This window comes from Pseudophryne corroboree, chromosome 12 (genome assembly GCF_028390025.1).
Source record: "Pseudophryne corroboree isolate aPseCor3 chromosome 12, aPseCor3.hap2, whole genome shotgun sequence".
Classification (NCBI taxonomy): domain Eukaryota; kingdom Metazoa; phylum Chordata; class Amphibia; order Anura; family Myobatrachidae; genus Pseudophryne; species Pseudophryne corroboree.
In genome coordinates, this window is record NC_086455.1 from 66,476,113 (window position 1) to 66,764,470 (window position 288,358).

Genomic DNA, 288,358 nt, shown 5'->3' on the forward strand with positions numbered 1-288,358 from the left:
AGCAAAACTCTGCACTGTACTCCTCCTATATAATAAACTGCTGGTCCCCAGTCCCCACAATAAAGCAGTGTGAGCACAGATATATGCAGCACACTGAGCACAGATATGGAGCGTTTTTCAGGCAGACAACGTATAATACTGGTGGTCACTGGTCAGCAAAACTCTGCACTGTACTCCTCCTATATAATATACTGGTGGTCCCCAGTACCCACAATAAAGCAGTGTGAGCACAGATATATTCAGCACACTGAGCACAGATATGGAGCATTTTTCAGGCAGACAACGTATAATACTGGTGGTCACTGGTCAGTAAAACTCTGCACTGTACTCCTCCTATATAATATACTGGTGGTCCCCAGTACCCACAATAAAGCAGTGTGAGAACAGATATATGCAGCACACTGAGCACAGATATGGAGCGTTTTTCAGGCAGACAACGTATACTGGTGGTCACTGGTCAGCAAAACTCTGCACTGTACTCCTCCTATATAATATACTGGTGGTTCCCAGTACCCACAATAAAGCAGTGTGAGCACAGATATATGCAGCACACTGAGCACAGATATGGAGCGTTTTTCAGGCAGACAACGTATAATACTGGTGGTCACTGGTCAGCAAAACTCTGCACTGTACTCCTCCTATATAATATACTGGTGGTCCCCAGCACCCACAATAAAGCAGTGTGAGCACAGATATATGCAGCACACTGAGCACAGATATGGTGCGTTTTTCAGGCAGACAACGTATAATACTGGTGGTCACTGGTCAGCAAAACTCTGCACTGTACTCCTCCTATATAATATACTGGTGGTCCCCAGTACCCACAATAAAGCAGTGTGAGCACAGATATATGCAGCACCCTGAGCACAGATATGGAGCGTTTTTCAGGCAGACAACGTATACTGGTGATCACTGGTCAGCAAAACTCTGCACTGTACTCCTTCTATATAATATACTGGTGGTCCCCAGTCCCCACAATAAAGCAGTGTGAGCACAGATATATGCAGCACACTGAGCACAGATATGGAGCGTTTTTCAGGCAGACAACGTATAATACTGGTGGTCACTGGTCAGCATAAAGATATGCAGCCCCCTGAAACAAAGTGAGAGGACGCCAGCCACATTTCCAATGCACGAGTGAAAAATGTCGGCGACGCGCAGCTCCTTATATAGAATCCGAATCTCGCGAGAATCCGACAGCGTGATGATGACGTTCGGGCGCGCTCGGGTTAACCGAGCCATACGGGAGAATCCGAGTATGCCTCGGTCCCGTGTAAAATGGGTGAAGTTCGGGGGGGTTCGGTTTCCGAGGAACTGAACCCGCTCATCTCTAGAATGGACACATTGCTCTCAATGTGTCTCAGCAGCACGGCCTGTCAAAAAGCCGTCCGGGATTTTGCCGGGCAGCTGAAGCCGGCACGTGTGTTACAGCCCTTACAGTTCGTGTTTTTCAGATCACTTAGCTGGAGCATAGGTGTAGTCATTACTGTCACATCTGAAAAGACGTGGTGCATTTATTCCTGACTGACCCATTCTCCAAATCAACAAGTGGGCCCACTTAGTATACTATGATGTAAAGTGCAAGAAGCTATTATAACTGAAGGCAGGGAGATGACTAGAGATGTCAAATGTAAGAATAGTTGTAATAATTACTTACACCCACATGAGTGCAGCATCACGTCAGTGATTTATTATGTAAACAGTAGAGGTGATCTCAAAGAATAAGCAGCATACAGTAGCTCATAGGTCTGCAAACTCGGTCCTCATTACGCCACACAGTGCATGTTTTGCAGGTCTCCTCACAGAATCGCAAGTGAAATAATTAACTCCACCAGCGGACCTTTTAACATGTGTTTGTGAGTATTTAATACACCTGTGCACTTGCTGGGTTACCTGCAAAACATGCACTGTGTAGGGTAATGAGGACCGAGTCTGCAGACCTATGCAGTAGATGAATGATGACTGCTGAAGCAGTGTGTGATATATTTATCCAGAGAACAAAATTGACAGGCATACAGTGGGTTAAAGATCCACATTCAGAACTGGAGCAGCAAGTGATGAAGCTGCAGCTGCCTGTAGATGTTAGCAAAATGTGCGGACCAGACCCTAAAGTTAGTTGGATGAGGGTAAGTGGTGACTCAGAAGGCCATTGAAAGGTGCAGGGCCACCTACCAGAGTGCATATCTCAATTCGGGTTCTGTGGGCCATACCTCTGTATTTGCAAAATCAGCTAAAAAAAAAGCTCAGGTGGGGACAAAGAATGAAGATCTAACTGCCAGATGAACCAAGTGGCCCCAGCAAAGGTAAGCTAGGGGGCTAGCTTACCTTTATTCTTACCTGGTATTCTGACAAGGTCCATCAATGGATTCTTGGCATGTATTTGCAGGCAGTTCTGCATTCCAGCACAGATTGCAACCAGATCAGATGGAGCTATAAGGAAAGAATGTTACGAATTAAGCCTTGGGGGGGCCTGGGGGACTTAAGACAGGGTGGCCCGGGGGAAGGTGGTTGTATATTAGATTGTTCATACCTCCCAACATGACTAATTCCAGGAAGGACAAATGCTCTCTTGGTGTGGTATAGAAGATCTACAATGTATGGGGTGGACAGTCATTAGGTCGACCCAATATGGTCGACAGTCATTAGGTTGACACTGACAAAAGGTTGACATGTCTTAGGTCGACACTGACAAAAGGTCGACATGCATTAGGTTGACACATGAAAAGACTAACATGGAAAATGGTCAACACAAAAAGGTTGACACAACTTTTTTGTGCAAATTTTCACCATCAGAGCACAGGGAACTCCTTGCATGGCACTCTTCACTCGTTCCGCTACCAATGTACTTGGCACAGGTTACTATTCCCAATCGTAGTCCATGTGGATGGTAAAGTATGGAAAAAGTGAAAAAAATACAAAAAAACCCTTAAAATGCTGTGTTGACATGTGTCAAACATGTGTGTCAACCATTACAATGTAGACCATTTGAACCTGTCGTCGTTTTGTCAGTGTCGACCTAATGCATGTCGACCTTTCATCAGTGTTGACCTAAGGCATGCTGGCCTTTTGTCAGTGTCAACCTAAAGTCTGTCAACCATAAGGGGTCGACCTGTTAACTGTCGACCTAGACATTGTAAAAAAATTGGAATCCATGCTCTCTATCTGGACTTCCCTCTTAATATATGACTGGTATCACCTATGTTGAATTATTTCATTGATAAGAAGGTATTTCAACACAGGTAATGAAATCATAAATTAAGAGAGAAGTCCAGGTAGAGAGCATTTTGTCCCTCCTGGAATTGGTCATGTTGGGAGGTATGGATTGTGTATATTAAATGTAAACCAATGGTGTATGTTACATTTAAATTAAAAGTTTAATAATGCCTGGGTACTGTTTATATATAGTTCCATGTAATTTAGAGACAACCATTTTAAAAAGTTTTCTTGTAGTGGAACAAAGACAACTTAAACAACCCTAAAATACAAATAGAAAAATAAAATCAATCATTTATCTTGTCACATGCAAGAATAGCAGCGGTCTCTGAACTACTTATGCATAGTAACATAGTAACTAAGGTTGAAAAAAGACAATTGTCCATTGAGTTCAACCTATTTGTGGTCTCCCATGCAGTCTTATTATAGGACTAGTTATTTTTATGTTACGACTAGTTATACTGGTGTACATGAACGGATGCAACTTTTTGTACATGCTGCCTATGCTGTATTTTCCTGATGATGATCCTGATGGATCGAAACGTTGAAAGAACTCTAATTGTGAAATTACCTTGATAAGTATAAATAAAATATTTAATGCTTTTTACGTGCAAAACTCTGGTGAGTGCCCCTTTATGCTGTCTTTCTATACGTTGACGTCTGGACTAACACTCTGGACCTCTTGGGAGCCACCCCAGTCGATGTTATACTCCTTTGTGTGAGTGCGACCACATTTGGATTTAGTTATATTAACTATAATGCATGCCTACGCACCATAACCCTGAATATCTTTACCCAATAGGAATTTATCTAACCCATTCTTAAAGGTGTTGATTGAGTCCGCTGTTACTACTCTCTCAGGCAGGGAATTCCAAACACGTATTGTCCTTACTGTGAAAAAACCTTTTCGCGTCAATGTGCGGAAACTCCTCTTCTCTAACCTAAGCGAGTGACCACGTGTCCTCTGTGCTGATCTTATAAAAAACAGGTCCCTCCCGAGCTCTGTGTATTGACCCCTTATATATTTGTAGATGTTGATCATGTCCCCTCTTAGTCTCCTCTTTTCCAATGTAAACATTCCTAGCCTTACAAGCCTTTCCTCATATTCCAGCGTCTCCATGCCCTTGATTAGTTTGGTCGCCCGCCTCTGAACCTTTTCTAGCTCCAGGATATCTTTTTTGTAATATGGTGCCCAAAATTGCACACAGTATTCAAGATGTGGCCTCACTAGTGATTTATATAATGGGAGTATAATACTCTCGTCCCTTGCATCAATTCCCCATTTTATGCATGCTAATATCTTATTAGCCTTCATTGCTGCACTCCTACTTTGGGTACTGCTGCTTAATTTGTTATCTATGTGAACTCCTAAGTCTTTTTCCAGTACAGAATCCCCAAGTATTACCCCATTTAGTATGCAGGTGTAATTTCTGGTCTTGCCCCCACAGTGCATTACCTTACACTTGTCAGTGTTGAATCGCATTCTCCATTTTGCTGCCCATGCTTCCAGTTTAATTAAGTCATTCTGAAGAGACTCAGCATCCCCCTCCGTATTTATAACCTTACACAATTTGGTATTGCCTGCGAAAATTGACACCATGCTCTCTAGGCCTACTGTTAGGTCGTTGATGAAAATGTTGAACAAAAGTGGTCCAAGTACAGACCCTTGTGGCACACCACTTAGTACCTTAGTCCAATTTGAAAATGATCCATTGACCACAACGCGCTGCTCCCTATTACCTAACCAATTACTGACCCAGGTGCATATTGTGCTCCCTAGCCCTATTTCTTGTAGCTTATAGATAAGACGCATGTGTGGTACAGCGTTGAAAGTTTTGGCAAAGTCTAAAAAGATAACATCCACCTCCTTGCCCTGATCAAGGTTCGCACTTACTGTTTCATAAAAGCCAAGTAAGTTGGTTTGACATGATCTGTCCTTCACAAATCCATGTTGGTTCCTTTTAATTACCTTATTTGCTTCAAGGAACTTTTGAATACTGTCCCTTAGAATACCTTCCAATACTTTCCCCACTATAGATGTAAGACTAACAGGTTTATAATTACCTGGTTTAGCTTTGCTCCCATTTTTGAATATCGGCACTACCTCCGCTATACGCCAGTCTTTGGGAACCATACCCGATTTAACCGAATCCATGAAGATCAAATATAGAGGTCTTGCTAGTTCAGCGTGCAACTCCATAAGGACTCTCGGGTGAATTCCATCTGGACCAGGTGACTTATTAATCTTTAACTTTTTTAATCGGTCACAGACTACCTCCTCACAAAAATAAGCATTTAGCAGTGGGACATTATCTTTGTTGAGATTTTGTGTTAGACCCAGCATTTGGTCCTCTCTGGTAAATACCGTTGAAAAAAACTTGTTTAGTTTGTCTGCTATGTCATTATCATTTTTGATTAAGACTCCCCTCTTGTCCTTTAAAGGGCCTATACTCTCTTTCTTTAGTCTCTTGCTGTTGATGTACTTAAAAAAATTTTGGGGATTCGCTTTGCTTTCCTTTGCTACTAGTTTTTCACTTTCTACTTTAGCCACTCATTCCTTTTTCTCTGACGTCCTAGTGGATGCTGGGAACTCCGTAAGGACCATGGGGAATAGCGGCTCCGCAGGAGACTGGGCACAAAAAAGAAAGCTTTAGGACTACCTGGTGTGCACTGGCTCCTCCCCCTATGACCCTCCTCCAAGCCTCAGTTAGATTTTTGTGCCCGACCGAGCTGGGTGCAATCTAGGGGGCTCGCCTGAGCTTCTTAGAAAAAGTTAGTTTTAGGTTTTTTATTTTCAGTGAGACCTGCTGGCAACAGGCTCACTGCATCGAGGGACTAAGGGGAGAAGAAGCGAACCTGCCTGCTTGCAGCCAGCTTGGGCTTCTTAGGCTACTGGACACCATTAGCTCCAGAGGGACCGAACACAGGCCCAGCCTCGGAGTCCGGTCCCAGAGCCACGCCGCCGGCCCCCTTACAGAGCCAGAAGCAAGAAGAGGTCCGGAAAATCGGCGGCAGAAGACATCAGTCTTCACCAAGGTAGCGCACAGCACTGCAGCTGTGCGCCATTGCTCCTCATGCACACCACACACTCCGGTCACTGATGGGTGCAGGGCGCTGGGGGCTGGCGCCCTGAGCAGCAATATAAACACCTTGGCTGGCAAAAATACATCACATATAACCTAGAGATGAGCGGGTTCGGTTTCTTTGAATCCGAACCCGCACGAACTTCACTTTTTTTTTCACGGGTCCGAGCGACTCGGATCTTCCCGCCTTGCTCGGTTAACCCGAGCGCGCCCGAACGTCATCATGACGCTGTCGGATTCTCGCGAGACTCGGATTCTATATAAGGAGCCGCGCGTCGCCGCCATTTTCACACGTGCATTGAGATTGATAGGGAGAGGACGTGGCTGGCGTCCTCTCCATTAGAATAGATTAGAAGAGAGAGAGAGAGAGAGAGATTGTGCAGACAGAGTTTACCACAGTGACCAGTGCAGTTGTTGTTAAGTTAACTTTTATTTAATATATCCGTTCTCTGCTATATCCGTTCTCTGCCTGAAAAAAACGATACACAGCAGTCACACAGTGTGACTCAGTCTGTGTGCACTCAGCTCAGCCCAGTGTGCTGCACATCAATGTATAAAAGCTTATAATAATTGTGGGGGAGACTGGGGAGCACTGCAGGTTGTTATAGCAGGAGCCAGGAGTACATAATATTATATTAATTTAAAATTAAACAGTGCACACTTTTGCTGCAGGAGTGCCACTGCCAGTGTGACTAGTGGTGACCAGTGCCTGACCACCAGTATAGTAGTATATTGTTGTATACTATCTCTTTATCAACCAGTCTATATTAGCAGCAGACACAGTACAGTGCGGTAGTTCACGGCTGTGGCTACCTCTGTGTCGGCAGTCGGCACTCGGCAGGCAGTCCGTCCATCCATAATTGTATAATTATATACCACCTAACCGTGGTATTTTTTTTTCTTTCTTTATACCGTCGTCATAGTCATACTAGTTGTTACGAGTATACTACTATCTCTTTATCAACCAGTGTACAGTGCGGTAGTTCACGGCTGTGGCTACCTCTGTGTCGGCAGTCGGCAGGCAGTCCGTCCATCCATAATTGTATTATAATATATACCACCTAACCGTGGTTTTTTTTTCATTCTTTATACCGTCATAGTGTCATACTAGTTGTTACGAGTATACTACTATCTCTTTATCAACCAGTGTACAGTGCGGTAGTTCACGGCTGTGGCTACCTCTGTGTCGGCAGTCGGCAGGCAGTCCGTCCATCCATAATTGTATTATAATATATACCACCTAACCGTGGTTTTTTTTTCATTCTTTATACCGTCATAGTCAGTCATACTAGTTGTTACGAGTATACTACTATCTCTTTATCAACCAGTGTACAGTGCGGTAGTTCACGGCTGTGGCTACCTCTGTGTCGGCACTCGGCAGGCAGTCCGTCCATCCATAATTGTATTATAATATATACCACCTAACCGTGGTTTTTTTTTCATTCTTTATACCGTCATAGTGTCATACTAGTTGTTACGAGTATACTACTATCTCTTTATCAACCAGTGTACAGTGCGGTAGTTCACGGCTGTGGCTACCTCTGTGTCGGCAGTCGGCAGGCAGTCCGTCCATCCATAATTGTATTATAATATATACCACCTAACCGTGGTTTTTTTTTCATTCTTTATACCGTCATAGTGTCATACTAGTTGTTACGAGTATACTACTATCTCTTTATCAACCAGTGTACAGTGCGGTAGTTCACGGCTGTGGCTACCTCTGTGTCGGAACTCGGCAGGCAGTCCGTCCATCCATAATTGTATTATTATAATATATACCACCTAACCGTGGTTTTATTTTCATTCTTTATACCGTCATAGTGTCATACTAGTTGTTACGAGTATACTACTATCTCTTTATCAACCAGTGTACAGTGCGGTAGTTCACGGCTGTGGCTACCTCTGTGTCGGAACTCGGCAGGCAGTCCGTCCATCCATAATTGTATTATTATAATATATACCACCTAACCGTGGTTTTTTTTTCATTCTTTATACCGTCATAGTGTCATACTAGTTGTTACGAGTATACTACTATCTCTTTATCAACCAGTGTACAGTGCGGTAGTTCACGGCTGTGGCTACCTCTGTGTCGGCAGTCGGCAGGCAGTCCGTCCATCCATAATTGTATTATAATATATACCACCTAACCGTGGTTTTTTTTTCATTCTTTATACCGTCATAGTGTCATACTAGTTGTTACGAGTATACTACTATCTCTTTATCAACCAGTGTACAGTGCGGTAGTTCACGGCTGTGGCTACCTCTGTGTCGGCACTCGGCAGGCAGTCCGTCCAACCATAATTGTATTATAATATATACCACCTAACCGTGGTTTTTTTTTCATTCTTTATACCGTCGTCATACTAGTTGTTACGAGTATACTACTATCTCTTTATCAACCAGTGTACAGTGCGGTAGTTCACGGCTGTGGCTACCTCTGTGTCGGCACTCGGCAGGCAGTCCGTCCATCCATAATTGTATTATATACCACCTAACCGTGGTTTTTTTATACCACCTAACCGTGGCAGTCCGTCCATAATTGTATACTAGTATCCAATCCATCCATCTCCATTGTTTACCTGAGGTGCCTTTTAGTTCTGCCTATAAAATATGGAGAACAAAAAAGTTGAGGTTCCAAAATTAGGGAAAGATCAAGATCCACTTCCACCTCGTGCTGAAGCTGCTGCCACTAGTCATGGCCGAGACGATGAAATGCCAGCAACGTCGTCTGCCAAGGCCGATGCCCAATGTCATAGTACAGAGCATGTCAAATCCAAAACACCAAATATCAGAAAAAAAAGGACTCCAAAACCTAAAATAAAATTGTCGGAGGAGAAGCGTAAACTTGCCAATATGCCATTTACCACACGGAGTGGCAAGGAACGGCTGAGGCCCTGGCCTATGTTCATGGCTAGTGGTTCAGCTTCACATGAGGATGGAAGCACTCAGCCTCTCGCTAGAAAACTGAAAAGACTCAAGCTGGCAAAAGCACCGCAAAGAACTGTGCGTTCTTTGAAATCCCAAATCCACAAGGAGAGTCCAATTGTGTCGTTTGCGATGCCTGACCTTCCCAACACTGGACGTGAAGAGCATGCGCCTTCCACTATTTGCATGCCCCCTGCAAGTGCTGGAAGGAGCACCCGCAGTCCAGTTCCTGATAGTCAGATTGAAGATGTCAGTGTTGAAGTACACCAGGATGAGGAGGATATGGGTGTTGCTGGCGCTGGGGAGGAAATTGACCAGGAGGATTCTGATGGTGAGGTGGTTTGTTTAAGTCAGGCACCCGGGGAGACACCTGTTGTCCGTGGGAGGAATATGGCCGTTGACATGCCAGGTGAAAATACCAAAAAAATCAGCTCTTCGGTGTGGAGGTATTTCACCAGAAATGCGGACAACAGGTGTCAAGCCGTGTGTTCCCTTTGTCAAGCTGTAATAAGTAGGGGTAAGGACGTTAACCACCTCGGAACATCCTCCCTTATACGTCACCTGCAGCGCATTCATAATAAGTCAGTGACAAGTTCAAAAACTTTGGGTGACAGCGGAAGCAGTCCACTGACCAGTAAATCCCTTCCTCTTGTAACCAAGCTCACGCAAACCACCCCACCAACTCCCTCAGTGTCAATTTCCTCCTTCCCCAGGAATGCCAATAGTCCTGCAGGCCATGTCACTGGCAAGTCTGACGAGTCCTCTCCTGCCTGGGATTCCTCCGATGCATCCTTGCGTGTAACGCCTACTGCTGCTGGCGCTGCTGTTGTTGCCGCTGGGAGTCGATGGTCATCCCAGAGGGGAAGTCGTAAGCCCACTTGTACTACTTCCAGTAAGCAATTGACTGTTCAACAGTCCTTTGCGAGGAAGATGAAATATCACAGCAGTCATCCTACTGCAAAGCGGATAACTGAGTCCTTGACAACTATGTTGGTGTTAGACGTGCGTCCGGTATCCGCCGTTAGTTCACAGGGAACTAGACAATTTATTGAGGCAGTGTGCCCCCGTTACCAAATACCATCTAGGTTCCACTTCTCTAGGCAGGCGATACCGAGAATGTACACGGACGTCAGAAAAAGACTCACCAGTGTCCTAAAAAATGCAGTTGTACCCAATGTCCACTTAACCACGGACATGTGGACAAGTGGAGCAGGGCAGGGTCAGGACTATATGACTGTGACAGCCCACTGGGTAGATGTATGGACTCCCGCCGCAAGAACAGCAGCGGCGGCACCAGTAGCAGCATCTCGCAAACGCCAACTCTTTCCTAGGCAGGCTACGCTTTGTATCACCGCTTTCCAGAATACGCACACAGCTGAAAACCTCTTACGGCAACTGAGGAAGATCATCGCGGAATGGCTTACCCCAATTGGACTCTCCTGTGGATTTGTGGCATCGGACAACGCCAGCAATATTGTGTGTGCATTAAATATGGGCAAATTCCAGCACGTCCCATGTTTTGCACATACCTTAAATTTGGTGGTGCAGAATTTTTTAAAAAACGACAGGGGCGTGCAAGAGATGCTGTCGGTGGCCAGAAAAATTGCGGGACACTTTCGGCGTACAGGCACCACGTACAGAAGACTGGAGCACCACCAAAAACTACTGAACCTGCCCTGCCATCATCTGAAGCAAGAAGTGGTAACGAGGTGGAATTCAACCCTCTATATGCTTCAGAGGTTGGAGGAGCAGCAAAAGGCCATTCAAGCCTATACAATTGAGCACGATATAGGAGATGGAATGCACCTGTCTCAAGTGCAGTGGAGAATGATTTCAACGTTGTGCAAGGTTCTGATGCCCTTTGAACTTGCCACACGTGAAGTCAGTTCAGACACTGCCAGCCTGAGTCAGGTCATTCCCCTCATCAGGCTTTTGCAGAAGAAGCTGGAGGCATTGAAGAAGGAGCTAACACGGAGCGATTCCGCTAGGCATGTGGGACTTGTGGATGCAGCCCTTAATTCGCTTAACAAGGATTCACGGGTGGTCAATCTGTTGAAATCAGAGCACTACATTTTGGCCACCGTGCTCGATCCTAGATTTAAAGCCTACCTTGGATCTCTCTTTCCGGCAGACACAGGTCTGCTGGGGTTGAAAGACCTGCTGGTGACAAAATTGTCAAGTCAAGCGGAACGCGACCTGTCAACATCTCCTCCTTCACATTCTCCCGCAACTGGGGGTGCGAGGAAAAGGCTCAGAATTCCGAGCCCACCCGCTGGCGGTGATGCAGGGCAGTCTGGAGCGACTGCTGATGCTGACATCTGGTCCGGACTGAAGGACCTGACAACGATTACGGACATGTCGTCTACTGTCACTGCATATGATTCTCTCAACATTGATAGAATGGTGGAGGATTATATGAGTGACCGCATCCAAGTAGGCACGTCACACAGTCCGTACTTATACTGGCAGGAAAAAGAGGCAATTTGGAGGCCCTTGCACAAACTGGCTTTATTCTACCTAAGTTGCCCTCCCACAAGTGTGTACTCCGAAAGAGTGTTTAGTGCCGCCGCTCACCTTGTCAGCAATCGGCGTACGAGGTTACATCCAGAAAATGTGGAGAAGATGATGTTCATTAAAATGAATTATAATCAATTCCTCCGCGGAGACATTGACCAGCAGCAATTGCCTCCACAAAGTACACAGGGAGCTGAGATGGTGGATTCCAGTGGGGACGAATTGATAATCTGTGAGGAGGGGGATGTACACGGTGATATATCGGAGGGTGAAGATGAGGTGGACATCTTGCCTCTGTAGAGCCAGTTTGTGCAAGGAGAGATTAATTGCTTCTTTTTTGGGGGGGGTCCAAACCAACCCGTCATATCAGTCACAGTCGTGTGGCAGACCCTGTCACTGAAATGATGGGTTGGTTAAAGTGTGCATGTCCTGTTTTGTTTATACAACATAAGGGTGGGTGGGAGGGCCCAAGGATAATTCCATCTTGCACCTCTTTTTTCTTTTCTTTTTCTTTGCATCATGTGCTGATTGGGGAGGGTTTTTTGGAAGGGACATCCTGCGTGACACTGCAGTGCCACTCCTAGATGGGCCCGGTGTTTGTGTCGGCCACTAGGGTCGCTAATCTTACTCACACAGCTACCTCATTGCGCCTCTTTTTTTCTTTGCGTCATGTGCTGTTTGGGGAGGGTTTTTTGGAAGGGACATCCTGCGTGACACTGCAGTGCCACTCCTAGATGTGCCCGGTGTTTGTGTCGGCCACTAGGGTCGCTAATCTTACTCACACAGTCAGCTACCTCATTGCGCCTCTTTTTTTCTTTGCGTCATGTGCTGTTTGGGGAGGGTTTTTTGGAAGGGCCATCCTGCGTGACACTGCAGTGCCACTCCTAGATGGGCCCGGTGTTTGTGTCGGCCACTAGGGTCGCTAATCTTACTCACACAGCTACCTCATTGCGCCTCTTTTTTTCTTTGCGTCATGTGCTGTTTGGGGAGGGTTTTTTGGAAGGGACATCCTGCGTGACACTGCAGTGCCACTCCTAGATGGGCCCGGTGTTTGTGTCGGCCACTAGGGTCGCTTATCTTACTCACACAGCGACCTCGGTGCAAATTTTAGGACTAAAAATAATATTGTGAGGTGTGAGGTATTCAGAATAGACTGAAAATGAGTGTAAATTATGGTTTTTGAGGTTAATAATACTTTGGGATCAAAATGACCCCCAAATTCTATGATTTAAGCTGTTTTTTAGTGTTTTTGGAAAAAAACACCCGAATCCAAAACACACCCGAATCCGACAAAAATAATTCGGTGAGGTTTTGCCAAAACGCGTTCGAACCCAAAACACGGCCGCGGAACCGAACCCAAAACCAAAACACAAAACCCGAAAAATTTCAGGCGCTCATCTCTAATATAACCCCCAGGGCTATATGGATGTATATTAACCCCTGCCAGATTCCAGAAAAAAGCGGGAGAAAAGTCCGCCGAGAAGGGGGCGGAGCCTATCTCCTCAGCACACTGGCGCCATTTTCCCTCACAGCTCCATTGGAGGGAAGCTCCCTGGCTCTCCCCTGCAGTTAATACACTACAGAAAGGGTTAAAAAGAGAGGGGGGGCACAATTTAGGCGCAGTATACAAATATATGCAGCTATAAGGGAAAACACTTTTTTATAGGTGCTATCCCTGTGATATATAGCGCCCTGGTGTGTGCTGGCATACTCTCCCTCTGTCTCCCCAAAGGGCTTTGTGGGGTCCTGTCCTCTATCAGAGCATTCCCTGTGTGTGTGCTGTGTGTCGGTACGGCTGTGTCGACAGGTATGTGGAGGATAATGAGGTGGAGGCGGAGCGAATGCCTGTAAATATGTTGTCACCCCCTGCGGGGTCGACACCGGGGTGGTTGAACTTATGGAAGGATTATGTGAAAGTGTCAACTCCTTACATAAAAGGTCGACGACACGGAACAGCCGGCTACTCAGCTTGTGCCTGTTCCAGCGTCTCAAATGTCATGGGGGGCTTTAAAATCGCCCGCTACCTCAAATAACAGACACAGATGTCGACACGGATACTGACTCCAGTGTCGACATCGATGAGACTGGTGTACCCTCCAAATAGGTCCACCCGTTACAGGATTGAGGCAATGAAAAATGTATTACACATTTATGATTATACCCCAGGTACCACATAAAAGGGTATTGTGTTTGGTGAGAGAAAACTATTAGTAGTTTTTCCTGCATCTGAGAAATTAAATGAGGTGTGTGAGGAAGAGTGGTCTTCCCCCGGTAAGAAATTGATAATTTCTACAACGGTTATTGGCAGCGTACCCTTTCCCGCCAGAGGATAGGTCACGCGGGGAAACACCCCATAGGGTAGATACAGCGCTTACACGCTTATCAGAAAAGGTGGCACTACCGTCTCCGGATACGGCCGCCCTGAAGGAACCTGCTGATAGAAAGCAGGAGGTTACCCTATAAGATATGGTCACACACTAGGGCATTATATCGCGACCAGCCGTTGCTTCGGCATGGATGTGCAGTGCTCCCGCTGCGTGGTCAGATTCCCTGTCGGAAAATAACTATGGATAGGGACAATATTTTGCTGAAAATAGAGCATATAAAAGACGTGGTCTTATACATGCGTGATGCTCAGAGGGATATTTGCCGGCTGGCATCAAAAATAAGTGCTAGGTCCATTGCCGCCAGACGGGGGTTATGGACTTGACAATGGTCAGGCGATGCCGACTCGAATCGGCACATGGAAGTTGCCCTATAAGGGGGTAAAACTGTTTGGGGGATAGTTTTTCAGACCTCGTTTCCACTGCTACTGCTGGGAAATCGATTTTTTTGCCACAGGCTACCCCACAACAAAGGAAAGCACCGTATCATCAAGTACAGTCCTTTCGGCCCCAGAAAAGCAAGAGGGCTAGAGGCTCATCCTTTCTGCCGAGAGGCAAAGGTAGAGGAAAAAAGCTGCAACACACAGCTAGTTCCCAATAGCAGAAGTCCTCCCTGCGTCCGGTAGGTCCACAGCATGGTGCTGGGGCTGCTCAGGCGGACCCGGGTACGGTGGGGGCCCGTCTCAGATATTTCAGCGGACAGTGGGCTCTCTCACATGGATCCCTGGGTCCTTCAAGCAGGATCTCAGGGGTACAGGCTGGAGTTCGAGACGTTCTTCCCCCCGCCGTTTCCTAAAATCTGCCTTACCGGCACCTCCCTCTGCCAGGGAGACGGTGTTGGTGGATATTCAACACTATAATCACAACAAGTGATTGTCAAGGTACCCCTCCTTCAGCAAGGAAGGGGTTACTATTCCACAGTGGTTGTGGTACCGAAACGGTTCGGTGAGACCCATCTTGAAATTAAAATACTTAAACTTTTATATCAGAAGATTCAAGTTCAAGATGGAATCGCTCAGGGCGGTTATTAGTACGAGCCTGGACGAGGGGGATTACAAGGACGTTCCAGTGGGACCTGTGGGACTAATGGTCCGGGTCCCATCTACAGATACAACAGCGGATAACCCTGTCAGCAAGAAACAGGGTGTAGCTGCTGTGGTGGCTGCAGAGGGCTCATCTACTAGAGGGCCGCAGATTCGGAATACAGGACTGGGTCCTGGTGACCACGGATGCCAGCCTTCGGGGCTGGGGTGCAGTCACACAGGGAAGAAATTTCCAAGGAGATTTCGCTTCACATAAATATTCTGCAGCTAAGGGCCATTTACAATACCCTAAGCCAAGCAAGGCCCCTGCTTCAGAACCAGCCGGTACTGATCCAATCAGACGACATCACGGCGGTCGCCCATGTAAACAGACAGGGCGGCACAAGAAGCAGGATGGCGATGGCAGAAGCCACAAGGATTCTCCAATGGGCGACCTACACCCAGGAGAATGGGGACTTCATCCAGAAGTTTTCCAAATGCGGGTAAACCGTTGGGAATGACCACGGGTGGACATGATGGCGTCCCGCCTCAACAAGAAGTTGAAAAGATATGGCGCCAGGTCAAGGGACCCTCAGGCGATCGCTGGGGACGCTCTAGTGACACCATGGGTGTACCAGTCGGTTTATGTGTCTCCTCCTCTACCTCTCATACCCAAGGTACTGAGAATAATAAGAAGGCGAGGAGTGAAAACCATACTCGGGGTTCCTGATTGGCCATGAAGAGCTTGGTACCCGGAACTTCAAGAGATGCTGGCAGAGGACCCTTGGCCTCTGCCGCTCAGACAAGACCTGCTGCAGCAGGGACCCTGTCTGTTCCAAGATTTACCGCGGCTGCGTTTGACGGCATGGCGGTAGAACACCGGATCCTAAAGGAAAAGGGTATTCCGAAGGAAGTCATCCCTACCCTGATCATAGCCAGGAAGGATGTCACTGCAAGACATTATCGCCACGTTTGGCGAAGATTTGTTGCTTGGTGGGAGGCCATGAAGGCCCCGACGGAGGAATTTCAACTATGTCGATTCCTGCACTTCCTGCAAGCAGGGGTGACGTTTGGGCCTCAAATTGGGGTCCATCAAGGTCCAGATTTGGGCTCTGTCGAATTTCTTCCAGAAAGAACTGGCTTCACTGCCTGAAGTTCAGACTTTGGTTAAACGAGTACTACATATTCAGCCTCCTTTTTGTGCCTCCTGTGGCACTTTTTGGATCTCAACGTGGTGTTGGATTTCCTAAAGTCGCATGGGTAGAGCCACTTAAAACCATGGAGCTAAAGTATCTCCCGTGGAAAGTGGTCATGCTGTTGGCCTTGGCCTTGGCCAGGCGTGTGTCAGAATTGGCGGCTTTGTCATGTAAAAGGCCTTTTCTGATTTTCTATATGGATAGGGCAGAGTTGAGGACTCGTCCTCAGTTTCTCCCGAAGGTGGTCTCAGGTTTTCACTTGAACCAACCTATTGTGGTGCCTGTGGCTACTGGGGACTTGGAGGATTCCAAGTTGCTGGACGTAGTCAGGACCCTGAAAATTTAATTTTTCCAGGACGGCTGGAGTCAGGAAAACTGACTCGCTGTTTATCCTGATGGCACCCAACAAGCTGGGTGCTCCTGCTTCTAAGCAGTCTATTGCGCGCTGGATTTGTAGCACTATTCAGCTGGCGCATTCTGCGGTAGGATTACCGCAGCCTAAATCAATAAAAGCCCATTCCACAAGGACGGTGGGCTCATCTTGGGCGGCTGCCCGAGGGGTCTCGGCTTTACAACTTTGCCGAGCAGCTACTTGGTCAGGGGCAAACACGTTTGCAAAATTCTATGAATTTGATACCCTGGCTGAGGAGGACCTGGAGTTCTCTCATTCGGTGCTGCAGAGTCATCCGCACTCTCCCGCCCGTTTGGGAGCTTTGGTATAATCCCCATGGTCCTTACGGAGTTCCCAGCATCCACTAGGACGTCAGAGAAAATAAGAATTTACTTACCGATAATTCTATTTCTCGTAGTCCGTAGTGGATGCTGGGCGCCCATCCCAAGTGCGGATTGTCTGCAATACTTGTACATAGTTATTGTTAACTAATCGGGTTCTTGTTGTGAGCCATCTATTCAGAGGCTCCTCTGTTATCATGCTGTTAACTGGGTTTCATATCACAAGTTGTACGGTGTGATTGGTGTGGCTGGTATGAGTCTTACCCGGGATTCAAAATCCTTCCTTATTGTGTACGCTCGTCCGGGCACAGTATCCTAACTGAGGCTTGGAGGAGGGTCATAGGGGGAGGAGCCAGTGCACACCAGGTAGTCCTAAAGCTTTCTTTTTTGTGCCCAGTCTCCTGCGGAGCCGCTATTCCCCATGGTCCTTACGGAGTTCCCAGCATCCACTACGGACTACGAGAAATAGAATTATCGGTAAGTAAATTCTTATTTTTGCATATTTTGTTACAGTCCTTATAGTGCTTGAATGACTCCGCATCCCCCTCAGATTTGTATTTTTTAAACGTTCGTCTTTTTTTGTCCAATACTTCCTTTATATTTTTGTTAAACCACATTGGTTTGGGATTTTTATTCCTTTTTTTGCTGCTGGTGGGAATAAATTTACGAGTATTATTAATTAGCAATGATCTTAATACATCCCATTTCTCTGTAGTATTTTTTCCTTGAAACAGAATTTCCCATTCAATGTCCCTTGACATTGAATGGGACAGGACTCAGGAGGACTCTTTTGAGGAAATTTAACAGTGTCCGAGTTAGCCGAGGTCTGGAATATTGACCATGATGACCTGTATTTTCAAAGAAGCAATCATTTACAAGGCAAAAGCACGGTTGGTTTTGCCTTGTAAATGATTGCCACTTTAAAAGTATAGGCAATCAAAGGAAAATGTCTTGGGAGAAACTGGCTTACGCATTGCGAGAAGCTGCATTATATGCCGTGCTGCAACTAATGCAGCTGCCAATTGCCCCATAAGAATGAATGGGTGTGTGTGACTCATTCACGGGCATGCTAGCCGTGCTATCTATGCCACGATGCGCACACATCGGAACATGGATGAGCATGGCTACATATGTACATAGAAAAGAAATCTGAAGTGACAAAGAGTACAAGAGAATTGTACAAAATCAACCAGGTCACAGAATCAAATCCTGAGGTCTGACAATGGTGGAGAATATCTCAAGATTGAGGTGGAACAATTAATGAGAAAATATGAATTAGAGCACCAGTGGACTGTTGTCTATACTCCTGAGCAAAGTGGTGTTAGTGAACGAGCAAACTGTATACTAGTGGAGAAAGCAAGATGTGGGATGCAGACCTAGACAAGCCGTTTTCGGCAGAAGCCATGTCCACGGTAATTTTATTTCAAAAATTGTTCTCCTACAGTCACATTAAATGACATAACACTGTTGTGTGTGCAGTGGCTGCAAATCTGTCAGTTCTGCTTTCTGCATTGATTAGTACCTGGATCCGGCTGCTCCCTTTTGTTGTTCTCGTTTCCTAGCAACTGATCACCTGGACCTCATTACCTGCAACTTCAGCCTGACTATCATGTGATTGGTCTGTCTCCCTTTAACTAGGGAGTATTCACATACCACTGTGCCAGTGATAGAGTTCAGTACCAGAGAGTGTCAGGTTCTAGTCTGGACTCCTTAGAGCCTGTTCCTGTGTGCTCCGCACGTGGCCATTGCACGCTGTGCAAGTTCCCAGTCTCCTGTGTCCTGGTAACTGGTCCCAGTATTCCTGCCAGTCCTGCATCCAGTTCATCTTGGACCTGTATCTACTACAATTATATATCCAGTGTGTCCTTCTGCCTTGGATTCCCTGCTTCAAGATATCTGTGCACCATTCCAGCCAGTCTTGCATCTTGCCTCAGTAATCCTGCACCTGTCCAGTTTTGCAAACAGCACTCTAATCACACAGACCTTTCTGCATGTTCATCTCCATTCAGTACCTGCAATTCTGTATCCAGACTCCAAACAAACTCCTGTGAATCCTGCCAAATTCCAGCTCTGCAATCCAGAACTTTCAGCCTGCAAGTTTGTTTCCCTCTGTGTCCCAGTTCAGCTCTCATCAAACCTCTGCCATTAGCCCTGCTGTGTCAGTCACGCTGCAATTAACCCCTGCCTAACCAGCTGCATTTCTCCAGGTTAATTTTCCTGTTTATACCTTGTGGACTCCTGTGCAGATACCAGGTGAACCAGGCAGGGGGCCGTGACCTGAACATCAGGGGCAGCGAAGCCCAAATCCCCTGCCGGGGTTCCCTGGTGAACACCCCCCGGTGTGTTAGACTCCGCGCCTCTGCTCTGGGTCGCGCCAACCACCTGGTGTCTGCTTCTAGAATACAGGTGCTTCCTAACACCATAACAAACACCTACAGTATTGTTATCTAAACCAAGTGTTAAACACCTCAGAACATTTTGAAGTATTGCTTATGTTCATACAGTACACCAAAATAAACAAGATATAAACTAGATTGAAAATCAAGGAATGTTATATTCAAAGAAAAACTGCAAGTTACAGTAAATCAGAGGATGTATTTACTAAAAGTCAATTTGGGTTGACTTTTTATCGATTTATCGTTGGTTTTTGATGGATTTTGTGGTTCAGGGTCTTACTCACACATTTACTAACAGATTATTTTTGAAATTGTTTAAAAAAAATTAAAAAAGCATTTGTTAGTAAAAGTGGGGAAAAATCGACCAAACATTGACCAAAAATCGATCAAAATTGATGCAAATAGACTTTTAGTAAATACACCCCCTGGTCTTTGACATGCAGAACAAGTATGTGTCATTGGACATGTCAGTAGTTGGAAATTCATCTGAATAAGAGACTACCAGCAAGAAAGTTCAACCATAGAAAAGATCACTGTTAGATCAAATAATTGTAAACCAACTAAGATGTAGGATAAAGAATTTGCAAACATCACATCTTAAGATATCCAAGAGTCAAAGTCAAAGATTGATTGGTGTGAGAGGAAATCCAAAATAGGAAAAGAGACTTTCCAAGTTTTGGGAGTCACAAGTACAAAAGATGTCAAGAGTGATAACAGTGACTGTAGCGCAAAGACAGTTGCCATGGTCCATCCTTTCAGTGAGAGGAGTCTTGCTTACGTACCTATCAATGGGGGTAATTCAGACCTGATCACTCGCTAGCAGTTTTTTACAGAGCTGCGATCAGATAGTCGCCGCCTACAGGGGAGTGTATTTCAGCTGTGTAAGTGTGCGAACGCTTGTGCAGCCGAGCAGTACAAATAAACTTTGTGCAGTTTCTGAGTTGCCCAGGACTTACTCAGCCGCTGCGATCACTTCAGCCAGTTCAGGACCGGAATTGACGTCAGACACCCGCCCTGCAAACGCTTGGACATGCCTGCATTTTTCCCAACCGCTCCCTGAAAAAGGTCAGTTGCCACCCACAAACGCCTTCCTCCTGTCAATCTCCTTGTGATCGGCCGTGCGAATGGATTCTTCGTAAAACCCATCACACAGCAACAATCCGCTTTATACCCATGCGATGCACCTGCGCATTGCAATGCATACGCATGCGCAGTTCTGACTTGATCACAGCACTGCAAAAAACGCTAGCGATCGATCAGATCTGAATTAGGCCCAATGTACCTATCAAGAAGCCAAACCAAAGTCACTTGATGTGTTGATGTTCTTTTATGTGTCTAGCCTCACCTTTCTTACAGTTTGCTATGAGAAAGCTTTGTTTGGATGCTTGTGTATCATGGAGAAGCTTGTAGTGCAGGGGGGAGGTTAGAATGTGAAAGCTCTACTGTGCACAGCTAGGGGGAAATGTAATAGGGTGTGAGAATCCAAAAGTGAGAGATTTTAGTCAAATTCTCCTGAAGACGAGGCTGAATTTGTCATGGAAATGATTGCCACTTAAAAAAAAACTGGAGAATTTGACGAAAATCTCACACTTACTGATTCTCACACCCTATTACATTTCAACCCTGGTGCGTAAGTTTATCCCAGTCACCCTGGAGGCAAGATGGAGTTTGGCGTATCTTATATGTATGTATGTGTATGTATATATATATATATATATGAAATAATAATAGAATTCCTTAATGCACTCTTATTGTAAGTCTACTGTTCTATTGCTTATTTTATATCAATTAGTTTATTCTATATCAGTTAGTTTAACACTATTTCTTTTATAGGCAGGCTTCAACACAGAGAAAGGATCCCTTGTCGACAGAGATCAACATAGAAACAGATACACAAATGATATCTCTGTGGAGCGCACTACTTTAACATATTAGGCAATTATTTGTCTAATGATAATACTTTTTCTGAATATATATATAGATAGATAGATAGATAGATAAAGAGAGGATGACTTTACACATTTAGACACCCATATTTAAAAAAAACATGTTTTTATTGTTAAGACAATGTAGTTCAAAATCACATATGCAATAAATATGATAATTGTTTCCTTACAAAGTAATATAGATCATTAGGAATACAATTGTTTGTTTAGTTTACACATTTAAAATTAATAATAAAGATGCTTTCAACCAACGCGTTTCGTCTTATAGTGACTTCTTCAGGGATGTGTCTAAACAAAAATTTTTTCTCTTATTGAAAATGCTCTCAAAATCTGAGATGTTTCTTTCTTAAGAGGTTATAGAAAGTGATCTTTTGATCAAAGCAATTATTATACTAGATATAAATCTAGATTAAATTTGGAAGATTTGGCATTTAGATAAGGTAATTTCCACAGTATGACAAAATTTAGTCGGATTCCCTAATTAGGACCATCTGATTGCTAGTATCAGTATTAGTATCCAAAAAGAGGGCTTTTAGCTGTTACCAAGCTCCTTTCAATTCTCCAGCAGCAATCCTATTTCCACAGTATGACAAAATGTAATCGAATTCACTCTAATTAAGACCATCTGATTACTAGTATCAGTATTAGTGTCCAAAAAGAGGGCTTTTAGCTGTTATCAAGCTCCTTTCAATTCTCCAGCAGCAATCCTATATGTCTGCATACATGGGAATCCAAATGTAAACGAAGTGTTTACGAAACGCGTTGGGGCGGAGCCTGCTAGACGTCTGTCTCACTCGGTGTATGCATCTCACTGTGATCGCTGCGGGTGGCCGGACGGGCTTCTGATAGCAGCGCGGTGCACGGTCCCGGCTTCTGGACACAGTGGTCGGTGTAATAGCCTTGTGGATTTTTGTTCATGTGCACAAACTGGCCCAAAGAGTGGGTCTAAAAAGGTATTAGCACACCTATACCTGTGATTCGTTTTAAATGAAATGTTTTAAGAAATAAATTTGATTTGCACTATGGGCGCATACTCCTGAATTCTTTTTTTTCCATATATATATATATATATATATTATATATATATATTCAGAAAAAGTATTATCATTAGACAAATAATTGCCTAATACGTTAAAGTAGTGCGCTCCACAGAGATATCATTTGTATATATATATATACAAAGTAAACAATATGCAGCACTCCTGGCGTCTTAGTAAATCAATCTTGTGAAGCACAATCGTTTGGCAACGTTTCAGTGCCGTTTATTGTGGCACTTTTGTCAGGTTTAACAAGGTATAAAAACAGTCACTTACCTATATACCCCCATACACCAGTGTGAAAGCGCTGCTCCGTTGGCGGGACCGGTTCCCGGACGGGCGGCGCGTAGCGTGTGACGTCATCAGCCGATGCGTCATAGCCGTGCTCCCCATCACCATGGCTACCAGAATACAACAAGAGAACATAGCGTATAGTAACAGTGCTCGTTTACATTACATAATCACTGTACATTACATATTCTCTAGATGCACCTAATAGGTACATACAAACAGCACTGTTAATATTATGGAGTAGTCTAACTCAACTACCTAGTTATTGCAGATGGACATGTAATATTAACCATAGTAAGGGATCACATTCTATCTCACATCATCATGTACACGCTGGTCATTACAAAAAAACTAGATAATTTAATCTGACATCCCAATATACATGCTGGTCGTTTACAAGAAACAATTTAATCCCAGGTATTCATTAAGACCCTTAGGATGTAATGTGCCCAACTGGTGGATCCAACGTGTTTCTAAACGTAATAGTCTAAGGCCTCGGTTCCCTCCCCTCAAAGTTTGGGGGACATGATCTATCATGCGGTATCGTAGAGATACCAGGGGATGTCTAGCTGTTAAGAAATGTCTAGCGACCGGTTGGTCACTTTGGCCTGTGGTAATGGCAGCCTTGATGGCCGATCTGTGGGCTGCCATACGTTCCTTGAACATCCGTTCGGTCTTCCCAACATATGATAGCCCACAGGGGCACACCAGCTGGTAGACCACATACCTAGAAGAACATGTGAGTCGGTGCTTGATGGATATAGGTCTGCCAGTAAGGGGATGTGGGAATTGGTCGCCAGGGATAAGGAATTGGCATGTGGTACAAGTACATCTAATGCACCCCTTTCTGCTGCTAAGAAAAGTAGTAGTGTCACGAGTATTGGTTATATCAGCCTTCACCAATATATCTCGTAGATTACGATTTCTGGAATAACACATTGGCCCTCATTCCGAGTTGATCGGTCGCAAGGCGAATTTAGCAGAGTTACACACGCTAAGCCGCCGCCTACTGGGAGTGAATCTTAGCTTCTTAAAATTGCGACCGATGTATTCGCAATATTGCGATTACTAACTACTTAGCAGTTTCAGAGTAGCTCCAGACTTACTCTGCCTGTGCGATCATTTCAGTGCTTGTCGTTCCTGGTTGACGTCACAAACACACCCAGCGTTCGCCCAGGCACTCCCACCGTTTCCCCGGCCACTCCTGCGTTTTTTCCGGAAACGGTAGCGTTTTCAGCCACACGCCCCTGAAACGCCGTGTTTCCGCCCAGTAACACCCATTTCCTGTCAATCACATTACGATCGCCGGAGCGAAGAAAAAGCCGTGAGTAAAAATACTTTCTTCATAGTAAAGTTACTTGGCGCAGTCGCAGTGCGAACATTGCGCATGCGTACTACGCGGATTTTCACTGCGATGCGATGAAAAATACAGAGCGAACAACTCGGAATGAGGGCCATAATTCTAGTGTCCTCCAGGGACAGTTCAGTATCCGACTGTACCACAGGCCACAATTTTTTAACTTTCTGCTGAATAACTCGGCTTTGATGACTATACCGATTGACCCATGGTAAAAATGTATCTGATCTAGTTTTGTTGCTAGATGTCAATAATTGCTGACGGTCCTTACTAAGGGCTTTGGATTTCGCTACATTTAAGTCATGCCTCGGATATCCCCTTGCTACAAATTTGTCTAGCATGATATCCATTTGGGATTCCGCTAGTATAGGATCAGATGTAATACGTCTAATGCGAATAAATTGTGAATACGGGAGCCCCCGTTTAAGCGGTCCTGGATGACAGCTATCATAGTGCAAAAGGTTATTCCTATCGGTAGGTTTTGTATACAGGGAGGTGGTGATCTGACCCTCATTGATTTTGATCTCTACATATAAGAAGTTGATTACTTTGTCACTGATGTTGTACGTAAATTTAACCGCATGCGGCTTACAGTTATGTTGCTCAATCATTGCTATGAATGCCTCCTCAGTGCCTCGCCAAAAGATTAGTAAATCATCAATAAAGCGATAATATAATACAATGTTGTCACTAATCACTGGGTCGCTGAAGAATATGTCCTCCTCTACCTCAAACATATACATGTTGCTGTACGACGGGGCCACACTGGACCCCATCACACAGCCCCTCAGTTGCAAATAACATTTTCCATCATATAGGAAGAAGTTTTTGGTAAGGATCATCTCTAACAACCCCATACAGAACTCTAATTGGGGACCATTATACAAACTGCTATTTTTCAAAAATTTAGTGGCGGCCGCAATGCCCTCACTATGCGGTATGATCGTGTAGAGACTCTGTACATCTACACTGCAAAGCAGTATTGATTCTGTAAAAATTGGTAATTGGTTGATCTTTCTAAGTAACGTGCTGGTATCTAATAAGTATCTCGGATGATTCTGTATACTAGGTTGGAATAATGCATCAAGATACACGGAAATGGGCTGAAACAAGGACTGTCTGGCAGAAATAATTGGTCGGCCTGGTGGCCGTACCAATGATTTATGGATTTTAGGAGTTGTATATAGCAGTGGGACCATTGGATGGCTAGGTGTTAAAGCTTTACTTAATACATCACTAATAATACCATGCTCAACTGCAATATTAAGGTAGGCATTAAGCTCATGTGTATAGTTAGACGTAGGGTCTCTCGGCAATAAATGATACGTTTCACTATCACAGAGCTGCATTTCAATCTCTGCTTTATAGTCCTTGATGTTTTGTATGACCAGGGCACCGCCTTTGTCCGCCGGTCTGAAAATCAAGTCCTTGTTCTTTGCAAGACCATCTAATGCTTGGGTTTCCATTTTGGTTAAGTTGTAGTGACACTTGGCAGGTGTATCCTCCAAGTTATCAGTCTCTTGCTCTAACAGCCTCATGAATGTTCTGATAGATGCATTCATAGACTGCGGTTCAAACGTGGATCTAGGTTGGATCTTTTGTACCTGAATAGGAATAGGGTTAGGATTACTCGTTACTCTTGTAGTGGGAGATTTTTTAGCAAAGTATTCTTTCAATTTCAATTGCCGCTGTAGTTTATACTTCTCAATTTTCCACTGTAGTGGATTAATGCGACTGGTCGGGACAAACGACAGTCCTTTAGCCAACACTCTCTTCTCGATGTCGTTAAGTTCATAATCAGAAAGATTGATTATTTGGTTTTGGGGTTCTTTGGTGGTCTCCCCACTCGCCTTTTTTCTTTGCCACTGATGGCCACGTCTAGTGAAGGGTCGCCGTCGTCGCGTCTGGTGGCTCTTGTAGCCAATGCTAAAGGGCCACCATTGCCCTGATGGTTTTGCATGTTGTCAGAATCACTGGTGCTGGGTGTATGATCATTAGAGGATTCCATATCTCTAGTTGGTCTCAGCTTGCGTCTAAAGAATGGTTTCCTCCCATCCCGTCTACTTGGGTTTTCATTCCACCTATATACGTTATTATTCTCATAATCCATGTCGACCTTAGCCTTTTTCTCTTGTTTAAATTTTATTAGGTCCCGTTTATATGCTTGTATCTGAGTGTTTAATTTTTCATACCAATTGGTATTTGCATCGGTTTCAAGATTAGATTTATACACTACCTCCACTGCTGCTATTTTCTCCTTAAGTATGTTCATTTCTTTGGTAGATTGCTCTATGATGAGCAACATTAGATCCAACGAGCATTTGTTCATTATGCCTACCCATTTACGGCAGAATGTAGGATCATTACGCCCTATAGTGGGTGAGTTCCGCATGCGTAGCCCCCTCGTATTTTTTTGGAGCGATAGTACTCACTAAGGGATAGGCAGTGGTAGTAATAGTCAGTCTCTTTTCTCCTCCATTTTAACAAGTTCCGATATACTTGTTCCAATGAGGATGCCTCCTCCTGCTCATCAATCACTTCATTATATAAGATACCTTCCGCCTCAGCCTCCGAATATCCATGAAGTTCCCCCACCGGGTAGACCATGTGGGTATAGCCACTAGTAGCTTGATGTGTAGATGATTCCATAGTCATGCTGACAGTTCCGGTAGCTAACCCCCTGAGTGGTGATTAAATCAAAGTTGCTGTATGCACAGCATAAAAATCCGGCTACAAAGTCCTATGCAGCCAACTCCACCGCAGCAGAGAATTAAAACACTGACGTATAGGGGTAAATTGCAATGGAGCCTTGACTAGAGCATCGCACATGTGCAAAATGTGCTGACCAAACATACAATTTGTGCAGTGTCCGGCTCTCATTTAATGCTGCCCATCTGCATCGGGTGCCCGCATGTAGAAAGAAGTAATTACAAAGTAAACAATATGCAGCACTCCTGGCGTCTTAGTAAATCAATCTTGTGAAGCACAATCGTTTGGCAACGTTTCAGTGCCGTTTATTGTGGCACTTTCGTCAGGTTTAACAAGGTATAAAAACAGTCACTTACCTATATACCCCCATACACCAGTGTGAAAGCGCTGCTCCGTTGGCGGGACCGGTTCCCAGACGGGCGGCGTGTAGCGTGTGACGTCATCAGCCGATGCGTCATAGCCGTGCCTCCCATCACCATGGCTACCAGAATACAACAAGAGAACATAGCGTATAGTAACAGTGCTCGTTTACATTACATAATCACTGTACATTACATATTCTCTAGATGCACCTAATAGGTACATACAAACAGCACCATTAATATTATGGAGTAATCTAACTCAACTACCTAGTTATTGCAGACGGACATGTAATATTAACCACAGTAAGGGATCACATTCTATCTCACATCATCATGTACACCAGTGTTTCCCAACCACGGTCCTCAAGGCACACTAACAGTCCTGCTTTTAGTGATATCCAGGCTTGAACACAGTTGACTTAATTAGTACCTCAGTAATTTTGATTTAACCATCTGTGCTGAAGCCTGGATATCCTTAAAACCTGCACTGTTGGTGTGCCTTGAGGACCGCGGTTGGGAATGCCTGATGTACACGCTGGTCATTACAAAAAAGATAGATAATTTAATCTGACATTCCAATATACATGCTGGTCGTTTACAAGAAACAATTTAATCCCAGGTATTCATTAAGACCCTTAGGATGTAATGTGCCCAACTGGTGGATCCAGCTATATTATCGCTTTATTGATGATTTACTAATCTTTTGGCGAGGCACTGAGGAGGCATTCATAGCAATGATTGAGCAACATAACTGTAAGCCGCATGCGGTTAAATTTACGTACAACATCAGTGACAAAGTAATCAACTTCTTAGATGTAGAGATCAAAATCAATGAGGGTCAGATCACCACCTCCCTGTATACAAAACCTACAGATAGGAATAACCTTTTGCACTATGATAGCTGTCATCCAGGACCGCTTAAACGGGGGCTCCCGTATTCACAATTTATTCGCATTAGACGTATTACATCAGATCCTATACTAGCGGAATCCCAAATGGATATCATGCTAGACAAATTTGTAGCAAGGGGATATCCGAGGCATGACTTAAATGTAGCGAAATCCAAAGCCCTTAGTAAGGACCGTCAGCAATTATTGACATCTAGCAACAAAACTAGATCAGATACATTTTTACCATGGGTCAATCGGTATAGTCATCAAAACCAGCAGAAAGTAAAAAAAATTGTGGCCTGTGGTACAGTCGGATACTGAACTGTCCCTGGAGGACACTAGAATTATGTGTTGTTATTCCAGAAATCGTAATTTACGAGATATATTGGTGAAGGCTGATATAACCAATACTCGTGACACTACTACTTTTCTTAGCAGCAGAAAGGGGTGCATTAGATGTACTTAGATGTACCAATTCCTTATCCCTGGCGACCAATTCCCACATCCCCTTACTGGCAGACCTATATCCATCAAGCACCGACTCACATGTTCTTCTAGGTATGTGGTCTACCAGCTGGTGTGCCCCTGTGGGCTGTCATATGTTGGGAAGACCGAACGGATGTTCAAGGAACGTATGGCAGCCCACAGATCGGCCATCAAGGCTGCCATTACCATAGGCCAAAGTGACCAACCGGTCGCTAGACATTTCTTAACAGCTAGACATCCCCTGGTATCTCTACGATACCGCATGATAGTTCATGTCCCCCAAACTTTGAGGGGAGGGAACCGAGGCCTTAGACTATTACGTTTAGAAACACGTTGGATCCACCAGTTGGGCACATTACATCCTAAGGGTCTTAATGAATACCTGGGATTAAATTGTTTCTTGTAAACGACCAGCATGTATATTGGGATGTCAGATTAAATTATCTAGTTTTTTTGTAATGACCAGCGTGTACATGATGATGTGAGATAGAATGTGATCCCTTACTGTGGTTAATATTACATGTCCATCTGCAATAACTAGGTAGTTGAGTTAGATTGCTCCATAATATTAACGGTGCTGTTTGTATGTACCTATTAGGTGCATCTAGAGAATATGTAATGTACAGTGATTATGTAATGTAAACGAGCACTGTTACTATACGCTATGTTCTCTTGTTGTATTCTGGTAGCCATGGTGATGGGGAGAACGGCTATGACGCATCGGCTGATGACGTCACACGCTACGCGCCGCCTGTCCGGGAACCGGTCCTGCCAACGGAGAAGCGCTTTCACACTGGTGTATGGGGGTATATAGGTAAGTGACTGTTTTTATACCTTGTTAAACCTGACGAAAGTGCCACAATAAACGGCACTGAAACGTTGCCAAACGATTGTGCTTCACAAGATTGATTTACTAAGACGCCAGGAGTGCTGCATATTGTTTACTTTGTAATTACTTCTCTCTACATGCGGGCACCCGACGCAGATGGGCAGCATTAAATGAGAGCCGGACACTGCACAAATTTTATATATATATATATATATATATATATATATATATATATATATTATATCAAATAGACACAGCCCGGCACTCCTCTGTGTGGTAAAGATGCCCTGGTGCCCTCAGTATCGGATCAGATATAGATAGATAGATAGATAGATAGATAGATAGATAGATACAGTAGTGGAAAACCTTTTGGAAAATTAGCATTTTTGAAGTTTAAAAGCTTATAGCACTAATATATTTTAGAATTATACCAAAACGCATACATCATTACAATGGCAATTTAATTTAGTGCATAATACAACATAATACAATGAACTTTATAACACAATTTTACATTTTGAAAACAGTTATACGTACTGAACTGTGGGAAATCATATTTCACACAATACTGATTAGCACTTTATTGGGAAGCCTTTTATTGGGAAGCCTTTTGCTGCAATTACATACCTCCCAACATTGATGGCCAGTGGCTTGGGACCTTTGGCATGCCAAAAACGGCACTCCCACCTCTAGTAGCATCTGCCACGGGTGTCCTCAGTGTGTGGCATTACATAGAAACAAAAGAAAGCGGCACTTCAGTGGTCTGGTACAAATGGTGAAATATATTGGCAAACAATGTAGATGACAACGTTTCGAGGCTAACACAGCCTCTTTGTCAAGGTGAACATAAAAAACACAAAACAACTTACCCTTTAAGTAGACATGGAGAAAAAGAGGAAAGACACATTGTGCAGCGCGTTACCGCCCTGGCCGCACTAAGCGTCTGCGGCGCTGAGTGAGGGCGTCATCGCGCCCGCTGCATCCAGTTGCCATGTGTCACGAACCGGTTTCTCACCTCTGCGGGTTCTGGGATTCATCCGTTGCCAGTGCGGTTGCTCGCGGTGCTGTGCGCCCGTGTGGGGACGCGGCGTGATCAGTGGCACAGATAATGCAGAGTCTGGGAACTGGGAGTGCGGGGACCAAATGGCCTAAGGCACTGTGGTGTGTCTGCTGTATAGGAGGTGGCCATGTTGGAGACCAAATAGGTAATACAGAGCACTTGTGAAAACACCTGTGGGCAGGTGTAAGCCAATCCCGTGCTTGTGCTGCCTTTAAGTAGGCTGGGATCATGTTACTCTGGGCCAGTGCTTTGTTGTATCAACGCTGTGCTCTAGCTCTGAGCTCTCTCCGTGCATTCCTGTGTGATTCCCGTGGTCCAGATATCGCCTCCGTTCCCAGAGGTCCGTCTGCAGCCTTCACTGCTGAAAGATCCACCGACTCTCCGCTGTGCTGTCAGTTAATTGCTCACCTACTGGAAACAGTTGAATTCCCAGAGTCTTGCATGAGGTTACCTTGTCGGCCTACCATTCAAAGTTTGGAGGATTCCATTTCCCTCAGCTGTTCGTTTGTTCAACTCTGCATTTAACCCGTTCATCACCTTGTCATCTACTACAGTTTCACAGTGATCTCCGGAACCCGCAATTAACCCTATTCAGTACTTTATATTTGCTATGTTGTCATAACAAGGATAATTCTTCACAGTCTCTCAGTTAACTCTCAAAACTCCATTGCAAATCCTTACAGTTATTTCTTCATGTCTGCATTATCCAGTTAATCACATTCTGCAGTTCAGCATCAAAGCTTGTTTATATTTGGACAATTCAACATTTATTCATCAGCTTGTTTTATATACAGTACCATGAACATTTCTTTTATTTGTCTTTGAGATTTATCCTGCATATTATTTCTGCCATTCCTGCAATACTTCAGTATGATATGATGATTAACAACTTGTCATTTAACTCTTTACTGGAATTGTTAATTTCAATAAATATATGGAATGGAACTTTCTTCGTCCTCCCTGCTTTCTTCATACCCCAGCACCTACACCTGTGGTTGGCCCCGGGTTAACGGATTCACAAAAACACCCGGACCTGACAGTAAGCACTGGCCACATGGATCCGTCAAGTGACCAATTCGCAGGAGGCGGTGCTACGTCAGATATCCTTTCCCGTCTGGAAAACCAGGAGTCTATACAGACACAAATAGTGCAGTTTATGCAAACTTTGGCAGACCGTTTAGAGACTCTTCATACGGCTATTAAAACGTCTCAAGTCCAGATTCCAACTCCGGTTGTCCCAGTAACTACTACAGCTTCTCCTGTGACGCTGCCTACGTCCCGCTTGCAGTTACCCTCTCCGAGTAAGTTTGACGGAACTCCAAAACTTTGCAGAGGATTCCTGATTCAATGCGAGATCCAGTTCGAACTGTTATCCGCTAGTTTCCCATCAGCTCGTTCTAAGGTTGCATATATTATTGCCCTCCTCTCCGGTCAGGCTCTGGAGTGGGCATCACCATTATGGGAAAGAGGTGATCCTATCCTCTCTAATTACAAGGAGTTCGTATCATCCTTCCGGAGAATCTTTGACGAACCAGGCAGGACCACCTCAGCATCTTTGGAGATTCTCCGTCTACGTCAAAGTTTACGTCCTGTCAGTCAATATATTATTCAGTTTCGCACGTTGTCTTCAGAGTTAAACTGGAATGAGGAGGCCCTGATCGCCGCGTTTTGGAATGGACTTTCAGAGAGAATCAAGGATGATTTAACTATCCGGGATGTGCCAACTAAACTGGATGAATTGATTTCTCTCTGTAACAAACTTGACCTACGTTACAGGGAGCGAAGTTTAGAGAAATCCAGGGCAGAGCGATCCAGTCCACGTTATCATCCTTGGCCTCGACAAGATTCTTCATCACAGTCTCCGGTAATGACAGAAGAACCTATGCAGATTGGGCGCTCTCGCCTCACAGAGGAGGAACGACTTCGTCGTCGACAGGGTAACCTCTGCATGTACTGTGGGTCCTCCGAACATTTAGTTAAATTCTGCAAACTCCGACCGGGAAACTCTCGCCTCCTAGCTTATTCAAGAGAGGTTAAGCTAGGAGTTCCTTTAGAATCACGTTCTGGGAAAGAGCCAACCTTGTCCATTAAATTAGAAGTTCCAAGTTCTACAGTGAAAGTTTCAGCTCTCCTAAATTCCGGGGCAGCCGAGAACTTCATCTCCTCAGCCTTTGTCATACGGTCTAAAGTTCAAACCATGCCTCTGGAAGCAGCAGTTGCTGTTACAGCAGTGGATGGAAGTCGAATTCCAGATGGTATAATTACTCATCGAACCGTATGTCTCAAGATGAAAGTTGGTGTGCTCCATTCCGAATACCTCTCCTTCTACGTGATTCCCAAAGCCTCTCAAGATGTGATACTTGGTTTACCTTGGCTGCAGAAACATAATCCTCAACTTAATTGGCAAACCATGGAAGTCCTTTCGTGGGGTAAATCTTGTACCAAGGACTGTGTAGCTTCAATTGTACCTCTCCGGTCAATTAGCCTTCTCGATCTACCTCCGGTGTATCAATCCTTTGCGGATGTTTCCAGTAAACAAGCTGCAGACTCTCTACCTCCTCATCGCGAATGGGACTGCCCAGTCGTCCTGGTTCCGGGCAAAACCCCTCCTAGGGGACAAATTTATCCGCTATCCATCCCAGAGACGCAAGCTATCCGAGATTGGTCCACTCCTACAACTCTCAAGGGGATTCAGCGATTTCTTGGCTTTGCTAATTTCTATAGGAGATTCATTAAGAATTATTCTACGTTAGCTGCTCCCATCACAGCCCTAACTCACAAGGGAGCAAATCCTACGAACTGGTCTTCTGAAGCAATCAAAGCCTTCTCTGATTTAAAGCAAGCCTTTGTGTCAGCCCCCATTCTTCGACAGCCTGATTTGAATCGTCCCTTTCTACTAGAGGTGGATGCATCTACAGAAGCAGTAGGAGCTGTGTTGTCACAAGTCTTTGAAGATAAAAAAGTCCATCCCTGCGGATATTTCTCCCGAAAGTTCCTCCCGGCCGAGCGTAATTATGCAATCGGCGAGCAAGAATTACTTGCCATCAAGTTGGCATTCGAGGAGTGGAGATACCTTCTAGAAGGAGCACAACATCGCATTACAGTATATACTGATCATAAGAATCTTCTATATCTGCAGTCAGCTCAGTGCTTAAATCCACGACAAGCTCGATGGGTGCTTTTCTTCACACGACTTAATTTCAAGCTCACCTATCGTCCAGGATCTCAGAACAAAAAGGCAGATGCCCTTTCTCGGTCCTTTGCTTCTTCTGAATCAAATGATGCTACCACGAATCAAGCCATTGTGAATTCTACGTCCTTTTTAATGACTCGAACCTCTCCAGTTCCTCCGCCTGGTAAGACCTTTGTTGCCACAAATCTTCGAAAACGGCTGCTTACCTGGGCTCACTCCTCTTCCTTCATGGGTCATCCTGGGGTTCTAAAGACTCTCAAGTTTATTCAACAGTCTTATTGGTGGCCACGTCTCAAAGCCGATGTCCAAGAGTTTATTGCAGCATGTCCTAAATGTGCCCAACATAAGAGTCCAAGAAGTTCTCCACCAGGTTTATTACATCCATTATCCATACCCAAGCAACCATGGACTCATATCTCAATGGATTTCGTGACCGATCTACCTCCATCAAAAGGGCGAAATACCATTTGGGTGATAGTGGATCGATATTCAAAAATGGCACATTTCATTCCATTAACTGGATTACCATCAGCCCCTTTACTAGCCAAATTGTTCATCTCTGAAATCTTCAAGTTGCATGGCCTTCCTCGAGAGATCATCTCTGATCGGGGAACACAGTTTGTGGCCAAGTTTTGGAGGTCGCTTTGTTCATCTTTAAATGTCAAGTTGAACTTTTCTTCTGCATATCATCCTCAGACAGATGGACAAACTGAGAGAGTAAACCAAGACCTTGAAACATTTCTCCGGATATATATATCGTCCTCACAGGATGACTGGGTTGACTACCTTCCATTGGCAGAATTTGCTCATAATAATCTCTTCCATTTGTCTTCAAAATCTACGCCCTTTTATGTTTAACTTCGGCTTTCATCCTCGTGTGCCGGAGTTCCATCCATTGCCAGCCCTAGAGGTTCCAGCAGCAGATCAAGAGCTTCAACGTCTATCCAGAATCTGGAGTTGTGTGCGTAAGTCGTTGGTCAAAACTTCCGCTCGTTATAAATCTTTTGCAGATAGAAAACGTAAAGCTGTACCGAATTACAAGGTGGGAGACCAAGTTTGGATTTCTACGCGCAATCTCAGGTTCAAAGTTCCTTCTAAGAAATTTGCTCCCAAGTTTATTGGTCCATTTCCCATTGTAAAAGTACTCAACCCTGTGTCATACAAAGTCAAGTTGCCACCGTCTTTGAGAATTCCTAACACCTTTCATACATCTTTACTGAAGCCTTTGATTCTTAATAAGTTCCGTACTACCCAGTCCAAATCTCCTAAAGTTCACTCTTTGCAGAATGAGGAATTTGAAGTTAAAGAGATTGTGGACTCACGTTCCCGATATGGACGTTTACAGTTTCTGGTCGACTGGAAGGGTTACGGTCCGGAGGAAAGATCCTGGGTTTTCTCTGAAGATGTTCATGCTCCAAGACTGGAACATGAAATACTTCTCCAAAAATCCTGATAAGGTTCAAAGGTGTTCGGAGACCACCCTTAGAAGAGGGGGTACTGTCACGAACCGGTTTCTCACCTCTGCGGGTTCTGGGATTCATCCGTTGCCAGTACGGTTGCTTGCGGTGCTGTGCGCCCGTGTGGGGATGCGGCGTGATCAGTGGCACAGGTAATGCAGAGTCTGGGAACTGGGAGTGCGGGGACCAAATGGCCTAAGGCACTGTGGTGTGTCTGCTGTATAGGAGGTGGCCATGTTGGAGACCAAATAGGTAATACAGAGCACTTGTGAAAACACCTGTGGGCAGGTGTAAGCCAATCCCGTGCTTGTGCTGCCTTTAAGTAGGCTGGGATCATGTTACTCTGGGCCAGTGCTTTGTTGTATCAACGCTGTGCTCTAGCTCTGAGCTCTCTCCGTGCATTCCTGTGTGATTCCTGTGGTCCAGATATCGCCTCCGTTCCCAGAGGTCCGTCTGCAGCCTTCACTGCTGAAAGATCCACCGACTCTCCGCTGTGCTGTCAGTTAATTGCTCACCTACTGGAAACAGTTGAATTCCCAGAGTCTTGCATGAGGTTACCTTGTCGGCCTACCATTCAAAGTTTGGAGGATTCCATTTCCCTCAGATGTTCGTTTGTTCAACTCTGCATTTAACCCGTTCATCACCTTGTCATCTACTACAGTTTCACAGTGATCTCCGGAACCCGCAAGTAACCCTATTCAGTACTTTATATTTGCTATGTTGTCATAACAAGGATAATTCTTCACAGTCTCTCAGTTAACTCTCTAAACTCCATTGCAAATCCTTACAGTTATTTCTTCATGTCTGCATTATCCAGTTAATCACATTCTGCAGTTCAGCATCAAAGCTTGTTTATATTTGGACAATTCAACATTTATTCATCAGCTTGTTTTATATACAGTACCATGAACATTTCTTTTATTTGTCTTTGAGATTTATCCTGCATATTATTTCTGCCATTCCTGCAATACTTCAGTATGATATGATGATTAACAACTTGTAATTTAACTCTTTACTGGAATTGTTAATTTCAATAAATATATGGAATGGAACTTTCTTCGTCCTCCCTGCTTTCTTCATACCCCAGCACCTACACCTGTGGTTGGCCCCGGGTTAACGGATTCACAAAAACACCCGGACCTGACACCATGAAGACAGTGGACACCTGCTGACGCGGCTCCTGTCATCCCTGTAGATTGAAGTACACTTACACCAGTGAGAGAGAAAGAGAGCATGCCAAACAAGAAAGTGCACTAAGCATGCAAGCCAGACAGACAAAAAGCATTTCATATATATGTCTAAATGCACAAAAGCACGTTGTTGATTAAGCAGCAATTGATCTCTATAAGCCCACCATACTGAGCCCATGGCAGGAATAAATCTAGCTAAATGATGCTCCAACTAAAAAAACGTGGAGAGGCAATGAGCAACATTCATGACTCCCATTACAAATAAACAACCTGCGTTCAGAAAACTGGCCATATAAGCCCCCCAACTATGGGCTGATACTTGCTACAACAAACAGAATGGTTATAAACAAATAAACAGTTATATAAGAAGAGGAATGTGAAAGAGGTAACTAATCACCACACACTCAGAGGGAAAAAAGCTCTAGAACACATTCCAAATTTTTTTTTCATTGAGTCCACACAGATTAATGGTATTCAGAATGTAAATCCACTTTGCTTCTGCTTGAAGTAGTTGCCCGCTCGGTCCCCTTCCCGCAAGGAGTCCGGGATATGGTCAATCGCCATGTGATGCAAACTGGCTAAAGAATGTTTCCTCTCAAAAAAATGTCTGGCCACCGGTTGATCCGACGGTTTACCCATCAGAGTCGGTTTAATGGCCGATCGATGTAGAGCCATTCTTTCTCTCATGGTTCTCAGAGTCTTTCCTATGTAGAACAGTCCACAAAGACAAGTAATAAAATAAACTATAATGGAAGACGTGCATGATAGGACATATCGGATTCTGATTAATTTATCCTTATGGGGATGTTTAAAGGTGGAGCCAGTGAGCATATTTTGACACATCGTACACTTCAAACATTTATAGCAACCTGGACCCTTGGACAAAAAGTTAGCGGTGACAGGCACTGTAGAGAAGCCAGTTATGTCAGTGTGGACCACCATGTCCTTAATGTTCCTACCCCTGGTGTAACATAACATTGGTTTCGTGGTCTGGAAGCTAGGAAGACCTTTCTCAGTGGTGATGATTGGCCACAGGGCCCGATATGCTCTGGTGAGCACTTCACTAGCTGTAGTGTATGAACTGACCAGTGGTATGATGTCCCTCGTCTTCCTTACTGATGGAGAAAGGAAATATTCCCTGTGGATCCTCAATATTTTGTCTTTTTGTTTGTGCAGGATCCTGGGGTGGTATCCTCTTGCCACAAATGTAACTACCTTGTTCAAGCTATTTTCCAGGTACTGCCGATCACTATTAATGCATGCTACCCTAATCATCTGCGATCTGGGTAGACCCCTGATGAGAGCTCTGGGATGAAGGCTATTGGCCCTCAGTAAAGTGTTCTTATGGAGTGGGCTTAGAGTATACCCCCGTAGCGATCTTCCCGTTGGCATCCTGAACAAATGCAGCCTAGACCTCATGCTGCTGGTGGTCGAGGAGGCGGGCCGGGAGCTTAAGGTTACTAAGGACAACATCAGGGCCGGTTCTAGGCCTTTTTGCACCCCGGGCGGGAAATAGGGGCATGGCTTCATACAGGGGGCGTGGTCAGTTACGCCCCCTGTACAGTAGAGTAGCGCCGCTGAAATGCTGCGCGGTGCGCGATGACGTCATCGCGCACCTCACAGTAAAGGTCCTCTCCACGAAGGGAAACTAGACGCTACATGTCTAGTTCCCTTCAAAGTGGGACACAGCGGGCAGCGGGACACAGCGGGCAGTGGGGAGCACAGCAGTAGCAGAACTTGCCATGGTGCGGCGCCCTCCGGAAGGCGGCACCCCAGGCAAAGGTCCTGCTTGCCCGTGGCAAGATCCGCTACTGGACAACATAGCATGATTTGAACATAACTATAAAGCCACCCTGCAACCAACCAATCACAAGTTTGGCTGTCCAAGTTACAGGGCCAATGTGACAACTACAGGCGTGATTTAACCACTTAACAGGCAGGGTCAGATTTCATGCAAATGCGCAGTCCCACCCTGTCCCCCCGTTTTTGACGAGGAGATCTGTTCTGCAGATGTGCATAATATAATGTTTAAATATTTTAAAAAACACTTTTTCAACCTTATTAAATAAAATAAATTTTAAAAAACAATGTTAACTCTTTTGAAGGGAAAAATCGTCAGTTAAATGTTAATTAAGTTCAAACGCAACAAGCTTCACACCGTAAAAGAAGATTATGACAACAACCGTGTCTATAGGTGGCTGATGGGTGGAGGACCGGCCAATCGCAACCCACAGAACTGGAGGTCTAAGCCTGGGTGGCAGCGATGCAGGGAAGCCAATAGTAGGGAACCCCAATCTTCAAATAGCGACAGCGAGTTCGCTGTGGGGGATTTTGATAGAACGCAGGGCCCTACATCTGTCCCTTTACAGGCAACAGGGGCTATCCCAAAGGTACCAAGAGAATGAGGGCGGCCACCTGCAGGAGTGGGCAGAACTCGCAAAACCAAAGATCGAGCTGTGAAAAACAGAGTCTGATCTTTAACCTATCCAAACTTCAACTTACAGATGCGGAGCTTGATGTCCTTAATAAGGGACTCGTTTGTCCCAAACAACTCCTTTAATTACTTAAATTGGAAGATTGACCTACGCCGTTTCACGAGGAAATTACGATTATGTGAGTTTTTCCAAGACAAACCAAGGGGTCCGGACAAACTCGATCATCAGGAATTTATCACAGAGGGCTGTATCAAAGTTTAACCCTCTATCTCAGAATGCATCCATCAAATCATTTTGAAGAATGCTGGATGAATCTGTTATTAAGTATGCTGCAGCCTCCAATGGGAAACAACACAATTTGTCCCAAGGGGAATGGATGGCACTTAACAGCCTCGGCTCCTACAGGTATATCGTTATACGCCCCGCCGATAAGGGGGGCGGTATTGTGATTTTGGACCAGGAGGAGTACATTACATAAATTCTGAATCAACTTTCTGACAATCACACCTATAGACTACTTCCAGGAGATCCCACTGTGGCATATAAAAGAGAGAGAGACACAAATTTAGATCAAGCTTGCCTAGATGGATTAATTTCAGACAAATTGAAAATAGCTCTGAAACAAGATCATCCGGTAGTTCCAATCTTTTTCACCGTCCACAAGACACATAAGGATCTAACACATCCACCCGGGATGCCGATCATCTCGGCGCAACAATCAATCTTTCAACCAGTGTCCCAGTTTCTAGATAAGATCTTGAAGCCTTTGATTTTTAAACAAGATTTGTTTATTAAAGATACTACCGCTTTTTTGAAACATCTTAATGGTATATCTGCAGTTCCACACGGTACGTTGCTATGCACAATGGACGTATGCAGCCTGTATACGAACATTCCCCTTATGGCAGGCTTACAAGTAATGAGATCTTTTTTAGTGAATGAAGGAATAAAGAATGTTGACTTGGATTTTTTCTTGCAGTTACTCAAACTGACCTTAACGAGGAATTATTTTCAATGGAAGGTTCTACCTGCAGACCACCGGGTGTGCGATGGGGAGCAATGTGTCCCCATCCTTCTCCAATATATTTATGTTCCATGAAGAAAGAGAAATGGTTTTTGAGAACCCAGGAACAGCCTCCAACAGAAGTATGTTGAAGCCGCCGACACCGCGAGGAGGCGGAGAAATGTGTTAAGATAACATTTACTTCAAAGCATCATACGCGCCGGAGCTCTCATTTACAAGTGGTCTGCAGTATCACCAATTATCATCTATTGATCTCTCAGAGATGTCTGCGCATAAAGGTTAACAGCACCAGCAGCCGGGGAGACTTAGGATCGGTGAGACCAAACCTAATTATTGTCTGGCCATACATATAAACTGTCTATTCAAAATCCTGCTAGAAGACCCGTGTGGTGGACATTGATTACAGAGGAGTCTGTGTACCAATCTGATTCTGCTACCGTAGTGCCTGTAATTAATTATAAACAGCTGAGTTTAGGTCATTTGCAACAAAGTTTCCGTCCTATGGGGGTCATTCTGACCCGATCGCTCGCTGCAGTTTATTGCAGCGCAGTGATCGGGTCGGAACTGCGCATGCGTCGGCGTCGCAGTGTGCCGGCACATGCCAGCTGTTGTTGCCTAGCTATCGCCTCTGAGGCAGAGGGGCGGCCGCTGGGCGGGAGGGGGCTGGACGGCGGCATTAAGCCGCCATTAAGTAGGCGCGGTCCGGCCAATGCAGGTGCGGGGGGCGGGCCGTGGCAGCTGCGTGACTTCACACGCAGCTGCTGCAACCCGAGCAGCGAGGAGGTTCTACCGGCCAGCCACAGGAGCTGCGCTGGTCGGGAGGTACTCCTGTAGTGCAAAAGCATTGCCGCTGTGAGATGCTTTTGCATTTCTGCTGGGGGGGGGGGAGAGGCGGCACTGACATGTGGGGTGGACTAGCCCTGTGCTGGGCGTCCCCCCGCATGTCTGAGTGCCTGAGCCTAGCTGTGCTAAATTTATTATTGTATTAACACAGAGTGGTAAATTACAAGCTATAAGGCAACAAAGAGGAAACACTTTTGTTACAATCAATGTGTAACTGACATTATTCTATTTACTTATTTTTATTTTTATATTGTGTACTGCATTTTAAACTATGAAAATTGTGGAGCATGTATAATTTAAAAACCGGCCGGTGGATTGTTTTAGGGACACAGTATTTTAATAAATTGGTTATTAATTCCTGAGCGCTGTAATAACTTTTCGTTTTTTAGGTTTTAGTACTTTTCTCAGGGTTGAGCAACCCCTATATTATTAGCAGCACAGGAATTAAATTGATAAGCGTGTGGTCACACCCTCTTGGTGTGTTTTTTCTTAATTATGCAATAGATACTGCCTTTCCTTGTGTATCAATGCCTATTTCCCTATAGATTGTAAGCTTGCGATCAAGGCCTTCCTACCTCTATGACTGTTTGTTTATTACCCAGTTTTATTTTATCCCTGTGTCCAATTGTAAAACGCAACAGAATTTGCTGCGCTATATAAGAAACTGTTAATAAATAAATAATAAATAAATAAATTCCCTATTCCCTATGTCCAACAATTTCAGCAAAACTATGTCCAGGGTCTCCTAACTCACTTTCTTTCTACTGCCAGCTATACTAGCTTGCTGACCCACAGCTGACACACATCTGCCTCCCCAGTGGACAATAGCCCACATACAGTACTTATGATTGTCCTTGTTTGTAGTGTTTGCCTCTGAAGTACAGTAGATGTGTGAATTTCTTATTACTGTTTTCTTATATTAAAAAGTTATGTTATGAATATTTTATAAAGTATTTGTCATACTTTATAAATTACTTTTCTATTGTATCTGAAAAAAAATCGTTTTTATAAAATCACTGCTTTGTGACTTGTATTTTCCAAAAACATCAAAACACTGCTATCTCAAATATATTTTTGGATTGGGTAGCACCAACATCTGAAATGTTGACATGAAATGTCAACATTCGGAGGATGCTGACGGTTAGGGTTAGGCGCCATGGAGGGTTTAGTTTTTGTCTGCAGAGGGATGAAGTTAGGGCTAGGTATTTGGGTTTGGGTTAGGGATTAGGGTTAGGCATAGGGGGAGAAATACTCACCAGAATGCTGATACTCTGATGCCTGTGCTGGAACTGCACGAGATATGACCAATGGAAGAAGATGCTAAAGCCACCGCTGCCTCTAGGAGAAGGTAAGAGACCACTAGACCAGCAGGGACATATTTTCAACAGTTCATTATGTTGTTCTGTAACCCAGGTAGACATGATGAGTCTCAACATGGTCAATGTCGACATGCTGAGTATGTGGAAATGCAGCATGTTGACACTTCATCCCTGTCATAATTCTCATTTCGAAGTGATCACTGTCAACCTCACATTCCACATCCATTATAGGTATATTGCTTCGCTGTAAACAGAACAATGCAAGGGTAATTATTCATTTTCATCTTACTATGTACTAGAGATGAGCGGGTTCGGTTCCTCGGAATCCGAACCCCCCCGAACTTCAGCCTTTTTACACGGGTCCGAGGCAGACTCGGATCTTCCCGCCTTGCTCGGCTAACCCGAGCGCGCCCGAACGTCATCATCCCGCTGTCGGATTCTCGCGAGGCTCGTATTCTATCGCGAGACTCGGATTCTATATAAGGAGCCGCGCGTCGCCGCCATTTTCACACGTGCATTGAGATTGATTGGGAGAGGACGTGGCTGGCGTCCTCTCCGTTAGAATAGATAGAGACACTTGAGTTGATTACTTAGTAATTTTGGGGAGCATTAGGAGTACTCAGAGTACAGAGTTTTGCTGATAGTTACTAGTGACCACCACCAGTTTTATTTATTATTTGATATAATCCGTTCTCTGCCTGAAAAAAAACGATACACAGTCACATACCATATCTGTGCTCAGCCTCAGTGTGCTGCATGATAATATCATCTATATGTATATCTGACTGTGCTGAGTGCTCACTGCTCACACAGCTGAATTGTGGGGGAGACTGGGGTGCAGTTATAGCAGGAGTACAGTGCACGCTTTTGCTGCCAGTGTGACTGACCAGTGACCACCAGTATATTGTCTGCCTGAAAAAGTTAAACACTCCTGTGGTGTTTTTTTTTTTTATTCTATAAACGCATTCTGCTGACAGTGTCCAGCAGGTCCGTCATTCATTATATTATATAAATATTTACCTGCAGTAGTGTTATATTTTTTTTGTTCATCTCTATCATCTTTATCATCTCTATATTAGCAGACGCAGTACGGTAGTCCACGGCTGTGGCTACCTCTGTGTCGTCAGTGCTCGTCCATAATTGTATACCTACCTGTGGTGGGGTTTTTTTTTCTATCTTCTTCATACTAGTAGTTTAGGAGTCTGCTGACAGTGTCCAGCAGGTCCGTCATTATATTATATATACCTGCAGTAGTGATATATATATATTTTTTATATCATTATCATCTCTATACTAGCAGACGCAGTACGGTAGTCCACGGCTGTAGCTACCTCTGTGTCGTCAGTGCTCGTCCATAATTGTATACCTACCTGTGGTGGGGTTTTTTTTTCTATCTTCTTCATACTAGTAGTTTAGGAGTCTGCTGACAGTGTCCAGCAGGTCCGTCATTATATTATATATACCTGCAGTAGTGATATATATATATTTTTTATATCATTATCATCTCTATACTAGCAGACGCAGTACGGTAGTCCACGGCTGTAGCTACCTCTGTGTCGTCAGTGCTCGTCCATAATTGTATACCACTTGTGGTGGGGTTTTTTTTTCTATCTTCTTCATACTAGTAGTTTAGGAGTCTGCTGACAGTGTCCAGCATGTCCGTCATTATATTATATATACCTGCAGTAGTGATATATATATATTTTTTATATCATTATCATCTCTATACTAGCAGACACAGTACGGTAGTCCACGGCTGTAGCTACCTCTGTGTCGTCAGTCACTCGTCATCCATAAGTATACTAGTATCCATCCATCTCCATTGTTTACCTGAGGTGTCTTTTAGTTGTGCCTATTAAAATATGGAGAACAAAAATGTTGAGGTTCCAAAAATAGGGAAAGATCAAGATCCACTTCCACCTCGTGCTGAAGCTGCTGCCACTAGTCATGGCCGAGACGATGAAATTCCATCAACGTCGTCTGCCAAGGCCGATGCCCAATGTCATAGTACAGAGCATGTAAAATCCAAAACACAAAATATCAGTAAAAAAAGGACTCAAAAATCTAAAATAAAATCGTCGGAGAAGCGTAAACTTGCCAATATGCCATTTACCACACGGAGTGGCAAGGAACGGCTGAGGCCCTGGCCTATGTTCATGGCTAGTGGTTCAGCTTCACATGAGGATGGAAGCACTCAGCCTCTCGCTAGAAAAATGAAAAGACTTAAGCTGGCAAAAGCACAGCAAAGAACTGTGCGTTCTTCGAAATCCCAAATCCACAAGGAGAGTCCAATTGTGTCGGTTGCGATGCCTGACCTTCCCAACACTGGACGTGAAGAGCATTCGCCTTCCACCATTTGCACGCCCCCTGCAAGTGCTGGAAGGAGCACCCGCAGTCCAGTTCCTGATAGTCAGATTGAAGATGTCAGTGTTGAAGTACACCAGGATGAGGAGGATATGGGTGTTGCTGGCGCTGGGGAGGAAATTGACAAGGAGGATTCTGATGGTGAGGTGGTTTGTTTAAGTCAGGCACCCGGGGAGACACCTGTTGTCCGTGGGAGGAATATGGCCATTGACATGCCTGGTGAAAATACCAAAAAAATCAGCTCTTCGGTGTGGAAGTATTTCAACAGAAATGCGGACAACAGGTGTCAAGCCGTGTGTTGCCTTTGTCAAGCTGTAATAAGTAGGGGTAAGGACGTTAACCACCTCGGAACATCCTCCCTTATACGTCACCTGCAGCGCATTCATCATAAGTCAGTGACAAGTTCAAAAACTTTGGGCGACAGCGGAAGCAGTCCACTGACCAGTAAATCCCTTCCTCTTGTAACCAAGCTCACGCAAACCACCCCACCAACTCCCTCAGTGTCAATTTCCTCCTTCCCCAGGAATGCCAATAGTCCTGCAGGCCATGTCACTGGCAATTCTGACAAGTCCTCTCCTGCCTGGGATTCCTCCGATGCATCCTTGCGTGTAACGCCTACTGCTGCTGGCGCTGCTGTTGTTGCTGCTGGGAGTCGATGGTCATCCCAGAGGGGAAGTCGTAAGACGACTTTTACTACTTCCACCAAGCAATTGACTGTCCAACAGTCCTTTGCGAGGAAGATGAAATATCACAGCAGTCATCCTGCTGCAAAGCGGATAACTGAGGCCTTGGCATCCTGGGCGGTGAGAAACGTGGTTCCGGTATCCATCATTACTGCAGAGCCAACTATAGACTTGATTGAGGTACTGTGTCCCCGGTACCAAATACCATCTAGGTTCCATTTCTCTAGGCAGGCGATACCGAAAATGTACACAGACCTCAGAAAAAGACTCACCAGTGTCCTAAAAAATGCAGTTGTACCCAATGTCCACTTAACCACGGACATGTGGACAAGTGGAGCAGGGCAGACTCAGGACTATATGACTGTGACAGCCCACTGGGTAGATGTATTGACTCCCGCCGCAAGAACAGCAGCGGCGGCACCAGTAGCAGCATCTCGCAAACGCCAACTCTTTCCTAGGCAGGCTACGCTTTGTATCACCGCTTTCCAGAATACGCACACAGCTGAAAACCTCTTACGGCAACTGAGGAAGATCATCGCAGAATGGCTTACCCCAATTGGACTCTCCTGTGGATTTGTGGCATCGGACAACGCCAGCAATATTGTGTGTGCATTAAATATGGGCAAATTCCAGCACGTCCCATGTTTTGCACATACCTTGAATTTGGTGGTGCAGAATTATTTAAAAAACGACAGGGGCGTGCAAGAGATGCTGTCGGTGGCCAGAAGAATTGCGGGACACTTTCGGCGTACAGGCACCACGTACAGAAGACTGGAGCAACACCAAAAACGCCTGAACCTGCCCTGCCATCATCTGAAGCAAGAAGTGGTAACGAGGTGGAATTCAACCCTCTATATGCTTCAGAGGTTGGAGGAGCAGCAAAAGGCCATTCAAGCCTATACAACTGACCACGATATAGGAGGTGGAATGCACCTGTCTCAAGCGCAGTGGAGAATGATTTCAACATTGTGCAAGGTTCTGCAACCTTTTGAACTTGCCACACGTGAAGTCAGTTCAGACACTGCCAGCCTGAGTCAGGTCATTCCCCTCATCAGGCTTTTGCAGAAGAAGCTGGAGACATTGAAGGAGGAGCTAACACTGAGCGATTCCGCTAGGCATGTGGGACTTGTGGATGGAGCCCTTAATTCGCTTAACAAGGATTCACGGGTGGTCAATCTGTTGAAATCAGAGCACTACATTTTGGCCACCGTGCTCGATCCTAGATTTAAAACCTACCTTGGATCTCTCTTTCCGGCAGACACAAGTCTGCAGGGGTTCAAAGAACTGCTGGTGAGAAAATTGTCAAGTCAAGCGGAACGCGACCTGTCAACATCTCCTCCTTCACATTCTCCCGCAACTGGGGGTGCGAGGAAAAGGCTCAGAATTCCGAGCCCACCCGCTGGCGGTGATGCAGGGCAGTCTGGAGCGACTGCTGATGCTGACATCTGGTCCGGACTGAAGGACCTGCCAACGATTACGGACATGTTGTCTACTGTCACTGCATATGATTCTCTCACCATTGAAAGAATGGTGGAGGATTATATGAGTGACCGCATCCAAGTAGGCACGTCAGACAGTCCGTACGTATACTGGCAGGAAAAAGAGGCAATTTGGAGGCCCTTGCACAAACTGGCTTTATTCTACCTAAGTTGCCCTCCCACAAGTGTGTACTCCGAAAGAGTGTTTAGTGCCGCCGCTCACCTTGTCAGCAATCGGCGTACGAGGTTACTTCCAGAAAATGTGGAGAAGATGATGTTCATTAAAATGAATTATAATCAATTCCTCCATGGAGACATTCACCAGCAGCAATTGCCTCCACAAAGTACACAGGGAGCTGTGATGGTGGATTCCAGTGGGGACGAATTGATAATCTGTGAGGAGGGGGATGTACACGGTGATGAATCGGAGGATGATGATGAGGTGGACATCTTGCCTCTGTAGAGCCAGTTTGTGCAAGGAGAGATTAATTGCTTCTTTTTTGGTGGGGGTCCAAACCAACCCGTCATTTCAGTCACAGTCGTGTGGCAGACCCTGTCACTGAAATGATGGGTTGGTTAAAGTGTGCATGTCCTGTTTATACAACATAAGGGTGGGTGGGAGGGCCCAAGGACAATTCCATCTTGCACCTCTTTTTTCTTTCATTTTTCTTTGCGTCATGTGCTGTTTGGGGAGTGTTTTTTGGAAGGGCCATCCTGCGTGACACTGCAGTGCCACTCCTAGATGGGCCAGGTGTTTGTGTCGGCCACTAGGGTCGCTTATCTTAGTCACACAGCTACCTCATTGCGCCTCTTTTTTTTCTTCTTTGCGTCATGTGCTGTTTGGGGAGTATTTTTTGGAAGGGCCATCCTGCGTGACACTGCAGTGCCACTCCTAGATGGGCCAGGTGTTTGTGTCGGCCACTAGGGTCGCTTAGCTTACTCACACAGCTACCTCATTGCGCCTCTTTTTTTCTTTGCGTCATGTGCTGTTTGGGGAGTGTTTTTTGGAAGGGCCATCCTGCGTGACACTGCAGTGCCACTCCTAGATGGGCCAGGTGTTTGTGTCGGCCACTAGGGTCACTTATCTTAGTCACACAGCTACCTCATTGCGCCTCTTTTTTTTCTTCGTGGCGTCATGTGCTGTTTGGGGAGTATTTTTTGGAAGGGCCATCCGGCCTGACACTGCAATGCCACTCCTAGATGGGCCAGGTGTTTGTGTCGGCCACTAGGGTCGCTTAGCTTACTCACACAGCTACCTCATTGCGCCTCTTTTTTTCTTTGCGTCATGTGCTGTTTGGGGAGTGTTTTTTGGAAGGGCCATCCTGCGTGACACTGCAGTGCCACTCCTAGATGGGCCAGGTGTTTGTGTCGGCCACTTGGGTCGCTGAGCTTAGTCATCCAGCGACTTCGGTGCAAATTTTAGGACTAAAAATAATATTGTGAGGTGTGAGGTGTTCAGAATAGACTGAAAATGAGTGGAAATTATGGTTATTGAGGTTAATAATACTTTGGGATCAAAATGACCCACAAATTCTATGATTTAAGCTGTTTTTTAGGGTTTTTTGAAAAAAAACACCCAAATCCAAAACACACCCGAATCCGACAAAAAAAATTCGGTGAGGTTTTGCCAAAACGCGTTCGAACCCAAAACACAACCACGGAACCGAACCCAAAACCAAAACCCGAAAAATTTCCGGTGCACATCTCTACTATGTACCCCTGCAGCCCATCCCATTATTTCAATTTCTGGTACATTTGGAACCATTCTACAACGATCTGACAGAGTTTATAGAGACACAATTGGTAGCTCACTATCCCCTGAACCAGTGGCGGCTCCAGAGGAGGGGCTGCAGCACAGTCCAAAATTCAAATAGGGGAGCCACACCAACTGCCAGTGATTTCCAGCTGACAATGTTTGGCAGTGTTTGGGGTGGCAGTTGGTGAGGCTCTCCTATTTGAATTTTGGGCTGCTGTGCAGTCCCACCTCTGGAACCGCCACTGCCCTGAACTAGAGAGGAGTGGGTTCGGTTCCCTGAGAACCGAACCCTACCGAACTTCTCTACTCGAGCCTGGATCCGAGTCTGGCTCGGGTTTTCCCGCCTGACTCGGAAACCAGAACGAGGCAAAACGTCATCATCCCGCTGTCGGATTCTCACAGGGTTTGGATTCCATATAAGGAGCCGCACATGGCCGACATTTTTACTCATTGGAGAGTGTAGAGAGAGAACGTGTCTCCGTCCTCAATGTCCTGCATCTGTTCAGTGGTGGTGTCTTGTGCTGCATCAGTCCAGTCACAGTGGTTGTGTTTTCTGCTTCCATATGTCCAGTGCTGATGTATAAGTCCAGTCCAGTGGTGCTGTCTTGTGCTGCATCAGTCCAGGGTGGTGTCTTGTGCTGTATCAGTCCAGTCATAGTGGTGATGTCCTTTGCTTCCATATGTCCAGTGCTGCTGTATAAGTTCAGTCCAGTGGTGCTTTGTTGTGCTGCATCAGTTCACTGGTGGTGTATTGTGCTGCATCAGTCCAGTCACAGTGGTGGTGTCCTCTGCTGCCATATGTCCAGTGCTGCTGTATAAGACTACACTGATCATACAGAATGAGAGAAGTGATACTGTGCAGGTGCCACATATAGATAGTAGGAACATGTGTCTGCAGCATAATTACACTGATCATAAAGAATAAGAGAAGTGATACTGTGCAGGTGCCACATATAGATATTAGGAACATGTATCTGCAGTATAATTACACTGATCATAAAGAATAAGAGAAGCGATACTGTGCAGGTGCCACATATAGATAGTAGGAACATGTATCTGCAGTATAATTACAATGATCTTAAAGAATAAGAGAAGCAATACTGTGCAGTGTCACATACATATAGGAAGGTATATTTGCAGTATAATTGCATTGATCATACAGAATAATACAAGTGATACTGTGCAGGTGTCACATAGAGATAGTAGGAACATGTATCTGCAGTATAATTACATTGATCATACAGAATGAGAGAAGTGATACTGTGCAGCTGTCACATATATATTATAGAAATGTGTATTTGCAGTATAATTACACTGATCATACAGAATGAGAGAAGTGATAATGTACAGTGTCACAAACAGATAGTAGGAACATGTATCTGCAGTATAATTACACTTATAATACAGAATAAGAGAAGTGCTACTGTGCAGTGTCACATACAGATAGTATGAACATGAATCTGCAGTACAATTACACTGATCATACAGAATGAGAGAAGTGATACTGTGCAGGTGTGACATACAGATAGTAGGAACATGTATCTGCAGTATAATTACACTGATCATACAGAATGAGAGAAGTGATACTGTGCAGTGTCACATACAGATAGTAGGAACATGTATCTGCAGTATAATTACACTGATTATACAGAATAAGAGAAGTGATACTGTGCAGGTGTCACAAACAGATAGTAGGAACGTGTATCTGCAGTACCTCATTGCACCTCTTTTTCTTCTATGCATGATGTGCTGTTTGGGGACTACTTTTTTTTAAGTGTCATCCTGTCTGCCATTGCAGTGCCACTGCCTAGATGGGCCAGGTGTTTAAGCTAAGTGACACAAGTGTGCTGCACAGTCATCCAGCTACCTCATTGCACCTCTTTTTCTTCTTTGCATCATGTGCTGTTTGGGGCCTAGTTTTTAAATCTGCCATCCTGTCTGTCACTGCAATGCTGCTCCTAGATGGGCCAGGTGTTTGTACCACCCACTTGTGTCGCTTAGCTTAGTCATAGAGCCACCTCGGTGCAAACTTTTGGCCTAAAAACAATATTGTGAGGTGTTCAGTGTTCAGTGTTCAGTGTTCAGAATAGACTGGAAATGAGTGGAAATTAATGTTATTGAGGTTAATAATACCGTAGGATCAAAATTACCCCAAAAAAGTCTGATTTTAGCTGTTTTTATGTTTTTTTGTCAAAAATCATCCAGATCCAAAACCAAAACACGAAAGGGTGGTTCTGGCAAAATCAATCCAGATCATACTTATCTACTCTCCCGGATTCTGCAGGAGACACCTGGTTTCTCGGGTAGTCCCTCGCAGCCCCAGAAGAGTGGGCACCCCTCCCGCATTCTGCCCACTTCTGAAGGAAGTGGGCAGAATGGGTAGCTAGATAGGGCAAAATTGCCGACCTGGTGGAGTGGGCGAGGCTTAATGGCGCGATTATATGCAAATCGCATCACTGAAGCTCCACCCCTATGCAAATACCGACTAATCGCGAAATTTCTCGTGCAGTGGGCGGGCCTAATGATGCCATTGGCTCGGTCCCATCGCCGCCCACCTGCTTCTCCTCTCCAGGTATCTTTTTTGCCCATGATCAGCTCTCAACTGCCATGTCACAGGCTGTGTTTGAAAAATTACAGTTAGGAACTGATTGGCTGGAACTTTACCTCTGTCCTTTTTAGCTCTATCGAAGGCTTAGTAAATATACCCCAAGGACCCATATGGTTGATGCATCTTAATGGTTGTACAAACAGGGGACTCTCCTTTCACTCTCCCTAATGTGGGGCCAGACTCTCCCATTATTATGCTCCACCCCCATATTAAAAAAAATCTACGATTCACAGGTCATGGGTAGGGGGAGTAGCTAAAATTATTTATTTTTTAATAATTTTTAGTGATGAGCGGGTTCGGTTCCTCGGAATCCGAACCCCCCCGAACTTCAGCCTTTTTACACGGGTCCGAGGCAGACTCGGATCTTCCCGCCTTGCTCGGTTAACCCGAGCGCGCCTGAACGTCATCATCCCGCTGTCGGATTCTCGCGAGGCTCGGATTCTATCGCGAGACTCTGATTCTATATAAGGAGCCGCGCGTCGCCGCCATTTTCACACGTGCATTGAGATTCATAGGGAGAGGACGTGGCTGGCGTCCTCTCCATTTAGATTAGAAGAGAGAGAGTGAGAGTGAGACACTTGATTTACTGGAGCTTAGGAGTACTACTCAGAGAGTGCAGAGTTTACTAGTGACTGACCAGTGACCACCAGTGCAGTTTTATTATATTATTATTTATATAATCCGTTCTCTGCCTGAAAAAAAACGATACACAGTGACACAGTATACCATATCTGTGCTCAGCCTCAGTGTGCTGCATCATCTATGTATATCTGACTGTGCTGAGTGCTCAGTGCTCACACAGCTTAATTGTGGGGGAGACTGGGGAGCAGTAGCAGGAGTACATATTATTTAACAGTGCACACTTTTGCTGCCAGAGTGCCACTGCCAGTGTGACTGACCAGTGACCACTGACCACCAGTATATTGTGATTGTCTTCCTGAAAAAGTTAAACACTCGTCGTGTGGTGTTTTTATTCTATAAACGCATTTTGCTGACAGTGTCCAGCAGGTCCGTCATTAATTATATAATATATACCTGTCCGGCTGCAGTAGTGATATATATATATATTTTTTATATCATTATCATCCAGTCTATATTTGCAGCAGACGCAGTACGATAGTCCACGGCTGTAGCTACCTCTGTGTCGGCAGTCGCTCGTCCATCCATAATTGTATACCACCTACCTGTGGTGTTTTTTTTCTTCTATCTTCTTGATACGAGTAGCTTACTTTAGGAGTCTGCAGTGCTGCTGACAGTGTCCAGCAGGTCCGTCATTATAATATATACCTGTCCGGCTGCAGTAGTGATATATATATATTTTTTATATCATTATCATCCAGTCTATATTAGCAGCAGACGCAGTACGGTAGTCCACGGCTGTAGCTACCTCTGTGTCGGCAGTCGCTCGTCCATCCATAATTGTATACCACCTACCTGTGGTGGGTTTTTTTTTCCCTATCTTCTTGATACTAGTAGCTTACTTTAGGAGTCTGCAGTGCTGCTGACAGTGTCCAGCAGGTCCGTCATTATAATATATACCTGTCCGGCTGCAGTAGTGATATATATATATTTTTTATATCATTATCATCCAGTCTATATTAGCAGCAGACGCAGTACGATAGTCCACGGCTGTAGCTACCTCTGTGTCGGCAGTCGCTCGTGCATCCATAATTGTATACCACCTACCTGTGGTGTTTTTTTTTTTTTTCTATCTTCTTGATACTACTAGTAGCTTACTTTAGGAGTCTGCAGTGCTGCTGACAGTGTCCAGCAGGTCCGTCATTATATAATATATACCTGTCCGGCTGCAGTAGTGATATATATATATTTTTTATATTATTATCATCCAGTCTATATTAGCAGCAGACGCAGTACGGTAGTCCACGGCTGTTGCTACCTCTGTGTCGGCAGTCGCTCGTCCATCCATAAGTATACTAGTATCCATCCATCTCCATTGTTTACCTGAGGTGCCTTTTAGTTGTGCCTATTAAAATATGGAGAACAAAAATGTTGAGGTTCCAAAAATAGGGACAGATCAAGATCGACCTCCACCTCGTGCTGAAGCTGCTGCCACTAGTCATGGCCGAGACGATGAAATGCCATCAACGTCGTCTGCCAAGGCCGATGCCCAATGTCATAGTACAGAGCATGTAAAATCCAAAACACCAAATATCAGTAAAAAAAGGACTCAAAAATCTAAAATAAAATTGTCGGAGGAGAAGCGTAAACTTGCCAATATGCCATTTACCACACGGAGTGGCAAGGAACGGCTGAGGCCCTGGCCTATGTTCATGGCTAGTGGTTCAGCTTCACATGAGGATGGAAGCACTCAGCCTCTCGCTAGAAAAATGAAAAGACTCAAGCTGGCAAAAGCACAGCAAAGAACTGTGCGTTCTTCGAAATCCCAAATCCACAAGGAGAGTCCAATTGTGTCGGATGCGATGCCTGACCTTCCCAACACTGGACGTGAAGAGCATGCGCCTTCCACCATTTGCACGCCCCCTGCAAGTGCTGGAAGGAGCACCCGCAGTCCAGTTCCTGATAGTCAGATTGAAGATGTCAGTGTTGAAGTACACCAGGATGAGGAGGATATGGGTGTTGCTGGCGCTGGGGAGGAAATTGACCAGGAGGATTCTGATGGTGAGGTGGTTTGTTTAAGTCAGGCACCCGGGGAGACACCTGTTGTCCGTGGGAGGAATGGCCATTGACATGCCTGGTGAAAATACCAAAAAAATCAGCTCTTCGGTGTGGAAGTATTTCACCAGAAATGCGGACAATAGGTGTCAAGCCGTGTGTTGCCTTTGTCAAGCTGTAATAAGTAGGGGTAAGGACGTTAACCACCTCGGAACATCCTCCCTTATACGTCACCTGCAGCGCATTCATCATAAGTCAGTGACAAGTTCAAAAACTTTGGGCGACAGCGGAAGCAGTCCACTGACCAGTAAATCCCTTCCTCTTGTAACCAAGCTCACACAAACCACCCCACCAACTCCCTCAATTTCAATTTCCTCCTTACCCAGGAAAGCCAATAGTCCTGCAGGCCATGTCACTGGCAAGTCTGACGAGTCCTCTCCTGCCTGGGATTCCTCCGATGCATCCTTGAGTGTAATGCCTACTGCTGCTGGCGCTGCTGTTGTTGCTGCTGGGAGTCGATCGTCATCCCAGAGGGGAAGTCGGAAGACCACTTGTACTACTTCCAGTAAGCAATTGACTGTCCAACAGTCCTTTGCGAGGAAGATGAAATATCACAGCAGTCATCCTGCTGCAAAGCGGATAACTGAGGCCTTGACAACTATGTTGGTGTTAGACGTGCGTCCGGTATCCGCCGTTAGTTCACAGGGAACTAGACAATTTCTTGAGGTAGTGTGCCCCCGTTACCAAATACCATCTAGGTTCCACTTCTCTAGGCAGGCGATACCGAGAATGTACACGGACGTCAGAAAAAGACTCGCCAGTGTCCTAAAAAATGCAGTTGTACCCAATGTCCACTTAACCACGGACATGTGGACAAGTGGAGCAGGGCAGACTCAGGACTACATGACTGTGACAGCCCACTGGGTAGATGTATTGCCTCCCGCCGCAAGAACAGCAGCGGCGGCACCAGTAGCAGGATCTCTCAAACGCCAGCTCGTTCCTAGGCAGGCTACGCTTTGTATCACCGCTTTCCAGAATACGCACACAGCTGAAAATCTCTTACGGCAACTGAGGAAGATCATCGCAGAATGGCTTACCCCAAATGGACTCTCCTGTGGATTTGTGGCATCGGACAACGCCAGCAATATTGTGTGTGCATTAAATATGGGCAAATTCCAGCACGTCCCATGTTTTGCACATACCTTGAATTTGGTGGTGCAGAATTATTTAAAAAACGACAGGGGCGTGCAAGAGATGCTGTCGGTGGCCAGAAGAATTGCGGGCCACTTTCGGCGTGCAGGCACCGCGTACAGAAGACTGGAGCACCACCAAAAAAACCTGAACCTGCCCTGCCATCATCTGAAGCAAGAGGTGGTAACGAGGTGGAATTCAACCCTCTATATGCTTCAGAGGATGGAGGAGCAGCAAAAGGCCATTCAAGCCTATACATCTGGCCACGATATAGGCAAAGGAGGTGGAATGCACCTGTCTCAAGCGCAGTGGAGAATGATTTCAACGTTGTGCAAGGTTCTGCAACCTTTTGAACTTGCCACATGTGAAGTCAGTTCAGACACTGCCAGCCTGAGTCAGGTCATTCCCCTCATCAGGCTTTTGCAGAAGAAGCTGGAGACATTGAAGGAGGAGCTAACACTGAGCGATTCCGCTAGGCATGTGGGACTTGTGGATGGAGCCCTTAATTCGCTTAACAAGGATTCACGGGTGGTCAATCTGTTGAAATCAGAGGACTACATTTTGGCCACCGTGCTCAATCCTAGATTTAAAACCTACCTTGGATCTCTCTTTCCGGCAGACACAAGTCTGCAGGGGTTCAAAGAAATGCTGGTGAGAAAATTGTCAAGTCAAGCGGAACGCGACCTGTCAACATCTCCTCCTTCACATTCTCCCGCAATTGGGGGTGCGAGGAAAAGGCTCAGAATTCCGAGCCCACCCGCTGGCGGTGATGCAGGGCAGTCTGATGCTGACATCTGGTCCGGACTGAAGGACCTGCCAACGATTACTGACATGTCATCTACTGTCACTGCATATGATTCTCTCACCATTGAAAGAATGGTGGAGGATTATATGAGTGACTGCATCCAAGTAGGCACGTCAGACAGTCCGTACGTATACTGGCAGGGAAAAGAGGCAATTTGGAGGCCCTTGCACAAACTGGCTTTATTCTACCTAAGTTGCCCTCCCTCCAGTGTGTACTCCGAAAGAGTGTTTAGTGCCGCCGCTCACCTTGTCAGCAATCGGCGTACGAGGCTACTTCCAGAAAATGTGGAGAAGATGATGTTCATTAAAATGAATTATAATCAATTACTCCTTGGAGACATTCACCAGCAGTAATTGCCTCCAGAAAGTACACGGGGATCTGAGATGGTGGATTCCAGTGGGGACGAATTAATAATCTGTGAGGAGGGGGATGTTCACAGTGAAAGGGGTGATGAATTGGAGGATGATGATGAGGTGGACATCTTGCCTCTGTAGAGCCAGTTTGTGCAAGGGGAGATTGATTGCTTCTTTTTTGGTGGGTGTCACGATCCGGGTATCTGGACGCCATTACCTGCCGCTTAGGTGTCTTCTGAGACTGGCCCAGCGTTCCAAATCCGGATCTCATCTGTGTCAACACTCTGCACATCCCTCCTGTCATTCTGAGACACTACCACAGCGGCACCATGTTTGAATCCAACATGGCGTCTCCCATCCTCCGCGGCCTCCGCCGCCGTTACTGTGTTATTGCTGCAGGTTCTCAGAATCATGTATCATGCCTGCCGCGGCCTCTGCTGCCCTCCAAGTGTCTCAGCATATAACTGTCATCTGGCGTCTCCTGTCCTCCGCGGCCGGCGCCGCCATTATCATTATGTTTGCACATTTCATTTCAAACCAGTTTTCCCTCCAGGTTCCAGCATGGGCGCAGCCATGTTGGATTTGATCACATGCTCCAATTCCTCCAATCCACCGTCTCTGGAATCTGCATAATTGCCCAGCCAATGCCTGCATAGCAGCAGGTATAAGTATCCTGTGTCTGGGCCAGATAGATGTCAGTGCTTTGAATGTCATACCTTGTTCCAGTCTCTCTCTCCTGTGGTTTGTTTCTCCAGGTTCCAGCTCCTGTCTCCAGCATCCACAAAGAGACCCGCACCTGCTTTCCATCCTGCGGTGCAGCCTGACTTTGCAATCCTCTGTAACTGATCCAGCTTTCAGCTATTACCTCGTTTGCTTCCAGCTTCCAAGCTTGCAGCTATTAACCCATCTGTTTCCAGCAACCTGCTTCCAACAGAATTCAGCCTCCTTAAAGAGCCGGTGTTCTCCCAGCGGATTTCTACTTACCAGCAGTATCCACTACCACCGGTAACCACTCTTCATTTCATCTGTTTCCACGCACCCTAGCATCTTTTAGTTTTAACTCCGTGTCTCCACCATCTGGCTGGTTCCGTCCAGTGACTCCTACAGTGCATTCCAGTTACCAGCATCATCTCATACACCTACTGGCGTGTTCCTCGGTTGTCTCCACTACTACAGCTTGGCCTGGTAAGGTTATTCTACCCAAGGACTATAACATCTGTTCTGCAACCTACCAGTGCCCTGTTATACCTTTTTATGGTTTAGTGATCCAGGAACTGTATTATCTGCCACTGCTAATACTGACTGTGAACACTGTTGTGATTATACCGAGTCTGTTTAATAAACTTTCATTTGACTTTTAACCTGCTTGTCATGGTCACACCTTCGGGTTTCCTTCCACACTTACATGTCCAGGGGTCTGATTAAACCACCTAAGTTTAACTTCATTCCAGCCCCTACAACTGAGGCTTCCTCCCGTCAGCCTAAACCCTCAGTTGTGACAGTAAGCACTGACCATATGAATCCAGCCGGAGACCAGGATCAAGCGGCTAGACCTATGCAAGAACTGGCAGCCAGACTCGAACATCAGGAGGCTGCACAAGGTCACATCATCCGCTGTCTCCAGGATCTCTCTACTCGGCTGGATGGGATTCAGACGACCCTCCGTGGACCTGGCACGTCTGGTGCGTCCACCACAGTGACTCCAGCTGTAACCCCACCCACCTTGCCCATTTCCATACCACGTCTTCATCTTCCAACGCCAGCAAAATTTGACGGATCTCCAAGGTTCTGCAGGGGATTTCTCAACCAATGCGAAATCCATTTTGAGCTTCAATCTGGCAACTTCCCCAGTGACCGTACCAAAGTTGCTTATATTATTTCTCTCCTCAGTGGCTCAGCCCTTGATTGGGCATCACCGTTATGGGAGAAGTCTGATCCCCTGATGTCCTCCTATACTGACTTTGTAGCATCATTCAGGCGCATCTTCGACGAGCCGGGCCGGGTTTCCTCTGCTTCATCTGAGATTCTCCGTCTACGCCAGGGAACACGTACTGTGGGACAGTATCTTATACAGTTCAAAATCCTGGCATCTGAACTGGCCTGGAACGACGAGGCCCTGTATGCTGCATTCTGGCATGGCTTGTCAGAACGCATTAAAGACGAGTTAGCTACCAGAGACTTGCCTTCTAAGTTGGATGAGCTAATTTCACTATGCACGAAGGTTGATCTACGGTTCAGAGAGAGAGCAACCGAGCGAGGAAGATCATCCGCTCCTAAATCTTCTGCTCCTCCTCCTCGTCAACCATCTCCATCCAAGGATGAGCCTATGCAAATTGGTCGTTCCCGTCTATCTCCCGCTGAGCGCCGAAGACGCCTCTCCGAGTCTCTATGTCTCTACTGTGCAGCTCCGTCGCACACTATCAACGCCTGTCCCAAACGTTCGGGACTCCAGATCCTAGCTCGCCAAGGAGAGGGCCGGCTAGGAGTAATGATCTCCTCTCCATCTCCTCATGATTGTAACCTCCCAGTGTCGCTCCAAATTGCTCAACGTTACAGGAACGTCATTGCCCTCCTTGATTCCGGAGCAGCTGGGAATTTCATAACCGAAGCTTATGTTAAACGGTGGTCCCTACCCACCGAGAGACTGTCCTCGTCCATCTCTTTGACTGCCGTGGATGGCAGCAAGATTTTTGACGCAGTCATTTCCTTAAGGACTCTTCCAGTTCGTCTGAGAGTTCTTCATACTGAGTATATTTCTTTTCTAGTGATTCCAAGAGCCACACATCCAGTGGTTTTAGGCCTTCCATGGCTCCGTCTCCACAACCCATCGATTAACTGGACGACTACGCAAATACTGGCATGGGGTCCCTCCTGTGCTGAGACTTGTTTAGCCAAAGTTCTTCCTGTTTGTTCTTCCTTCCCCAGGTCATCTGATGTTCCGCCTCCTCCATATCAAGACTTCACGGACGTGTTTAGTAAAGCCTCTGCTGATATCCTTCCTCCTCATAGAGAATGGGACTGCCCAATCGACCTCATTCCAGGGAAGGTTCCACCGCGAGGCCGAACTTATCCGTTGTCTCTGCCTGAGACACACTCCATGGAGGAGTACATCAAAGAGAACCTGGTGAAGGGTTTCATCCGACCATCTTCTTCTCCAGCCGGCGCAGGCTTCTTCTTCGTTAAGAAGAAAGACGGTGGTCTGCGTCCGTGCATCGACTACAGAGGTCTGAACGACATTACCGTCAAGAACCGATACCCTTTACCCCTGATTACCGAGCTCTTTGATAGAGTTAGTGGTGCAACCATTTTTACAAAGCTGGACTTGAGGGGTGCCTACAATCTCATCCGAATCCGTGAGGGTGACGAGTGGAAGACCGCCTTTAACACCCGTGACGGACATTATGAGTACCTCGTCATGCCCTTCGGATTGAGCAACGCTCCAGCAGTCTTCCAGCACTTCGTGAATGAGATCTTCAGGGACATCTTATACCGCCATGTCATGGTTTATCTAGATGACATCCTCATCTTTGCTAATAATCTCGAAGATCATCGTTTCTGGGTAAAGGAGGTTCTTTCCCGTCTCCGTGTCAACCACCTCTATTGTAAATTGGAGAAGTGTATGTTTGAAGTTAAAACCATTCCGTTTCTAGGTTACATTGTGTCCGGTTCCGGACTAGAGATGGATCCTGAGAAACTCCAAGCAATCCGGAATTGGCCTATACCCTTAACCCTCAAAGGGGTCCAGAGGTTCTTAGGGTTCGCCAATTATTATAGAAAGTTTATACGAGACTTTTCCACCATTGTGGCGCCTATCACTGCATTAACCAAGAAAGGTGCTAATCCGTCCAAGTGGTCCGAAGAAGCTACGCAGGCCTTTCACCTTCTGAAGGAACGGTTCATCTCTGCACCGGTTCTGAAACAGCCCGACACCGACTCTCCTTTTATCTTAGAGGTAGATGCCTCCTCCGTTGGAGTAGGAGCGGTGTTATCCCAGAGGGCCAAAGATGGACATCTACATCCTTGCAGTTTCTTCTCCCGGAAGTTCTCCCCAGCTGAGCGCAACTATGCCATTGGCGATCAGGAGTTGCTAGCCATCAAGCTCGCTCTGGAGGAGTGGAGATACCTGTTGGAGGGAGCTTCCCACTCAATCACCATACTTACCGACCACAAAAATCTTTTATATCTCAAAGGCGCACAATGTCTGAATCTTCGTCAGGCCAGATGGGCACTTTTCTTTTCTAGGTTTGACTTTAAACTCCAGTTCTGTCCGGGTTCTCAGAATCGTAAGGCCGATGCCCTTTCCCGCTCATGGGAGCAAGAAAATGAGTCCGAGTCTGCAGACAAGCATCCTATTATTAATCCGTTGGCATTCTCCACGGTAGGGATGGACTCTACGCCCCCGCCAGGGAAAAGTTTTGTTAAGCCAGTTCTAAGGAAGAAGCTCATGCATTGGGCCCATGCTTCCCGTTTTGCTGGACATACAGGCATTCAGAAAACCCTTGAATTTATTTCTAGGTCCTACTGGTGGCCAACTCTGAAGAAGGACGTTATGGAATTTATTGCCTCCTGCCCAAAGTGTGCCCAACACAAAGTCTCCCGCCAGTCGCCTGCGGGGCAACTGGTTCCATTATCTGTTCCCCGTCGACCATGGACCCATTTGTCGATGGACTTTGTTACCGATCTACCTATCTGCAACAAGTTTAATACCATCTGGGTGGTAGTTGACCGGTTCACCAAGATGGCACATTTCATCCCTCTCACCGGTCTTCCGTCAGCTTCCAAGTTGGCTCAAGTGTTTATACAAGAGATCTTCCGACTTCACGGTCTTCCTGAAGAGATTATCTCGGATCGTGGAGTACAATTTGTAGCCAAATTTTGGCGAAGTTTGTGTCAAGCCCTCCAAGTCAAGCTAAAGTTTTCCACAGCTTACCATCCTCAGACCAATGGTCAAACCGAGAGGGTGAATCAGGACTTGGAGGCCTTCCTCCGTATATATGTGTCTTCCTCTCAAGATGACTGGGTTCAATTCCTTCCTTGGGCCGAGTTCAGCCACAACAATCAATACCATTCCTCATCTTCTTCGACACCATTCTCCATTAATTATGGATTCCACCCTAAAGTCCCAGAATTCCAACCGCTTCCCGCAACTTCTGTTCCAGCAGTAGATGTCACCTTGCGTCAGTTTTCAAATAACTGGAGGAACGTCCGCGCAGCCCTGCTTAAAGCCTCATCCAGGTATAAGAAGTTTGCCGATAGGAAGCGTAGAGCGGTTCCTGCTCTCAAGGTGGGTGATCGTGTGTGGTTGTCCACAAGAATTTGAGTTTGAGAGTTCCCAGCATGAAATTTGCACCTCGCTACATCGGTCCCTTCAAGATTGAACAAGTCATCAATCCTGTTGCCTACAGATTACAGTTACCACCCTTCTTGAAAATACCCAGGACATTTCATGTTTCCTTGTTGAAACCGCTGATCCTAAATCGGTTTCATTCCGCACTTCCTCCAGCTCCCAAAGTTCAGACTCAACGGGGAGTCGAGTACGAGGTGGCCAAGATTTTGGACTCACGTTTCCGTTACGGTCAGCTACAGTATCTCATTGACTGGAAGGGCTATGGTCCTGAAGAACGCTCTTTGACCAATGCCCCAGACGTCCATGCTCCTGCCTTGGTCCGAAATTTCCACTCAGTTTCCTTTAAAGCCTAAGAAGTGTCCTGGGGCCACTCCTAAAGGGGGGGGTGCTGTCACGATCCGGGTATCTGGACGCCATTACCTGCCGTTTAGGTGTCTTCTGAGACTGGCCCAGCGTTCCAAATCCGGATCTCATCTGTGTCAACACTCTGCACATCCCTCCTGTCATTCTGAGACACTACCACAGCGGCACCATGTTTGAATCCAACATGGCGTCTCCCGTCCTCCGCGGCCTCCGCCGCCGTTACTGTGTTATTGCTGCAGGTTCTCAGAATCATGTATCATGCCTGCCGCGGCCTCTGCTGCCCTCCAAGTGTCTCAGCATATAACTGTCATCTGGCGTCTCCTGTCCTCCGCGGCCGGCGCCGCCATTATCATTATGTTTGCACATTTCATTTCAAACCAGTTTTCCCTCCAGGTTCCAGCATGGGCGCAGCCATGTTGGATTTGATCACATGCTCCAATTCCTCCAATCCACCGTCTCTGGAATCTGCATAATTGCCCAGCCAATGCCTGCATAGCAGCAGGTATAAGTATCCTGTGTCTGGGCCAGATAGATGTCAGTGCTTTGAATGTCATACCTTGTTCCAGTCTCTCTCTCCTGTGGTTTGTTTCTCCAGGTTCCAGCTCCTGTCTCCAGCATCCACAAAGAGACCCGCACCTGCTTTCCATCCTGCGGTGCAGCCTGACTTTGCAATCCTCTGTAACTGATCCAGCTTTCAGCTATTACCTCGTTTGCTTCCAGCTTCCAAGCTTGCAGCTATTAACCCATCTGTTTCCAGCAACCTGCTTCCAACAGAATTCAGCCTCCTTAAAGAGCCGGTGTTCTCCCAGCGGATTTCTACTTACCAGCAGTATCCACTACCACCGGTAACCACTCTTCATTTCATCTGTTTCCACGCACCCTAGCATCTTTTAGTTTTAACTCCGTGTCTCCACCATCTGGCTGGTTCTGTCCAGTGACTCCTACAGTGCATTCCAGTTACCAGCATCATCTCATACACCTACTGGCGTGTTCCTCGGTTGTCTCCACTACTACAGCTTGGCCTGGTAAGGTTATTCTACCCAAGGACTATAACATCTGTTCTGCAACCTACCAGTGCCCTGTTATACCTTTTTATGGTTTAGTGATCCAGGAACTGTATTATCTGCCACTGCTAATACTGACTGTGAACGCTGTTGTGATTATACGGAGTCTGTTTAATAAACTTTCATTTGACTTTTAACCTGCTTGTCATGGTCACACCTTCGGGTTTCCTTCCACACTTACATGTCCAGGGGTCTGATTAAACCACCTAAGTTTAACTTCATTCCAGCCCCTACAACTGAGGCTTCCTCCCGTCAGCCTAAACCCTCAGTTGTGACAGTGGGGGTCCAAAACCAACCCATCATTTCAGTCACAGTCGTGTGGCAGACCCTGTCACTGAAATGATGGGTTGGTTAAAGTGTGCATGTCCAGTTTATACAACATAAGGGTGGGTGGGAGGGCCCAAGGACAATTCCATCTTGCACCTCTTTTTTCTTTTTTTCTTCTTTGCATCATGTGCTGTTTGGGGAGTGTTTTTTTGAAGGGCCAGCCTGCGTGACACTGCAGTGCCACTCCTAGATGGGCCAGGTGTTTGTGTCAGCCACTTGGGTCGCTGAGCTTAGTCATCCAGCGACCTCGGTGCAAATTTTAGGACTAAAAATTATATTGTGAGGTGTGAGGTGTTCAGAATAGACTGAAAATGAGTGGAAATTATGGTTATTGAGGTTAATAATACTTTGGGATCAAAATGACCCCCAAATTCTATGATTTAAGCTGTTTTTTAGGGTTTTTAAAAAAAAAAAAAACCGAATCCAAAACACACCCGAATCCGACAAAAAAAATTCGGTGAGGTTTTGCCAAAACGCGTTCGAACCCAAAACACGGCCGCGGAACCGAACCCAAAACCAAAACACAAAACCCGAAAAATTTCAAGTGCACATCCCTAATAATTTTGTCCTGCCCCTCATTTCCTCTCCTCAATTCCCGTGATAATCTCCCCATACTGCCTGCTACACTAGGAAGCAAGCAGGAGATCTGCCTACTCACTCGGGAGTACAGGGGACTACCTACAATATCGGGAGTCTCCTGCAACTTCCGGGAGCATAGGCAAGTGTGCTACCTTGCCCTGTAGTACTGCTTTACCTTTATACATACTGATGCCTTAATTAACCACTTCTTTGGCTAACCAGTACTCAAAAGAATTTTGTACAAGTATTTATGCCTAACACACAGTGGAGTAGCCATGTTGTGGCCTGAACCAATATTCAGCTTATCAGTTTGCTAGGACCTAGTGACATCACTTTGTTCTTTCAGCCTCAGTGATGTCACTAGCTCATAGTGGATTGATTGCTAATCCTCAGTCTCATTCTAATGACAAGATATTTAGCCTATAAAATGGCTGCCTACGCTGTTAATATAATGGGTTTGTAGTGGGTTGTCTTTAAATAGAAATTCTGTGGAATGGCATATACATTGTATACTACACGGAAGCATGGAATTGTCAGGGGACACATGCTGGAGCAGAGTATAGGGCTCACAATAATTGTTTCTCAGTCACACCATCCAAGGTCTGTCATAGCGTCAGTAATAGCATTACACTGAATAGTGTATTGGGTCCTGATGTACTGTACAAGCTGACTTAATTAACCTTTTAAGGCCACAGGCACTCAGTGGATGCAGAAAGTTAATATCTTCAAAGTGATTTTTATTTTAGCTGGGCCCAGTGCAAACAAACGATAAATTAGGACAAAATGTGAGGCACAGGGGAAATGGGAATAATTGAACAATATTTTATACAGTTTACTTATCAACCTTTTAAGGTTCAGCCTGGATATACAGTATTACACTGTATGAACTAAACTCTTCTTCTTCTACTTATTCGCAAGGTCGTGCAGCATGTGTAGTGCTGGCCAGCAATGTAATCGCAATTAAATTGTGATTGCATCGCAGAAACCTCGAGATACAGGTGGAAACCTGTATACACAGCCAGGCTGCCAGTGGCGTAACTATCATAGGTGCAGGGGATGCCGCTGCTATAGGGCCCTGACTGCCTCCATGGCCAGCATCCCCTGCACCCAGCCACACTGCGCATCCCCAATGAAAATAGCTCTACTCTAGAGCCATACAGGGGCAAGTCTGATGGGCTAGAAATCTGCACAGCCAGCACAACCACAGAAGCCTAGCAGCACCCCCCCTTCTCAACACCACCACCTTCGCTAGTCTTAGCTTATCAAAATTGCGAACGAAAGATTCGCAATATTGCGAAAAGACTTCTCTGTGCAGTTTCTGAGTAGCTCGAGACTTACTCTTTCAGTGCGATCAGTTCAGTGCTTGTCGTTCCTGGTTTGACGTCACAAACACACCCAGCGTTCGCCCAGACACTCCTCCGTTTCTCCAGCCACTCCCGCGTTTTTCCCAGAAACGGTAGCGTTTTTTCACACACTCCCATAAGACGGCCTTTTTCCGCCCAGAAACACCCACTTCCTGTCAATCACATTACGATCTCCAGAACGAAGAAAAAACCTTGTAATGCCGTGAGTAAAATACCTAACTGCATAGCAAATTTACTTGGCGCAGTGCGAACATTGCACATGCGCATTAGCGACTAATCGCTCCGTTGCGAAAAAAAAATAACGAGCGAACAACTCGGAATGACCCCCATGGTCATTACTGCATGCTACCGCCACCTCACACACCCAGTTGGAGGAGGAGGACGCCGATGCGAGCAGTTGTACCTCTGACTGGGTGCTGCTTGCTCCCTGCTGTGCGCTTGTCTCAGCCCAAGCTCCTCCATGCTCACCACCATGGATAAATACATCCACATCCCGCCTTGCTCCTCTGAGGTGCCCAGTGTGGAGCTGACCATGCTGAGAGCTGCTACCGGGTAGGGGCCATGCGGCTGCTACAGAAGCTGCAGTGTTGGGCTGTGTTATGTGAATGGGGCGGGGGGATTGTGTGTCAGGGATGTGCAGTCAGGGGAGGCAGTGCCTCCTCTGTCATAATGATTAAAATAATACAGAAGATATTTATATCACAGATTTTGAGTTATAGATATCTTCTTTATTTTATTCTAATAATTTCACCTGTACTGATGCCTGCATAGCTGGGTGTGAGGCGGCGAGAGCGGTGCCTCCTGCTAACCATAGTGAAAGAGCTGAGGCAGAGGGGCGGGCAGGGGGTAAGGCCAAGACACGGGCTGCAAAAGTCCATTGAAAAATTATATGGAAGTGGCACTAGTATAAGTGCCTCAGTGACAGGGGCATGCCTCCAGCCTACATGACAACACGCCCCTGTCACTAAGGCAGTTGTGATTGGACAGCCGTATCCTGCACTGACTGTGACTGTATCCGGCTGTCAGCGCTGTGCTGGTTGCTCACTCCCCACAGCACTGCAGAAGTCGCAGGGATTGGCGGCAGCGAGGGTAGCGGTATTGGCAGCAAGGGTAACGGTATTGGCGGCGGGGGTAGTGGTATTGGCGACGGGGGTATCGGTATTGGCGGCGGGGGTAGCGGTATTGGCGGCGGGGGTACCGGTATTGGTAGCAGGCAATGGAAATGGTGCATGGCTGCAGGTTTGGATCCTAGAGGATCCAAGCCCTGTCAGCCATTCTAGCAGAGGCTGACAGTAGATCATGTGTCCCATTTCAAAAATGGTGCCGCAGAGCTATTTTTGAAATTCAATATGGCCACCGTGAGCCTATCACAGCTCGCCGCATCATCGCCCCACCCCCTCTTACTGGCTTAAAATAGCCAGCGTGAGGCAGCGGCTGTCAATCCGCTGGCGGGGAGGGAGCATGGAAGAGCTCCCGAAGATAGAAGATGTAGGAGTCCTGGTGGGCGGCGGCCATGAAAAAGAGCTTAAAGGCTGTCGCCCCCAGGTGAAAATGCCAGAGGAAGACGCTGTGGAATCCCTGGGAAGGCAGCGGCCATGGAAAAGAGCTAAAAGGCCGCCGCCCCCCAGGTAAAGACCCTGCATAATAAAATATTACAATATTAAGTGTTTTGTCTTTTAATACTTTCTTTACAGGCGGAGAGGTGCCAGCGGGCTCTTTATGTCTGGACATGCTGGCACTTGTGGTTCACCAATTTCCATCATGCTGGGGCCTGTAGGCTGCCTTTAAGGACAATATTATAACATAACCCCCGCACCCACCACCACCAGGGGTGCAGGGCATAGCACTGGGCTATCAGCCCAGTGCTGGTTGTTTCTCGGAAGGGGGTCCCCATCTTATTTTTTGGGTTGTCACCACTTTCCGAGGAATTCCAGCCCTGGGCTGACTGGTTTGGGGAGGGGGGGGGGGGGGGATTAATGTCATGGCAGGGGCACCACACACTACGTGTTCTGGTGCTAGCTATTGTTAAACACTTTTTTTTTAAATTCATAATGGGGAGTGAGATGTAGGGTGTAATGAGTCAGTGCCTCCCCAGCCATGGACCTCACTGCACGTCACGTGTGTGTGTGTGTGTGTGTGTGTGTGTGTGTGTGTGTGTGTGTGTGTGCGCATAAAGGGTATGGAATGTATGTGGAGGGGGAGTAGCGTATGGGGCTATAAGGGAGGGGAGGGGCTGTGTGCTGCAGGAAGGGGCTCCCAGGGGCATTAGAGGTGCTAGAGTCTTGTGAGTGGGGTCCAGCTTCTGAATCATATTTGTCAGTAAGAGGGGTGTCCTCAGTCACTGTGGTCCTTGTCCAAACAGCCACCTAACTGGTGGCCCCATATCTCCACTGCTTGTGGTGTTAGCTACCAATTCTGCTGAAGTGACAATTGTATGGTATATGGTATGGTATACAATTGTACCCCCCATGTATGACACAGTGTACACCCCTTCCCCTTGTGCGTGACACCCGATACCCCCTTCAGAGCTGGCCCTAACCAATATGATGCCCTAGGCAAGATTTTGGCTGGTGCCCCCTAGCACCGCCACTAGTTCAGCAGGAGATGCCTGGCATGAGTCAGCTGGCAGCTCTGCTAACATCGGGTGCCTTTTGTTTATGAGAATGCATCTTATTTGCATTACTATGTGGCTAGGGTGCACAAGCAGCTTCTGCTGATTAAAATGATATGCAGCATGCCTATATTCTGTGTGCGACTGTGGCTGTATCTGCATAAGAAATGCTACATTACAGTGATTTCCAGGAATACACTGCAACGTAGCATTTCGTATGCATATACAGCCGCAGTCACACACAGAATATAGGCATGCCGCATATCATTTTAATCAGCAGAAGCTGCTGGTGCCCCTAACCATGCCAAATGCCCTAGGCATTTGCCTAGTTTGCCTATGCCTAAGGCCGGCTCTGACCCCCTTAACCCTGTATATATGACACCCTGTACCACCCGTATTTGACACATCATACACTACCTATCTCTGTGTGTGTGACATCATGTACCACACATGTATGACACAGTGTAGGCGGGTAGCCTACCGTGTGTGTTTGTGACACTTTGTATCCGCACTCTACCTCTGTGTGTGTGTGTGTCACCCTGTACCTTTCCTTATGTGTATGAGGGGGGCCCTTTCAAAAGTTTGCTATGAAGCCCACAAAGTTCTAGTTACGCCCTTGCAGGCTGTGTATGCTGGTGAACCGTCGTTGTGTATACTATCGCAGAAAATGCAGGCAACGTCATCCGGCCGCCCTGAAAACAGCCATGGCACGACTGCATTTCCTATTCCACTGCCTCCCAATGCCGTCCCCGCTGCCCTCCACCTGTCAATCACTATGCAATTGCATCCTTCCATGCGATCGCATGGTGAAAGTCCATGCATGTGCTATGCCGTTTGTGAGCTATCAAAAATAGCATTTAACTCTGAATACTCCCCCATGTCGGGATACCAGAGCTGGCATTCTCACATCGTCATAGCCACTCTTGGCATACAGTAGTGTGTGTAATCTTTATAGTTACATCCTCTGTATATAGCAGGGCCGTAACTGCGTGTGTGCCAAGTGGGCTTGGCACACAGCGCAGTTGCCCTGAGGGCGCACGGCCAGCGGCATGTAATGAGTCAAATTGACTCATTACATGCCGCCTCTGAAGTCTGCGCCGTGCACCGCCGCCACACTGGGGAGGAGAGTTACAGCGCCGGGCAGCGGAGAAGGAGGAGGAGGGAGGGGGACTGGAGCCGTGGCAGTGCTATTTCATTGGTAGTAAGCGCCGCTGCAGCTGTCCCCTCTCCTTCCGTATTGACTGCCCGGCGCTGCTGTGGATGCTGGGATGCGGTTCCTCCATCCCAGCATCCACAGCAGCGCTGGGCAGCCAATACAGAAGGAGAGGGGACAGCTGCAGCGGCGCTTACTACCAATGACATAGCGCTGCTGCGGCTCCAGTCCCCCTCCTTCCTCCTCCTTCTCCGATGCCTGCACCGAGGGAGCTGCACGAGATGCCTGACTGCCAGTGGGGAGATAGTAAGTATGTCTCTCTCTCTCTCTCTCTCTCAGGGGGACACCGTCTGCCATAATGTGTAAAAAGGGGGACTGGCTGCCGCAATGTGTAAAAAGGGGGACTGGCTGCCGTAATGTGTAAAAAGGGGGACTGGCTGCCGCAATGTGTAAAAAGGGGGACACCGTCTGCCGTAATGTGTAAAAACAAAAAGGGGACGTTGTCTGCCGTAATGTGTAAAAAAGGGGACGCTGTCTGCCGTAATGTGTAAAAAAGGGGACACTGCCGTAATGTGTAAAAAGGGGACGCTGTCTGCCGTAATGTGTAAAAAGGGGGACTGTCTGCTGTAATGTGTAAAAAGGGGGACACTGTCTGCTGTAATGTATAAAAGGGGCTCTACCTGGTGTAGTGGCGCTACTGTACAGCGTAATTTGAAAAATGGAGACTACTGTGCACCGTAGTATGAATTGCTATTATTTTGTGTCCACGCCCCTTCCCCATGAAGCCACGCCCCATATATTTTTCGGGCGCCTACGACGCGCACTGCCCCTATCTTACATGGGGGGGCGCCAATGTCGTTTCTTGCATACAGCGCTAAAATGCCTAGTTACAGCACTGGTATATAGAACCATATAGAGAGCGTTAGCGAACCGCCCATGAGCAGTAGTGAACAAACAGTGAGAATAGTGGGGGACGGCAGTAGTAAACAAAATGGGGGAGAAGGTGGGGGGAGGGTAAGAGCAGGCGGTAAGGTTACTAACATGGGTACTAATAGGGATTTTACCAAAGCACTAACCAATGACGATTACAGGTCATCCTTGCCACATAAGGTGAAAGATGTCCCTAACGCACGGGAAAATACTTATCTTAGTTGTATGTATGTAAACGCCAGAAGCATTACTGGTAAAAAGGGTGAACTAGAAATACTTGCAGCAAGCAAACAGTATGATATTATAGGCATTACTGAAACTTGGTGGGATGAATCTCATGATTGGACAGTCAATCTAGAGGGCTATACACTGTTTAGGAGAGACAGACTAAATAAAAAGGGTGGAGGGGTGTGTCTGTACGTAAAGCCGTTTTTAAAACCTAATATATGGGAAGATCGTCAGGAGGGGACTGTAGACACTGTTGAGACATTATGGGTAGAAATTGCATGCGGGGAAAAAGGAACAAAAAAGTTAGTATTGGGTGTATGCTATAGGTCGCCTGGTATCAACGCATCTGATGATGAATTGTTACTAAAGCAAATTGAAAAAGCAGCAGGAGTAGGAGACATAGTAGTGATGGGAGATTTTAACTATCCAGAGATAAACTGGAAAAACGATTCATGTGATACTGCTAGGGGCAGTATGTTTTTAAACACACAAAATGATAACTCCCTAGTCCAACTAATTGAGGAACCAACTAGGTACAATGCAATCTTAGACCTGGTATTAACAAACAATCAGGATTTGGTATCGGGTATTATAGTAGGGGAACCCATAGGAAACAGCGACCACAATATGGTCACATTCAATATCAGTTTCTACAAACAGCCCTATACTGGCTCAACTAGGACTTTAAACTTTAGCAAAGCCAACTTTGAAATGATGAGGGTATTTTTCAGGGATATTGAATGGGAAGGTTTGTTTGTAGGAAAAAATACTACGGAGAAATGGGAGGTACTAAAATTCCTGCTAGCTAAAAATACACTCAAATATATTCCTATGAGTAGCAAAAAAGGGAATAAAAATCATAAACCGATGTGGCTTAACAAAAAGATTAAGGAACTTATGGGCAAGAAAAGGCGAGCATTTAAAAAATACAAATCTGACGGGGATGCAGAGTCATTTCAGCAATATAAGGAATGTAACAAAAATTGCAAAAAGGAAATAAGAGCGGCTAAAGTAGAAACTGAAAAACTAGTAGCAAAGGAAAGCAAAGCGAATCCCAAAAAATTCTTTAAATACATTAATAGCAAGAGATTAAAAAAGGAGAGTATAGGCCCTTTGAAAGACAAGTTGGGAGTCTTAAGCAAAAATGATAATGACATAGCGGACACACTAAATGAGTTTTTTTCAACAGTATTCACTAGAGAGGACCCAATTCAGGGACTGACACACAATCTCAATAATGACAATATCACACTGATAGGTACTTATTTAAGCGAGGAAGTAGTCTGTGACCGATTAAAACATTTAAAGATTAATAAATCACCAGGGCCCGATGGTATTCATCCAAGGGTTCTAATGGAGCTTCAATCTGAACTGGCAAAACCACTATCTTTGATCTTTGAGGATTCAGTTATATCAGGTATGGTTCCCAAAGACTGGCGTATAGCGGAAGTAGTGCCTATATTCAAAAAGGGAAGTAAAGCTGAACCAGGTAATTATAGACCAGTTAGTCTTACATCTATAGTGGGGAAAGTATTGGAAGGTATTCTAAGAGATAGTATTCAGAAGTTCCTTGAAACCAATAAGGTCATTAAAAGGAATCAACATGGGTTTATGAAGGACAGATCCTGTCAAACCAACTTACTTGGCTTTTATGAAACAGTAAGCGCAAACCTAGATCAGGGTAAAGACGTGGATGTAATCTTTTTAGACTTTGCCAAAGCGTTCGATACTGTACCACACATGAGACTTATATACAAGCTACAAGAATCAGGGCTAGAAAGCACAATATGCACTTGGGTCAAAAACTGGTTAGATAATAGGAAGCAGCGCGTTGTGGTTAATGGTTTTTTTTTTAACTTGGACTGAAGTGCTAAGTGGTGTGCCGCAAGGCTCAGTATTAGGACCGCTATTGTTCAATATTTTCATTAACGACCTAACAGAAGGTCTAGAGAGCATGGTGTCAATTTTTGCAGATGATACCAAATTGTGTAAGGCTATAAATACAGAGGAGGATGCTGAGTCTCTTCAGAACGACTTAGTTAAATTAGAAGCATGGGCAGCCAAATGGAGAATGCGCTTCAACACAGACAAGTGTAAGGTAATGCACTGTGGTAACAAGAACAAAAATTACACCTACCTACTAAATGGGGTAAAATTAGGTTATTCTGTACTGGAAAAGGACTTAGGTGTCCTCATAGATAGCAAGCTAAGAAGTAGTATCCAAAGTAGGACTGCAGCAAAGAAGGCTAATAAGATATTAGCATGCATAAAACGGGGTATTGATGCTAGGGACGAGAGTATTATACTCCCGTTATATAAATCACTAGTGAGGCCACACCTTGAATACTGTGTACAGTTCTGGGCACCGTACTACAAAAAGGATATCCTGGAGCTTGAAAAGGTACAGAGGAGGGCGACCAAACTAATTAAGGGCATGGAGACGATGGAATACAAGGAAAGGCTTGAAAGACTAGGCATGTTTACATTGGAAAAGCGGAGACTAAGAGGGGATATGATCAACATTTACAAATATATAAGAGGACAATACACAGAGCTTGCGCGGGACCTGTTTTTGGTCAGATCAACACAGAGGACTCGTGGACACTCGCTCAGGTTAGAGGAGAGGAGATTCAGCACAATACGGCGTAAAGGCTTTTTCACGGTAAGGACAATACGTGTTTGGAATTCCCTGCCCGAGGGAGTTGTAATGGCGGAATCTGTCAACACCTTTAAGAATGGGTTAGATAAATTCCTATTGGAAAAGGATATCCAGGGGTGTGGTGCATAGTCATGCATTATAGTTACTATAAATAGGGATTAAATGCAATGGCTGACAGCAGCATCAGTCAGAAATTTTAGTCAAATCATCATGCATAGGACACCACAAATAGGTTGAACTCAATGGACAATTGTCTTTTTTCAACCTCAGATACTATGTTACTATGTTACTATGTTAGTACATACACACTCACTACTGATGCCCCACACACAAACACCTGTCCCCACACTCCAGATGTCACACACACAAAGTCCTGTTCCCACACTCACTACAGATGCCACACACGCACCTGTCCCCGCACTCACTACAGATGCCACACACACACCTGTCCCCACACTCACTACAGATGCCACACACGCACCTGTCCCCACACTCACTACAGATGCCACACACACTCCTGTCCCCACACTCACTACAGATGCCACACACACTCCTGTCCCCACACTCACTACAGATGCCACACACGCACCTGTCCCCACACTCACTACAGATGCCACACACGCACCTGTCCCCACACTCACTACAGATGCCACACACACTCCTGTCCCCACACTCACTACAGATGCCACACACACTCCTGTCCCCACACTCACTACAGATGCCACACACACTCCTGTCCCCACACTCACTACAGATGCCACACACGCACCTGTCCCCACACTCACTACAGATGCCACACACGCACCTGTCCCCACACTCACTACAGATGCCACACACACTCCTGTCCCCACACTCACTACAGATGCCACACACACTCCTGTCCCCACACTCACTACAGATGCCACACACACTCCTGTCCCCACACTCACTACAGATGCCACACACGCACCTGTCCCCACACTCGCTACAGATGCCACACACACACCTGTCCCCACACTCACTATAGATTCCACACACACCTGTCTCCACACTCACTACAGATGCCACACACACCTGTCCTCACACTCACTACAGATGCCACACACACACAACCCACACTCAATACAGATGCCACACACACAGAGTCCTGTCCCCACACTCACTACAGATGCCACACACACACCTGTCCCCACACTCACTGCAGTTGACACACGCAACTGTCCCCACACTTACTACAGATACCACACCCACTTGTCCCCACACCCACTACAGATGCCACACACACACCTGTCCCCACACTCACTTCTGATGCCACACACACAGAGTCCTGTCCCCACACTCACTACAGATGCCACACACACACCTGTCCCCACACTCACTACAGATGCCAAACACGCACCTGTCCCCACACTCACTACAGATGCCACACACACCTGTCCCTACACTCGCTAGAGATGATACACACACCTGACCCCACACTCACTACAGACGACACACACCTGTCCCCACACTCACTACAGATGCCCCCCCAAACACACACACACACACACACACACACACACACACACACACACACACACACACACACACACACTCTCCTGTCACCACATTCACTACAGATGCCCCCCCCACACACACACAGTCCTGTCTCCACACTAATTACAGATGCCACACACACCTGTCCCCACTCACTACAGATGCCACACACACACACACACACACACACACACACACACACACACACGCACACACGCACACACACACACACACCTGTCCCCACACTCACTACAGATGCCACACACACCTGTCCCCACACTCACTACAGATGCCACACACACCTATACCCACAATCACTACAGATGCCACACACACCTGTCCACACACTCACTACAGATACCACACACACACACACACACACACACACACACACACACACACACACACACACACCTGTCCCCACACTCACTACAGATGCCACACACACCTGTCCCCACACTCACTACAGATGCCACACACACCTATACCCACACTCACTACAGATGCCACACACACCTATACCCATAATCACTACAGATGCCACACACACCTGTCCCCACACTCACTACAGATGCCACATAGACACACACAGAGTCCTTTCCTCACACTGGCTGCTACTCACCCCAGTCACTGTGAACGGGTGGCTGCTTCTGCTGGCACTTAAGGTCCTCGATTCCCTCCTCCCTGCCACACTGCTCAGCTCCGATCTTCCTGTACTTCCTGGATTGGTCACATGACCAATCCGAGCTGTCCATCAGAGCTGAAGCGCGCCCCCACTGTGAGGCATGCCTTCCATTTCCCTGTACTATGCGGTCTGATTGGCCGCTATGTAGCCCAGCTTCGCTGTACAGGTAGTGTCTGACAGTGTAATGGTGTGTACACACGGTGAGATAAATCTGTAAGATTTTGACTATATAGTCAAAATCTTATGAAAAGTTAGTGCATATCTCAAGGTGTTAGGCAGCTTGCGATACAGATTCGATCCCGATGCACGCTCCCGTGGGGTCGGTATCGTAAGGCTAGATAGACTGTGCAGGCAAGTCAATCTTGACTATCTAGTGTACTATCTAGTACAAAGTAGAGATGTGCACCGGACATTTTTCGGGTTTTGTGTTTTGGTTTTGGATTCGGTTCCAGCGGCCGTGTTTTGGATTCGGACGCGTTTTGGCAAAATTTCCCTGAAATTTTTTTGTCGGATTTTGGTGTGTTTTGGATTCGGGTGTTTTTTTAAAAAAAACCCTCAAAAACAGCTTAAATCATAGAATTTGGGGGTAATTTTGATTCTATAGTATTATTAAGCTCAATAACCACAATTTCCTCTCATTTCCAGTTTATTCTGAACACATCACACCTCACAATACTATTTTTAGTACTAAAATTTGCACCGAGGTCGCTGGATGACTAAGCAAAGCGATCCAAGAGGGCAGGACAAACACCTGTCCCATCTAGGAGTGGCACTGCAGTGTCAGACAGGATGGCACTTCAAAAAAACTAGTCCCCAAACAGTACATGATGCAATGAAAAGAGAAAAAGAGGTGCACTGTGGCTGCTGGATGGCTAAGCTAAGCGACACAAACACCTCAATATCACAGGAATTATTTGTTCTAATCAATGGTATTATTGGTCCAAATCACTGGAAGAAAATGACAAAATCACTGGAATTATTTGTTCTAATCAATGGTATTATTGGTCCAAATCACTGGTAGAAAATAAAAAAATCACTGGAATTATTCCTTCTAATCAATGGTATTATTGGTCCAAATCACTGGAAGAAAATGACAAAATCACTGGAATTATTCATAAACATTTGTAGAAAGTCGCTGCTTTCTGATTACAGAAATGCTCAGATATTCCTGCAAATCCACAATCCCTTCCCAGAGGAAAAAGAAATTGAGAAACCGTTGTTTGAGAACGTTTGTTCTCTTTCCCTTACAAAGGAACAAACCACTTTCCATGAAGACTGACGTTTTTGGGATTATGGAGACATAATGTTTTTGAATATAAATCCTAAAGCAGGTGGTGTATTAGAGCAAAAGAGTGCAAGAGACCAGCCATGCAGTTTCTGAAATATTATGACAAAATGTTACTGTATTTCATAAGCACTCATTCCTAACTCTGCTAAGTGCTGTTTGGTATACTGTATCTGGCTTCCATGAGGTAGTTGTCCATTATTTCAGCTTCCACTGACCTTTTTGAAAGCGGTAAAAGATATTGATTCTTTTTTTTTTTTTTTTTTTTCTTTCCCTACTTTTAATTTTCTCCTGCATAGCCCAGTAAAATGTTGCAATGTTAAGTATTGACTTGTGCCTTCTGGGGGTCCACTTCTTCACCAAACCCAGCCAAATCTCATCCTGATTCCTAACCCTCTGTTCCACATTCTCTATGTACCCCATCTGTGTCACCCATGTCTGTCTACCTCTCCCCTTTAGATTATAAACTCTCACGAGCAGGGCCCTCTTCCCTTATGTGCTTATATACTGTTGGTCACCAAAATGCTGCACTGTAATACTATATATACTGCTCACAAAAATGCTGCATAGATATGGAATTTATACTTGCAGTGACACAGAGCTGCAAGATACAGCAATGGTCTACTGTACAACTATATACTGTTAGTCACCAAAATGCTGCACTGTAATACTATATATAGTGCTCACAAAAATGCCGCACAGATATGGAATGGATACTTGCAGTGACACAGAGCTGCAAGATACAGTAATGACCTACTGTACAACTATATACTGTTAGTCACCAAAATGCTGCACTGTAATACTATATATACTGCTCACAAAAATGCCACACAGATATGGAATGGATACTTACAGTGACACAGAGCTGCAAGATACAGCAATGACCTACTGTACAACTATATACGGTTAGTCACCAAAATGCTGCACTGTAATACTATATATACTGCTCACAAAAATGCCACACAGATATGGAATGGATACTTGCAGTGACACAGAGCTGCAAGATACGCCAATGGCCTACTGTACTGTACTACTATAATTATTATATACTGGTGGTCCCCAGTCCCCACAATGCAGCACACTGATCAGATATTTGCAGCACACTGAGCACAGATATTTGCAGCACACTGAGCATAGATAACGGAGCTTTTCAGGGAGAGAACGCTGCCACGTCCTCTCCGTTCAATCTCCAATGCACGTGTGAAAATGGCGGCGATGCGCGGCTCCTTTTATAGAATACGAATCTCGCGAGAAACCGACAGCGGGATGATGACGTTCGGGAGCGTTCTGGTTAACCGAGCAAGGCGGGAAGATCCAAGACTGCCTCGGACCTGTGTAAAATAGGTGAAGTTCGGGGGGTCCGAGACTGCCCCGAACACGCTCATTTCTAGTACAAAGTATAGTCAAAATCGTACATAGACAAAATCTCAAGCACAGATAGTCAAAATCTGTACTATCTGTGCTATCTGGGCTCTGGGGGAGTTCAAGGGAAATCTCATAGTCAAAATCGAACATAGCAAGGATCTCACCGTGTGTACAGTAGCGGATCTTGCCACGGGCAAGCAGGATTTTTGCCTGGGGCGCCGCCTTCCAGAGGGCGCTGGCGCCTTCCGGAGGGCGCCGCACAATGGCATGATCCGCCACTGCTGTACCCTCCGCTGCCCGCTGTGTCCCCCGGCTCTGCGGCTGTGGTCCCCTGTGAAGGGAACTAGACGCGTATTATCTAGTTTCCCTTCGCGGAGAGGACCTTTGCTGAGAAGTGCGCGATGACGTCATCGCGCACCACATAGCAAAGGTCCTCTCCGCGAAGGGAACTAGACCTTTTGCTGTGCGGTGCGCAATGATGTCATCGCGCACCGCTCAGCATTTAAGTGGCGCTTCTACTGTACAGGCGGCGTAACTGGCCACACCCCCTGTATTAAGCCACGCCCCCATTCCCTGCCCGGGGCGCCGAGGGCCCTCGAACCGGCCCTGCGTGTGTACACACCTTAAGAGATGAGGCTGACCTGCCGCTGCCTCATCTCTTTCTCTCTCTGCAATTGAAGGAAGCCCTGCAACTCTGGTAAATGTTATCTATAAAAATTATTGCATTAATACAAAGAAGATGCTTATAAGTTATAAATATCTTCTTTGTTTTATTCCATTCATTGTTATAGTGAGTATGATGGGGAGCATGACATTTGAGGCTCTGTCTCCCCTGCCTACCCTGACTGCACGACCCTGGCTTACAGTATTTCAGACATCTTGCATCCAACATAGGGTAGATGTAAGTACCAATACAAGTAATTCCGGCTGCACTGCCAAACGTATAGCAGTGAGGCGGAGCATTGTGTGTACATTAAGATACATGTATAGAGTCGCATGAGCACTCCATTAGCAAAAGATCTGCATTCCAATGTTGAAATTCGCATTCCAAACATGCGGCCGCATAGTGAGATGTGTGACACTCAAAATCAGTATGCGATGTGTTTGGATGGACTAAAAAAATCTAATCAGTATTCCTGGTGTAACTGACTCATCGTCACACATGAGCACTGGATGGTGTTGAAAGGGAGAAAGCCCTTTGGTTTTATCATGGATGACCTTGCCTTGTATTCCTACTATATATTACATAATTTCATGTCACTGACTCTGAAAATGTATTTTTATTCTAATATCTTTTATTGCACTGGGCAGGGAGCTAATGGAAGCAGAGCAAGAATGCTGAGGCTTTCCTACGATTGCAAACACAAGGTCAGAAAGGACAGAGTATATGAAATTAAGCAGGCAACAGGCAAAGAAGATTACTCACAGAGATGGAAGGGTATGACAAGCAGAGCATGTAAATAGCAAGCAATTCAAATGCACAGCAAGGGAGCACTACAGCTTTGTGTCAATCATAACATGGTTATGCATTCAGTAAAACAATAGTAACAAAATTCCTAATCCCTTCCAACCAGTAAAGTTTAGAAATCGCACATGTGCCTTGTATTTGTCATACACATATACAGTTTCTAAAATGTATTCACAGCATCAGGGTCGGCTCAAGGCACATTCCATAGGAGTGGTCACGCTAGGCGCTGGGCTACTAAAAGCACCCGGTCATTTTTTAATGTGGTGCTGGCCATCAGCCAATCAGATCTCATAGACCGGCAGCAGCGGCTCCTGATTAGCCGCCGGACCAAGAGCCTTGATTGGTTCACGAGACGGTGCCATATTTTAAATGGCTACCACCCGGCGGAGGCTGGACTTCAGGGAAGGGCAGGAGTAGCGTGTGCTGCAATCTCCTCCCCACAGACACCCAGCAGTTGCAGCAGAAACACAGCAGTGGCGAGCACTACAGGGGCATTATGTGTAATTGGTACTACAGGGAGTATTACTTGTAACTGGCACTACAGGGGACATTATGTGTACCTGGCACTACAGGGGACATTATGTGTACCTGGCACTACAGGGGACATTATGTGTACCTGGCACTACAGGGGACATTATGTGTACCTGGCACTACAGGGGTCATTATGTGTACCTGGCACTACAGGGAGTATTACTTGTAACTGGCACTACCGGGGACATTATGTGTACCTGGCACTACAGGGGCATTACGTGTAATTGGTACTACAGGGAGTATTACTTGTAACTGGCACTACCGGGGACATTATGTGTACCTGGCACTACAGGGGCATTACGTGTAATTGGTACTACAGGGAGTATTACTTGTAACTGGCACTACAGGGGACATTATGTGTACCTGGCACTACAGGGGTCATTATGTGTACCTGGCACTACAGGGGTCATTATGTGTACCTGGCACTACAGGGATCATTATGTGTACCTGGCACTACAGGGGGAATTACATGTATCTGATGCTATACTTGGGGCATTAGATGTAACTGGCACTATAATGGGGCTTTACGTGTAACTGGCACTTTACTGGGGCATTATGTATAACTGGCACTATAATGGGGTCATTACATGTAACTGGCACTGTACTGGGGGCATTATGTGTAACTGGCACTATACTGTTGGCATTACATTTAATTGGCACTATACTCAGGGCATTATGTGTATCTGGAACTATACTGGGGGCATTACATATATCTGGCACTATGCTGGGGGCATTACGTTTAAGAAGCACTACTATGGGCATTGCTGACTATGAACTTAGGGGCTGAATTATCAAAAAGTTTTAGATGCAACAAGTTTTAAAACTCGTTGCGCATGATACATATAAACATTGAATTTGAAGGCAGATAAGAACCACTTAGCCCATCTACAGTAGTCTGCCCATGTACATACACTGTGAACATCCTGAGTGACATACACACACTAGGGTTAACTTTTGTCAGGAGCCAATTAACCTACCAGTATATTTTTGGATTGTGGGAGGGAACTGGAGTACCCAGAGGAAGGCCACGCAAGCACGGGGAGAATATTCAAATTCCACACAGTTAGGGCCATAGTGGGAATTGAACTTATGACCTCTGTGCTGTGAGGCAGTAATGCTAACCATTACACCATCCAAATGGTGCTCCAGCCAATCAGCTCCAAAATGACATTTTTCAAACACATGACAGATCCCTTGGGCTAGCTACACATCAGAATGATGTGGAGCCGGCTGATCCATCAAGCTACAGGACGCTGCATTGGAAGTGCATACACCCTTGTGGATGCAGGGGGTGATGCAGTAAAGGAGGAAACCATGCTGCATTCGGCAGCACAGCATTGCCAGGGCCGTAACTAGGGTGGTACTCATGGTGTTCAACACACAGCACATATGCCCTGTGGGTGGAGTACTGGCTACACCTGCAATCGCCTTACTATAGGTCATCATAAGTTGCCTGACTGTCTGCTTCCTCACCTTCACCCACCACACTACTAGGGAGGAGGACCTACTGGCACACCTCTCACAGTTTGGAATGGTGGCTATATTGGAGATCACTGACAGGGTATCTGGCAGGAGACACAGCTTTGTCTGCCTCTTCAGCCATCATGCAGCATGCAAGACAGCAGTGGTTAAAGGGCACCCCATATACAGCCACTGGGTGGAAGTGAAGGATGCTGCAGCAGAAAAAGCTGTGGAGGCTCAGGCTTCAAGGGCTGTGGGGCCAACAGCTATGGAAAGCAGGACTTCCCTGGGAGCATCTAGACCAGCCGCAGTAACTGAAGCCAGCAAAAGTGATCAATTTTCCTATGGGCATGTGATGATCTGTCACTCTGGGATATCACATCTTCTCGATTGCCAAAACCTGCTACTGGCAATCTGCCTGCTGAGGGGCTTTATGAGGTATGGGGTGCATGTCCCGATTTTGGCAGGACAGACCCATTTTTATGGCACTGTCCCACTGTCCCACTCGCGGGTCGCAGTGTGCCACGGTGTGGGGGCAGCTGGGAGACCCTCTCTCACTCATTGCTCTACTTAGCAGAGCAGTGGTGAATTGATGATGGGGGTGTGACGTGTAATATAATGTCTGGGAATATGGGGTATGAGGTGTAATATTATGTCTGGGGGTATGAGGTATGGGATGTAATATGTCTAGTGGTACGGTGTGTAGGAATAAAGTTGAGGAAATGGAAAAATAATTAAGTGAGGAGGAGGAATGTTTAGGAGGAATGAGGAGGAATGATGATGAAGAGGAATGATAATGAGCAGGAAGAATGATGATGAATGAGGAGGAGGGGTGTTTAGGAGAAATGAGGAGTAATGATGATGAAGAGGAGGAATGATGATTAATGAGGAGGAATGATGAAATATGGAGGAGGAATGATGAAATGTGGATGAGGAATGATGATGAGGAGGAATGTGGAGGAGGAATGATGAGGAGGAGGTGGATGAAATAGGAGGAGTCGCATTACTGTTGGGCAATGTGTATAAGGGACTCCTGTCTGGCGTAACATGTATAAGGGAACTACTATGTGGTGTAATGTAAATAACGGTCTACTGTGTGGTCAGGTGTAACATGTATAAGGGGTACTATGTGCAGTTTAATATCAATTGGTACAATTCTGTGGTCACACCCCTTCCCCATGAAATCACCAATTCCCTTACTGGCACAGGGCAACAATATGTCTAGTTACAGCACTGGTCATCTCTAGTGGTGACTTCTAGTTGACCCTGAATCAGAGCCGACCAATAGACATTGCTACACCCAAGAGAGCGTGCACCTCAGTCATACACACTACCCGATTTGTCGTCCTGATTTGCCCGGACATGACAAATAGGGCCGATATTGGCATAGTGTAATCAGGACAGGTGGGAGGTGCTGTGTAGTGTACATCAGGGCCATGATGATGTTATCCAGCACAAATGTAGCCCACAGACCATTAGCAACATGGGGGCATTAGGGCTTGCGGGAGTCCACCAGACATTTCAGGATAGAAGTTGATTACTGTATGGCCCAGCAGGCTAGGGGCTCACCTGCCAACTGCAATTACTTTTTTTTTTTTAATAACAAGTCTTCTAAACAAATTTGAGGCAAGGTCCAAATACCAGTGAAAGGGCGTAGAGCAATGGCATATAGGGGACTGGCCCTGAATGGCCCATTTCCTGGGGTGTCTGTCTGACCCCTCCCCTGAGACCAGCTACCTTATTACATGTGTTGCATGGATCCTCCCCTTCACTCACTTCCCCTGCTCCTTCTCCTCTTAACAATCCTGGCGCAATGCCAAAGCCTGCTCCACTTTTTTTGTCACAGGAAGCTGCAGTACCAGACTCTGGTATAATCTTTTGTCCAGTACAAATAAGTTTGAATTCAAGAACCAGTTAACTTTTTGCTACTAATTTCCTATATTATATAGAAAATACAACAACGAAGTCCCAGCGCTTCCAAGCCACCAAGCTTAACCAATTTTTATATAATTATAATGCCGCTCCCAATTTAGCAGTACTGTCCTGCCAATAGTATACAAGAAAAAAAAAATATTAAATAAAATCAAGAGAGCGCATTAGCAATTTATTATATCAATAAATCTCCCTAAAAATTACACAGTTTAAAAACACACACACACACACACACACACACACACACACACACACACACACACACACACACACACACACACACACAGTAAAACGTGCATACAATATTACTGTGTAATGGCAATAAAAAACTATGGCTCCTATGATGAATAAGCAGTGGTTATAATCAGCATTTGATTATAAATTCCTTAATTCAGCTGGATCCAATCCTTTTGATGTGCATAAAAGGGCTAATTGTTAAATGCTTGTAACAAACAGTATACCGTTCACGTCTCCTTTAGGGTAGAGATGAGCGGGTTCGGTTTCTCTGAAACCGAACCCGCACGAACTTCATGTTTTTTTCACGGGTCCGAGCAGACTCGGATCCTCCCGCCTTGCTCGGTTAACCCGAGCGCGCCCGAACGTCATCATGACGCTGTCGGATTCTCGCGAGACTCGGATTCTATATAAGGAGCCGCGCGTCGCCGCCATTTTCACACGTGCATTGAGATTGATAGGGAGAGGACGTGGCTGGCGTCCTCTCCATTAGAAATTAGATTAGAAGAGAGAGAGAGATTGTGCAGAGTCAGACAGAGTTTACCACAGTGACCAGTGCAGTTGTTGTTAGTTAACTTTTATTTATTTTAATATAATATATCCGTTCTCTGCTATATCCGTTCTCTGCCTGAAAAAAAACGATACACAGCAGCAGCCAGTCACACAGTGTGACTCAGTCTGTGTGCACTCAGCTCAGCCCAGTGTGCTGCACATCAATGTATAAAAGGCAAAGCTTATAATAATTGTGGGGGAGACTGGGGAGCACTGCAGGTTGTTATAGCAGGAGCCCCCAGGAGTACATAATATTATATTAATTTAAAATTAAACAGTGCACACTTTTGCTGCAGGAGTGCCACTGCCAGTGTGACTAGTGGTGACCAGTGCCTGACCACCAGTATAGTAGTATATTGTTGTATGTATTGTATACTATCTCTTTATCAACCAGTCTATATTAGCAGCAGACACAGTACAGTGCGGTAGTTCACGGCTGTGGCTACCTCTGTGTCGGCAGTCGGAACTCGGCAGGCAGTCCGTCCATCCATAATTGTATTACAATATATACCACCTAACCGTGGTATTTTTTTTTCTTTCTTTATACCGTCGTCATAGTGTCATACTAGTTGTTACGAGTATACTACTATCTCTTTATCAACCAGTGTACAGTGCGGTAGTTCACGGCTGTGGCTACCTCTGTGTCGGCAGTCGGCAGGCAGTCCGTCCATCCATAATTGTATTATTATTATAATATATACCACCTAACCGTGGTTTTTTTTTCATTCTTTATACCGTCATAGTGTCATACTAGTTGTTACGAGTATACTACTATCTCTTTATCAACCAGTGTACAGTGCGGTAGTTCACGGCTGTGGCTACCTCTGTGTCGGCAGTCGGCAGGCAGTCCGTCCATCCATAATTGTATTATTATTATAATATATACCACCTAACTGTGGTATTTTTTTTTCTTTCTTTATACCGTCGTCATAGTGTCATACTAGTTGTTACGAGTATACTACTATCTCTTTATCAACCAGTGTACAGTGCGGTAGTTCACGGCTGTGGCTACCTCTGTGTCGGCAGTCGGCAGGCAGTCCGTCCATCCATAATTGTATTATTATTATAATATATACCACCTAACCGTGGTTTTTTTTTCATTCTTTATACCGTCGTCATAGTGTCATACTAGTTGTTACGAGTATACTACTATCTCTTTATCAACCAGTGTACAGTGCGGTAGTTCACGGCTGTGGCTACCTCTGTGTCGGAATTCGGCAGGCAGTCCGTCCATCCATAATTGTATTATTATTATAATATATACCACCTAACCGTGGTTTTTTTTTCATTCTTTATACCGTCGTCATAGTGTCATACTAGTTGTTACGAGTATACTACTATCTCTTTATCAACCAGTGTACAGTGCGGTAGTTCACGGCTGTGGCTACCTCTGTGTCGGCAGTCGGCAGGCAGTCCGTCCATCCATAATTGTATTATTATTATAATATATACCACCTAACCGTGGTTTTTTTTTCATTCTTTATACCGTCGTCATAGTGTCATACTAGTTGTTACGAGTATACTACTATCTCTTTATCAACCAGTGTACAGTGCGGTAGTTCACGGCTGTGGCTACCTCTGTGTCGGCAGTCGGCAGGCAGTCCGTCCATCCATAATTGTATTATTATTATAATATATACCACCTAACCGTGGTTTTTTTTTCATTCTTTATACCGTCGTCATAGTGTCATACTAGTTGTTACGAGTATACTACTATCTCTTTATCAACCAGTGTACAGTGCGGTAGTTCACGGCTGTGGCTACCTCTGTGTCGGAACTCGGCAGGCAGTCCGTCCATCCATAATTGTATTATATACCACCTAACCGTGGTTTTTTTATACCACCTAACCGTGGCAGTCCGTCCATAATTGTATACTAGTATCCAATCCATCCATCTCCATTGTTTACCTGAGGTGCCTTTTAGTTCTGCCTATAAAATATGGAGAACAAAAAAGTTGAGGTTCCAAAATTAGGGAAAGATCAAGATCCACTTCCACCTCGTGCTGAAGCTGCTGCCACTAGTCATGGCCGAGACGATGAAATGCCAGCAACGTCGTCTGCCAAGGCCGATGCCCAATGTCATAGTACAGAGCATGTCAAATCCAAAACACCAAATATCAGAAAAAAAAGGACTCCAAAACCTAAAATAAAATTGTCGGAGGAGAAGCGTAAACTTGCCAATATGCCATTTACCACACGGAGTGGCAAGGAACGGCTGAGGCCCTGGCCTATGTTCATGGCTAGTGGTTCAGCTTCACATGAGGATGGAAGCACTCAGCCTCTCGCTAGAAAAATGAAAAGACTCAAGCTGGCAAAAGCAGCACAGCAAAGAACTGTGCATTCTTCGAAATCCCAAATCCGAATTCCGAGCCCACCCGCTGGCGGTGATGCAGGGCAGTCTGGAGCGACTGCTGATGCTGACATCTGGTCCGGACTGAAGGACCTGACAACCATTACGGACATGTCGTCTACTGTCACTGCATATGATTCTCTCACCATTGATAGAATGGTGGAGGATTATATGAGTGACCGCATCCAAGTAGGCACGTCACACAGTCCGTACTTATACTGGCAGGAAAAAGAGGCAATTTGGAGGCCCTTGCACAAACTGGCTTTATTCTACCTAAGTTGCCCTCCCACAAGTGTGTACTCCGAAAGAGTGTTTAGTGCCGCCGCTCACCTTGTCAGCAATCGGCGTACGAGGTTACATCCAGAAAATGTGGAGAAGATGATGTTCATTAAAATGAATTATAATCAATTCCTCCGCGGAGACATTGACCAGCAGCAATTGCCTCCACAAAGTACACAGGGAGCTGACATGGTGGATTCCAGTGGGGACGAATTGATAATCTGTGAGGAGGGGGATGTACACGGTGATATATCGGAGGATGATGATGAGGTGGACATCTTGCCTCTGTAGAGCCAGTTTGTGCAAGGAGAGATTAATTGCTTCTTTTTTGGTGGGGTTCCAAACCAACCCGTCATTTCAGTCACAGTCGTGTGGCAGACCCTGTCACTGAAATGATGGGTTGGTTAAAGTGTGCATGTCCTGTTTTGTTTATACAACATAAGGGTGGGTGGGAAGGGCCCAAGGACAATTCCATCTTGCACCTCTTTTTTCTTTTCTTTTTCTTTGCGTCATGTGCTGTTTGGGGAGGGTTTTTTGGAAGGGACATCCTGCGTGACACTGCAGTGCCACTCCTAGATGGGCCCGGTGTTTGTGTCGGCCACTAGGGTCGCTTATCTTTCTCACACAGTCAGCTACCTCATTGCGCCTCTTTTTTTCTTTGCGTCATGTGCTGTTTGGGGAGGGTTTTTTGGAAGGGACATCCTGCGTGACACTGCAGTGCCACTCCTAGATGGGCCCGGTGTTTGTGTCGGCCACTAGGGTCGCTTATCTTTCTCACACAGTCAGCTACCTCATTGCGCCTCTTTTTTTCTTTGCGTCATGTGCTGTTTGGGGAGGGTTTTTTGGAAGGGACATCCTGCGTGACACTGCAGTGCCACTCCTAGATGGGCCAGGTGTTTGTGTCGGCCACTAGGGTCGCTAATCTTACTCACACAGCTACCTCATTGCGCCTCTTTTTTTCTTTGCGTCATGTGCTGTTTGGGGAGGGTTTTTTGGAAGGGACATCCTGCGTGACACTGCAGTGCCACTCCTAGATGGGCCCGGTGTTTGTGTCGGCCACTAGGGTCGCTTATCTTTCTCACACAGTCAGCTACCTCATTGCGCCTCTTTTTTTCTTTGCGTCATGTGCTGTTTGGGGAGGGTTTTTTGGAAGGGACATCCTGCGTGACACTGCAGTGCCACTCCTAGATGGGCCCGGTGTTTGTGTCGGCCACTAGGGTCGCTAATCTTACTCACACAGCTACCTCATTGCGCCTCTTTTTTTCTTTGCGTCATGTGCTGTTTGGGGAGGGTTTTTTGGAAGGGACATCCTGCGTGACACTGCAGTGCCACTCCTAGATGGGCCCGGTGTTTGTGTCGGCCACTAGGGTCGCTGAGCTTAGTCATCCAGCGACCTCGGTGCAAATTTTAGGACTAAAAATAATATTGTGAGGTGTAAGGTGTTCAGAATAGACTGAAAATGAGTGTTAATTATGGTTATTGAGGTTAATAATACTATGGGATCAAAATGACCCCCAAATTCAATGTTTTAAGATGTTTTTTAGGGTTTTTTGAAAAAACCACCCGAATCCAAAACACACCCGAATCCGACAAAAAAAATTCGGTGAGGTTTTGCCAAAACGCGGTCGAACCCAAAACACGGCCGCGGAACCGAACCCAAAACCAAAACACAAAACCCGAAAAATTTCAGGCGCTCATCTCTACTTTAGGGTACACCTGTTATTGGCAAGTTGAATCCCTGGTGCTAGAATCAATGAGCATTGTCCAGCTTATAACGCATTCACAGGTAACAGCACAGAAGGACAATATGCAATGAGGAGACTCACAGTGTAGTACGATTCAAAGCCCTGATTGCGGTCAGATAACGTCTCTAATAGGCCCTGCACACTGGGCGATCTGACTGCAAGATATGAACGATCTCGTTCATTAATGAACGAGATACCGTTCATATCTGTCAGTGTGGAGGCAACAGCGATGAACGATGCGCGGCCCCGCGCTCGTTCATCGCTGGTGCCCCGTCGGCTGTGCATGCAGGCCAATATGGACGATCTTGTCCATATTTGCCTGCACTTGTATGGAGCCGGGTGATGGGGGGAGTGAAGAAACTTCACTCTCCCCGTTACTGCCCCCCTGCCGCCGGCCGTTACTGCCCCCCTGCCGCCGGGTCGCCCGTCTGCCGTATCGGCGGTCGGGCAGCTCGGTGGCGTATCGCTGTGTCTGTAGGGCCCTTAAGAGGCAGGGCAGGGATGATGCTGTAAGCGCTGGAAATCACAGCGTTATGCCTGACCCATCTCTGCAGAATGCCGCTGCACTTGTCATGTATAGGAGTTCAACGTATTACTTCCAGCCGGGAGAGGAGTTTATTTGCAGACCTCTTGATTAGGTAATTTAGCGTACCTGCCGTTCCTTGGTTCGCCGGCGTGAGTGTTGGGAAGAATGAACTCCAAGTTATAGTTGCTGATAGTGTGACCAGTGACCTGACCACCAGTTTAATAATCACCACCAGTTTATGAGTTTAATATATATATATATATATATATATAATTGTATATAATATATATATAATATTGTATACCACCTAGCACCTACCCGTGTTTTTTTCTTTTTCTTTCTTCTTTATACATACTACTATAGTAGCTTACTGTAGCAGTCTGCGGTGCTGCTGAGCTGACAGTGTCCAGCAGGTCCGTCATCAGTCATTACATAATAAATATATATACCTGTCCGGCTGCAGTACTAGTGATATTATATATACATATATATTGATTTCATCTCATTATCATCCAGTCTATATTATCAGCAGACACAGTACGTTAGTCCACGTCTGTAGCTACCTCTGTGTCGGCACTCGGCAGTCCATCCATAATTGTATACCACCTACCCGTGGTTTTTTTTTTCTTTCTTCTTTATACATACTACTATAGTAGCTTACTGTAGCAGTCTGCGGTGCTGCTGAGCTGACAGTGTCCAGCAGGTCCGTCATCAGTCATTACATAATAAATATATATACCTGTCCGGCTGCAGTACTAGTGATATTATATATACATATATATTGATTTCATCTCATTATCATCCAGTCTATATTATCAGCAGACACAGTACGTTAGTCCACGTCTGTAGCTACCTCTGTGTCGGCACTCGGCAGTCCATCCATAATTGTATACCACCTACCCGTGGTTTTTTGTTTTCTTTCTTCTTTATACATACTACTATAGTAGCTTACTGTAGCAGTCTGCGGTGCTGCTGAGCTGACAGTGTCCAGCAGGTCCGTCATCAGTCATTACATAATAAATATATATACCTGTCCGGCTGCAGTACTAGTGATATTATATATACATATATATTGATTTCATCTCATTATCATCCAGTCTATATTATCAGCAGACACAGTACGGTAGTCCACGGCTGTAGCTACCTCTGTGTCGGCACTCGGCAGTCCATCCATAATTGTATACCACCTACCCGTGGTTTTTTTTTTCTTTCTTCTTTATACATACTACTATAGTAGCTTACTGTAGCAGTCTGCGGTGCTGCTGAGCTGACAGTGTCCAGCAGGTCCGTCATCAGTCATTACATAATAAATATATATACCTGTCCGGCTGCAGTACTAGTGATATTATATATACATATATATTGATTTCATCTCATTATCATCCAGTCTATATTATCAGCAGACACAGTACGGTAGTCCACGGCTGTAGCTACCTCTGTGTCGGCACTCGGCAGTCCATCCATAATTGTATACCACCTACCCGTGGTTTTTTTTTCTTTCTTCTTTATACATACTACTATAGTAGCTTACTGTAGCAGTCTGCGGTGCTGCTGAGCTGACAGTGTCCAGCAGGTCCGTCATCAGTCATTACATAATAAATATATATACCTGTCCGGCTGCAGTACTAGTGATATTATATATACATATATATTGATTTCATCTCATTATCATCCAGTCTATATTAGCAGCAGACACAGTACGGTAGTCCACGGCTGTAGCTACCTCTGTGTCGGCACTCGGCAGTCCATCCATAATTGTATACCACCTACCCGTGGTTTTTTTTTTCTTTCTTCTTTATACATACTACTATAGTAGCTTACTGTAGCAGTCTGCGGTGCTGCTGAGCTGACAGTGTCCAGCAGGTCCGTCATCAGTCATTACATAATAAATATATATACCTGTCCGGCTGCAGTACTAGTGATATTATATATACATATATATTGATTTCATCTCATTATCATCCAGTCTATATTATCAGCAGACACAGTACGTTAGTCCACGGCTGTAGCTACCTCTGTGTCGGCACTCGGCAGTCCATCCATAATTGTATACCACCTACCCGTGGTTTTTTTTTTTCTTTCTTCTTTATACATACTACTATAGTAGCTTACTGTAGCAGTCTGCGGTGCTGCTGAGCTGACAGTGTCCAGCAGGTCCGTCATCAGTCATTACATAATAAATATATATACCTGTCCGGCTGCAGTACTAGTGATATTATATATACATATATATTGATTTCATCTTATTATCATCCAGTCTATATTAGCAGCAGACACAGTACGGTAGTCCACGGCTGTAGCTACCTCTGTGTTGGCACTCGGCAGTCCATCCATAAGTATACTAGTATCCATCCATCTCCATTGTTTACCTGAGGTGCCTTTTAGTTGTGCCTATTAAAATATGGAGAACAAAAATGTTGAGGTTCCAAAATTAGGGAAAGATCAAGATCCACTTCCACCTCGTGCTGAAGCTGCTGCCACTAGTCATGGCCGAGACGATGAAATGCCAGCAACGTCGTCTGCCAAGGCCGATGCCCAATGTCATAGTACAGAGCATGTAAAATCCAAAACACCAAATATCAGTAAAAAAAGGACTCCAAAACCTAAAATAAAATTGTCGGAGGAGAAGCGTAAACTTGCCAATATGCCATTTACCACACGGAGTGGCAAGGAACGGCTGAGGCCCTGGCCTATGTTCATGGCTAGTGGTTCAGCTTCACATGAGGATTGAAGCACTCAGCCTCTCGCTAGAAAAATGAAAAGACTCAAGATGGCAAAAGCAGTAGCACCGCAAAGAACTGTGCGTTCTTCGAAATCCCAAATCCACAAGGAGAGTCCGACTCCAATTGTGTCGGTTGCGATGCCTGACCTTCCCAACACTGGACGTGAAGAGCATGCGCCTTCCACCATTTGCACGCCCCCTGCAAGTGCTGGAAGGAGCACCCGCAGTCCAGTTCCTGATAGTCAGATTGAAGATGTCAGTGTTGAAGTACACCAGGATGAGGAGGATATGGGTGTTGCTGGCGCTGGGGAGGAAATTGACCAGGAGGATTCTGATGGTGAGGTGGTTTGTTTAAGTCAGGCACCCGGGGAGACACCTGTTGTCCGTGGGAGGAATATGGCCATTGACATGCCTGGCGAAAATACCAAAAAAATCAGCTCTTCGGTGTGGAAGTATTTCAACAGAAATGCGGACAACAGGTGTCAAGCCGTGTGTTGCCTTTGTCAAGCTGTAATAAGTAGGGGTAAGGACGTTAACCACCTCGGAACATCCTCCCTTATACGTCACCTGCAGCGCATTCATAATAAGTCAGTGACAAGTTCAAAAACTTTGGGTGACCGCGGAAGCAGTCCACTGACCAGTAAATCCCTTCCTCTTGTAACCAAGCTCACGCAAACCACCCCACCAACTCCCTCAGTGTCAATTTCCTCCTTACCCAGGAATGCCAATAGTCCTGCAGGCCATGTCACTGGCAATTCTGACGAGTCCTCTCCTGCCTGGGATTCCTCCGATGCATCCTTGAGTGTAATGCCTACTGCTGCTGGCGCTGCTGTTGTTGCTGCTGGGAGTCGATCGTCATCCCAGAGGGGAAGTCGTAAGCCCACTTGTACTACTTCCAGTAAGCAATTGACTGTCCAACAGTCCTTTGCGAGGAAGATGAAATATCACAGCAGTCATCCTGCTGCAAAGCGGATAACTGAGGCCTTGACAACTATGTTGGTGTTAGACGTGCGTCCGGTATCCGCCGTTAGTTCACAGGGAACTAGACAATTTCTTGAGGTAGTGTGCCCCCGTTACCAAATACCATCTAGGTTCCACTTCTCTAGGCAGGCGATACCGAGAATGTACACGGACGTCAGAAAAAGACTCACCAGTGTCCTAAAAAATGCAGTTGTACCCAATGTCCACTTAACCACGGACATGTGGACAAGTGGCGCAGGGCAGGGTCAGGACTATATGACTGTGACAGCCCACTGGGTAGATGTATGGACTCCCGCCGCAAGAACAGCAGCGGCGGCACCAGTAGCAGCATCTCGCAAACGCCAACTCTTTCCTAGGCAGGCTACGCTTTGTATCACCGCTTTCCAGAATACGCACACAGCTGAAAACCTCTTACGGCAACTGAGGAAGATCATCGCGGAATGGCTTACCCCAATTGGACTCTCCTGTGGATTTGTGGCATCGGACAACGCCAGCAATATTGTGTGTGCATTAAATCTGGGCAAATTCCAGCACGTCCCATGTTTTGCACATACCTTGAATTTGGTGGTGCAGAATTTTTTAAAAAACGACAGGGGTATGCAAGAGATGCTGTCGGTGGCCAGAAGAATTGCGGGACACTTTCGGCGTACAGGCACCACGTACAGAAGACTGGAGCACCACCAAAAACAACTGAACCTGCCCTGCCATCATCTGAAGCAAGAAGTGGTAACGAGGTGGAATTCAACCCTCTATATGCTTCAGAGGTTGGAGGAGCAGCAAAAGGCCATTCAAGCCTATACAATTCAGCACGATATAGGAGGTGGAATGCACCTGTCTCAAGCGCAGTGGAGAATGAGTTCAACATTGTGCAAGGTTCTGATGCCCTTTGAACTTGCCACACGTGAAGTCAGTTCAGACACTGCCAGCCTGAGGCAGGTCATTCCCCTCATCAGGCTTTTGCAGAAGAAGCTGGAGACATTGAAGGAGGAGCTAACACGGAGCGATTCCGCTAGGCATGTGGGACTTGTGGATGGAGCCCTTAATTCGCTTAACAAGGATTCACGGGTGGTCAATCTGTTGAAATCAGAGCACTACATTTTGGCCACCATGCTCGATCCTAGATTTAAAGCCTACCTTGGAACTCTCTTTCCGGCAGACACAAGTCTGCTGGGGTTCAAAGACCTGCTGGTGAGAAAATTGTCAAGTCAAGCGGAACGCGACCTGTCAACATCTCCTCCTTCACATTCTCCCGCAACTGGGGGTGCGAGGAAAAGGCTCAGAATTCCGAGCCCACCCGCTGGCGGTGATGCAGGGCAGTCTGGAGCAACTGCTGATGCTGACATCTGGTCCGGACTGAAGGACCTGACAACGATTACGGACATGTCGTCTACTGTCACTGCATATGATTCTCTCACCATTGAAAGAATGGTGGAGGATTATATGAGTGACCGCATCCAAGTAGGCACGTCACACAGTCCGTACTTATACTGGCAGGAAAAAGAGGCAATTTGGAGGCCCTTGCACAAACTGGCTTTATTCTACCTAAGTTGCCCTCCCACAAGTGTGTACTCCGAAAGAGTGTTTAGTGCCGCCGCTCACCTTGTCAGCAATCGGCGTACGAGGTTACATCCAGAAAATGTGGAGAAGATGATGTTCATTAAAATGAATTATAATCAATTCCTCCGTGGAGACATTGACCAGCAGCAATTGCCTCCACAAAGTACACAGGGAGCTGAGATGGTGGATTCCAGTGGGGACGAATTGATAATCTGTGAGGAGGGGGATGTACACGGTGATATATCGGAGGATGATGATGAGGTGGACATCTTGCCTCTGTAGAGCCAGTTTGTGCAAGGAGAGATTAATTGCTTCTTTTTTGGTGGGGGTCCAAACCAACCCGTCATTTCAGTCACAGTCGTGTGGCAGACCCTGTCACTGAAATGATGGGTTGGTTAAAGTGTGCATGTCCTGTTTATACAACATAAGGGTGGGTGGGAGGGCCCAAGGACAATTCCATCTTGCACCTCTTTTTTCTTTAATTTTTCTTTGCGTCATGTGCTGTTTGGGGAGTATTTTTTGGAAGGGCCATCCTGCGTGACACTGCAGTGCCACTCCTAGATGGGCCCGGTGTTTGTGTCGGCCACTAGGGTCGCTTATCTTACTCACACAGCTACCTCATTGCGCCTCTTTTTTTCTTTGCGTCATGTGCTGTTTGGGGAGGGTTTTTTGGAAGGGCCATCCTGCGTGACACTGCAGTGCCACTCCTAGATGGGCCCGGTGTTTGTGTCGGCCACTAGGGTCGCTTATCTTACTCACACAGCTACCTCATTGCGCCTCTTTTTTTCTTTGCGTCATGTGCTGTTTGGGGAGGGTTTTTTGGAAGGGCCATCCTGCGTGACACTGCAGTGCCACTCCTAGATGGGCCCGGTGTTTGTGTCGGCCACTAGGGTCGCTTATCTTACTCACACAGCTACCTCATTGCGCCTCTTTTTTTCTTTGCGTCATGTGCTGTTTGGGGAGGGTTTTTTGGAAGGGACATCCTGCGTGACACTGCAGTGCCACTCCTAGATGGGCCAGGTGTTTGTGTCGGCCACTAGGGTCGCTTATCTTACTCACACAGCTACCTCATTGCGCCTCTTTTTTTCTTTGCGTCATGTGCTGTTTGGGGAGTATTTTTTGGAAGGGCCATCCTGCGTGACACTGCAGTGCCACTCCTAGATGGGCCCGGTGTTTGTGTCGGCCACTAGGGTCGCTTATCTTACTCACACAGCTACCTCATTGCGCCTCTTTTTTTCTTTGCGTCATGTGCTGTTTGGGGAGGGTTTTTTGGAAGGGACATCCTGCGTGACACTGCAGTGCCACTCCTAGATGGGCCCGGTGTTTGTGTCGGCCACTAGGGTCGCTTATCTTACTCACACAGCTACCTCATTGCGCCTCTTTTTTTCTTTGCGTCATGTGCTGTTTGGGGAGGGTTTTTTGGAAGGGCCATCCTGCGTGACACTGCAGTGCCACTCCTAGATGGGCCCAGTGTTTGTGTCGGCCACTAGGGTCGCTTATCTTACTCACACAGCTACCTCATTGCGCCTCTTTTTTTCTTTGCGTCATGTGCTGTTTGGGGAGGGTTTTTTGGAAGGGACATCCTGCGTGACACTGCAGTGCCACTCCTAGATGGGCCCGGTGTTTGTGTCGGCCACTAGGGTCGCTTATCTTACTCACACAGCTACCTCATTGCGCCTCTTTTTTTCTTTGCGTCATGTGCTGTTTGGGGAGGGTTTTTTGGAAGGGACATCCTGCGTGACACTGCAGTGCCACTCCTAGATGGGCCAGGTGTTTGTGTCGGCCACTAGGGTCGCTTATCTTACTCACACAGCTACCTCATTGCGCCTCTTTTTTTCTTTGCGTCATGTGCTGTTTGGGGAGGGTTTTTTGGAAGGGCCATCCTGCGTGACACTGCAGTGCCACTCCTAGATGGGCCAGGTGTTTGTGTCGGCCACTAGGGTCGCTTAGCTTAGTCATCCAGCGACCTCGGTGCAAATTTTAGGACTAAAAATAATATTGTGAGGTGTGAGGTATTCAGAATAGACTGAAAATGAGTGGAAATTATGGTTTTTGAGGTTAATAATACTTTGGGATCAAAATGACCCCCAAATTCTATGATTTAAGCTGTTTTTTAGTGTTTTTTGAAAAAAACACCCGAATCCAAAACACACCCGAATCCGACAAAAAAAATTCGGTGAGGTTTTGCCAAAACGCGGTCGAACCCAAAACACGGCCGCGGAACCGAACCCAAAACCAAAACACAAAACCCGAAAAATTTCAAGTGCACATCTCTACTAAAATGCAGCACAGGTATGGATGCATAGTATATTTGATGACACAGAGGTAGAGCAGTGGACTACTGTACCGTACTGCAGTGCTATATATATACTGGTGGTCAGCAAAATTCTGCACTGTCCTCCTACTATATACTACAATGCAGCACAGATATGGAGCGTTTTTCAGACAGAGAACGTAGATATTTTCAGCACACTGAGCACAGATATTTGCAAGCACACTGAGCACAGATATTTGCAGCACACTGAGCACAGATATTTGCAGCACACTGAACACAGAAACTGAGAGAACGCAGCCACGTCCTCTCGCTATCATCTCCAAAGCACGAGTGAAAATGGCGGCAACGGTCGGCTCCTTCGGGCGCGCTCGGGTTAACCGAGCAAGGCGGGAAGATCCGAGGCTGCCTCGGAACCGTGTAAAATGGGTGAAGTTCGGGGGGGTTCGGATCCCGAGGAACCGAACCCGCTCATCACTAACTACATAGAAACATAGACTTTGATGGCAGATGAGAACCACTTGGCCCATCTAGTCTGCCCCTTTTTTATTTTATCCTTTAGGCAATCTCAACCCTTTTTTAACCTTAATTCTTTGTAAGGATATTCATATGCCTGTCCCAAGCATGTTTAAATTGCCCTACAGTCTTAGCCTCTACCACCTCTGATGGGAGGCTATTCCACTTATCCACTACCCTTTCTGTGAAGTAATTTTTCCTTAAATTTCCCCTGAACCTCCCGCCCTCCAGTCTCAATATATGCCCTCGAGTTCTAATACTTCTTTTCCTTTGAAGAATGTTTCCCTCCGGAACTTTGTTAAGACCCTTGATATATTTGAAAGTTTCTACTACTTTTAGCAATGTGGCTGCTGCAATTTATTTGCATTACATACACTGATATTTGCAATCAGGCCCCAACATGAAAACAGATTCCCATTCATTTTATAAAGTGAACGACAAAGGTTGTTTAGATTTATTTGAACGTATTGCATATTTTTATATGGCAAATGTGACATTCTAATCTATTAATAACACAGTCCAGACATAGGCAGACTATGGGGCCGATTTATTAGCAAGTTTTATCTATTTCAAACTTGTTACAAATTATAAGCGGTGCTTCAGCCAATTAGCTCCTAACTGTCATTTTTTAAACACACGACAGGAGCTTATTGGCTGGAGTACCATTTATTATTTGCAATAAGTTTTAAATGGCTAAAATTCCAGACGGAAGCCACTCCTTAGTAAAAAGCACATGGCAGCCCGCCAAATTCTCTGGTCTGATGAGACAAAGATCATATTTGCCTACTTTTGAAAACTAGTTTCAGGGAGATTGTAGGTGTAAGCAGAATGCTTCGTGTCATGCTCGACCCAAAGGGTGCATCTAACTCTTGTCACTCTGAAACTTTTGTCACTCTGAAAGAGTGAAATATATGCGCGCGCAAAGCGCGCGCCCATAAAAGGCGTGTGGCCTGTTAAAAGGGGCGTGCCTTTGCGGGAGGGCCCGTGAATGTGATCCACACCCCGTTTTCATCACTGAGGGGGCATGCCCAGCGCTCTGTGCGCTGCTGGCATGCCCCCTCTCCTATCTCCAGTGAATAGACGCTGTACGACGGAGACGAGCGCCCAGCCAAAGGCGCGGCCGCCTCAACATATTGCTGAACTAGTTACTCCTGCAGTCCCTATGTGGATATAAGTACTGGGAGGTGGTCTGTAAAATCCTGCACACCAGAGCCACTGGAGAATCTGTGCGACGGAGACGAGCACCCAGCCGCGGCCGCCAATTACATATTGCTGAATAAGCTACTCCTGTAGTCATCCCTAGTGCAGTGAAGCCAGGGAGTGCACAAAGTACTGGACCGGCATGCCAGCCGATAGCCTCCGACGGGGACGCCGTCCGTACCATCAATTGGAACTGGACCTGCCTCTCCAAAGCAGGAGAGCTATTCATTTGGTAAGCGTATCCAAGTTTCAAGAATATTATCCCAAAGATTGGGGCGTATCAGTATTGCTATCCTCTGGAATTGTTTGGAACAGTCATTTTAAATGTAATATTCATTAGTCACAGAAGACCGCAGAATTATCCCAGCGCATATTGTGGAGAATTGTATTGGTGTGGATACATTCAGTTTAAATAATTGCAACATAGTATGCTGATATTGCAAGTTTATCCCCCCCGTACAGCTGAAATTGTTACATGAAGTGCTATTATTGTCTTGTATGATCTCTGAAAGAGAGTGTTAAGTAAAAGAAATAATGAGTATATGTGGTTTTAAATGTGATTTTATGGTTGATCTTAATTGTTTAATAAATACTCGTTGTTATTGGACAGCGCTTTCATAATTTATTCACTATCCCTATAACACTGACACTATACTATACTATAACGCTGACCCTATCCCTGTAACGCTGACCCTATCCCTATATCGCTGACCCTATCCCTATATCGCTGACCCTATCCCTATAACGCTGACCCTATCCCTATATCGCTGACCCTATCCCTATATCGCTGACCATATCCCTATATCGCTGACCCTATCCCTATAACGCTGACACTATACTATACTATAATGCTGACCCTGGCCCTATAACATTGTCCCTGTCCCTGTAACTCTGACCCTATAACGCTGACCCTATACTATAACACTGACCCTCCCCCTATAACTCTGACCCTATAACGCTGACCCTATCCCTGTAATGCTGACCCTATCCCTGTAACACTGACCCTATGCTGTAACACCTACCGTCCCCCTGTAACTCTGACCCAGTTCCTATAACGCTGACCCTATACTTATAACGCTGACCCTGTACTATAACACTGACCCTCCCTCTGTAACTCTGACCCAGTCCCTATAACTCTGACCCTATAAGGCTGACCCTATACTATAATGCTGACACTATCCCTGTAACTCTGACACTATCCCTGTAACACTGTCCCTGTTCCTATAATACTGTCAGCGCTCCCCCTAGGATGAGTGATAGTCAGCTTGGGCAGCAATAACATGTAATTACTCAGCACCCATCACTCAGCACCCACTTTGTTAATTTTCTTCAGCCCTGCCCTGCTCTCCCCACCCCAGCCACATGGACCCCATCCAAGACGCAGGCTGGCATTTTTGGATTACATTCTGTGCTGCTGCCGCCACTGGTGATGAGGTCTCTGCAGCCGCCACTGATGGAGTCTCCGCTGCCGCTGCTGCTGGGGTCTCCGCTGCCTTCACTGCTGGGGACTCTTCTGCTGCTGCCGCGCACACAGCCTCCCTGCCAGCTGCGCACGATAACCCCACGGTGGCCAGCAATAAAGCAATATCCAGGCCCGGCCCACGGTACTTCCCAACTGGCGCATGCGCAGTCCGCATAGTCTCAATAAAATAGTTTAAAAAATGGGAGAACCGGGCAGATTTGCGGGGCACCGAGAGGTTGAGGTCAAAACCAGGATCCTCCCGCTGAATGCGGGAGGGTAGGCAAGTCTGAGTAGCACTCTACGCTATACACAGCCCCTCCATCTTACACCCAGCAGCACATTACACTACATTTTACACAGCCCCCTCCCCCCATATTACACCCAGTAGCACTATACACAGCCCCCCCATATTACACCCAGCAGCACATTACACTACATTTTACACTGCCCCCTCCCCCCCATATTACACCCAGTAGCACTATACACAGCCCCCCCATATTACACCCAGCAGCACATTACTCTACATTTTACACAGCCCCCTCCCCCCATATTACACCCAGTAGCACTATACACAGCCCCTCCCATATTACACCCAGCAGCACATTACACTACATTTTACACAGCCCCCCCCCCCATATTACACCCAGTAGCACTATACACAGCCCCCCCATATTACACCCAGCAGCACATTACACTACATTTTACACAGCCCCCTCCCCCCCCATATTACACCCAGTAGCACTATACACAGCCCCCCCATATTACACCCAGCAGCACATTACTCTACATTTTACACAGCCCCCTCCCCCCCCATATTACACCCAGTAGCACTATACACAGCCCCCCCCCCCATATTACACCCAGCAGCACATTACACTACATTTTACACAGCCCCTCCCCCCATATTACACCCAGTAGCACTATACACAGCCCCCCCATATTACACCCAGTAGCACTATACACAGCCCCCCCCATATTACACCCAGCAGCACATTACAATACATTTTACACAGCCCCCTCCCCCCATATTACACCCAGTAGCACTATACACAGCCCCCCCCCCATATTACACCCAGTAGCACTATACACAGCCCCCCCATATTACACCCAGCAGCACATTACACTACATTTTACACAGCCCCCTCCCCCCATATTACACCCAGTAGCACTATACACAGCCCCCCATATTACACCCAGTAGCACTATACACAGCCCCCCCATCTTACACCCAGCAGCACATTACACTACATTTTACACAGCCTCCCCCATATTACACCCAGTAGCACTATACACAGCCCCCCCATATTACACCCAGCAGCACATTACACTACATTTTACACAGCCCCCTCCCCCCCATATTACACCCAGTAGCACTATACACAGCCCCCTCCCCCCATATAACACCCAGTAGCACTATACACAGCCCCCCCATATTACACCCAGTAGCACTATACACAGCCCCCCATATTACACCCAGCAGCACATTACACTACATTTTACACAGCCCCCTCCCCCCCATATTACACCCAGTAGCACTACACACAGCCCCCCATATTACACCCAGTAGCACTATACACAGCTCCCCCATATTACACCCAGCAGCACATTACACTACATTTTACACAGCCCCCCCATATTACACCCAGTAGCACTATACACAGCCCCCCCCATATTACACCCAGCAGCACTATACACAGCCCCCCATATTACACCCAGCAGCACATTACACTACATTTTACACAGCCCCCTCCCCCCCATATTACACCCAGTAGCACTATACACAGCCCCCCATATTACAACCATCAGCACATTACACTACATTTCTCTAACGTCCTAAGTGGATGCTGGGGACTCCGTAAGGACCATGGGGAATAGCGGCTCCGCAGGAGACTGGGCACATCTAAAGAAAGCTTTAGGACTAACTGGTGTGCACTGGCTCCTCCCCCTATGACCCTCCTCCAAGCCTCAGTTAGATTTCTGTGCCCGACGAGAAGGGTGCACACTAGGGGCTCTCCTGAGCTTCTTAGTGAAAGTTTTAGTTTAGGTTTGTTATTTTCAGTGAGACCTGCTGGCAACAGGCTCACTGCATCGAGGGACTAAGGGGAGAAGAAGCGAACTCACCTGCGTGCAGAGTGGATTGGGCTTCTTGGCTACTGGACATTAGCTCCAGAGGGACGATCACAGGCCCAGCCTGGATGGGTCCCGGAGCCGCGCCGCCGGCCCCCTTACAGAGCCAGAAGAGCGAAGAGGTCCGGAAAAATCGTCGGCAGAAGACGTTCCTGTCTTCAATAAGGTAGCGCACAGCACTGCAGCTGTGCGCCATTGCTCTCAGCACACTTCATACTCCGGTCACTGAGGGTGCAGGGCGCTGGGGGGGGCGCCCTGAGACGCAATAAAACATGATAAAAATACCTTACATGGCGAAAAATACATCACATATAGCTCCTGGGCTATATGGATGCATTTAACCCCTGCCAGAATATACAGAAAAACGGGAGATAAGGCCGCCGAAAAGGGGGCGGAGCCTATCTCCTCAGCACACTGGCGCCATTTTCCCTCACAGCTCAGTTGGAGGGAAGCTCCCTGGCTCTTCCCTGCAGTCACTACACTACAGAAAGGGTTAAAAAAAGAGAGGGGGGCACTAATTAGGCGCAGTATTAAAACATACAGCAGCTATAAGGGGAAAAACACTTATATAAGGTTATCCCTGTATATATATATATATAGCGCTCTGGTGTGTGCTGGCATACTCTCCCTCTGTCTCCCCAAAGGGCTAGTGGGGTCCTGTCCTCTATCAGAGCATTCCCTGTGTGTGTGCTGTGTGTCGGTACGTTTGTGTCGACATGTATGAGGAGAAAAATGATGTGGAGACGGAGCAGAGTGTCTGTAACAGTGATGTCACCACCTAGGGGGTCGACACCTGAGTGGATGTACTGTTGAAAATTATGTGACAGTGTCAGCTCTGTATAATAAAACAGTGGTTGACATGAGACAGCCGGCTACTCAGCTTGTGCCTGTCCAGACGTCTCATAGGCCGTCAGGGGCTCTAAAGCGCCCGTTACCTCAGATGGCAGATACAGACGCCGACACGGATACTGACTCCTGTGTCGACGGTGAAGAGACAACCGTGATTTCCAGTAGGGCCACACGTTACATGATTGAGACAATGGAAAATGTTTTATACATTTCTGATAATACGAGTACCACCAAAAAGGGGTATTATGTTCGGTGAGGGAAAAACTACCTGTAGTTTTCCTGAATCTGAGAAATAAAATGAGGTGTGTGATGATGCGTGGGTTTCCCCCCGATAACAATTGATAATTTCTTAAAAAGTATTGGCTGTAGTGTATACCCTTTCCCGCCAGAGGTTAGGGTGCGTTGGGAAACACCCCCTAGGGGGGATAAGGCGCTCACACGCTTGTAAGAACAAGGGCTCTACCCTCTCACGAGATGGCCGCCCTTAAGGATCCTGCTGATAGAAATGTATTCACACACATACTGGTGTTATACTGCGACCAGCAATCACCTCAGCCTGGAGGTGCAGTGCTGGGTTGGCATGGTCTGATTCCCTGACTGGAAATATTGATATCCTAGATAAGGATAGTATATTATTGCCTATAGAGCATTTAAAAGATGCATTTCTATATATGCATGATGCACAGCGGAATATTTGCCGACTGGCATCAAGTATAAGTGCGTTGTCCAATTCTACCAGTAAAATGGTCAGGTGATGCGGATTCCAAACGGCATTTGGAAGTATTGCCTTTGAAAGGGGACATTTGGGGTCGGTCTTTTAGACCTGGTGGCCACGGCAACAACTGGGAAATCCACGTTTGTACCCCTGGTCGCCTCTCAAAATAAGACGCCGTATTATCAGGCGCAGTCCTTTGTTGGCAAGCGGACAAAAGGTTCCTCTTTTCTGCTCGTGACAGAGGGAGAGGAAAAAGGCTGAAGAGATTACCCAGTTCCCAGGAACAGAAATCCTTTCCCGCCTCTGCAAAGCCCTCAGTATGACGCTAGGGCCTTACAAGCTCAGGCACGGTGGGGGCCCGTTCTCAATGAATTTCAGTGCGCAGTGGGCTCACTCGCAAGTAGACCCCTGGATCCTTCAGGTAATATCTCAAGGGTACATATTGAAATTCGAGACGTCTCCCCCTCGCCGTTTCCAAAAGTCGGCTTTACCGACGTCTCCCTCTGACAGGGAGGCAGTTTTGGAAGCCATTCACAAGCTGTATTCCCAGCAGGTGATAATCAAGGTACCCCTCCTGCAACAGGGAACGGGGTATTATTCCACACTATTGTGGTACCGAAGCCAGACGGCTCGGTGAGACCGATTCTAAATCTAAAATCTTTGAACACTTACATACAGAGGTTCAAATTCAAGATTGAGTCACTCAGAGCAGTGATTGCGAACCTGGAAGAAGGGGACTACATGATGTCTCGGGACATCAAGGATGCTTACCTTCATGTCAAAATTTACCCTTCTCACCAAGGGTACCTCAGGTTATGGTACAGAACTGTCACTATCAGTTCAGACGCTGCCGTAGGGATGGTCCACGGCACCCCGGGTCTTTACCAAGGTAATGGCCGAAATGATATCCCTTCGAAGGAAGGGAATTTTAGTTATCCCTTACTTGGACGATTCCCTGATAAGGGTAAGATCCAGGGAACAGTTGGAAGTCGGTGTAGCACTATCTCAGGTAGTGTTGCGGCAGCACGATTGGATTCTCAATATTCCAAAATCGCAGCTGGTTCCGACGACTTGTCTTCTGTTTCCTAGGGATGTTCCTGGACACAGTCCAGAAAAAAGGTGTTTCTCCCGGAAGAGAAAGCCAGGGAGTTATCCGAGCTAGTCAGGAACCTCCTAAAACCGAACCAAGTCTCAGTGCATCAATGCACAAGGGTTCTGGGTAAAAATGGTGGCTTCCTACGAAGCAATCCCATTCGTTAGATTCCACGCAAGAACTTTCCAGTGGAACCTACTGGACAAATGGTCCGGGTCGCATTTTCAGATGCATCAGCGGATAACCCTGTCACCAAGGACAAGGATATCCATCATGTGGTGGTTGCAGAGTGCTCATCTTCTAGAGGGCCGCAGATTCGGCATTCAGGACTGGGTCCTGGTGACCACGGATGCCAGCCTGCGAGGCTGGGGAGCAGTCACACAGGGAAGGAATATCCAGGGCTTAGGGTCAAGCCTGGATACATCACTTCACATAAATATCCTGAAGCTAAGGGCCATTTACAATGCTCTAAGCTTAGCAAGACCTCTGCTTCAAGGTCAGCCGGTGTTGATCCAGTCGGACAACATCATGGCAGTCACCCACGTAAACAGACAGGGTGGCACAAGAAGCAGGAGGGCAATGGCAGAAGCTGCAGGGATTCTTCGCTGGGCGGAAAATCATGTGATAGCACTGTCAACAGTATTCATTCCGGGAGTGGACAACTGGGAAGCAGACTTCCTCAGCACAACCTCCACCCGGGAGAGTGGGGACTTCACCCAGAAGTCGTCCACATGATTAAAAAACTCGACAGGTATTGCGCCAGGTCAAGAGACCCTCAGGCAATAGTTGTAGACGCTCTGGTAACACCGTGGGTGTACCAGTCAGTGTATGTGTTCCCTCCTCTGCCTCTCATACCCAAGGTACTGAGATTGATAAGATGGAGAGGAGAAAGCACTATATTCGTGGCTCCGGATTGGCCAAGAAGGACTTGGTAACCGGAACTTCAAGAGATGCTCACGGAGGATCCGTGGCCTCTACCTCTAAGAAGGGACCTGCTCCAGCAAGGACCCTGTCTGTTCCAAGACTTACCGCGGCTGCGTTTGACGGCATGGCGGTTGAACGCCGGATCCTGAAGGAAAAAAGGCATTCCGGATGAAATCATCCCTATCCTGATCAAAGCCAGGAAGGATGTAACCGCAAAAACATTATCACCGCAATTGGCGAAAATATGTTGCGTGGTGCGAGGCCAGTAAGGCCCGACGGAGGAAATTCAACTGGGTCGATTCCTACATTTCCTGCAAACAGGAGTGTCTATGGGCCTGAAATTGGGGTCCATTAAGGTTCAAATTTCGGCCCTGTCAATTTTCTTCCAAAAAGAACTAGCTTCAGTCCCTGAAGTTCAGACGTTTGTAAAAGGGGTACTGCATATACAGCCTCCTTTTGTGCCTCCAGTGGCACTTTGGGATCTCAATGTAGTTTTGGGTTCCAAAAGTCACATTGGTTTGAACCACTTAAATCTGTGGAGTTAAAATATCTCACATGGAAAGTGGTCATGCTGTTGGCCCTGGCCTGGGCCAGGCGCGTGTCAGAATTGGCGGCTTTATCCTGAAAAAGCCCTTATCTGATTTTCCATTCGGACAGGGCGGAATTGAGGACTCGTCCTCAGTTTCTCCCCAAGGTGGTTTCAGCGTCTCACCTGAACCAACCTATTGGTGGTGCCTGCGGCTACTAGGGACTTGGAGGCCTCCAAGTTGCTAGACGTTGTCAGTGCCCTGAAAATATATGTTTCCAGGACGGCTGGAGTCAGGAAATCTGACTCGCTGTTTATCCTGTGTGCACCCAACAAGCTGGGTGCTCCTGCTTCTAAGCAGACTATTGCTCGTTGGATTTGTAGTACAATTCAGCTTGCACATTCTGTGGCAGGCCTGCCACAGCCAAAAATCTGTAAATGCCCACTCCACAAGGAAGGTGGGCTCATCTTGGGCGGCTGCCCGAGGGGTCTCGGCTTTACAACTTTGCCGAGCAGCTACTTGGTCAGGAGCAAATACGTTTGTAAAATTCTACAAAATTGATATCCTGGCTGAGGAGGACCTGGAGTTCTCTCATTTGGTGCTGCAGAGTCATCCGCACTCTCCCGCCCGTTTGGGAGCTTTGGTATAATCCCCATGGTCCTTACGGAGTCCCCAGCATCCACTTAGGACGTTAGAGAAAATAAGAATTTACTTACCGATAATTCTATTTCTCATAGTCCGTAGTGGATGCTGGGCGCCCATCCCAAGTGCGGATTGTCTGCAATACTTGTACATAGTTATTGTTACAAAAATCGGGTTATTATTGTTGTGAGCCATCTTTCAGAGGCTCCTCTGTTATCATGCTGTTAACTGGGTTCAGATCACAGGTTATACGGTGTGATTGGTGTGGCTGGTATGAGTCTTACCCGGGATTCAAAATCCTTCCTTATTGTGTACGCTCGTCCGGGCACAGTATCCTAACTGAGGCTTGGAGGAGGGTCATAGGGGGAGGAGCCAGTGCACACCAGTTAGTCCTAAAGCTTTCTTTAGATGTGCCCAGTCTCCTGCGGAGCCGCTATTCCCCATGGTCCTTACGGAGTCCCCAGCATCCACTACGGACTATGAGAAATAGAATTATCGGTAAGTAAATTCTTATTTTTACACAGTCCCTCCCCCCATATTACACCCAGTAGCACTATACACAGCCCCCCCATCTTACACCCAGTAGCACTATACACAGCCCCCTCCCCCCATATTACACCCAGTAGCACTATACACAGCCCCCCCATATTACACCCAGCAGCACATCACACTACATTTTACACAGCCCCCTCCCCCCCATATTACACCCAGTAGCACTATATACAGCCCCCTCCCATATTACACCCAGCAGCACATTACACTACATTTTACACTGCCCCCTCCCCCCCATATTACACCCAGTAGCACTATACACAGCCCCCTCCCCCCATATTACACCCAGTAGCACTATACACAGCCCCCCCTCCATATTACACCCAGCAGCACACTACACAATACACAGCCCCCTCCCCCCATATTACACCCAGTAGAACTCTACACAATACACAGCGCCCCACCCCCATATAACCCCCAGTACAGACAGCACCCACCTGGCATTTGTTGCTGCCTCCTGTGAAGAGTAGGGATTCGGCCCATGGACAGTGAGGTGGGAGGAGGCAGATCAGGGCAGGCACATGCAGGAATCAGGAAGAGGAAAGCTGGCCTGTTACATGCAGTGGGTGAGTGTGATGGGCGGGGCCAGCCACAGTGATGCAGAGCCCTGGCTGCCAGGCTACAGTATGAGCTTCACAGGAAGCTGCTCTGCTCTCATTAGTTCCCCGACACTGCTCCTGCCGTTTAGACTGCCCGGCTCCATACTGCACAAGACGGGCGCCGCTACCCACAAACCCGCGGTGCGGTGGCCGGCCATGACCTTTCCCTTGCAGCCCACCCTGTATTGCGGATTTTCAAGTAGGAGCTCGTAAAAACCGGGAGGGCTGGCAATGTGTGCGGGGCAGCGGGAGGCTCATTGAAATATCGGGAGCCTCCCGCTGAATGCAGGAGGGTAGGCAAGCCTGACAAAGATTGAACTTTTTATCATGAATGCCAGGCATCATGTTTGGAGGAAACCAAACACCGCTCATCACCAGGTCAATACCATCCCTACAGTGAAGCATGGTGGTGGCAGCATCATGCTGTGTGGATGTTTTTCAGCAGCAGGAACTGGGAGACTAGTCAGGATAGAGGGAAAGATGAATGCAGCAATGTACAGAGACATCCTGGATGAAAACCTGCTCCAAAGCGCTCGTGATCTCAGACTGGGGCAACGGTTCATCTTTCAGCAGGACAACGACCCTAAGCACACAACCAAGATATCAAAGGAGTGGCTTCAGGACAACTCTGTGAATGTGCTTGAGTGGCCCAGCCAGAGCCCAAACTTTAAACCGATTGAACATCTCTGGAGAGATCTGAAAATGGCTGTCCACCAACGCTTCCCATCCAACCTGATGGAGCTTGAGAGGTGCTGCAAAGAGGAATGGGTGAAACTGGCCAAAGATAGGTGTGCCAAGCTTGTGGCATCATATTCAAAAAGACTTGAGGCTGTAATTGCTGCCAAAGGTGCATCAACAAAGTATTGAGCAAAGGCTGTGAATACTTATGTACATGTGATTTCTTCATTTTTTATTTTTTATAAATTTGCAAAAATCTCCAAAAAACTCTTTTCACGTGGTCATTATGGGGTATTGTGTGTAGAATTTTGAGGGAAAAAATTAATTTATTCCAGTTTGGAATAAGGCTGTAACATAACAAAATGTGGAAAAAGTGAAGCGTTGTGAATACTTTCCGGATGCATTGTACACACTTATATGAAGACGCTGCACCTGCCATAGGATGGTGCAAGTTTTGATGATGCTTCTAAAGACGCACAAAGATGACTTTCCATGGGCGCAAGGCTCTGCAAGCGAGTGTCTCCGTTTTAAACAATTTGGCCGCAGTATTGGCATAAAGACGCAGCTGTAACATAAAACGCCGTTCTGGTTGCTTCTGCGTGTGACCCTGAATCTGGCCACTTGTGTGTAAGGCCAGCTTTGCAAACTAAGCAAAATGCGCCTTTCAACTTTGTTGAATGATCTTTCAGAACACATTTATATAATAATAATTACAACAACAAAAAATTATTCTTGGTGAGAATGTCTGTGGGGAATTAAGGTTGGGAGCCGCTGATTAAAATGAATGCCCCCCTAAGGTATTTTTGAGTGTATGAGAGGTGACAGTCAGTTGCTGAGCTGTGTGCTGCTTAGCGTTGTGACATGACACTGCAGCACAGGATGTGACATATTTGCTAGCACCACTTTGTGTCACACTCTTGTACATCACCGCACAATACATTACATTTTATTTTCTATGCTGAGTTTAAGTTTAAATAATGTCTACATTTGCTAAGTAGTCACATTGTTTTAACAGCCTTAATACACTTTGGTGTCATTGCTGCTCAGAAAGGTCCCGGCAACGTTCCAATCGGGACATCCACAGGAACGCTTCCACAACATCTGGGGTATTCAATATCCAATTTTTTTTGTTTGTTATTTATTATTATTTTTTATTTTTGCTTACGTTGGTAGATCCATTCATTTAGCAATATATTAAGGTAATGGTTCAAAAAGCATATCAAGCAGAGCACATTAAATGGAGATTGCTTTAATTTCCTTGCACCATTCACTGGATTTGCAAGCTTAAAATGAGTTCAAAACATTATTTTGTCAGCGGTATTTACGGTGCAGAACTGATTAAAAGTCTGCAGAAGGGATTTTAATGAAGTCTTCAACGACACTTTACTCCAATATCTAAACTTCTGCAGAGAAACTGTGCAAATAAGTCTGAAAAATGAGGAACACAGGGGATGCTGGGGCTAATTCAGACCTGTTCGCTCGCTAGGTTTTTTTTGCAGTCCTGTGTTCACATAGTCGCCGCCCATAGGGAAGTGTATTTTTGCATTTGTAGCAGAGCCACTCCCAGAAAATGGTCAGTTGACACCCACAAATGCCTTCCTGTCAATCTCCTTGAGAACGCTCGTGCAAATGGATCTTTCGCACAAACCCATCGCTGTGCGGCGATTCGCTTTGTACTCATGCGATGCACCTGCGCATTGTGGTGCATACACATGCGCAGTTTAGACCTGATCGTCCCGCTGTACAAAAACACAGCCTAGCAATCAATTCTGAATTAGCCCAACAGTCTCTTCTGTGCTGATCCATCATGCCTACAGCTGTATTCATGCCATTGATTCTTTTGACATATTGTGTATCACTATATTTATTACTTATTTAATTATTACCAATTATTTATATAGCGCACACATATTCTGCAGCGCTTTACAGAGAATATTTGGCCATTCACATCAGTCCCTGCCCCAGTGGCGCTTACAGTCTATGGGCCTAATTCAGCATGGATCGCTATTCAGAGAAATTGCAGTTGTCTGTGAGTAGAAAGGCGCTGCCCTGACAGGAAGAAAAAACACTGCATGCAAAATTGCGAATGCATCGCAGATTGCTATCCACTCGCAGATGCGAACGCATTTCCCGGAACATCGAAGAAACTTTTATGAGCAAATGTGAGTAGATCTGAGGCTGCCATTAATCTGCGACTGAGATGGGCTGGAAGTGGTCAGCGCTGACGTCAGAGACCCTCCTCAAAAATGACTGGGCACGCCTGTGTTTTTCCTGAAACACCTAGAAAATAGCAGGTTTCCGGCCAGAAACATCGGCTTCCTGTCAGTCAAACATTGGCTACATTGCGAATACGTTCTGTACACATTTTCTGTCCCTATTACTCCTCACATGTGTGCAATTTGAATTCTACAATCGCTTGATTTGCGAATTCTCTAATTAGCGATCCATGCTGAATTAGGCCCTATATTCCCTACCGCATGTACACGCACACACATTCACACTAACATTAACCTAACAGTATATTTTTGGCTTGTGGGAGGAAACCGGAGTTACCCAAAGGAAACTCACACAGTTAGGGCCATGGTGGGAATCGACCCATGACCTCAGTGCTGTGAGGCATTACGGACGGCATTACACCGTCCATGCTGCCCTTACTATATGTGCTTTGGGATGCCATATAGAAGACATCCAGGAGGAAAGACCACACTATATATGTAATTTGAAAATATTACTAGATTTTGTAAATATCATAAGTCCATAGTCTGGGGCTGATTATGGATAATGGGTCGGTGCCATCTGATTGTCAGAATTGTTTTCACCGCACCCCTAGGTCAAAACTTTCTTATTAAGAAATTCAGAAAAAAATATAAAGTTAAGTAACTTGTGTTAATATGTCATCCTTAGGTTCAGTTATGTGGTGAGGGACAGGCTTTGTTGGTGTTTGTCCACATATTTCATGAATGGAAGCCACAAGCACTTTTTTGTCTATTATATAGATTATAAATAGTTTGAGAACCACTGGCTTACATGAACAGGGAAGGTAAAGGGTAACCATTGGGGGTTGCCTAAAAACTACTAGCACTAGGTTGTTGCTAAGGCCTTGTGCTGAGATCACCAGAGACGGGAGTTTTCTCTCCCCCACTTCAGTGGCCAAGATGTAAATAAATCTCTGCATTAGTGGTTCCTGATTTGCATGAATAAGCGGCAAGGCCGGAACAACATTAGAAGTATGATTTGCCTTAATTATACATCTCCGCCTATGTCTGGAGATTTCCAGAGATTTGAGGCTATCCTCTTGTTGTTTTACTTGATGGTAGTGCTGACTTGGCTGGAATGTTGTGCGTATTGCTGTAGGATGAGCCCTTTAAGTCACTGACTCAGGATCCAGCAAAAGAGCCCCAGACCATTATGAGTCCCCCTCTATGTTTAACAGTTGATGTCACAAACTGAGGAACCCTATTTTCAGCTACTCAACAGCATACAAAATCTTTGCAACAATTTCAAGTTTTTACTTTGATTGGATTTATAAGACCATCTTTAAGTCTCAGTAGTCCACTGTTGGTCTTTCATGACCCATACTTTACTGGAAGAAAATAAATGAACCTTTCCCCACTTATTTGGAATCTACAGCTATACATCTATGGCAAAGTGTGTTTTAAGAAAATGTGTTTGACTTGCGAATAAGTAGTAGTCAGAAAATGGGCAGAAATTGGGTGTGTTTAGAGCAGCCTTAACCCCAGTAGAGAATATTTTGATTGCACTGCCGTTTTTCTGGGCGTGCTGAAGCCAGTGGCTGCGTCCTTCACTGGCTCAAGCAACGTGATTTTTCCAGGCTTCCTGAGTAATTTGAGGGTTACTCAGACAGGGCCGGAGCTTCCACTAGGCAGCTTTAGGCAGTTGCCTAGGGGCACCGGGACCTGAGGGGGTGGCCTGCTACAGTTACCTGAAAAAGGTACCATGGTCCTACCTCTTACAGCTGCCGCAATCCCCCCAGCACTCATCTTACAGTAGCCGCGACTGCCAAGCTCCGCCTTCACCCGCCACAGGCAGTAACTTTGACATCTGGAGTCCTGGCCAGGGGTTACATACGGTGCTACTCTTCATTCCAGGCTCTTTCACAGACTACTCTGCAATGCAGCCTGCAGGTAAAGTGGCTGCACAATGCACTCTCTGCATTTGATAAGGAAATAGGGGGAGAGCAGCAGTCTGGGTGGGTGTGTGTGTGCGGGGTGAGGGGGTGGGGGTTAGGTGATGAGCAGCAGGCATGCACACAGTCTGGGGGGGGGATGAGGAGCAGCACGCACACAGATGGTGGGGGATAGAACAGCAGACATTTAACATGGGGGGGAGGTGTGAGCAGCAGGCACCCACAGAGACTGGGGAGATGGGGAGAAGAGAGCAGCCATGCAACAGACTGGGGGTGGGGGAGAGCAGCAGCATGCCTTTCACCTGAAGGGTGGGTATGCGGAAGGGGCAGTAGGCAGAAGTTTTGCCTAGGGTGCCAAGAAACCTTGCACCGGCCCTGTACTCAGATGACCGTTGTTCACACAAATGATCCGATGCTGTGTCTTTGGAAAGCAGCAGCAGATCACAAAAGTCTTTCTTCTTTGGAAGCTACTACTGCTGCTTTTACATATTTTAGCATAGTCATCATTGCATACAAAACTGCAGCAGCTGTATGTAGCGAACCAGGTGCATAGGTCCTCACAATTGCTTATCTGCTCTCATATGGGAACTAGTACATGGGGTACACAGTGATAGCTTTCAGCTGCAATGTGATAATTCTTTGCATCGTTACCTATTTTTAATCTTAAGGGCACCATACACTTATGCGACCTCATGTCGCGGGCAATCACAGGCGATCACCCCGGCAGCCTCCCGGAGGGCAGGATCGCCCAAGATATATCGTATGCTTTCCTTTTGCATACAATGTATCTTGGGCGATCCTGGGTGATCCCAGCCATGCCCCCAGGTCGGACCTGATTGAATGTGCAGCACATTCAATCTGGAGGATCCGATCCGATGCTCACGGGAACGCGCATCGGATCGGATCGGAAACACCTCTAAAATGCCCGATCTCATCCGATATATTGGGCCGAATGCCCGAAATCGGGCATTATCGCTTTAGTGTATGGGGCCCTTTAGAATCCACATTGTTTGGAGCTGTGCAAACTGGCTCATTGATTGCCCTCAACCGGCCAGAAACTCACAAATTTTAAACTGTGCCAAATCTATTTCCTCCCCTAATGTACACACGTCTATCTCTGACGCACTGTACACAGAGGAGCTCATTTCCAAATTAAATGCAAAAATTATTATTTTTTTGTCATTACAATGTCACCCTCAGTGTTTTTCCTGTTCCTAATGAGATCTTCTCTTTACGAAGCTGAAAGCTCCTGTAACACGTCAAAGATTAAATGCAGTGATTTCAGTCTGCTGTGATGACTTGCTTGCTGCTGCCCTTAGAACATAAAAAACTCTGAGTAGAATTTTTCAGCCTTCCCACAGGACTGAAGTGTAGGAGCCGAGATGTCTGTTTAAAAGCCTGTGGCAGGGAATGAAGCACATAGCGGAGTCCGCAGGGAACTTAATTCCGTACTCATCTGATTTATTGGGCACTGAAGCTTGAAAAAATAGAAAAAAAGACAATTATTCTAATGAACAATATAATGTCTAATAACAATATATTGATGAGAAATACACACACACACACACACACACACACACACACACACACACACACACACACACACACACACACACTATAAGTGCTGAGTTGCACTAACATAAAAGGGCTAATTATAACATATAAGTTATACCAGTGTTTCTCAAACTGTGTTTGCCGTGGCACCCTGGGTTGCCTCGGGGTACTTGCAGGGGTGCCTTGGATTGCTGGTCCAGGACCAATTCAAATAATTTATGGTCATTGTAAAAGGCAAAACCAGTGCTGGTGTCTGCCAATCATAACATGTGGACAAACAGAAGCAAATCTTGTCCCTCACCTCACAATTAAACCTAAAGGTGTGTACACACGGTGAGATTCTTGCTACGCCCGATTTTGACTATGCGATTTCCCTTGAACTCCCCCAGAGCCCAGATAGCACAGATTGTACAGATTTTGACTGTGCTTGAAATTTTGTCTATGTACGATTTTGACTAAGTGCCAATTTTGACTTTACTTTGTACTAGATAGTACACTAGATAGTAAAGATTGACTTGCCTGCACAGTCTATCTAGCCTTACGATACCGACCCCACGGGAGCACGCATCGGGATCGAATCTGTATCGCAAGCTGCCTAGCACCAGGAGATATGCACTAACTTTTCATAAGATTTTGACTACATAGTCAAAATCTTACAGATTTATCTCACCATGTGTACACACCTTAAGAATGACATACAAACACAATTTACTTAATTTAATATTTCTTTTGAAATTTGTCAGTATTGAAACTTTTGGCCTAGGGGTGCGTAAAAAATATTTTGATACTCTCGGGTGCCGTAATTCAGAAAAGTTTGGGAACCACTGCGTTATACTGTATGTGCAAATCTTTCAAAAAGATATTTCAAATAAGATATTATTTATAAATTCTAGATATGTTGATCCATAGGAATTCAAAACCGGTCCCACAGAGGCATCTTCTAATTAAATCTCTCAGTGGGAAAATAAATCCAGCCTGGACACCCACTAAGCGGCCCAGTTTGCACATCATAAGCATGTTCTGAGCTAGGAGCAAATCAAAAGTCATTTCACCTTTGCAAAACTATATTGCGTAGGATTATATCATAATCCAATTCTAAATTTCAAGTGTAAAAGCAAAGCTGCCCAGTTGCAAAAGCTGTCACTATAATAAATAAATATAAATAAATGCATTTGCACCCTTTGTGTTATAACATGGTTTGCTCCTTTTTTGGCTCCCTATGTATTGATTGCTCCCCACTAGGGTGCCCAGAGGGTGTGGAGGCCACACTGCACTAAGAGAAACTGATAGAGTAGTTTGGCATGACTGATTTCTAAAAAAACATGTTGGTTGTTTGTTATTATTTCATTTGATTTCACTCTGATAATTGTACCTTCCTCTGGAACTCACTCCCTCACCACATCTGACTCTTATTATAGCTATAATGGGTACAGGGGGTGTCTTTATTATGGGGCCCAAAGGCATAGTGGCCCTCCTCTGGGACATGACTCCCCTGCAGCCAATTCATATAGTTGTATGCCAAGTTTCTGGAATTGTCTGCTAAGCATTTGGAGTCGAACATGAAAAGGGGGACTTGTCAGCCTCATATAGGTGGTGATCTCTGTAATTGTAAAGATGCATACACATGGGTCGATTGCAGCCACGATCTGGCTGTTCCTGATCAAATGGAATAGCGGGGCGCTAGGGACAGCCCTCCATCCTTTGAACATGCAAGAAGATCAGGGGCTGTCATTAGCGATGCAGCATAGCCCCCGCACCACCCCTGCGCCGCTGTTCATGACTGCCGGCATCGGCAAGTGTGTATGCATTTGCCAATGCCACCCCCCTTCCCCCCCCCAGGGCACAAAGTGATTGTGCCATGGGTACCCAGCTTAAGTTTCATGTTCCTGCTTTTTATTCCCTTAGAAGAAAGACCAATCCATGTGGAGAAAGTGGTTCCGTATCCCATCAGCGGTTAAACTCCCACGGGCTTGTTATGTGAGCCCTTTGGCTTTATTTAAGAATAATCATGTTGATGTTGCTTTGCTATAATACAGTATGTGACATCACATTTATCACAATATCCTCAATAACCCAACAGTGGACATAATAGTTTATACTTATTGTCAACCAGTCTTCAGTTTGCAAATGCCAGATATACAGTATCAACAAATACAAAGATGACAACCCTACTCTTACAGCCCTAGATATATCATGGACTATACTGTCCAGATCTTGCTGGTAAATGTTAAATACATAAGGTACGGCTATCTTGACAGTGACATGTATTGTGGTTAATAGGTGTGAGCATTATATGAGGATCGTACAAGATTGTTCTGCATAGTGTGAAGTTATTTTTATGTTTGTTCCCGAAATGTCACCACTGGTTGTAGATAAAGATTAATACAGGCTGATCCAGACCGTATATGGGCACTTTAGGTTCCAGTGGTCTCAAGGGTTGTCTTACAAACCTAATTTCCATCGTAAAGGCATGGAATGGGTTAACGTAAGAACAGACTGATCATTTCCTTCCATTCTCCTCTTCATTCTCATCGATCAATCCCTATTGTTCCACCAAAGCGGTATGTAGACATGGTGGTACCTACACAAAGATACCTAGTGTCATGGTTCTTGAAGGGTTTCTAGTGTGTGTGTGTGTTTATGTGTGTGTGTGTGTGTGTGTGTGTGTGTGTGTGTTTGCCCAAAATTATGTTGCCACTACTGACAGTATAGAGAAAGAACAGGTATGTGCACCGGACCAATTTGGCTACATTTGAATTTGGAATTGTCTCTGATTCATTGTCCGGTTTTGGATTTGGATTTGCTAAACTGCCGTGACTGGTTTTGGATTTGGATTTTTTATATGAAATTGACAAGAAAAGTTAACATCACATAATTGGGGACTTTTCTTTGTTCCTAGTGCATTATTAACCTCAATAACATTAATTTCCAGTCATTTCCAGTCAGTTTCAATCAAATCACAGCTAACTATTGTTTTCACCAATATAGCCAAAGTCCGCAGTGAGCCGGCTGGTTACTAAGCAGCAGAGAAGCGACACAACCTCACCGCAGTTGAAACATGAATCTATGAAACATTGCCACAGCGTACTGGGGTACAGTGCACAGAACAGTACAAGCAATAGATATATATAAATTTGTAATTTTTTAACTCACAGCTCAGTTCAAACTGTGTGGAGTCACAGGGCTTTGAACAAGGGGCACTAGGGTAAAGCACACCAAACCGTACAAACAATATACATATGAAAAAATGTACTTACAGTCAATGTTATTGACCTGGTAGGGAAGGAATATGTCCCACAATCACCCTGAAGTAATGATTTAAGGAAGCACCCTACAAAAAAGAGGTCAAAGGGCACAATGCAATTTGGAGAAGGGCAGAGCTGCCTCCTAAAACAGCATGAGCCACAAATTGCAAGAAAATGTGGAAGTTCCCTACAGTAGCCCTCCCAGCAGCCAATAAGGGGGATCGGTACCCTGTGCCTTAATATGTGACGATGGAGGGGGGAGTCAACCCATATTTATTGAGAAGGGACTGCTGCTCCATGAAGTGTGGTGGCAGAGAAGTAGAGAGAAGAAAGGGCGAGCACATTGGTGAAGAGAAAAGGAAATTGTCCCCATGATACCAAGAGTGGAAATAGGAATAGTCCCATAAAGACCGATATTATCAAGGGAGAAGAGGGAAGGATGTCAAGAGCTTCATATTATTATTATTATTAGGGGGGAGATTATATACAGTAAATACAAGAGGGATTTGCAGAAGTAATCAAATGTGATTAAGTGGTGAAGAACTATGTCAGATAGAGAGCCCTATAAGTGAAGCAGAAATTTAAGAATATAAAGTTAAGGGATTGTGTATCACACCCAGTTGGGAGATGAAGATTATCTTTAAAGACAAAAGGAGAAAGTAATTGCAGGAGAAATTCTGGCAGCTGATTGTGCGCTTGTCAATGGGAATATTAAAATCATATGAGAGTAGGCAAGTCAAAGAACAGGAAATATGCGACCAAGGCAGAAGAATAAAGAATTTGGAAAATGCTCTCGGTGGATGATGAATGAAAGCAATTTGGAGAAGAGATGGAGGGTTCTGTGGGTATGACTTGGAATGGGGCAGTATGGAGAAGGTAGAAACCCAACCCAGAAACCTTGTTTGTTTTTGGGAGTGCTGTTATTGGCCAATCCCCATAATGTCTGGTTGGCATTAACACTGTTTAATAGCCAAATCTCTTTACTTTATCTTACTATGATGTAAACAACTACATAATTATACAAAGTAAGAGGAGCAACAGACCTGTTTGGTTACCTTTTGGGGAATAATCTCTTCTCTCTACTTTAGAATACTATTTTTTTTTCACATTTATTTCAAAACCAGATGGGGTCAAGATCCTAGCAGTCGGGATCTCGACAGTCAGGATACCGACAGTGGAATCCCGATGGTCAAAATATGGTGTAAGCAATATGGTTATTACAGCTAGGGTTAGGCATTGTTAGGCTGCCCAGCATGGGGCGGAGGTCGGGGGTGTTGTTAGGGCTAGGGGCAGGGTTAGCCTGTGGGAATGAACAGTTAAGGTAACCATGAACTAGACGAACTGTAAATAATACATTCTTGTTAATGATTTCACTTGAACTCCCCCGGCAGCCCCCTGGCAGTCCTGGGCAAACGATATAGTACAACACCCATAAGATATATCTTAAGATCTGGGTGTGGCTACATCCAGTAGCATGCTGTTGTTGACGATAGCGTCAGATCTTACCTGCAGAAGGGATACCAACGACCAGCGGGACCGTGCATCGTGACCGTTATCGTTCACAGACACTGAACGATCTACACTATTATGAATGAATTTTAGTTCCGATCCATCGGAAATGGCCAAATCGCTCATAATATCATCTAGTGTATGGGCACCTTTAGAGTTAGGATGCGGGAGGGGAGGCTTATGGCTAGGGGTAGGTTTAGACATAGAATAATCACCAGGATCCATAATCATACTGACCATCGGGATTCCATCTGTATTTTGATGCCATCACTTTAATACATATCCTATGAAAGTTCATTTTTAACTAAGTAAAAAGTGTGTCCCAAAAAAGAGTTTGTCTCTTTGCTTTTGTCCCCTGCCTGGGGCAATGGTTGTACTAGTGGTGGATTTCCCACTAGGCACGAAGGCACAAAATATCCACTATGCAAAGCCATCAGATAAATCAATCTTTAACTGCTGCCTTCACTGCACAAGTAAGTAAGTGACTGGGCTGGAGCAGGAGGGATGTGGAGGCTTAAATTCTGAACAGAAGGGGTCTGGAGAGACAGAAGGGGGTTGGAGCAAAATAGCAGTCTAGAAATACACTGCAGGGCTGGAGCTATAGAGTAGTGAGGCAGCTAGAGAGAGAGAAAAGGGAACTTGAGGGACACTGAAGGGCTGATGCTGCATAGACACTGAGGGGCTGAAGTTTAAGAGGTACTGATGGGCTAAAGTTGGAGTGACAGAAGGGGGCTGGAGAGAAAGAAAGGTTGCTGGAGAGATACAGGAGGCTGGAGCTGCAGAGACATTGGGAAATGAGGTTGGAATGACACAGGGGGGCTGGAGCTGCAGAGACACACGGAAATGAGGCTGGAGAGACACATGGGGGCTGGGGAAACACAATTTAGATGACAATGAAGAGTACTAGGGGGAACTGGCTGGGGATTATCCCCCACTGGAAGGATTAGAAGGAAATGGTCGAGACCAGTAATCTTCATTAAGGCAGCAATTCTAAAGAAACATTACTGAAATTATCAAATACAATGTAAAAATATTAAGTTGTTTGACCAAGGAAGCTCGCATTTTGTCTGCATGAAAACTTCTCCTAATTCGTTTTATCTGGTTGAACCTGTGCTATATGATGCTGACATTGGTTATATTACTATATAAACAGGTATCTTCCAGACCATGTGATCTCCCACGTGAATAGTGAATACTGACTGAAGTCACCATCTGTCCAGGGAAGAAGAAATTCATCAGAAGTTCCCCACTGTTGAGAAACCACAAATAGGTAAGGAGGACTCTCAAGAAATTGGCCTGTACCAGCTGCTGATCTTTTTTTATATAGCAATAGCTGTATGAGTGGGGAGGTGGCCAGAAATGTTGTGCCTAGGGGCGGCCTTACCCTTAAATATGCCACTGGGTTGTAGGCAGATTTTGGTCCACAATGCCAGAATTTGATCTTAGCAGCCGAACAGGGATGTTGGCAGCAATGACAGTTGAACTCAGTGGGCCCTGTAACCAAACAGATAAGATTATAGCAGTGATAGCACCGCTCTGCAAATTCCAACTGCAGAACTGAGAGGGGAATAGCAATGACAGTTTATCTTAGAGTTTCCATGAGTTGAATAGAGAGGTGTTAGTTCAGTAGATCCTTGAAACAACCTTGCTTTTGGTATTTTGACAATCCTCAGAGCTATTGTGTCATTGACCAACAGTTTCCACGTGTTTTTTTATTATTTATTACCAAAAAGTAGGCAGGATATTAAGCAGAGCTAATAAGCATCTGACCTTAACCCAGCCTTCAATACAGGTTGTGGCCAAGGTACATTTCAAGCATGATTGGGAGCATTTAATAGGTAAGGTTAAGGTGGATCAGTGGAGTGAATGTGTTCTGATTCTTATTGTACAGATTTTGACTGTGCTTGAAATTTTGTCTATGTACGATTTTGACTAAGTGCCAATTTTGACTTTACTTTGTACTAGATAGTACACTAGATAGTAAAGATTGACTTGCCTGCACAGTCTATCTAGCCTTACGATACCGACCCCACGGGAGCACGCATCGGGATCGAATCTGTATCGCAAGCTGCCTAGCACCAGGAGATATGCACTAACTTTTCATAAGATTTTGACTACATAGTCAAAATCTTACAGATTTATCTCACCATGTGTACACACCTTAAGAATGACATACAAACACAATTTACTTAATTTAATATTTCTTTTGAAATTTGTCAGTATTGAAACTTTTGGCCTAGGGGTGCGTAAAAAATATTTTGATACTCTCGGGTGCCGTAATTCAGAAAAGTTTGGGAACCACTGCGTTATACTGTATGTGCAAATCTTTCAAAAAGATATTTCAAATAAGATATTATTTATAAATTCTAGATATGTTGATCCATAGGAATTCAAAACCGGTCCCACAGAGGCATCTTCTAATTAAATCTCTCAGTGGGAAAATAAATCCAGCCTGGACACCCACTAAGCGGCCCAGTTTGCACATCATAAGCATGTTCTGAGCTAGGAGCAAATCAAAAGTCATTTCACCTTTGCAAAACTATATTGCGTAGGATTATATCATAATCCAATTCTAAATTTCAAGTGTAAAAGCAAAGCTGCCCAGTTGCAAAAGCTGTCACTATAATAAATAAATATAAATAAATGCATTTGCACCCTTTGTGTTATAACATGGTTTGCTCCTTTTTTGGCTCCCTATGTATTGATTGCTCCCCACTAGGGTGCCCAGAGGGTGTGGAGGCCACACTGCACTAAGAGAAACTGATAGAGTAGTTTGGCATGACTGATTTCTAAAAAAACATGTTGGTTGTTTGTTATTATTTCATTTGATTTCACTCTGATAATTGTACCTTCCTCTGGAACTCACTCCCTCACCACATCTGACTCTTATTATAGCTATAATGGGTACAGGGGGTGTCTTTATTATGGGGCCCAAAGGCATAGTGGCCCTCCTCTGGGACATGACTCCCCTGCAGCCAATTCATATAGTTGTATGCCAAGTTTCTGGAATTGTCTGCTAAGCATTTGGAGTCGAACATGAAAAGGGGGACTTGTCAGCCTCATATAGGTGGTGATCTCTGTAATTGTAAAGATGCATACACATGGGTCGATTGCAGCCACGATCTGGCTGTTCCTGATCAAATGGAATAGCGGGGCGCTAGGGACAGCCCTCCATCCTTTGAACATGCAAGAAGATCAGGGGCTGTCATTAGCGATGCAGCATAGCCCCCGCACCACCCCTGCGCCGCTGTTCATGACTGCCGGCATCGGCAAGTGTGTATGCATTTGCCAATGCCACCCCCCTTCCCCCCCCCAGGGCACAAAGTGATTGTGCCATGGGTACCCAGCTTAAGTTTCATGTTCCTGCTTTTTATTCCCTTAGAAGAAAGACCAATCCATGTGGAGAAAGTGGTTCCGTATCCCATCAGCGGTTAAACTCCCACGGGCTTGTTATGTGAGCCCTTTGGCTTTATTTAAGAATAATCATGTTGATGTTGCTTTGCTATAATACAGTATGTGACATCACATTTATCACAATATCCTCAATAACCCAACAGTGGACATAATAGTTTATACTTATTGTCAACCAGTCTTCAGTTTGCAAATGCCAGATATACAGTATCAACAAATACAAAGATGACAACCCTACTCTTACAGCCCTAGATATATCATGGACTATACTGTCCAGATCTTGCTGGTAAATGTTAAATACATAAGGTACGGCTATCTTGACAGTGACATGTATTGTGGTTAATAGGTGTGAGCATTATATGAGGATCGTACAAGATTGTTCTGCATAGTGTGAAGTTATTTTTATGTTTGTTCCCGAAATGTCACCACTGGTTGTAGATAAAGATTAATACAGGCTGATCCAGACCGTATATGGGCACTTTAGGTTCCAGTGGTCTCAAGGGTTGTCTTACAAACCTAATTTCCATCGTAAAGGCATGGAATGGGTTAACGTAAGAACAGACTGATCATTTCCTTCCATTCTCCTCTTCATTCTCATCGATCAATCCCTATTGTTCCACCAAAGCGGTATGTAGACATGGTGGTACCTACACAAAGATACCTAGTGTCATGGTTCTTGAAGGGTTTCTAGTGTGTGTGTGTGTTTATGTGTGTGTGTGTGTGTGTGTGTGTGTGTGTGTGTGTTTGCCCAAAATTATGTTGCCACTACTGACAGTATAGAGAAAGAACAGGTATGTGCACCGGACCAATTTGGCTACATTTGAATTTGGAATTGTCTCTGATTCATTGTCCGGTTTTGGATTTGGATTTGCTAAACTGCCGTGACTGGTTTTGGATTTGGATTTTTTATATGAAATTGACAAGAAAAGTTAACATCACATAATTGGGGACTTTTCTTTGTTCCTAGTGCATTATTAACCTCAATAACATTAATTTCCAGTCATTTCCAGTCAGTTTCAATCAAATCACAGCTAACTATTGTTTTCACCAATATAGCCAAAGTCCGCAGTGAGCCGGCTGGTTACTAAGCAGCAGAGAAGCGACACAACCTCACCGCAGTTGAAACATGAATCTATGAAACATTGCCACAGCGTACTGGGGTACAGTGCACAGAACAGTACAAGCAATAGATATATATAAATTTGTAATTTTTTAACTCACAGCTCAGTTCAAACTGTGTGGAGTCACAGGGCTTTGAACAAGGGGCACTAGGGTAAAGCACACCAAACCGTACAAACAATATACATATGAAAAAATGTACTTACAGTCAATGTTATTGACCTGGTAGGGAAGGAATATGTCCCACAATCACCCTGAAGTAATGATTTAAGGAAGCACCCTACAAAAAAGAGGTCAAAGGGCACAATGCAATTTGGAGAAGGGCAGAGCTGCCTCCTAAAACAGCATGAGCCACAAATTGCAAGAAAATGTGGAAGTTCCCTACAGTAGCCCTCCCAGCAGCCAATAAGGGGGATCGGTACCCTGTGCCTTAATATGTGACGATGGAGGGGGGAGTCAACCCATATTTATTGAGAAGGGACTGCTGCTCCATGAAGTGTGGTGGCAGAGAAGTAGAGAGAAGAAAGGGCGAGCACATTGGTGAAGAGAAAAGGAAATTGTCCCCATGATACCAAGAGTGGAAATAGGAATAGTCCCATAAAGACCGATATTATCAAGGGAGAAGAGGGAAGGATGTCAAGAGCTTCATATTATTATTATTATTAGGGGGGAGATTATATACAGTAAATACAAGAGGGATTTGCAGAAGTAATCAAATGTGATTAAGTGGTGAAGAACTATGTCAGATAGAGAGCCCTATAAGTGAAGCAGAAATTTAAGAATATAAAGTTAAGGGATTGTGTATCACACCCAGTTGGGAGATGAAGATTATCTTTAAAGACAAAAGGAGAAAGTAATTGCAGGAGAAATTCTGGCAGCTGATTGTGCGCTTGTCAATGGGAATATTAAAATCATATGAGAGTAGGCAAGTCAAAGAACAGGAAATATGCGACCAAGGCAGAAGAATAAAGAATTTGGAAAATGCTCTCGGTGGATGATGAATGAAAGCAATTTGGAGAAGAGATGGAGGGTTCTGTGGGTATGACTTGGAATGGGGCAGTATGGAGAAGGTAGAAACCCAACCCAGAAACCTTGTTTGTTTTTGGGAGTGCTGTTATTGGCCAATCCCCATAATGTCTGGTTGGCATTAACACTGTTTAATAGCCAAATCTCTTTACTTTATCTTACTATGATGTAAACAACTACATAATTATACAAAGTAAGAGGAGCAACAGACCTGTTTGGTTACCTTTTGGGGAATAATCTCTTCTCTCTACTTTAGAATACTATTTTTTTTTCACATTTATTTCAAAACCAGATGGGGTCAAGATCCTAGCAGTCGGGATCTCGACAGTCAGGATACCGACAGTGGAATCCCGATGGTCAAAATATGGTGTAAGCAATATGGTTATTACAGCTAGGGTTAGGCATTGTTAGGCTGCCCAGCATGGGGCGGAGGTCGGGGGTGTTGTTAGGGCTAGGGGCAGGGTTAGCCTGTGGGAATGAACAGTTAAGGTAACCATGAACTAGACGAACTGTAAATAATACATTCTTGTTAATGATTTCACTTGAACTCCCCCGGCAGCCCCCTGGCAGTCCTGGGCAAACGATATAGTACAACACCCATAAGATATATCTTAAGATCTGGGTGTGGCTACATCCAGTAGCATGCTGTTGTTGACGATAGCGTCAGATCTTACCTGCAGAAGGGATACCAACGACCAGCGGGACCGTGCATCGTGACCGTTATCGTTCACAGACACTGAACGATCTACACTATTATGAATGAATTTTAGTTCCGATCCATCGGAAATGGCCAAATCGCTCATAATATCATCTAGTGTATGGGCACCTTTAGAGTTAGGATGCGGGAGGGGAGGCTTATGGCTAGGGGTAGGTTTAGACATAGAATAATCACCAGGATCCATAATCATACTGACCATCGGGATTCCATCTGTATTTTGATGCCATCACTTTAATACATATCCTATGAAAGTTCATTTTTAACTAAGTAAAAAGTGTGTCCCAAAAAAGAGTTTGTCTCTTTGCTTTTGTCCCCTGCCTGGGGCAATGGTTGTACTAGTGGTGGATTTCCCACTAGGCACGAAGGCACAAAATATCCACTATGCAAAGCCATCAGATAAATCAATCTTTAACTGCTGCCTTCACTGCACAAGTAAGTAAGTGACTGGGCTGGAGCAGGAGGGATGTGGAGGCTTAAATTCTGAACAGAAGGGGTCTGGAGAGACAGAAGGGGGTTGGAGCAAAATAGCAGTCTAGAAATACACTGCAGGGCTGGAGCTATAGAGTAGTGAGGCAGCTAGAGAGAGAGAAAAGGGAACTTGAGGGACACTGAAGGGCTGATGCTGCATAGACACTGAGGGGCTGAAGTTTAAGAGGTACTGATGGGCTAAAGTTGGAGTGACAGAAGGGGGCTGGAGAGAAAGAAAGGTTGCTGGAGAGATACAGGAGGCTGGAGCTGCAGAGACATTGGGAAATGAGGTTGGAATGACACAGGGGGGCTGGAGCTGCAGAGACACACGGAAATGAGGCTGGAGAGACACATGGGGGCTGGGGAAACACAATTTAGATGACAATGAAGAGTACTAGGGGGAACTGGCTGGGGATTATCCCCCACTGGAAGGATTAGAAGGAAATGGTCGAGACCAGTAATCTTCATTAAGGCAGCAATTCTAAAGAAACATTACTGAAATTATCAAATACAATGTAAAAATATTAAGTTGTTTGACCAAGGAAGCTCGCATTTTGTCTGCATGAAAACTTCTCCTAATTCGTTTTATCTGGTTGAACCTGTGCTATATGATGCTGACATTGGTTATATTACTATATAAACAGGTATCTTCCAGACCATGTGATCTCCCACGTGAATAGTGAATACTGACTGAAGTCACCATCTGTCCAGGGAAGAAGAAATTCATCAGAAGTTCCCCACTGTTGAGAAACCACAAATAGGTAAGGAGGACTCTCAAGAAATTGGCCTGTACCAGCTGCTGATCTTTTTTTATATAGCAATAGCTGTATGAGTGGGGAGGTGGCCAGAAATGTTGTGCCTAGGGGCGGCCTTACCCTTAAATATGCCACTGGGTTGTAGGCAGATTTTGGTCCACAATGCCAGAATTTGATCTTAGCAGCCGAACAGGGATGTTGGCAGCAATGACAGTTGAACTCAGTGGGCCCTGTAACCAAACAGATAAGATTATAGCAGTGATAGCACCGCTCTGCAAATTCCAACTGCAGAACTGAGAGGGGAATAGCAATGACAGTTTATCTTAGAGTTTCCATGAGTTGAATAGAGAGGTGTTAGTTCAGTAGATCCTTGAAACAACCTTGCTTTTGGTATTTTGACAATCCTCAGAGCTATTGTGTCATTGACCAACAGTTTCCACGTGTTTTTTTATTATTTATTACCAAAAAGTAGGCAGGATATTAAGCAGAGCTAATAAGCATCTGACCTTAACCCAGCCTTCAATACAGGTTGTGGCCAAGGTACATTTCAAGCATGATTGGGAGCATTTAATAGGTAAGGTTAAGGTGGATCAGTGGAGTGAATGTGTTCTGATTCTTATTGTGGGTGACTGTAGGAAAGAAAGAAGGTTCTTACAAATTTATATTGACCAGGTACTAGTGAAACCATCACAGGAAATCAAATTAAACATTTTGAGGCCAGTGACATCATTTAAATATAAAAAGTAATATATAGCGTGGTATCCAATTAGCCCTGATCTGTTTTTGGCCAATAAAAATGGCCTGATATTGCGATTAATGACCGATGGTCAATGTTGTGGTATCCTATTACAGGTCATTTTCATCAGCGGAAAACAGACCAGCAACCGTGCGAGAACACACGCTAAGCCCCCATTTCCGTGTGTTATCGCGGCCCTGGCAGCCCGCTTATAACGGATTATGCTTCGGGTACTTGAGGCACCTGAAGCATAATCCACGAAAAGTGGCAGCATCAGGGGGAGGAGCACTCTGCATCAGGGCTAATAGGATAGGCCCTGACGATACAATTACGAGCGGTCATTGACTGTGGGTACTTGGATACCCCCATAGTGTCCAAACTCACTCTAAACAAACATATCCCTTGCCTATAATCCCCCATCCTCTCTTCTGTTTGGTACCTCTGAGTCAATTGAGGCACTGAAGAAGTGTCAGCTCTGCAGAGGAGTGTGATATCAGAAATACAGTACCTCCTTATGCATCATTCAGGGATTTATGCAGAGTAATCCATAATTCCATTCAGACAATGCGATCATTGTCTGACTTGCAAACAAAAACACAGTTAACTGCTGATTGGTTAGTAAAGGTGTTGCACCTTTTTTTGTCCAGAATGAGAGAATAATCCCCAATGATAATGTACTGTACAAAATTCAAATAAAGTGTTAAACTTGCTGGTACTTTTTCTGCATTATAAGTGTTTGTGCCTGTTCATCTTTGCAGTTGTTTTGCTGCTTTGCAATTGCCCAAAATGAGACCATGTATTGGGGAAATAGAAATCAAATTAATTAGTAGCAAATTATTTAGGACCACATTACTACAAGCTCAAGCATAATAACACTAATCAGGAATAAAACAACCAAACAGTTTAGATGAGATCCCAGCTCAGGGAAATAAGAATTCAGCGATAGGCAACGTAAATAAAAGAGACATCAAAATTATCATACCCTGGGGAGTTCATAGATTTAATATATTAAAAGATTTTAATATCATTCCAGCTCTTGTAACGCCATGTAGGTTTTAATTCAGATCAGTGCTTTATTATGATAATAAGGATTATAGTTATTCAGAGATCTGTAAATACGTGTGGACAGTGAAACCAGGTACCTAGAAAACATTAGATGGGGCTTCAATGATGCTACCTTTGACAGTGACCTGGCCCTCTACTCTTAAGGAGTTAGGGGGCCTCTTCCGTGCATGAATGCCACTGTACGTGGGCAGTGCCTACCTCGATTGGGTCTGCTTCCTGGTGGCTGTTCCTGCCCCAAGGATCAATCACCTAATTAAAGGTTCCACAGGACAGCCAGCTCTAAATAATCCATTGCCCCCTACGGGCAGTCTCTACAGTCCTAGATATACTAGTCAGCAATCAGTAAAGTGAGTTCTCCTCTTCTGATACATAAATCTAGGGGCATACTGTATAAATTTAAATTTTGAACATGAATATTTGAAGTCACTCACACCCATAATTGGTACGGTAAAGTAAATTAAAATGAAACGCTCATGGGGGGTCATTCTGAGTTGATCGCTCGCTAGCTACGTTTAGCAGCCGTGCAAACACATTGTTGCCGCCCACTGGGGAGTGTATTTTCGCTTTGCAGAAGTGCGAATGCTTGTGCAGCAGAGCGCCTGGAAAATCATTTTGTGCAAAACAAGACCAGCCCTGTAGTTACTCTTCGTGTGCATTGATTCTAACGACGGAGGGACGGCTTTTGACGTCACACACCCGTCCAGCGTTCGCCCAGCCACGCCTGCATTTTCCCTTTCACGCCTGCATTTTTCTAAGCACTCCCTGAAAACGGTCGGTTGACACCCAGAAACGCCCACTTCATGTCAATCTTCCAGCGTTCTGCCGTGCGACTGAAAGCTTCGCTAGAACCTGTGCAAAACCACAAAGGACTTTGTAACCGTACGTCGCGTGTGCGCATTGCGGTGCATACGCATGCGCAGATTAGCTATTTTTTCCACAACGGCAGCTAGCGATCAACTCGGAATGACCCCCCATAGTGTAGAACATTTGCTATGTATTGTAGAGATCCTTTAGTTTAAAGCTACACCCCCTCTCCAGCTGCCAAATAGCTTTACAATATGTTCACAGGGGCATGAGTTTCATGGGTATCAGTTCAGTGAAGAGACTACTGGGTAATGACATTTTCATGGCTATACATTTACCTGTAGCTAACCCCTTCTCCACTGGGTTCCAGGATTGTATAGTCTATATACTGTAGTGTGTTTCCTTCCCATAGTGGGAAGAAGGTTGAGAAAACCCTTGTAAAGTGCAACCTAAGCATAGGCTGGTTATATGTGACTGTGCACTGCGCATGGCATTATATGTCTGTCACTAAGATGCTTTCTGTATTATGTGGCAGTAACTAGTGTGTTCTCTGTGGGAACAAAAAAAGTTGCAACACTTGTACTAACCAATCAGACAATGAGGGGAGGTTACAGTTAGGGGTATCTGTTCTCTAGGTCAACCACACTTAGATCGACATGCATTAGGTCGACCACTATTGGTCGACATGCATTAGCTCAACATGGTTTCTAGGTCGACATGGTTACTAAGGCGACATGTTCTAAGTCGACATAACAAAATGTCGACATGAGTTTTTCACAATTTTTTTAACTTTTTCATACTTTACGATCCATGTGGACTACAATTGGGAATAGTAACCTGGTAATGGCACCTTGCCCGAAGCATGGCGAGCAAAGTGAGCCATGTGAAGGGACACGGTGCACTAAATGGGGTTCCCGGTCACTCTATGAAGAAAACAACACAATTTTAGGGTTAGGCACTAGGGGGAGGGTTAGAGTCAGGCTACGAGAGGGGAGGTTAGGGTTGAGCACTAGGGGGAGGGTTAGAGTCAGGCTACGAGAGGGCAGGTTAGGGTTAGGCACTAGGGGGAGGGTTAGAGTCAGGCTACAAGAGGGGAGGTTAGAGTTAGGCACTGAGGGAGGGTTAGGATTAGGCTGTGGCAGGGGAGGTTAGGGTTAGGCTCTAGGGGGAGGGTTAGAGTTAGTCTATGAGAGGGGAGGTTAGAATTAGGCGCTAGCAGGATGGTTAGAGTCAGGCTTCGTCAGGTGAGGTTAGGGTTAGGCACTGCGGTAGGGTTAGGATTAGGCTGTGGGAGGTTAGAGTTGAGCATTAGGGGAGAGTTAGAGTCAGGCTACGAGAGGGGAGGTTAGAGTTAGGCACTGGGGGGGAGGGTCAGGCTATGGAAGGTGAGGGTTAGGATTAGGCTGTGGGAGGGGAGGTTAGAGTTAGGCACTGGGGGGGAGGGTCAGGCTATGGAAGGTGAGGGTAAGGATTAGGCTGTGGGAGGGGAGGTTAGGGTTAGGCACTAGGGGGAGGGTTAGGGTCAGGCTACGAGAAGAGAGTTCAGGATTAGGCATTGGGAGGGGATGATTTGGATTAGGCTGTCGGAGTGGAGGTTAGGGTCAGGCACTGGGGAAGTGTTAGGGTAAGGCTATGAGTGGGGAGGTTAGGGTCAGGCACTGGGGAAGTGTTAGGGTAAGGCTATGAGTGGGGAGGTTAGGGTCAGGCACTGGGGAAGTGTTAGGGTAAGGCTATGAGTGGGGAGGTTAGGGTCAGGCACTGGGGAAGTGTTAGGGTAAGGCTATGAGTGGGGAGGTTAGGGTCAGGCACTGGGGAAGTGTTAGGGTAAGGTTATGAGTGGGGAGGTTAGGGTCAGGCACTGGGGAAGTGTTAGGGTAAGGCTATGAGTGGGGAGGTTAGGATCAGGCATTGGGGAAGTGTTAGGGTAAGGCTATGAGTGGGGAGGTTAGGGTCAGGCACTGGGGAAGTGTTAGGGTAAGGCTATGAGTGGGGAGGTTAGGGTTAGGCACTGGGGAAGTGTTAGGGTAAGGCTATGAGTGGGGAGGTTAGGGTCAGGCACTGGGGAAGTGTTAGGGTAAGGCTATGAGTGGGGAGGTTAGGATCAGGCACTGGGGAAGTGTTAGGGTAAGGTTATGAGTGGGGAGGTTAGGGTCAGGCACTGGGGAAGTGTTAGGGTAAGGCTATGAGTGGGGAGGTTAGGGTCAGGCACTGGGGAAGTGTTACGGTAAGGCTATGAGTGGGGAGGTTAGGGTCAGGCAATGGGGAAGTGTTAGGGTAAGGCTATGAGTGGGGAGGTTAGGGTCAGGCACTGGAGAAGTGTTAGGGTAAGGCTATGAGCGGGAAGTGTTAGGGTCAGGCACTGGGGAAGTGTTAGGGTAAGGCTATGAGTGGGGAGGTTAGGGTCAGGCACTGGGGAAGTGTTAGGGTAAGGCTATGAGTGGGGAGGTTAGGGTTAGGCACTATAGGTGCGTTATGGTTTGGCTATGGGTGGGGGGTGTTTTCTAATCATGTCAACATTTCATCATTGAAGACTAGATGAATGTTGACGTGGTCAATGCCAAGCATGTTGAAATGCTGCATGACAACAAGATGACTGACGACAAAGTAAACCACACCTCTTAAAGGACAAGGATTTCCCAATAGCACAGAGGTTCCTGTCACATTGGTGCAGGAAAATTGTATTCCATACCTCCTGTCACAACTGAGGGCCTGAGCTGACGGGAGGCAGCCTCAGTTGTAGGGGCTGAGATGTACCGGAACCTGGGAGGTTGTATCAGACCCCTGGACATGTAAGTAACATGAATAATAACTGCCCGAAGGCGTGACCACGACAACTTGGATAAAAGTCAATGATGTTTATTATGACAACTCCGCAACACAGCAGCAGTAAAAGAAAACGTAAAAGTCAGCAAAGAATAAATACAGTTCCTGGGTACTACAGGATGGCAGGAGCCACAGGGCACTGGTAGTGTGAGATAGTTCTTATAATCTTCTAGATGGAAAGTCCTTACCAGGCCCGACTGTAGCAATGGAGATAACCCAGGATTGTGCCAGCTGGTGTTCCAGGAAAAGCTGGGTTGCTGAAGATAAAACGGCTGCTGTGGATACTGGCTGGAACCAGACTGTTGTTAGCACGGAGTAGATACTGGCTGGAACCAGTTAAATAATAAATGAACTTGGGAGCGATGAAATATGAACTGAAATGTAGAACTTGAGAGCGGAGAAATAATAATACCGGTGGAGAGTGGTAAAGTGTAGAAAGGACACCGGCCCTTTAAGAGAAGCTGTACTCTGCTGGAAGCTGAGCTGGAAGCAGGTAATGTAGTAGCTGGAAACAGATGAATCCACAATGGATTGGAGAGTCAGGCTACACCGCAGGTGGAATGCTGGTGCGGATCTCTATGGTGGAAGTCTTGAGACAGGAGCTGGAACCTGGAAGACAATCACAGGAGAGAGACAAACAGGAACTAGGTTTGACAACCAAAGCACTGACGCCTTCCTTGCTCAGGCACAGTGTATTTATACCTGCAGCAAGGAAGGGATTGGCTAGGCAATTATGCAGATTATCAATACTGAGAACAGATTGGTGGAAATGATCAGCTGACAGAATCCAAGATGGCTGCGCCCATGCAGACACTTGGAGGGAAGTTTGGTTTGTAATCCATGTGGTAATGAAAACAGTAATGGCGGCGCCGGCCACCGGAGACAGGAGGCGCCAGGCTGACAGATGCACATCCAACCACGCGGACACAGCGGAGGCCGCGGCTGACGTAATCGCCACTCAGACACTCTGCATGCAGAAGTTCAGGGACGGCGGCGGAGGCCGCGGGAGACGCCATGCCAGGTGTAATATGGCGTTTACTGTGACAGCGTCCCAGAGTGACAGGAGAGGATACAGGAATGTACACATCAGGATAACAGATGGGATCCGGTCCTGGAGCGCTGAGCCAGCCTTAGGAGGCATCTGATGGGTAAGAAATGGCGTCCAGATACCCGGATCGTGACAGCACCCCCCCCTTTAGGAGTGGCCCCAGGACACTTCTTTGGCTTTTGAGGAAACTTGGAATGGAATCTCCGGACCAAGGCAGGAGCATGGACATCAGAAGCATTGGTCCATGAACGTTCCTCAGGACCATAACCCTTCCAGTCAATAAGATATTGTAGTTGACCGTAACGGTGACGTGAGTCCAGGATCTTGGCCACTTCATACTCAACGCCTCGTTGAGTTTGGACTTTCGGAGTTGGAGGAAGTGAGGAATGAAACCGATTCAAGATCAGCGGTTTCAACAGGGAAACATGGAATGTCCTGGGTATTTTTAAGAAGGGAGGCAACTGGAGTCTGTAAGCAACAGGATTGATGACTTGTTCAATCTTGAAAGGACCGATATAGCGAGGTGCAAACTTCATACTGGGAACTCTTAACCTCAAATTCTTCGTGGATAACCATACCCGATCACCCACCTTGAGAGCAGGAACTGCTCGACGCTTCTTATCCGCAAACTTCTTGTACCTGAACGATGCCTTGAGCAGAGCTGATCGTACGCTCTTCCAGATATTGGCAAACTGATGCAAGGTGATATCCACTGCGGGAACAGAAGTTGCTGGAAGCGGTTGGAACTTAGGGACTTTAGGGTGGAATCCAAAGTTAGTGAAGAATGGTGTTGAAGCAGATGAAGAATGATACTGGTTGTTATGACAGAACTCGGCCCAGGGAAGTAATTGAACCCAGTCATCTTGAGAGGAGGACACATAGATGCGGAGGAAGGCCTCCAAGTCCTGATTCACCCTCTCGGTTTGACCATTGGTCTGAGGATGATAAGCCGTGGAAAACTTTAGCTTGACTTGGAGGACTTGACATAAACTTCGCCAGAATTTGGCTGTGAATTGAACTCCTCGATCTGAGATAATTTCTTCAGGAAGACCGTGGAGTCGGAAGATCTCTTGTATGAATACTTGAGCCAACTTGGAAGCTGACGGAAGACCGGTGAGAGGAATGAAGTGTGCCATCTTGGTGAACCGGTCAACTACCACCCAGATGGTATTGAACTTGTTGCACATGGGTAAATCTGTAATAAAATCCATCGACAAATGGGTCCAAGGTCGACGGGGAACAGATAGTGGAACCAGTTGCCCCGCAGGCGACTGGCGGGATACCTTATGTTGAGCACACTTTGGGCAAGATGCAATAAACTCCAAGACGTCCTTTTTCAGAGTTGGCCACCAATAGGACCTAGAGATAAACTCCAGGGTTTTTTGGATACCTGTATGTCCGGCAAAACGGGAAGCATGGGCCCAATGCATGAGCTTCTTCCTTAGCATCGGTTTCACAAAACTTTTCCCTGATGGGGGCGTAGAGTCCATCCCTACCGTGGAGAATGCCAACGGATTTATAATAGGATGCTTGCCTGAAGACTCTGACTCATTTTCTTGCTCCCATGAGCGGGAAAGGGCATCGGCCTTGCGATTCTGAGAGCCCGGACAGAACTGGAGTTTAAAGTCGAACCTGGAAAAGAAAAGTGCCCATCTGGCCTGACGAGGGTTGAGACATTGTGCGCCTTTCAGATATAAAAGGTTCTTGTGGTCTGTAAGTATGGTGATTGAATGAGAAGCTCCCTCCAACAGATACCTCCACTCTTCTAGAGCGAGCTTGATGGCTAGCAACTCCTGGTCGCCAATGGCATAGTTGCGCTCAGCTGGGGAGAACTTCCGGGAGAAGAAACTGCAAGGGTGTAAATGGCCATCTTTAGCCCTCTGAGATAACACCGCTCCTACTCCAACGGAGGAGGCATCCACCTCTAAGATGAAAGGAGAGTCGATGTCAGGCTGTTTCAGAACAGGCGCAGAGATGAACCTTTGTTTTAAAAGATGAAATGCTTGCATGGCTTCTTCAGACCACTTGGACGGGTTAGCACCCTTCTTAGTGAAAGCAGTAATAGGCGCCACAATGGTGGAAAAGTCTCGTATAAACTTTCGGTAATAGTTGGCGAACCCTAAGAACCTCTGGACCCCTTTGAGGGTTAAGGGTACCGGCCAATTTTGGATTGCTTGTAGTTTCTCAGGATCCATCTCTAGTCCGGAACCGGACACAATGTACCCTAGAAACGGAATGGACTTGACTTCAAAGACGCATTTTTCTAATTTGCAATAGAGATGATTGACACGGAGACGGGACAGAACCTCTTTAACCCAAAAACGATGTTCCTCTAAATCGTTGGCAAAAATGAGGATATCGTCTAAATAGACCACGACATGACGGTATAGAATGTCTCTGAAGATCTCATTGACAAAATGCTGGAAGACAGCTGGAGCATTGCTCAATCCGAAGGGCATGATGAGGTACTCATAATGTCCGTCACGGGTGTTAAAGGCGGTCTTCCACTCGTCACCCTCACGGATCCGGATGAGATTGTATGCACCTCTCAAGTCCAGCTTTGTAAAGATGGTAGCTCCGCTAACTCTGTCAAAGAGCTCAGTAATCAGGGGTAAAGGATAACGGTTCTTGATGGTAATGTCGTTCAAACCTCTGTAGTCGATGCACGGCCGCAGACCACCATCTTTCTTTTTTACAAAAAAGAAGCCTGCGCCGGCTGGAGAAGAAGAAGGTCGAATGAACCCCTTTGCTAGGTTCTCTTTAATATATTCCTCCATAGAATGCGTCTCAGGCAGAGACAACGGATAAGTTCGGCCTCGAGGTGGAACCTTCCCTGGAACGAGATCAATCGGGCAGTCCCATTCTCTATGAGGAGGAAGGATATCAGCAGAAGCTTTACTGAACACATCCGTGAAATCTTGATATGGAGGAGGTGGAACATCAGACGACCTGGGGGAGGAAGAACAGACAGGCAATACTTTAAACAAACATGTCTCAGCACAGGAGGAACCCCATGCCAGGATTTGCGTAGTCGTCCAATCAATTGTAGGATTGTGAAGACGGAGCCATGGAAGGCCCAGGACCACAGGATGTGTGGCTCTTGGAATCACTAAAAAAGAAATAAGTTCGGAATGAAGAACTCCCACTCTCAGACGAACTGGTAGAGTCCTTAAAGAAATAACTGCATCAAAAATTTTGCTGCCATCCACGGCAGTTAAAGAAATGGACGAAGGAAGTCTCTCGGTGGGTAGGGACCACCGTTTAACATAGGCTTCGGTAATAAAGTTCCCAGCTGCTCCGGAATCAAGGAGGGCAATGACGTTCCGATAACGTTGAGCAACTTGAAGCGAGACTGGGAGATTACAATCTTGAGGAGATGGAGAGGAGATCATTACTCCTAGCCGGCCCTCTCCTTGGCGAGCTAGGATTTGGAGTTTCCCGGACGTTTGGGACAGGCATTAATGGTGTGAGACGGAGCTGCACAATAGAGACAGAGAGACTCGGAGAGACGTCTTCGGCGCTCAGCAGGAGTTAAACGGGAACGGCCAAGTTGCATGGGCTCATCTTTAGATGGTGACAGTTGACGAGGAGGAGGAGCAGAAGATTTTGGAGCAGATGATCTTCCACGCTCAGTTGCTCTCTCTCTGAAACGTAAATCAACTTTCGTGCAGAGTGAGATTAGCTCATCTAACTTAGAAGGTAAGTCTCTGGTAGCTAACTCATCTTTAATACGCTCAGATAAGCCATGCCAGAATGCAGCATACAGGGCCTCGTCGTTCCATGCCAGTTCGGATGCCAGGATCTGGAACTGTATCAGATATTGTCCTACAGTACGTGACCCCTGGCGTAAACGGAGAATCTCGGATGAAGCTGAGGTTACCCGGCCTGGCTCGTCGAAGATGCGCCTGAATGTTGACACGAAGGCAGTGTAGGAAGATAGCAGGGTGTCGGACCTCTCCCATAACGGTGATGCCCAATCAAGGGCTGAGCCACTGAGAAGAGAAATAATGTAGGCAATTTTTGTACGGTCACTGGGAAAATTGCCAGGTTGTAGCTCAAACTGAATCTCACACTGGTTGAGAAATCCCCTGCAGAATCTTGGAGATCCGTCAAATTTTGCTGGCGTTGGAAGATGAAGACGTGGAGCAGAAATGGGTAAGGTGGGTGGGGTTATAGCTGGAGTCACTGTGGTTGACGCACCAGACGCGCCTGATCCACGGAGAGTTGTCTGAATCCCATCCAGCCGAGTAGAGAGATCCTGGAGACAGCGGATGATGTGGCCCTGTGCAGCCTCCTGATGTTCTAGTCGGGCTGCCAGTTCTTGCATCGGCCTGGCCGCTTGATCCTGGTCTCCGGCTGGATTCATTAGGTCAGTGCTTACTGTCACAACTGAGGGCCTGAGCTGACGGGAGGCAGCCTCAGTTGTAGGGGCTGAGATGTACCGGAACCTGGGAGGTTGTATCAGACCCCTGGACATGTAAGTAACATGAATAATAACTGCCCGAAGGAGTGACCGCGACAACTTGGATAAAAGTCAATGATGTTTATTATGACAACTCCGCAACACAGCAGCAGTAAAAGAAAACGTAAAAGTCAGCAAAGAATAAATACAGTTCCTGGGTACTACAGGATGGCAGGAGCCACAGGGCACTGGTAGTGTGAGATAGTTCTTATAATCTTCTAGATGGAAAGTCCTTACCAGGCCCGACTGTAGCAATGGAGATAACCCAGGATTGTGCCAGCTGGTGTTCCAGGAAAAGCTGGGTTGCTGAAGATAAAACGGCTGCTGTGGATACTGGCTGGAACCAGACTGTTGTTAGCACGGAGTGGATACTGGCTGGAACCAGTTAAATAATAAATGAACTTGGGAGCGATGAAATATGAACTGAAATGTAGAACTTGAGAGCGGAGAAATAATAATACCGGTGGAGAGTGGTAAAGTGTAGAAAGGACACCGGCCCTTTAAGAGAAGCTGTACTCTGCTGGAAGCTGAGCTGGAAGCAGGTAATGTAGTAGCTGGAAACAGATGAATCCACAATGGATTGGAGAGTCAGGCTACACCGCAGGTGGAATGCTGGTGCGGATCTCTATGGTGGAAGTCTTGAGACAGGAGCTGGAACCTGGAAGACAATCACAGGAGAGAGACAAACAGGAACTAGGTTTGACAACCAAAGCACTGACGCCTTCCTTGCTCAGGCACAGTGTATTTATACCTGCAGCAAGGAAGGGATTGGCTAGGCAATTATGCAGATTATCAATACTGAGAACAGATTGGTGGAAATGATCAGCTGACAGAATCCAAGATGGCTGCGCCCATGCAGACACTTGGAGGGAAGTTTGGTTTGTAATCCATGTGGTAATGAAAACAGTAATGGCGGCGCCGGCCACCGGAGACAGGAGGCGCCAGGCTGACAGATGCACATCCAACCACGCGGACACAGCGGAGGCCGCGGCTGACGTAATCGCCACTCAGACACTCTGCATGCAGAAGTTCAGGGACGGCGGCGGAGGCCGCGGGAGACGCCATGCCAGGTGTAATATGGCGTTTACTGTGACAGCGTCCCAGAGTGACAGGAGAGGATACAGGAATGTACACATCAGGATAACAGATGGGATCCGGTCCTGGAGCGCTGAGCCAGCCTTAGGAGGCATCTGATGGGTAAGAAATGGCGTCCAGATACCCGGATCGTGACACCTCCTAACTGTCCCACCCCTGTCCAGCAGTGTCCCCAGACGAGGGGCTAGTAGTTGGGGGAAGCACACACATCGCAGGAGAATACATGCCGTGCATCATATTTGTGGCTTTTCAAACGTGAAGCAATATTTATGATTCAGAACTCGCTAATAACATAGAAGCATCTGTAATGACAACTATATGTCTTTATAAAGTTGCAGGACGGAGCATATCAGACCGTTGTTGAAGTCAACTAAGGGGTCTATTCATATAAAATACGAAAAATGAATTGATACTTATCACTGCAATATATATTGCATCTGTCCGATGTGATATATAGCTGTTATAAGTAGCAATTCATGTATAGTCACCCTTTCGGCGAAGTGATGTGATATCCCGGGCTCCAGCGATGCTATCTCCTCCAGCGATGCCTCTCAGTGATGTTGAAGTCAGCCGGCGGGTCCTTCTGTACATGCTCCTGGGAGGCTGCAGTGGCTGATGGGAGGTAGTGGGGTGGAGCCACTACAGGTGCCGGACAGAGAACAGAGAAGCACTGAGCTTCCCTGCAGTTACCACACCACAGTTCAGGTTGTGCCATCCTGAGATGGCGAACCTAAACTCCATGGAGAAGCTGAAAGCAGGGCTTTCCGTTCCTTCATGAATTGCACTCACCACACTAAAGTATCGTGATGCTATTCAGGCACGGAGCACGGAGGGTCGATGAAGAAATCAGGGACTTCTCCACGTTAACCTAGCTCCATGAATAGCATGAAACAGGGAAAAGCCCTGTTTTCCGCCAAACAGGGCTTTTCTCTGCTTTATGAATAGACCCCTAAGTCTGTTTCACAAGATCATTATCTATATCAATGGGGGTGATTCCGAGTTGTTCGCTCGCTAGCTGATTTTAGCAGCATTGCACACGCTAAGCCGCCGCCCTCTGGGAGTGTATCTTAGCTTAGCAGAATTGCGAACGAAAGATTAGCAGAATTGCGAATAGAAATTTCTTAGCAGTTTCTGAGGAGCTCCAGACCTACTCACAGATTGCGATCAGCTCAGGCCGTTTCGTTCCTGGTTTGATGTCACACACACGCCCAGCGTTCGACCAGCCACTCCCCCGTTACTCCAGACACTCCCGCGTTTTCCCTGACACGCCTGCGTCTTTCCATACACTCCCTGAAAACGGCCAGTTTCCGCCCAGAAACACCCACTTCCTGTCAATCACACTCCGATCACCAGAACGATAAATTCTTAGTTCGGACGTGAGTAAATCTACTAAGTTTTGTGCTAAAATACTTACCGCATGCGCACTGCGAACCATGCGCATGCGCATTTTTGCCTTAATCGCTCCGTTGCGAAAATCGGCAACGAGCTAACAACTCGGAATGACCCCCAATATACGGTATCATTTGTAAAATATACTGTATTTAAGCTGCCTTTTAGATTTTACTGTAGAACACATAATTTATAGTATTATTTAGCTTGGACACGAGAGCTAGTTTATATTAAGGTGCAGGTTTTTGTAATAACCTGCAGTTGTCACTGTTACCACTGTAATTCTATTCTTGAAAAGGTTTATATTGCACGCTATGTATTTAATCTACCATCTAAAGCTTAGTGCACTGATATGACAGTAGAAGGTTGGATAAAATGGATTATTATGGCCATCTGTGATCTGAACTGGAACTGATTGGCACCATAAGAGTTAGCCGGTCAGCGTAGACTCATTAATTTACATTGTAAGCTGTGTCATTTACAGATTGTCAGCACAATCCATTAGTTTATTTTTCTACCACCTTTCTTTGTGTTGTTACATGGAAAAGTATCACTATTTCTAAATTAATATTTACATTAAAAAAAATATATTTTTTTTTTTGCTGGTTTATGTGAAATCACATATATTATATTGTCAGCGGAGTTACAGCAAAGAAATCTGGGGAAAAAAATGTTCATATACATGATGGGAAGAAGGGAAAATAGTGTCAGTTCTCATTAAATTGAGCCAGATTGCGCCCTCCCCCCCATCATATACATTCACACACACACACACACACACACACACACACACACACACACACACACACACACGGTAAAGGCTGTATAACACAAGTGGTAAGGCAGCGCAATTGTGTTGGATTACACCACAGGCAAGTATTTGTGGAAGATGGTAAACGCATGTAATTATAGCAAGTTTCAGGGGTTGGCTGCAGACCTGAAACTGCTTGGGTGTAGACCTAGATTTGGTTAGATGCACACTGGCTCTCATTCAGATCCTGAAGCATCTGCGCCACATGCCGCAAAACACCAATGTTCGGTACTTTGCGCATGTGCGAATGGGTCCTGCGATGATGAAAGCAGTCTGGCATCAGACTGTCAGTGATTCCCCCAACACACAAATATGTCAGTGATTGACAGTCTGATGCTGTTTTGAGATGGAGAGGGGGCGGCGATGGCCTCCGCTTCGCCGTTGCAGGGGAGGGAAGAGGCCAGGATCTCCGTTGGAGGACAGAGATTTTCTGGTCTTTTTGTAGATTCTGCGACAAGTGCTGCCATTGGTTGGGGGTACTGCCAGGACTGCAGTACCAGGCCTGGACAGAGAGGGGGGCCTGCCCCTGGCCCTGTCTATTTTGATGGCAGTCCTGTTGCTGCCTGTGGTCGGTCCTCAGCTTTGCAATGAGATGAGCTGGGTGTGGGACACTTACCTCCCTGCTCTCCCCTTCCTCTCACATGCTGCATGCTGTAGCTGCTCTTCTACGTGGTCTGAGGCACTGCGCCTGGGTGCTACCTCCACCCTCCGCTTCTCAGAGCTGCTGTTGATGCCGGAGCTAAGGGACTTCCTCACCCCCACATGCTGCCTGCAGTGCACCCAGAACCCGCACACACATAGTAAGTAAACTCCTAGGGGAGAGAGGTCAACCAACGGCGTCCCCCCACTTACCAGCAGCAGTTCCATAACCCTCTCCCCTAAATAAATCCCTGAGACATGAATTTGAATCGAATTACTGTACACAGTTTATTTCATTACCTTATTCCAGTTTACCTTATAAGGTTGCAGGGCATGGACAGAAATGGTGGGCAAGGCGTAAATGGGTCAATGACCTCTCCTGATTTCATGGGGCATGCCTCGCCTACCCGGTAGGCAATGCAGCAACATCCCTGGGGAACCAGCCCTCCTGGCGCATATCACTTTCACCTGGCGAGCAGCCCATGGGCCCAACCATCCAAGGTTGGAGCCGAGCGTGCGCCCATTCACCGAGGGTGAATCTGCCAACTTCAGCTGGATCCCTCTGTTTGCCATGCCTTGCGCACCGCTTCTTCCCGCTGCCCACTGACTTGACATACATATACCGTGATTCGCTTGTTATAAAACGTTACAATAAATACATAAATTTACCTTAAACCTGATCACACACGACAAACCACACATGAACAACCCAGATTACCACCACCCCTCACACAATCCCTGTGACACCACGACCCCATAGCAAACTGAAAATAAAATCTATTTTATATATATATATATATATATATATATATACAAACAGAAAGTTCAGCACTCACCAAAGCAAGCTCACTTATTTTCACAACATCAATAATTAAATGATGGGGGTTTAGTTAGTGAATTGGCCAATGCACGGAAGCCTGCGAACCGCTCGCCAAGGTACCCCATCTTCATGCAGGTCCTACACTATCACAGAGTCTCAAAAATTAAAACCTAGCAACTGTATCACACATAATATAACTGCAAATATGCCCACTTGGTTTACTGTGTATCTGCCAAATACTCCATGGCTTTTAAAGGTACACTAGTCACCTTACACTAGTCACCTGACACTGGCATTTTTGCAGTTATATTATGTGTGATATAGTTGCTAGGTTTTAATTTTTGAGACTCTGTGATAGTGTAGGACCTGCATGAAGATTGGGTACCTTGTGTCACGAACCGATCTCTCACCTCTGCGGGTTCTGGGGTTCATCCATTGCCGGTGCGGTTGCTCGCGGTGCTGTGCGGCCGCGTGGGGACGCGGCGTGATCAGTGGCACAGGTGATGCAGGATCTGGGAGCTGGGAGTGCGGCGACCAAATGGCCAAAGGCACCGCTGTGTGTCTGCAGTATAGGAGGCGGCCATGTTGGAGACCAAATAAGCAATACAGAGCACTTGTGAAAACACCTGTGGGTAAGTGTAAGCCAATCCCGTGCTTGTGCTGCCTTTAAGTAGGCTGGGATTATGCTACTCTGGGCTAGTGCTTTGTTGTATCTACTCTATGCCCTAGCTCTGTGCTCTCTCCGTGCATTCCTGTGTGATTCCCGTGGTCCAGATATCGCCTCCGCTCCCAGAGGTCCGTCTGCAGCCTTCACTGCTAAAGATCCTCCAGCTCCCTGCTGTGCTGTCAGTCAATCACTCTCCCAGTGGCAAACAAGTGGATTCCCAGAGTCTTGAAAGAGGTTACCCTGTCTGCCTGCTTCAACCACACAGACTTTGGAGGATTCTACTAACATCAGCTGTTAGTTTGCTCTGCTCTAAACTTAACCCACTCATCACCATTGTCGTCTGCTGCAGTTTCACAGTGATCTTCAGAACTCGCAAGTAACCCATTTCAGTACTGTATTTTCTGTGTTGCTACAATCAAGGACAATTCTCCACAGCCTTTCAGTTAAATCTCTAAACTTCATTACAAATCTCTACAGTTACTTAGTTATGTCTGCATTATCCAGTTAACACACTTTACAGTTCAGCATCAAATCTTGTTTCTTTTGGACAATTCATCATTCTTTCACAAGCCTGCTTAAAACTCAGTTCTATGAACATTTCCTCAATGTATCTTTAAGATTGTTCCTGCTTATCATTTCTACCACTTTATGCAATACGTCAGTTTATATATGGTGATTAATAATTTGTCATTTAACTCCTTACTGGAATTGTTGCTTACAATAAATATATGAAACGGAACTTTCTTCGTCCTCCCTGCTTTCATCATACCCCAGCACCTACACCTTTGGTTGGTCCAGGGTTAACGGATTCACAAAAACACCCGGCCCTGACAGTAAGCACTGGCCACATGGATCCGTCAGGTGACCAATTCGCAGGAGGCGGTGCTACGACAGACATCCTTTCCCGTCTGGAAAATCAGGAGTCTATACAGACACAAATAGTTCAGTTTATGCAAACTATGGCAGATCGTTTGGAGGTTCTTCATACGGCTATAAAGACGTCTCAAGTCCAAGTCCCAACTCCGGTTGTTTCGGCTACCACAACGGTTTCTCCTGTGACGCTGCCTATGTCCCGTTTGCAGTTACCCTCTCCGAGTAAGTTTGACGGGACTCCAAAGCTTTGCAAAGGATTTCTGAACCAATGCGAGATCCAGTTCGAACTGTTGTCCGCTAGTTTGCCATCAGCCCGTTCTAAGGTCGAATATATTATTGCCCTCCTGTCCGGTCAGGCTTTGGAGTGGGCGTCGTCACTATGGGAGAGGGGAGATCCTATTCTCTCTAATTACAAAGAGTTCGTATCATCCTTCCGGAAAATCTTCGATGAACCAGGCAGAACCACCTCAGCATCTTTGGAGATTCTCCGTCTACGTCAAGGTTTACGTCCTGTCAGTCAATATATTATTCAGTTTCGCACGTTGTCTTCAGAGTTAAACTGGTATGAGGAGGCCCTGATCGCGGCGTTTTGGAATGGACTTTCAGAGAAAATCAAGGATGATTTAACCATTCGGGATGTGCCAACTAAGCTGGATGAAATGATTTCTATCTGTAATAAACTTGACCTACGCTACAGAGAGCGATGTTTAGAGAAATCCAAGGCAGAGCGATCTAGTCCGCGCTATCATCCTAGACCTCGACAAGATTCTTCATCTCAGTCTCCTGTAACGACAGAAGAACCTATGCAGATCGGGCGCTCTCGCCTCACAGAGGAGGAACGGATTTGTCGTCGACAGGGTAACCTCTGCATGTACTGCGGGTCCACCGAACATTTAGTTAAGTCTTGCAAACTCCGGCCGGGAAACTCTCGCTCCTAGCTTATTCAAGAGAGGTTAAGCTAGGAGTTACTTTGGAATCACGTTCTGGGAAAGAGCCGACTTTGCCTATTCATTTAGAAGTTCCAAGTTCTACAGTTAAAGTTTCAGCTCTCCTAGATTCCGGTGCAGCCGAGAACTTCATCACCTCAGCCTTTGTCATACGATCTAAAGTTCAAACTATGCCTCTGGGAGCGGCAGTTGCCGTTACAGCAGTGGATGGAAGTCGAATTCCAGATGGTATAATTACTAGAGATGAGCGGGTTCGGTTTCTCTGAATCCGAACCCGCCAGAACTTCATGTTTTTTTTCACGGGTCCGAGCGACTCGGATCTTCCCGCCTTGCTCGGTTAACCCGAGCGCGCCCGAACGTCATCATGACGCTGTCGGATTCTCGCGAGGCTCGGATTCTATCGCGAGACTCGGATTCTATATAAGGAGCCGCGCGTCGCCGCCATTTTCACACGTGCATTGAGATTGATAGGGAGAGGACGTGGCTGGCGTCCTCTCCATTTAGATTATAAGAGACTGAGAGAGATTTACTGGAGCTGACTAGGAGGAGTACTGTTACTGTAGAAGTGTAGAGACTGAGTGGAGAGAGTTTACTAGTGAGGACAGTGCAGTTTACTTTATAATCCGTTCTCTGCCTGAAAAAAGCGATACACAGCACACAGTGACTCAGTCACATACCATATCTGTGTGCACTGCTCAGGCTCAGGCCAGTGTGCTGCATCATCTATTATCTATATATAATATTATATACAGTGGCGGAACAAGCAAGCGGTGGGCCCAGGTGCAACAAAATGCTTTGGCCCCCCCCCCCCATCCCATCCAAGTACACCCCATGGGCAGTGCGCGCAAAAATACATAGTGGCGTGGCTTCGTGGGGAAGGGGTGTGTCCACAAAATAATACCAATTCATAAAACGGTGCACAGTAGTCTCCATTCTTCAAATTACGCCGCACAGTAGCACCACTACACCAGGTAGAGACCCTTTTACTCCTTACAGCGAACAGATTCCCCTTTTTACACATAACGGAAGACAGCGTGCACTTTTTACACATAACGGAAGACAGCGTGCCCTCGTTACACATAGCGGCAGACAGCATACACTTTTTACACAATGGCAGACAGCGTGCCCTCGTTACACATAGCGGCAGACAGCGTGCCCTCGTTACACATAGCGGCAGACAGCGTGCACTTTTTACACATTACGGCAGACAGCGTCCCCATTTTACACATTACGGCAGACAGCGTCCCCATTTTACACATTACGGCAGACACCATACACTTTTACACATAACGGCAGATAGCGTGCCCTTTTTACACATTACGGCAGGCAGATTCTACCTTTTTACACATAGCAGCAGGCAGATTCTACCTTTTTACACATAGCGGCAGGCAGATTCCCCATTTTTATACATAGCGGCAGGCAGATTCCCCATTTTTATACATTACGGCAGGCAGTCCCAACAAATAAAAAAAGAAAGAGACAGAAAGAAAGAAAGAAAGAAAGAAAGAAAGAAAGAAAGAAAGAAAGAAAGAAAGAAAGAAAGAAAGAAAGAGAATTATACTTACCCTCTCCGCTGGCTCAGGCTCCTCGGTGCAGCGTCTGACGATTCCCGGGCAGTAGAGAAGAAGGAGGAGGGAGGTGAAGGAGGGAGCCGCAGCAGCGCTGTGTTACTGGTGGAGGCGCTGCTGCTGCTGCCCCTCTGCTTCCCTATAGGCTGTTCTCAGAGACAGCCTATAGTGAAGCAGAGGAGCAGCAGCAGCAGCGCCTCCACCAGTAACAAAGCGCTGCTGCGGCTCTCTCCTTCACTGAGAGACTGTGACCTGTTTATATATGAGGGAGGGAGGGACGGACCCACCTCCCTCCTTCGTGTGCGGGTGGCCAGAATCGTTCCTTATGACGGGCGGGTCACGGGAGCGCTGGTGTGCGGCTGCGGCATGACATACAATGAGTCATTGTGACCAGTGGCGTAACTAGAAATTTTTCTCCCCCAAGCCAAAAAATCCTTCGGCGCCCCCCCCCCCCCCATACACCCCGTAATTGGCACTAGCAAAGGTAGAAAAATGCGTGCGCCGCATTGCCCGTTATACATTATGCTACACACTGCAATGCCCCTGATACATTATAGCACATACAATGTCTGTGACACGGTATGACACACACCACAATGATCCTGAGACATTATACCACATACCACAATGCCCGTAACATAGTATACAACACACCGTAATGCCAGATACATTATGACACACACTGCAATGTCCGTGATACATTATGCCACACACCGTAATGCCCATTACACATTAAGTTCTACAGTAAGGCTTCCAATTACTTTTAAATTACCTGCTTGTTGCCAGGGTTTTCATGCACTTGGTTCCATGCACGGTGCCAGGATGTCATGCTCGTTGCCAGGGGTTTCATGCACTGGGTGTCATGCTCGTTGCTAGGGGGTAGTGCTTGTTGCTAGGGCCGTGCTCCCAGTGCCACATATGCTCCCAGTGCCAGATATTCCCCCACAGTGCCAGGTATATGCACCCAGTGCCAGATATTCTCCCACAGTGCCAGGTATATGCCCCCAGTGCCAGGTATATGCCCCCAGTGCCAGGTATATGCCCCCAGTGCCAGGTACATGCCCCCCCAGTGCCAGTTATATGCTCCCAGTGCCAGGTATATGCCCCCAGTGCCAGATATTCCCCCCCAGTGCCTGCTTCCCCCCCCCCCCCCAGTGCCAGGTATATGCCCCCAGTGTCGGGTATATGCCCCCAGTGCCGGGTATATGCCCCCCCAATGCCGGGTATATGCCCCCAGTGCCAGATATTCCCCCCCAGTGCCTGCTTCCCCCCCAGTGCCAGGTATATGCCTCCAGTGCTGGGTATATGCCCCCCCCCAGTGCCAGGTATATGCCCCCCCAGTGCCGGGTATATGCCCCCAGTGCCAGATCTGTCCCCCCAGTGCCAGGTATATGTCCCCAGTGCCAGATCTGTCCCCCCAGTGCCAGGTATATGTCCCCAGTGCCAGATCTGTCCCCCCAGTGCCAGGTATATGTCCCCAGTGCCAGATCTGTCCCCCCAGTGCCAGGTATATGCCGCAGTGCCTGCTCCCCCTCCCCCCTCTATGTGTTGGAGGGACACGAGCGCATCGCGCGGCTCTCCTGTGTCCCTCCTGGCTCTCCCCCGGCCGGTCTTAGGAAGCATGTGCCGTTCATGAGCCAATCAGAGCTCATGAACGGCACATGCTTCCTTAGACCGGCCGGGGGAGAGCCAGGAGGGACACAGGAGAGACGCGCGATGCGCTCGTGTCCCTCCAACACATAGAGGGGGGAGGGGGGGCCGGGGGAGCAGGCACTGCGGCAAGGAGGGAGAGGAGACCGCAGATTGACATGCGGACGCTCGTCCGCATGTCAATCTGTTCTAAATGCCGGCGGCTGTGGGCCCTTGAGTGCGGCGGGGCCCCAGTGCAATGCACTGCCTGCCCCGCCAGTAGTTCCGCCCCTGATTATATATATCTGTCTGACTGCTCAGCTCACACAGCTTATAATTGTGGGGGAGACTGGGGAGCACTACTGCAGTGCCAGTTATAGGTTATAGCAGGAGCCAGGAGTACATAATATATTATATAGTGAGTGACCACCAGACACACAGTGCAGTTTATTTAATATATCCGTTCTCTGCCTGAAAAAAGCGATACACACAGTGACTCAATCAATCACATACCATATCTGTGTGCACTGCTCAGGCTCAGGCCAGTGTGCTGCATCATCTATTATCTATATATAATATTATATATATCTGTCTGACTGCTCAGCTCACACAGCTTATAATTGTGGGGGAGACTGGGGAGCACTACTGCAGTGCCAGTTATAGGTTATAGCAGGAGCCAGGAGTACATAATATATTATATAGTGAGTGACCACCAGACACACAGTGCAGTTTATTTAATATATCCGTTCTCTGCCTGAAAAAAGCGATACACACAGTGACTCAGTCAGTCACATACCATATCTGTGTGCACTGCTCAGGCTCAGGCCAGTGTGCTGCATCATCTATTATCTATATATAATATTATATATATCTGTCTGACTGCTCAGCTCACACAGCTTATAATTGTGGGGGAGACTGGGGAGCACTACTGCAGTGCCAGTTATAGGTTATAGCAGGAGCCAGGAGTACATAATATAGTGAGTGACCACCAGACACACAGTGCAGTTTATTTAATATATCCGTTCTCTGCCTGAAAAAAGCGATACACACAGTGACTCAGTCAGTCATATACCATATCTGTGTGCACTGCTCAGGCTCAGGCCAGTGTGCTGCATCATCTATATATATATATTATATATCTGTCTGACTGCTCAGCTCACACAGCTTATAATTGTGGGGGAGACTGGGGAGCACTACTGCAGTGCCAGTTATAGGTTATAGCAGGAGCCAGGAGTACATATTATATTAAAATTAAACAGTGCACACTTTTGCTGCAGGAGTGCCACTGCCAGTGTGACTGACCAGTGACCTGACCACACTGACCACCAGTATAGTTAGTAGTATACTTATATTGTGATTGCCTGAAAAAGTTAAACACTCGTCGTGTGACTTCAATTGTGTGTTTTTTTTTTTTTATTCTATAAAAATAAAACTCATTCTGCTGACAGACAGTGTCCAGCAGGTCCGTCATTATATAATATATAATATATACCTGTCCGGCTGCAGTAGTGATATATATATATTTTTTATATCATTTATTATCCAGTCGCAGCAGACACAGTACGGTAGTTCACGGCTGTGGCTACCTCTGTGTCTCTGCACTCGGCAGGCAGTCCGTCCATAATTGTAATACCACCTAACCGTGGATTTTTTTCATTCTTCTTTATACATACATAGTTACATAGACATCTTCTCTTTATCAACCAGTCTATATTAGCTGCAGACACAGTACAGTACGGTAGTTCACGGCTGTGGCTACCTCTGTGTCTGCACTCGGCAGGCAGTCCGTCCATAATTGTATACCACCTAACCGTGGTTTTTTTTCATTCTTCTTTATACATACATAGTTACATAGACATCTTCTCTTTATCAACCAGTCTATATTAGCTGCAGACACAGTACAGTACGGTAGTTCACGGCTGTGGCTACCTCTGTGTCTGCACTCGGCAGGCAGTCCGTCCATAATTGTATACCACCTAACCGTGGATTTTTTTCAGTCTTCTTTATACATACATAGTTACATAGACATCTTCTCTTTATCAACCAGTCTATATTAGCTGCAGACACAGTACAGTACGGTAGTTCACGGCTGTGGCTACCTCTGTGTCTGCAGTCGGCAGGCAGTCCATAATTGTATACTAGTATCCATCTCCATTGTTTACCTGAGGTGCCTTTTAGTTGTGCCTATTAAAATATGGAGAACAAAAATGTTGAGGTTTCAAAATTAGGGAAAGATCAAGATCCACTTCCACCTCGTGCTGAAGCTGCTGCCACTAGTCATGGCCGAGACGATGAAATGCCAGCAACGTCGTCTGCCAAGGCCGATGCCCAATGTCATAGTACAGAGCATGTCAAATCCAAAACACCAAATATCAGAAAAAAAAGGACTCCAAAACCTAAAATAAAATTGTCGGAGGAGAAGCGTAAACTTGCCAATATGCCATTTACCACACGGAGTGGCAAGGAACGGCTGAGGCCCTGGCCTATGTTCATGGCTAGTGGTTCAGCTTCACATGAGGATGGAAGCACTCAGCCTCTCGCTAGAAAAATGAAAAGACTCAAGCTGGCAAAAGCAGCACAGCAAAGAACTGTGCATTCTTCGAAATCCCAAATCCACAAGGAGAGTCCAATTGTGTCGGTTGCGATGCCTGACCTTCCCAACACTGGACGTGAAGAGCATGCGCCTTCCACCATTTGCACGCCCCCTGCAAGTGCTGGAAGGAGCACCCGCAGTCCAGTTCCTGATAGTCAGATTGAAGATGTCAGTGTTGAAGTACACCAGGATGAGGAGGATATGGGTGTTGCTGGCGCTGGGGAGGAAATTGACCAGGAGGATTCTGATGGTGAGGTGGTTTGTTTAAGTCAGGCACCCGGGGAGACACCTGTTGTCCGTGGGAGGAATATGGCCGTTGACATGCCAGGTGAAAATACCAAAAAAATCAGCTCTTCGGTGTGGAGGTATTTCACCAGAAATGCGGACAACAGGTGTCAAGCCGTGTGTTCCCTTTGTCAAGCTGTAATAAGTAGGGGTAAGGACGTTAACCACCTCGGAACATCCTCCCTTATACGTCACCTGCAGCGCATTCATAATAAGTCAGTGACAAGTTCAAAAACTTTGGGTGACAGCGGAAGCAGTCCACTGACCAGTAAATCCCTTCCTCTTGTAACCAAGCTCACGCAAACCACCCCACCAACTCCCTCAGTGTCAATTTCCTCCTTCCCCAGGAATGCCAATAGTCCTGCAGGCCATGTCACTGGCAATTCTGACGAGTCCTCTCCTGCCTGGGATTCCTCCGATGCATCCTTGCGTGTAACGCCTACTGCTGCTGGCGCTGCTGTTGTTGCCGCTGGGAGTCGATGGTCATCCCAGAGGGGAAGTCGTAAGCCCACTTATACTACTTCCAGTAAGCAATTGACTGTTCAACAGTCCTTTGCGAGGAAGATGAAATATCACAGCAGTCATCCTACTGCAAAGCGGATAACTGAGGCCTTGGCATCCTGGGTGGTGAGAAACGTGGTTCCGGTATCCATCATTACTGCAGAGCCAACTAGAGACTTGTTGGAGGTACTGTGTCCCCGGTACCAAATACCATCTAGGTTCCATTTCTCTAGGCAGGCGATACCGAAAATGTACACAGACCTCAGAAAAAGAGTCACCAGTGTCCTAAAAAATGCAGCTGTACCCAATGTCCACTTAACCACGGACATGTGGACAAGTGGAGCAGGGCAGGGTCAGGACTATATGACTGTGACAGCCCACTGGGTAGATGTATGGACTCCCGCCGCAAGAACAGCAGCGGCGGCACCAGTAGCAGCATCTCGCAAACGCCAACTCTTTCCTAGGCAGGCTACGCTTTGTATCACCGGTTTCCAGAATACGCACACAGCTGAAAACCTCTTACGGCAACTGAGGAAGATCATCGCGGAATGGCTTACCCCAATTGGACTCTCCTGTGGATTTGTGGCATCGGACAACGCCAGCAATATTGTGTGTGCATTAAATATGGGCAAATTCCAGCACGTCCCATGTTTTGCACATACCTTGAATTTGGTGGTGCAGAATTTTTTAAAAAACGACAGGGGCGTGCAAGAGATGCTGTCGGTGGCCAGAAAAATTGCGGGACACTTTCGGCGTACAGGCACCACGTACAGAAGACTGGAGCACCACCAAAAACTACTGAACCTGCCCTGCCATCATCTGAAGCAAGAAGTGGTAACGAGGTGGAATTCAACCCTCTATATGCTTCAGAGGTTGGAGGAGCAGCAAAAGGCCATTCAAGCCTATACAATTGAGCACGATATAGGAGGTGGAATGCACCTGTCTCAAGTGCAGTGGAGAATGATTTCAACGTTGTGCAAGGTTCTGATGCCCTTTGAACTTGCCACACGTGAAGTCAGTTCAGACACTGCCAGCCTGAGTCAGGTCATTCCCCTCATCAGGCTTTTGCAGAAGAAGCTGGAGGCATTGAAGAAGGAGCTAAAAGGGAGCGATTCCGCTAGGCATGTGGGACTTGTGGATGCAGCCCTTAATTCGCTTAACAAGGATTCACGGGTGGTCAATCTGTTGAAATCAGAGCACTACATTTTGGCCACCGTGCTCGATCCTAGATTTAAAGCCTACCTTGGATCTCTCTTTCCGGCAGACACAAGTCTGCTGGGGTTGAAAGACCTGCTGGTGACAAAATTGTCAAGTCAAGCGGAACGCGACCTGTCAACATCTCCTCCTTCACATTCTCCCGCAACTGGGGGTGCGAGGAAAAGGCTCAGAATTCCGAGCCCACCCGCTGGCGGTGATGCAGGGCAGTCTGGAGCGACTGCTGATGCTGACATCTGGTCCGGACTGAAGGACCTGACAACGATTACGGACATGTCGTCTACTGTCACTGCATATGATTCTCTCAACATTGATAGAATGGTGGAGGATTATATGAGTGACCGCATCCAAGTAGGCACGTCACACAGTCCGTACTTATACTGGCAGGAAAAAGAGGCAATTTGGAGGCCCTTGCACAAACTGGCTTTATTCTACCTAAGTTGCCCTCCCACAAGTGTGTACTCCGAAAGAGTGTTTAGTGCCGCCGCTCACCTTGTCAGCAATCGGCGTACGAGGTTACATCCAGAAAATGTGGAGAAGATGATGTTCATTAAAATTAATTATAATCAATTCCTCCGCGGAGACATTGACCAGCAGCAATTGCCTCCACAAAGTACACAGGGAGCTGAGATGGTGGATTCCAGTGGGGACGAATTGATAATCTGTGAGGAGGGGGATGTACACGGTGATATATCGGAGGGTGAAGATGAGGTGGACATCTTGCCTCTGTAGAGCCAGTTTGTGCAAGGAGAGATTAATTGCTTCTTTTTTGGGGGGGGTCCAAACCAACCCGTCATATCAGTCACAGTCGTGTGGCAGACCCTGTCACTGAAATGATGGGTTGGTTAAAGTGTGCATGTCCTGTTTTGTTTATACAACATAAGGGTGGGTGGGAGGGCCCAAGGACAATTCCATCTTGCACCTCTTTTTTCTTTTCTTTTTCTTTGCATCATGTGCTGATTGGGGAGGGTTTTTTGGAAGGGACATCCTGCGTGACACTGCAGTGCCACTCCTAGATGGGCCCGGTGTTTGTGTCGGCCACTAGGGTCGCTAATCTTACTCACACAGTCAGCTACCTCATTGCGCCTCTTTTTTTCTTTGCGTCATGTGCTGTTTGGGGAGGGTTTTTTGGAAGGGCCATCCTGCGTGACACTGCAGTGCCACTCCTAGATGGGCCCGGTGTTTGTGTCGGCCACTAGGGTCGCTAATCTTACTCACACAGCTACCTCATTGCGCCTCTTTTTTTCTTTGCGTCATGTGCTGTTTGGGGAGGGTTTTTTGGAAGGGCCATCCTGCGTGACACTGCAGTGCCACTCCTAGATGGGCCCGGTGTTTGTGTCGGCCACTAGGGTCGCTAATCTTACTCACACAGCTACCTCATTGCGCCTCTTTTTTTCTTTGCGTCATGTGCTGTTTGGGGAGGGTTTTTTGGAAGGGACATCCTGCGTGACACTGCAGTGCCACTCCTAGATGGGCCCGGTGTTTGTGTCGGCCACTAGGGTCGCTTATCTTACTCACACAGCGACCTCGGTGCAAATTTTAGGACTAAAAATAATATTGTGAGGTGTGAGGTATTCAGAATAGACTGAAAATGAGTGTAAATTATGGTTTTTGAGGTTAATAATACTTTGGGATCAAAATGACCCCCAAATTCTATGATTTAAGCTGTTTTTTAGTGTTTTTTGAAAAAAACACCCGAATCCAAAACACACCCGAATCCGACAAAAAAAATTCGGTGAGGTTTTGCCAAAACGCGTTCGAACCCAAAACACGGCCGCGGAACCGAACCCAAAACCAAAACACAAAACCCGAAAAATTTCAGGCGCTCATCTCTAATAATTACTCATCGAACCGTATGTCTCAAGATGAAAGTAGGTGTGCTCCATTCCGAATATATTTCCTTCTTCGTGATTCCCAAAGCCTCTCATGATGTGATACTTGGATTACCTTGGCTACAGAAACATAATCCACAATTTAATTGGCAAACCATGGAAGTTCTTTCGTGGGGTAAATCCTGTACCAAGGACTGTTTAGCTTCAATTATACCTCTCCGGTCAGTTAGTCTTCCCGACTTACCCTCAGTCTATCAATCCTTTGTGGATGTTTTCAGTAAACAAGCGGCAGACTCCTTACCCCCTCAACGCGAATGGGACTGCCCAATCGTTTTGGTACCGGGCAAAACACCTCCTAGGGGGCGAATTTATCCGCTATCCATCCCAGAGACTCAAGCTATGTCTGATTATATACAAGAGAATTTAACCAAAGGATTTATCAGACCATCTTCTTCACCTGCAGGAGCCGGATTCTTCTTCGTTAAGAAGAAAGATGGTGGGTTACGACCATGCATAGATTACCGTGGACTTAATGAGATCACTGTGAAAAACAAGTACCCATTACCATTAATTCCAGAATTATTTGACCGGGTAAAGGGAGCTACTGTGTTTACAAAATTAGATCTTCGAGGGGCCTACAATTTAATCCGCATCCGTGCAGGGGACGAATGGAAGACTGCCTTTAATACCCGGGATGGGCATTACGAATACCTTGTAATGCCTTTTGGTCTTTGTAATGCGCCTGCAGTTTTCCAAAGCTATGTGAATGAACTTTTTCGTGATCTTCTCTACAAGTGTCTAGTAGTGTACTTGAATGATATCTTAATATTCTCCAAGGATCTGAAGTCTCACCGTCACCAAGTTAAAGAGGTACTGACACGTCTGAGGAAAAATCGACTATTTTGTAAGTTGGAGAAGTGTACTTTTGAAGTATCCTCCATACCGTTCCTTGGTTACATCATTTCCGGATCAGAGCTATGTATGGATCCTGTAAAGGTACAAGCCATCCGAGACTGGTCCACTCCTACGACTCTCAAGGGGATTCAGCGATTCCTTGGCTTTGCTAATTTCTTTTTTTTCAATAATGATGTTTTTTATTAATTTCCAAATATAGAGGAAAAAACAAATAACAAATAAATGTACACGAACATACGTCATATAGAAAGTGCTACATTGAGCTAACACATAGAGCCCGATCATAAACAGCAAATCTGAATTCAGAGGCTCAGTTCACTAATAGTGTACATAGTTTCTTTTAACTATCAATCATAACTATAACCGTAAAAGTAATATGATAGAGAGCTCAGTAGAGTAGAAAAGTGAGAAAGACATAACAAGACAGTGACACACGGGGGAGAGAAATAAAAAAAAGAAGAAGAAAAACCCTATGTGCAGGGGAATACCTTACTCAGAAATTGTAACATAAAGGTGTGTAGATAAATAGATATAGGGCATCTGTTACGAATGAGTGTTATCAGATTGTGGAGAGTTTAGAATTGCCACATCAATGGGATCACTAAAAATTGCTGAGTGACTCCGGCTCTCCCGGAATTCACTCCATTTAAACCATCTCATAAAGATAGAGGAAGGAGAGGAAGAGTACACACATCCCGCTGTTTCAAAAAGGAAGTGCTTATGGGTATTATTAATAACCGTCTGAATGTGTGGTATGGACTGTGATTTCCACATCTGGCCTATCGCCGCCTTAGCTGATATTAGAATGTGACCTACAATATAATTATCACAGCTGAGAAGAGCGTGAGGAGAGTAGTGGAACAGGGCAAATAGTGGATCTAGTGGCACAGTCGCTCCTACCACTTCCCCCAAAAGAGAGAACACCTCCGTCCACAGAGGCCTCAGAACTGGGCAATCCCAGAAAATATGTAGGATGGTACCAACATCTCCACACTTTCGCCAACATAGCCGGGATGTCGAGGGCCAGATACGGTGAAGCCTCTGCGGGGTGAGGTACGCCCTATTGCAAAGTTTATAGTACATTTCTGAATGTTGGAGACATTTAGAGATCTTAAAACACTGTGAGGAAATTGTATCCCACTCTTTCTCTTGAAGTACGATAGAAAGATCCCTCTCCCACCTAACCTGCGCAGGGAGTTTACCGGTTTTATTCAGAAGAACAATATACTGATACCATCTGGATATCCCACCCCTATGACCCGAGGTAGACAATCTAGAGAGCATATTAGCAGGAAGGGAAAGGGGAAGGGGGCCTCCAGACCTGTCAACATTAGTCTGGAGCCAATGGCGTAATTGTAAGTATTTGAAAAAATCATGCTTTGATATCCCAAACTGAGACTGAAGCTGAGAGAAGGGGGTCAGACTATCATTCAGGAAAAGATCCTTCAATCTCACAACACCAGCGTCAATCCAGGAGTCTAATATGAGATCAGGGATAGTGCAAGCAACGGTTCTGATAGAGAGGTCCGCTGCCGGTAATGCAATAGTTGGGTCCGATATAGCCACTGAGTGCCATGATTTCAAAGTACATCTAATCGCGTCCCCAGGGCCAGTCCATTTCGGAGCATTATTTATCGGCAGTAGAAATAGATCTGTAATGTTAATCGACCCTAAAAAGGATTTCTCAATGACTACCCATGGTTTGGGGGAATGGGTGGCATACCAGTCTCGGGTCTGACTAAGGAGGCAGGCGGAGTGATATGCATCTAAGTTGGGGTAAGCAACCCCGCCAAAGCCCTTGGGCAATGACAGAACCTGCCTAGAGATACGCGGTCTAGATCCCTTCCAAATGAAGTGTGATAGAATTTTATTAGCCCTAACACTAAGCTGTTTAGGGAAGCTGCGGGGGATGGCCAGAAACAGGTAAAGGAGTTTAGGAAGTAGCACCATCTTAGTTGCAGAGATACGCCCCAGCCAAGAGATTTCATGTAAAGACCATTCTTTAATCAATTTATCGAAGGCGCTAAACAAAGGTGAGTAGTTACAGTCATACAGATCTCTGTCAAGCGATAGATGTATACCTAAATATTTAATAGTTTTCGCTTGCCAAGCATACCTGTACTTATCCTTAAGTAAAGCCAGGATATGTTGTGGGATGTGGAGCGGTAGTGCCTCCGTCTTGGATGTATTCAGTTTGTAGTATGATATTTTAGAATACCCATCTAATATTGCGTGGAGACCGATAAGGGAGGATCCAGGGTTAGTCAAACAGAGTAAAATATCATCTGCGAAAAGGTTGATTTTATGACTCAATCCTCCTATCTCGGGCCCCGAGACCTCCACATCAGACCTAATAGTCTCAGCCAGGGGTTCAATAGCCAGGGCAAAAATAAGGGGAGACAAAGGGCACCCCCGTCTGGTGCCATTGAAAATATCAAAACCCCTGGATAGACCTACCCAGGACCGATCTCAGGTATCCCCAGTGTAACCTATCAAACGCCTTCTCAGCGTCCAGCGATAGGACGAGAAGGGGCGTCCTATTAGCATCACAATATTCCATGACATTATAAACTCTCCGAGTGTTGTCCGGGGCCTGCCTGCCCGGGACGAAGCCAACCTGATCAGCAGCTATAAGGGAGGGTAATAGAGGGCAAAGACGTTTAGCGATAACCTTAGCAAAAAGCTTTACGTCTGTGTTCAACAGAGCTATCGGTCGGTAATTTTGAACGGATGTGGGAGATTTACCCGGCTTAGGGATAGCAACTATCCGCGCTTCAAGCATCTCTCTCGGGAACCTCCCAGACTCCGACGCCTCGTTGAAAACTGCCAATAACACTGGTGCCAAATCTGCTTTATAAGTTTTGTAGAAATTAGACGGAAATCCATCTGGCCCAGGCGCTTTATCACGTGGAAGACCGTCAATAGCTGCCTCAAGTTCAGGGATAGTCCAGGGTGAGCTGAGGGACAGGCAGGCCTCGGAGTTCAGTGTCGGTAGGGACAGGTCTTTTAGAAAGGACTGGATTTCAGCTTCAATGGGTTGGGGAGTATTAGTATCTGCCTGAAGGTTGTAGAGTTGGGAGTAATACTCTGCAAAGGTGTCTGCTATATTATAAGGGTCAGAGACTTTTGAGCCCGTAGGGGAATAGACAAAATGAAGTCTGGCCTTAGCTCGCTGGCCTCGCAGTTTCCGTGCCAAGAGACGCCCTGCCTTATTTCCAAATACGTAAAATCTCTGATTTAATCGGGCAAGATTGCGTTGTACTTCCCGAAGCGAAAAAATGTTCACCCTTTCCCTTGCGGCAAGCAAAAGCTTAAAGGCAGTTCTATTCTGCGGGTCAGCTTTATGGGCTAATTCTAATTATGCAACCTCTCTTTCAGCCGAAAGACGTTTAGCATTTTGGGAGCGTTTTAATCGTGAAGCGGCCTGAATGGCAGCCCCCCGCATTACAACCTTACAAGAGCACCAATTATTAAAGACCGAAGTATCTTCGGGTTTGTTAGTTTCTAAATATAGCTTTAAGGTTTGCTGCATGGCAAGTGAAGCTTCCTGATGGCATAACAGGAAATTTCCTAGTCTCCAAGGGCCCGGTGAGACTCTACGGTCCCCAAGTTTCCACACCACCCTCAGTGGAGAATGATCAGACCATGTCATTGGTAATATATCAATTTTCATGATGGCCGGCAGTGACATTCTGTCAGTCAGAACTAGATCGATTCTAGAATATGAGGAGTGGACATGCGAATAAAAGGAGTAATCCCTAACTGTAGGATGTTTAGTTCTCCACGTATCGTAGACATCGTACTCTCCTAGCAATTGTCGAAGCCCAAGGGTATAAACAGGGGAGGTTCTGGGTTTAGCTAAGGGGCTTCTAGTGGGGAGAGATCTATCTACAGAAGAGTCTACAACTAAGTTGAAGTCCCCCAGAAGCATGACGGCACCTTTAGCGTGTTTCTGTATCAGGGAGAATAGTTTTCTACAAAATGAGAGTTGACCAGAGTTAGGTGCGTAGCAGGAAGCCAAGGTAACAGTAGTATCCTCGAGCTGTCCAATTAATATTAAATACCTGCCTTCAGGGTCTACTAGTTGGGATTCGAGAGTGAATGGGCAGTCACGAGAGAACAGTATAGCCACTCCGGCCTTTTTTACGGGACCATTAGCCATATAGCAGGTGGGGAAATGATTATCGCAGAATCTGGGGGGTCTAATTTCCTAAAATGAGTTTCCTGGACAGCGACCACCTTTGCCTTCAGTTTGTAGAAGGAAGATAAGGCCAATTTACGCTTCTGTGGGGAATTCAATCCCTTTACATTCAGTGATACCAAATTAACCATGATAAATTAACCAGGAGGAGGAGCATCAGCTGAAGCCAAAAAATACCATTAAAGAGGTACAGTACCCTGAACACAGAGTAAAAGGAAAAAAAAACATGGGGGGGGGGGGCGACACACAAAGGGAGACACACAGGGGAGGACAAAGAGAGAGAGGAGAGAAATACAGTACACAAAACAAAGAAAGCCGACTCCGTGTAGAGACGAAGTCATAGTAAGACGCCAAAACATACAGCGCCTCACCCAGCGAGGTTGGGAGGTTAGTGGCCAACCTCCCCGCAATCAAATAACCAAAATTTTGTAAACATTATAAACAGACAATCACACATGGCATAACAAAGAAATGTTGTTAAGAATGGAATGATAGGCTAATTTGTAATGAGTCACAGGGTCCCGGAACCGGCAAAGAGTAATACTGTAATTACAGCAACAAGACGGCTCAAAGGGGAGCTTACAAACCAGACCCGAAACCCATGACACAACAACTAACTATCTTGTAGAAACAACGCAAGTCCTATAGATGGCCATTCTTGGCAGGGAAAGTACCGCAGTGGGAAGGGCCTACTTCCCAGCCGTCGACCAGTCTGGCTGAAGTCGGCGGTCAGGGGAGCCGGCTCCTTGATCTCCAGCTATATTCCATTTGTGAAGAAGTCTCATACCGTCCTCGACCGAAGACACCACAATAGTTGAACCTTCTCTAGAAATCAATAAACACGTGGGGAAACCCCATCTATATATGATTCCAGCTTTCCGAAGGGCCGTGGTGACGGGCTGAAAGGAACGCCTCCTGATCAGGGTGTATTGTGATAGATCTCCAAAAAGTTGAAGCTGGCCCAAAGCTTTCACTGTGTCAGAGGTAGGTCTAGCCGCTTTAAGCAGGGATTCTTTAATATGGAAAAAATGGATTCTCATTAAGACATCCCTCGACGCACCTTCAGGAGCGCTGCGGGCCTTCGGAACTCTATGAATGCGGTCCAATAACTAGTCCGCAGATGTGGCTGAGGGTAGCAGCTTCTTGAATATTTCGATTGTATAGTCATGCAGGCTGCTATTAGATACGGATTCAGGAACCCCTCTTAGCTTGAGTCTGCTACTTTATCCCGCAGAGCCGCCACTTCCCCCTCAAGAGTATCATGAGAGTCGATAAGGGTATTATGAGAGCCCACCACCTCACCCATCTTTGTTTCCAAATGTCCGGTCCTCTCGCCCAAGTCTTCAACGGAGCGCTGGCAGGATTGCAGCATAGTACGGAATTCCGACGCCACTTCATCTTTAAACTGGTGTAACAAAAGCTTCATGGCGCCCACCGTTAAGGCTTCGCTGTCCTCCAGGCGTGGGGGGGGAGGGGGAATCCTGAGATGAGGGTAAGGTCATCATAGGTGAGGAAGTCGTAGGTGGGGGATCTGATCCAGTGGCAGAAGCCCCAGACCCTTGAGACTTATTACGATATGGGGAGGGCTTGAAAAATGCAACTTGAGAGATTGACTTGGAGGCCTTATTCTTTTTTGGAGCCATCTTGTATCACCTTGAGAAAGTAGAAGAACCCCAGTAGAGAGGAGGATGTCGTCTAAGGCCCAGAACGGCAGATATCCTCTACGCCACGTGCGTGATTGTATCAGCTAAAATAATTGCGGGGAGTTTCGGGGGAGATACATTGGAAAGGTGCCTACATCTTATGGGTACAGCAGCGTGCCCGACTCCTGTGGGTAGATGTCGTCAATTTCTCAGCAGAGAGGGCCCAGTGGACCTAATGGAGAGTGTGGAAGCAGCCGCAGGATCAGAGGGCTGGGCTCTCCCCATGCACTGTAGACTGTGGTATGAAGATGGCCGCCACCTCCTGTCTCGGTCCCACCACCCGGGGCGAGTGCCGTGGGCCTCCCAGGGGCCCCCCAGCACCACGTGCAGCAGCAGGAGGGTTGTAGGGGCTGCAAGGGGGGTAGGTGTTGTAGCCCTGACCTGTTTCACCGCTAAGCCACGCCCCCTTCTTTTTATTTATTTTTAAGTAATAATATTATTATTTTTTTATTATTATTTTTTTTAATTTTTTTTGAAGAGAGTAGCTGGTGCGGCCCCAGAGAGTGCCCGGGGGACAAAGGCACTAATAAAGTCTCCCCAGGCAGCGGCAGAAGCAAATCCGAGCTGCCTCCGCTGTACACGCTGCGAGGGGTCCAGGTGTGGGCGCAATGCCAGTAATCAAAATGGCGCCGCCAGACCTCCGTGGAAGCTCCCGGCCGTCTAGGCCCCCGGAGGCCACCAATCGAGCAGACAAGATCGGGTGCAGTGGCTGGCGCCGTGCGGTGCCCAGGCCGGGATCCCCCAATCCGGGCGTCGGTGAGCGGGCGAAGCAGCCTCGGCTGGAGAGAGCGGCAGAGTCCACCCGCCCTCGGCTCCCCTCAGCGCAACGGCGGTGTCCGGCGGGCCTCTGTCCAAGGTAAGGGGGCAGCGGGTAACACTCACCTCCCGCTTAGCAATAGAGTGAGGCATCTTGCAGGGAGTAGAGTCCCGATGTGGTGGGGGCACCCTCTGCGGCGAACTCCAGTCACCCAAGGCCTCCTCCTCCGGGGCAGCAGTAAAATGGAGGTCCCGGCTTCACCTGGGTCAGAAGGCCGCAACCCGCACGGGTGTAGGAGACACCCGCCGGCTCCGCGGACCTCACTGCCCGATACAGGTAGACCCCAGCTGATAAAGGGGGGTCCCCAAGATCACTAAAGAGCAGCAGGATATCAATTTATATGGGCGTAAGGCAGGAGCTCCAGTGCAACACGTCTGCCCAGATCTGCAGCTAGGCCACGCCCCCGGCTTTGCTAATTTCTATAGGAGATTCATTAAGAATTACTCTACGTTGGCCGCTTCCATCACAGCCTTGACTCGCAAGGGAGCAAATCCTATGAACTGGTCTTCTGAAGCAATCAAAGCCTTCTCTGATTTAAAACAAGCCTTTGTGTCAGCCCCCATTCTTCGACAGCCAGATTTGAACCGTCCCTTTCTACTGGAGGTGGACGCATCTACGGAAGCAGTAGGAGCTGTGTTGTCACAAGTCTTTGAAGATAAAAAAAAGTCCATCCCTGCGGATATTTCTCCCGTAAGTTCCTACCGGCTGAACGTAATTTTGCAATTGGGGAGCAGGAATTACTTGCCATCAAGTTGGCATTTGAGGAGTGGAGATACCTTCTAGAGGGAGCACAACATCCCATTACAGTATATACCGATCATAAGAATCTTCTATATCTGCAGTCAGCTTAGTGTTTGAATCCACGACAAGCTCGATGGGCACTTTTCTTCACACGATTTAATTTCAAGCTCACCTATCGTCCAGGGTCTCAGAACAAAAAGGCAGATGCCCTTTCTCGGTCCTTCAATTCTTCTGAATTAAATGATGCTACCACGAATCAAGCCATTGTGAGTCCTACGTCCTTTTTAATGACTCGAACTTCTCCGGTTCCTCCGCCTGGCAAAACCTTTGTCGCCACAAATCTTCGAAAACGACTGCTTACTTGGGCTCACTCTTCATCCTTCATGGGTCATCCTGGGGTTCTAAAGACTCAAATTTATTCAACAGTCGTACTGGTGGCCATGTCTTAAAGCCGATGTTCAAGAGTTTATAGCAGCATGTCCTAAATGTGCCCAACATAAGAGTCCAAGGGGTTCTCCGCCAGGTTTGTTACATCCATTATCTATACCCAAACAACCGTGGACTCATATCTCAATGGATTTCGTGACCGATTTACCTCCATCAAAAGGGCGGAATACCATTTGGGTGATAGTGGATCGATTTTCGAAAATGGTGCATTTCATTCCATTAACTGGATTACCATCAGCCCCTTCATTAGCCAGATTGTTCATTTCTGAGATCTTCAAGTTGCATGGCCTTCCTCGAGAGATCATCTCTGATCGGGGAACAAAGTTTGTAGCCAAGTTTTGGAGGTCGCTTTGTTCATCTTTAAACATTAAGTTGAATTTTTCTTCGGCATATCATCCTCAGACAGATGGACAAACTGAGAGAGTAAATTAAGATCTTGAAACCTTTCTCCGGCTATACATATCGTCCTCACAGGATGATTGGGTTGACTACCTTCCATTGGCAGAATTCGCTTATAATAATCTCTTTCATTCGTCTTCAGAATCTACGCCATTTTATACTAACTTTGGTTTTCATCCTCGTGTGCCAGAGTTCCATCCGTTGCCAGCCCTAGAGGTTCCAGCAGCAGATCAAGAGCTTCAACGTTTATCTAGAATCTGGAGTTGTGTGCGCAAGTCGTTGGTCAAATCTTCTGCTCGTTATAAATCTTTCGCAGATAGAAAAAGTAAGGCTGTACCAAACTACAAGGTAGGAGACCAAGTTTGGATTTCTACTCGCAATCTTAAATTCAAAGTTCCTTCTAAGAAATTTGCTCCCAAGTTTATTGGCCCATTTCCCATTGTAAAGGTACTCAATCCTGTGTCATACAAAGTCAAGTTGCCACCGTCTTTGAAAATTCCTAACGCCTTTCATACATCGTTATTGAAACCTTTGATTCTCAATAAGTTTCGTACTACCCTGTCCAAACCTCCTAAAGTTCACTCTTTGCAGGATGAGGAATTTGAGGTTAAGGAGATTGTGGACTTACGTCGCCGATATGGACGTCTGCAGTTTTTGGTCGACTGGAAGGGTTATGGTCCAGAGGAGAGGTCCTGGGTTTTTGCCGAAGATGTTCATGCTCCAAGACTGGTACAGAAATTCTATTCCAAGAATCATGATAAAGCTCAAAGGTGTCCGGAGACCACCCTTAAAGGAGGGGGTACTGTCACAAACCGATCTCTCACCTTTGCGGGTTCTGGGGTTCATCCGTTGCCGGTGTGGTTGCTCGCGGTGCTGTGCGGCCGTGTGGGGACGTAGCGTGATCAGTGGCACAGGTGATGCAGGATCTGGGAGCTGGGAGTGCGGGGACCAAATGGCCAAAGGCACCGCTGTGTGTCTGCAGTATAGGAGGCGGCCATGTTGGAGACCAAATAAGCAATACAGAGCACTTGTGAAAACACCTGTGGGTAAGTGTAAGCCAATCCCGTGCTTGTGCTGCCTTTAAGTAGGCTGGGATTATGCTACTCTGGGCCAGTGCTTTGTTGTATCTACTCTATGCCCTAGCTCTGTGTTCTCTTCGTGCATTCCTGTGTGATTCCCGTGGTCCAGATATCGCCTCCGCTCCCAGAGGTCCGTCTGCAGCCTTCACTGCTAAAGATCCTCCAGCTCCCTGCTGTGCTGTCAGTCAATCACTCTCCCAGTGGCAAACAAGTGGATTCCCAGAGTCTTGCATGAGGTTACCCTGTCTGCCTGCTTCAACCACACAGACTTTGGAGGATTCTACTTACATCAGCTGTTCGTTTGCTCTGCTCTAAACTTAACCCACTCATCACCATTGTCGTCTGCTGCAGTTTCACAGTGATCTTCAGAACTCGCAAGTAACCCATTTCAGTACTGTATTTTCTGTGTTGCTACAATCACGGAAAATTCTCCACAGCCTTTCAGTTAAATCTCTAAACTTCATTACAAATCTCTACAGTTACTTAGTTATGTCTGCATTATCCAGTTAACACACTTTACAGTTCAGCATCAAATCTTGTTTCTTTTGGACAATTCATCATTCTTTCACAAGCCTGCTTAAAACTCAGTTCTATGAACATTTCCTCAATGTATCTTTAAGATTGTTCCTGCTTATCATTTCTACCACTTTATGCAATACGTCAGTTTATATATGGTGATTAATAATTTGTCATTTAACTCCTTACTGGAATTGTTGCTTACAATAAATATATGAAACGGAACTTTCTTCGTCCTCCCTGCTTTCATCATAACCCAGCACCTACACCTTTGGTTGGTCCAGGGTTAACGGATTCACAAAAACACCCAGCCCTGACACCTTGGCGAGCGGTTTGCAGGCTTCCGTGCATTGGCCAATTCACTAACTAAACCCCCATCATTTATTTATTGATGTTGTGAAAATAAGTGAGCTTGCTTTGGTGAGTGCTGAACTTTCTGTTTGTATATTTTTAAGTAGGTGGCCATGGGCTACATGCACCCCACCCTATGAGTGGTGAGTGCAGACTGTACATTGTTGGTATATATATATATATATATATATATATATATATATATTCCATATACAGTATGCACATAACAAGAACAAAGGGAGAGGGTACAGAAAGTAAAGGGTCCCGCTAAGCAGCTTGCTTATTGGGTGGGTGGCAACGTTTGCAGCGCTACTCTTCCTGCTCGGACTACTGCCTCCCCCCCCCCTGCTCCTTTCTATTTAAACCCCCTAGTGTCCGGCCGGCCCCCCCAGCCCATAACTGGCTCCCCAGGTGCCCTAGGTGTGAAAGAGAGGATGGGCATACCTGCCTGCCACTCTCTTCCCTGCCGCTGGCCCGCAGGCCGTCTGTCGCCCCTCCCCCTTATGGTGCTCTGGCGCCGTCTTTGCTTCGGCACCTCTGCTCTCCTCAGCTGCCTGTCAGGCTGCATTTGTAGAAGTAAAGAAGGAAGAACATGCAGATGCAGTTAAGTGCTGATACTGTGCGGCTGATATATGTGTGTAGGGTCAGAGCCGGATTAAGGCCCCGGGAGGCCTGGGGTACTAAATTGCAGGGGGCCCCCATGGACTAAAAAACTAATAAAAAAAAAAAATATATATATATATATATATATATATATATATATATTATTTTTTTTTATTAGTTTTTTAGTCCACTGAAGGAGGAGGGATTTATTTATTTATATATATATATATATATATATATATATATATATATAAATAATTTATCTAAGAATCCCTCCTCCTTCAGTTCAGCGTGCGGCGCGCCAATGACTGAGCCGCAGGCTTGCTGAGCCAGACAGCAATTGGACAGCTGAGCCGTCGCTCAGCTGCCCTGACTACAGCTGTTAGAGCACTCTTCTTAGAGCTGTAGTCAGCGCAGCTGAGCGACGGCTCAGTTGTCCAATTGCTGTCCGGCTCAGCAAGCCTGCGGCTCCGTCATTAGTGCGCCGCACGCAGGGCCGTTTCTAGACAATTTGGCTCCCAGTGCGAGATTTCAAAATGCGCCCCCCCCCCCCTGCTATAAAATTTTTTTGCGTCCCCCCCCCCATATAGCCAGAAAAAGAAAAAGCATGCGCGTGCGCTCCTGACAAGGGTGTGTGGCCTGATTAAAATGGACGTGGTCTCATTAAAGTGGGCGTGGCCTCGTCTGATATCATCACACCCACTACAGGGGAAAAAAAATAAAAATAAAAAAAGTCCCCTTTTTACACATTACACCAGGCAAGTGTCCCCATATTACACAGTACGCAGGCAGATATCCCCATTCTACACAGTACGCAGGCAGATATCCCCATTTTACACAGTACGCAGGCAGGTGTCCCCATTTTACACAGTACGCAGGCAGGTGTCCCCATTTTACACAGTACGCAGGCAGGTGTCCCCATTTTACACAGTACGCAGGCAGGTGTCCCCATTTTACACAGTACGCAGGCAGGTGTCCCCATTTTACACAGTACGCAGGAGGCAGGTGTCCCCATTTTACACAGTACGCAGGCAGGTGTCCCCATTTTACACAGTGCGGCAGGTGTCCCCATTTTACACAGTACGCAGGCAGGTGTCCCCATTTTACACAGTACGCAGGAGGCAGGTGTCCCCATTTTACACAGTACGCAGGCAGGTGTCCCCATTTTACACAGTGCGGCAGGTGTCCCCATTTTACACAGTACGCAGGCAGGTGTCCCCATTTTACACAGTGCGGCAGGTATCCCCATTTTACACAGTACGCAGGCAGGTATCCCCATTTTACACAGTGCGGAAAGTATCCCCATTTTACACAGTGCGGCAGGTGCCCCCATTTTACACAGTGCGGCAGGTATCCCCATTTTACACAGTGCGGAAAGTATCCCCATTTTACACAGTGCGGCAGGTATCCCCATTTTACACAGTGCGGAAGGTATCCCCATTTTACATAGTGCGGCAGGCAGGTGTCATGTGGGGGGGAGGAAGGGAGGAAGAGAGAGAGAGAAAAAAAAAATACTTACATCTTCCCGCTCTTCGGGTCCCGCCGACTCACGTCCCTCGCGCCGGCCGCCTCCTCCTTCGATGCTTATCTCCTCTCCTCCCTCTCTCTCCCCCCGAGCGCTCCTGCGAAGCCCCGCCCCCCGAGCAGGAGCGCTCGGGGGGAGAGAGAGGGAGGAGATAAGTAGTCACAAAGTGCCGCGGCGGGCGCCCCGTGCGGTTGCACGGCCCGCCCGCCGTTAAACGGCACTGGCCGCACGCTGTACTGAAGGAGGAGGAGGGACAGGGCAGCGTGGAGCCGGGGCTCGTGAGTGCTGCACCGCACATCGGATTGAAGAAAGATCCGATCTGTGGTGTGGCAGGGGGCCCTTTTGGAAAGGGGGGCCCGGGGTACGTATCCCCGGGACCCCCCCCTTAATCCGGCTCTGTGTAGGGTCCCTATCTATTACTGTGTGGGTGGTACGTGTGTGTGGGGGGGCATTCTATTACTGGGGGAGGGGGCATTCTGTTACTGTGTGGCTGGTCTGGGAGGTCCCCTATCTGTTACTGTGCATCTTTTGTGTACACACCGCCACCTCCCCCTTCCCCATCTCAGCTGCTGCTGATGCTGGGGCCCAGGAATTTCCTCACCCCCATGTGCTGCCTGCACTGTGCCCGGGAGCCAAACATATAGTAAGTCAACCCCTCAGCTGCATGCCAGGCTTCAATTATGTAGAGGCAAAAGCAGGACATGCAGATGCAGTTATGTCACCACCCATAAACCCCATAGGCAACAAATAGTTCTGGGGGGTTGGCCCTACCTATTTTGTAAGATCTAGGCTCCATCATTTCTGGTGGCAGCCCTGCCTACGACGGCCGGCTTGCACAACCCCATGGGTCAAGCAGCCGGCCGATGGTGCCAGGGAAGATCCGATACTGCATGTTAGGATGCAGCTCGGATCAGTAATGGATGCAGGAGGCGTGACGTTTTCTGCTGCATTACCATATTACTGCTATCACTGGTGCTTCTATGCAAGCAGGAGCGATAGTGTAATACCGTCACGTGTGACCAAGTGTGGGTGTATAAGGCAAAGCTTGTACCTGTAGTTCTTCTCAGCTTGCTGCTTCAGCTTCACTAGCTGACCGGTACACGTTCCCCCTTCTTGCAGACAGAAAAGGATGAGGAAGGATCCCCAGAGAATACAAACTACACCGGAAAAGCGGGGCTACATGAATTTATTAGCGCTATGGCACTTACCACTGCTTGGTAGGTGGAAAAGGATTAATCAAACAAACTATACAATAACATAAGTCAGTACTTTTAAATAAAGCACAATAGTATACAAGTGCCCTGCAAAATCATGCAATATGTAACCCTAACCTTGGAATACTCTTTTCACAGAAATATTAGCCAAACATATTATAAAGCCACCGTTTGCCTATCTCACTAGCAGGCATTCAGGTTTAAACTTCAAGAACAATGGGATCTACTATGCAGGTACCTGCGTCATTTAACTAATGATATTACTGTGTTGACACATACATTTCAGGTGCATAGCACATCACACTATGGCCCTCATTCCGAGTTGTTCGCTCGGTATTTTTCATCGCATCGCAATGAAAATCCGCTTAGTACGCATGCGCAATGTTCGCACTGCGACTGCGCCAAGTAACTTTGCTATGTAGAAAGTAATTTTACTCACGGCTTTTTCATCGCTCCGGCGAACGTAATGTGATTGACAGGAAATGGGTGTTACTGGGCGGAAACACGGCGTTTCAGGGGCGTGTGGCTGAAAACGCTACCGTTTCCGGAAAAAACGCAGGAGTGGCCGGAGAAACGGTGGGAGTGCCTGGGCGAACGCTGGGTGTGTTTGTGACGTCAACCAGGAACGACAAGCACTGAACTGATCGCACAGGCAGAGTAAGTCTGAAGCTACTCTGAAACTGCTAAGTAATTAGTAATCGCAATATTGCGAATACATCGGTCGCAATTTTAAGAAGCTAAGATTCACTCCCAGTAGGCGGCGGCTTAGCGTGTGTAACTCTGCTAAATTCGCCTTGCGACCGATCAACTCGGAATGAGGGCCTATATATCCTTTACCTGACATTGGGTACCCGATCCCTAACTTAAAGGTCTTGTTCAGTAATCCCACTTCCTTTACCTGTGGTATAACTGTGGGTACTTAGAGGCTGCGCTTGAAGCCTGTTACGTCCCCAGAGGCAGCGAAGCAACAGTTTATATGTCAAGTAACAAACGACACCGTCTCTCATTAATTTAAGGTAGCATAAGAGTTCAACAGCAATAGTTCTGCAGATCTTTGGCGTTTAAGCAGTAACTTGTGTTTCCCTTTAAGGAGGGCAGGTAATATACAATAACTGGCACAACACTTATTCACTAAGCTCATGCAATAGTGATGCCCCCTGCGCCTATAAATTAACTGACCAGGATCGGCAAAGCGGGGCATAGACAGTCTCTGTTCATTTGAGTACTGTCCCCGTTCTATCAGCAATTCCAGTTGCATGCTTACCCCTCAGGGCTGATGCACTTGTGCTTGTGCTGTTGCTTCTGCTCTGCGTGGCTGATGCTTTGGAGACCCAGAAAGCATGTCCCAGTGTCTGTGATTACGGTCATGCTGGTACCTGTGGTGCCATAACTTGTCTGAGGGCAGGGCTGCCATCAGAAATTGAGGGGCCCGGGACTGACAAAATAGGCAGCCCCCCACACACCACTGTGGAGGAGTCAGCTTTAGAATTGCACTAGTTAACGTGTGTGTGTGTGTGTGTGTGTGTGTGTGTGTGTGTGTGTATATAATACACACACATGCATGCATATTGCATACATACATACATGTGCCGCTGTCTGGAGGGCCCGGGAAGCTGATGCCTCTGCCTGGCTGCCTCCATCCCCGCTGTTCTGCTGCTCTCCTCCGTCCTCCTGCAGCTGTATTGAAAACGTCCCTACCAAAATGGCCGCCGCCTCAGAGGAGACAGTTATTCAAGATACTAGAGGGCTCCTCTAGTATCTTGAATAACTGTCTCCTCTGTGGCGGTGGCCATTTTGGGAGGGAAGTTTTCAATACAGAGCTGCTGGAGGGTCGGAGAATAGTGGCAGAACAGCGGGGACGACCGCGGAACGGCGGGGACAGTGGCGGGCGGGCAGGTGGCTGCATGAGCATCCCGGGCCCTCCTCTCTCTGTCAGAGAGGCTGGACCTGGGACAGCTGTGCTCCCAGCACCCCCCTGACGGCGACCTTGTCTGAGGGTATCACAATAACACCTCCAACCACATCTGAATGAGGGCCACTGTGTATAACATGGTTAATTGGGTTTGCCAGGAACACATACAGCAGTTAGACAGTGTCACGCCCTTTTCATTTATTGACTTCATCCATCTTTTAATTACATACTGTATGTTGCTGCATCTTTGTGAATTCTTTGTTTTCTTACCAGCGCTCCTTATATGTTTCAGGAATAGTTGTTTATTCTGCCTTTGGATGTGGCATAGATCAGCTTTGCTATGGGGATCATTCAGACCCGAACTCAACCGCGCGTCTGTACGCAGCGGCTGCATTCTGGTGGCTGCGCTGCCAGGGGTCAACTTTCATTTGATGCATCTGTAATCTACTTGCGGATGCATCGGAAGGCGGCCCATCACACATGCTGGGCGGCCTTGCCCTGTGCGGCCCCCAGCATGTGAGGAGATGGACGCAGATCTGGCTGCGTATGCAGCAATCTACATCCATCACTGAATCAGGTCCTATATGCATTGTATTCGGTACCTTTTTTTTAAACACAGGGAAGATCTGTTTGTTCAAGTTCAATGGAAAAAAAAATGATTTAGGTGGGTTCATACAAAGGCAAGGATCAAACAGACAGATGTACAAACCAATAAATTAAGGTTGTGTGAAGGTGCAAAAGTCTCTTTACAGACCCCGATACTCTGAGTATTTGTAACTAACAGTACTGTTGGGGGATAGAAATTCTCTGTTTGTGTAACATGGGAAGTAGGGCGTAGCACACTCTGCGGGGCCTTGTCCTGGTTGGTCGTTGTCAGGATACATTGCCATTGTTACGTTATATCTCTGCATCCACACTTGAAATAATCTGTAAAAGAAACATATATGGAAGATATATAATGATCTGTATATAGTAATTCTGATAATACTAAATGATCATCTCTACAGGTGAAACTCAGAAAATTAGAATATTGCGCAAAAGTTCACTTATTTCAGTAATTAAACTTAAAAGGTGAAACTATTATATTATATAGACTCATTACATGCAAAGTGAGATATGTCAAGCCTTTATTTGTTATAATTTTTATATGTGTGGCTTACAGTTTAAGAAAACCCCAAATCTAACATCTCAGAAAATTAGAATATTACATAAAATCAATAAAAAAAGGATTTTAAATACAGAAATGTCGGCCCTCTGAAAAGTATAATCATGCATATGTACTCAGTACTTGGTTTGGGCCCCTTTTGCATGAATTACTGCCTCAATGCAGCGTGACATGGATTCTATCAGCCTGTGGCACTGCTGAGGTGTTATGGAAGACCAGGATGCTTCAATAGCGGCCTTCAGCTCTTCTGCATTGTTCGGTCTCATGTCTCTCATCTTTCTCTTGGCAATGCCCCATATATTCTCTATGGGCTTCAGGTCAGGCGAGTCTGCAGGCCAATCCAGCACAGTAATCCCACGGTCATTAAACCAGGTTTTGGTACTTTTGGCAGTGTGGAAAGGTGCCAAATCCTGCTGGAAAATGAAGTCAGCATCCGCCTTTAAAAAAGTTGGATTGGCATTGTCAGGAACGGCCAAATCCGACAGTATTTGGGCGAGAATTGAATACTGCATTGACAGATCCTTTCCGTCGGAAAGGATCCGAAATGCATTGAAAACCCCCCATAGTCCCTATACTACTTGTAATTGGATGCTCCAACAAGATGAAAATGTTACAGCAAAGGTAAGTGCTAGATACACTCAACTGGAGAATGTATCTAGCAAGTGATTTCATTTGGTATGACTGCGTGTAGGATAGGGTTTATATTGGCATAATACTGTAGGCTCTATGGGGCTTATTCTGAAGTACACACAAAGAGGCCTTATGCTACGGCGAGAATCCATAGGTCTAAAGCAGGAAGTTGTGGCGCCCATTGATTGTATGCCGGCCGCCACAAATGCCACCATTAGTATCTCTACCGGCCTCAGCCCCATACTAGATGCAAGTGATTCTTCAGAAACGCCCTATTTCACAGAAAGTTCTGTCTGGTAAAGATTAGGACAGATAATACATAAATTCATATCTGCGCACACGCTGTATGCAAAAACTCACCATTTGTGACTGTGCACAGAGATCCGTCCAACTCAAATTCTGGACCTCTGTGCGTAGGTGGACTAGAAGTACACTATACAAATACATTGCTACTTACTATAACATCAATAACAGACAGTAGAGTATATACAGTAAGCATACATATAATCTCTTTATTGCTAAAACCTGCAGATAAAAGCGTGGTGTAACAAGAATGCTTGGTCATTGGCAGAAATTGTAACTGGAGACATTGGGGGTCATTCCGAGTTGGTCATAGCTGTGCATAATTTTGCACAGCTACGATCAAATTTCCTGACATGCGGGGGGGCGCCCAGCACGGGGCTAGCCCGTCCCGCATGTCAGTGCCGGCCTCCCTCACAGAAGTGCAAAGGCATCGCACAGTGGCGATGCCTTTGCACTTCAGGAGTAACTCCCGGCCAGCGCAGCTTTAGCGTGCTGGCCGGGAGCTACTCCTCGCTCCCTGGCCCGCAACGGCTGCGTATGATGTCACGCAGCCGCTGCGGCCCTCCTCCGTTCCTACGAAACGCTGCCGTTCCCCCGCTGCCTACGAAACGGCAGCGAAACTACGCCGTTTCGCCCCCTCCCGCCCATCGATCACCTCTACCTGTCAATCAGGCAGAGGCGATCGCTGCCCTGCTACGGCCGTCCCGCAGGCGCCGGCGCATGCGCAGCAGGGACCCGTTTGCTCTGCTGCGTGAAAACGCAGCGAGCGAACGGGTCGCAATGACCCCCATTGTCCCTCCCAAGTAGTTGTGAAGCCAGTTATGCATATTTTCTTCTAACGTTAGCCCATCTGATGGCCTCAGGAAACCTGTAAAAACATTCCACAAATATAATTACTTTACAAAGTTTCATGTATAATTCATAATACATATCAGACAATAATATGAATATAAATGTGTTAAAAAAAAACCCTGTAACATTGGTAATTTTCTGAGCTGCTACAGATATTTCTAACAATTGCATTGGGCCTTATTAGTCAGTAGTAACCTTAATTTGAGTCTTTATTTCAATTTCAAATTCCAATGCTTTGCACAAATTTTCAGAATACGCGTCTTTTTATTGTCTAAAATCTGACTTGTGATTTGTTAGGACTAGAGTGTTGATACTGGGGCTGTAATGGGCGCAAACACACCAAAAGTTGACATCAATATGATTTAAGAGGGCGAGCAGGTGCAATGAAAGTACATCAAGGGCGTGTTCTATTTGTGTAGTCTCAGGTAAGACAATAGTGCAGATTAACTACAGCTCCAGAACTCCACATAAAATAGGTCCATCCTCATGATAGCAAGTTGATGAACCACCACCTGCTGGCTACATTATGGCCCATAAATCATATGTATTATAATCAAATTTCTATTTTACTCACAAAATGTTGCTAGTTTTATACTTTTACATAATTAGGGAGATGTTGGCAGCTGAAGGTGTAGGAGGTACACACCCACATGGCACTGACCTCACCCACACAGCTCTGGCCTCACCCACACAGCACTGGCCTCACCCACACAACCAGAGTCGTTACACCCCATTTTTCCAATAGGGACATAAGGCACATGCCTCCTGGGGAAGGGGCATGACAATATTGATCTCAGAGAAAGCCCATGCTATGATGCCCCTTCCCACATTTTATATTATATCTATTTATGTAAATAATACACACACATTTATAGACCACTGCAAGAAAATGGATTTGGACACCAATTCTCTTTATACCACATTCATGCATTTAACTTGAGAGCTCGCTGCTATTCAGTTACAATACCCTTAAATTAAATAACACATTTCAATGTACTGCCATACCCAGGACTCAAACCTATAACCTGTTGAATTATAACCAAACACCCTACTCATTAAGCTATTTGATCCTGCATGAAAACTATGAACACTATATGAAGCTACTGGTACTTTGTAAAAAAAAATAATAATCAGCATTGGAATTGAGCAAATCTATGTAGTGTGCAGGCACACATCCAATCTCTTCCAGCCACACACTACATAGGTCGGATGTGGTATGGAAGGTCGACCACTATTTGTCGACAGTAACTTGATCGACAGGATCTCTAGGTCGACAGGGTCTCTTGGTTGACATGGTCTCTGTCGACAGGTCAAAAGGTCGACATGAGTTTGTTATGTTTTTTGGGTGTAGTTTTCTCCATACAGTGACTGGGAACCCCAATTAGTGCACTGTGTCCCCTCGCAGGGCTCGCTTCGCTCGGCATGCTTCGGGCAAGGTGCCTCGCTCTGCTACCGCTGCGCTCGACACAGGTTTCTATTCCCAATCGTAGTCCACATGGATCGACCTAGTTACTGTCGACCTAGAGACCGGATCCCACATACTGTAAATCTGCTCAGCCGCAATGCTGATCATTTTTTCACAAAGTACAAGGAAAGCTTCAAATAGTTAGGATTCTCTAGCTTAGAATTCTCTACCTTTCTCTTACATCCTAGAGGATGCTGGGGACTCCGTAAGGACCATGGGGTATAGACGGGCTCCACAGGAGACATGGGCACTCTAAGACTTTAGATGGGTGTGAATTGGCTCCTCCCTCTATGCCCCTCCTCCAGACCTCAGTTTGATCCTGTGCCCAGAGGAGACTGGATGCACACTAGGGGAGCTCTACTGAGTTTCTCTAGATAAGATTTTTGTTAGGTTTTTCATTTTCAGGGAGCACTGCTGGCAACAGGCTCCCTGCTTCGTGGGACTGAGGGGAGAGAAGCAGACCCACTTTTCTGGACTGATGAGCTCTGCTTCTTAGGCTACTGGACACCATTAGCTCCAGAGGGTCGGAACACAGGTGTCGTCCTTGCTGTTCGTCCCAGAGCCGCGCCGCCGTCCTACTCACAGAGCCGGAAGATTGAAGCCGGGTAAGAATAGGAAGCAAGAAGACTTCAAAGGCGGCAGAAGACTTCAGATCTTCATGGGGTACCGCGCAGCGGTCGCGCTGCGCGCCATTGCTCCCACAAAACACACAGGCACAGCAAGGGTGCAGGGCGCGGGGGGTTGGGGGGGGGGGTGGGGGTGGGGGGGCGCCCTGGGCAGCAATTTTTACCTCACATAAGACTAGCACACGTATATAGATACTGCAGAGGCAGTATATAATAAATCCCCTGCCAGTATAATAAAAATAGCGGGACCGAAGCCCGCCGTCGAGGGGGCGGAGCTTGATTTTCCAGCACTAACCAGCGCCATTTTCTCCACAGCATGCTGCAGAGAAGCTGCTCCTGGACTCTCCCCTGCTGAACAAGTAACAGGGGGCAAAAACGAGGGAGGGGGGGGGGCACATTTATTTGGTGCTAATTCTATATATAAAGCGCTATACAGGCTGGGACTTTGTTTCAGTATCTAGTGGCGCTGGGTGTGTGCTGGCATACTCTCTCTCTGTCTCTCCAAAGGGCCTTATTGTGGGTCTGTCCCCATATTCATATATCCCAGTGTGTGTGGGGGTGTCAGTACGTGTGTCGACATGTCTGAAGCGGAAGGCTTGTCTAGGGAGGAAGCAGAGCAGATGGTGGCGGTGTCTCCGTCGGAACAGCCGACACCTGATTGGTTGGACATGTGGAATGTTTTAAATGCTAATGTGGCTTTATTACATAAGCGATTGGACAAAGCAGAGTCCAAGGACAAAGCAGGGAGTCAATCCATGGCTGTTACTGTGTCACACTTCAGGGTCCCATAAACGTCCCTTTTCCCAGATAGCAGACACTGATACCGACACGGATTCCCACTCCAGTGTCTACTATGATGATGCAAGGTTGCACCCAAGAGTGGCCAAGAGTATTCAATATATGATTATTGCAATAAAAGATGTTTTGCATATCACAGAGGACCCTTCTGTCCCTGACACGAGGGTCTGCATGTTTAAGGAAAAGAAACCTGAGGTAACGTTTCCCCCATCTCATGAGCTGAACGCTTTATTTGAAAAGGCTTGGGAAACTCCAGACAGGAGACTGCAGGTTCCCAAGAGAATTATTATGGCGTATCCTTTCCCCTTAAAGGGGACAGGGTACGGTGGGAATCCTCGCCCACGGTGGACAAGGCCTTGACGCGCTTGTCCAAAAAGGTGGCACTACCGTCCCCGGACGCGGCGGCCCTAAAGGATCCTGCGGATCGCAGGCAGGAAACTACCTTAAAAAATCAATTTATGCGACTACGGGAGCCCTGCTCAGACCTGCAGTAGCGTCGGCATGGGTGGGTAGCGCAATTGCAGCTTGGGCAGATAACTTGTCATCTGACATTGACACCCTAGATAAAGATAGTATTTTGTTGACCTTAGGTCACATCAAGGACGCAGCGTTATATATGAGAGAGGCTGCGAGAGATATTGGGCTTTTGGGTTCAAGAGCCAATGCCATGGCAGTTTCTGCTAGAAGGTCCCTGTGGACCCGTCAATGGACAGGTGATGCTGACTCAAAGAGACATATGGAGGCTTTGCCTTACAAATGTGAAGTTTTATTTGGGGAGGGCCTCGTGGACCTGGTTTCCACAGCTACCACGGGTAAGTCTTCTTTTTTGCCTTACGTTCCCCCACAGCAGAAGAAAACACCTCAATACCAGATGCAGTCCTTTCGGTCTCATAAGTACAGAAAGGGGCGTGGCTCTTCCTTCCTCGCCAGAGGTAGAGGTAGAGGGAAAAGAACACCAGCTACGGCTAGTTCCCAGGAACAAAAATCCTCCCCGGCCTCTACAAAATCCACCGCATGACGCTGGGGCTCCGCTGCGGGAGTCCGCACCGGTGGGGACACGTCTTCGACTCTTCAGCCAAGTCTGGGTTCAGTCGGATTTGGATCCTTGGGTGGTCGAAATTGTATCCCAAGGCTACAAGCTGGAGTTCGAAATCGGCCTTGCCAGCTTCTCCCCCAGAGAGGGAAATAGTTTCAGCTGCCATACAAAAGCTGTGTCAACAGCAAGTGATTATCAGGGTTCCCCTAGTGCAACAGGGGAAAGGGTTTTATTCAACCCTATTTGTGGTCCCGAAGCCGGATGGCTCGGTCAGACCAATTCTGAATCTAAAATCCCTAAACCTATATTTGAAGAGGTTCAAATTCAAGATGGAATCTCTCCGGGCAGTGATCTCCAGCCTGGAAGGGGGGGATTTTATGGTGTCACTAGACATAAAGGATGTCCCCATATATCCTCCTCATGAGGCGCACCTGAGATTCGCTGTACAGGATTGTCATTACCAGTTTCAGACGTTGCCGTTTGGGCTTTCCACGGCCCCGAGAATTTTCACCATGGTAATGGCGGAAATTATGGTGCTCCTGCGCAAGCAGGGGGTCACAATTATCCCATACTTGGGCGATCTCCTGATAAAGGCAAGATCAAGAGATCAGTTACTAAAAAGCGTGTCTCTCTCCCTGAGAGTACTACAACAACACGGCTGGATTCTAAATCTACCAAAGTCGCAGTTGGTTCCGACAACTCGGCTGTCATTTTTGGGCATGATTCTGGACACGGAAAAAAAGAGGGTTTTTCTCCCAATGAAAATAGCCCAGGAACTCCAGAACATGGTCAAGGACCTGCTGAAACCAAAAAGAGTGTCCGTTTATCAATGCACTCGAGTATTGGGAAAGATGGTGGCGGCCTACGAGGCCATTCCGTTCGGCAGGTTCCATGCGAGAACTTTTCAGTGGGACCTTCTGGACAAGGGGTCAGGGTCCCATCTACAGATGCATCGGAGGATAAGCCTGTCCCCCAGGGCCAGGGTCTCTCTCCTGTGGCGGCTCCAGAGTGCTCACCTTCTAGAGCAGTGATTTTCAACCTTTTTTTACTCGCGGCACACCGAACAATATTTTAAAATTGCCAAGGCACATCATCAGTTCCCCACAGAAAAAAACAAAACACACACATTGGCTCTCACAGTAAAACAAAAATCCACACATACATTGGCCTACACAGAAAAAAACAAAACACACACATTGGCTCTCACACTAAAACAAAAATCCACACATACATTGGCCTACACAGAAAAAAACAATCACATTGCTCCCCACATAAATCATGTTGCTCCCTACATAAATCCTATTGCTCCACACATAAATCAATCACATTTCTCCCCACATAAATCCTATTGCTCCCCACATGAATTATTCACATTGTTCCCCCAATACATCCCTAAATTCTTATTCTCCCCACATAAATCCTATTGAAATCCTATTGTTCCCCACAAGAGAAATAAAATAACAAATATTATTTTCAGCTGTCCTCCTCCCTGTCCCTCAACGGCGGGGGTTGTTCATAGTGGAGTTCTGCGAACACTGAGCAGCGGGCGGGCGGGCAGGTGTAGATGTGGGTTGGCAAGGCAAGCTGTGTATGCAGGCGGGAATTGGAAGATGTGTATGCAGGCAGGTGGGCTGAATGGGTGGGGAGACGTGGCAGCCGTGACCTATGATATCACACCGTTTTCAAGGCATAGGTCACGGCTGGAGTATGACTGATCCTCTAAGAAGAGCCTGGGCCAACAGTTCACTCTGAAGGTGCAGGAAGCTGCTCTGGCTCCGCGGCACACCTTGCAACTGGTCGCGGCACACTAGTGTGCCACGGCACACTGGTTGAAAATGCCTGTTCTAGAGGGTCGCAGGTTCAGCATTCAAGATTGGGTTCTTTTGACCACGGACGCGAGCCTCCGAGGATGGGGAGCAGTCACACAAGGAAAAAAATTTCAGGGAATATGGTCAAGCCAGGAGGCTTGTCTACACATCAATGTGCTGGAATTAAGGGCCATATACAACGGCCTGCAACAGGCAGAGAATCGTCTCCGCAACCTACCCGTTCTGATCCAGTCAGACAATGTCACAGCCGTGGCGCATGTAAACTGCCAGGGCGGGACAAGGAGCAGAGCAACAATGGCAGAAGCCACCAGGATTCTTCGCTGGGCGGAAAATCATGTAAGCGCTCTGTCAGCGGTCTTCATTCCGGGAGTAGACAACTGGGAGGCAGACTTCCTCAGCAGGCACGATCTCCATCCAGGAGAGTGGGGACTTCTTCAAGAGGTCTTTGCAGACTTCCTCAAATAGACATGATGGCGTCACGCCTCAACAGAAAGCTTCGGACGTATTGTTCCAGGTCAAGGGACCCTCAGGCAGTGGCGGTGGACGCCCTGGTGACACCGTGGGTGTTTCAGTCGGTCGATGTGTTCCCTTTGCTTCCACTTATCTAAAAAATATTGAGAATCATAAGATGAACAAGAGTGCAGACAATACTCATTGTCCCAGATTGGCCTCGAAGGGCCTGGTATTCAGATCTTCAGGAATTGATCACAGAAGATCCGTGGCCTCTTCCTCCCAGGGAGGACCTGTTGCAACAGGGGCCCTGTGTGTTCCAAGACTTACCGTGGTTACGTTTGACGGCATGATGGTTGAACACCAAATCCTAGCTAGGAAAGGTATTCCGGGGGAAGTCATCCCTACTCTAATCAAAGCTAGGAAGGAGGTAACGGCGAAGCACTATCACAGTATCTGGAGGAAATATGTATCTTGATGTGAAGCCAAGTATGCTCCTACGGAAAATTTTCAGCTGGGTCGTTTTCTCCATTTTCTCCATTTTCTACAGACAGGAGTGGATATGGGACTAAAGTTAGGCTCCATTAAGGTGCAGATTTCGACCTCATCTATATTCTTTCAGAAGGAATTGGCTTCTCTCCCAGAAGTCCAGACTTTTGTAAAGGGAGTGCTGAATATCCGACCTCCTTTTGTGCCCTCAGTGGCACCGTCGGACCTTAACGTGGTGTTACAGTTCCTTAAATCACACTGGTTTGAACCTCTTCAAACAGTTGGATTAAAATTTCGTACTTGGAAAGTGGTCATGATGTTGGCCTTGGCATCTGCGAGGCGGGTGTCCGAATTGGCGGCTTTGTCTCACAAGAACCCCTATCTAATTTCATGTGGATCCATGTGGATCGAGCAGAGTTGAGGACTCGTCCGCAATTTCTGCCTAAAGTGGTTTCGTCGTTTCATATGAACCAACCTATTGTGGTGCCTGTGGCTACGGGTGACGTGGAGGATTCCAAGTCACTTGATGTAGTCAGGGCCTTAAAAATTTATGTAGCCAGGACCGCTCGGGTTAGGAAAACAGAGGCACTGTTTGTCCTGTATGCAGCCAACAAGGTTGGCGCTCCTGCTTCTAAGCAGACTATTGCTCGCTGGATCTGTAACACGATTCAGCAGGCTCATTCTACGGCTGGATTGCCGTTACCAAATTCGATAAAGGCCCATTCCACTAGGAAGGTGGGCTCTTCTTGGGCGGCTGCCCGAGGCGTCTCGGCATTACAGCTTTGCCGAGCAGCTACTTGGTCGGGTTCAAACCATTTTGCAAAATTCTACAAGTTTGATACCCTGGCTGATGAGGACCTCATGTTTGCTCAATCAGTGCTGCAGAGTCATCCACACTCTCCCGCCCGGTCTGGAGCTTTGGTATAAATCCCATGGTCCTTACGGAGTGCCCAGCATCCTCTAGGACGTAAGAGAAAATAAAATGTTAAACCTACCGGTAAATCTTTTTCTCCTAGTCCGTAGAGGATGCTGGGCGCCCGTCCCAGTGCGGACAAATTCTGCAAGGCTTGTATATAGTGTTGCTTACATAAGGGTTATGTTACAGTTGAGATCAGTCTCTGGCTGATGCTGTTTTGCTCATACTGTTAACTGGTTTAATGTATACCATGTTGTACGGTGTGTATGGTGTGGGCTGGTATGTATCTCGCGCCTTAGACTAACAAAAATCCTTTCCTCGTACTGTCCGTCTCCTCTGGGCACAGTTCTATAACGGAGGTCTGGAGGAGGGGCATAGAGGGAGGAGCCAGTTCACACCCATCTAAAGTCTTAGAGTGCCCATGTCTCCTGCGGAGCCCGTCTATACCCCATGGTCCTTACGGAGTCCCCAGCATCCTCTACGGACTAGGAGAAAAAGATTTACTGGTAGGTTTAAAATCTTATTTTCTATGCAAGGGCAGATAGCGCAATTAATAGATTGTCTGACTACAATGCCACAGGCAATAGTTTGAGTCCTGGGTACAGTATGTCAGCATCTTGAAATGTAATAAAGGACAGTGTACTGAATAATAAAGAAATCTCAATTTGAGTTCATGAATGTTGTGTAAGTATTAGCAATAGAAGGGGTCAGGGAAGGAGACAGGGGAGGTCAGGAGATGCTGGGCTTTGAAAAGGGGGGTAGCTGCAAGTGAAAGAAATTAAAACAGATAATTAACAAGTGCTGCAAACAGCGCCCCTACCCTGCAACGCTATGTGCGGTGCCCCCCTCCGCACACACCTAGTTATGGCCCTGCACACAACACTGGTCACATCCACATAGCGCTGGCCTCACCCACACAACACTGGTCACACCCACACAGCAATGATCACACCCACACAGCACTGGTGACAGCTCCCCCGCTTCTCACAATAGGCTCTCTTGGATTTACAGTTATCAGCATTGGGTTCCTGTTACTATCACAGTCCATCTTTCATTTCCCTCAACACATTTTCCTTCTGCAGACTCAACTTTGAATAATTTCAGCTCTAGAATGTACTTATAGCAATGAAGCTTATCCACATATACGATACTTATAACTCATCTTGGATTTCTGTGACTTTGGTTTCACCTCTTATTGTACTTTCAGGTGTGCCAAGATTGGCCTGTGTTTTGTGGCTGTAAGAACTTTGTCTCCTATTCCTTTGACTGGTAAGGGGTTGTATGTGCTTAATGTAGTAAAATATTATTGATTGCAACTGAAGTGACTTGTGGCCCCAGAGTCTATATACCAACAGTCTCTCTTGAAGCTGTCTTTAACACTTAACGCTAACTCATTTTAACTGCTTCACTTCTTTATCTATGCAGCAGTTACATCTTTCAGCTTGTACTTTGTGTCCAGCTTTATGACAAATGAAGCACTTCCACTCAATATTTCTGGGCTTTGTATTTCTAGTGTACAATGTAGTATTCTTAACATTTCATTTAACTGCTATGCATTCTGAAACTTCATCAGTTTTGTCCTAACAATGGGCCTAATTCAGACCTGTTCGCAACAGCAAAATTGTTCTCTAATGGGCAAAACCATGTGCACTGCAGGTGGGGCGTGGGGCAGATATAACATGTGCAGAGAGATTTACATTTGGGTGGGGCGTGCTCAAACTGAAATCTATATTGCAGTATAAAAATAATGCAGATGGTATTTACTCTGCACAGAAACAATATAACTTACCCTAATGTAACTCTCTCTGCACATGTTATATCTGCACTGCACATGGTTTTGCCCAACTGCTAAAATATGTCCTGCTGCGATCAACTTGGAATTACCCCCATGATTTTATCATCCAGAACTGACAGCTCTGTATCTATTGCTGACTTCCATTCTTTCCAGTCCGTACTTAATTTTGCTTCCTGTATATTTTGGGGTTCACAGTAAGCTATATTTGCATATTCCTCACTGTATCTTTTTGGTGGAATACCTTTTTTTCTTCTCATGGAACTTCTGTTTCCTGATTGGGTATCCACATAAACTCTTTCAGTTTCTGGCACGCTTTCCGCTACCTGTACATCCAGCGATACATATTGTTGCTGTGATTCTTGTTCCACTGTTCCAGTGATTGGTGCTGTTTCATGGAACACTACATCTCTAGACTTTAGAAGACGTTTGTTTGTAATGATCCAAAGCCTGTATCCTTTGCTTTCTTGACAGTTTCCAAGCACAATACATTCCACCAGTGGTGCAAGTAGAAAAAATGTCTTCTAGGTACTGTGCGTGCGCGCGCGCTGAAGGGGCACGCACCAAAAAAGGGTGTGGCCAAATGCCACATGGGGCGTGGCCAATGAAAATGGAGGTGTGATACACATATGGGGGGGGCAGATACACATATGACCCCAATAGTGCCAGATATACGTTGCCCCACAGTGCCAGATATACATTGCCCCACAGTGCCAGATACACATTGCCCCACAGTGCCAGATACACATTGCCTCATAGTGCCAGATACACATATGACCCCAATAGTGCCAGATATACGTTGCCCCACAGTGCCAGATATACATTGCCCCACAGTGCCAGATATACATTGCCCCACAGTGCCAGATACACATTGCCCCACAGTGCCAGATACACATTGCCTCACTGTGCCAGATACACAAATGCCCCCAGAGTGCCAGGTATACATTGCCTCACAGTGCCAGATATACATTGCCCCACAGTGCCAGATACACATTGCCCTACAGTGCCAGATACACATTGCCCCACAGTGCCAGATACACATTGCCTCACTGTGCCAGATACACAAATGCCCCCAGAGTGCCAGATATACATTGCCTCACAGTGCCAGATATACATCGCCTCACAGTGCCAGATACACATTGCCCCACAGTGCCAGATTCACATTGCCCCACAGTGCCAGATACACATTGCACTACAGTGCCAGATACACAAATGCCCCCCCGAGTGCCAGATATACATTGCCTCATAGTGCCAGATACACATTGCCCCACAGTGCCAGATACACATTGTCCCACAGTGCCAGATACACAAATACCCCCAGAGTGCCAGATATGCATTGCCTCACAGTGCCAGATACACATTGCCCCACAGTGCCAGATACACATTGCCCCCAGAGTGCTAGATACAGAAATGCCCCCACAGTGCCAGATATGCCCCAGTGCCAGATATGCCCCCAGTGCCAGATACATATATGCCCCCAGTGCCAGATACACATGTCCCCACAGTGCCAGATACACATGTCCCCACAGTGCCAGATATGCCCCCAGTGCCAGATACAGAAATGCCCCCAGTGCCAGATACACATGTCCCCCCCAGTGCCAGATACAGAAATGCCCCCACAGTGCCAGATATGCCCCCAGTGCCAGATATGCCCCCAGTGCCAGATATGCCCCCAGTGCCAGATATGCCCCCAGTGCCAGATACAGAAATGCCCCCACTGTGCCAGATATGCCCCCAGTGCCAGATACAGAGATGCCCCAGTGCTAGATACAGAGATGCCCCCAGTGCCAGATGCAGAGATGCCCCCAGTGCCAGATACACATGTCCCCACAGTGCCAGATATGCCCCCAGTGTCAGGTACACATGTCCTTACAGTGCCCCCCCTTCCCCTGCTGCTTACCGTGCTGCTGCTGTCCTGTGTGTTAGGGGAGGAGAGCACAGTGTGCGCCTCTCCTGCCCCTCAGTCTCCGGCGGTGGTGCGGGTGTCTACCTTCAATTAGGTGCCGAGCCGTGCGTGCACCAATCAAAGCTTGTGGTCCTGCAGCTAATCAGGAGTCTTGGATGCTGATACACGAGCTCTGATTGGCTCACGGGCCGGCGCCAAATTGAAGGTAGACACTGAGGGGCAGGAGAGGCGAACGCTGTGCTCTCCTCCCCTCATAGCACAGCGGCGTGGTGAGCAGCAGTGGAGAGAGGGAGTGACCGGCGGCCTGGCGGTGGTGGGTACGGCATACCCATGGCTAAATTCTTAAGGGTACGCCATATGCGCGCGTACCTGTCCACTTGCACCACTGCATTTCACTGACTTTGGATCTAATTTCTGTCTTTTTTCCTTAGGTATATGTGCATAAGCTTTACAGCCGAAGACATGGAGATGGTTGACAGCTGGCTTTTTTCTGGACCACGCCTCCAGTGCCGTTTTACCTTTTACAGCTACGGTGGATGTAAGATATACTGCAGTAGACACTGTTTCCACCCAAAAGCTTTTCTCCATGCCTGCGTCACTCAACATAGTCCGTGATCTCTCAACAATTCTACGATTTGCACTCTCACTCATACCATTTTGTTCTGGCATGTAGCAATTGTTTGTTGATGCTGTATGCCATATTTTTTCAGGAACTGTGCTAAAACTCTGTTGTCATACTCTCCGCCATTGTCGGATTTCAAGACTTTTAATTTCAGACCGGTCTGAGGGGGTCATTCTGACCCGATCGCAGCGTGCTTTCGTTCGCACAGCTACGACCGGGTCACTACTGCGCACGCACGGGGGCCGTAATGCGCACTCGCGTGGTTGCCCGGCGGCAAAGATGCTGACAGCCTAAAAAGTGGTCGCAGTGGCGACGCAAGAAGATTGACTGCAGGAAGGCGTTCCGGGGTGTCAACTGACCGTTAGAGACCATTTTCGGGGAGTGAAAAGAAAAATACAGGCATGTCCAGGCGAACGGAGGGCAGATGTCTGACGTCAAAGCCGAGCCCATGATCGCAGGATCCGTCGCACAGGGTAAGTATGTTCAGGGCTGGTCTTGTTTTGCAGGAAACTGTTTTAGCATAGCCGGGCTGTACAAGTGATCGCAGCCCTGCTATGTTAAAATACCCCCCCCCCCATAGGCGGAGATTAGTTGATCGCAACAGCAGCAAAAAGTTGCTTGGTGCGATCAACTTGGAATGAGGGCCTGAGTCTCCACCAAGTTCTTGTATTCCACAATTTTATTGACTACTTCACTTTTAGCTTTCATGAAATACACATGTGTCATCCTTGTGGCATCATCAATAAATGTTATAAAATACCTGTAGCCAGGGGCACAGGAATGGTTTGTGGTTGGGGGAGCACAGTAAAGTATCCATTTTGGCGCTCCCCTGATTCACCCTTCCCCCCGTGCAGGTCTCAGCTGGGAGCCGGAGGTAAGCGCTCCCCCTCCCCAGCACCTGCGCCTATTTTATATTCGGGGGGGGAGGGGACATGCTGCCCCTTCCCCCCCCTCCCCTTCCCCATTCTGACGCCACTGTCTGTAGCCACTCATTGATTCCATCTCCATCGGACCACATACGTCGGTATGCACTAGGGCTAGTGGTATTTCCGCTTTACTAGTAGACTTAGGAAATGGGGTGCAAGTCTGCTTTCCTTTTATACAACTCTCACACACAGGAGAGTGATTCTAGTTACTATTCCATCAAGTAGTTTCTGGACATTGTCATATCCCAGATGACCTAGGTGCCTGTGCCACAGCTTCATCGACTGGTTTGAATCAGAGGACGCCATTGCAGAACACTGCCCGGTGACCAGGACATACAGTTGGTTGCACTTACAGTCCCTTTCTCATTTTGCACCATACATTTGCCCTTTGCAAACTGGACTCTGTAATCCTTCTTTTTTTTTTTATCTGTTTTTATTCAATAAAAGAAAATCACATTTATAGAAAGACAATCTGTGCAAAAATACAAGACTGCAAGGTCAAAGAATACAAGATTCCTCCTCAGTACAGTAGAACATTTGTAAAAAAACAATAAACCCATGCAGAGTAATCAGTCAAAAAAGTCAGAGACTGAAGTCGAGAAGAGATGAACCGGGCGGTCACCCCTGTCTCAGTAATCAGATATCAATAAGAAAAATAACAAAATACACAAAGAAGAAAGACAAGACAAAAGAGGGGAAGACACAAGAGGAGAGAGGGAGGAGGGGAATCACAAAAACAATCATCTACAACACTTGAGAACGGGATGAGATCTGTCTGAGAAGAAACCATTCAGTCTTCTCAAAAACTTTGAATATTTGAGAGAGTGAGTTAATATATAGTTCCCAATGCTTACAATTTTTGTATAACAAAAGTTTCAATATCCGTCAAAGCAGTTTTGCGGTCATAATATAAAATGTGCAGCAGTTTCCTATGGACTTCTAACAGTGAGGGTTTAGATTTGGAAACCCAATATGTGAGGAGCACCTTCCTGGATACAGTGATCAGAATAGTCAAGAACGGTATAACATAATTTTTACCCGTACCCAGGTCCCAATGAGAGAAATTTGCACAAAGACATGCCAAAGGGGCAGGGGAAACATGGGTATGTAGTAGTGACATGCGGTGAAGTAAATGGCTCAGGAGGCACTGGCTGGCACAAGAGCCAGATTTACATGCAATATATGAGCCAAAGCGTACATGTGGACATTATACACAGGTGCAGCAGTATAAACTCCTGGAAATTTGGTGAGTTTTCAATGGAGATGTGTGGAAAAGTTACCCATGGGAGGCACTGCCTCACCCACCATAGACCTTTTACTCCAGAGTTTTGGCTATACAAATTATTAGAATAATACAAAGAAGATATATCAAACATATTCTTTGTATTTTTCATATACTTTATACAGTCAAAACTGTACAAACGTTAGCATAACAGGCAGGGCTGTTTCTAGCCAATTTGGCTCCCGGTGCGTGATTTAAAAATGCGCCCCACCCCCATTGACATAACAAAATATGCGACCCCCCCATAGATATAAAAAGAAAAAGGTATGCGCGCGCCTAAGGCGCATGCGCTCCCGGCAAAGAGGGCGTGGCCCCGATAAAATGGACGTGGTCTCTGTAAAATGGGCATGGCCTAATCTGAAAAGACAACCTTACACCCCAGTTTTTGACCTTGCACCAACAGATCACGGCGAGCACAGGAGAAAAAAATAAAAAAATATATATTATGCCATACACCACAATGCCCTTGATACATTAAATCCCCATTACGGCAGGCAAAAGTCCCCATTTTACACATTACGGCAGGCAAGAGTCCCCATTTTCCACAATACGGCAGGCAAGAGTCCCCATTTTCCACAATACGGCAGGCAAGTGTCCCCATTTTCCACATTATGGCAGGCAAGTGTCCCCATTTTCCACATTATGGCAGGCAAGTGTCCCCATTTTCCACAATACAGCAGGTGTCCCCATTTTCCACATTACGGCAGGCAAGTATCCCCATTTTCCACAATACGACAGGCAAGTGTCCCCATTTTACACATTACAGCAGGCAAGAGTCCCCATTTTACACATTACGGCAGGCAAGTGTCCCCATTTTCCACATTACGGCAGGCAAGTATCCCCATTTACAACATTACGGCAGGCAAGTGTCCCCATTTTCCACATTACAGCAGGCCAGAGTCCCCATTTTACACAATACGGCAGGCAAGTATCCACATTTTACACATTACGGCAGACAAGAGCCCCCATTTTACACATGATGGCAGGCAAGTGTCCCCATTTTACACATGGTGGCAGGGGTGGGGGGGAGAGAGAGAGGGAGAAGCTGATTTACATTTGAAGCGGTTCTTCCCGCTCTTCGGCAGCCTCTCCCTCGTCTTCGTGGCGCTTGGCTCCCCCTGCAGCTTGCCTCCCCCTCCTGGCCTCCTCCCTCCTCCCGAGTACCCAGCTCAGGGGGGCATAGTTTAGCAGAATGACGCGGCGGCGGCGTGATGTCACAATGCACCCGCGTCATTCCGTGAAACTCCGCCCCCCCGAGCTGGGTACTCGGGAGGAGGGAGAATCACACAACACAAGAAGTGCCGCGGTGGGCGCCCCGTGCGGTTGCACGGCTCACCCGCCGCAAGAAATGGCACTGATAACAGGAAAGGTTCTGCATCACCTGCCTCACTCCACCGCATGTCACTGGTATGTAGGAGGGTATTAATAAATGCTTGGACTTTATACCAAAATTTTCGGATGTGTCCACATTCCCAAAAATTATGGTTAAAGGTCGCAAAATGATAATGGCATTTAGGGCATTCACCTGTGATCGAGGGATTGTAACGGGCATGCTAAATTAGGGGGACATATGCCCTCTGTAGAGTACAGAGATGTACTTCCTGCAGATAGGCTTAGGATAACATTTTCGTAGTGGAGCAGTAATGTTTACTGAAGACTGAGGGGTCTGTGAGGGTGGGAATATCCCTTTGCCATTGCAACAACAATTTGCGCCATCTAGAATCTGAGGGAAGTCTAGTAAGAAGAGAATAAATCAGTCTGGTGCGAAATGGTAAGCGCTCTCATGGCGAAATCACTCATTGCAAAGGATCAGAGGTCCCGGATGAGATGGAGGCTAAAGAGAGAGGATAATGAATTGCGGAGAGGTAATGTCGAACTTGTAAGAACATATAAAAATGCGTTTGATATCATATTTATCTCTAAGGTCAGAGAGTTTGAGAATCTTCCCTCCAGGGTCAAAAACCTTGGACAAGTGAGACAAGACTTTGTCTCTCCAAATTTTAAAGGTGGAATTGGTAAAAAAGGGAGGGAATGCAGGATTGCCCCAGAGTGGAATACGTAATGTAATATGGTTTCTGTGCAGCTTCTTATTCAACTTAAGCCAGGAGTAATAAATGTCATGAAATAATGGGGAATGCAAAATATGTGGAGGGATATTTTTTGGGTGGGAGTGCAAGAGAGCGCTGGGAGAAAAAGGGTGAAATAATGCACTGTGTAAAGCAGGGTCCGTAAAAGGAATGTCCATCAGTCAGCCAGTCAGCAGCATAACGAAAGAGAACCAATAGGGAATACGAGGAAAAATCAGGCAAACCGATTCGACCAGCAGTGCACGGTGCAGCTAATTTATCAAAAGCAATAAGAGGTTTCTTCCCTTTCCAAAGAAATTTTCACACGGTCAGCTAGTATTTTGGTCAACAATTTATAGTCTAGGTTCAGTAAGGTAATGGGGCAATAAGAACCCGGAAGGATGAGGTCTCTGCCTGATAGAGAGAGATAGATTTGGGTGGGGTGTGTTCAAACTGAAATCTAAATTGCAGTGTAAAAATAAAGCAGCCAGTATTTACCCTGCACAAAAACAGTATAACCCACCCAAATCTAACTCTCTCTGCACATGTTATATCTGCCTCCCTGCAGTGCACATGGGCCCTCATTCCGAGTTGTTCGCTCGCAAGCTGCTTTTAGCAGCTTTGCACACGCTAAGCCGCCGCCTACTGGGAGTGAATCTTAGCTTATCAAAATTGCGAACGAAAGATTCGCAATATTGCAAAAAGACTTCTCTGTGCAGTTTCTGAGTAGCTCGAGACTTACTCTGCCAGTGCGATCAGTTCAGTGCTTGTCGTTCCTGGTTTGACGTCACAAACACACCCAGCGTTCGCCCAGACACTCCTCCGTTTCTCCAGCCACTCCCGCGTTTTTCCCAGAAACGGTAGCGTTTTTTCACATACACCCATAAAACGGCCTGTTTCCGCCCAGAAACACCCACTTCCTGTCAATCACACTACGATCACCAGAACGAAGAAAAAACCTCGTAATGCCGTGAGTAAAATTCCTAACTGCATAGCAAATTTACTTGGCGCAGTCGCAGTGCGAACATTGCGCATGCGCAGTTAGCGGAAAATCGCTGCGATGCGAAAAAAATTACTGAGCGAACAACTCGAAATGAGGGCCATGGTTTTGCCCATCTGCTAACAAGGTTGCTGCTACGATCAGGTCTGAATTAGGCCCATTGTCAGAAGTCAGTATTTTCACAGACTGATGCAGCCCTTCAATATTATGCATGGCAGCTCCCAATTGATTTTCATTGCGAGACACCCACTGTTGGAGGTGTTGCAGTTGCTGTGTGATGTCAGAGACAGCTTGAGTGAGGAGGGGAGTCATGGTGGACCTGACTGTGTCCACCACATCTGTATAGGAGACTGGAGCATCAGGTGAGCCCTCCGGGGGAGGCAGCACTTCAGCAGCTGCCTTCTTAGGAGCTGGGGAGACAGGGTCAGGCCCTACCTCTGGTGCCATTGTCCCCATGGCGATCGTGGGAGCGGGAGGCAGTGGTGCAGGGTAATTGGAGGCTTGGCAGGGCCTTGAAAAGGTTTATATCAGGGGGGGTCATGGCAGAGCTCCGGGATCAGCTACCTCACGCCATCAACCCAGAACCGGAAGTCCCTCTGTAACCCTTTTTCTCCAGGACACTTATAGCAATGAGATTGCTTCCCAATTCTGGCACAAACAAGACGTCTTGGATGTCCGTAATAACTGTTTCACCTTTAATTCTTAGACGCACTGTGATTGTCCCAAATTTTGAAGCAGTAAGGACTTTGTCGCTAATCCCTTTTACTGTAATGGGTTCAAATGCTGTCAGTGAATTGAACCATTCCTGATTACAACTGAAATGCCTTTCTCCGCCCCCCCCCCGAGACCATGTACCAGCAATCCTTCTTGTAACTATCTGCTGCATTCAATGCTGACTCATTTGGTTTGTCACGCTTCTTCTGTGTACCACTACAATTTCTCAGTCTGCAAGCTAAGACTTTGTGCCCCACCTTGTGACATATAAAGCACTTGAATTTGAGCTTTCTGGACTTAGTACCTTTTGTGAATAAGGCAGAACCCTCAGCATGTTTCTGGACAGGAATACGTTCTTGGAACTGCAGCAGCTTGGCTCTTACAATTTCTGTTGTGAGCTTGGTATCATTAGACTCCAAAACTACTACCAGGAAATCTAATTCTGGTGTCAGATTTTGTAACACTGCCACCGTCACTTCCTCGCCATCCACCTGTGCCCCCATAGATGCCAGACAGACAGACAGAATGCAGACTGCTGAGCTATTGACAGTATTTTATCAGTATAATCGTTCATGTGTTTACAGGCACTTATCTTTGTTCCGTACAGCATACGCCTCAAGTTTATTCTTCTCATCAGATCTTTGTCCCCATACTCCATGTCCAGAGCTACCCACATGTTTTGGCTGACACTTTTCCGCTGATAATGAAGTAGACGTGTTGTTCCACAGCCAAGCCTATCATCCAGATGGCTCTATCCACTTCGACTGAGTTTGGATCTGCTCCTGGCTCAGTTGTAACTTTCCACAACTTTTCCTGCTTAACCTGCATCTCCATGTTGAATTTCCATGTTGTGTATTTCTCTGAGCCTTTCAGCTTTGTAAAGTTTACACTGCTCCCTGTACTTTACATTCTTCTCTATATTTAATAAAAGTACTCCTTTAATCAGCTGCACTTTTATTTCTTATGTACCTCTGTTTTAGAATGCCTTTCCGACTTGGGGTCCTGGGCCCATAACCTGTTGGCAGAGTGTTGCAGTGTCGGATAGGGATGTTAGTCCACACAATGTCACTTAACCAGGATGATTGGTTTGTTCAGATAACAGAGATAACAGCTTGTAGTATATAGAAGATGTTCTGTAGCAGCAAGAACTCACAGTATACATGTGAAGCAGTACAGCGGTAACACAGCGTATCAGTACACACGGGATGCAGCTGCAGGGTAGACAAGGTCACACACTGAGGGGAGCAGAAACTGCACGTCAGTGCATTTGTCTCTCCCAGGAAGAACTCTCTCAGACTGTGCACTAAGCACCTCCTCCTGCACTGAGCTAACACTAGGAGGGAAAACACTAGAGCAGAGAAGCTGCCTCTAGTGCTGGGAATGGAGACAGATCACAGAGTGATCCACTGTCTCACAATAATAAGTAATAATAACTGGGCTTTGTTTTGCATATTCGGGGAGTTTGGAGCAGTGTTGGTCACTTTGTTGATAAGGTCACTGTGATTAAATGCATTGGCTCTTGAGCTATACCTGAATAGGACACATCACTCTGAATTTAACTACTGACATTTAGTCCTGCAACCGTGACTGCTCAGTAGGGAGAAAAGGATTTCTGGGAAGACGTGGAACTTAACATTTCTGCAGAAGGACTTGACCTGAGCTGGGACTTTATATATATCTGTATATCTTTATTACAGTATGTGGGATTTATGAAACCTTCTTTGCTTCTTGTCATTGCAAATGAATATAAAATAATTCCCTGTCGTCTTACCGTCAAACATATTTTATAGACATGCTTGCATTGACCGATTATGCCAGACATTGTGCAAACGGTGATTTCATATGAATGATTGTGCAGAGTTATTTCACATATTGTTCTTGACAGACTTCTGCGATGCTACATACATCATTGATTAATCTGTCAAGTGGTTGTAAACATTATTATGTCAGACTTTCAGTTAGGTAAGATTATACTCAAATTAAGTCATATTAATTACGGATCAGTTAAGGGGGGTACACACGGAGAGATCCGTGCTTAAAATCTAAGCAATCTTGCTAGATTGCTTAGATTTTAAGCACGGATCTGCCGTGTGTATGCCCTCCAGCGATAGCGATGCGTGGCCCCGCGCATCGCTATCGCCGATGCTAGATTGAGCTGCATGCAGGCTCAATCTAGCGGGTCGCTCACTTCACCGTTGTGTGAAGTGAGCGGCCCCCCGTCGGCTTTCCCCCTCGCTCAGCACATCGCGCTGTGCTGAGCGGGGTGAGAGATGTGTGCTGAGCGGTCTGTGTTAAGATCGCTCAGCACACATCTCTCCCGTGAGTACCCTCCTAGAATGGCAGTGAGGTGCGGTGATGTCAGTGGCTGGGGAGGCATTGGCTAGTATCTGAGCCAGAATTACACCCACATATATGGTTATGGTAGTTAGTTTTGTCAATAAAAATGATTAGAATAACACAAAGATGATCTGAATAATAGAGAGATGATATTTAAAAGTTACTGTATAAATATCATCTTTGTATAATTCTTATCATTTTATACTCAAAAGTCTGGAGTATGATAGGTGATGCCCTGCCTACTCTGGCCACTCATGACTGGTTAATGGATAGTTTTATGTTAAAAAAAAATATATATGACCCAAATGTGTAAATTCATTTTATTATAAAATTGCTTTTGCAAAGTACAAGTAACCACAATATGTAAAGGGGTTGTACAACCTCCCTTCCGTAAACAACAATTAATCATTCAAAATGTGTAAAAGTGTAGGTTCTATGCAGTGCCATCATATGACGGATCTACACAGTGGCGGATTTTACCTATAGGCTGCGGCCTGCAGCCTCCCCAGTAAAATTTGCCACTTCAGTGAGCTCAGTTGAGCCATTGCAGTCTGTGTGACTGCACTGGATCAGTGGCTTCACTGTGACTGGCAGTGGCTTCCTATTGGAAGTCCTACCTGCCAGTCACCCGCAGGACAGGCAGTCCCATTGGGAGCAGTTTTCTCCCTCCGGGACTTCCAGACTGGGCTGTGATTAGTAGAGAACTAACTTCCTGTCGGAAGCCACTCCGTGCCTGATTCTCAGCCCAATCTGTCTTTTATGGGCTGCAGCCGATGCAGTCCCTAGAAGCCGGGGGATTATGCATGTGCACTCAAACTGCCACTTAATCCACTGTCTGTATTCTGACCATGGCATTTCATACCAAAACTTGTGCCGAATTATATACTGCTTACAACATTGTACCACTGATTTGCGCTGATTGGTGTCACCAAGGCTATGAAACACGGATGACTAGAAGTGGTCAGTCACTTTGGCGCTGACGTCCACAGGCTGATTATTTCTTTATTTATTAACATTTTTTTATATAGTGCAGAAAATTCTGTTGCACTTTACAATTGCAAACAACAGTAATAAAATAAAATAAAACAAAACAATTGGAAACAATAGTGATAGAACAAAACTGGGTAATAACAGACAGTCATAGAGGTAGGAAGACCTGCTCGCAAGCTTGCAATCTATAGGGAAATATGTATTGATGCATAAGGATAGATGCTATCTATTGCATAATGGTCCACCAGATGGCAAAGGTTCTTGGTGGGCTGTATGATATGGTCACTCAGCAATGATGGCCTGGAGTCAAGAGAATGGAAAAGTGAAGAGATAGAGAATATGTGAGGATGTGTGTGTGAACTATATAGTGGGGATGTAATTGGATAGGAAAGTTTATGAAGTTTATGTAGGCGATTCTGGAATCTGATTAGCTTGCCTGAAGAGGGGAATTTTCAGGGAATGCTTGAAGGTTTGGAAACTAGAGGAGAGCCTCATTATGCATAGGAGGGCATTCCACATAGTGGGTGCAGCCCGAAGAAAGTCTTTCAATCGTGATGAAAGGCTTAGAGGTAAATTTACTAAGGCAAACGCTTTTTAGAATGGGTGATGTTGCCCATAGCAACCAATGAGATTCTATTATCTTCTTGAGAGTCTCACCAACTGATCACTTACCTCTGCGGGTTCTGGGGTCCGTCCGTTGCTGGTGCAGTTGCTCGCGGTGCTGTGCAGCCGTGTATGGACGCGGCGTGGTCAGTGGCAGAGGTGATGCAGGTTCTGGGAGCCGGGAGTGCGGGGACCAAATGGCCAAAGGCACCGCTGTGTCTGCAGTATAGGAGGCAGCTATGTTGGAGACCAAATGAGCTCCTGAGAGCACTGGTGAAACACCTGTGGGTAAGTGCTAGCCAATCCCTTACTTGTGCTGCCTTTAAGTAGGCTGGGATTATGTTACTCTGAGCCAGTGCTTTGTTGTAGTTACTCTGTACCCTAGGTCTGTGCTCTCTCCGTGGTTTTCTGTGTGATTCCAGTGGTAAAGATATCGCCTCCGCTCCCAGAGGTCTGCCTGCAGCCTTCACTACAAAAGATCCACCAGCTCCCTGCTGTGCTGTCAGTCAATCGCTCTCCCAGTGGCAACAAGTTGATTTCCAGAGTCTTGTAAGTGTTTACCCTGTCTGCCTGCTCCAATCACACAGCCTTGGAAGATTCTACTAAACTTAGGTGCTCGTTCAATCAGCTCTCAGTTTAACTCATTCTGCACCATTGTCATCTGCTGCAATTTCACAGTGCTTCAAATGGTATCTTCAACTTGCAAGTATTCTATTCAGTATTGTATTTTCATTATTGCTGCAGTCCAGGACAATTCTTCACAGCCTTCCAGTTTAACATTTAAGCTTCAATATAAGTCTCTAGTTATTCATTCATATCTACAAAATCCAGCTAACACTCCTTACAGTTTGGCACCAGTCATTGCTTCATTTGGACAATTCTTCACAAGCTTGTTTTAACTCAGTTGTATGAACATTTCTTTAATGCATCTTTAAGACTGTTCCTGCTTATCATTATACCACTCATTGCAATACATCAGTATATATTAGTGATGTGCACAAGAAATTTTTCGCGTTTTGTGTTTTGGTTTTGGGTTCGGTTCCGCGGCCGTGTTTTGGATTCGGACGCGTTTTGGCAAAACCTCACCGAATTTTTTTTGTCGGATTCGGGTGTGTTTTGGATTCGGGTGTTTTTTTAAAAAAACCCTAAAAAACAGCTTAAATCATAGAATTTGGGGGTCATTTTGATCCCATAGTATTATTAACCTCAATAACCATAATTTCCACTCATTTCCAGTCTATTCTGAACACCGCACACCTCACAATATTATTTTTAGTTCTAAAATTTGCACCGAGGTCGCTGGATGGCTAAGCTAAGCGACACAAGTGGCCGACACAAACACCTGGCCCATCTAGGAGTGGCACTGCAGTGTCAGGCAGGATGGCCCTTCAAAAAAATAGTCCCCAAACAGCACATGATGCAAAGAAAAAAAGAGGCGCACCAAGGTGGCTGTGTGACTAAGCTAAGCGACACAAGTGGCCGACACAAACACCTGGCCCATCTAGGAGTGGCACTGCAGTGTCAGGCAGGATGGCCCTTCAAAAAAATACTCCCCAAACAGCACATGATGCAAAGAAAAAAAGAGGCGCACCAAGGTGGCTGTGTGACTAAGCTAAGCGACACAAGTGGCCGACACAAACACCTGGCCCATCTAGGAGTGGCACTGCAGTGTCAATCAAGACAGGATGGCCCTTCCAAAAAATTGTCCCCAAACAGCACATGATGCAAAGAAAAAAAGAGGCGCACCAAGGTGGCTGTGTGACTAAGCTAAGCGACACAAGTGGCCGACACAAACACCTGGCCCATATAGGAGTGGCACTGCAGTGTCAGGCAGGATGGCCCTTCCAAAAAGTTGTCCCCAAACAGCACATAATGCAAAGAAAAATGAAAGAAAAAAGAGGTGCAAGATGGAATTGTCCTTGGGCCCTCCCACCCACCCTTATGTTGTATAAACAGGACATGCACACTTTAACGAACCCATCATTTCAGTGACAGGGTCTGCCACACGACTGTGACTGAAATGACTGGTTGGTTTGGGCCCCCACCAAAAAAGAAGCAATCAATCTCTCCTTGCACAAACTGGCTCTACAGAGGCAAGATGTCCACCTCATCATCATCCTCCGATTCCTCACCCCTTTCACTGTGTACATCCCCCTCCTCACAGATTATTAATTCGTCCCCACTGGAATCCACCATCACAGGTCCCCGTGTACTTTCTGGAGGCAATTGCTGCTGGTGAATGTCTCCACGGAGGAATTGATTATAATTCATTTTAATGAACATCATCTCCACATTTTCTTGAAGTAACCTCGTACGCCGATTGCTGACAAGGTGAGCGGCTGCACTAAACACTCTTTCGGAGTACACACTGGAGGGAGGGCAACTTAGGTAGAATAAAGCCAGTTTCTACAAGGGCCTCCAAATTGCCTCTTTTTCCTGCCAGTATACGTACGGACTGTCTGACGTGCCTACTTGGATGCGGTCACTCATATAATCCTCCACCATTCTTTCAATGGTGAGAGAATCATATGCAGTGACAGTAGACGACATGTCAGTAATCGTTGGCAGGTCCTTCAGTCCGGACCAGATGTCAGCACTCGCTCCAGACTGCCCTGCATCACCGCCAGCGGGTGGGCTCGGAATTCTTAGCCTTTTCCTCGCACCCCCAGTTGTGGGAGAATGTGAAGGAGGAGATGGTGACGGGTCACGTTCCGCTTGACTTGACAATTTTCTCACCAGCAGGTCTTTGTACCTCTGCAGACTTGTGTCTGCCGGAAAGAGAGATACAACGTAGGTTTTAAATCTAGGATCGAGCACGGTGGCCAAAATGTAGTGCTCTGATTTCAACAGATTGACCACCCGTGAATCCTGGTTAAGCGAATTAAGGGCTCCATCCACAAGTCCCACATGCCTAGCGGAATCGCTCTGTTTTAGCTCCTCCTTCAGTGACTCCAGCTTCTTCTGCAAAAGCCTGATGAGGGGAATGACCTGACTCAAGCTGGCAGTGTCTGAACTGACTTCACGTGTGGCAAGTTCAAAGGGTTGCAGAACCTTGCACAACGTTGAAATCATTCTCCACTGCGCTTGAGTCAGGTGCATTCCACCTCCTTTGCCTATATCGTGGCCAGATGTATAGGCTTGAATGGCCTTTTGCTGCTCCTCCATCCTCTGAAGCATATAGAGGGTTGAATTCCACCTCGTTACCACCTCTTGCTTCAGATGATGGCAGGGCAGGTTCAGGAATGTTTTGTGGTGCTCCAGTCTTCTGTACGCGGTGCCTGAATGCCGAAAGTGGCCCGCAATTCTTCGGGCCACCGACAGCATCTCTTGCACGCCCCAATCGTTTTTTAAATAATTCTGCACCACCAAATTCAAGGTATGTGCAAAACATGGGACGTGATGGAATTTGCCCAGATGTAATGCACGCACAATATTGCTGGCGTTGTCCGATGTCACAAATCCCCAGGAGAGTACAATTGGGGGTAAGCCATTCTGCGATGATCTTCCTCAGTTGCCATAAGAGGTTTTCAGCTGTGTGCCTATTCTGGAAAGCGGTGATACAAAGCGTAGCCTGCCTAGGAACGAGTTGGCGTTTGCGAGATGCTGCTACTGGTGCTGCCGCTGCTGTTCTTGCTGCGGATGGCAATACATCTACCCAGTGGGCTGTCACAGTCATATAGTCCTGAGTCTGCCCTGCTCCACTTGTCCACATGTCCGTGGTTAAGTGGACATTGGGTACAACTGCATTTTTTAGGACACTGGTGAGTCTTTTTCTGAGGTCTGTGTACATTTTCGGTATCGCCTGCCTAGAGAAATGGAACCTAGATGGTATTTGGTACCGGGGACACAGTACCTCAATCAAGTCTCTAGTTGGCTCTGAATTAACGATGGATACCGGAACCACGTTTCTCACCGCCCAGGCTGCCAAGGCCTCAGTTATCCGCTTTGCAGCAGGATGACTGCTGTGATATTTCATCTTCCTCGCAAAGGACTGTTGGACAGTCAATTGCTTACTGGAAGTAGTACAAGTGGTCTTACGACTTCCCATCTGGGATGACGATCGACTCCCAGCAGCAACAACAGCAGCGCCAGCAGCAGTAGGCGTTACACTCAAGGATGCATCGGAGGAATCCCAGGCAGGAGAGGACTTGTCAGACTTGACAGTGACATGGCCTGCAGGACTATTGGCTTTCCTGGGTAAGGAGGAAATTGACACTGAGGGAGTTGGTGGTGTGGTTTGCAGGAGCTTGGTTACAAGAGGAAGGGATTTAGTGGTCAGTGGACTGCTGCCGCTGTCACCCAAAGTTTTTGAACTTGTCCCTGACTTATGATGAATGCGCTGCAGGTGACGTATAAGGGAGGATGTTCCGAGGTGGTTAACGTCTTTACCCCTACTTATTACAGCTTGACAAAGGCAACACATGGCTTGACACCTGTTGTCCGCATTTCTGTTGAAATAATTCCACACCGAAGAGCTGATTTTTTTTGTATTTTGACCAGGCATGTCAAGGGCCATATTCCTCCCATGGACAACAGGTGTCTCCCCGGGTGCCTGACTTAAACAAACCACCTCACCATCAGAATCCTCCTTGTCAATTTCCTCCCCAGCGCCAGCAACACCCATATCCTCATCCTGGTGTACTTCAACAGTGACATCTTTAATTTGACTATCAGGAACTGGACTGCGGGTGCTCCTTCCAGCACTTGCAGGGGGCGTGCAAATGGTGGAAGGCGCAAGCTCTTCCCGTCCAGTGTTGGGAAGGTCAGGCATCGCAACCGACACAATTGGACTCTCCTTGAGGATTTGTGATTTTGAAGAACGCACAGTTCTTTGCTGTGCTTTTGCCAGCTTAAGTCTTTTCTTTTTTTCTAGCGAGAGGCTGAGTGCTTCCATCCTCATTTGAAGCTGAACCACTAGCCATGAACATAGGCCAGAGCCTCAGCCGTTCCGTGCCACTCCGTGTCGTAAATGGCATATTGGCAAGTTTACGCTTCTCCTCAGACGCTTTTAATTTTGATTTTTGGGTCATTTTACTGAACTTTTGTGTTTTGGATTTTACATGCTGTCTACTATGACATTGGGCATCGGCCTTGGCAGACGACGTTGATGGCATTTCATCGTCTCGGCCATGACTAGTGGCAGCAGCTTCAGCACGAGGTGAAAGTGGATCTTGATTTTTCCCTTTAACCTCCACATTTTTGTTCTCCATTTTTTAATGTGTGGAATTATATGCCAGTATCAATAGCAATGGCCTACTACTATATTTACTGCGCAAAACTAAAATGCACCACAGGTATAGAATGTAGATGGATAGTATACTTAATGGATGACGAGTGACGACACAGAGGTAGGTAAACAGCAGTAGCCTACCGTACTGCTATATATAGTATACTGGTGGACACTGTCAGCAAACTGCAAAACTGTCTAAAATGCACCACAGGTATACAATGTAGATGGATCGTATACTTAATGGATGACGAGTGACGACACAGAGGTAGGTACACAGCAGTGGCCTACCGTACTGCTATATATAGTATACTGATGGACACTGTCAGCAAACTGCAAAACTGTCTAAAATGCACCACAGGTATAGAATGTAGATGGATAGTATACTTAATGGATGACGAGTGACGACACAGAGGTAGGTCCACAGCAGTGGCCTACCGTACTGCTATACATAGTATACTGGTGGACACTGTCAGCAAACTGCAAAACTGTCTAAAATGCACCACAGGTATAGAATGTAGATAGATAGTATACTTAATGGATGACGAGTGACGACACAGAGGTAGGTACACAGCAGTGGCCTACCGTACTGCTATATATAGTATACTGGTGGACACTGTCAGCAAACTGCAAAACTGTCTAAAATGCACCACAGGTATACAATGTAGATGGATAGTATACTTAATGGATGACGAGTGACGACACAGAGGTAGGTACACAGCAGTGGCCTACCGTACTGCTATATATAGTATACTGGTGGACACTGTCAGCAAACTGCAAAACTGTCTAAAATGCACCACAGGTATACAATGTAGATGGATAGTATACTTAATGGATGACGAGTGACGACACAGAGGTAGGTACACAGCAGTGGCCTACCGTACTGCTATATATAGTATACTGGTGGACACTGTCAGCAAACTGCTAAACTAGTCTAAAATGCACCACAGGTATAGAATGCAGATGGATAGTATACTTAATGGATGAGGAGTGACAACACAGAGGTAGGTACAGCAGTGCACTCTGCACTGTACTACTCCTATATAATATTAATTATACTGGTGGTCCCCAGTCCCCACAATAAAGCAGCACACTGTGAGCACAGATATGGAGTGTTTTTCAGGCAGACAACGTATACTGGTGGTCACTGTCAGCAAAACTCTGCACTGTACTCCTGCTATAGCTGGTCCCCAGTCCCCACAATTAAGCAGTGTGAGCACTCAGCACAGATATATCATGCAGCACACTGAGCACAGATATGGTATGGAGCGTTTTTTTCAGGCAGAGAACGGATAAAAACTGGTGGTCACTTATCAGCAAAACTCTGCACTGTACTCCTCCTAACAGCTGCTCCCCAATCCTCCCCACAAATAAGAAATAAAGTAAACCAATCAACTTCTACAATAAACGGAGAGGACGCCAGCCACGTCCTCTCCCTATCATCTCCAATGCACGAGTGAAAATGGCGGCGACGCGCGGCTGCTTATATAGAATCCGAATCTCGCGAGAATCCGACAGCGGGATGATGACGTTCGGGCGCGCTCGGGTTAGCCGAGCAAGGCGGGAAGGTTCTAACCTGCCTGGGACCCATGTGAAAAAGGTGAAGTTCGGGGGCCGAACCCGCTCATCACTAGTATATATATATGGTGACTAATAATTGTCACTTAAGTCCTTACTGGAATTGTTGCTTTTAATAAAATATGAAACAGAACTTTATTCGTCCTCCCTGTTTTCACTATCCTCCGGCACCTTCACCGGTGGTTGGTCCAGGGTTAACGGATTCACAAAAACACTCAGCCCTAACATGAAGCAGCTAGATAAAATTTAAGTAGAATATGATTGGTTTGATATGGGCAACCACCAATTCTGAGCAAAATTCCCACCTTAGTAAATTTTGTTGGCAGAGTGTATTGGAATTGCATGGTGCAGTGACATCAGTCCACACACTTAATGACTTAAAAAATAATGCAGGTTTATTCAGTGAACACAGGTGACTCGGATGTAATACTGATATAGGCAATTAGGGTCCCATATATCATACAAGGTAACAGCAGTGGTAGCGGTACTTATCAGGAGTTGTCTCTGGTGGTGAGGGACGGAGGACTGCACAGCCGTGCAGTCTGACTCCCGATGTACAGAAGATGCGACGCCCGGCTCAGCGTTAGCTCCGGAGCTTTGATACGTGCAAAGGAACACTGTGAGTCTCTGTAGCTGATATCCGATCCCGGTCTCAGCTCTGCACGCTTTAACGCACCAGGACTCAGTCTCTTTAACTCTCTCACTCTAAGATGGAGGAGCAGGGATTACATCACATAGCTCCGCCTCCGAGTGACTTTTGGTACTAGGGGATTAACACAAGGGGATGCGCCCATAGCCTTCTATGTGGAAGGAGACAGGTAAAGAGCGCATCATATCCTAACACTCCCCCTCGCTTAAAACTGTCTTTGGTCACATATTTAAAGTACATGACATTTTATCAAACAGATCAATAAAGTCATTCCTGTAACCGAAAACATAATGTGAAGCAAACTATTAGCCAACAGGTCTCTTTCGGTCCAATCTACTCGGACGGCTTGGTTGGAAGTAGTGCATAATGTAAGCGTTATAAATCTCCCCACCCCTGCTCTCTCATTGACGGGCATAGCCCCTGATCCCTGATTTGAGATTTGACTCCTTGATTTTAAGGGGAATCCTATCTTTGCGGGATATAATGATGAATAATACTCTTCTATCGTTTGCTAAGATACAGGAAAGATTCCTGCTGCCACACGGGGAATTTTATAAATATTTACAACTCAGACATTGGCTCCACGGGGCCTCAGCACCCCCCCACTCGCTATCCACCTTACCCAAACTTGTCCAGAAGTTTCTAGATGACGGGGAGGGCAGGGGTGGCATTACTAAATGGTACAACTACATTATTAACTCCCACTCTCCACAGACAGCCCCCTTCCAAGCGAAATGGGAGGCGGACCTTAGGTGTTCGATATCGGAGGAGGACTGGGAGACAATTTTCCGATCCAGCTATACTGTCTCTAAATGTATGTCACATATAGAACTATTTTATAAACGTATACACCGATTGTATTTCACCCCTTCCCGCTTACATGCGATGCAACCCTCTACATCCAATCTATGTTGGCGTAATTGTGGCGGGATAGGTACTCTATTACATATCTTCTGGGATTGCCCAGTGCTGGCCCCGCTCTGGAACTCTGTCTTCCATCTTCTGGAATTAGTGTTGGGCCTGTCTATACATCCCCACCCACGACTGGCTCTCCTCCACCTGTACTATGGCGATTTATCGCCGGGCGATCGATACATCTTAGGCCAGATTCTTATTTCAACCAAATTATTAATTGTTCGCCAATGGCGTTCTATCAGAGTTCCTCATATAACAGCGATAGAGATGGCTGTACAATCGCACTGCGAATTTGAGACAGCGGGAGTGGCCTATGCCCCTACTTCATCCTGCCCATTGCTCCGCTGGTATCCGTGGTCTACCTACTGGCATAATCGCTCACCAGATCCTGCGCCCCTTCATGGCCCTTAGGTTTATATGTTTTCCTGGTATTATGTATTGATTGTTGTCGGATTCAGCCTCACGTTATTTTCTGATATAATGTTCTCATTGATATCCTCTATGCAATAATGTTTTTGTTTTTTGTTTTTTCCTGTGGAACAGTCTGTGTACCCCCCTAATCCCCCCTCCCCTTTTTTTCTCTTCTGTACCCCTTTCCCATTGGCTTTGTTTACTCGTAAAACAATAAAAATTAATATTGAAAAAAAAAAATGTTGTTCATCATAGCTGTCTATGTGGATGATTTACTTTTGGCAGGTCAAGAAGATCACATCACTGACATCAAGCACCAGCTTAAACAAAGATTCAAGTTGAAAGATCTAGGCCTTGCAAAACATCTGTTAGGTATGAAAATTGTACAAAACCTGCAAGAGGGAACTGTCACAATTGACCAACAAACATACATTGAGGCAATAGTTTCCAAATATGGAATGACAGATGCAAAACCAGTAAGAACTCCCATTGATAAAAGTACAAAGATGGTCAAGGCCATGTCACCAAGTAGCAAGGGGGAGATAGATATATAAGAATATAAGAAATCCCTTATCAAAATGCTATTCGTAGTTTGATGTATACAAGTATTGGGACACGACTTGACACCACACATGCAGTGAGTCGGGCAAGCCAGTTCACAAATAATCCTGGGAGACAACACTGGATTGCAGTAAAGAGAATACTAAGGTACCTCAAAGGTACAAGTTCACTAAAGCTGAGATTTACAAGATCAACAGATACCTGCTTAAAAGTATTCTGTGACGCTGACTGGGGATCAGATGAGGATGATAAACGTTCTTATACTGGATACCTGTTTGCACTGGCAGGTGCAGCCGTAAGCTGGGCAAGTAGGAAACAACCCACAGTTGCACTTTCTACGACAGAGACAGAATACATGGCACTCACAGAAACTTCAAAAGAAGCGCTTTGGATAAAAGAGATTTTATGTGAATTAGGTCTTCTTTACCACAGTGAGATCATCAACATAAAGTGTGATAACAAGGGAGCAATTGATCTTTCATGTAGCACAAAGCATCATGGATGGTCTACTCTAAGCACATTGCTATAAGACATCACTTCATCCGTGAGTTGGTGGAAAACAAGTCTGTCAATGTGGAATATGTTGAAAGTGAAGACAATATTGCCGACAAGTTGACAAAAGGGCTGTCATCACATTCCTCATGGAATGTGGACTAGAATATGGTTAATTTTGAATTATTCTTACTCTTTTGCCCTCCAACTTCGGGAGCAGTAAAACATCAATAAGGGGGAGCGGGGCAACGAGCCCCTGTTCGAGGAGAAACCACGATTTATATGGGGGATGTGAATACCAAGCACCCATTTGCGCAAGTCGGCATGCTAGTTGGTAGGAATGTAAATCCGGGTATGCCAGACCCGCCTCCCGTTTGGACCGGACCATTGTTTACCTGGCTAATCTCGTATTTTTTACCTTTCCATATATAAGAGTTGAAAATAGCGTTAAATTTAGACAAGAGGTAGGTGGGTAGGAGGACAGGAATGGCCCGAAAGAGATACATGAGCCTAGGAAGGACCATCATCTTTAGTGCAGCTATGCGCCCTAACCATGAAACATGATGCATCATCCAGTCCGAGACCAGAGCTGTAACTTTGCGCAGTAGCGGGGGGTAGTTAGCGGAGAGTAGGTCGGCCAGCTTCTGGGTGATATGAATCCCCAGATATTTAAGGCTTCTATCCTGCCAGGAATAAGAGTAGGAAGCTTTCAGCGCGGATAAGAGGGGGGATGGACAATTAATAGGAAGTGCCTCCGTCTTAGTATTGTTAAGTTTATAATAGGATACAGCTGAATATTCCGACAAGAGTGTGTGTAATGCTCGCAGGGAGGTAGTGGGAGTCGTGAGCGTCAGGAGGACATCGTCCGCGAATAGACATATCTTATGAGATTGTCCCATATATTCCACTCCTGTAATCAAGGGTGAAGATCTTATTTTCTCAGCTAATGGTTCAATTGCCAGTGCAAATACCAGCGGGTATAGGGGGCACCCTTGGCGTGTGCCATTCGTGATCCTAAATGGAGAGGAGAGGAGTCCATTCAGACACACTCTTGCCGAGGGGTGAGAGTATAAAGCCAAGATGGAAGAGAGAACCCTGCCGGTAAGACCAAACTTACAAAGAACCGCCTGTAAATACCCCCAGTGTAGGCGATTGAACGCCTTCTCCGCGTCCAACGACAACAGTAGCAGGGGAGAATCAGTCGTAGAAAAGATGTCTAGCACGTTTATTACCCGCCTAGTGTTATCGGGGGACTGTCGTCCGGGGACAAACCCCACTTGATCGTAGTGGACTAGCGAGGGGAGCAGGGGGTTAAGCCTGTTGGCCACTAATTTTGCGTATATTTTCAAATCAGTATTTAGTAGAGCTATGGGGCGACAGTTAGACATCATAGCGGGATTTTCCCTGATTTGGGAAAGGCCACTACACGATCTTCCAACATTTCAATCGGGAAATTCCCGACAGAGGAAGCATGATTACAGACTCCGTTCAGAACTAGAGATGAGCGCCGGAAATTTTTCGGGTTTTGTGTTTTGGTTTTGGGTTCGGTTCCGCGGCCGTGTTTTGGGTTCGACCGCGTTTTGGCAAAACCTCACCGAATTTTTTTTGTCGGATTCGGGTGTGTTTTGGATTCGGGTGTTTTTTTAAAAAAACCCTAAAAAACAGCTTAAATCATAGAATTTGGGGGTAATTTTGATCCCAAAGTATTATTAACCTCAAAAAACATAATTTACACTCATTTTCAGCCTATTCTGAACACATCACACCTCACAATATTATTTTTAGTCCTAAAATTTGCACCGAGGTCGCTGTGTGAGTAAGATAAGCGACCCTAGTGGCCGACACAAACACCGGGCCCATCTAGGAGTGGCACTGCAGTGTCACGCAGGATGGCCCTTCCAAAAAACCCTCCCCAAACAGCACATGACGCAAAGAAAAAAAGAGGCGCAATGAGGTAGCTGACTGTGTGAGTAAGATTAGCGACCCTAGTGGCCGACACAAACACCGGGCACATCTAGGAGTGGCACTGCAGTGTCACGCAGGATGTCCCTTCCAAAAAACCCTCCCCAAACAGCACATGACGCAAAGAAAAAAAGAGGCGCAATGAGGTAGCTGTGTGAGTAAGATTAGCGACCCTAGTGGCCGACACAAACACCGGGCCCATCTAGGAGTGGCACTGCAGTGTCACGCAGGATGTCCCTTCCAAAAAACCCTCCCCAATCAGCACATGATGCAAAGAAAAAGAAAAGAAAAAAGAGGTGCAAGATGGAATTATCCTTGGGCCCTTCCACCCACCCTTATGTTGTATAAACAAAACAGGACATGCACACTTTAACCAACCCATCATTTCAGTGACAGGGTCTGCCACACGACTGTGACTGATATGACGGGTTGGTTTGGACCCCCCCAAAAAAGAAGCAATTAATCTCTCCTTGCACAAACTGGCTCTACAGAGGCAAGATGTCCACCTCATCTTCACCCTCCGATATATCACCGTGTACATCCCCCTCCTCACAGATTATCAATTCGTCCCCACTGGAATCCACCATCTCAGCTCCCTGTGTACTTTGTGGAGGCAATTGCTGCTGGTCAATGTCTCCGCGGAGGAATTGATTATAATTCATTTTAATGAACATCATCTTCTCCACATTTTCTGGATGTAACCTCGTACGCCGATTGCTGACAAGGTGAGCGGCGGCACTAAACACTCTTTCGGAGTACACACTTGTGGGAGGGCAACTTAGGTAGAATAAAGCCAGTTTGTGCAAGGGCCTCCAAATTGCCTCTTTTTCCTGCCAGTATAAGTACGGACTGTGTGACGTGCCTACTTGGATGCGGTCACTCATATAATCCTCCACCATTCTATCAATGTTGAGAGAATCATATGCAGTGACAGTAGACGACATGTCCGTAATCGTTGTCAGGTCCTTCAGTCCGGACCAGATGTCAGCATCAGCAGTCGCTCCAGACTGCCCTGCATCACCGCCAGCGGGTGGGCTCGGAATTCTGAGCCTTTTCCTCGCACCCCCAGTTGCGGGAGAATGTGAAGGAGGAGATGTTGACAGGTCGCGTTCCGCTTGACTTGACAATTTTGTCACCAGCAGGTCTTTCAACCCCAGCAGACCTGTGTCTGCCGGAAAGAGAGATCCAAGGTAGGCTTTAAATCTAGGATCGAGCACGGTGGCCAAAATGTAGTGCTCTGATTTCAACAGATTGACCACCCGTGAATCCTTGTTAAGCGAATTAAGGGCTGCATCCACAAGTCCCACATGCCTAGCGGAATCGCTCCGTGTTAGCTCCTTCTTCAATGCCTCCAGCTTCTTCTGCAAAAGCCTGATGAGGGGAATGACCTGACTCAGGCTGGCAGTGTCTGAACTGACTTCACGTGTGGCAAGTTCAAAGGGCATCAGAACCTTGCACAACGTTGAAATCATTCTCCACTGCACTTGAGACAGGTGCATTCCACCTACTATATCGTGCTCAATTGTATAGGCTTGAATGGCCTTTTGCTGCTCCTCCAACCTCTGAAGCATATAGAGGGTTGAATTCCACCTCGTTACCACTTCTTGCTTCAGATGATGGCAGGGCAGGTTCAGTAGTTTTTGGTGGTGCTCCAGTTTTCTGTACGTGGTGCCTGTACGCCGAAAGTGTCCCGCAATTCTTCTGGCCACCGACAGCATCTCTTGCACGCCCCTGTCGTTTTTTAAAAAATTCTGCACCACCAAATTCAAGGTATGTGCAAAACATGGGACGTGCTGGAATTGGCCCAGATTTAATGCACACACAATATTGCTGGCGTTGTCCGATGCCACAAATCCACAGGAGAGTCCAATTGGGGTAAGCCATTCCGCGATGATCTTCCTCAGTTGCCGTAAGAGGTTTTCAGCTGTGTGCGTATTCTGGAAAGCGGTGATACAAAGCGTAGCCTGCCTAGGAAAGAGTTGGCGTTTGCGAGATGCTGCTACTGGTGCCGCCGCTGCTGTTCTTGCGGCGGGAGTCCATACATCTACCCAGTGGGCTGTCACAGTCATATAGTCCTGACCCTGCCCTGCTCCACTTGTCCACATGTCCGTGGTTAAGTGGACATTGGGTACAGCTGCATTTTTTAGGACACTGGTGACTCTTTTTCTGAGGTCTGTGTACATTTTCGGTATCGCCTGCCTAGAGAAATGGAACCTAGATGGTATTTGGTACCGGGGACACAGTACCTCCAACAAGTCTCTAGTTGGCTCTGCAGTAATGATGGATACCGGAACCACGTTTCTCACCACCCAGGATGCCAAGGCCTCAGTTATCCGCTTTGCAGTAGGATGACTGCTGTGATATTTCATCTTCCTCGCAAAGGACTGTTGAACAGTCAATTGCTTACTGGAAGTAGTACAAGTGGGCTTACGACTTCCCCTCTGGGATGACCATCGACTCCCAGCGGCAACAACAGCAGCGCCAGCAGCAGTAGGCGTTACACGCAAGGATGCATCGGAGGAATCCCAGGCAGGAGAGGACTCGTCAGACTTGCCAGTGACATGGCCTGCAGGACTATTGGCATTCCTGGGGAAGGAGGAAATTGACACTGAGGGAGTTGGTGGGGTGGTTTGCGTGAGCTTGGTTACAAGAGGAAGGGATTTACTGGTCAGTGGACTGCTTCCGCTGTCACCCAAAGTTTTTGAACTTGTCACTGACTTATTATGAATGCGCTGCAGGTGACGTATAAGGGAGGATGTTCCGAGGTGGTTAACGTCCTTACCCCTACTTATTACAGCTTGACAAAGGGAACACACGGCTTGACACCTGTTGTCCGCATTTCTGGTGAAATACCTCCACACCGAAGAGCTGATTTTTTTGGTATTTTCACCTGGCATGTCAACGGCCATATTCCTCCCACGGACAACAGGTGTCTCCCCGGGTGCCTGACTTAAACAAACCACCTCACCATCAGAATCCTCCTGGTCAATTTCCTCCCCAGCGCCAGCAACACCCATATCCTCCTCATCCTGGTGTACTTCAACACTGACATCTTCAATCTGACTATCAGGAACTGGACTGCGGGTGCTCCTTCCAGCACTTGCAGGGGGCATGCAAATAGTGGAAGGCGCATGCTCTTCACGTCCAGTGTTGGGAAGGTCAGGCATCGCAAACGACACAATTGGACTCTCCTTGTGGATTTGGGATTTCAAAGAACGCACAGTTCTTTGCGGTGCTTTTGCCAGCTTGAGTCTTTTCAGTTTTCTAGCGAGAGGCTGAGTGCTTCCATCCTCATGTGAAGCTGAACCACTAGCCATGAACATAGGCCAGGGCCTCAGCCGTTCCTTGCCACTCCGTGTGGTAAATGGCATATTGGCAAGTTTACGCTTCTCCTCCGACAATTTTATTTTAGGTTTTGGAGTCCTTTTTTTTCTGATATTTGGTGTTTTGGATTTGACATGCTCTGTACTATGACATTGGGCATCGGCCTTGGCAGACGACGTTGCTGGCATTTCATCGTCTCGGCCATGACTAGTGGCAGCAGCTTCAGCACGAGGTGGAAGTGGATCTTGATCTTTCCCTAATTTTGGAACCTCAACTTTTTTGTTCTCCATATTTTATAGGCAGAACTAAAAGGCACCTCAGGTAAACAATGGAGATGGATGGATTGGATACTAGTATACAATTATGGACGGACTGCCACGGTTAGGTGGTATAAAAAAACCACGGTTAGGTGGTATATATTATAATAATAATACAATTATGGATGGACGGACTGCCTGCCGACTGCCGACACAGAGGTAGCCACAGCCGTGAACTACCGCACTGTACACTGGTTGATAAAGAGATAGTAGTATACTCGTAACAACTAGTATGACACTATGACGACGGTATAAAGAATGAAAAAAAAACCACGGTTAGGTGGTATATATTATAATAATAATACAATTATGGATGGACGGACTGCCTGCCGACTGCCGACACAGAGGTAGCCACAGCCGTGAACTACCGCACTGTACACTGGTTGATAAAGAGATAGTAGTATACTCGTAACAACTAGTATGACACTATGACGACGGTATAAAGAATGAAAAAAAAACCACGGTTAGGTGGTATATATTATAATAATAATACAATTATGGATGGACGGACTGCCTGCCGACTGCCGACACAGAGGTAGCCACAGCCGTGAACTACCGCACTGTACACTGGTTGATAAAGAGATAGTAGTATACTCGTAACAACTAGTATGACACTATGACGACGGTATAAAGAATGAAAAAAAAACCACGGTTAGGTGGTATATATTATAATAATAATACAATTATGGATGGACGGACTGCCTGCCGACTGCCGACACAGAGGTAGCCACAGCCGTGAACTACCGCACTGTACACTGGTTGATAAAGAGATAGTAGTATACTCGTAACAACTAGTATGACACTATGACGACGGTATAAAGAATGAAAAAAAAAACACGGTTAGGTGGTATATATTATAATAATAATACAATTATGGATGGACGGACTGCCTGCCGACTGCCGACACAGAGGTAGCCACAGCCGTGAACTACCGCACTGTACACTGGTTGATAAAGAGATAGTAGTATACTCGTAACAACTAGTATGACACTATGACGACGGTATAAAGAATGAAAAAAAAACCACGGTTAGGTGGTATATATTATAATAATAATACAATTATGGATGGACGGACTGCCTGCCGACTGCCGACACAGAGGTAGCCACAGCCGTGAACTACCGCACTGTACACTGGTTGATAAAGAGATAGTAGTATACTCGTAACAACTAGTATGACACTATGACGACGGTATAAAGAATGAAAAAAAAACCACGGTTAGGTGGTATATATTATAATAATAATACAATTATGGATGGACGGACTGCCTGCCGACTGCCGACACAGAGGTAGCCACAGCCGTGAACTACCGCACTGTACACTGGTTGATAAAGAGATAGTAGTATACTCGTAACAACTAGTATGACACTATGACGACGGTATAAAGAATGAAAAAAAAACCACGGTTAGGTGGTATATATTATAATAATAATACAATTATGGATGGACGGACTGCCTGCCGACTGCCGACACAGAGGTAGCCACAGCCGTGAACTACCGCACTGTACACTGGTTGATAAAGAGATAGTAGTATACTCGTAACAACTAGTATGACACTATGACGGTATAAAGAATGAAAAAAAAAACCACGGTTAGGTGGTATATATTATAATAATAATACAATTATGGATGGACGGACTGCCTGCCGACTGCCGACACAGAGGTAGCCACAGCCGTGAACTACCGCACTGTACACTGGTTGATAAAGAGATAGTAGTATACTCGTAACAATTAGGATGACACTATGACGGTATAAAGAATGAAAAAAAAACCACGGTTAGGTGGTAGGTATATAATAATAAATAATACAATTCTGGTCGGACGGACTGCCTGCCGTGTGCCGACACAGAGGTAGCCACAGCCGTGAACTACCGCACTGTACACTGGTTGATAAAGAGATAGTAGTATACTCGTAACAATTAGGATGACACTATGACGGTATAAAGAATGAAAAAAAAACCACGGTTAGGTGGTAGGTATATAATAATAAATAATACAATTCTGGTCGGACGGACTGCCTGCCGTGTGCCGACACAGAGGTAGCCACAGCCGTGAACTACCGCACTGTACACTGGTTGATAAAGAGATAGTAGTATACTCGTAACAATTAGGATGACACTATGACGGTATAAAGAATGAAAAAAAAACCACGGTTAGGTGGTAGGTATATAATAATAAATAATACAATTCTGGTCGGACGGACTGCCTGCCGTGTGCCGACACAGAGGTAGCCACAGCCGTGAACTACCGCACTGTACACTGGTTGATAAAGAGATAGTAGTATACTCGTAACAATTAGGATGACACTATGACGGTATAAAGAATGAAAAAAAAACCACGGTTAGGTGGTAGGTATATAATAATAAATAATACAATTCTGGTCGGACGGACTGCCTGCCGTGTGCCGACACAGAGGTAGCCACAGCCGTGAACTACCGCACTGTACACTGGTTGATAAAGAGATAGTAGTATACTCGTAACAATTAGGATGACACTATGACGGTATAAAGAATGAAAAAAAAACCACGGTTAGGTGGTAGGTATATAATAATAAATAATACAATTCTGGTCGGACGGACTGCCTGCCGTGTGCCGACACAGAGGTAGCCACAGCCGTGAACTACCGCACTGTACTGTGTCTGCTGCTAATATAGACTGGTTGATATTTAAAGAGATATTAGTAGTATACAACAATACTATACTGGTGGTCAGGCACTGGTCACCACTCCTGCAGCAAAAGTGTGCACTGTTAATTAATATAATTGTACTCCTGGCTCCTGCTAACAACCTGCAGTGCTCCCCAGTCTCCCCCACAATTAATTATAAGCTTTTAATTTATACATTGATGACTGTGCAGCACACTGGGCTGAGCTGAGTGCACACAGACTGAGTCACACTGTGTGACTGACTGTGCTGTGTATCGTTTTTTTTTTCAGGCAGAGAACGGATATAGCAGAGAGAAGTGAACGGATATATTATATTAAATAAAAGTTAACTAGCTGCTGCACTGGTCACTGACTGTGGTAAACTAACTCTGTCTGCGACTCTGCACAATCTCTCTCTATCTAATCTATCTATCTCTATTCTAATGGAGAGGACGCCAGACACGTCCTCTCCCTATCAATCTCAATGCACGAGTGAAAATGGCGGCGACGCGCGGCTCCTTATATAGAATCCGAGTCTCGCGATAGAATCCGAGCCTCGCGAGAATCCGACAGCGTCATGATGACGTTCGGGCGCGCTCGGGTTAACCGAGCAAGGCGGGAAGATCCGAGTCGCTCGGACCCGTGGAAAAAAAAGTGAAGTTCGTGCGGGTTCGGATTCAAAGAAACCGAACCCGCTCATCTCTATTCAGAACAGGGGTGAGAGTATCTTTGAAGCATTTATAAAATTTATTTATGAACCCATCAGGGCCTGGAGCTTTATCCAGCGGGAGCGAGTCTATAGCTTGAGTAATTTCTGTAGAAGACCAGGCAGAGGCGTCACTAGGGTTGGTGTCACCCGGTATGGTTACTTATGGTGTCACCCCCATGGACCTCCTTCCGTATCTCATATCTATAATAATAAAATATTACATTACAACAAGCATAGCCTCCCCTCCCCCACACTACTCTGTACACACAGCACCCCATATTACATTATTACAGTACACTCAGTACCCCCATACTGAATTACAGTAAACACAGCACCCCCCCCCACACACACACTACTCCACAGTACACAGAGCACTCCCTCCCCCACACTACTTCACACTACACAGAGCACCCCCTCCCCCACACTACTTCACAGTACACAGAGCACCCCCTCCCCCACTCTAATCAGTGCACACAGCACCACCTCCCCCACAATACTTCACAGTACAGAGAGCAGCACCTCACCCACACTACTCCCCAGTACACACAGCACTCCCTCCCTCACTCTACTCATTACACACAGCACCCCTCCCACACACTACTCCACAGTACACAGAGCACCCCCACCCTACTCCTTAATACACACTAATATACACATACCCCCTCCTCCTCAGTACACATAGCCTCCCCGTCCCATATTATCCCATAGAACACACAGCCAGCACTCCCATTGTACCTGGCTGTCTTAATTCTTCCAATACAGAGCAGGTAGCCACTAGCCAGCACATGCAGTCCAGAGACTCGGGCGATGAACAGGAAGAGAGGAGGGCTGGGCACACAGACGGACGGACTCTACGTGTGTGGGGCGATGGCTACAGTGTCGACTGTGGTCTTTTGCTTTATTTCAGGTGCGGGGCTGACAGCTGCACTCGCGGCGATGCCCCGCCACCCGATGAGCTGCTGCCCGATAGGAGCTGTTCTCCGTTTGCGGTAGTTTGTGAACTGGTCCGCAAGGGGGGTGGGCTGCTCAGCTGAACGGGGAGTGTCCAGGCCTCCCGTCGGACCAATCCGACCCTGGCATACTGGGCCGCGGCGGAGTCCTGCAGGAGGTAGCTGTGACTGTGTCACTTTGAGTCGGCTGGGGTGCGATCATAACTGCAGCGCTTAGTACCAGGCAGGAGGAGGAGGGGGTGTGGATGCGAGTCCACAGCTCTATTTGGTGTCACCCCATTGAAGGGTGACACCCGGGTGCGGGCCGCACCCCCCGCACCCCCCTCATGACGCCACTGCACAGTGATAAGGGGACGTTGGTACTTGGTATCTCCCTTCAGCCGGTTCCCCACTCTGGCTAGCCACCTCACTCCCGCCGCGTCTCCTATGCGCCGTGCGACGCGCTGAATTGACTAGGAGTCCCGGTCTGTGTATCAGCTTTGGTGTGCTTTGTAGATGCAAGTCACAAATCTGAAGGTCCATGGGCAGTGCTCTGACGCGTTTCAGACTACAGGCCCTTTATCGAGGATGGCGCAGGTTTAGCCAACTTTTCTTTTTATAATAAAAAAACTTTATTGATACTTACACCGACCTTCCTAATGCACAGATCAATTTTATCATGAGGAGCATAGACTTCATTCTACATAAGACCTACTTTTGGAAGGAAGGTGTCTTCTACAATCAAATCAGAGGCACGGTGATGGGTTTTTCGATGGCACCGAGCTACGCCAATCTTTACATCGCTAAATGGGAGGAAGAAACTATCTGGAAAAATAATCCTTATAAAGAGAACCTTATCATCTGTAAACGGTACATAGACGACCTGCTATTCATTTGGAATGGGACGGAGGAAAATCTAAGTAACTTCCTGCAATATATGGGGAACAACGAATATGGATTGGAGTTCACATTGACAATCAGCAAGGACACGGTGGTTTATCTGGATCTGGAAATTTACATCTCACAGAATGCGTTACACACAAGAAAACACAAAAAAAAATAAGATTTTACTTACCGATAAATCTATTTCTCGTAGTCCGTAGTGGATGCTGGGGACTCCGTCAGGACCATGGGGAATAGCGGGCTCCGCAGGAGACAGGGCACATCTAAAAAGCTCTTTAGGTCACATGGTGTGTACTGGCTCCTCCCCCTATGACCCTCCTCCAGGCTTCAGTTAGGTACTGTGCCCGGACGAGCATACACAATAAGGAAGGATCTTGAATCCCGGGTAAGACTCATACCAGCCACACCAATCACACCGTACAACTTGTGATCTGAACCCAGTTAACAGTATGATAACAAAACGAAGTAGCCTCTAAGAAGATGGCTCACAACAATAGTAATAACCCGATTTTTTTGTAACAATAACTATGTACAAACATTGCAGACAATCCGCACTTGGGATGGGCGCCCAGCATCCACTACGGACTACGAGAAATAGATTTATCGGTAAGTAAAATCTTATTTTCTCTAACGTCCTAGTGGATGCTGGGGACTCCGTCAGGACCATGGGGATTATACCAAAGCTCCCAAACGGGCGGGAGAGTGCGGATGACTCTGCAGCACCGAATGAGAGAACTCCAGGTCCTCTTTAGCCAGAGTATCAAATTTGTAAAATTTTACAAACGTGTTCTCCCCTGACTACGTAACTGCTCGACAAAGTTATAATGCCGAGACTCCTCGGGCAGCCGCCCAGGATGAATGCCACCTTCCTTGTGGAATGGCATCTACATATTTCGACTGTGACAGGCCTGCCACAGAATGTGCAAGCTGAATTGTACTACAAATCCAGCGTGCAATAGACTGCTTAGAAGCAGACGCACCCAGCTTGTTGGGTGCATACAATATAAACAGCAAGTCAGACTTTCTGACTCCAGCCGTCCTAACTATATATATATATATATATATATATTTATCTTTAGGGCCCTGACAACGTCTAGTAACTTGGAGTCCTCCAAGTCCCCAGTAGCCTCAGGCACCACAATAGGTTGTTTCAGGTGAAAACGCTGACACCCCTTTAGGAAGAAACTGGAGACGAGTCCCAGTTCTGCCCTGTTCAAATGGAAAATTATAATATGGGCTTTTGTAAGACACAGCCGCCCATTCTGACAATCGCCTGGCCGAGGCCAGGGCTAACAACATGGTCACTTTCCATGTGAGATATTGGTCAACAGCATGGTCACTTTCCATGTGAGATATTTCAAATCCACAGATTTGAGCGGTTCAAACCAATATGATTTTAAGGAATCCCAACACTATGTTGAGATCTCACGGTGCCCCTAGAGGCACAAAAAAACTGTATATGCAATACACCCTTTATAATCTGGACTTCAGGAACTGAAGTCAATTTTTTTTCTGGAAGAAAATCTACAGGGCCGAAATTTAAATCTTAATGAACCCCAATTTGAGGCTCAAAACACTCCTGTTTTCAGGAAGTGCAGAAATCGACCTAGTTGAATTTCCTTCGTGGAGCCTTCCTGGCCTTACCCACGCAACATATTTTCACCACATGTGGTGATGACGTTGTGCGGTCACCTCCTTCCTGGCTTTAACCAAGGTAGGTATGACCTCTTATGGAATGCCTTTTCCCTTCAGGATCCGGCATTCAACCGCCATGCCGTCACACGCAGCCGCGGTAAATCTTGGAATATACATGGTACTTGCTGAAGCAAGTCCCATCTTAGCTCCCCAGGCCCTTAGTCCTCTGTGAGCATCTCTTGAAGTTCCGGGTACCAAGTCCCTCTTGGCCAATCCGGAGCCACTAGTATAGTTCATACTCCTCTATGTCTTATAATTCTCAATACCTTGGTTATGAGAAACAGAGGAGGGAACACATACACTGACTGGTACACCCACGGTGTTACCAGAACATCCACAGCTATCGCCTGAAGGTCTCAAGACCTGGCGGAATACCTGTCCCGTTTTTTGTTCGGGCGGGACGCCATCATGTCCACCTTTGGTCTTTGCCAACGGTCCACAATCATGCTGAAAAACTTCCCTATGAAGTTTCCACTCTCCCGGGTGGAGGTAATGCCTGCTGAGGAAGTCTGCTTCCCAGTCGTCCACTCCCGGAAAGAACACTGCTGACAGTGCTATCACATGATTTTCCGCCTAGCGAAAAATCCTTGCAGTTTTGACACTGCCCTCCTGCTTCTTGTGCCGCCCTTTCTGTTTACGTGGGCGACTGCCGTGATGTTATCCCACTGGATCAATACCGGCTGACCTTGAAGCAGAGGTCTTGCTAAGTTTGGAGCATTATATATTTGCTCTAAGCTTATTTATGCGGAGAGAATTCTCCAGACTTAATCACACTTCCCTGGAAATTTTTTCCTTGTGTGACTGTTCCCCAGCCTCTCAGGCTGGCCTCCGTGGTCACCGGCATCCAATCCTGAATGCCGAATCTGCGGCCCTCTAGAAGATGAGCACTCTGTAATCACCACAGGAGAGACACCCTTGTCCTTGGATATAGGGTTATCCGCTGATGCATCTGAGGATGCGATCCGGACCATTTGTCCAGCAGATCCCATTGAAGAGTTCTTGCGGGAAATCTGCCGAATGGAATTGCTTCGTAATAAGCCACCATTTTTACCAGGACTCTTGTGCAATGATGCACTGACACTTTTCCTGGTTTTAGGAGGATCCCGATTATCTCGGATAACTCCCTGGCTTTCTCCACTGGGAGAAACACGTTTTTCTGGACTGTGTCCAGAATCATCCCTAGGAACAGTAGACGTGTCGTCGGAAAAAGCTGCGATTTTGGAATATTTAGAATCCACTCGTGCTGTCGTAGCACTACTTAAGATAGTGCTACTCCGACCTCCAACTGTTCTCTGGACCTTGCCCTTATCAGGAAAGCGTCCATGTTTCTTTTAAGAAAATTCATCATTCCGGCCATTACCTTGGTAAAGACCCGGGGCGCCGTGGACAATCCAAACGGCAGCGTCTGAACTGATAGTGACAGTTCTGTACCAGGAACCTGAAGTACCCTTGGTGAGAAGGGCAAATTTGGACCTGTAGGTAAGCGTCCCTGATATCCAGTGACACCATATCGTCCCCTTCTTCCTGGTTCGCTATCACTGCTCCGAGTGACTCCATCTTGATTTGAACGCTTGTATGTAAGTGTTCAAATATTTCAGATCTCACCGAGCCGGTTGGCTTCAGTACCACAATATAGTGTGGAATACTACCCCCTTCTGTAAAAGGGGTACTTTGATTATCACCTGCTGGGAATACAGCCTGTGAATTGTGTGAGGGGGAGACGTCTCGAATTTCTAATGTACACCTGGGATACTACATGTAGGATCCCGGAGTTCCCTTGCGAGTGAGCCCACTGCGTGCTGAAACTCTTGAGATGACCCCCTACCGCACCTGAGTCCGCTTGTACGGCCCCAGAGTTATGCTGCGGACTTGGCAGAAGCTGTGAGGGGCTTCTGTTCCTGGGAATGGGCTGCTTGCTGCAGTCTTCTTCCCTTTCCTCTACCCCTGGGCAGATATGACTGGCCTTTGCCCGCCTGCCCGTATGGGGACGAAAGGACTGAGACTGAAAAGACTGTGTCCTTTCTTGCCGATATGTGACTCGGGGTAACAAAAGGTGGATTTTTCAGCTGTTGCCATGGCCACCAGGTCCAATGGACCGCCCCTTTATACGGCAATACTTCCATATGCCGTCTGTAATCTGCCTCACCTGACCACTGTCGTGTCTTCGTCTGGCAGATATGTACATCACATTTACTCTTGATGCCAGAATACAATATATGCCTCTGCGCATCACGCATATATAGAAATGCATCCTTAAAATGCTCTATAGTAAATAAAATCTTGTCCCTGTCAAGGGTATCAAAATTTTCAGTCAGGAAATCCGACCAAGCCCCCTCAGCGCTGCACATCCATGCTGAGGCGATTGCTGGTCGTAGTATAACACCAGTATGTGTGTATATACTGTTATGATATTTTCCAGCATCCTATCAGCTGGCTCCTTGAGGCGGCCGTATCTGGAGACGGTAACGCCATGTTTTTACAAGCGTGTGAGCGCCTTATCCACCCTAAGGTGTGTTTTCCAACTCGCCCTTACTTCTGGCGGGAAAGGGTATACCGCCCATAACTTTCTATCGGAGGAACCCCACGTATCATCACACACTTCATTTAATTTATCTGATTCAGGCAAAACTACAAGTAGTTTATTCCCACCCAACAAAATACCCTTATTTGTGGTACTTGTGGTATCAGAAATATGTAACACCTCCTTCATTGCCCTTAACATGTAACTTGTGGCCCTAAAGGAAAAATACGTTTGTTTCTTCACCGTCGACACTGGGGTCAGTGTCCGTGTCAGTGTCTGTCGACCGACTGAGGTAAATGGGCGTTTTTACAAGCCCCTGACGGTGTCCGAGACGCCTGGACCAATACTAATTTGTCCGCCGGCTGTCTCATGTCGTCAACCGGCTTGCAGCGTGTTGACATTATCACGTAATTCCATAAGTAAGCCATCCATTCATGTGTCGACTCCCTAGAGAGTGACATCACTATTACAGGCAATTTGCTCCGTCTCCTCACCAACATTTTTCCTCATACATGTCGACACACACGTACCGACCTATAGCACACACACAGGGAATGCTCTGATAGAGGACAGGACCCACTAGCCCTTTGGGGAGACAGAGGGAGAGTTTGCCAGCACACACCAAAATGCTATAATTATACAGGGACAACCTTTATATAAGTGTTCCTCCCTTATAGCATTTAATATATATTTATATCGCCAAATCATTGCCCCCCCTCTCTGTTATAACCCTGTTTCTGTAGTGCAGTGCAGGGGAGAGCATGGGAGCCTTCCCCTCAGCCTTTCTGTGAGGGAAAATGGCGCCTGTGTGCTGAGGAGAATAAGCTCCGCCCCTTTCTCGGCGGGCTTTTCCTCCCGGTTTTTTAATACTGGCCTGGGTTAAAATACATACATATAGCCTTAATGGCTATATGTGGTGTATTTCTTTTGCCAAATTAGGTATTTATATTGCTGCCCAGGGCGCCCCCAGCAGCGCCCTGCACCCTCCGTGACCGTGTCAGTGAGCCTGTGAGACAACAATGGCGCACAGCTGCAGTGCTGTGCGCTACCTCTATGAAGACTGAGAAGCCTTCTGCCGCCTGTCACCGGACCTCCGTCTCTGCCGTCTTCAGCGTCTGTAAGGGGGATCGGCGGCGCGGCTCCGGGACGAACCCCAGGCTGACCTGTGTTCCGACTCCCTCTGGAGCTCAGTGTCCAGTAGCCTAAGACTTCAATCCTCCTGCACGCAGGTGAGTTGCAAGTCTCTCCCCTAAGTCCCACGTTGCAGTGATCCTGTCGCCAGCAGGTATCACTGATTAGTTTAAACCTAAAAAAGACTTTTCTAAACAGCTCTATAAGAGAGCCATCCAGGTTGCACCCTACTCGGCCGGGCACAGAAACCTAACTGAAGCCTGGAGGAGGGTCATAGGGGGAGGAGCCAGTACACACCATGTGACCTAAAGAGCTTTTTAGATGTGCCCTGTCTCCTGCGGAGCCCGCTATTCCCCATGGTCCTGACGGAGTCCCCAGCATCCACTAGGACGTTAGAGAAAAACCTGTTAGCAGTAACAGTACGTTACCAGTTAATAGTAACCACCATGTAAATTGGACTCGGAATATACCAGGGGGCCAACTCAGATGAACAAAGAGAAACTGCTCGCAACACGAAGAATTCGTCATACAAGCAAACCAACTAAAATCACAGTTTTTGGGAAAAAGATAAAAAGAAACAAGCCTTCAACAAGAAATAGAGAAACTGACAAGAATAGAAAGGAGTGAACTCATCAAGTGCAAACCAAAACAGGAGACAAATGAATTCCAGTTGGCGTTTGTCACTCAATATAATAACCAACATCACTTCTTCGAATCTATCCTACAAAAACACTGGCATATACTTCATTTACATACACAATTAAAACAGCTGCTCCCAGAGAAACCCAGAATAATTTACAGAAGGGCAAAAAATCTAAAACAAGAATTAAGCAGAAGCTTCATACCACCAGGTACAGTAAGTCATACAGAAGCAAGGAATAACGGACATCATCATTGTTTAAATTGTACAGCCTGCAAAGCGACAAATAAAACCTCACAGCACCAACAAGGGGTTTCAAATCACACGTCACGAAGACACAATATAAAATAAAAGATGCCATTACTTGTAATACTGAGGGACTCATCTATCTTTTGGAATGTCCATGCTATCTACAATATGTTGGCCAAATTCAACTTCCTGGTTTTTTAATAGTATCAATAAAGTTTTTTTTGTTATAAAAAGAAAAGTTGGCTAAACCTGTGCCATCCTCAATAAAGGGCTTGTAGCCTGAAAAGCGTCAGAAGCGCTGCCCAAGGACCTTCAGATTTGTGACTTGCATCTACAAAGCACACCGCACAGCACACCGAAACCGATACACAGACCGGGACTCCCAGACAATTCAGCGCGCTTCACGGCGCATAGGAGACACGGCGTGAGTGAGGTGGCTAACCAGAGCAGGGAACCAGCCGAAGGGAGATACCAATGTCCCCTTATCACCATGGACCAAGTTGGTAGAATAAGGATAGTTAGGGACACAGGACTATCCTGATACATACTTGCCTACCTGACCCTTTCCATGAGGGAGAAAATGCTCTGTTCCTGGACTTTCCTGGTAATGTATGATTGCCATCACCTGTGGTGAGCTAGTTAATTGATAAGAAAGGTGTTTCACCACAGGTGATAGCAATCATACATTACCAGGAAAGTCCAGGAACAGAGCATTTTCTCCCTCATGGAGAGGCTCAGGTAGGCAAGTATGTCCTAATAAGAACTACTCCTTTGGATACGGCAATAAATGGAACCCTTTTGGCTAATCTAAACACCGTGGCAAATAAACAAAAGTGCTGTTAACATTTTAACTAACCTTTTTTTTCTTACAGCTTTTGCACAAATAAACAGTTACAAGTTTTTTAAGCAACGATTGTTGCAACACATATTTTTTTTATATACATAATTACAAGCACTCTGGTTTTTATATTATTAACTCTGAATCAGGACCTTAGTGGGGAATTCAATTAGCAGTGGGGCTGGCCTCGCCAGACTTATTTAATTATCACCGTTTCCCCCGTGCGCGAGCCTCCGCAGCCCTTCGCGCTAGTCCCCGGGGGATGGACTGAACCTTGCATAAGAAAAAAAACACTATTTCTGCAGTTTATGCGGAATCAGTGATTTTCTGAGCATGAATCCTTATTTATTTATTTTTGGGGGGAGGGGCGGGAAAAGGGCTATTTCATTTATTTGGATTTTTGCCGCCAGTTAGTCGTGGGGTAAACCCCCTGGGGCTAATTCAATACCCCCTTAGTCACACACAATATACAAGTGTTATATATCAAATTAATCAGCACATTCTCCTCATGCATATTAGTCGCATCATGCATCCTAGTCACATTGTGTTGCGACAAAGACATATTTTCGGTAAAAAAAGTCGCCCAGTGCTAGCATATTTGCACAGGACCTAGAAGTTGACTTGAGCCAGGCATCTCACACTGTGTGGTGTACTGAGGCTAGTTGTAGTAAGTTTGTTTATATGCAACTTGTATATGATGACAAATCCATTTTCTGTGTGGATGATTTTTAACATGTAGAATGAGGTCACAGATGAATCAAGTTTGATTGTTTACATTTATTTTGTTCCACAGCTCCCTGTCATGGGAGGAGCCTTCATGGATTCGCCCAACGATGAATTTGGAACGGAATATTCCTTATTCAACTCCTCAGCCAACGTACATGCAGCCTCTTACGCTCAAAGCCCACCGGAAGAGCAAGCACATTCCTCTAACGATGCCATATTATTATGGATTGCAATCATCGCCACCATTGGAAATATTGTGGTCGTAGGAGTGGTCTATGCCTTCACTTTCTAAGAAGACTGAGATTGCTGACAATGGGGCTTGGAGACACAAACAACATTTTTTATTGATGTACATACATTGTTCATTATTTAAGGCCTGTCAGGCCTAAAAAAGAAAAGTCCATGAAACATTTAACAAAAGGAATGATATTTCATTGTGGGGAGTAAACAGGCTTAAGTGCTCTGGAGTTACCCTAGTTCAATAGCCTAAGGGTCTGTGCCGCTATGCCGCTTGTGGAAATGGAAGGCTCCTATGCTAAATTAGATTAATGTGAATTGATAATTGTTGTTGTTTCTTATAGTACAGTATTACCACAGCTTTTATTAGTGTTTGCATAACAATACTTTCAAAAACAAACATTTTTTTAAAAAGTTTTTATTTCTTATTTGGAATTCTCAAAGGAATTTTAATTTAACTGGGTCTCCAGCTGTACACTATAGGAAACAGAAATGAGAACATGTGTCATGGTCTAATTAGCTAATTATCTGGCTCTCAGATATATGACCTAGTAAACAAAGGGCGAATGGAACTGCATAACGTAATCCCTGAATTAAACCAAACTTGTTTATTCATCTTAACAGATATGTGTCATTTACCAAGGGCTCTGAATAACAGTGTTAGCTCTTATTTTCTTTTTCTTTATCTTTTTTGGCTGTTTTGATATTTGTATGAAAAATACGTTTACACTGAATGTCAGAGATGGTCAGTTTGTTTTAGTAATTTTTTTTTTAAAAAGGGGACTTTAAGGTGATTTTTAAACTAACAAAAATATATTTCTTATTTTTAATACATGTCGTGGATATATTATAGTCAAGCCAAATATTATTGAGGCTATATAATGGAATTATCTAGATAATAATGTTTTTTTTTTACTAAGATCAAGCCCCTCCATGAAAAGAGACAATATTTGAAGTGTTGTTGTAAAGGATGGACCTGAATTCTCATGTAGTAGAATAACACTCTATTCCAAAACAAATTCAGAAATTGCACACTGCCTACTGCCATATTTCTGTAAGTGTCCATCATAATATTACTAGTCACAAAGACTCATTTTTAAAAGCGCGAGCATGCAAAAATACAGTGCAAATGTTGTTTTTTATCTTACCTCGTAACATAGATGATTTGCTGGCCAAGATGGTGGTATCTATGGGTATGCAATGCAATCGCAGGGGAGCAACTGGTTGAATACTAGTAGAAAACTAGTAGTGCAGCCATCACATGCAGAAACAAGGTTTCATTTAGCAGAATAAGAGACATCCATTAATTTCTGGTAGGGTGGCAGCATGTATACCCCCTCAACAAGACTATATCTACCTCTTCTGAAATGGTTGAAATAGGGCATCATCCTATACTGTCAAAGGCAACACTTTTCTACATGCACTTCAGTAAGTGTGACAATAATCAAACACACAAAATGAGCACATGTAATACAGTACAGTAACCGAAATTAGTAGCAATCTGGCACATAATATAATATACTTTATACTGTCCATTATCATCATTATATTCCAAGTCTCATAACTACCTGGGTACATTTGTTGTGAAGCTGCGTTAGGTTTCTACTCTAATCCAGAATTTTTTCCTCTGGGATGGGACCCCTATGCTCATCTATATAGCCACTGGAAATGTCAGTATATGCCAAGTATATATACTATAGTCCATGACCATTTCATGTGTATTTTTATCACTGACTTTGGTGCCTCTTTAAGGGGTAGATTTATCAAACTTTCTATAACGCAAGAAGAAGTTTAGCCCATAGCAAACAATTAGATTCTACCTGTCATTTATTTAGTACATTTGATAAAATGATAGCCACTGTATAAGCTGATTGATTGCTATGAGCAATTTCTCCATCTGTCCTTTTTAGAAGGTTTGTTACATCTCCCCCTTTGTCTTACATGCTTCACTTGTATTATGGGGACTGTAGGACATTATGGGGACTGTATATCTGTCTAAGTCACTTTTAAGTGTTTGAATACTTCTATTATATAGGTCACCCACATCTTCAGTAGAAATGCTGAAAGGAACAATACTGTAAGTATCATCCTATTAGAGGTATAATCAGGATGACTGCCACCACTAGGCATGTGCAGCAGCTCCATTCCACCCTTTATACTGCATGCACTGGCTGTTGGCCAGAAAGTGGGGAAGTGTGGGTTCCAGGCAACTGGACTCCCCCCCACCTTCCCCTGCATTTGCCTATGCCCCTCCCTTCTGGATCATATTTAAATAAATTCTGCTTGCTAGATGAAAACTTGATGCTGCATGTAATTATATTATTGGGTGCATTCTCAACTTAACCTTTGCTCAGAAAGGAACACTCCGATTCCCACAGATAACCCCATTAGCAGATCTAAAATCTTGCACGTAGATGCTGCCATCCTGGCCCCTAGATTCAGGCACTTCCCTATAAGAACTGGTGCACTTCTTCAAAAATAGATGCAGAGGCGTCACTAGGGTTGGTGTCACCCGGTATGGTTACTTATGGTGTCACCCCCATGGACCTCCTTCCGTATCTCATATCTATAATAATAAAATATTACATTACAACAAGCATAGCCTCCCCTCCCCCACACTACTCTGTACACACAGCACCCCATATTACATTATTACAGTACACTCAGTACCCCCATACTGAATTACAGTAAACACAGCACCCCCCCCCCACACACACACTACTCCACAGTACACAGAGCACTCCCTCCCCCACACTACTTCACACTACACAGAGCACCCCCTCCCCCACACTACTTCACAGTACACAGAGCACCCCCTCCCCCACACTACTTCACAGTACACAGAGCACTCCCTCCCCCACACTACTTCACAGTACACAGAGCACTCCCTCTCCCACTCTAATCAGTGCACACAGCACCACCTCCCCCACAATACTTCACAGTACAGAGAGCAGCACCTCACCCACACTACTCCCCAGTACACACAGCACTCCCTCCCTCACTCTACTCATTACACACAGCACCCCCTCCCCCACACTACTTCACAGTACACAGAGCACTCCCTCCCCCACACTACTTCACAGTACACAGAGCACCCCCTCCCCCACACTACTTCACAGTACACAGAGCACTCCCTCTCCCACTCTAATCAGTGCACACAGCACCACCTCCCCCACAATACTTCACAGTACAGAGAGCAGCACCTCACCCACACTACTCCCCAGTACACACAGCACTCCCTCCCTCACTCTACTCATTACACACAGCACCCCTCCCACACACTACTCCACAGTACACAGAGCACCCCCACCCTACTCCTTAATACACACTAATATACACATACCCCCTCCTCCTCAGTACACATAGCCTCCCCGTCCCATATTATCCCATAGAACACACAGCCAGCACTCCCATTGTACCTGGCTGTCTTAATTCTTCCAATACAGAGCAGGTAGCCACTAGCCAGCACATGCAGTCCAGAGACTCGGGCGATGAACAGGAAGAGAGGAGGGCTGGGCACACAGACGGACGGACTCTACGTGTGTGGGGCGATGGCTACAGTGTCGACTGTGGTCTTTTGCTTTATTTCAGGTGCGGGGCTGACAGCTGCACTCGCGGCGATGCCCCGCCACCCGATGAGCTGCTGCCCGATAGGAGCTGTTCTCCGTTTGCGGTAGTTTGTGAACTGGTCCGCAAGGGGGGTGGGCTGCTCAGCTGAACGGGGAGTGTCCAGGCCTCCCGTCGGACCAATCCGACCCTGGCATACTGGGCCGCGGCGGAGTCCTGCAGGAGGTAGCTGTGACTGTGTCACTTTGAGTCGGCGGGGGTGCGATCATAACTGCAGCGCTTAGTACCAGGCAGGAGGAGGAGGGGGTGTGGATGCGAGTCCACAGCTCTATTTGGTGTCACCCCATTGAAGGGTGACACCCGGGTGCGGGCCGCACCCCCCGCACCCCCCTCATGACGCCACTGAGACCAGGGTTGGTTTAGAGCCTGCAGAGTAGATGAGTCGACGGAGGGGAGATGGGCATCTTTCAGAAAGGCCGCAATGGTAGCCGGCGTGGGTTGTGGGATAGATACGTCCTTTAAATTATAGAGGGAGGAGTAATATGTGGCAAAGGAGTCAGTAATATCTGACGGGTCAGTTATTTTGATATTATTTGAATTGAAAATGAATTTCACCCTCTCTTTAGCAGTTTTCCCCCTCAGCTTGCGTGCAAGCATTCTAACAGCTCTGTCCACCTGTGTATAAAACTTTTGTTGCAGTCGGAAAAGGTTCTTGTGGACCTCTGTTAAAGCTAGTTTATTCAACTCATCTCTGACCCGAAGCAGGTCCCGATATATTTTCTTATTAGACGGGCTCAGCTTGAGAAGGGATTCTAAATCTTTAAGATGGGTTTCAAGGTCTAACTGATGTTCTCGAGAGGTCCTACGGATATAGGCAGCCGCCTGGATTGCCGCTCCCCTAACCACCACCTTAAGGGCACACCAGTGTGTGAAAACGGATGTGTCGGCCGGGACATTGGTTTTAAGGTACTGGGAGAGGGCCTGGGTAAGTGACCGGTTAGCATCCGCATTTGAAAGGAGATAGTCCCCAAGACGCCATAAGGTAGGGCAGGTCCGCACGCGGCGGAGATTCCAATGGATAGAGAGAGCCGAGTGATCGGACCACAACACTGGCAGGATAGAAGCCTTCGAGACCTGTTGGAGGGTCCACTTATCCGATAATGCTAAATCTATCCTAGAGAAAGAGCCATGCACTGGGGAAAAGAACGAGTAATCCCTACAGGTCGGGTTCTTAGCTCTCCAGACATCATAGAGGTCATACTCATATAATATATTCCGAAAGGCATGAGAGCTATAGCGCAGCGAGCCCGCGCTGGAGGTAGGGCGGTGAAGGATCTATCTACCGTGGGGTCAGGGACCATGTTAAAATCCCCCAGCAATAACAAAGCACCTGATAGGTGCCTCTGGAGAGTTCCAAAGAATTTCCGGAGGAAGGGCATTTGTTTAGTATTCGGGGCGTACAGCATGGCTATGGTGACCGGCCTGTCTTCCAATTTGCCTGTCAGGATAAGATATCTACCCTCCTGGTCTGTAATTTGATGATCTAGAGAAAAATCACATGTACTAGAGAATAAAATAGCTACCCCAGCCTTTTTCTTCGGGCCATTGGATATATAACAATTGGGGAATTTGTTATCTTTAAGCGCGGGGGGTGACTGCGACATGAAGTGGGTCTCCTGTAAGGCCACTACGTGCGCCTTACATTTGGCAAAATGGCGCAGGGCCAATCTTCGTTTATTGGGCGAATTCAGCCCTTTCACGTTTAAGGAAAGAAGATTAACCATTGGGCATAACTTTCAATAATGCAAAGATCACTCTATACGCATAAACTATGTAGCAAGACCTGCGTGGGTCCCTGTGTACCAGAACTTGGAGAGGTGGGGAAGACAGGGAAGGTGGGAGAATTAGTAAGAAAGGAAAAAGGAACGGGCACCCCAAGGATGCCAAACAGGGTTGCCTAAATAGGCAACACATGGGGTCGTGGCGAGGTGCGGGGAAACATTCCCTCCCCCACTCCTAGAACTATCAAAACAAAAAACCACATCGAGGAGACATAGGCTACATGCCTCCTCCCGGACAGTGGCAGGACCCGTGCATAATAGTGTCAAAATAAGCGAAGATATCACTCTAGGGCGATGCAGGGCGATCAGTAGGCAGCATAATTATAGTAAAGATAGTACAATATGAGCGTCCCATTCAAAACTTATACCACACCTCCGCATAAACATAAGTCCTGCTACGCGGTTGTTCCAAACACTGCCCGGGGGAGCATCGTAAAGACCTACAATAACGTGTAAAGTAACAAGAAGGACAAGTCCGACTGTAACATACAACCTGGCTGAATTATGTAGCCTCTAAAGTCATTTGCCGGCTATTGACCACTCTTGAGCCAATTTAAGGGTTGCAGGTGCCATTTCAGGGGAATCCTCCCTCCTCCAGGAACCCAACAGTTGCAAACCGGCCTCCGGCGAGATTATCGTGTGCATGACACCGTTGCGCCGAACAAGCAATTTCGTCGGGAATCCCCATCTGTAAAGGATATCAGCTCTCCTTAGTGCTGTAGTTACCGGATAGAACGAATGTCTCATAGCTAGGGTAGCCACTGACAGATCTCCGTACACTTGTATATCCCCCAATGTCGTGGCCAGCAGATCCGGGCGCATAGCTGCCCACAGGATTTGTTCCTTGACATGGATGTAATGCATCCTCATCAACGTGTCTCTTGGAGCATCCTTCGGGGCATTTCTAGCCTTCGGCAGTCTATGGATCCGATCGATGAGGAAGTCATCGATAGAGCTGGTAGGAAGAAGAGTCATAAAGAGGTCCGTTGCGAATTGTTTGAGCTCTGCGGTGGAGACCGTTTCAGGAATGCCCCAGAGTTTTACATTGTTACGGCGTGACCTGTCCTCAAGGTCACAGGTCTTCCTCCTAAGGTCGGCGACCTCAGCTTGTAGCTCTTCCAGTTGATTAATCATCTCGTTGTGAGATTGCACCACCTCCTCGCACTTTTTCCCGATGTGGTCTGTACGTTGGCCTATGGCGTCGACCGTCTGTTGGCAACTCTGGAGCGCCGTCTTAACTTCCAGCGTAATATCATCCTTAAAGGTAGCCAAGAGTTGCCGCATCGAGCCGAGTGTGAGGGGTGCGTCGTCATCCAGTTGAGAGAGTTATGTTGGATTCACACGGGGAGACCCTGATACGTCGTCCCCTCCCTGAAGTTGCTTAAATAGGGGATCCGACACAGTAGGACCTTTCAGGCTCTGGGATGTCGGCGACTGCTTGAAGAAAGCGACCGGACGGACCGGAGTCGGGTCCCTTTGGCGTTTAGGCGGCATGATCCCAGAGGGTACACTCCATCGCAGTAGTTGTTGACAAACGAGATTGGAAGTAGGCGGATAGAGATACCTATGTCGGCTTGATATATACGCCAAAGGCGGGATCACAGCATCAGGAGTGGGGGAGAGTTCCAATCATCACATCAGCGGTCACATCAGCCCGGCAGAGGCGCGGGCGAGCCTTTCCGTGGCACCCAGTAGCCGAATTTTATGCAGGGGGAGTCAGCCAGAGGAGTATGAAGGGTTAAGGGAAGCACCGAGGTGTTCCGTGCTATAAGATGGATGGGCTCCTTCTAATAATGCTTTATATGGACTAGGGAGTGAAAGGGCAGTGAGGAGTCTCATATATAGCGGACAAATATTTGTGGAGCCTTGCTGGGGTGAGGAGACTGGAGTGCAGTGCAGTGTAACCTCATTTCCAGCCACTTGCCAGGGAGCAAGGTGGCGGCAGTGGCTTCCCGTCACAGGCCTCCGGGGGAATAGGGAGAAATGCCCTCCAGAATCATTGGTGGTGTCAGTGGGAAGATATCCGGAGCCGCGGCCGCCTCCGGCGGACCGAAAGCCGCGCTCCGACTTGTTATAGCGGCTGTGACAGCCGCGGACGGTTCAAGCGGCGCAGCCGCGGACTCGCTCTCCCGTCCTCCCGTCCGGCCACTCAGTGAGGTCAGCGTCAGCGCCGGGGGAGCCCTCCGTCCTGGCAGACTCGCAACAGGTGAGGAGACCGCACTGTGGGGAGATAGTTAGGGAAACCTGATCCTCTGTCCCGTTTACGGCCCCGCCGCAGTACTTCCGGTCCGGTCACCTCGCAACTCCAGCCACCGGCTTCTGCTAGGCAGGTAGGCCGCAACCCGTACGGGTCCAAGGGGTACCCGCCGGCTCCGCAACCCACCGTGCCTCTATCAGCGGGGCCTCAGTGACCCAAAGGTGTGGAACACAGGGCGGTAACAGGTGCCGAAGGGGTGTTTAAAGTAGTCGTGGTCAGGAGCCCAGGTTCGGCACGTCCACCTCTCCCCACAACCAGGCCACGCCCCCATGAACAACATTTCTTTGATAGTTTTGTGGTATAGGCAGTGATCAGTCTCTGACCTAACAAAGTTCAATTTTAGAAGCACTGCATCCAACTTTACATACCAGCAATGACCACTTTGCTTGAGGCCGTATAGTGACTTCTTTAAGAGACAAACTTTCCCAGTTTGGAATATATACATATCATAGTGTTCAGGCGGCTCCATGTAAATTTTCTCAACCTTCTCTTCATTCAGGAATGCAGAATCAAAGTCTAGATGATATAACATTAGATCATGTAGTGTAGCAATAGCAATCACTAACCTTAAGGTGCCATACCTTGTGACTGGTGAGTAGATCTCTCCGTAATTGATTCTATACTTCTGGGTGTATCCACTGGCAACAAGGCAGGCTTTGTATTGAGCTACTGCCCGTCTGCGTTCAACTTCTTGCAGAAAACCCACTTGTTTGGAATCGTTTTATGGTCACTATGAACCATAGTCCATGTACTGTTATCATTAAGTGCTAACAGCTCTGTATCAATTGCTGACTTCCACTCTGTCCAATCACTGCTATGTTTGCATACTCATCACTGTATTTCTTGGCTGGAACACCTTGGTTGCCCTTCATGGAACTTCTGTTCCCTGACTTGTTGTCTATTATGACACTCTCAGATTTAGACAAGCTTTCTGCTGCCTATACATCCAAAGATACATTTTCTTGTTGTTCCAATGCTCCAGTTAGTGGTGCTGTCTCGTAGAATTCCACATCTATGGATTTAAGAAGATGTTTACTTGTAATATCCCAAAGTCTGTATCCTTTGCTTTTGTCGCAGTATCCGAGCATTATACATTCTATGGATTTTGGATCTAGCTTTCTCATTTTCTCCTTTGGTACAGTGCCTTGCTAAAGTGTTCACCCCCTTGGCATTTTACCTATTTTGTTACATTACAACCTGTCATTTAATTTTGTTTTTAATCTGAATTTTATGTGATGGATATGCACAAAATAGTTTAAATTGGTGAAGTGAAATGAGAAAAATTTATATAAAAAATACTTTTTATAAATAAAAATGTGAAAACTGACATGTGCATATGTATTTACCCCCTTTGCTATGAAGCCCCTCAAAAGTTCTGGTGCAACCAATTACCTTCAGAAGTCACATAATTAGTGAAATGAAGTCCACATGTGTGCATTTTAAGTGTCACATGATCTGTCAGTATAAATAAACCTTTTCTGAAAGGCCCCAGAGGCTGCAACACCACTAAGCAAGAGACATCACACCATGAAGACCAATGAGCTCTCTAAACAAGTCAGGGACAAAGTTGTTGAGAAGTACAATTCCGGGTTAAGTTATAAATAAATATCCAAATCTTTGATGATCCCCCGGAGCACTATCAAATCCATCATCTCCAAATGGAAAGAATATGGTACCACAACAAACCTGCCAAGAGAGGGCCAGCCACCAAAACTCACAGAGTGGGCAAGGAGGGCATTAATCAGAGAGGCAGCACAGAGACCAAAGGTAACCCTGAAGGAGCTGCAGAGTTCCACAGCTGAGACTGGTGTTTCTGCGCATGTGACCACAATAAGCCGTACAGTCCATAGAGCTGGGCTTTATGGAAGAGTGGCCAGAAAAAAGTCATTACTTAGTGCTAAAAATAAGAAGGCACGTTTTGAGTTTGCCAAAAGGCATGTGGACAACTCCCCAAATGTATGGAGGAAGGTGCTCTGGTCAGATGAGACTAAAATCTAACTTTTCGGCCACCAAGGAAAATGCTATGTCTGGCGCAAACCCAACACATCCCATCGCCCCAAGAACACCATCCTCACAGTGAAACATGGTGGTGGGGATGATGTGGGGATCATGATGTGGTGGGGATGATGTGATCGTCATGATGTGGGGATGTTTTTCAGCAGCAGGGACTGGGAAACTGTTTTGAGTCGAGGTAAAGATGGATGGTGCTAAATACAGGGATGTTCTTGAGCAAAACCTGTTTCAGTCTGCCTTTGATTTGAGACTGGGGCCAATATTTACTAAAAATCCGAGTTTGTCCGATTTGTGTTTTTTTTTCTAAGTCCCAACACGGGAATTCACTAAGCACAAATCTCGGCAGTGTTTGGACTATTCGTAATGGTTTGAATGACAAAGTTCAGAAATACGAATGAATAGACCATCGGTCAAACACGGCTGTTATTTCATACAACACGGGTATTCACTATTCATTCGTATTTGGGTGTTAGTCTCTGAGTGCTCAAGTGCGGGTGTATTTTTGTGCGAATCATTTAAAAAAGCAGCAAAAAAATAGACCTGCTTTTTCCAGGCGAGTTTGGATAATCATGCACGGATCAGTGAGATCCGTGCATGGTTATCTAAGGGAAAGGGCCTGTTTACTGTAAAAACTTGGAAAAAAAATTGCGTGGGGTCCCTCCTCCTAAGCCAAACCAGCCTCGGGCTCTTTGAGCCGGTCCTGGTTGCAAAAATATGGGGGAAAAATTGACAGGGGTTCCCCCATATTTGAACAACCAGCACCGGGCTCTGCGCCTGGTCCTGGTGCCAAAAATACGGGGGACAAAAAGCGTAGGGGTCCCCCGTATTTTTAACACCAGCACCAGGCTCCACTAGTCAGAGAGATAATGCCACAGCCGGGGGACACTTTTATACTGGTCCCTGCGGCCCTGGCATTAAATCACTAACTAGTCACCCCTGGCCGGGGTACCCTGGAGGAGATAAATCAAGGGGTCCCCCCCCTCCTGCCACCCAAGGGCCACGGGTGAAGCCCAAGGCTGTCCCCCCATCCAAGGGCTGCGGATGGGGGGCTGATAGCAATGTGTAAAAAAAAGAATATTGTTTTTTGTAGCAGTACTACAAGTCCCAGCAAGCCTCCTTCGCAAGCTGGTACTTGGAGAACCACAAGTACCAGTATGCGGGGGGGGAAACGGGCCCGCTGGTACCTGTAGTACTACTACAAAAAAAATACCCACATGCACACCTACATTCACACATTCTTACCTATGTTCACACGAGGGTCGGTCCACTTCTCCAAGTAGAATCCATGGGGTACCTGTGAATAAAATTATACTCACAAAAATCCAGTGTAGATCGGTCCTCTTCTGAGCTTGTAATCCACGTACTTGGCAAAAAAACAAACCGAAAAACCCGAACCACGCACTGAAAGGGGTCCCATGTTTACATGTTTGCGGTGAGGTTACTCGCGGTCAACCGCTGACCGCAAAGTTCCCACCATTGGATACAATGTAGCGCCTATGCGCTACATTGTATCTCTGCCGTGCGCAGCCTGACTGACAGCTCAGGAGCGCACAGGCAATCAGGAGAGTGCCACGACGTGGCGCTCCTTGATTGGCTGAAGGGACCCTCTGTGACAGGAGTCACGGGGAATCTCGGCAGTCGGGAAAAGGGGTCCCATGTGTAAACATGGGACCCCTTTCAGTGCGTGGTTCGGGTTTTCCGGTTTGTTTTTTTGCCAAGTACGTGGATTACAAGTTCAGAAGAGGACCGATCTACACTGGATTTTTGTGAGTATAATTTTATTCACAGGTACCCCATGGATTCTACTTGGAGAAGTGGACCGACCCTCGTGTGAACATAGGTAAGTATGTGTGAATGTAGGTGTGCATGTATGTAATAAAGTTTTACTTTCAAGGTGTGTGAGTTCTGTTTTTATTTGGGTATTTTTTTTGTAGTAGTACTACAGGTACCAGCGGGCCCGTTTTCCCCCCCGCATACTGGTACTTGTGGTTCTCCAAGTACCAGCTTGCGGGGGAGGCTTGCTGGGACTTGTAGTACTGCTACAAAAAACAATATTCTTTTTTTTACACATGGCTATCAGCCCCCCATCCGCAGCCCTTGGATGGGGGGACAGCCTCGGGCTTCACCCGTGGCCCTTGGGTGGCTGGAGGGGGGACCCCTTGATTTAAGGGGTCCCCACTCCTCCAGGGTACCCCGGCCAGGGGTGACTAGTTAGTGATTTAATGCCAGGGCCGCAGGGACCTATATAAAAGTGTCCCCCGGCTGTGGCATTATCTCTCTGACTAGTGGAGCCCGGTGCTGGTGTTAAAAATACGGGGGACCCCTACGCTTTTTGTCCCCCGTATTTTTGGCACCAGGACCAGGCGCAGAGCCCGGTGCTGGTTGTTCAAATATGGGGGAACCCCTGTCAATTTTTTCCCCATATTTTTGCAACCAGGACCGGCTCAAAGAGCCCGAGGCTGGTTTTGCTTAGGAGGGGGGACCCCACGCAATTTGTTTTAAAAAATTTTAACACTTTTTTTTTTTTTTTTTAAGGTGCACATTGAAGCCCTGCACGGATCTCACAGATCCGGCCGGGATTCCTTGTGTTTTGTCAGGCAGTGTTTTACTCATCACTCCCGTAAAACACTGCCTGACATTACGAATCACATCGACATCGGAAAAGACGAATGTTGCAAATTCGGCAGATTAGTAAATGACCGTATCAGGATTCAAAAAGTTGCCGTAAAATGCACCCGATACCATTCGAGTTCAAACACCCTTAAAAACGGCAAAAACACGAATATTAGTAAATATACCCCTGGGATGGAGGTTCATCTTTCAACAGGACAATGACCAGAAGCATACTGCTAAAGCAACACTCGAGTGGTTTAAGGGGAAACATTTAAATGTGTTGGAATGGCCTAGTCAAAGCCCAGATCTCAATCCAATTAAGAATCTGTGGTCAGACTTGAAGATTTCTGTTCACAAACAGAAACCATCCAACATGGAAGAGCTGGAGCAGTTTTGCCTTGAGGAATGGGCAAAAATTCCTGTGGCAAGTTCATAGCGACGTATCCAAAGTGACTTGCAGCTGTAATTGCAAAAAGTGGCTCTACAAAGTACTGACTCTAGGGGTGTGAATAGTTATGCACGCTGAAGTTTTCTGTTATTTTGTCCTATTTTTTGTTTGCTTCACAATTAAAAAAAAAACATCTTCAAAGTTGTAGGCATGTTCTGTGAATGAAATGCAAACCTTCAAACAATCCATTTTAATTCCAGGTTGTGAGGCAACAAAACATGAAAAATGCAAAGGCAGGGGAATACTTTAGCAAGGCACTGTATATGTGCAAAAGCTTTGCTCCCGAAGACACGAAGATGACTGACACTTGGCTTTTCTCTGGACCACGCCTCCAGTGGCATTGTACCTTTGATGGCCACTGTAGGTGCACGATTCTTTAGGTATACTGCAGTAGATACTGCTTCTGCCCAAAACATCTTTTCCAGGCCAGCATCACTTAACATAGGGGGTCATTCCGAGTTGATCGCTAGCTGCCGTTGTTCGCAGCGCAGCGATCAGTGAAAAAAAGGCTAATCTGCGCATCTGTATGCACCACAATGCGCACACGTGACGTACGGGTACAAAGAGCATCGTGGTTTTGCACAGGTTCTAGCGAAGCTTTCAGTCGGACGGCCGAACGAACGCAGGAAGATTGACATGAAGTGGGCGTTTCTGGGTGTCAACCGACCGTTTTCAAGGAGTGCTTAGAAAAACGCAGGTGTGTCGGGAAAAACGCAGGCGTGGCTGGGCGAACGCTAGGCGGGTGTGTAACGTCAAAATCCGTCCCTCCATCGTTAGAATCGACGCACGCGAAGAGTAACTACAGGGCTGGTCTTGTTTTTCACAAAATTATTTTGCAGGCGCTCTGCTGCACAAGCGTTCGCACTTCTGCAAAGCGAAAATACACTCCCCAGTGGGCGGTGACAATGCGTTTGCACGGCTGCTAAAAGTAGTTAGCGAGCGATCAACTCGGAATGACCCCCATAGTCCATTCTCTTAACAATTGTGTGGTTTGCCCGCTCACTCATGCCATTCTGTTCCGGTGTGTACTGTGTAGGCAATTGTTAGCTGATGCTTTATGCCATATTTCTTAAGGAATGCGGCTAAGACTTTGTTATCATACTCTCCACTGTTGTCTGTTCTCAGGATCTTTAGTTTCAAACCTGTCTGAATCTCCACTAGGTTTTTGTATTCCACAATTTTGTTGACAACTTCACTCTTTTCTTTAATGAAGTACACGTGTGGCATTCTTTGGCGTCATCAATAAGAGTCATGAAATACCTGTAGCTACTGATTGATTCTTCCTCGATTGGACCATACACATCTGTGTGCACTAGAGCTAGCGGTGTCTCTACTCTACTAACTGGGTTGCGAGTTTGCTTGCCTTTTATGCAACTCTCACACATGGGGGGTAATTCCAAGTTGATCGCAGCAGGACATTTTTTAGCAGTTGGGCAAAACCATGGGGGTAATTCCAAGTTGATCGCAGCAGGATATTTTTTAGCAGTTGGGTAAAACCTAGAGATGAGCGCCTGAAATTTTTCGGGTTTTGTGTTTTGGTTTTGGGTTCGGTTCCGCGGCCGTGTTTTGGGTTCGAACGCGTTTTGGCAAAACCTCACCGAATTTTTTTTGTCGGATTCGGGTGTGTTTTGGATTCGGGTGTTTTTTTCAAAAAACACTAAAAAACAGCTTAAATCATAGAATTTGGGGGTCATTTTGATCCCAAAGTATTATTAACCTCAAAAACCATAATTTACACTCATTTTCAGTCTATTCTGAATACCTCACAATATTATTTTTAGTCCTAAAATTTGCACCGAGGTCGCTGTGTGAGTAAGATAAGCGACCCTAGTGGCCGACACAAACACCGGGCCCATCTAGGAGTGGCACTGCAGTGTCACGCAGGATGTCCCTTCCAAAAAACCCTCCCCAAACAGCACATGACGCAAAGAAAAAAAGAGGCGCAATGAGGTAGCTGTGTGAGTAAGATTAGCGACCCTAGTGGCCGACACAAACACCGGGCCCATCTAGGAGTGGCACTGCAGTGTCACGCAGGATGGCCCTTCCAAAAAACCCTCCCCAAACAGCACATGACGCAAAGAAAAAAAGAGGCGCAATGAGGTAGCTGTGTGAGTAAGATTAGCGACCCTAGTGGCCGACACAAACACCGGGCCCATGTAGGAGTGGCACTGCAGTGTCACGCAGGATGTCCCTTCCAAAAAACCCTCCCCAAACAGCACATGACGCAAAGAAAAAAAGAGGCGCAATGAGGTAGCTGACTGTGTGAGTAAGATTAGCGACCCTAGTGGCCGACACAAACACCGGGCCCATTTAGGAGTGGCACTGCAGTGTCACGCAGGATGTCCCTTCCAAAAAACCCTCCCCAATCAGCACATGATGCAAAGAAAAATTAAAGAAAAAAGAGGTGCAAGATGGAATTGTCCTTGGGCCCTCCCACCCACCCTTATGTTGTATAAACAAAACAGGACATGCACACTTTAACCAACCCATCATTTCAGTGACAGGGTCTGCCACACGACTGTGACTGATATGACGGGTTGGTTTGGACCCCCCCCAAAAAAGAAGCAATTAATCTCTCCTTGCACAAACTGGCTCTACAGAGGCAAGATGTCCACCTCATCATCACCCTCCGATATATCACCGTGTACATCCCCCTCCTCACAGATTATCAATTCGTCCCCACTGGAATCCACCATCTCAGCTCCCTGTGTACTTTGTGGAGGCAATTGCTGCTGGTCAATGTCTCCGCGGAGGAATTGATTATAATTCATTTTAATGAACATCATCTTCTCCACATTTTCTGGATGTAACCTCGTACGCCGATTGCTGACAAGGTGAGCGGCGGCACTAAACACTCTTTCGGAGTACACACTTGTGGGAGGGCAACTTAGGTAGAATAAAGCCAGTTTGTGCAAGGGCCTCCAAATTGCCTCTTTTTCCTGCCAGTATAAGTACGGACTGTGTGACGTGCCTACTTGGATGCGGTCACTCATATAATCCTCCACCATTCTATCAATGTTGAGAGAATCATATGCAGTGACAGTAGACGACATGTCCGTAATCGTTGTCAGGTCCTTCAGTCCGGACCAGATGTCAGCATCAGCAGTCGCTCCAGACTGCCCTGCATCACCGCCAGCGGGTGGGCTCGGAATTCTGAGCCTTTTCCTCGCACCCCCAGTTGCGGGAGAATGTGAAGGAGGAGATGTTGACAGGTCGCGTTCCGCTTGACTTGACAATTTTGTCACCAGCAGGTCTTTCAACCCCAGCAGACTTGTGTCTGCCGGAAAGAGAGATCCAAGGTAGGCTTTAAATCTAGGATCGAGCACGGTGGCCAAAATGTAGTGCTCTGATTTCAACAGATTGACCACCCGTGAATCCTTGTTAAGCGAATTAAGGGCTCCATCCACAAGTCCCACATGCCTAGCGGAATCGCTCCGTGTTAGCTCCTCCTTCAATGTCTCCAGCTTCTTCTGCAAAAGCCTGATGAGGGGAATGACCTGACTCAGGCTGGCAGTGTCTGAACTGACTTCACGTGTGGCAAATTCAAAGGGCATCAGAACCTTGCACAACGTTGAAATCATTCTCCACTGCGCTTGAGACAGGTGCATTCCACCTACTATATCGTGCTCAATTGTATAGGCTTGAATGGCCTTTTGCTGCTCCTCCAACCTCTGAAGCATATAGAGGGTTGAATTCCACCTCGTTACCACTTCTTGCTTCAGATGATGGCAGGGCAGGTTCAGTAGTTTTTGGTGGTGCTCCAGTCTTCTGTACGTGGTGCCTGTACGCCGAAAGTGTCCCGCAATTCTTCTGGCCACCGACAGCATCTCTTGCACGCCCCTGTCGTTTTTTAAAAAATTCTGCACCACCAAATTCAAGGTATGTGCAAAACATGGGACGTGCTGGAATTTGCCCATATTTAATGCACACACAATATTGCTGGCGTTGTCCGATGCCACAAATCCACAGGAGAGTCCAATTGGGGTAAGCCATTCCGCGATGATCTTCCTCAGTTGCCGTAAGAGGTTTTCAGCTGTGTGCGTATTCTGGAAAGCGGTGATACAAAGCGTAGCCTGCCTAGGAAAGAGTTGGCGTTTGCGAGATGCTGCTACTGGTGCCGCCGCTGCTGTTCTTGCGGCGGGAGTCCATACATCTACCCAGTGGGCTGTCACAGTCATATAGTCCTGACCCTGCCCTGCTCCACTTGTCCACATGTCCGTGGTTAAGTGGACATTGGGTACAACTGCATTTTTTAGGACACTGGTGAGTCTTTTTCTGAGGTCCGTGTACATTTTCGGTATCGCCTGCCTAGAGAAGTGGAACCTAGATGGTATTTGGTAACGGGGGCACACTGCCTCAATAAATTGTCTAGTTCCCTGTGAACTAACGGCGGATACCGGACGCACGTCTAACACCAACATAGTTGTCAAGGCCTCAGTTATCCGCTTTGCAGCAGGATGACTGCTGTGATATTTCATCTTCCTCGCAAAGGACTGTTGAACAGTCAATTGCTTACTGGAAGTAGTACAAGTGGGCTTACGACTTCCCCTCTGGGATGACCATCGACTCCCAGCAGCAACAACAGCAGCGCCAGCAGCAGTAGGCGTTACACGCAAGGATGCATCGGAGGAATCCCAGGCAGGAGAGGAATCGTCAGAATTGCCAGTGACATGGCCTGCAGGACTATTGGCATTCCTGGGGAAGGAGGAAATTGACACTGAGGGAGTTGGTGGGGTGGTTTGCGTGAGCTTGGTTACAAGAGGAAGGGATTTACTGGTCAGTGGACTGCTTCCGCTGTCACCCAAAGTTTTTGAACTTGTCACTGACTTATTATGAATGCGCTGCAGGTGACGTATAAGGGAGGATGTTCCGAGGTGGTTAACGTCCTTACCCCTACTTATTACAGCTTGACAAAGGGAACACACGGCTTGACACCTGTTGTCCGCATTTCTGTTGAAATACCTCCACACCGAAGAGCTGATTTTTTTGGTATTTTCACCTGGCATGTCAACGGCCATATTCCTCCCACGGACAACAGGTGTCTCCCCGGGTGCCTGACTTAAACAAACCACCTCACCATCAGAATCCTCCTGGTCAATTTCCTCCCCAGCGCCAGCAACACCCATATCCTCCTCATCCTGGTGTACTTCAACACTGACATCTTCAATCTGACTATCAGGAACTGGACTGCGGGTGCTCCTTCCAGCACTTGCAGGGGGCGTGCAAATGGTGGAAGGCGCATGCTCTTCACGTCCAGTGTTGGGAAGGTCAGGCATCGCAACCGACACAATTGGACTCTCCTTGTGGATTTGGGATTTCGAAGAATGCACAGTTCTTTGCTGTGCTGCTTTTGCCAGCTTGAGTCTTTTCATTTTTCTAGCGAGAGGCTGAGTGCTTCCATCCTCATGTGAAGCTGAACCACTAGCCATGAACATAGGCCACGGCCTCAGCCGTTCCTTGCCACTCCGTGTCGTAAATGGCATATTGGCAAGTTTACGCTTCTCCTCCGACAATTTTATTTTAGGTTTTGGAGTCCTTTTTTTTCTGATATTTGGTGTTTTGGATTTGACATGCTCTGTACTATGACATTGGGCATCGGCCTTGGCAGACGACGTTGCTGGCATTTCATCGTCTCGGCCATGACTAGTGGCAGCAGCTTCAGCACGAGGTGGAAGTGGATCTTGATCTTTCCCTAATTTTGGAACCTCAACATTTTTGTTCTCCATATTTTAATAGGCACAACTAAAAGGCACCTCAGGTAAACAATGGAGATGGATACTAGTATACAATTATGGACTGCCTGCCGAGTGCAGACACAGAGGTAGCCACAGCCGTGAACTACCGTACTGTACTGTGTCTGCTGCTAATATAGACTGGTTGATAAAGAGATGTCTATGTAACTATGTATGTATAAAGAAGAAAGAAAAAAAAACCACGGTTAGGTGGTATACAATTATGGACGGACTGCCTGCCGAGTGCAGACACAGAGGTAGCCACAGCCGTGAACTACCGTACTGTACTGTGTCTGCTGCTAATAATATAGACTGGTTGATAAAGAGATGTCGTAGTAGTATGTATGTATAAAGAAGAAAGAAAAAAAAACCACGGTTAGGTGGTATACAATTATGGACGGACTGCTTGCCGAGTGCAGACACAGAGGTAGCCACAGCCGTGAACTACCGTACTGTACTGTGTCTGCTGCTAATATAGACTGGTTGATAAAGAGATGTCTATGTAACTATGTATGTATAAAGAAGAAAGAAAAAAAAACCACGGTTAGGTGGTATACAATTATGGACGGACTGCCTGCCGAGTGCAGACACAGAGGTAGCCACAGCCGTGAACTACCGTACTGTACTGTGTCTGCTGCTAATATAGACTGGTTGATAAAGAGATGTCTATGTAACTATGTATGTATAAAGAAGAAAGAAAAAAAAACCACGGTTAGGTGGTATACAATTATGGACGGACTGCCTGCCGAGTGCAGACACAGAGGTAGCCACAGCCGTGAACTACCGTACTGTACTGTGTCTGCTGCTAATATAGACTGGTTGATAAAGAGATGTCTATGTAACTATGTATGTATAAAGAAGAAAGAAAAAAAAACCACGGTTAGGTGGTATACAATTATGGACGGACTGCCTGCCGAGTGCAGACACAGAGGTAGCCACAGCCGTGAACTACCGTACTGTACTGTGTCTGCTGCTAATATAGACTGGTTGATAAAGAGATGTCTATGTAACTATGTATGTATAAAGAAGAAAGAAAAAAAAACCACGGTTAGGTGGTATACAATTATGGACGGACTGCCTGCCGAGTGCAGACACAGAGGTAGCCACAGCCGTGAACTACCGTACTGTACTGTGTCTGCTGCTAATATAGACTGGTTGATAAAGAGATGTCTATGTAACTATGTATGTATAAAGAAGAAAGAAAAAAAAACCACGGTTAGGTGGTATACAATTATGGACGGACTGCCTGCCGAGTGCAGACACAGAGGTAGCCACAGCCGTGAACTACCGTACTGTACTGTGTCTGCTGCTAATATAGACTGGTTGATAAAGAGATGTCTATGTAACTATGTATGTATAAAGAAGAAAGAAAAAAAAACCACGGTTAGGTGGTATACAATTATGGACGGACTGCCTGCCGAGTGCAGACACAGAGGTAGCCACAGCCGTGAACTACCGTACTGTACTGTGTCTGCTGCTAATATAGACTGGTTGATAAAGAGATGTCGTAGTAGTATGTATGTATAAAGAAGAAAAAAAAACCACGGTTAGGTGGTATACAATTATGGACGGACTGCCTGCCGAGTGCAGACACAGAGGTAGCCACAGCCGTGAACTACCGTACTGTGTCTGCTGCGACTGGATGATAAATGATATAAAAAATATATATATATCACTACTGCAGCCGGACAGGTATATATTATATATTATATAATGACGGACCTGCTGGACACTGTCTGTCAGCAGAATGAGTTTTATTTTTATAGAATAAAAAAAAAAACAACACACAAGTGAAGTCACACGACGAGTGTTTAACTTTTTCAGGCAATCACAATATAAGTATACTACTAACTATACTGGTGGTCAGTGTGGTCAGGTCACTGGTCAGTCACACTGGCAGTGGCACTCCTGCAGCAAAAGTGTGCACTGTTTAATTTTAATATAATATTATGTACTCCTGGCTCCTGCTATAACCTATAACTGGCACTGCAGTGCTCCCCAGTCTCCCCCACAATTATAAGCTGTGTGAGCTGAGCAGTCAGACAGATATATAATATATATAGATGATGCAGCACACTGGGCTGAGCCTGAGCAGTGCACACAGATATGGTATGTGACTGAGTCACTGTGTGTATCGCTTTTTTCAGGCAGAGAACGGATATATTAAATAAACTGCACTGTCTGGTGGTCACTCACTATATAATATTATGTACTCCTGGCTCCTGCTATAACCTATAACTGGCACTGCAGTGCTCCCCAGTCTCCCCCACAATTATAAGCTGTGTGAGCTGAGCAGTCAGACAGATATATAATATATATAGATGATGCAGCACACTGGGCTGAGCCTGAGCAGTGCACACAGATATGGTATGTGACTGAGTCACTGTGTGTATCGCTTTTTTCAGGCAGAGAACGGATATATTAAATAAACTGCACTGTCTGGTGGTCACTCACTAGTAAACTCTCTGCACTCTCTACACTTCTACAGTACTCCTCCTAGTCCTAAGCTCCAGTAAATCTCTCTCTCTTATAATCTAAATGGAGAGGACGCCAGCCACGTCATCTCCCTATCAATCTCAATGCACGTGTGAAAATGGCGGCGACGCGCGGCTCCTTATATAGAATCCGAGTCTCGCGAGAATCCGACAGCGTCATGATGACGTTCGGGCGCGCTCGGGTTAACCGAGCAAGGCGGGAGGATCCGAGTCTGCTCGGACCCGTGAAAAAAACCATGAAGTTCGGGCGGGTTCGGATTCAGAGAAACCGAACCCGCTCATCTCTAGTAAAACCATGTGCACTGCAGGGGGGGCAGATATAACATGTGCAGAGAGAGATAGATTTGGGTGGGTTATTTTGTTTCTGTGCAGGGTAAATACTGGCTGCTTTATTTTTACACTGCAATTTAGATTGCAGATTGAACTCACCACACCCAAATCTAACACTATCTGCAAATGTTATATCTGCCCCCCCTGCAGTGCACATGGTTTTGCCCAATTGCTAACAGAATTCCTGCTGCAATCAACTTGGAATTACCCCCTTGGGCCTTTCAGCGTTGCTCACGGTGATCCCTGTTACCACTCCATCTAGCAGTTTCTAGATGTTGTCATATCCCAGATGACCAAAGCATTTGTGCCACATATCCACTGACTGTTTTTCATCAGTAGCCATCATTGCAGTACACTCCTCAGTGTCCAGGACATATAGTTAGTTGCACCGGGTTGCTGAAGCAATAACAGTCCCTCTTTTATTCTGCGCCATACATTTGCCTTTTTGAATTTGGACTCTATAGCCTTTCTTCTCTAGGACGCTGATAGCAATGAGATTACTTCCTAAATCAGGCACGTATAACACATCTTGGATATCTGTAACAACTGTTTCTCCTCCAATTCATAAATGTACTGTGATTGTCCCAGCTTGTAATGCAGTAAGGACCTTATTTCCAATCTCTGTAACTATAGTGGGTACACATGGTGTTAAAGAATTGAACCAATGCTTATTGCAACTGAAATGTCTAGTGGCCCCCGAGTTCATGTACCAGCAATCCTTCCTGTGACTGTCTGCTACATTCAGTGCTGACTCATTTGGCTTGTCATGCTGCTTCTGCGCAACACTGGAATTTCTCATTCTGCAATCTGAAGCTTTATGTCCTATCTTGTGACATACAAAACATTTGAATTTGTGCTTTTTGGACTTTGTGTCCTTTTTGTGATCAAGGCAGAACCCTCAGCTATGGTCTCGACAGGAATACGTTCTTGGAACTGCAGCAACTTGGCCCTTACAATCTCCATTGTCAGCTTAGTGTCAATTGACTCTAACACAACCACCAAAAAATCAAACATCTTCCTCATCCACCTGTGCCCCCACAGATGCCAACTGCTGAGCTATTTACAATAACTTATCAATGTAATTGTTCATGTCCTTGCAGGCACTCAGTTTCGTTCCATATAGCATGCATCTCAAACTTATCCTTCTCATTAGAACTTTGTCTTCATATGCATTTTGCAGGGCTGTCCACATGTCCTTAGCTGACACTTTCCCACTGACTATTGAATAGACATGCTGCTCCACAGTTAAACCTATCATCCCGATGGCTCTGTCTACATCATCTGGGTTTGGACCTGCTCCTGGGTCTATAGTAACCTTCCACAACTTTTACAGCTTAAGCTGCATCTCCATGGCAAACTTCCATGTAGCATTTTTCTTTGAACCTTTCAGCTTAGCAAAGTTCATGCTGTGTCATGTGCTATACATCCTTTCTGCACTTGTATAAAATGTCACTTTAAACTTTGTCAGTGTGATTACTTGATAGCACTCAGAGGGTTAATCTTCTCGCACATGCAGGTCTGGGGCACGGGACTGGGCCCATAACCTGTTCGCAGAGTGTATTGGAATTGGTGAGGGACGGAGGAATGCACAGCCACGCAGTCTGACTCCTGCTGTAGAGAAGATGCGGCGCCCGGCTCAGCGTCAGCTCCGGAGCCGCAATACATGCAAAGGAACACTGTGAGTCTCTGTAGCTGAGATCCGCTCTCGGTCTCAGCTCTGCACGCTTGCAGACACCAGGACTCAGTCTTTCACTCTAAAATGGAGGAGCAGGGATTACATCACATAGCTCCGCCTCCGAGTGACTCTTGGCACTAGGGGATTCACACTAGGGGATATGCCCATAGGCTTCTATGTGGAAAGAGACAGGCACAGAGCGCATCATATCCTAACAAATTTACCCTACAGATCTTGTGAAGAGCAAAGAGGTCAAGTTGGGAGATATTTTGAGTTTCATTTGTGTACAGATGATACTGAAATCCAAAAGAGCTGATTATTTTGCCAAGAGATGTGATATAAATTGAGAAAAGCAGAGGACCTAAGACTGAGCATTGCGGTACTCCAATTGATAAATGTAGTGAAGAGGAGGTGGATTCAGAAAAGCAGATACTGAAAGAGCAATTAGATTAAAGGGCTGTGCCCTGGTGATCTAGGGATTGTAGGGTTTGTATGAGTGTAGAGATGTGCTCTGTGGGCACATCAGTGGTGCTGTCCCTGGCTGGGGACAGCGCTGGGGCAGCTTGTCTGTCCCCAGCGCTGGGTGCGTGGCGGTGGCGGGTGTCCGGTGCAGGGATTACCCTTTTCCCTGCACCGGACCGGAGGCTGCGGAGAGGTTCAAATATTGGCGCCCTCCGGGAGCCAATCGCGGCTCCCGGAGCGGCGGCCAATCAGAGAGGGATGCGGCGAGCCAATTGGCGCTCGCCGCGTCATAGGCCCCGCCCCCGGCATCTGACGTCAGACGCCGGGCGGGAGCCGAAGGGACCGCGCGCGCGGAAGAGCGCGAAGAAGAAAGCAGCCGGGTCCTGGAGAGAGGAGTCGGCGCGCCGGAGCGCAGAAGAGAGTCCGGCGCGGAGAAGAGGACGACGGCCGTGGGGAGAAGAGCTCTGGTGGCCAGAAGACGTCGGGCTCCTGAACGAAGATGTCCAGCGGCGGCTGGACGCGGAGCAGCGGAGGCGACGCCGCTGGCCAGGATGGGTCAGCGGCAGAAGAGGGCGCTGGAGATCCCTGGGGCAGGTGAGGCCTCAGTGAGGCAACTTTCACCCCGTCCCTTTCCTCCCTCGACCACAAGGGACGGGCATTAGGCCCGGGGCACAATTCAGGCACTAGGCCTGTTGCGCAGATAGGAGTTTGGGGGACACCATCTGAGTCGGTGGTTTGGGCGTTAGGCCCAAGCCACCTAAGCGGCACAGTAGGCGGGCATTAGGCCCGAGGGGCAATCCAGGCAATAGGCCTGTGGGGCATTAGAGGGCATTAGGCCCTAGTGTATTCTGGCCAGTTAGGTAAACAGGTGACGCTGGGTACTAGGCCCAGATCACCCAACGGGTGACAAGTTAGGCGGGCGCTAGGCCCGTGGGTGAAGTCAGGCCTCCGGCCTGTGTGCAGTCAGGGGGGGCGCTAGGCCCAGTGAATAAGGGTTCCCCCGAGGTAAATAAAAGTGGTACCGGGCACTAGGTCCAGGCCACCCTGAGGTGTTAGGTAGGCAGGTCCGCTTGACCTGAGCCCCCGGAAGTGTACAGGAGGTGGGCAGGCTGTGTGGCGCCCACCCTCTTTCAGCAGCAGGTAGGGATTTGAAGGGACAGTACCGTGTGATCTTGTATTCCGATATTGTGATGTGTGTTGTTACCGTGCAGGGCAAAGTGTCTGTTTGTTTAAGTTGTGCATAGTTGTGTTGCACCACTCACACGAGCTAGTTTGAGGGCTCTGTTTATGTAGCTAGTGTAGCGGACGCACACTATGGTAGTTCTAGGCCCTGCACGGCTGTTTGTTTGTTTGCCTCCTTACAGGGACCTGTAAGTGGAGAAGATCGGAGTGCAAGACTTGTGACGGTGAGTAGCATCTGTGTACGTTTGTCCCTTTGTCTGTCCCCAAGCGCCGGAATAGGGAATGCTTACGGACGTGAGAATCCCCTTCATCACACTACGCGCGAGAGTGCGAGTGTGTGAATTCTGGGTGGCTGAGGCTTCGTGCCTGTGATGACCTTTCACCCAACCGGTGAAGGTCGCCGTCACCCCTGGGGTATCCCCTTTTCCGGTGGAAGAAGGGTTGATACCCCCCTGAGGTAACCTATTCTCTCCTCAGCTCGGGCGTCGGTCAGCTCCGAGAGGGAATCGCCGTGTCCGGATCCGATTGAAGATGGCCAGGTCCGTTGAAGGTTCCGGTACCTGAAGGTGAGAGAGAGCGGCGCCTGGTGAATACCGAATCTACACCTGCACGGCAGCAGGCACCACCACACGCACCGCAGCCGCACCTCTTACATGAGAATAGAATGGTCAACTGTGTGAAAAGCAGCATAGAGTTCAAGGAGAATAAGAAGTGAGAATGGGATGAGTTCAAGATGCCGGCTGTGGAGATCTCAGCATTCGGAATCCCGATACTTGGCAATATGCCGACAGCAGAATCCAAACAGGGTCAGGAGACAGACTCTGGAATCCCGACAGCCGGCATCCCAAATGTAAGTATAGCAGGCGGGTTGGGGCCAGGTAGGGGAGGTTAGGTTTGGGCGCCTCCCGGGGAGGGTTAGGCTGCAGGGTGTGTGTGTGTGGGGGGGGGTGTTTAGGGTTAGGCTGTGGGTAGGAGGGTTAGGGTTAGGCTGTGGGGAGGAGGGTTAGGGTTAGGCTGTGGGGAGGAGGGTTTAGGGTTAGGCACCACCGAGGGGAGATTAGGGTTAGGCACTAAGGGGGAGGTTAGGGTTAGGCTGCGGAAAGGGAGGGTTGGGGGGTATGGGAGAGGGGGGGACATACTTACCTTATCCCACTTGGGATTTCACACTTTGGGATTCTGGCATCAGTATTGTCAGCACCAGCATCCTGTCCGGCGAGCAATAATACTAATCCTGTGAGAAGTGGCCCTTAGACTTAGTAGATCATTCACTACCTTAGTGAATATGATGTGTATGATGTGTACAATGGGGGTCATTCCGAGTTGATCGCTCGCTAGCTACTTTTAGCAGCCGTGCAAACGCATAGTCGCCGCCCACGTGGGAGTGTATTTTTGCTTTGGTATAAAAACATTTTGTGCAAAACAAGACCAGCCTGTAGTTACTTATTCTGTGCGATGATTACAGCAACGAAGGTCCCGGAACTGACCTCAGATACCCGCCCTGCAAATGCCTGGACACGCCTGCGTTTTCCCAAACACTCCCAGAAAACAGTCAGTTTACACCCATAAATGCCCTCTTCCTGTAAATCTCCTTGTGATCGGCTGTCCGAATGGAGTCTTTGCTAGATCCAGTGCACAGCAGCGATGCTCTTTGTGCCCGTATGACACGCATGAGCAGTTTTGCCATTTTTTTACCTGATCGCTGAGCTGCGAAAATTGGCAGCGAGCGATCAACTCGGAATGACCCCAATATTAGTAGCTACATAGCTGATAATATGGAGCACTGAGGGAACAGCGGACCTGAGCAGGTATTTACAATTTAGAATAAAACACTTCTTTGTATTATTACCTTCAAATGTATTGTCTTTGCGCGTCTGCAATTAATACATAATATCACAGTATCTTTGTATGTGTATTTATTTGGGCAAACAGTGATTTCCGTTGAATGATTTTGCAGACATCTTTGATATATTATTCCTGACAGCCTTTTGAGACACTGCACAAATCACTGATTAAACTGTCAAATGGGCCTAAACGTTAATATGTCAGACTTTGAGGTGGATTAGATCATATTCAAATTAAGCCATATTAATTATGCATCAGTTAGTTGGTGGATGGTTTTATGAAAAAAGGCAAAAAAAAAAAAAATTAATGTGGACAAAATGTGTAAAATAATTTGATATTAAAATTCTTTCTGTAATGTTATCATCAGCATCCACAATATATTGCACCTGTCCTGCCTCCCAACTGTAAATGGTAATCCTGACTTTGGCAGCAGAACATGTAAAAGTGAGGGTCTGGCTTGTACGATAGTGGGCAGCACAGAGTCGGACTGGGGCATGTAGGGCCCACCGGGGGAATACAGTGGTAGAGGTCCATGTTTAGGGGTGTGGCCAGTCTCTCGAGGGGGTGTGCCCAGCCGCCACATTAGTTTGCCTTACTATTTTGCAAGGGTTGGTCCCTAGATAAATATATACAGTAAATACTGTAGTGCATGCATGATAATGTACTAGATTAGTAACAGCACAGTCTGGAACCTGATCCCTAGAGGAGGGGGTGGGCCCCCAGGCAGTAGGGCCCACAAGTGGTTTCCCCTGTACCCCTGTGGGCCAGTCCAACCCTGGGGCAGCACATGATACAATCATAGGCTGACTGGATGGCACTAAGGGGGACACTTACTAAGCAGTGATAAAAGCGGAGAAGTGAGCCAGTGGAGAAGTTTCCCCATCAACCAATCAGCAGCTCTGTATAATTTTATAGTATGGAAATTATAGATGTTACTTCAGTGCTGATTGGTTGCCATGGGCACTTCTCCACTGGCTCACTTCTCCACTCTTATCACTGCTTAGTAAATGTTCCCCTAAAAGCTCCATCTCTCTTCAAAGCTTTCACCTAATTTTACTTTTAGCAATAATGAGTGTGAACAAAGCCTTATAAATACAGGTATGGTGGGTCTGGAGACTTTTGACACTGGACAGAAGCTGCTGAACATCCGTCTACTTACAGCTGTCAACTACACACACACAAACGGAACTACACACTGTATATCTATACACCAACAGTACAAACAGAATAAAAAATAGCAATACAATACATTACAGGATCTTATAGGCTGAATATGTTGCACTTGCATTGGTTAAGTGTCAATTTCACAGTGCCCAAACATGCTATTATCAACATTATCACTAGTGTGTATGAGGAAGATGTATTAAGCCTTCTAAAGAGTATGGAAGTAGGTTAGGTAGAGAAGTTGCCCATAGCAACCAACACACTTCTACTGTTACTAGCATTTTAAAGAATGTATTTGATAAATGCTAGCTAGAAACTGATTAGTTGTTATGAGCAACTACATTACCTGTCCACTTCTCCACTCTTTCTGCAGTAGGTAAGGGGGAGATGTACCAAAGCTTGGAGAGAGATAAAGTGAAGCGAGATAAAGGGGTCTATTTACTAAGCCTTGCATGGAGATAAAGTGGATGGAGATAAAGTACCAGCCAATCAGCTTCTAACTGCCATATTAAAGGCTGGGTTTAAAAAATGACAGGAACAGATTGACTGGTACAGTCCACTTTATCTCCATCAAAGGTTTAGTAAATAAACCCCAAAGTACCAACCAATCAGCTCCTAACTGCCATTTTTCAAACACAGCCTGTAACGTGGCAGTTAGGTGCTGATTGTTCGGCACTTTATCTCTCTCCACTTTATTTCTCCCCAAGGTTTGATACAGCTCCCCCTTAATGCCTGGATTTCTGACTACTCTGATTAAACTCAGCTACAGTGTTCCAGCAGCATTTGGGACTTGGCAGGGGCAGCAGTTAATACAGCCAGGTTTTGAACACAAATGGGACCATTGGAGTAGTAAACACAATGACGAAGATGAGCGGAAGGAAAATAAACAGTCCAAATGCAAGCCTCACAGCAAATTATGACACGAAAGTAATGTGTCCTGGCTCTGTGCCCAGCAGTGGGCATGATGCCAAAGGAAAAAACTGGTCAGCTCCAACAAGCATGTGAATAAGCACCAACAAGCCCAAAATGATCAGACACGGCACCATTTGGAAACCAAATGCAAGAAAGATACGGTTAGGCTGAGGAATAGGGAGGTTAGAGTTAGGCTGCGGGGGCGGGGGGGGGGGGGGGAGGCATGGGTCTTAGGCTGCAAGATTGGGAGGTTAGGATTACGCTGTGGGCGGGTGAGGTTAGGTTTAGGCCGTGGGAGGGGTGAGTTAGGATTAGGCTGTGGGAGGGTTGGGTTAGGGGTAGAATTATTAGTAGGATAAAAATACTTAGTATGGCTGGCGTGGACACTGTTTCGTACAGGGACTCCACTATATCCACCAGGGCAAGGAGCACAGGTCAGTTTTACTAAAAAACGTTTGTCACAGGCTCCGTAGTACCCGGTGATGAAGTCCAGCAGAGGGGATAAGGCGCTGACCTGTAGCCCCTTCCCCAGCTCCGAGCGCCATTTCCTGCAGGTGTTCCTGCCCTGGAGCTGCTTTCACTTTCTCCCTCACTCCCTGAAGAGATCTGGTGCCATATCCTTAGCTGGGCTGCTCTCAACGGGATTGTTGGGTTCTGTCTCTTCTGTAAAGCCGCCAGCCGCAGCGCAGTGCTATTACAGACACTTAAGTATCCTACATGTCATTTTAGACAGTGTTAGTTAAGAACAAGTGTGCTTACTTCAGAATAGGTTGTACAAATATTCTGTGATATACATCCAGTATCTATCTACTGTGCATTGTTATATCTCTCTGCATATACATATCTATTGTTATATGTAAATTTGCTGGTCCAGTGCAGTATTATTGTTTTGTATCTTATATCTGCATTGTACTTGTGACTGAAGTGTACCTGTAGCTGCTGTGTGATTTTTCATTTAGTGTATCACACCCTTGCTATCACTATATTCTGTGCCCTGAAGAGGATAAGAGCATCTGTCTGTGTCCAACCTTTCATTGCGCATAAACCAGGGGGTTATCCACGGTATTATTTTGTCTGGCTATACTTTACTTTTGTGCACAAGGCTACATTCCTCATAATGTCTGCCACGCAGGGCGGGAATTCCGTGGACGCTCCTGCCTCAGGCAGTGCTGTTCCCACGGATTTACCAGGCGGGAAACTGCAACTGGGGGCGTGGGTCCTGGGTCCTATACCTCTCCCAGTCAGCCTGCAGCTCCTGTGGTCAATCAAGAGCCACCCTGGGCTGCTTTCTCCAGTATGCTGAATACTCTTCTGGCACGTCTTACGCCCCCTGTGGGACTCCCTGTGCCATTACAGCCACAAATTGTCCCTGTAGTGAATCCGCATTGGGCAAACACACCCTGTCTACTGAAACAAAAGTCTACACCTCCAAGCCCTCCAAGCGTGTAGTTTCCTCCTCTCAGTCCACACATATTTCGGGTACTTCTTCGGATGAGGATGGGGCTTATACTGATCAGACTGACTCTGATTCAGTGTCCTCTGACGGGGAGCCTGCAACTCAGATTGATGTCCCTGACTTAGTGGAAGCTATCAAAATGGTTCTCCAGATTGATGATGATATAGATCCTAGAGATGAGCGGGTTCGGTTTCTCTGAATCCGAACCCGCCAGAACTTCATGTTTTTTTTCACGGGTCCGAGCGACTCGGATCTTCCCGCCTTGCTCGGTTAACCCGAGCGCGCCCGAACGTCATCATGACGCTGTCGGATTCTCGCGAGGCTCGGATTCTATCGCGAGACTCGGATTCTATATAAGGAGCCGCGCGTCGCCGCCATTTTCACACGTGCATTGAGATTGATAGGGAGAGGACGTGGCTGGCGTCCTCTCCGTTTAGAATAGATTAGAGAGACACTTGATTTACTAATTTTGGGGAGCATTAGGAGTACTCAGTACAGTGCAGAGTTTTGCTGATAGTGACCAGTGACCACCAGTTTTATTTATAATCCGTTCTCTGCCTGAATAAAGCGATACACAGCACACAGTGACTCAGTCACGACACATACCATATCTGTGTGCACTGCTCAGGCTCAGGCCAGTGTGCTGCATCATCTATTATCTATATATAATATTATATATATCTGTCTGACTGCTCAGCTCACACAGCTTATAATTGTGGGGGAGACTGGGGAGCACTACTGCAGTGCCAGTTATAGGTTATAGCAGGAGCCAGGAGTACATAATATATTATATAGTGAGTGACCACCAGACACACAGTGCAGTTTATTTAATATATCCGTTCTCTGCCTGAAAAAAGCGATACACACAGTGACTCAGTCAGTCACATACCATATCTGTGTGCACTGCTCAGGCTCAGGCCAGTGTGCTGCATCATCTATATATATTATATATCTGTCTGACTGCTCAGCTCACACAGCTTATAATTGTGGGGGAGACTGGGGAGCACTACTGCAGTGCCAGTTATAGGTTATAGCAGGAGCCAGGAGTACATAATATTATATTAAAATTAAACAGTGCACACTTTTGCTGCAGGAGTGCCACTGCCAGTGTGACTAGTGACCAGTGACCTGACCACCAGTATATATAATATTAGTAGTATACTATCTCTTTATCAACCAGTCTATATTAGCAGCAGACACAGTACAGTGCGGTAGTTCACGGCTGTGGCTACCTCTGTGTCGGCACTCGGCAGCCCGTCCATAATTGTATATACCACCTAACCGTGGTTTTTCTTTCTTTCTTTATACATACATACTAGTTACGAGTATACTATCTCTTTATCAACCAGTCTATATATTAGCAGCAGACACAGTACAGTGCGGTAGTTCACGGCTGTGGCTACCTCTGTGTCGGCACTCGGCAGCCCGTCCATAATTGTATATACCACCTAACCGTGGTTTTTTTTTCTTTCTTTATACATACATACTAGTTACGAGTATACTATCTCTTTATCAACCAGTCTATATATTAGCAGCAGACACAGTACAGTGCGGTAGTTCACGGCTGTGGCTACCTCTGTGTCGGCACTCGGCAGCCCGTCCATAATTGTATATACCACCTAACCGTGGTTTTTTTTTCTTTCTTTATACATACATACTAGTTACGAGTATACTATCTCTTTATCAACCAGTCTATATATTAGCAGCAGACACAGTACAGTGCGGTAGTTCACGGCTGTGGCTACCTCTGTGTCGGCACTCGGCAGCCCGTCCATAATTGTATATACCACCTAACCGTGGTTTTTTTTTCTTTCTTTATACATACATACTAGTTACGAGTATACTATCTCTTTATCAACCAGTCTATATATTAGCAGCAGACACAGTACAGTGCGGTAGTTCACGGCTGTGGCTACCTCTGTGTCGGCACTCGGCAGCCCGTCCATAATTGTATATACCACCTAACCGTGGTTTTTTTTTCTTTCTTTATACATACATACTAGTTACGAGTATACTATCTCTTTATCAACCAGTCTATATATTAGCAGCAGACACAGTACAGTGCGGTAGTTCACGGCTGTGGCTACCTCTGTGTCGGCACTCGGCAGCCCGTCCATAATTGTATATACCACCTAACCGTGGTTTTTTTTTCTTTCTTTATACATACATACTAGTTACGAGTATACTATCTCTTTATCAACCAGTCTATATATTAGCAGCAGACACAGTACAGTGCGGTAGTTCACGGCTGTGGCTACCTCTGTGTCGGCACTCGGCAGCCCGTCCATAATTGTATATACCACCTAACCGTGGTTTTTTTTTCTTTCTTTATACATACATACTAGTTACGAGTATACTATCTCTTTATCAACCAGTCTATATATTAGCAGCAGACACAGTACAGTGCGGTAGTTCACGGCTGTGGCTACCTCTGTGTCGGCACTCGGCAGCCCGTCCATAATTGTATACTAGTATCCAATCCATCCATCTCCATTGTTTACCTGAGGTGCCTTTTAGTTGTGCCTATTAAAATATGGAGAACAAAAATGTTGAGGTTCCAAAATTAGGGAAAGATCAAGATCCACTTCCACCTCGTGCTGAAGCTGCTGCCACTAGTCATGGCCGAGACGATGAAATGCCAGCAACGTCGTCTGCCAAGGCCGATGCCCAATGTCATAGTACAGAGCATGTCAAATCCAAAACACCAAATATCAGTAAAAAAAGGACTCCAAAACCTAAAATAAAATTGTCGGAGGAGAAGCGTAAACTTGCCAATATGCCATTTACCACACGGAGTGGCAAGGAACGGCTGAGGCCCTGGCCTATGTTCATGGCTAGTGGTTCAGCTTCACATGAGGATGGAAGCACTCAGCCTCTCGCTAGAAAAATGAAAAGACTCAAGCTGGCAAAAGCAGCACAGCAAAGAACTGTGCATTCTTCGAAATCCCAAATCCACAAGGAGAGTCCAATTGTGTCGGTTGCGATGCCTGACCTTCCCAACACTGGACGTGAAGAGCATGCGCCTTCCACCATTTGCACGCCCCCTGCAAGTGCTGGAAGGAGCACCCGCAGTCCAGTTCCTGATAGTCAGATTGAAGATGTCAGTGTTGAAGTACACCAGGATGAGGAGGATATGGGTGTTGCTGGCGCTGGGGAGGAAATTGACCAGGAGGATTCTGATGGTGAGGTGGTTTGTTTAAGTCAGGCACCCGGGGAGACACCTGTTGTCCGTGGGAGGAATATGGCCGTTGACATGCCAGGTGAAAATACCAAAAAAATCAGCTCTTCGGTGTGGAGGTATTTCACCAGAAATGCGGACAACAGGTGTCAAGCCGTGTGTTCCCTTTGTCAAGCTGTAATAAGTAGGGGTAAGGACGTTAACCACCTCGGAACATCCTCCCTTATACGTCACCTGCAGCGCATTCATAATAAGTCAGTGACAGGTTCAAAAACTTTGGGTGACAGCGGAAGCAGTCCACTGACCAGTAAATCCCTTCCTCTTGTAACCAAGCTCACGCAAACCACCCCACCAACTCCCTCAGTGTCAATTTCCTCCTTCCCCAGGAATGCCAATAGTCCTGCAGGCCATGTCACTGGCAATTCTGACGAGTCCTCTCCTGCCTGGGATTCCTTCGATGCATCCTTGCGTGTAACGCCTACTGCTGCTGGCGCTGCTGTTGTTGCCGCTGGGAGTCGATGGTCATCCCAGAGGGGAAGTCGTAAGCCCACTTGTACTACTTCCAGTAAGCAATTGACTGTTCAACAGTCCTTTGCGAGGAAGATGAAATATCACAGCAGTCATCCTACTGCAAAGCGGATAACTGAGTCCTTGACAACTATGTTGGTGTTAGACGTGCGTCCGGTATCCGCCGTTAGTTCACAGGGAACTAGACAATTTATTGAGGCAGTGTGCCCCCGTTACCAAATACCATCTAGGTTCCACTTCTCTAGGCAGGCGATACCGAGAATGTACACGGACGTCAGAAAAAGACTCACCAGTGTCCTAAAAAATGCAGTTGTACCCAATGTCCACTTAACCACGGACATGTGGACAAGTGGAGCAGGGCAGGGTCAGGACTATATGACTGTGACAGCCCACTGGGTAGATGTATGGACTCCCGCCGCAAGAACAGCAGCGGCGGCACCAGTAGCAGCATCTCGCAAACGCCAACTCTTTCCTAGGCAGGCTACGCTTTGTATCACCGCTTTCCAGAATACGCACACAGCTGAAAACCTCTTACGGCAACTGAGGAAGATCATCGCGGAATGGCTTACCCCAATTGGACTCTCCTGTGGATTTGTGGCATCGGACAACGCCAGCAGTATTGTGTGTGCATTAAATATGGGCAAATTCCAGCACGTCCCATGTTTTGCACATACCTTGAATTTGGTGGTGCAGAATTTTTTAAAAAACGACAGGGGCGTGCAAGAGATGCTGTCGGTGGCCAGAAAAATTGCGGGACACTTTCGGCGTACAGGCACCACGTACAGAAGACTGGAGCACCACCAAAAACTACTGAACCTGCCCTGCCATCATCTGAAGCAAGAAGTGGTAACGAGGTGGAATTCAACCCTCTATATGCTTCAGAGGTTGGAGGAGCAGCAAAAGGCCATTCAAGCCTATACAATTGAGCACGATATAGTAGGTGGAATGCACCTGTCTCAAGTGCAGTGGAGAATGATTTCAACGTTGTGCAAGGTTCTGATGCCCTTTGAACTTGCCACACGTGAAGTCAGTTCAGACACTGCCAGCCTGAGTCAGGTCATTCCCCTCATCAGGCTTTTGCAGAAGAAGCTGGAGGCATTGAAGAAGGAGCTAAAAGGGAGCGATTCCGCTAGGCATGTGGGACTTGTGGATGCAGCCCTTAATTCGCTTAACAAGGATTCACGGGTGGTCAATCTGTTGAAATCAGAGCACTACATTTTGGCCACCGTGCTCGATCCTAGATTTAAAGCCTACCTTGGATCTCTCTTTCCGGCAGACACAGGTCTGCTGGGGTTGAAAGACCTGCTGGTGACAAAATTGTCAAGTCAAGCGGAACGCGACCTGTCAACATCTCCTCCTTCACATTCTCCCGCAACTGGGGGTGCGAGGAAAAGGCTCAGAATTCCGAGCCCACCCGCTGGCGGTGATGCAGGGCAGTCTGGAGCGACTGCTGATGCTGACATCTGGTCCGGACTGAAGGACCTGACAACGATTACGGACATGTCGTCTACTGTCACTGCATATGATTCTCTCAACATTGATAGAATGGTGGAGGATTATATGAGTGACCGCATCCAAGTAGGCACGTCACACAGTCCGTACTTATACTGGCAGGAAAAAGAGGCAATTTGGAGGCCCTTGCACAAACTGGCTTTATTCTACCTAAGTTGCCCTCCCACAAGTGTGTACTCCGAAAGAGTGTTTAGTGCCGCCGCTCACCTTGTCAGCAATCGGCGTACGAGGTTACATCCAGAAAATGTGGAGAAGATGATGTTCATTAAAATGAATTATAATCAATTCCTCCGCGGAGACATTGACCAGCAGCAATTGCCTCCACAAAGTACACAGGGAGCTGAGATGGTGGATTCCAGTGGGGACGAATTGATAATCTGTGAGGAGGGGGATGTACACGGTGATATATCGGAGGGTGAAGATGAGGTGGACATCTTGCCTCTGTAGAGCCAGTTTGTGCAAGGAGAGATTAATTGCTTCTTTTTTGGGGGGGGTCCAAACCAACCCGTCATATCAGTCACAGTCGTGTGGCAGACCCTGTCACTGAAATGATGGGTTGGTTAAAGTGTGCATGTCCTGTTTTGTTTATACAACATAAGGGTGGGTGGGAGGGCCCAAGGACAATTCCATCTTGCACCTCTTTTTTCTTTTCTTTTTCTTTGCATCATGTGCTGATTGGGGAGGGTTTTTTGGAAGGGACATCCTGCGTGACACTGCAGTGCCACTCCTAGATGGGCCCGGTGTTTGTGTCGGCCACTAGGGTCGCTAATCTTACTCACACAGTCAGCTACCTCATTGCGCCTCTTTTTTTCTTTGCGTCATGTGCTGTTTGGGGAGGGTTTTTTGGAAGGGACATCCTGCGTGACACTGCAGTGCCACTCCTAGATGGGCCCGGTGTTTGTGTCGGCCACTAGGGTCGCTAATCTTACTCACACAGCTACCTCATTGCGCCTCTTTTTTTCTTTGCGTCATGTGCTGTTTGGGGAGGGTTTTTTGGAAGGGCCATCCTGCGTGACACTGCAGTGCCACTCCTAGATGGGCCCGGTGTTTGTGTCGGCCACTAGGGTCGCTAATCTTACTCACACAGCTACCTCATTGCGCCTCTTTTTTTCTTTGCGTCATGTGCTGTTTGGGGAGGGTTTTTTGGAAGGGACATCCTGCGTGACACTGCAGTGCCACTCCTAGATGGGCCCGGTGTTTGTGTCGGCCACTAGGGTCGCTTATCTTACTCACACAGCGACCTCGGTGCAAATTTTAGGACTAAAAATAATATTGTGAGGTGTGAGGTATTCAGAATAGACTGAAAATGAGGGTAAATTATGGTTTTTGAGGTTAATAATACTTTGGGATCAAAATGACCCCCAAATTCTATGATTTAAGCTGTTTTTTAGTGTTTTTTGAAAAAAACACCCGAATCCGACAAAAAAAATTCGGTGAGGTTTTGCCAAAACGCGTTCGAACCCAAAACACGGCCGCGGAACCGAACCCAAAACCAAAACACAAAACCCGAAAAATTTCAGGCGCTCATCCGATCCCACTACTGTATCAAAAAAGCCTGGTAAATTCAAGCGTCAGAAGGTGGTTAAAGTTGTTTTCCCTCACTCTGACAGTTTAATTGACATACGTCAGGAGGCATGGGTTTCACCAGGAAAGAAATTCTCCCTCTGTAAGAAGTTGTTAGCTCGCTATCCTATCCCTGCGGAGTTGAGTGACAAGTGGGAAACTCCACCCCCAGTAGACTCTCATGTCGCTCGGATTGTGGTGTCCTCTTCTCTGCCTGTCACCACTGTCACCACCTTGAAGGAACCGACAGATAAGCGTGTGGAGGGATGCCTGAAGTGTATTTATTTCCTAAATGGGGCAATACATAGACCTACTAGGCTGCAAAAGGTATTGAACCATGGGTCCAGGTATTTGAGGATGAGCTACCTTCGGATATTTCTGACATTGTCAGACAGTGTCTGTCTCACATTATCACCGCCTCCCAATATATTCAGGAGGCGTCCTCTGAGGCGGACATCATGGCCTCCAAAGCGGCCACTACGTCTATTTTGGCTCGCCGTATTCTATAGCTGTGGTCCTGGAAGGTGGATCTGGATTCCAAGAAAACTCTGGAGGTGCTCCCTTTTAAGGGAGACATCCTTTTTGGAGAAGATCTAAACAAGATTGTGACTGACTTAGCCTCTGCTAAGACTGCGTGCCTGCCTAAAACTACTCCTACTGCTCCGAAGGCCAAGAGTACTACTTTTCGTTCCTTTCTGACCTCAGGTAAATCAAAGGGTCAGGTGTACTCGAGACAGCCTCGTACTACCAAGACCAGTAAGCCCAAATCTAAACAATCCTGGGCTGCCTGTCAGCCTGTTTCCAAACAGGATAAGCCTGCAGCATGATGGGGCGGGCATCCCCCTGTGGAACCCCAGGGTGGGAGGACGACTCCTGCAGTCCACCCAGGTCTGGTTAAAGACCACTTCAGACGCGTGGGTGCAGGAAGTTGTCTCTCATGGGTACGCGGTCTCGTTCAGGAGACGTCCCCCTTGCCAGTTCTGCACAACGGTGATCCCCCGAATCCGTTGAAGGCGCAAGTTCTACACCTGGTTGTGCAATCCCTCCTGGAGACAGGAGTGGTAGTGCTGGTGCCTACCTCTCAGAAAGGCAGAGGTTACTACTCGACCCTCTTTCTAGTACTGAAACCCAATGGGTCTTTCCGGTCTATTCTCAACCTAAAATCACTGAACAAGTTTGTGAGAGTTTCCAAGTTCCGTATGGAAACACTAAGCTCAATTATACTGGCCATGGAACCTGGGGACTACATGGTAACCCTGGATATACAGGATGCTTACCTGCATAAACCTATTGCCATTTCACATCCTCAATATCTGTGGTTTGCTATTGGCAACCTCCATTATCAATTCAGGGCTCTGCCGTTTGGACTGACCATGGCACCTTGGATATTTTCCAAGGTCATGGCCATGATGACCGCTCATATCCGTCAACAGGGAATCAGGATCCTGCAGTATCTGGACGACCTGCTGATCCTGGCAAGCTCCCAAGATGTCCTCCTGTGTCATCTCCAGCTGACGGTGCAATTTCTACAAGCCCACGGGTGGCTGATCAATTTGAAAAAGTCCTCCCTGGTCCCTGCTCTGCACATGGTGCACCTGGGGGCTCTACTGGATACGCACAGCCAGAGGCTGTTTCTTTCTACAGAGAAGATCCTGAAAATTCAGGACAGGATCAGATACTTCCTCTCTCGCCCAAGAGTGTCCATACACTCAGCAATGCAAGTACTAAGCCTGATGGTGTCGGCCTTCGACATGGTGGAGTATGCTCAATTCCATTCTCGCCCTCTGCAGTCGTTAATCCTGTCAAAGTGGGACAGTCTGACTCGTCAGATCAGGTCTCAAATGATATCCCTGACTCTGGAGATCCGCTTGTCTTTAGCCTGGTGTCTCCAGGATCAACAGTTGAGCAGGGGCCGTCCCTTCTGGATTCCCTACTGGGTCCTCTTGACTACAGATGCCAGTCGGAGGGGCTGGGGGGTGGTGTTCGAGCAACACTCTCTTCAGGGTTGCTGGACCGAGGAGGAGTCTCTCCTCCCAATCAACATTCTGGAACTGTGGGCAGTGTTCAATGCATTGACACTGGCCCTACCGCTGATAAGGAACATGCCTGTTCTAGTGCAATCAGACAACGCAACCATGGTGGCTTACATAAATCATCAAGGCGGTACTCGAAGCAATGATATAAGTGGCAAGAATTCTTCATTGGGTGGAATGCCATCTGCCAGCAATATCGGCATTGTTCATTCCGGGTGTCCTCAACTGAGAAGCGGATTTCCTCAGTCGTCAGGATGTACACGCAGCAGAATGGAGCTCAAGCAAGAAGGAGGAGTCCTACTTCTGGTCGATCCGGTGTAGCCCAGATGGCATTGGTTCTCAGACCTGCAGGGTCTATCGATGGAGCTTCCTCTACTTCTTTCTCAACGCCCAGACCTCCTCGTTCAGGGCCCTTGTGTCTACCCAGACCTGGCCAGACTGGCTTTGACGGCGTATCTCTTGAAGCATCACTCCTGAGGGTCAAAGGATTCTCTGAGGTGGTCATCAAACCTCCACATTTAAAAAGATATAAATAATCTCCGTCATCAATTGTTTCTCAAAAGCTGTATACATTATTTATAATCACTTTTCCTTTACAGGTATGAGTCAATTTTAATTGAGAAGCGCTTCCTTTGTTTTTAATTTTATTGGTCATCCAACCTATGCTGAAGGCCTGAAAACCTGCTTCGGCTCGGATTTACTACAGTACAGGGTCTGGAATTATTACTTCACCTGGTGTACTGCCAGGGCTGTTTCTAGCCAATTTGGCCCCCAGTGCGAGATTTCAAAATGCGCCCCCCCCCCTTCCCCCATTGACATTAAAAAAAATGTGCCCCCCCCCCCTTCCCCCATAGCTATAAAAAGAAAATCCATGCTTCCGGTAAGGGGGCGTGGTCTCATTAAAATGGGTGTGGTCTCATAAAAATGGGTGTGGCCTCATCTGATATCATCACGCCCACCACAGGGAAAAAATAAAATCAAAAGTCCCCATTTTACACAGTACGGCAGGCAAGAGTCCCCATTTTACACATTACGCAGACAAGACTCCCCATTTTACACATTACAGCAGGCACATGTCCCCATTTTACACAGTGCGGCAGGCAAGAGTCCCTATTTTACACATTACGCAGGCAAGACTCCCCATTTTACACATTACGGCAGGCAAGAGTCCCCATTTTACACAGTGCGGCAGGCAAGAGTCCCCATTTTACACAGTGCGGCAGGCAAGAGTCCCCATTTTACACAGTACGGCAGGCAAGAGTCCCCATTTTACACAGTACGGCAGGCAAGAGTCTCCATTTTACACATTACAGCAGGCACGTGTCCCCATTTTACACAGTGCGGCAGGCAAGTGTACCCACTTTACACAGCACGGCAGGCAAGTGTCCCCATTTTACACAGCACGGCAGGCAAGTGTCCCCATTTTACACAGTACGGCAGGCAAGTGTCCCCATTTTACACAGTACGGCAGGTAGGTGTCCCCATTTTACACAGTACGGCAGGCAAGAGTCTCCATTTTACACATTACAGCAGGCACGTGTCCCCATTTTACACAGTGCGGCAGGCAAGTGTACCCACTTTACACAGCACGGCAGGCAAGTGTCCCCATTTTACACAGCACGGCAGGCAAGTGTCCCCATTTTACACAGTACGGCAGGCAAGTGTACCCATTTTACACAGTACGGCAGGTAGGTGTCCCCATTTTACACAGTACGGCAGGCAAGTGTCAAGTGGGGGGGGGGGAAGGAAGGGAGAGGGAGTGGGGGAGAGAGAGAGACTACTTACACATGAACAGGATCTTCCCGCTCTTCGGGTTGGGCCGCCTCTCCTCCCTCGCGCTGGCCGCCTCCTACTTCCAGCTTGTCTGCTCCTCCTCCCTCTTCCTGAGTACTCCTGCTCGGGGGGTGGGGTTTCGCAGAATGACGCGATTGCATCGTGACGTCACAACGCAACCGCGTCATTCCACGAAACTCCGCCCCCCGAGCAGGAGTGCTTGGGAAGGGGGAGGAGGGGGAGAAAAGAGGCCGCAAAGTGCCACGGCGGGCGCCCTGTGCGGTTGCACGGCTCATCTGCCGCAAGAAACGGCACTGTGTGCTGCTAAGAACTACGATGTCTACAAGTTCAGAACTTCATGGCTTCTGGCTTTTCTGCAACAAGGCCTGCACTTAGGCCTTCGTCTGGCCTCCCTCAAGGTTCATATATCTGCCTTGTCGGTGTGGTTTGAGAGAAAGATTGCATCTATTCCTGACGTTCATACCTTCACTCAGGGTGTTTTGCAGATACAACCTTCCTATGTCCCTCCGGTGACTCCATGGGATCTGTCTGTTTTCCTTAACGCCCTGCAAGAGTCTCCCTTTGAACCTCTTGATTCTGTGGACCTGAAATGACTTACGCTTAAGGTCCTGTTCCTGCTGGCTATTGCCTCTGCTAGGAGGGTGTCGGACTTAGGCACCTTGTCCTGTCATCCGCCCTTCCTGATTTTTCACCGTGACCAGGCTGTTCTCCGAGCTCGCCCTGGTTATCTGACTAAGGTGGTGTCATATTTCCACCTTAACCAAGAGATTGTGGTTCCGGCCTTTATCTCTTCTGGTCTGTTCTCCAAAGAGCGGTCTTTGGATGTGGTACGGGCTCTCTGTATATATGTGGAGAGGACTGCCTCCATCAGGACGTCTGATTCCCTCTTTGTACTGTTTGGTTTTCCCAAACGTGGCTGGCCTGCGAACAAGCAAACCTTGGCCAGCTAGATTAGATTGGTGATTGCACGAGCTTATGTGCAGGCTGGTCTCCCGGCTCCTGCCGTTATCAAGGCCCATTCTACTTGGTCTGTTGGACCTTCTTGGGCAGCCCGCCGTGATGAGTCCACTGAACAACTGTTCAAGGCGGCTACGTGGTCCTCTGTGAATACGTTCATCAGGTTCTATGCCTTTGATATTTCCGCCTACCAGGATGCTTCCTTTGCTCGCTGGGTTCTTGTACCCACTACAGTGCATCCCCTCCCATAAGGAACTGCTTTAGGACATCCCTGATGTTATTCCCTGTGGAATCCCAGTGTACCTCGCTGCAGAAAAGGAGATTTATAGTAAAACATACCATGGTTAAATCTCTTTCTGCGAGGTACACTGGATTCCACAGGGCGCCCACCCTGACGCACTTAGCTTCTTTGGGTTTGTATGGTATTAGCCGCTGGTCCCTTCTCCTGCCGTTAGAACGTGGGTCTATGTGACTAACATCTACCATCTCTTATACCTGCTTCTGCATTGGACTGGTTAACAAAACTGAGCTCCTGTGCATGAAGGTGGGGTTATAGAGGAGGCGGTGTGGTGCATCCTGGGAACAGTCAAAGCTTTTAGCCTGTTGGTGCCTCAGAACAAGATCCAACTCTACACCCCAATGTTATTCCCTGTGGAATACAGTGTACCTTGCAGAAAGAGATTTAACCATGGTAAGTTTTACCATAAATCTCCTTTTATTTGTATGATCAGTAGCGGATCTTGCCACGGGCAAGCAGGACTTTTGCCCGGGGCGCCGCCTTCCGGAGGGCGCCGCACCATGGCAAGATCCGCCACTGCGTGCCCTCCGCTGCCCGCTGTGTCCCTCTGCTGTGCGGCTGTGACCCCTGTGAAGGGAACTAGGCGCTACGCGTCTAGTTCCCTTCGTGGAGAGGACCTTTGCTGAGCGGTGCGTGATGACGTCATCGCGCACAGCACAGCAAAGGTCCTCTCCACGAAGGGAACTAGACGCTACGTGTCTAGTTTCCCTTCGTGGAGAGGACCTTTTGCTGTGCGGTGCGCGATGACGTCATTGCGCACCGCTCAGCATTTAAGCGGCGCTACTACTGTACAGGGGGCGTAACTGACCATGCCCCCTGTATTAAGCCACGCCCCCATTTCCTGCCCAGGGCGCAGAGAGGGCTCGAACCGGCCCTGTGTATGATGATCCCCTCCACATACAATGCTGCATAATTTGCTGGTCCTATATTGATATAAGATGATGGTAATAACTAGTGATGAGCGGGTTCGGTTTCCGAGAAACCGAACCCCCCCGAACTTCACCTTGTTTACACGGGTCCGAGGCAGGTTCGAACCTTCCCGCCTTGCTCGGCTAACCCGAGCGCGCCCGAACGCCATCATCCCGCTGTCGGATTCTCGCGAGATTCGGATTCTATATAAGCAGCCGCGCGTCGCCGCCATTTTCACTCGTGCATTGGAGATGATAGGGAGAGGACGTGGCTGGCGTCCTCTCCGTTTATTCTAGAAGACAGTTGATTCTTGTTTGTTTTTTATTGCTTAAATGTGGGGAGGATTGGGGAGCAGCTGTTAGGAGTAGAGTGCAGAGTTTTGCTGATAAGTGACCACCAGTTTTTTATCCGTTCTCTGCCTGAAAAAAACGCTCCATACCATATCTGTGCTCAGTGTGCTGTATGATATATCTGTGCTGAGTGCTCACACTGCTTAATTGTGGGGACTGGGGAGCAGCTATAGCAGGAGTACAGTGCAGAGTTTTGCTGACAGTGACCACCAGTATACGTTGTCTGCCTGAAAAACACTCCATATCTGTGCTCACAGTGTGCTGCTTTATTGTGGGGACTGGGGACCACCAGTATAATTAATATTATATAGGAGTAGTACAGTGCAGAGTGCACTGCTGTACCTACCTCTGTGTCGTCACTCGTCATCCATTAAGTATACTATCCATCTACATTGTATACCTGTGGTGCATTTTTTTAGACTAGTTTAGCAGTTTGCTGACAGTGTCCACCAGTATACTATATATAGCAGTACGGTAGGCCACTGCTGTATCTACCTCTGTGTCGTCACTCGTCATCCATTAAGTATACTATCCATCTACATTGTATACCTGTGGTGCATTTTTTTAGACTAGTTTAGCAGTTTGCTGACAGTGTCCACCAGTATACTATATATAGCAGTACGGTAGGCCACTGCTGTACCTACATCTGTGTCGTCACTCATCATCCATTAAGTATACTATCCATCTACATTGTATACCTGTGGTGCATTTTTTTAGACTAGTTTAGCAGTTTGCTGACAGTGTCCACCAGTATACTATATACAGCAGTACGGTAGGCCACTGCTGTACCTACCTCTGTGTCGTCACTCGTCATCCATTAAGTATACTATCCATCTACATTGTATACCTGTGGTGCATTTTAGTTGTGCGCAGTATATATAGTAGTAGGCCATTGCTATTGATACTGGCATATAATTCCACACATTAAAATATGGAGAACAAAAATGTGGAGGTTAAAAAAATAGGGAAAGATCAAGATCCACTTCCACCTCGTGCTGAAGCTGCTGCCACTAGTCATGGCCGAGACGATGAAATGCCATCAACGTCATCTGCCAAGGCCGATGCCCAATGTCATAGTAGAGAGCATGTAAAATCCAAAACACAAAAGTTCAGTAAAATGACCCAAAAATCAAAATTAAAAGCGTCTGAGGAGAAGCGTAAACTTGCCAATATGTCATTTACGACACGGAGTGGCAAGGAACGGCTGAGGCCCTGGCCTATGTTCATGGCTAGTGGTTCAGCTTCAAATGAGGATGGAAGCACTCATCCTCTCGCTAGAAAAAAGAAAGGACTTAAGCTGGCAAAAGCACAGCAAAGAACTGTGCGTTCTTCGAAATCACAAATCCCCAAGGAGAGTCCAATTGTGTCGGTTGCGATGCCTGACCTTCCCAACACTGGACAGGAAGAGCTTGCGCCTTCCACCATTTGCACGCCCCCTGCAAGTGCTGGAAGGAGAACCCGCAGTCCAGTTCCTGATAGTCAAATTGAAGATGTCAGTGTTGAAGTACACCAGGATGAGGATATGGGTGTTGCTGGCGCTGGGGAGGAAATTGACAAGGAGGATTCTGATGGTGAGGTGGTTTGTTTAAGTCAGGCACCCGGGGAGACACCTGTTGTCCGTGGGAGGAATATGGCCATTGACATGCCTGGTCAAATTACAAAAAAAATCAGCTCTTCGGTGTGGAATTATTTCAACACAAATGCGGACAAGAGGTGTCAAGCCGTGTGTTGCCTTTGTCAAGCTGTAATAAGTAGGGGTAAGGACGTTAACCACCTCGGAACATCCTCCCTTATACGTCACCTGCAGCGCATTCATCATAAGTCAGTGACAAGTTCAAAAACTTTGGGTGACAGCGGAAGCAGTCCACTGACCACTAAATCCCTTCCTCTTGTAACCAAGCTCCTGCAAACCACACCACCAACTCCCTCAGTGTCAATTTCCTCCTTACCCAGGAAAGCCAATAGTCCTGCAGGCCATGTCACTGTCAAGTCTGACGAGTCCTCTCCTGCCTGGGATTCCTCCGATGCATCCTTGAGTGTAACGCCTACTGCTGCTGGCGCTGCTGTTGTTGCTGCTGGGAGTCGATCGTCATCCCAGAGGGGAAGTCGGAAGACCACTTGTACTACTTCCAGTAAGCAATTGACTGTCCAACAGTCCTTTGCGAGGAAGATGAAATATCACAGCAGTCATCCTGCTGCAAAGCGGATAACTGAGGCCTTGGCAGCCTGGGCGGTGAGAAACGTGGTTCCGGTATCCATCGTTAATTCAGAGCCAACCATAGACTTGATTGAGGTACTGTGTCCCCGGTACCAAATACCATCTAGGTTCCATTTCTCTAGGCAGGCGATACCGAAAATGTACACAGACCTCAGAAAAAGACTCACTAGTGTCCTAAAAAATGCAGTTGTACCCAATGTCCACTTAACCACGGACATGTGGACAAGTGGAGCAGGGCAGACTCAGGACTATATGACTGTGACAGCCCACTGGGTAGATGTATTGCCTCCCGCAGCAAGAACAGCAGTGGCGGCACCAGTAGCAGCATCTCGCAAATGCCAACTCGTTCCTAGGCAGGCTACGCTTTGTATCACCGCTTTCCAGAATAGGCACACAGCTGAAAACCTCTTATGGCAACTGAGGAAGATCATTGCAGAATGGCTTACCCCAATTGGACTCTCCTGGGGATTTGTGACATCGGACAACGCCAGCAATATTGTGCGTGCATTACATCTGGGCAAATTCCATCACGTCCCATGTTTTGCACATACCTTGAATTTGGTGGTGCAGAATTATTTAAAAAACGACAGGGGCGTGCAAGAGATGCTGTCGGTGGCCCGAAGAATTGCGGGCCACTTTCGGCATTCATGCACCGCGTACAGAAGACTGGAGCACCACCAAACATTCCTGAACCTGCCCTGCCATCATCTGAAGCAAGAGGTGGTAACGAGGTGGAATTCAACCTTCTATATGCTTCAGAGGATGGAGGAGCAGCAAAAGGCCATTCAAGCCTATATATCTGGCCACGATATAGGCAAAGGAGGTGGAATGCACCTGACTCAAGCGCAGTGGAGAATGATTTCAATGTTGTGCAAGGTTCTGCAACCCTTTGAACTTGCCACACGTGAAGTCAGTTCAGACACTGCCAGCCTGAGTCAGGTCATTCCCCTCATCAGGCTTTTGCAGAAGAAGCTGGAGACATTGAAGGAGGAGCTAAAACAGAGTGATTCCGCTAGGCATGTGGGACTTCTGGATGGAGCCCTTAATTCGCTTAACCAGGATTCACAGGTGGTCAATCTGTTGAAATCAGAGCACTACATTTTGGCCACCGTGCTCGATCCTAGATTTAAAACCTACGTTGTATCTCTCTTTCCGGCAGACACAAGTCTGCAGAGGTTCAAAGACCTGCTGGTGAGAAAATTGTCAAGTCAAGCGGAACGTGACCCGTCACCATCTCCTCCTTCACATTCTCCCGCAACTGGGGGTGCGAGGAAAAGGCTAAGAATTCCGAGCCCACCCGCTGGCGGTGATGCAGGGCAGTCTGGAGCGAGTGCTGACATCTGGTCCGGACTGAAGGACCTGGCAACGATTACTGACATGTCGTCTACTGTCACTGCATATGATTCTCTCACCATTGAAAGAATGGTGGAGGATTATATGAGTGACCGCATCCAAGTAGGCACGTCAGACAGACCGTACGTATACTGGCAGGAAAAAGAGGCAATTTGGAGGCCCTTGCAGAAACTGGCTTTATTCTACCTAAGTTGCCCTCCCTCCAGTGTGTACTCCGAAAGAGTGTTTAGTGCAGCCGCTCACCTTGTCAGCAATCGGCGTACGAGGTTACTTCCAGAAAATGTGGAGAAGATGATGTTCATTAAAATGAATTATAATCAATTCCTCCGTGGAGACATTCACCAGCAGCAATTGCCTCCAGAAAGTACACGGGGACCTGAGATGGTGGATTCCAGTGGGGATGAATAATAATCTGTGAGGAGGGGGATGTACACAGTGAAAGGGGTGAGGAATCGGAGGATGATGATGAGGTGGACATCTTGCCTCTGTAGAGCCAGTTTGTGCAAGGAGAGATTGATTGCTTCTTTTTTGGTGGGGGCCCAAACCAACCAGTCATTTCAGTCACAGTCGTGTGGCAGACCCTGTCACTGAAATGATGGGTTCGTTAAAGTGTGCATGTCCTGTTTATACAACATAAGGGTGGGTGGGAGGGCCCAAGGACAATTCCATCTTGCACCTCTTTTTTCTTTCTTTTTTCTTTGCATCATGTGCTGTTTGGGGACAATTTTTTTGAAGGGCCATCCTGCCTGACACTGCAGTGCCACTCCTAGATGGGCCAGGTGTTTGTGTCGGCCACTTGGGTCGCTTAGCTTAGTCACACAGCTACCTCATTGCGCCTCTTTTTTTCTTTGCATCATGTGCTGTTTGGGGAGTATTTTTTTGAAGTGCCATCCTGTCTGACACTGCAGTGCCACTCCTGGATGGGCCAGGTGTTTGTGTCGGCCACTTGTGTCGCTTAGCTTAGTCACACAGCGACCTTGGTGCGCCTCTTTTTTTCTTTGCATCATGTGCTGTTTGGGGACAATTTTTTTGAAGGGCCATCCTGCCTGACACTGCAGTGCCACTCCTAGATGGGCCAGGTGTTTGTGTCGGCCACTTGGGTCGCTTAGCTTAGTCACACAGCTACCTCATTGCGCCTCTTTTTTTCTTTGCATCATGTGCTGTTTGGGGAGTATTTTTTTGAAGTGCCATCCTGTCTGACACTGCAGTGCCACTCCTAGATGGGCCAGGTGTTTGTGTCGGCCACTTGTGTCGCTTAGCTTAGTCACACAGCGACTTTGGTGCGCCTCTTTTTTTCTTTGCATCATGTGCTGTTTGGGGACAATTTTTTTGAAGGGCCATCCTGCCTGACACTGCAGTGCCACTCCTAGATGGGCCAGGTGTTTGTGTCGGCCACTTGGGTCGCTAAGCTTAGTCACACAGCTACCTCATTGCACCTCTTTTTTTCTTTGCATCATGTGCTGTTTGGGGAGTATTTTTTTGAAGTGCCATCCTGTCTGACACTGCAGTGCCACTCCTAGATGGGCCAGGTGTTTGTGTCGGCCACTTGTGTCGCTTAGCTTAGCCATCCAGCGACCTCGGTGCAAATTTTAGGACTAAAAATAATATTGTGAGGTGTGAGGTGTTCAGAATAGACTGAAAATGAGTGGAAATTATGGTTATTGAGGTTAATAATACTATGGGATCAAAATGACCCCCAAATTCTATGATTTAAGCTGTTTTTTAGGGTTTTTTGAAAAAAACACCCGAATCCAAAACACACCCGAATCCGACAAAAAATTTTCGGTGAGGTTTTGCCAAAACGCGTCCGAATCCAAAACACGGCCGCGGAACCGAACCCAAAACCAAAACACAAAACCCGAAAAACTTCCGGTGCACATCACTAGTAATAACGACCCATTTAAAACTACTCTCGGGAAATGACAGATTGTGTTGCAAAATTTAGCACAAAGTAAATCCGAGCAAATGTTTCACCTTCTGTATGCGGCCAGTTCCAGGAAATAGCGATCAGTATTTTCCATGGATTTTATAGTGTATAAATAAGTCTGTGTGGAGCACTTAAGAGCAATCTCTGTGAGTGGAAAATGGGGCAGCCACTGAGACAGTTTCAGTATTCTGTGAAACAGTATCTGGTCAGGATCCTGGCATTCGGAATCCCGGCAGTCGGAATGCCAACGCTGGAATCCCGACACCAGGATCCTGACATTGATTGCAGTGTTGGTATCGGGATCCTGATCGTAAGTATGCCGGGACTGCTGAAAGGGTTAGCGTTAGGCTGCGGGGGGGTGGTGGTGGGGGGGGGGGAAGGTTAGGTTGTGGGGACAGAGGGTTTGGGTTAGCTTGCATGGTGCAGAGGAGGGAGAGTTAGGTTTAGGCAGTGGGGTGGGTGGGTGACGGTTAGGCACCACCAGGGAGTGTTAGGGTTAGGCTGCAATGATAGGGGGGAGGGTTAGAGTAAGGCTGCGGGTAAGGAGGGTTAGGGTTAGGAAGGTTAGGGATTAGGGGTAACATCCTTACTTAGTAGGTGTCAGGATCCTGAGCATTGGAATGCTGCTGCCGGGATCTCGATACCATCCCTGTGAAACATGTAGTAGAAACATAATAATATATGAAGGTGAGATAGGAAATAGAGGGCCTAATTCAGGGGGTCATTCCGAGTTGATCACTGTGGATCTTTGCATCGCAAGCAGCGGGATTTAGCCAAAGTGCTGAATGCGCATGTGCAAAGTCCCCTGTATGACGAATGTGCAGAAATACACAAGCTTTTTGTGTTCTCATCCACGCAACGACAAAGAGGCGTGTTGAAGTCGGTGCGGGGGGAATGGCTTCGCTAACTAGCAAAAAGCGGCGTGAAGGTGGGTGTCATGTGGTGGAGTGTGCTAAGGTCTGCAGGTATGGTTTTTGCACCGCTGCAAAGCTGCCCGTTGCTGGTACACACCAGGCATTCGCAGCATAGGAGTAGGTCTAGTACTGCGCACAGCTAGCGCACACTTGCTACAGGTGCCTGACAGGGCGTACCTGGCTAATCATTGGCAATAGAACGCAGCTGAGATGCAAATGCATCAACACGCCATTGTAGCTCTAGCACTCTCACAGATGGTATGTACATTTACACTCCCGGGAAATGTTATATTAAACGTTAGCATATTATGTTAAACTGACAAGCAGCACACATGTTTATTATTAGCAAATACATGTGTATTGGGGGTCATTCCGAGTTGATCGCTCGCTAGCAGTTTTTAGCAGCTGTGCAATCGCTATGCCGCCGCACACTGGGGAGTGTATTTTCGCTTAGCAGACATGCGAACGCTTGTGCAGCCGAGTTCTGCAAAAACAGTTTGTGCAGTTTCTGAGTAGCTCTGAACCTACTTCAGCCTATTCGTGTCCGGATTTGACGTCATACACCCGCCAAGCGAACGCCCAGCCACGCCTGCGTTTTTTCAGACACGCCTGTGTTTGTACAAACACTCCCTGAAAATGGTCAGTTAACACCCAGAAATGCCCCCTTCCTGTCAATCTTCTTGCGACTATCACTGCGAAGGAAAACTTCGCTTGACCCTGAGCACAAGCACAAAGAGCTTTGTACCAATACGTCGCGTGTGCGCATTGCGGATCATGCCCTTGCGCATAAATGCCATTTTTTCACCTGATCGCTGCGCGGCGAAAATCGGCAGCGAGCAGTCAACTCGGAATGATCCCCATTGCCCATGTCCCACATGTCTGCTTTTTGTAGAAATGTTTATTTTATAAGTGGTAAAAACTAATTAATTTCCTAAATACCCACAGACGTACCATGTTTTCCAGATTCCTACATTAGTTTTGTGTTTCATATAGCATTACCAACATAATGCAACATAACCTATAATGTTATTACCTGCTGCTTTACCTAATACATTGCTATGGATGAAATACAGTAGGTCAGTTGTGAGTTATATTTAAGATGGCATGTTGCCCATAGTAACCAAACAAGTTTGTGGGCTTATATTGTGTAAGGAGCAACATACATGTTTTATTTTTTAGAATAATTTTTCTCTAAGCAACATGCCATGATTTCATGGAATTGTCACAAACATAAAAGAAAAATATATATAATTTAGCTACAATGAAACTCTTTTCACACACCCACAATAATAAACACACAATTTCACACCAAAGTATGGGGTCATTCCGAGTTGATCGCTAGCTGCCGTTGTTCACAGCGCAGCGATCAGGCTAAAAATCGGCACTTCTGCGCATGCGTATGGAGCCCACGCGCGACGTACTTTCACAAAAACCGATGTAGTTTTACACAAGGTCTAGCAACGCTTTTCAGTCGCACTGCTGATCGGTGAGTGATTGACAGGAAGTGGGTGTTTCTGGGTGGTAACTGACCGTTTTCGTGGTGTTTGTGAAAATACGCAGGCGTGCCAGATAAAAACGCAGGAGTGGCTGGAGAAACGGGGGAGTGGCTGGCCGAACGCAGGGCGTGTTTGTGACGTCAAAACAGGAACTAAACAGTCTGAAGTGATCGCAAGGTAGGAGTAGGTCTGCAGCTACTCTGAAACTGCACAATTTTTTTGTAGCAGTGCTGCGATCCTTTCATTCGCACTTCTGCTAAGCTAAGATACACTCCCAGAGGGCGGTGGCTTAGCGTTTGCACTGCTGCTAAAAGCAGCTAGCGAGCGATCAACTCGGAATGAGGGCCCATATTGGCTCAAAGTAATTTTACTATGTGTAAAAATATGTCATAATGTTTTTACACAAAAATAAGACAGTACCCAGTAGTCAAGCCCCCCCTTCCCCATCTACTGGCCATCAATTACAAAAAGAGACTGGTGTCATGACCCTGGCTGAGGAACATGTGGGACAAATTGAGGAAGATTCTGGCAACAATACCCAAACCCAACTATCTAGACCACAATATGAAGAGGAAGGTGGGACAAGTTCACAGGCTAATACATCACAGACAATTACCAAAAAGAGAAGACAGCAAACCCCTTTCAGGAGGAAGAAGATTTTAATTCTGGTCCCACAAGCCATTGATAATCCATTTTAATACACAAACCACATGGGTTCTTCTTTTTCTGCCCCGCCTGAAGGGGATGTTGGTCACTGGTTGGTCTGCACACTGACGTTCGAGGGCCTTGCCCAGTGGGATCTTGTTCCCGGACAGGGGTAGGAGATGGTCCAGGTGTTGATGCCTCCCTGACACTGTGGGCAAGGAGGCCAGTGATGGTCTGTATTCCTTGTCCAATTGTGGTGTTTAGTTGTTGGACTGAGGAGTTGAGTTTGCACATGCCTTGGCGAACACGGGTGGTCAGATCAGTGAGCCGAAAGGTCATCTCACGTACCTCTCGGATCATCTGGTCATGGAATTCGGTGTTTCTGACTCCATGACTGGCTATCTCAGCCAGAATCTCCGAGTGAGAAGGTTGGGTGGAGAGGCCAGTGTGGGGCTGGTCTGATGGTATTTCCTTCCCCACACTGGAGGTGTCACTAGCTCCTCCCTCCTCAGCCTCAGTGAGATGCCCCTCCTGTGACTCACTGCGATGACCCTCCTGTGCCCTCCTGTGCTGTTTTTAAATAAACAATAGTTTAAAAAAATCAAACAATTATAAAAAAAATCATACAATTATACTGAGAAAACTTGACAATATATGTTTGTAAACTTACCTGCCAAGGCATGTAGACCTTCCATGGCAGGTGTGTCGGTGTCCATTTCGGACACACCTGCCACCTCCTCATAGGATACACAGGGGATCATTCCGAGTTGATCGCTCGCTAGCTACTTTTAGCAGCCGTACAAATGCATAGTCGCCGCCCACAGGGGAGTGTATTTTCACTTTGCAAGTGTGCGAACGTGTGTGCAGCCGAGCGGGAGGAAAACGTTTTTTGCAGTTTCTGAGTAGCTCTGTACTTACTCAGCCCTTGTGATCACTTCAGTCTTTTTGGTCCCGGAATTGACGTTAGACTCCCGCCCTGCAAACACCTGGACATGCCTGCATTTTTCCAAACACTCCCAGAAAACGACCAGTCGATACCCATAAATGCCCTCTTCCTGTCAATCTCCTTGAGATCGGCTGTGCGAATGGATTCTTCCTTAAATCCATCGCCCAGCAACAATTCGCTTTGTACCCATACGACGTGCCTGCGCATTGTGGTGCATACGCACACGCAGTAGTAACCTGTGCGCTGCGAAAAATGGCAGCGAGCGATCAACTTGGAATGACCCCCACAGACCATTGCCAGCTCCTCCAGGTCTGTAAACTCCACAGTCTCAGTGAGTGGGCCTCCCTCTGTTGCCCTCAAAGCATTCCAGTGTGCAGCCTTTTTCTGCTTCAGGCGGGACTTGAAGTCAGCCCACCTACATATGTTTTTTGGTTTGGGTGAAAGGAAAAGATAAAAAAGTAAATAAATGTGATGCATAGTTTTGGAGCACGTCATAGTATTGGTTGCTACAGGCAACATGACTTTGCAAATGCTGCTTAAATATCATTTAATAGTGTTTGACATTGTGGCTAAGTAGGTACTTACCGTCTTCTGACTTCCTGTGGTGTGCGGACAATTGGGCCAACAGTATTAACAGAGTCTGTGATTTCTCTCCAGATCCAGTCCTTGGTCCCAACACCCATGTTTTTATCTCCAAAATGTATTTTATCAATGGCCTGGGGTACCAAAATTCCCAACTCCCTCTTAGTAAATGGGGGTTGTCGTCTTCTCTTTTTGCCTGTTGTCTGCGAAGCATCAATCTGAGAAGTATCTCCACCTTCCTCTTTACTTTGTGGCTGTGTTTGCTGGGTTTGGTTATTTAGGCCAGATTCTTCCTCAGTTTGTGGTACATGTTCTTCAGTCAGCAGGGACGTGCAGTCAGGAGAGGCAGGGGAGGCAGTGCCTCCCCTGTCATTAATGATTAAAATAATACAAAGAAGATACCTATGACACATATTCTGTGTCATAAGTATCTCCTTTATCCTTTATATTATTTTAATCATTTTAATTGTTTAAAAAAAAGTTTTAAACGTGTTTTGGAGGCACCGCTCACAGTGCCTCCTGCTGTCAGTGTGAAAGAGGCGGAAGCAGGGGTGCGGGGCCAAGCATCAGGCAGTTAAAGCCCATTGAAAAAAGCCCTGTAAGGGCACCCACTGGCAGTGCCTCTTTGACAGGGACGTGCTTTCAGCCCATATGAAGGCACGCCCCTGTCACTAATGTTGATGTGATTTGACAGTGGGCAGGGCTGGAGTGTCAATCCGTCCCCAAACCACCTCCCTTCCTGGGCCGGCTACCGCGCGCGCGCCACCCACCCTGCCGAGCTTACACCAATGAGAGTTTATAGTGCCCCCCTCCTCTTCTGCCCCGAGCATTAGCCACCCCAACCCCACCGGGCTTACATAAATGGTGGCCAATAGTGCCCCCCCCCCCCCGCACCGGAGTACACAACCGCGGCATTACCTGTTGTATGACCGCGTCACATGCAGGGCTGCAGAGGAGGAACTGCCCCACTCCCAGGGCAGCCCACAGTGACAGCCGTGCTTAGGGGCCTGTATGCTGCAGTTAGAGCCGATCATGTACAGCTGGTGGAGGGGCGGGGGGGGGGGATTGCTCTCCGCTCCTCTCTCTCCGTCCTCTGTTCTTGGTGCCCTTATCACCAAGCTCCCAGCCATGGTAACAGTGCGGCCAGCACAGGAAGAAGAGCCAGAATGATCAGCGCTGCAGCAGGTCAAATTTATAAAAAATAATTTGCTTGCTCTCACCTTGGGAGTGGGGGTGGGGGTGAAAAAGCAGCGCTGTATCGCAGGGTTTCCTAACTCCCTTGTAAATGCGATGGGGGATACTGTGCACCTCAGAGGTAGAGAGAGGGGGAAACTGGAGGTGGGGGAGAGTGGAGGACTAAAATAAAACAACACAAAAGCACAAGGAGCAGAATGGATAGAGGTGACGAAAAAGAGAGGGAACACAGAGGAGTGTGTGTGTGTGTGTGTGTGTCGGGGGGAGTAGGATGGGAGTATGAGGAGTCAGGGAGGGGGATAGGGACGGGTTGAGTATGGAAATGTATATGTGTATTGGATAAGTGTGTATAGGATTTTCCCCTACCTACAGTTTCCCTCTTCTTCTGAGTTGCGCTGTATCCCATTGCGCGCTGCAGCAGGTTCAACAGGAACCCGGCAGGTGACAAGATGCGGGTCACCTGTGTTGTGCAGAGCACATGAAGTGATGACCTGCAGGGCTGGTAACTGTGCTGTGCTTTCTGACGAGCTGCAGATCTTATTCTCCCGCTAGTAGCGGCCTGCTGACCAGCAGCCACCGGTATAAATCCTGCAGGACAGCACAAATCAGTGCAAAAATACAATTCCGTACCTCAATACTAATGTTTATTACGCAAAAAAGTTATTTAATCAGTCCATTGACTCCTTCCAAGTTGTAAAGTCATATGCAAAATAAGGGCAGTGGTTAGTGCCACTAGTATTAGCTAATTGATTAGTTGCTAGCAACAGTTAGAGGCAGTGTTAGTCAATTAATAAAGCATGCTGTTTTTTATAGTCTCAAAGCTTTGAAGCAAGCAGCAATAGCCCGCACTTAAGTTATAACTCACTATAACTTGCTTTCTGGATCTGGAAAATGATCCTATGGTCCAGTGTAGTGATATCTCCCGGCTCCTGGTGCTTTAATTACCCTTTTACGGTGCCATATCTGGAGTGTCCCAACATTGGTCCAAAATGCCTGCAGGTATTAAATTGTATAGACCGATCCCAGACAAAGATTTAGACGACCTCTTATGCGTTTCTCCGCCTCTATCGCATTCAGCGGCTTCCTCAGAGAAGTATGTCTTTCACTCTCCGTGGTCTTGTTTAAATAATGGACATTTCCCACTCGTGGGGGCGCATTGCGTCTCATCGCCAAGCCTCGTTTAGAAGTGGAACGCATACGTACGTGCACTCAGGCACGATCCTAGCAACTCCCGGTCACGTGTCTGCTTCTCAAGCCTCGGTTTAGATTTATAACATTGGTATACTATTCACATGCTCAGAATGCGTTCCACTGAACTTCCGGGTTTGTCCTTCATATAATCAAAGTGCATCTATCAATTTATAATTAAACATAGATCTATTTACACGGAGATAAAGAAACCATTCATAACAATTATTAATTGATATTATAAAACAGACACATATGTGATAAGATTTATTATGAAATGTGATAAATGTCTTTTCTTTTTTAAATTTGTTAATTAAAAGCACACACTATTTTAATAAGCGCTGTTATTTGTGTGCTTGGTTTGTCTGTTTTTAAGGGTAGAGTACTCTCCCTATATAACGGCTGCTATTGTTAGTGTGTTCTTTTTTAATTCTGAAATTACCACACATGTGCACCAATGCTATTTAGCTTCTAGCGCTAAGCCGTTTTTCTGTTTAGGTTTGCTGACCAGCAGGCCTGGCAACCTCCCTGCAACTCACAGATGTGCTGCTTTTCTATCTCCAGCATTTCACACCCCTACTCCCTTGTCCCCTCACTGATACTTGTTCCCAGCCACTTACACCCTTTACTCCATGTCCACTCACTGATACTTGTCTCCAGCCACTCATATCCACACCCCCTTACCCCATGTTCCCTCACTGATACCTGTCCCCAGCCACTCACCTCCACATCCCCTCCCACCATGTCCCCACACTAATACCTGTAGGTGGCTCACAGCAGCAATGTACCTCGTACAACACCATTTGTGGGTCTCCAACGTCCCTCAGCAACAGAACTAACCATTTACTCACTCACTCATAACATCACCCCACTGCCAGAACTCTTACAGTATAGATTAAAAGAGGGCAGGGTGACTTTATAGATGAAGAAACACAAGGGCCAGCATGCCCTCAAAGTCAGGGATGAATGAGGAGGAGGCGGAGGAATGATTTGGAGGTGCTCTGCATGGCATAATGTGTATATGGGGCACTGCTGTGCAGTGTAATGTGAACAAAATACACTACTGTGCGGTACAATGTGAATAATAGACACTTCTGTGCGGTATGATGTGATTTACGTACACTACTGTGTGGTGTAATATATGTAAGGAGTACTACTGTATGGTGTAATGTGACTTTCAGACGCTAATGTGTGGTGTAAAGTGACGTGCAGACACTACTGTGTGGTGTAACTTGTATAAGGAGTACTACTGTATGGTGTAATGTGACTTTCAGACACTACCGCGCGGTGTAATATGAATTGGAACTATTCTGTGGCCACGCCTCTGCCACTATATTTATGGCGCACGCTGTCCCTTTTTTGCATTTGCCCGTGGGGCCCCAATTCTCTTTCTGGCACAGGGCACCAAAATGTCTAGTTATGGCACTGGTCTACCCCTTTGTCCTAGCCCCGCTGGATAGTGCAAGAAAGAGACAGGTGTGAGCTGCCAGAGGAGCGGGACCCATCACTTCCACTCTGGCTGTCCAAGTGTACGTCCTGTGTGAGCTGTAAAGAGGTGAGACCCTTGTTCATCTTATACTAACTTATACTCACCGAGTCCCCCTACACCTATCCTGCCCACTTCTTCCCACCACTAATCCCATCCTGCCACCTCTTCTATTACTCCCTGCCTCCCCCCTACTCTGCACGGGATGCAGTTAAGTTCCCGACGGACGGGATACCGGCCGGTGATATACTGACACCGGTATCAAAATACCAACAGTCGGAATCCCGCATGTCCTTTTAGTGGGACGCGCCGGTGTCCTGCTGCAGGGTGGGGGGGTCAGGTTTAGGCAGGAGAAGGAGGGTTAGGCTTAGGGTGCAGGAACGGGAAGGTTAGAGTTAGGTACCAGGGATAGAGGGTTAGGTTTAGAATGGGAAGTTAGGCACCAAGTGGGGAGGGTTTGGTTTAGGCATTGAGGAGGGTTAGGTTAAGGCACCCACAAGAGAGGGTTAGGGTAGGGTCAGTGTCGGACTGGGGCGTGAAGGGCCCACCGGGGGAATGCAGTGATAGGGGCCCATACATAAGTGAGTGAACAGCCTACAAAGGGGGTGTGGCCAGCCTCCACAGAGGCTTGAAATACACAATAGTCTAGTGCAGTGTAATGCAACATATCTACCATGTATAATACAAGTGCACAGTCTGGAACCTGATACCTAGAGAAAGGAGTGGGCACTCAGGCAGTGGGGCCTACCGGTGGTTTTCCTGGTACCCCTGTGGCCCAGTCCGACCCTGGGTAGGGTGCATGGGAAGGTTAGGGTACTTTACAGGGACCTGTCGGCATTCTGATGGTTGGGATGCCGCTGTCGGTATTCTGACCGCCGGGATCCCATCAGTAGGTAAATTATACTAAACCCCTCTGCACTACTATTAGCAGTAGCGGGCATTGGCTCTGCGGCAGTAGGAATCTTTGGTGGGACTCGATGGTCATTATGGCTGCAGTGACTCACCAGCCACTGACCTCACTGCACACCACTGTCAGCCAGGGCCCCCACACCAGCCTCTTCTTGTGTTTGTGGGCCAGTAGATGGGATTTGGGCACTACTGGGTTCTGCTCGTTCCTCCTCTGCACTGGCAGGTGTTTGCTGCTGCCGTGCTCGTTGTGCCAGCTGCCTTCTTCTTGCCAAGAGGACACGCATCTGCTGATTGAGCATGTCCATCTCAACAGCCACTGGATCAGTCAATGGATCCTACTCCATGATGCTGATAGCATGTGCGTAAGAATCTGTGGTGTGGTTTTATACCTGCATATGCAAGGTGTTGTGTGAACCCACACAGGTGATGCATACACAATTGTTACACGTGCTGTGATTGCTCACACTATTTAAGCATGTTCCATGCAGCCTGTGTTTGTGGGTGTATGCAGGAGTTTCTTAATTGCGAGTTGTTTGAGAGTCGTTCGAGAGGTGTGCAAGAGTTGTTCACTATTCAAGGTAAGTTGTTTGTGTGTATATGTTTGAAGCATAGGCATACTTCCATCGTGTTGCATTGCAGTTATTTATTGTCTTGCGAACGCACAGCGGGTTTTTTTTTTTTTTTTTGGGGGGGGGGGGGTTGTTTGTATGTATTGTATGACGTTTGTGGTGATGTCCTTCATTGTATTTGTAATCTGTTTTCCTTTATTCTATTTGGACCAACAGTATTTATATCTGCTGGTAAGTATATGCATGTTATCAGGTGTGTTTTGGGTGGTGAAGTGTAGTATTCTCTGAGTATGCTTCTTAATTTTATTTTTTTTACTTTTCCTTCTCCAGGGAGCATATTATTTTTGTTTGTTTTTTTGTGCCAAATTAGGCTTCTTTTTGTTATCCAGGCCTTTTGCCTATTTTGTTAGTATTCTATATATCTGCTGGTAAATATATGCATGTTCTTAGGTGTGTTTTGGGTGGTGGGGTGTTGGCTGTATTTGTGAGTTTACTTTTACCCATGTAAGTATATTTGTGTGATAGTTGTATGTTTAAGGTAAGTATATGCATACTAAGTGTTTTTTGGTGGTTTAATTGGTGGTTTTGTATTTTATGTACAAATTGTGTGAAATATTAACCCAAATATTTTGTTATTCTTTCCACCTGGTGTTATACATTTAGATATGTATTATGAGACAGAAGTAAGTGTTTCTTTCATTATGCATATATTTAAATGTTGTAATGTGTGAAACAGATTGGATGTTGTTTTGACACTATTTTTGTATATTTTTAAGATGCTGGTTGCCACATATCTAGGCTCCGAAGCCATCCGACCCCAACCTGCCCCTCATCCTCGAAGGCAACGGAGGCGTGCAAGGCCAAGTATTCTCCGTACCCGTGTCAGCATTTTTGGTATGCCAGATGAGGAGGTCATATAGCGCTATAGGCTGCCCTCTCATGTCACCCTAGAAACTCTCTCAATAATATAGAGTGATCTAGATACATCAATTTGGTATCCTACATCAATAACAACATTGACACAATTCCTTGCTGTGTTACATTTCTGCGCCACAGGTTCCTACCAGCACGTGGTTGGGGTGATGGTAGGAGTCTCACAGTCAGCGTTCTCGAAAATACTGAGGCCCGTAATTGCTGCTTTTTTTCAGTAGAATTAAGCAGTTCATATCAATGCCATTGGATGTGGGGGCCCTAGCTGTGTTGAAGTGGCAATTCCAGGAAGGGGGTAATTGCTTCCCACACATTTTTGGGGTTGTGGATGGGACACATGTTCCACTTGTGGCACCTAAACATAATGAAGAAATCTATAGGAATAGGAACATGTTCCACTCTCTGAATGTGATGGTTGTTTGTGGCCCATCCCTCAAGATCCTGTTCCTGAATGCCAAGTACCCCGGCAGTGCACATGATGCCCACGTCATTAGGCAATCAGGGATCTGGCATATATTAAGACTGCGGGAAGGCCAAGACACGTGGCTATTGGGTGATTATTATTTTTTTACTTATGTTACGCTGGACATATTTGTTACTTATGATTGTATTGTGTTTTTACAGGAGATCATGGATACCCGTGCACCCCCTGGTTCATGTCTCCTTACACCCACACAAGGGCCACAAACGGAATTAAATTACGCACTTACAGCCACTAGGCAGCTGGTGGAGTGCACAATTGGCATCCTGAAAGGACGCTTCCGTGTGCTCCACAGCATTGGTGGCAACCTCATATATTCACAGCAAATGGTAAGTAAAATTGTGGTCCTTTGTGCAATCCTGCAGAATATTGCTGTAAGGAGGCATAAGGAGCTACCTGATTATGAGGTATTGTCCAGAGAGGATGAGTAGCCAGGGTTTGGGCGTACAAGGATCTGGGGCTCGGAGGCCCAGCGGAGACATGTCATTAGGGCACGAATAGTCAGACAATATTTCAGGTATGCTTATGTCCTGAACGGTTCCGGTATGAATGGTCGACCATGTTATGGTCGACAGTCATTAGGTCGACCACTATTGGTCGACATGGATACATGGTCGACATGGACACATGGTCGACACATGAAAATGGTCGACACATGAAAAGGTCGACATGAGTTTTTTAACTTTTTGGGTGTCGTTTTTTTGCGTAAAGTGACTGGGAACCCCAATTAGTGCATGGTGCCTTCGCTCCGCTACCACTTCGCTCGGCACAGATTACCGTTCCAATCGTAGTCCACGTGGATCGTAAAGTATGGAAAAGTTCCCCAAAAGAAAAAAAAGTAAAAAAACTCATGTCGACCTTTTCATGTGTCGACCTTTCATGTGTCGACCATTTTCATGTGTCGACCATGTGTCCATGTTGACTATGTCAATGTCGACCAATAGTAGTCGACCTAATGACTGTGGGCCATAACATGGTCGACCATCTGAACGGATACCGTCCTGAACACATTAGACACTTGTTTATGGTAGTGTTTATATTGATATTTGTATAAGGTATAACAAATGTGGATCAAAATTTGTTCTAAAAAATATAAGGCCTAAAAAAATTATATGTGGATGTGTTTTGGTTAGGTAATTAACTTACTGTGAAATGGATCTGTCTGCAAATGGCTAAAGAGCATCAGTATTGTTGGGGGATAAATAAATTGTTTCCCTATCTCCTATATATTAGCCTTGTGCCTGCATTTCTAACGCTGGGCGGAGTCACAGTCACAGATCTGGGTGGCTGGCCAGGAACAGTCCCCTCCCTCGGTCCACCCATCCCCACCCAGTCCCCTCCCCATCTCCGCCCAGCCCCCTATTTCCCTCCTCCATGTACACTCCCTGCACCCTGGTGACACTGCAGCCGGTGAGTCTTGCTGCTGCCGCACAGTCCGGAGGAGAATGCCGTGGACGACCTGTGACTGCCACACCCGCCCCCCTCCCACCCGCGGCACCCACAGCCTCCACAACATCCGCGGCACACGCCCTGTGCCACCCCGCACCCTCCCGCACCCCCCCACCCGCGGCACCCACATCTGAAGCACCCCCTGCCCCTCCCCCACCTGCGGCACTCCCTCCCCCACCCACGGCAGATGCCCCTCCCCCACCCGAGGGCACTCCTGCCCCCTCCCCAACCGTTGCACCCACACCTGCAGCACCCCCCGCCCCTCCCCAACCCGCGGCACTCCCGCCCCTCCCCCACCCACAGCAGACGCCCCTCCCCCACCCGCGGCACTCCCGCCCCCTCCCACACACATTGCACCCACATCTGAAGCACCCCCCATCCCTCCCCCACCCGCGGCACTCCCGCCCCTCCCCCACCCACAGCAGTCGCCCCTCCCCCACCCACGGCACTCCCGCCCCCTTGCCCACCCACTGCACCCACACCTGAAGCATCCCTCCCCCACCCGCGGCACTCCCGCCCCTCCCCCACCCATTGCAGACGCCCCTCCCCCACCCGCGGCAATCCCGCCCCCTCCCACACCCATTGCACCCACACCTGAAGCACCCCCCACCCCTCCCCCCACCCACGGCACTCCCGCCCCCTCCCCCACCCGCTGCACCCCTCCCCCACCCGTGGCACCCACAGCACCCACATCTGTCCTCCACCCATGGTACACACCCCTCCCCCACCCGTAGCACCCACAAACCCCGGCACCCCCCACCCCTCCCCCACCCACAGCACCCCCATACCCACCTCTCCCCCTGCTAGACCCCAAACACTCCACCCCACCCACCCCTCCCCCACCCGCGGCTCCCCCACTCGCCCTTCCCCCACTCGCGGCACACACATTATCCACCACATCCGCCCCCCACGGGCGGCACTCCCACCCCCTCCCGTATCACCCACACCCACAGCACCCTTCCCCACCCACCGCACCCACCACATCCATCCCCCACCCCGGACATGCTCCTCCCCCACCTGAGGCACTCCCACCCCCTCCCCAACCCGTATAACCCACAACCTGCAAAACCCTCGCCCCTCCCCCACCTGCAGCACCCCCGCACATCCCCCACTACACCCATGCATCCACCACCCCACCCACCCCTCCCCCACCCGTGGCACCCCTGCACCTACCCCACCCCACCCGAATACCCCCCGCCCATCCCCCACCCGCAGCACCCACCACATCTGGCCCCTACCCCCGGCACACCCCCTTCCCACCCGCGGCACTCCCGCCCCTCTTCCACCCATTGCACCCACACCTGAAGCCCCCTCCGCCCCTCCCCCACCCACGGCACTCCCGCCCCTCCCACACCCATAGAATATGCCCCTCCCCCCACCCACGGCACTCTCGCACCCTCCCACACCCATTGCACCAACACCTGAAGCACCCCTCGCCCCTCCCCCACCCGCTGCACTCCTGCCCCTCCCCCACCCACGGCACATGCCCCTCCCCCACCAGCGGCACTCCCACCCCCTCCCCCACCTGTTGCACCCACACCTGAAGCACCCCCCGCCCCTCCCCCACCCATGGCACTCCTGCCCTTCCCCCACCCATGGAAGAAGCCCCTCCCCTACCCGCGGCACTCCCACCCCCTCCCACACCCATTGCACCCACACCTGAAGCACCCCCCGCCCCTCCCCCACCCACTGCACTCCCGCCCCTCCCCAACCAACGGCACACGCCCCTCCCCCACCCACGTCACTCCCGCCCCTCCCCCACCTGTAGCACCCACACCTGCAGCATCCCCCTCCCGTGGCACTCCCACCCCCTCCCCCACTCGCAGCACCCACCACATCTGTCCTCCACCCATGGTACACGCCCCTCCCCCACCCGTAGCACCCACAAACCCCGGCACCCCCCACCCCTCCCCTACCTGCAGCACCCTCGCCCCCATACCCACCTCTCCCCCCCGCTACACCCCCTCACGCTCCACCCCACCCGTTCCTCCCCTACCCGTGGCTCCCCCCGCCCTTCCCCCACCCACGGCACCTACAGTAACACCACATCCGCCCCCAAGGGCGGCACTCCCACCTTCTCCCCCACCTGTAGCACCCACACCCACAGCACCCCCCGCCCCTCCCCACCCACGGCACTCGCACCCCCACCCGCAGCACCCAACACATCCATCCCACACCCAGGAACACGCTCCTCCCCCACCCGAGGCACTCCCACCCCCTCCCCCACATCGCACCCTCCCACCAGCGGCACCCACACCTGCCGCACCCCCCGCCCCTCCCCCACCCGCAGCACTCCCGCCCCTCCTCCACCCGTTGCACCCCCACCTGCGGCACCCCCGCACCTCCCCCACCCGCGGCACCCACAATATCCACCACATCTGCCCACCCACTGCATCCACCACATCCGCCTCGCGCCCCCTACCCCACCCGTAGCACCCACACCCGCAGCACCCCCGTCTCTCCCACACCCACGGCACTCCCGCCCCAACCCGCAGCACCCCCCGCCCCTCCCCCACCCGCGGCACCCACCACATCTGGCCCCCACCTCCGGCACACCCCTTTTCCCCACCCGCAGCACTCCCTCCCCCACCCGAATCACCCACAACCCACAAAACCCCCGCCCCTCCCCCACCCCCATACCCAATTCTCCCCCCCGCTACACCCCCGCACCCTCCACCTCACCCTCCCCCAACCCACCCCCATACCCACCTCTCCCCCCCTCACACTCCACCCCACCCGCAACTCCCTCACCCGCGGCACCCACAGCGTCTACCACATCTGCCCCCCACCCGCGGAACACGTCCCTCCACCACCCGTAGCACCCACACCCGCAGCACCCACCACCCCTCCCCCACCTGCGGCACCCCCGCACCCCCATTCCCACCTCTCCCCCCCGCTACATCCCCGCACGCTCCACCCCACCCACCCCTCCCCCACCCGCGGCACCAACAGCATTTACCACATCTGCCCCCCCACCCACGGCACACGCCTCCCACCCACAGCATCCACCACATCCCCTCCCACCCGCCGCACTCCGGCCCCCTCGACCACCCATAGCACCCACACCCGCAGTACCCCCCGCCCCTTCCCCTGCCCAGCACATCCAGACCCACACCAGACCCCCGCAACCGCCACTCCCCCAACCACATCATCTATAGACACCTTCCCCCATTCGTGGACCTACCACACCTCCCCCACCCGCAGGACCTCTGGACCACCTCCCACAGCACCTCCGGGCTCCATCCACGGCTTCCCTGCAGCCACCCCTCCTCCACCCGCAGCATTTCTAGAACCTATCACCCAACCTCACCTCCCCTGCAACCCCACCTCCCCAAACACCCCCCCACTACATCACCCCTCCCCCATTCACACCACCTACAGACCCCCTCCTTCATCCACAGCCCCCCGCACCCACCCCTCCCCCACCAACAGCATCTACACTCCCCTTCCACACCCGCACCTCCCCCACCCGCACCCCTTCCCCCATCCGCGCTCCCTCCACACCTACCTCTCCCCCACCCACAGCACCTCTGCACCCTTTCCACCATCCGTGCCACTGCACCCACCCCTCCACCACCCGCAACACCTCTGGACC

The 288,358-nt window shown here is 46.9% G+C and overlaps 1 protein-coding gene and 2 long non-coding RNA genes across 3 annotated transcripts; all 3 read left to right on the forward strand.

Moving 5' to 3' along the window:
• Positions 1-2,154: 2,154 nt before the first annotated feature.
• LOC134980133 (uncharacterized) lies at positions 2,155-125,686 on the forward strand. The gene is made up of 3 exons (XR_010190334.1): positions 2,155-2,303; positions 119,343-119,459; positions 125,576-125,686. It is a non-coding gene; the product is annotated as an uncharacterized LOC134980133 (long non-coding RNA).
• A 55,989-nt stretch (positions 125,687-181,675) lies between these two features.
• Positions 181,676-191,662, forward strand: LOC134980134 (uncharacterized). The gene is made up of 3 exons (XR_010190335.1): positions 181,676-181,739; positions 184,600-185,263; positions 191,386-191,662. It is a non-coding gene; the product is annotated as an uncharacterized LOC134980134 (long non-coding RNA).
• Positions 191,663-205,621: 13,959 nt separating this feature from the next.
• On the forward strand, positions 205,622-224,052 carry LOC134979923 (uncharacterized protein C14orf132-like). The gene is made up of 2 exons (XM_063946537.1): positions 205,622-205,642; positions 223,196-224,052. Exons 1-2 carry the CDS (start codon positions 205,622-205,624, stop codon positions 223,418-223,420), a joined length of 246 nt encoding a protein of 81 aa, XP_063802607.1. The 3' UTR covers positions 223,421-224,052.
• Positions 224,053-288,358: the final 64,306 nt, after the last annotated feature.

Bases quoted from the DNA above. Each gene is read 5' to 3' on its own strand.
- LOC134979923 (XM_063946537.1), top strand. From the start codon at position 205,622: ATGGAAGAGAGAACCCTGCCG. The intron at 205,643-223,195 runs GTAAGACCAAAC...TTTGTTCCACAG, and splicing joins TGGAAGAGAGAACCCTGCCG to CTCCCTGTCATGGGAGGAGC.